Genomic DNA, 211,214 nt, shown 5'->3' with positions numbered 1-211,214 from the left:
GACAAGCTAAAGTGAAATGTTGACTTTCAGTTTCATCAACTGCTGATGTTGACCACACTCCAACGATGGAAAGAGTTTGAGGTCATCAGCAGTTACTGGGCCAGGGAGCCTATTTTCCTCAGGAATCCAAGAGAATCAAACCCTCAGTATGGACCAAGAAGCAATATGGACTTATCTGATCTACAAGATGAAAAGTATTCAAAATTGGCTTTAAAAAATAGTCAATTTGGTTCTGGAAATAAATTGTGAGAATTTCTGTATCTATTTCTATTATCTTAAAAAGTAGGCAAATATCTAAGTGTTACTAATATTGAACATGTAGACTGATTCTGGACTCCCCACTCAGGCTGCATGTCAGAGATTTGCATAGAAAGTGAAGTCACTGGTTTCCTGAGAAATGTGGGCCCTGCAGAGGGCAGAGGAGTTCCCACAGCCCCACTCACAGGATCTCTTGCAGCTATTGTTAAATGGCACAGTCATCTTAACCATGGCAAGTGAATTCAAGGATTAAATTGTCTACTTTTGACTAAACTAACTTCACAAAAGGTTAAGTGGGTTAAAAAATTTCCTACAAAGAAATACCAAATTTAGATAATATGATAATTCAAGAACAATAAAATATCAGAGCTACATTTCTTCAATTAGTTGTATATACTCTTGTCAACCACGTAGCAAAGTTGAAAACAATGGCAAGGAGTCAGCCAAAAATTCTACATTATCATCAGGAAAGCATTTTGAAACATAGGTTATATCCATTGTCATCAATGTCAACTCACTCTAAGTGCATATTCTAACTCAAGATTTGAAGTTGATGATAGTATTCAGGAAACACGTACGATTTGATTACTCATGCTCAAAGCCATGTGTTATTGAACCAGCCACTTTACAAAATTTAATTAAACTTAATGATGAAAATTAAAAGTCTCTCTGAAAGATCTTATCAAAGAGCAAAAGACAAAAGCCACTTACTATTTGGGGAAATGTGTTCCTTATAATATGCAAGCTTATTTTCCCATCATTTTGATCAAAACAGAAGACAAAATATATGAAAACGTATAATAACAAGCTTAATAAATAAAACATGCAAAAATATGGTGTGTTACTTATTTTAACATGAATTTCTATGTATTTACAGTTATCTGAAACAAATATAAAATAGTTTGGATCCTTGTGATCGGTCACAAACTTAGAAAGCCTGCCCTTTACATGCAGCAAACTTTTAAAATTTTTGCATATAACAAACTTTTAACTGATTAAAGTAATGCCACTCTAGTTATTTATGAAATACATCAAAAAGGCCGGGCATAGTGGCTCACACCTGTAATCCCAGCACTTTGGAAGGCCGAGGCGGGCAGATCATGAGGTCAGGAGATGGAGACCTTCCTGGCCAACATGGTGAAACCCAGTCTCTACTAAAAAATACAAAAAATTAGCTAGGCATGGTGGTGGGCACCTGTAGCCCCAGCTACTCTGGAGGCTGAGGCAGGAGAATGGCGTGAACCCAGGAGGCGGAGCTTGCAGTGAATTGAGATCATGCCTCTGCACTCCAGCCTGGGCAACAGAGCAAGACTCCATCTCAGAAAAAAAAAAGAAAAAGAAAAAGAAATACATCACAAAGTAGATGGTATTTTATTTGGATTGATAGATTTATCATTTATAAATGCTTTTCTGTAGTATTCATTTTGTCCATAAAGCACAAAGATGCTAAATCATATACAAGTTCTTCCAGGTACTTGTCAAGTGAGTTGATTTTTGTTTTCTAACTATGTAGAAAGTTAAATTCATCAGTTGCTTTTCCAGACGGACCCATTTCAGGTCTCTTGACTACCATCACTTATGTGAGCAGAAGGATTCAGGGGATCCTTGGTGGACTGCTGAAGAATGAAGCATGTGCACCCACTTTACTTCTACACTTTGGCAGCTGTAGAACAGAGACAGTGGTGGTGCAGGATACATCCTTGTATCTGGGAATTAATTCCTTTCCGAGGTGTATACTACTTAGCTTTGTGACTAAAATCTACGGGCTTCAGTTTTCCTAGTCTTGCTAAATTGGAAACATGTTAATATCTATGATTGTAGCACATCACAAGTAAAGATAAATGAGAAAATGTATGCTTTGGCTGGGCATGGTGGCTCACGCCTCTAATCCCAGCACTTTGGGAGGCCGAGGCAGGTAGATCGTGAGGCCAAGAGATTGTGACCATTCTGGCCAACATGGTGAAACCCTGTCTCTACTGAAAGTACAAAAATTAGCTGGGTGTGGTGGCGGGTGCCTATAGTCCCAGCTACTTGGGAGGCTGAGGCAGGAGACTCACTTGAACCTGGGAGGCGGAGGTTGCAGTGAGCCAAGATCACGCCACTGCACTCCAGCCTGGCGACAGAGCGTCACTTCATCTCAAAAAAAGAAACCAAAAAAACAAAAAAACAAAAAAAAGGGACAATGTACGCTTTGTAAACTTTAAGTCTGGGAGATGGCTAACATTATGGGGGAAGACTTGGCCAAGACAGCCCAGAAACCACAAGGTGAATAATAGCACCCAGAACAGAAGGTCCACCATGAAGATAAGGACTTAATCTATCAGGAAGGATTAAATGTAACCGTCAAGAGTAGGCTTGATGGAGGAGGGTGAATGTGAATGGAGCCTTGAGCTACAGTGGGGTTTACAGCACAGGCAAATCCTGGTGACTGCATGCTAGATGAAAGGAATTGGACAAATGAACTAACTGAGGCAAGAGAGGTTGGGCATGTTCAAATTCGTATCTGTATTGCATAGATAGCTTAAGAATGAAGTAGAGCCAGAAAAAACATACTAGGCTCAGATTACGGAACATGTTTAATGCTAGGCTAAGAACTGTGTTCTATTATATATGCAAAGAGGATCCATGATCGCTTTTTGAGCAGAAAAATCACCCAAATTAATGTGATGTTTTAGGAAGATACTTGGGTAGCAATGTGGAAGAGGCACTGAAGCAAGCAGATTGAAGGCAGATGCTATGTATAAGACCGTAAAGCTTTTGCACTGGATTTGATCAGTTGCAATGAAGGCTTGAGTTTGGATGGCGGTCTTGGGAAAGTTCAAAAAAAAAAAAAAGGAGAGGAGGGGTCATAACTGAAAGCCATTTTATCATGACTAAGAAGTCAAACATGTTAATAACCTCAAGAGATATTGGAACAAGCAGAAAATATTCCTCTTTTGTGCATCCATACTTTTATTAAGAAAAGCTTAATGGAGCTTGAGATATTTATAGAAAAGGCCAGTACCATGAGGAAGGAGATGTGTTCCTAGAACACGTTTAAGATGATAGTGTTCTTTAATTTTAAAATATGATGGAGGATAGTTTTCGAATTTTGTGTCGCAGTTTTTGCAAAGTTACTGAAGTTTCCAAATTCTAAAACCACACGGTAGTCTGCCAGCTACACATGGAGCAAATAACCTGCCCTGATGCTCCTCACTTGTAATCCAGCCAGCAAGCCCTGTCTCTCCATTCCCAAGGCTGTGTTCACAGACAGCATTGACCAAAACCAGCCAGTTCCCCCCAAACCCCTGCTGCACAGTATCTGACAGATATCAGTGATGGCTTATCTTCACTTGTCTTTCAACCCCTCTTTATTCTCTACCCCTCTTTATGCACCCCAAAACTGCCAATATCTCTATGAATAGCATGACTCTGGCTTTCCTGGGCTTGAACTTCCATGTGGATTTGGCTGACGGAGATCAATGTAAGGTGATGGGATGCTCAGAAGACAGAGAGTTGGGGGTAATTTTCTCCCACTCCTTTTCTGCAGTGGGAACTGCAGTGATGGCAACAGTATTCTCTCCATGAAAACACTCCCTGCCTCCTGCTATGGTTTCAATATTTGTGTCCCTCCAAAATTCATGTTGAAACTTCATCCTCAGTGTGACAGGATTAAGATGTGAGGCCTTGAGGAGGTGATTATATACCCTTATAACAGCACTCTAGGGGACTAGCTAGATCCTGTTTGCTTTTATATTCCTTCTGCAATGTGAGGACACAGCAAGAGTTGCCATCTTGGAAGCAGAAAGCAACCCTCTCCAGCCCCCAGATCTGCTGGCACCTTGATCTTGGACCCACAACTGTGAGAAATATGTTTTTCTCAATAGACTACATAGCCTCCATGTCCATGTTCTGTTAATGCAGAACAAACAGATTAAGACATCCCACAGTTCGGGCATTGACCAGTGCCCTCTTTGCCCACCTTTGCTGCTGGTAGCCTGTCTTGCAGACACCCAGTGGCTTGACAGAAGGGGAGGTGGCTTCCTGGAGGTTCTCACACAGTGCGAGCTGAGAGATGGCATGCTGCAGGCCTGGAGCACTCCTCTCCAGCATGCAGAATGACTGTGGAGCAATGACCAATGTATGACTCTGTCTCTTGTGTGACCATGTGCTCCAGTTTTCCCAGGACATAATAATAATAATTTCTAACAAAATTATTAACAACAACCCCTTTCACCGTCAAAAGTGACCTGACTTAGATAACTGAATTGTAAGTTCACTCCACCTTTTCCACAAAGCCAGAATACTAGAACACACGGTCAGAAAACACAAGGGTGAAATTGGGTATGACCTCCCTCAGTCTTACACTGATGGGATCTGTATTTTTCATTCTTAATTCCTTATACTCAGTGTGTTGTGAAGTCCTAGGGCCAAGGGAAGAATTTTGCATCAAGAAACATAGTCCTGGTTTCGTTCAATGAGAACCTGAGATTGTTCTATAATCATGTTGGGCTTTTCATGTTACGAGATAGAGAATTCCTATTTTGAACTGGCATTTTACAGTGCCGAAAGGATGTTGGAGTGTTTGTATACAATGGGAGCAAAGAAGATTACATCTAGAACATGGGCAATTTACTGCGGCTCCTTAATTCACTAGTGTCCAAAGATAATGGTTAGTGGGAAACTGTAGCTGTAAAGGATTTGCAGTCTATTGGAATGAAAATTTTGGTCATACTACTAGTTTAAAATTTCTGATAGGGAAAGGTGTTGGTAGAAGGTAAAGGGAGCATTGATAGGTGATTTGAAAAAATGAAAAAGAGGAGCTGACTATCAACATAGAACATAGACCAACAGCAGAGGCAGAACCTATATCAACTATTGTTTACTTGTGCTGATTAATGCCTTCCTTCCCTTTATCATGCTGCCTGATCTGAAGAGTACTGGTGGAACTAACATTACAACCTAGGTTCCAGGTAGGGGTATGACTGAGTTGATACCAGCCCACCACCATACAGTGGCAGGTGCCCTTTGTAAGTAAGGAGGATAGTAAATGTTATCCTCCTTACTCTACCATTGCACTGCTAAGTAGGCTTTTATTTTGCTGTATTTGCCACCTTTAAAATTTATCCTTCGCATCGTAGTCATAACAAGTGAGGTAATTAATGAGGCTTCCTTACCTTCACTATCTTTCTTCACCTTTGACATGGTAAAGTTTATTATTTCTATGTTATTGGGGCATATGACATTTCCAGCCTATTCTGTAACCCTAATCCACATTTGGTTTCAGTCTACAGTAAAATACATTCAATACTTACAACTTTTTTTTTTTTTTGCTGTATTTTACCAAAGCATCTTCCTTTAATTGGTTGTTATTGTTTTCCTTCCTTCTGTAACCAAATGTATTGCCCTTTTTCTCCACATACCCATGTTTTTGTTCTCTCAAAAACATTAACGAAAATATTTTTTCCTGAATTCTTGCTTGATAAAAACCGCAACAAATTGTAATATATCATGTCTACATAGTAAGACTAGCTTGGCTGCACATAAAAATCCTTGGTTGGCATTGAGAATCTTGTTGGTCTTCCCTCATGACCATCCAGCTTCAGTACAGCTAGGGGAGCCAGGACAGCCTTCTTCATTTCTCCTGTGAGTGACTTATTCTTTTTTTCTGGCTGCCCAATAGATACCTTATTTTTTTTAAGTCCAATACCTTCATTAAGATGTGGTTCACTTTTTGCCTGTCATGAATGGATATACCTTGCTTCTGATGTGCCCTTTTGAAAGGTAGATTCAAGTCTTCATGCATTGCACAGAAGTGTTCTTGAATTAGAATTCTGAAGTATTCGTTCTGTCTCTTTTGGTTTCTTCTTTGGATGTTCCAGTAATGTATGTGTTCAATCCATTTGTCGGTCTTCCATAGTTCTCATTTTCTCTGTAATACTTGAGTTTTGCTTTTCAGATGTTTGCTTAGATAATTTTTGTATAAATGGGTATCTATTTCCTTTTATTTTTGTAATATACTACTAAATGGTTTGGGTTTTCCTAGATAACTACAGAGGTTCAGAGAGAGAATTAAGACAACCTTCTGGGCCTCACACCAGAATGGCTCTTTCCTACTGGGCTGTCACAGAGACAGACTGCTTCCTGCAAGTATGGCTCCTCTGGTGATTCTCTGTGTGGTTGAATCTCCCTTGTTCCTCCCTTGAACAAAACTGGGTCCAGGAGGGGACTTTTTCTGGTAGACTGTGTACCCTGGTTCCCACTCCTGTGGTTAAAAAAAAGGGGTATAAGTTTTGAACATGGAAGTGAACTCCCAAATTTTCAGGGAGTACATTTTGTTGGTGTTTTCTGAGATTATCAGCCATTGGCCTCACTACCTCCATACTTCATTTACTCCCATGTGGCTTGTGCCTGATTCCAACTAGATTTAGTCATCTCTACATATGTTTTGAAATCTTTGGATTCTAACTTTTTCTAGTTTCACTAAGGATATATTTGGTTCTTTTTTTCTCCATTTTCCTTGTTGCTTTTTTATGTGTTCTGGAATAATATGAGGAAAAATGCTGACTTTTACAGCCTGTGTATACAACTACCTCTACAGAAAATTTTAAGATATATATTAGTTCTTTATATTCACACAATAACTTTGCAAATAGTCCTAGTGTACAAAGCTTATTCTGATATCTTGCTGTGTTTTTAAACAAACATATATACATATATGCTGTGATAGTTGATGTTGAGTGTCAACCTGATTGGATTGAAGGATGCAAAGTATTGTTCCTGGGCATGTCTGTGAGGGTGTTGCCAAAGGAGATTAACATTTAAGTCAGTGGATTGGGAGAGGCAGACCCTCCTTCTATCTGGGTGGGCACCATCTAATCAGCTGTCAGCACAGCTAGAATAAAGCAGGCAGAAGAAGATGGAAGAACAGACTTGCTGAGTCTTCTGGCTTTCATCTTTCTCCTGTGCTGGAAGCATCCTGGTCTCGAACATCAGACTCCAAGTTCTTCAGCTTTTAGGCTCTTGGACTTACACCAGTGATTTTTCAGGGGCTCTCGGGCCTTTGGCCACAGACTGAAGACTGCATTGTTTACTTCCCAACTTTCGAGGTTTTGGGACTCAGACTGATGCACCACCGGCTTCCTTGCTCCTCAACGTGCAGATGGCCTATCATGGGAATTTATCTTGTAATCATGTGAGTTGATTCTCTTTAATAAACCCCCTTTTATATGTACATCTATTCTATCAGTTCTATCCCTCTAGAGAACCCTGACTAATACACATGCATACACATATGTGGTCATGCAGACATGTATACATGCATGCACACATATGTGACCACATGAACATGCATACACATATGTGATCTTTGCCATTGTGGATGGCTAGGATGATTTTTCTCAGGAAAGGTATCTGTGTTATTAGAAAAATAGCCCTGGTTCTCATCCTAAAGTCATAAAAATCAGGAGGTAACTCAGTAAAAGAAGACACACACACACACACACACATGATGTTATATGTATAAGTGATTTAATATTTTATATATATAATCAAATCCTTGAAATTGCCCTTTGTATTAATCAGGGTTCTTTATAGAAACAGAATCAAGAGTATGTGTGTGCGTGTGCGCGCATGTGTGTGTGTGTGTATATATATACACATATATATTTAATACGTGTGTGTGTGTGTATATATATATATAGACAGAGAGAGAGGGAAAGAAGGAGAGACACGGAGTTTATTATAAGAAATTGGCTCATGTGATTATGGGGGCTGAAAGTCTCACGATCTGCCATCTGCAGCTGGAGACCCAGGAAAGGCAGTGATGTAGTTGAGAGAACCAAAGTGTCGATGGTATAAGACCCAGTCAAGAACAGCACAGGGGGCTGATGTGTCAGCTCAAGCAGTTAGGCAGAGGGTGAAGTCACCCTTCCTGTGCTTTCTGTTCTATTCGGGTCTCAGTGAATCGGATAATGCCCACTCACACGGTGGAGGGCCACCTGCTTTACTCAGTCTGCTGATTCAAACGCTAATCTCATACAGAAACAGCCTCACAGGCATAACCAGGACCCATGTTTAGTCTGGGCACCTCATGTCTAAGTGAATTTGACACAAAAATTATCCATCATACCCAGAGTTCTTAATCAAAGTTTCAATGACTGAGGCCAGTCCTGGGCCGCTAATGTTCGTCCAATATTGCGTCTAGTTTTACCATCCCTTCCGTTTGCCAGAAATAGAAACAGAAAATGTTCTACATGTTTGCACCACCAAATAATGAATAAGCAATCAAATGCCATTTTGATTATTAACCCTCTAGCTTTTACAAAACACAAAACTTGCACAAATAAAGATACTACTGGAAGCCAAGGAACCTAGAGACACATGTAAATTCTCTTTATATCTGCTCGATGCGTAAAGTATTCCTATTTAAGAGTAAATTTCCTCTTGTTTCAGTGAAAGATATTTTTAACTGATATTTTTACCTTCAGCAAACACATAAACGGTGAAAGTTATCCCAAACATTGCCATTTTCAATTTCCAAAGGAGCTTATGCTAATTTCAGAGGCATCTCTATGGTTTATATGTATATTTAATATATAAGGCAGGTCCTACTATCTCTATTTTACAGAAGAAGAAACTGAAGTTGGAAAGATCAACAAGCTTACCTGAAGTCACAGGGCGGGAGAGTAAAGGAGCAGAATTTTCAACCTAAGTTTATATGATTCTAAAATTTTCCACTACCATGCTACTAAAAGAAATTACTCAACTAGTTCTTCCTGTTCAGGTAAGTCAGTTCAGACTTTGCTAATTCTGAATAAAGGGGACAGAAGTTATGATGCTGTAACTATTTGACATAGACTGTGTTAGATTAGAGATGAGAGGCAAAAATCTGACCCTAGTATATTTGCTTTCATTGATTCCAATGTCATCTTTAGGTTTTTGTATATTTCTTTCTGATTTTAACATATGATCCTTTATTTTCTTCTTACTTTCCTCCCTTCCTCCTCTCTCTGTCAAATTGTTTTCCTCTTCCTCCTCTTTTAAAAATTCTCAAAATTTGACTATAAATTGCTTTTTCTTCTTTGCTCCTTTTCACAACTCTTTCATTGCCACAAGGCATTCAGGTAGAAAAAAAGGCCAAGGTAGTCTGCAGTGTGCTAGCTATTTACCCAATTGACCCACCATATCTTTTACATAAGCAAATAAATTAACAAGTTATGTAAATAATTTATATTCAAATATTCAGAAGTGTCTTAGACATGTTTAATATGCTACCAGTAAAATCCTTTTAGGAGGAGACCACATGCAGCTTTAGAATAGAAAATAGAAGAAAGGAAAAAAATAAACAAATGAAGGTTTTTCTCTGCAGTCTTTATGCAAGCAACGACTTATTTCTTCAACTCTCCCCTTTGTGGCTATCACTCAAAGAAAATAAAGAAGAAAAGCTACTGGCTTTCTAGTTTAAATCACAGTCTCATTATTCTGTAGGTGAATGGGGAGGGGGATTGGAATCGTAGGTCCGAGTGGGCAGTAACTTGAAGTCAATGGAGATATATACATAACAGAAGCACAATCACGATCCAGCAGTTCTGGAGCTGGTAACTTTTTCTGCCTTTTTCTAAATGTCCAATAATAAGGTTCTAATGGAGACTGAAGATCCATCACCTGCTCCACATCTCCAGGGGGCCCATGTGTGCATCGCAGTGCAGATCATACATGCTTCTTTCCCCTCCCATGGCAAGGGGAATACTGGATGATGACAACTCACATGTGTAACCCAAGGGCTTTGCTTGGGTTTGCAAGGACTAGTGCACAATACATTCCTTGAGTGTTATAATAACATTAAGTCAATGCACGAATTATAATCCCTATTTCACAAGTACAAAAACACATTCAAAGAAATTAAATTCCTTGCTCACCAAACAGTTATTGACAAAAATTACAATATTTATGTTTCTTTTGAAAAATATTATAAAGATTCTCAAATTGTTTAACCAATCATATTATCCGTATTTGTCTCTTCTCAAGCTGCTAATAAAGACATACCCAAGACTGGGACATTTAAAAAGGAAAAAGGTTTAATTGACTCACATTTCGGCATGGCTGTGGAGGCCTCAGGAAACTTACAATCATGGCAGAAGGGGAAGCAAATATGTCCTTCTTCACATGGCGGCAGCAAAGAGAGGTGGCAAAAAGGAGGGAAAAGCCCCTTATAAAACCATCAGATCTCATGAAAACTCACTGACTATCAGGAGAACAGCATGGAGGTAACTGCTCCCATGATAAAATCACCTTCCACCAGGTCCCTCCCATGTCAGGTGGGGATTATGGGAACTACAGCTCAAGATGAGATTTGGGTGGAGACGTAGCCAAACATATCGTTATCTTGATAAGATATTGCTTTGGATTGAATTGTGTCCCTGCAAAAATCTTATGCATAAAAGTTCTGATCCCTGATGTGACTGTTTTTGAAGGCAGGCAGGGCCTTTAGTAGGCACTTAAGGTCAAATTAGGTCATATGGGTGGGACCTCAGTCTACTAGGACTGGTGGCTTTATACTGAAAGAAAGAGACAGATGTCTCTCCCCTCGACCTCACATGTATAAAGGCCACATAAGGAAAAAGCAGCCCAAGCCGGTAAGAGGCCCCAACAGACGCCAAACCCTTCCAGCTTCATGATCTTGGACTTCACTGCCCCCAAAACTGTAACAGAATGAAATTCTGCTGCTTATGCCATCCAGTCTGTGGCATTTAGTTATGCCAGCCTGCACTGGCTAATGCAGATATTCAGAATCAAATGAGTCATCCCAAGCAATTTCTCAGTATATACAGCACAGATTTCACCTTCTAAACTCACCCTTGTCTTCGACTTTTTTTTTTTTTTTTTTTTTTTTTTGAGATGGAGTCTCACTCTATCGCCCAGGCTGGAGTGCAGTGGCGCGATCTCGGCTCACTGCAAGCTCCGCCTCCCGGCTTCACACCATTCTCCTGCCTGAGCGTCCCGAGTAGCTGGGACTACAGGCGCCCGCCACCACGCCTGACTAGTTTTTTTTTTTTTTTAATATTTATATTTTTAGTAGAGATGGGGTTTCACCGTGTTAGCCAGGATGGTCTCAATCTGCTGACCTCGTGATCCGCCCGCCTCGGCCTCCCAAAGTGCTGGGACTACAGGCATGAGCCACCAGGCCTGGCCAGTTTTTCTTAATTATTAAATAATCTTTCATTGATTTAAGAAATATTTTCATATGGTTCCTATTCAGGCCCAGGCATTGTTTTTTTGTGCTGCAGACAATGTGTTAATAAAAGCTGTCCAGTCTTGTTAGTACATCATGATATTTATATTTGACAAATCCTCTACTTAGATATGTATCACCTCCATAATTTTTTGGAACACATAAATTTTTTGAACCAAATGGAATAAAAAGCTAGATATATAGGTATAATGAATATATTTGAAACTTTGTACTTTGCTTTACAATTTGCAAAAGAACATCATATACAGTGTTGTATTTGAGTCTCCCTTAAGCCCTATTAAGAAGAAATTTTTCTATTTCTGCTGTTCAGTGAAGAAAATGAGCAAAAAAAGGTGCAGCAACTTCCCAATATCCCATACTTACAAACATAAAGGAGTGGGACTTTAATGTAGACTCTTGGTGTCCAAGTTTGTGCTCTTTATGCTTCATGACACCAGGTAAAGTGCAATGAGCACAGCAAATGTGCCCCCTCAGGAGCCAGCTAAGACCTTCCGGGGGCTTCTCCTGGAAGTACAGAGTCTGCGACCCCCATCCTAAATACACAAGCATTGGCATCACTGTCTCACAGTAAAACAAAACAAAACAAACAAACAAACAAAAAAACAAAGAAAAAAACAAATACAATCTGTTCAGCAGAGTAATTGTACATAACACAAAAGAACTTCTGGGAAAAACACGGAACGCATATTGAAGTCAGAGGCTCAGTCATGTGAAAATAAAAGGTCTTGTTGGGTGCCTAAGTCTTGTCTTTGCTAACAGCTGTTTTCGTGCAATACCAGTAAACCCAGCCAAAGGCATTCTAGTGAGCAACACAGGAAGACTCCTATACACTTCAATTTTCCAGCAATCCATAAAATTGAAACATAAAAATAGGATTCTATTTCCCTTGCTCATTCTATATCTTACCAGTACTTATATTTGCATATGTGTAGAAACTCAAGGTTTACAAAGCATATCCACGGTCTTTATTGTATTTGATGCTCCACAAAATGTTGCAAGGGACTCAGACAAAGTCCTGTTTGTACTATGTTACAGGTGAGAATGCTGACATGTAGAGGGGCAAGTACTTACCTGATCACGTTGTCTTAGTATGATGAAGCCTCACTTAAACCCATGATCTCATGTCTTCCCTTAAACTGATGCACTAAAATACAGTCAGGTAAAATAAAGAGTTAGGGGCACATTTTAAAATACATTTAAGGTGCATCAAAGATTTAAACCAATCACTTGTAACATCTCTATTTGTCAAACTCATTGGTGATCATTAGCATTTAGAGAGACCCAGGACAATCCCAAGATTCTAAATAATTTTCAAACCATAGTAGAGGATACTTTGTTTACTGTTATTTATGTATTAAATATCTTTTAATATACTATAACTTTATAAGAACAGATAATCCTTTTTTAGAATAAATTTGTGTTTTAATTGGCCAAAGAGTTAAATCCATTTTTTCTAGATCCTCTGGATAATTAGGAATCGGTAGTAAAAAGCAATTGCACTTTTCCAATAAAATAATATGCTCAGTTGTTCAAACCCACATTCTTGATAAAAACAACTAGAAATTCTGCATAAGATAGAAGAAAAAGATTTTGGAGCAACAAAGAGCATACAAGATGGTAAGGAATTACAAGACCAAAATCTAAGTGATGTCTTGATCTCAGAAAAGAAAGCTAAATGTTGAATTCCCTTTGGCCCTTGGAGAATTCATGAAAGCAGTGAATTTGAGCTTCAGTTTTTCAGTCTCTGTGGAGTGATACGGAAGAAGGAAAAAATCTCAAGTCCCCAGCAACACGCATGTGATAATAGAAGACTTTCCCCCTATGAAACAAGACCTCCAAAGAGCTATAATTTCACAATAAGCATAAACCAAAAGTGAACCCACACTACCTCACTCCTGCTTCCATGTGTCGGCAAGTAAGTGTTCGTTGGTGCTGAACAAAGCATGGGGAAAATGCTGCTGTTGCATAAATTACAATCTCAAAAACTCAAGCTATAAATTTAGTTTAAAACAGTTCACAATACCTAATAGAAACAAATGTGCAGTTCCTCCTCATCCTGAAAGAATCTCCACAATAATATTCCAAGGAAAATAATGCACTCACAGCGTATGTATGTATCACCTATATGATGTATATAGCTGATAGATAAGTACATATGTATCATATATATATATACATATAACCATTACAGAGAACTAGAAGAAATAGTGGAGAAAGAAACAGTTCTACAAAGACCCTAGATTTAAAAATAATCAGAGAAAAAGGTTGTAAAACAACTCTTCTCATAACGCCCAAAGCTAGAACACACTTGAAACAATCTCAGCAAAAGAAAGCTGTCAAATATGCAGCCATAAAAAAGGATGAGTTCATGTCCTTTGTAGGGACATAGATGAAGCTGGAAACCATCATTCTCAGCAAACTATCGCAAGGACAGAAAACCAAACACGGCATGTTCTCACTCATAGGTGGGTACTGAACAATGAGAACACTTGGACACAGAAAGGGGAACATCACACACCAGGAGCTGTCGTTGGGTAGGGGGAGGGGGGAGGGATACCATTAGGAGATATACCTAATGTAAATGACAAGTTAATGGGTGCAGCACGACAACATGGCACATGTATACATATGTAACAAATCTGCACGTTGTGCACATGTACCCTAGAACTTAAAGTATAATAATAATAATAATAATAACAATAATAATAAAAGAAAGCTGTTAAAAATGACCAGCATGGAATCTCTCTTCCCCACTGTCAGACAACATTTCAGTGGTCCCTGTAACTATTGCTCTGGTCCTGAATAAAATCTTTCTCGCCATGCTTGAAAAAAAAAAAAAAAACAGAATTGCAAAATATGTCTCTGACAAAGGACTAATATCAAGAATCTACAAGGACCTCAAAGAATTCAAGAAGAGAAAAAGAAACAACCCCATTAAAAACTAGGCAAAGGACATGAACAGACATTTTTCAAAAAAAAAAAAAAATGCAAGCAGCCAACAAACACATGAAAAAATGCTCAGAATCACTAATCATTAAAGAAATGCTCATTAAAACCACAATGAGATATCATCTTATATCAGTCAGAATGGCTGTTATTAAAAAGTTGAAAAAAGAAAAAAACAGAGGTTGACTTGGATGCAGAGCAAAGAGAGAACGCTTATACACTATTGGTGGGAATATAAATTAGTTCAAGCTCTATGGAAAACAGTATGAAGATATCTCAAAGAACTGAAAACAGAACTACCATTTGACCCAGAAATATTCATAACTGGACACCTACCCAAAGGAAAACAAATCATTATAGGACAATACCATGACAATATAGCAAAGTCACGGAACCAACCTAAGTCTAACCTATGGGTCCATCAATAATTGATTGGATAAAGAAAATGTGATATATATACACATCATGTAATACTACACCACCATAAAAAAGAATGAAATCATGTCCTTTGAAGCAACATGGATGGAGGTGTAGACCATTATTCTAAGTGAATTAACTCAGAAACAGAAAATAAAATACTGCATATTCTCACCTACAAGGGGAAGCTAAACAATTGGTACACATGGGCATAAAGATGGAAATAATAGACACTGAGGTTTCCCAAAGGGGAGAGGATGTGAGTGTTGAAAAACTACCTATTAGGTACAATATTCATTATTTGGGTAATGGGTGAACTAGAAGCCCAATCCCCACCAGTATGCATTATACCCATTTAACAAACATTCACATGGACCCCTTGAATCTAAAATAAAATAAATATTTTTTAAATGACTGGAATGTGTGAAAAAGGAAACAAAGAACATTTCTAAAATAGAAAGATGCAAAAAATAAATTTTTAAATGCAATGGCTGTTCACTATTTTGTAGTAGCTAAAGTAGGTACTAGTGAATCCAAAGATCAGTCAGAAGAAATTATGCAGAATGCATCACAGCAAAACAGAGGCAGTGAGACATTTTACCATATTTTTACTTGGATTCCTAAACAAAGAGGAGAAAGAACATAGAACAGAGAAAACATTTGTAAGTAATATTTTAAGATAATGACTTATACCCTACATCAAAAGAAAGCCAATGGGAAGTTCCTAAATCTATAGAGGGTACACAAACATAAAACTACTCTTGAACATGTCATGGTGAGTTGGACGAACCAAAAACAATAGTAAAACCAAAGAACAACCACACACATGCATAAATCCACAAGGTAGTGAATAAAACAGCTTACTTTCAAGGCGGCAGAATGGCATTGACCACTAACTACTCAACAGAAATGATGAAAGACGGATGCCAGAAGAATGAGATCACCAAAGTGCTAATAAAAAATAATTGCCAACCTAGAATTTCTAAGACCCACTTTTTAAGAGTAGGATGAAATGCAGACATTCTTGGGCAAACAAAAAGAGTTTATCTGCAGCATATCCTCAGAAAAGGATGTAATTAAATCAGAGAAAAAGATGAGGATCAAGAAGGTAGGAAACATGCAAAAATCATGACAAGTAGTTTTTGCCATTAAGAAAAAGATGAAACTAATTAATTCCACAAAACAAGTCAAGAATAACTCGTGAATTAGAGGGAGCAGAAATGGAGTTGCCATCTTCAAAGGCACTCGTTTTCAGGAGATGTATACAATTTTTGGAAAAACTTGTATTTGAAAAGTTAAGTATGCATTTTGCAATTTTCAGAGAGTGAAACAATAGCAACAAAATACTTATAAACTAGGAAAGGAAAAATCTTGAATAAGAAAATAATCTATACCAAAAAAGCCACATTTAAGTACCATGTTTATTTTGTTAAATTAATTTAAATTTTAAAAATTTATCTTCACTCTATGCAATAATATTTGTGAAATTTTGACCCTGGTGTGTAAATTAACTTGTTTACTGCATTGAATCCTTTGTCATTTTTGTAATACTTTGATTATCTCCATCTAAATATTCAAACATCACCTCTTAACATAACCAGTGGTACACTTTCCATGATTTAGATATGGTAGTCTGACTAGCGTTGAAACTTGAGAGAAGCTAGCCTCAATAACAGGACCCAGGGATAACCATCTAGTTCTCCAGCGAAGGGCCTTAAGCCCTCTGGGGTCCACATTGTTGGTTACTCACTAATCAAAGATGTGCCCGGCCCCTAGTTTTCTCCTCCCTGACTCAAGTTCATGTCATTCAACTCTCTGCCTGGTTCACAGACTCATGGTATTCTGCCCTACTCCTGCTGCTTGGCTATCCACCAGTTACCAAAAGCTGAAGTTGATGCAACCACATGAAATTTCTATAAGACCCTCCCCTCTTTGGGCTCCCATCACATTGTCACTACTGCCAGATGTCATCAGCGTGAGAGAATCAGTGGTGGTCCACAGGAGCATCTTGTTGTCTCTCCCTAAATGATACCAGCACCACTTTCCTCCCAAAATCAATGCTCCCAACCACAATACCCCCCTTGGCTTCACTTGTGTTCCCAGCAAGCCATCAAAACTAGCACCAAGGCTCTCTCTAGGAGGCTATAAATATGTATGTTTTCCTTTTTCTGTCTTTAAATGGTGAGTTAACACAAACAGACCTACGTACACCAGACCCCAAGGTATCAATCTGGATCCCTTCACAGGATCCTTTGACATTTTCCATTCACAGAACCAAGAAAAAAAAGCAAACTCTGAAGCCCAGCCCTTCCCTCCTCTATTCCGGAGCAGGCAGCTGATGGGACGCAAATGGGGCTGCTGAGCTTCAGGTAGGAAATGGAAGCCAGGGCCTTGTGCTCCTTGTGATGTGAAACGTGTTGCAGGGGCGCAGAGAAACAAGAGTTTTCACTGGACACAGTGCAAGGAGCAAGCAGGATGCCTTTCATGGACAGAAGCTGCATCTGTCTATACTTCAGCCATTCAATCAACAAACATTTCATGATCATCAGTTACTGCTATGAAAGGTAGATGCTGAGGGTAAAACGAGGAACAAGATGAGAATGCCCCACTCCCATATGGCACATGTAAAAGCATAAAAGTCTATCTGAATCATTTTTGAAACAGAAGGCCCATGACATTGCCTGCTGAGTCCACATTGGCTCTTGTTTGTGGATACCAGCACATATTAAAATTATCTGAAATATTCAGTTGTGAGACCCCTCCCCTGATATGGTTAGGCTTCGTGTCCCCACCCAGATCTCATCTTGAATTGTAATCCCCATAATCCCCATAATCCCTATTTGTCAAAGGAGAGACCAGGTGGAGGTAATTGAATCATGGGGATGGTTTCACCCATGCTGTTCTCATGATAGTGAGTGAGTTCTCCCAAGATCGGATGGTTTTATAAGGGGCTTCTTCCCCTTTGCTTAGCACTTCTCCTTTCTGCCACCTTGTGTAGAAGGTGCCTTGCTTCCCCCTCACCTTCCACCATGATTGTAAGTTTCCTCAGGCCTCCCCAGCCATGCTGAACTGTGAGTCAATTAAACCTCTTTCTTTGATAAATTACCCAGTCTCAGGCAGTTCTTTATTACAGTATGAAAATGGACTAATACAGTGAGAAAAAAATAGCTGTGGAGGGCTGGGTTATATTCAGGACATGTACTAAATATTTTAATGCATTTTTTTAGCAAGCACGTAAAATGTCTCCCCCAAGGCTTTAAGCTCTCTTTCTACTTCCCTAAAGGTTTCCCCATCAAAATAGGAAATAAATATTGAAGCTAAAAAAGGCTTGTCCCCTTCAAAGTAAGTAAGGGCACGCTTCATGACAGGCATATCTTTCTTCAGACAGTGGGGGAGGACACCTAATTCCTTCACCTAAGAAAAAAAAAGTTACAAAACAGCAACCTATGGAAACAAGAACATGGAATCAATGCATCTCCTGAAATAACTTCTCTGTAGTCCTGAGGGTGGTGTTTTGTTTGGCTTGTTCTCCTTCCCACCTTTTTATACCCCCCAAGGATCCTTCTCATTCTGTTGTAGCCAGGGCTCCTAGAGAAGGCTGTCAACATTGAAGGGCCCAGATCCCTTCTACCAGTTTTTCTTGTGCTTCCTATGTGCTTGTAACTGTGAATCTCCTGCTTTTCAAACAACTCTTCTGCCTTTTGTATGGGTATACATTAAAGGGGAAAATCAGGGCCTCTTCACACTACTCTGGCAAAATCAACCTGAACTGCTGGATTATAGGTCTTGGCATCTGGAGCTGCCTGCTTGAGCCCTGGCAGGTCTGGAGGCTTGGGGCTCTTTCATTGACTCAGGAAATATTTCTGCTTCCCACCCAGGACTTCTGTTGTCTCTTCCTCCCTTCTCCTCCCCTGCTCTCAGGACTCTTAGATGTAGCCCAGGTTTGCTTCCACACAGTTGACATTGGCGGTGCACGGTCTTCTCCCCTCTACGCCCTCAGATCTCCACGCCTGTGCCTATGACACGTGCCACCTGCACCTGTGTTGCCAAGCCTGGCTCCTCATCCGTGGCCACTCCTGCCCCCACAACCTGCCAGTTCTGCCTCCTTTTTGCCTGCCTCCTGCCTATCTTTACTTCACTGATTTCTTTGGCTGGAAAATATTTCTACAACTTCCCCTCCCACACTTACCTGGGGCTATGACATTGTTGTGCGCACTGGTTGGGCCTCGCCCCTGCCACCTAACAAGTACATCCTACAGGCCCAGGAGGGCATTATCTGTGGTTTTGAATTTCTAGTGTCTCGAACTGTACTGGCCCAGAGAGGACCTCAAATATGGAAAACTGAAGTGATTGCTTTCTGCACGCGTTATCTATGCACCCATGCAAAACTCACACAAACTTACTGAATCTTCATTTACTCTTCTGTAAAAGGGGAGTAATCAAAGAAATGCACTTTGCTAACAACAAGAGGATGGCATAGTTTATCTTTTAAAGTGATAAAGATGTTCTGAAATAAGAATCTATGTTTTCAAGGGTACAGGACTTTGGTAGTTACACCATGACAGTAAAGATGCATATTTTAGGAACTTGGTGGGGGATAATTTGACAATACACATCTACATGTTTACATTGTACATACCCTTTGACTGACACTCCACTGTTAGAAATTTGTACTAAGGAAATAATCAGACCTACAACATAAGCACTTAGCTATAGGAATACTGGTCAAAGAGTTGTTGATCATACTCAAAAATTAGAAACAATCTAAATATGCAATAAGAAATATTTAAAATAAATTATATTGCATTCATCTGATGTAATATTATACAGACATTTAGAAAGCTCTTGTAATCAAAGGATAAGTAGGTTACCTTTGGCATATTAAATGAGTAAAACTGATACTAAGTTGATATACCCATTGTGATATAATTTTCTTTGGTTCTTAAATATTTTTATATACCTAAGGAAAAAGATTAAAAGCTTATGAAACCAAAATATTCACAGTTTAGTTATCACAGTCTAGTGTGATTATGGGTAATTTTTATTGTTTTAATTTCATATTTTTCTGTTCAAAGTTCCATTGCTTGTTTAATTAAAAAAAACTTTTAAATAATATTATAAAATGACCATCACAGAAAAAAATATCATTAGGCAATATTGCCATGACTATAGACCTTTCTCCCTACACTGTTATTCTTACAGTTGGATGCTTTGAATCGGGAAGTGATATATCGCCTTGCTTTTCGCTGGAGAAGGAAGCGCCAGCCTTTGTGAGCATGTGTATCACAAGCTAACTAGCACGAAGATTGCATAGCTCTTTCTACATAAGGCTACTGTTTGCAGAAATTTGGTCCATGGTCTCCAGTCTCTTGGGGTCTCACGCTCTGTGAAAATCTTCGTGTTTTTCCCTAGCCCCCAGAGTCACCTTTCACGCAGCGTCTGCTTGTAACCGCGGTCCCCACAGGAGTTTGTAGGATTTCTGTGCCAGCGGTGAAGGTGTTCTCACCTCATAGAGCAAGGTAGAAACTACGCAGACAGGCGCTGTTCTTTGGGATGAAAGCAGGGCCTTTGGGGCTCTTTCTTAGTGTCCCCGTTCGGTTGTAGACATAACACGCTTGCTTTGTGTAGGAGATCGGCTCTGCCGGCGCCCAGGGGCCCTAACGCAATTCATCGAGGCCCGCAGGTCAGAACTGCAGTCTCACCTGTCTTGGCGGAAATGCGCTGCGCTCCTCCCTGTACTACATAAGCACGAGAATTCCACTACAGAAGAAAACCCCAGGCCTAGTGATGGCGGTTCTGGGCATTTTGCCAGCTTCTCCCAGGGTGTGTTTCCTGACCTCACCCACTTCTGATCTGTAATGTCATGGTCAATAGAAACTACTTGGTCCAAACGGAAAAGGCAAGGAGGAACACAGCGGGAAAGCCTATGGCGTTCCCTGGTGGCTACCCCGGGGACTGCACTCATAGATCCGCATGTTCCGAGAAGCCTCTGCCATCCCGACCCCGGAGCCGTGCAGAAACCCGCGGCTCCAAAGAAAACCGGCTAGAACGCACAGGAAGCCCAGCCAGTGTTCAGGACACTGCGAGTGGAAGCCGTACGTCCCACGGACTGATCTAGTTTGCTGAAGACGAGCCATTTACTTCTAACCCCAGCAGCGGACATTGCCTTGCTCAAATATAAAATATATGAACCAAGACCGAAAGCAACTCTTATTGCGTTACTGATGAGCAAACGGGTTTTTAGAATGGTTAAGAAATGTCCCTTGTTTCGGGACCATTATCACTAACGTATGCTTGGGATTCCTGATCGAGGAGTTTCTGAGCAAAAGCAGCCCACCAATCCAGTGACTGAGAACGGCTTGGATATTGGCTTCCAGGCGCATCAGAAATACCGAGGTTCTGACAAAGACGTGAGCTTCTGTCTGCCTTTGGGAAGGCCTTCTTCCAGTACTGGCGCTGCCGCTTGCCTTCTGTTTGACCTGGGGCCAGGTCCTTCAATTTGCTAGGCTTCAAGTTGGAAAGTGTTACAGGAAAATAATAATTTGAAGTACTTCTTAGAGTTATTGCACAGATTACAGAAGATAGTCTAATACTACAGCTAGCATCGTGTGTGGCTTACATTAAGGATTTGCTGATAGGAAACAATATCCCAAATAAAGTTTTTTCCCCTTAATTATGAAATATAACAAAGGAAATTGTGTAGGCTTCTGCTTCAGGCCTCTGTAAAATTTGAATGAATTTTGCACTTATGAAGGTTACGTCCTTTTACAAAATAAGTTAATACTAAAGAATGACAAACGGAATTTACAAAACAAATATTAACAAAAAGAACTTGTTCTTAGCAGCTTTGTTTACAATAGTCCCCAAACTGGAAACAGTTCATATGTATCAAGAGGTGAATGGACCTTTTGTGATATATTCATCCAATGGAATACCACCCTCAGTAAGATGGGACAAATTATGGAAACATGAGATAACATGGGTGAATCTCAAAAGAGTGCATTCTGTGTGGTGCCATCAAGGTGAATTTCTAGAACAGGTGAAACTAACCTGTATAGTGACAGAAAATACATCATTAATTGCTGGGGTCAGGGAGTCGAGGGGACTGACTGCAAAGGGCACAAGAGGACCTTCTGGAGTAGTAGACATGTCATGAAACTTGAAATGGATGTATTGTACGATATTCAACCAATGCCTTAATCAATTTGATTGTAAAAAGTAGTAAGAAAACCACTGCAGGCCAGACGTGGTGGCTCACGCCTGTAATCCTTGCACTTTGGGAGGCTGAGGCAGGCGGATCACCTGAGGTCAGGAGTTTGAAACCAGCCTGGCCAACATGGAGAAACCCCATCTCTACTAAAAATACAAAAAAAAATTAGCTGGGTGTGATGTAGACGCCTGTAATCCCAGCTACTCAGGAGGCTGAGGCAGGAGAATCTCTTGAACCTGGGAGTGGAGGTTGTAGCATGTGGAGATCGTGCCACTACACTCCAGCCTGGGTGACAGAGCAAGTGATGCTGCTCTAAAAAAAAAGAAAAAGAAAAAGAAAAAGAAAACAAAAGAAAAAGAAAAAGGCCGGGCACAGTGCTTCATGCCTGTAATCCTAGCACTTTGGGAGGCTGAGGCAGGCAGATCACAAGGTCAAGAGATCGAGTCCATCCTGGCCAACATAGTGAAACCCCATCTCTACTAAAAATACAAAAATTAGCTGGGTATGGTGGCACACGCCTGTAGTCCCAGCTACTTGGGAGGCTGAGGCAGGAGAATTGCTTGAACCTGGGAGGTGGAGGTTGCAGTGAGCTGAGATCGAGCCACTGCACTCCAGCCTGGGCAACAGAGAAAAACAAAACAAAACAAAACAAGAACTCCATCTCAAAAACAAACAAACAAACACTGCAAATCATAATGCATTCTACTTAATTTAACTTATGTTTAGCTTTAGAGGATTCCTTTAGAAAAGCGTCTCTCTAAATGTGATTGAGAGTTCAGGAATTCCTTCGTTTCTGTTTCTGTCTCTTTGTCTTCAGTTAAATTCATGCACTATTAAATGGAATATTTGTTTTTTGTTTTTTCGTTTTTGCTTTTGTTTTTTTTTTTTTTTTTTTTGAGACGGAGTCTCGCTCTGTTGCCCAGGCTGGAGTGCAGTGGCGCCATCTCGGCTTACTGCAAGCTCAGCCTCCCGGGTTCACGCCATTCTCTCGCCTCAGCCTTCTGAGTAGCTGGGACAACAGGCGCACGCCACCGCGCCCGGCTAATTTTTTGTATTTTTAGTAGAGATGAGGTTTCACTGTGTTAGCCAGGATGGTCTCGATCTCCTGACCTCGTGATCCACCCGCCTTGGCTTCCCGAAGTGCTGGGATTACATGCGTGAGCCACCGCGCCGGGCCCAAATGGAATATTTGTAAAATAAAAATAGAGTCTAAGCTCAATATTAGAAAAGCATATATATATATATATATATATGTATATGTATATATATAATATTTAGCTCCTATATATGTATATATATAATAGCTCCTATATATGTATCTATATAATAGATAGCTCCTATATATATGTATATATATAATATATAGCCCATATATATATATATATATCTTTATTTATTGTTCTGTTTTTTCTTTTGCAGGGGCGTTGGGGGGACAGTCTAGCTAAAATATACATTCTTCTCTCTGTAGATATACCAGAAGAACATGATTCAATCAGTGTTGCCCTAATGTTAACAAAAGTTATTTTGAACTTATGGTGATCAGAAATTTTACATATCTGTACTTTTTCTGTATTAGTGTTATGGTTTATGCTAAGCATGTATGATTTAAAAAAAAATGAGAGTAATTTTAAAATGATTTGGAAGAAAAATATGTACATATGTGAACAGTACTTAATTCCAGGTAGTGGGAATATGGATGACTGGTTATCTTCTTCTTTCTGTATCTTTCATATTTTTAAATGGAAAAACTCAATGACCTGGAAGTGAAAGAACAGATTTGGAAGGGGTGTGGGGCAAGTGAGAGGAAAATGCAAGGGAAGGACAAACCTAGTTCTGGCAGGATTGTGTTTAAGTTGGAGGTTTCTAGGGAGCAGTTGTTGGGATAAGAAGGATATGGGGAGGCAGGAGAATCATGAAAATATTTAGGACAGTGTGTTGCCTGTCATATTATTCCTCCTCCTTTCCTGTTTCTTCAAAAGAAATATACAGACTTACACTTCTTTTCAAGCGTATGTACTATTTGTGTTTCTCTTTTATTAATGTAACTGGTGAGTTTATCTTGCTGGTTGCCCAGAAAAGCCAATGGAGCTGAGAAAAGCAGGCTTCCTGCAATAGAGAAAGAATCTAATAAATGCAGAGACAGCTAAGTGACCAGGACAGAGGTTTATTATTACTCAAATCTGTCTCCCCCCAAATTCAGAGGACACTTTTTTTTTTTTTTTTTTTTTTAGGATAGTTTGGCAGGCAAGGGGCTAGGGAATGGGGAAAGCTGATTGGTTGGGTTGGGGATAAAAATCACAGGGAGTCAGAGCTTGTCTTCCTGCACTGAGTCAGTCCCTGAGTGGGGGCCACAGGACCAGATGAGCCAGTTTACCGGTCTGGGTGTGCCAGCTAGTCCATCATAAGGCAGGGTCTGAAAAACACCTTGAACACCAATCTTAGGTTTGACACTAATGATGTTATCTATAGGCACAATTGGGGAGCTTAGGAATCTTGTGGCTTCTGGCTTCATAGCTCCTGAGCCATAATTTCCAATCTCGTGCCTAATTTGTTAACTTTGCTAAGGAGGTCTGATCCCCAAGAAAGGAAGAGGTTTGTCTCGGGAAAGGGCTATCATCTTTGTTTCACACTTAGACTTCGAACTAAACTCCTCTCATATTTAGCCTGGCTTATGTCCAGGAATGGACAAGGGAAGCTTGGAAGTTGGAAGCAAGATGCAGTGCTCAGGGTCACTTAGCCAGGGAAGGAGGATGTGAAAGCAGGAATTTGAAGTGAAGGCAGCCTGGCTCCAGAAGACATTCTCAGAACCACTGTGTTTATATTGCTCCTAATGAAAGTGCCCTGGCAAAAATTATGACAGTGAGAAAAACTTGACATAGAAAAAGTATGACAGTGAAAGAAATCTGACCAGAGTGACCCTGGGCAGGTAACTTAACATCTCTGCATCTCAGTTGTCTCATATGGAAGATAAAGATGATGGTGTGACCTTGGCCTGTGGTAAAGACTAAATAAGTAATTATGCACACTCATTGACTGTGCCTGACATGTGGCACTTGGCATGTCAGGCACAGTTGATGAGTGTTCATATGTTACTTATTTGCATGTTAGCTCTTGTATTATGCCTGCAACACTGCACAAAGAGCAGATGTGACCAGGTGCAAGGGCTCATGCCTATAATCCCAGCACTTTGGGAGGTCGAGTGGGCAGAGCACCTGAGGACAGCAGTTCGAGACTAGCCTGGCCATCATGGAGAAACTCCGTCTCTACTAAAAATACAAAAATTAGCCGGGCATGGCAGTGCACCTGTAATCCCAATTGCTTGGGAGGCTGAGGCAGAAGAATCACTTGAACCCAGGAGGCAGAGGTTGCAGTGAGCTGCGATTGTGTCACTGCAGTCTAGCCCGGGTGATAGAGTGAGACTCCATCTACAAAAAAATAAATAAACAAAAAGAGCAGATATGATGACAATTTGTTGTATTGAAGTTACAGCAGTGATACTTTCCAGCGGCTGTGCACCCTCCCAGGGAGACTGCAGCAATCTTCTCACCAGCAGTAATCTCCTGGGCTGGGAGGTCCCAGGAAGGCCCCTCAATCTCCAGCAGGTTTGACCCTCAAGGAGATTCAGGGAATGAGCTAGAGAAGTATTTCTATCTGGGAGGAACTGGGGGTTTGTTAGCTCATCTGTTCAGTTCATCCAAAGGGGAATAATGATTCAATTTCTTGCTTCAAACCTGCCTCAATAAAATTTTTACAGTTTTACAGTGGAAGACATTTTGTACATGTAAGGGGGGAAATATGACTCTTCCTCACCCAGCCTAGGTTCACTGCTGAGAACCTTATAGCAAAAGACAGACTAACAAGAGAAGAGCATATCTAGTTATTTAATGTAAGTTTTACATGATAGAAAAAGAGCCTTCCTAAAGAAATGAAGACCTGAAGAAACAGCTAAACTTCAAGTTGTTTTTTTTTAACGGTAGGTTTGATGACTAGTGGATAGTCATAGAGAAGTGAGATATGATGAAAGGAGTATGATCTAATGGTAATAAACTGGGGGAAATGTAGCCAGGCCTGTATGCTCAGACTCTGTGTCACTGTGTCTTCAGACACAGCAATGCATCTTTCCTCTGGGTACAGAGAGAGCACCTCTCACATGAGAGCCTTATGATCTGCTTTGGGGAAGAAGGGCAGGGGGAGGGTGACAGTGACCTTCCTGCTTTTGTTGTTTTCTCAAATTCCTTTAGCATAAAATATTCAATACCCCAAGGTGTTATATTTTGGAGTAGTGTGTCCTGAACCTCACCATATACATGCTACAAAACTCAGAATCTTTGAAGAGTGATACTTATGACTATAAAATATTTAAATTCAAAATACAAATGATGGCTGGGCATGGAGGCCAGCACGTAATCCCAGCAATTTGGGAGGCCCAGGCAGGAAGATCACTTGAGTCCAGGAGTTCAAGACCAGCCTGGCCAACATGGCAAAACCCCTGTCTCTACAAAATTAGCTAGGCACCGTGTTGTACACCTGTGGTCCCAGCTACTTGAGGAGGACGGGCTGAGGATCAATTTAAACAATATCATATGTAAAAACAATTTTTTTTTCCTTTAAGTTTAGTCAAGTGAAGCAGTGGGAGTGGAGCAGGAACAAAGAAATCTGTAGCTAGTTGTGATAATTGGTTGTAAACAGGAAGGATTTTTGATGCACTGTACAGTTACCAGTTACATATGCTCTAAAGCTGGTGGTGAACAGCAACAACAGCAGTGTTCTGGTCCCCCCTACACTTTTTTCTAGGGATAACAATTTTGTTTTCTTCCTTCCTTCCTTCCTTCTTCCTTCCTTCCTTTCTTTCCTTCTTTCTTTTCTTTTCTTTTTTTTTGCGACGGAGTCTTGTTCTGTCGCCAGGCTGGAGTGCAGTGGCGCGATCTCAGCTTCAGCTCACTGCAACCTCCGCCTCCCAGGTTCAAACGATTGCCCTGTCTCAGCCTCCTGAGTAGCTGGGATTACAGGCACGCGCCAAGACGCCCGGCTAATTTTTGTATTTTAGTAGAGACGGGGTTTCACCATGTTGGCCAAGATGATCATCTCCCGACCTCGTGATCCGACTGCCTCGGCCTCCCAAAATGCGGGATTACAGGTGTGAGGGATAACAATTTTCAATGCATGCAGTCAACCTCTACATATTGTTGCTCTTTGACTGCCCAGTTTTCCATCCTAGGCCCTGCAGTCCAGCCTGCAAGGGGAAATGGAATTTGTGTGTTTTCCTTCCTATCAGTCCACTCCAAGGAGCCAACAAGGCACCTCTCTCCCGTCTCCCACCCCCACACCTCCGCACGCCCTCCAAACTGAGCCCCTCAAAGACTGCGGTGTTTTTCAGTCCTTCGTAACCGCTGAAAATTTTCATATTTGCAAAATATGAAAATCAGAGCGATGGTCCTAAGCGTCTGGCGGGACATCTTAGCTTGCTCTCAAGACCCACCATAAGCCGCATCCAAAGTGTTCTGCCAAGCAGAAGAAAAGATTTTTCATCTGTCGCGTCCTAAGGCATCTTCTCCTTGGGGCAAGGTACTGGCAGGAAGAGGGGGAGCCCCCACCGTCCCGCACTCATCCCTCCGAGCTGCTCAGGCTCCTCTTACCCGTGGTGCTGCGGGAGCCCGGCCCGGTGACTGAAGGTCAGAACCCACGCTCCCGGCCCTGGCGCTTGAAGAGGCCGCCGCGCAGATTTCTCTTTCCGGTTGAAATTTTGGGACGAAAGAATGAGATTTCCTGGAGTCGGGTTCCAAAGCTTACTGAAACAGCGACTTTTAGGGCCCGCAATAGAGACGTAGGAGCTAGAAATTCGGCATGGAAATCTGAATATGAAGAACAGAGTAAATTAACATTCGGAAGAGGATGGGCCATCCGAATAAAACAGTGTTACTTCTAAGTTAGGTCTCAAACCATCTACCCTAAACTGAGACATAATCACCAATGACTGAGCTAACCCCATCAAAATTTCTCACGTCACCGTTTACTTAACAAAAAGACAATGGGTGCGATTACGAGATTTCCCGAGTGAAAGGAATCTCGGGGTCTAGCACTGAGGGGCCGCAGCCCTTTTAGCGTAGGAAACCTCTCACCCCGAGGCCCAGGGTCGCCCTGAGAGGGTATGGGGACTTGTTCGGTTGCTGGGACGCTGGCTGCGGGGTCCGGGCCTCCGATTGCAGGGGGCCGGGAGGCTCGCCCAGGACTGGGACCAGGATTGGTGACTCCGATGGGATGTTTGGGCAATTTCCCTGTGCACCAGGCCACTGCAAGAAGCCGGTTTCTGGGACCCGGACCACTGAGGAGGAAAAGGGAGAGGAGGAGGGACATCGTAAGGGACGCATTGCGAGGCCGGAGCAGGAGGGACACGGGAGAGGAGGAGGGACATTGCAGGGGACGCATTGCGAGGCCTGAGCAGGAGGGACTAGGGGATTTGCAGCAGCAGAGCTTCCTTCCCCGGGACCCAAACCTTCCTTTCTCTTCTCTAACCCAGGACTTGGTACGAAGGGCAAATGTAAACCACATCCCTTTCACTCTGTCTTTGAGGGTGGAGTTTGCTTCCCAAAGTGGCTTCTGGCTCCAGAGTAAAAGGCCAGCAGACAACAAGGTACCACCAAGATTTGAACTCGGATCGCTTGATTCAGAGTCCAGGGTGCTCACCATTAACCCATGGAACAAGCTGTTGAGAAAATTCTCAGTTATGGGCATTTGACAAGTGAATTCTCAGCCTCCATAGTCACCAGAATTTCCTTTTCAGGTATTTTTTTCTCTTTGTCACACAGGACTTGAGTACCTTTAATCTACAATAGGAGGAGTCGCCCCAGACTTACCTCTCTCTGCCCTTCTCTTTAGGTTTCTATCTCAGAGAAGGAGATTAAGCACCTTTCAGGATTAGGAACAGAGAAGAGCTATATTTAGGCCTCCACTAAAGCCAACAGTTCTGCCTGGGTTGCCAGAGTTTCCTGCTCTGAAATAAACATTCTGCCAAGACCCTCTACCCGCTGGGGTTTCTTTCTTTTTCTTTGCAAATTTCCTTTTCCCTTTATCCATGGGGCACTGATAACCATTTCCGGAACAAGATTTGGGATATGCTGGAATTTCTGCTCTTCTTATTCTGCCTTCTTCTCCTCCTCTTTCTCCTCCTCCTCTCCTTCTGTTTCCAGTCCCCTCTCTCTCCTGCTCCCTGTCTTCCTCACACTACCCCCACACCCATTTTCCCCAGCTCCCTCCAGCTTTCCATACTTCCTGCCTCCTCCTCCTTCTCTGCTCCTTTTTGGCTGCCATTCCTCTTCCTTCTCTAGGCTCCCACCCTACCCACCACCAGCCTCCCACATGCAGCCTACACTAACAGAAGAATGGCTACCACGAGCCGAGAGGAAGTTAAGGAATATGTTTCTAGTCAGGACACTTTGGGGGATCTTTGCTGGGGATTGTGAGTGCGGTGACACCAACCGAGATGATGAATATCAGCCAGTCCTTCAGGCCTGGGGAGGACCAGCAGATCCAAGGCCACCCCATACCTGGGGTGACCCAAAAGAGTCATGTTCACATTCCAAAAGGCTAAATCTGATTGCAAAAGTCCAAGGAAATTGAAAGCAGTAGGAGCCATCGTCTTTGCAAGTCCAGTTCCAAGTGGAAGGATCATGGTGCTTCCTTCCAGTCACCACAAGGTCAGCACACAGGCATTTGCATTGCCTAGGACTCAACCAGTACCCTGGATCCCTGGCTAGGGCCTGTCCAGAGAAAAGCTAGGTGTGGGGCCCATTTCCACCTAGGCAGAGGTTCCTGGGGAAGTAGGTGCTCACTAAGAGATTGCCCCTTACCATCCTCCTGAGGGTGTGTGGAGCCTCAGTGCTGCTACCTCTTGGACTCCACCCTCCGGATGCCACCAGCTCCCACTGTCCAAGGCTTCCAGTGAAGTCTCCAAGGCTCTGATTTTTGAATCATCCTGATTTGGTGCGTCAAGAGCTGCCTCCCACAAAGTGAGCAGATGTGGAGAGCTGCCAGATCTAAAAGGTAAAATCGCAAGGCATTGCCAGCTAGATAGGGACAGAGTTCCCTCTCTATTTGATGATTTGGATTCAAAGGGTAGATGTCATGGCCCCTAAACATCACAGCATGACCAGGGCATGCCACCCACGACCTGCAGTGCCCTTGCACCTGGTTAGGTGTAAATTATTTTACTGAAGCAGACAAGTGTTCTCTTCTGGACTTTTTCCTTCCTTAGTGGCTAGATCTCTCTCTCCTTCTCTCTCTCTCTCCCCCTGAGTCCCCCCATTCTCTACCCACCTTTATTTTCTCTATTTCCACCCTGTTGCCCCTCTTCCACCTGCTTTCTCCTGTTCAGCTTTCATGGTTCACCCCTTCCTTGCCCACTGGCATCCCCCAAATTAAAGCTGCTGCACTGTCCTGGGTGGGGAGGTGGGTATGGCTGTAGACAGTGCCCTCCAGACATGTCCAGGATGGGGAAACATAGTGCAGCTGCCAGCATAATGCTTTAAAAGAATGGCCACTTTCAAAAGCCTTTCACATCTCCTAATCTGGGATCTTTTGGGACTAAAACGTTATGGACCATAGTGGAATTCTTTGTCCTCCAGGACCTTGTGGTGGATGCCTTCTTTCACTGAGCTTTCATGTGTGGCTATTAAGTGCCAGTCCCTGCTCTTGGACAGGGACATCATTGTGAGCAAGTCTCAAGTCACTACTCATGGAGTGGGTCTGGAGCTCACCTCTGCAGGCATCAAGAGGTGTCAGAGAGAAAGAGGCATGGCCAGTTTGTGTCTTTCCCATGTGGCCACTCACTGAGTCCTGGGGAGTGGAAGTCAGTGCAAGGAAAGAAGCCCAGTGAGAAAGCAAATGGACAACATCAGACCTGGGGCTGAGGCCCCCACCTGCAGCGGGGCAGCCTCTGAAGCAGGCAAGGGGCAGCAGGGAAGGTCGTGGCCTGGTGTAATCTGGTGTTGGGTGCCCCAGCTCATTCATGTGGATGCCCAAACTTACCCAAAGGCAAGATTCAATATCTCTGTTCTTCAGAAGAAAATGTGTCTTCAGAGGAGAACGGAGAGGTTGGGGAACACTTTCTTACCCCCATGCTAACTGTACTTGATGTTACAGTATGGTATCTCTGTGCTATAATTAGTTAGCATGTGGTCATTAATGGAAACGATTGATGGTTTAAGCCCATTCCCAGATATTCTAGTCTTCATCTAAATTCCCTCCCTCCCTCTTTCCCTCCTTTCCTTCCTTCCTTCTCTTTCTTTTTAAATAGACCACTTTGCACTGAAATCTAAGTTCTTTTTCTGACATTTAATTCTCTCACAAAATTTGCCAAAATCTCTGAAGCTGCCTTTATCTTTCAGTCAGGGAGCTCATTCTGTAGCCTGCAGTTCCTCCCTGTCTCCTTCTCCTTTGATCTGTGGTTCCAAGTATTTAGCAAGTTCTGCCCTCCAAGGTGATTTCACCCTGTCCTTACTAGAACCTACACTGTCTGGAGTGCTGATGCCACTATGACCTAACTGATCTGCCATCTGGATTCCAGGGGCGTCCCCAGGCACAGAGGGTGAAGGCACAGACATTGAAATCTTCAACTGCTCTGACTCCAGTTTGGTGCATCTCAATGCCAAGTATTAACCACATGATATCAGGATGCCACCAAAAATTGAATTTGGAGCTTTCACATTCTAACTTAGAAAAATTAATAGATATTACTTTATAGAACAGTTCTAGGCTTACAGATAAATTGAGCAGCTACTATAGAGAGTTCCCATGTGCCTCCCTGTCCTTCAATACACAATTTCCCCCATTAGTATCTTGCAGTATTGTGGTACATTTGTTACACTGGATGAACCAATATTGATAATTATCATCAACTGAAGTCTATAGTTCACATTAAGTGTTTTGTCTTTTATCTTATTTTTTTAAAACAATTCTTTGGGTTTTGAAAATTACAGTGTCATGACTCCCAAATACAGTATCATGTAATAGTTTCACTGCTGAAAACTCCCTGTGCCTCACTAGTTCATCCCTCCTTTCCCTCCTTCACCCTTGGCAACCACTGATCATTTTACTATCTCTATCTTTTTGACTTTCTCAGAATGTCCTACAGTTGGAATGATACAGTATGTAGGTTTTCAGACTGGCTTCTTTCAGGCGTTATGAATTGAATGTTCCTTTATGTCTTTTCATAGCTTGATAGCTCATTTCTTTTCATCACTGACTAATATTCCATTGTATGGATACACCACAATTTGTTTATCCATTCACTTGTTGAGAAGGGCGTTTTGGTTGCTTCCAGTTTTTGACAATAATAAATAAAACTGCTGTAAATACCTGTGTGCAGGTTTTTGGGTGAACATAAGCTTTCCTCTCATTTGGCTAAATAAGTCAAACTGCCATTGCAAGATTATAGGGTAAGATTATGTTTAGCTTTGTAAAAGAAAAAAAAAACCTCCCAATTTTCCAAAGTGATTGTACCATTTTGCATTTCCACCAACAATGAATGAGAGTTCCTGTAGCTCTGTTTGACAGCTTTTGGAATTGTCACTTTTTACAGATTTTAGCCACTCTAATAGGTGTGTTCTGTTATCTCATTGTTTTCATGTGCAATTTTCTAATGACAAATGACTTTGAGTATCTCTTTCATATACTTATTTGCTATCTGTATATCTTTTCAGTGAGGTGTTCAGATCTTTTGCCTACTTTTAAATTGGGTTGTTCACTTTCTTATTATTGAGTTTGAAGAGTTCTTCATTTATTTTGGACACCAGCCCTTCATCAGATCTGTATTTTGCAAATATTTTCTCTCAGTCTGTGACTTGTTTTTTCATTCTCTTAACAGTGTCTTTCACAGAGCAGAAGGTTTTAATTGTAATGAAGTTCAACTTTTCAATTTTGTTTCTTCCATAGATGGCGCTTTTAATGCTGTTTCTAAGAAATCATCACCAAACCCAAGGTCACCTAGCTTTTCTCCTGTGTTATCTCCTAGAAGTCCTGTGGTTTTGAACCTTACAGGTAGTTATAAGATCCACTTGTGAAAGTTATAAGATCTGTGTGTACATTTATTTATTTTTTCATGTGGTTGTCCAGGTGTTTTCGCACCATTTTTTGAAAAGGCCATCCTTGCTCTGTTAAATTGTCTTTGCACCTTTATCAAAGATCAGTTTATTATATTTATGTAGGTCTATTTCTGGGCTCTGTTTTCTTTTCCATTGATCTATGAGTCTGTTTTACATTTTTTCACCAACTCCATACTGTTTTGGTTACTGTAGCTGAAGTTGGCAGTGCCAATCCTCGGGGATTTTTTCTGATCTTCTCCATGAGAACTTTGTTGGGTTTCTAGTGGTCAGATTTAGGAAAGTGTGAGATTCCCCCCATGACTGGTTCTCAGAGTGTTTTTAATGCTCAAGCCAAGCCACCCTCAGCTTCTAGTAATCTGTCAATACTATTTAAGTTCTCCTCCCAGGTGCTGGCTCCAGCAGTTTCTGTTCCTGGTAAGCTGTGACTCCGTGCGTTTGCCTGGCTTTCTAGTTTTCAGGGTGGCAGCGACCTCAATTCTCTGGCCGTCTAGGAAGAGTTGTTGGTTTTCAGTTTGTTCAGCTTTATTCTTGTTGTGAGGACAAATGGTGACTTCCCACCTCTTTATATGTCAGAATTGAAACCGGAAATTTCATATAAAAAGTTACTTGTGGCCAGGCGCAGTGGCTCACGCCTGTAATCCCAGCACTTTGGGAGGCTGAGGTGGGTGGATCACAGGGTCAGGAGTTCGACACCAGCCTGACCAACATGGTGAAACCCCGTCTCTACTAAAAATACAAAAATTATCCAGGCATGGTAGCATGTCCCTGTAATCCCAGCTACTCAGGAGGCTGAGGCAGGAGAATCACTTGAACCCAGGAGGTGGAGGTTGCAGTGAGCCAAGATCACACCATTGCACTCCAGCCTGGGCAACAGAGTGACACTCTATCCCCCCCAAAAACAAACAAACAAACAAAAAAGCTTACTTGTAATAAAGCTCACCAATTGCGCAGCCATCAGCAGTGTCACATTTTAGAATATTTTTGTCTTTCCCCAAATTCCCTCAAGCCTCTGCACAGTCATTTCCTAATCTCTGGTGCCCATGACTGGGCCCCAACAAAATAAAAATTTGGAAAACCAACATCATTAAATTTCAACCTTTCTTAGATTAGGATTTTTAATAGTGAATCACTGTCTTACTTTTGTGACATTTAGAGGAAATATTGCATTTTAGGGACTTTTTTGAGGAACATAATAGTCCTGTTCATTGCTCTTCATTAGTTGTTTCATTTTTACTGATAACTGATAGTTGCTACCAAACCTCATCTGGCAAGCCTAAATGAATGAGCTAAAAAAGAAAAAGAAATCTGCTATAAGAAATAGAGATAGATGATGAATTTGCACATAAGATTATGTGAAGTTAGTATTGTACCATCTTTATTCTTTCAGAAATTTGGTTGGTAACATTATAGATACTCCTCATGTGCTTGGAATGCCTCTCATTATCTTCTTCAGGTTGCAAGGGCTCCAGAATAGTGACATAAAGGTGAGTGCAAGATTTTTGCTGTAGTTCTTTGCTTTTTTTTTTTTCTCTCTTAGAGGGATTAGCATCCATATATCTGAAATAATAAATCAAGAGTAGAGATAGACATCTCTACTCTTTCTATTGGCAGTTTTCTATTGCTGCCTATTAACACATGCAACAAACTAGTGGATTGAAACCACAGAAGTCTGGAACAGAGGCTGGGTTCTCTGATAAGGGTTTTAGGAAGCTGAATCCAGGTGTGTCTGGCTATGTAATTATGTGGAGCTCAGGCTACTTCTCCAAGTTCACTTCAGGTGTAGGAGGAATTCATTTTTGGGTGGTTGAAAGACTGGGTTTTCTTTTTGTGTGCTGGCTGTCAGGCAGGAGACGCTCTAACTCCAGAGGCCACCTGCATTCCTTCTCACCTGGCCTTTTCCATTTTCCAACCAATAACAGCTCATGGAGTCCTTCTCCAGCTCCCTTTCTTTCTGACATCACCCTCTCCTGACAACTAGAGAAACCACTGGCATGTGTGCAGTGATGTGATTAAATCCAGTTTACACAGGTAACCTCACCATCTTAAAGTCATATAACTGGCATATAACAACATAATCACAGGAATGATGTTTCATCACCTTAACAGGCTTTAGAGACAAGGGTGTGGCATGTTTGGGGGCCATTTCAGAAATTCCATCTACCACAGTCGGACACTCACATTCCCCCATTTGCAAAATACATTCACCCTCTCCTCTAAGGTTTCCAAATTTCATGTCATTAAAGCATTAGCTCAAAGTGAAAAATGTTATGTAGACCACACCAGATCAAAAGTTTAAAATCTTATCTTAGTCAAGTATACCAAGTGTGAATGAGGCTTCTGAGGGTGTCCATTAAGTCCAGATCCTTGACATAATTCCCTTCCCTCTATCAACCTGTGAAACTGAACAAACGGCTTATCTGCCCTCAGTGTGCAATGGTGGGACAGACAGAGAAAAACGATTCTAGCGATTCTTGTTCACAAAGGGGAAACATGGAAGTAACAAAGAAGTCACTGATCCAAAACTTTTTTGAAATTGGGCTGAGCAAAGTCCAGCAGGAATTTCTTGGTTAGGATCCAAAACCTGGAACTAACCCTCTGTGACATGGGGCTTGCCTCTGGGCTCTGCCTTTCTATCTTTATATAAATCATTTTATTTTCCTTCTTCTCCTACTCCTTTGGTTCTTCCTCTTTCTACTTATGGCAGCATCCTCCCCTTAATCCTTGGCACATTATCCCCAGCAGAATTGGTCAAATGTTGCCCATGTCACGGTCCTGACCATCTCCATGAGGGGCTGTCCTTGTGACCCCCTGCTCCCCTGGGACCCTCGTCACTGACCTGACCTCTCTGTCATGACTGCTTCCAGCTGACCTGGCTGGTTTAGGAGAAAACCTAGAATTGTGGATACCCAGAACCAATCTCTGCCCTGTCTTATCTCCAGGAGAGGAAGAAAGTAACAGGTATCATCATGGAGAAATGACCCACATGAGGGCTGAGACTCTCCAGCAGTTTCAGCAGAGGAAACTCCCTGAAGAATGGAGGAGCTGAGATCCCAGGCTGGGAGAGCAGGCTTGTGTTAAGCATTACTTAATCTTTATGTGCTCCCTGCCCCAATCTACCAGCCAGTGAATGACAACTGACTGAGCATAAATACTAGGACTGCAGAACGGTTATAAAGCGTTTGTCCAAGGAAAAGCCCTTTTACTTTATTTGTTTTCACAGTGGAAATTGCTGTTTTTGATCCAAAGTTTTCTGAAACGCAGCAGTGAGTTCCTGGAGGGTGAGTTAGCTGCTTTAGACCTGGAGGCTGAGGCCAAGGCTTGTGTGGTCGATCTGCTGCCACCATGTGGTGAGGGAGCCTGGGAGAGTGTTAGTCTTTCTTGGCTTCACTTTCCTCCTCAGTGAGGTAGGGGCTTATTGTTCCTCTCTGAGGTACCTTCCTACTTTGTTTTCTCTGAGTCTCTGAGGAACTGAGATGGTTTTTAATGCCACCCAGGACCTGCAGCTGAGACCTGACTCTGTGTGTCTCCTGCAGGAGCCTGAGCTGAGTCCCCACACTGGAAGCCCAGAACTGAGGGAACAGATGAAAGAAAGAAAGTCAGCAGGTTTAGGGGATGAGAACAACCCACAAAGGACAAGCCATTGGTAAATGAAAACCAAAGAAGGGGGAAATAAGGACAAATTGGGACAGAAGCCTCAGGGGAAATGGGCAATGCCTATCATCATCCAACCCCTCAAGGAGTAGCGTGAGCTGAGCAGTGGGGACTGAGAGAGAAATTTACTCCACAGGAGTCTCCTGCCCCTGGCCAGGGAGAGCCACAGGGTGGATCAGAGCTGGTTTATAGTGAGGGGGCAGCAGCAACTCCAAGGGGGGAAGATGCGACCATGAGCCCCGCCCCAGACCCAGGAGCCTTGACCTTGGGGCTGCCATAGCAGTGGATGCTCTTCAGGTCAGTGTGGGTTAGAGGGAATAACCATGCTGGGAGAAGGGTTGGAGACATCCATTCTTACATAAAAAGCTCTGCCCTAGGTCAGGTGCCAGAGTAAGCGTCCCTTGCTAGTATACAAAGCAGTGATACTTATAATATTCTTCTGTACTTACAGTTGAAGGAGGTTTCCAAATGATATCTCATAAATATTTATTGGGTGTTTAATTTTCTTTACATTGTGTTAAACACTTGGGATTCAGATATTAATGTCTCCCCAAAGGAACTCAAGCCCATGAGAGAAAGAACAGAAACATAGCATTTTAAGAAAATATGGAAGTTCCCCCACATTGGGGTGTTGTGGCAACCCAGAGAGTGGGAGTTTAGGTGAAGACATTGCTCCTAACGACAGGGGGAACCATAAGAGGACTTCTTCAGAACAGACTCATTTTCCTCTAATGTCCCACAGAGAGGGATCCTGGGGCATGAATGCTGTAAGGCAAGGGCCAGTCTAAGGAAAGGGATTTGCTGCATCCTGGGAGAAATCTCCGCACCCCCGAAAGGACATTTGGGACAGGAATACAGGTGAGAGGAGGTTTGCAATTGCTTTTATTCAATAATTGATGAACACTCTCCTGAGAACTCCCTCAGTGCTAGACCCTGAGCTGGGAACCATGAACACAGAGATTAGTAAGATATGATCTCAGCTTTCACAGAACTCTCAGTCTAGTGACCAGCGATTCCTGAGAAGTATGGTGATGGTGGGTTCATTGGAACCAGTGGTCTATGCTGCATGGAGATTACCTCAGTGGATGGCCTGGTCTCTCTTCTGTTTTTTTTCAAACAGCTGAATGACCTGTCCTGGGCCAGTGACCCTGGACTTCAACCAGATGTCAGAATCTCAAGGTACAACCAACATTTTCGCTCCATGTTGGGTCAAAACAGTTAACACAGCCAAGATATTCAAGGTTTCAGTAGATACTGACTAAGTCCTGGCCAGCTGTGAAAAGAAAGAGGTGAGTTTAACAAGAATTCTAAAATTGTCCTTGACATAGTAATCACAGATGATCTATCTTCTGTCTACTTTTATATATATATTTTATATATATATAATATATATATTATATATATAATATATATATATTTTATATATATATATTTTATATATATATATTATATATATATAATATATATAATATATATATATATATTTGTGATGGAGTTTCGCTCCTTTTGCCCAGGCTGGAGTGCAATGGCATGATCTCAGCTCACTGCAACCTCTGCCTCCGGGTTCAAGTGATTCTTCTGCCTCAACCTCCTGAGTGGCTGGGATTACAAGCGTATGCCACCATGCCCGGCTAATTTTCTATATTTTCAGTAGAGATGGACTTTCACCATGTTAGCCAGGCTGGTTTCAAACTCTTGACCTCAGGTGATCCACCCACCTCAGCCTCCCAAAGTGCTGGGATTACAGGTATGAGCCACCGTGCCTGGCCTCTGTTTGGTAATTGAAATGCTTTGCAGACTTCAAGATTCACCTGTGTCCAAAATAAATTCTATATCAGTCATAGTACTAGCATTTAGAAATTGTGTATTTTATCCTCTAATTATAGAGGAAATACCTAAGGTGGAAAGGAGTAAAGCAGCTTCCATGAATGTAGTGAGAATGTAGGAGAGTTAGGGACTAAAGTCCTGCCTTAGGATTCCCCAGCAGTTGCCAGTCACAATTTTTGTACTCTAACAACAACAACAACAATAACAACAAAATGACATACTGTTTTGTTCCTCTGCTTACCCTATCCAATTCTCTACACCATAACATCTCTGCTTATCAGGCAACTTGGATTCTCAATTTGTTGAGCTCAACAAGTGCATTTCCTGAGCCCCTGTGAGTAAAGCATTATGCTAGTTATGGCGAGTGATACAGAGGAAGCACAGAAGAGTCCTTAGTGACAAGAGCTTAAGATTTCTGCTCTCAGCTCAGCCTGAGTTGCCTGGAGGTGAGAAAATCAGTAGCCGACACACATTCTGGTGAAAGGGTCAATGATAATGAATAGTGGTTCTGACAGGGCTGGGCTCTTAACCTCCCAAAGATGCTGGTCAAACAGGATCTGGAGGATCTCTGCACATAGTGTCTGACTGCCGACTGTCATAAGTGAATGTCGCCAAGTCTTGGCCTGGATCCTCTCCTTTGTTTCATTTCACAGATTACATGTTGACAGCAGGAAAATCAACAGAAAGACCATGAGGCTAGACTCCAAAAGACTTAGTAATGCTGCTGGGTGGGCCATGAATTTCTAAAAACTCGTGAAGGGCCTTCTCAGAAGTGAAGTTTTAGGAAATATAAAATGCATAGCTGGGATACATTATAGTGTACTGATAGAACAAATATTGGATATAGCAGCATCTAATAACTTCTGGAGGAAAAAATATTTTTCACATTACTCCAATTATGGCCTTATATGACAAAAAAGAAAAAAAAATCCCTAAGAGAACCACTAACATCCACTGGTTTTGTAGAAACAGGATACCCTTAGTGCACTTAAAGTTGGAAAAATGGCTCTGCCTTTAGGGCCATGCAATGAAACAGACTGTGTGGTAGTTGACACAGGAAGAGCAGAACAGAGTTTATAACAATGGCCACAAGACAGTTAAGAAAATGCTTTGGGGCTTTTAAGCAGCAGATAAGGTGACTCAGAGGAATGTTAGACAATCGCAGAAAAGCAACTTCAGCAAAGTTTTTGATTCAGTGGGCACTGCATACTTATTCCATGCTCTGCGTCTGTTCTTTCACAATCTGTCCCTTCATCGACTTGGGCCTACAATGACTTTTCTGGGAGGGGAGAGGGATCAACACAACAGGATGCACACACCTGAAATAAATAATGAATTTCTGATTTTCAGATTTTAGTCTCTGACATAACCAAAGAAGTGACTACCATAGATGTTAACTTTTTTTTTTATTATTATACTTTAAGTTTTAGGGTACATGTGCACAACGTGCAGGTTTGTTACATATGTATACCTGTGCCATGTTGGTGTGCTGCACCCATTAACTCATCATTTAACATTAGGTATATTTCCTAATGCTATCCCTCCCCCACCCCCCCAGATGTTAACTATTAATAACATAAATGATGCTCACAAATATGCAGATCTTATAATAATGAGGTAAAACAGCTTAAAAAATAGATGGTAGAACTGTAGTCCAGGGACACTAATAGAAGTGACCCATAACATTACATCATCTCCACTTCCAACAAAAATCAGGCAAAAGAAGGAAGGAGACTGGCAACCCAATGCACAGAACTATATATAACAGGCATACTAGTTATTGGTTGGTTATAAACCAGTGGGAATAAATCTTTTTTATATACTGACTCTTGGTTTATGTCACTGAGGCACAGCATGGAACAACAGAAAACCGGACTGTAAGATAAATTCATTTGAGTAACTGGACTTTTGTAAACCATTAGACAGACATTTGAGAAACCAAATTTAAAGCTGTTTGTGAGCCATGTTAGCCTATCAAGGTTGAAATTCAGGAGAGATACAGAACGAAAAATAAATGCTTTTTTTTTTTTTTGTGTGACACTGTGATCTGATGCATTGGGAATGTGATCTTGTGAATCACTCAGGTGAGCAAGCCTGACATGAGTGGGCATAAAGGTCAGTAACTGAAGAGGTACCAAAATGTGCTACATGTGTCAATTGTGACCTAAAGAACTGAAGGCATTCACCCTCCCTTGAAGTAATGAAGTTGACACAGCAGGGGGCTGCAAATTCCACTGCAGATCAGGGTCTTGAAGCTGACATACTGAAGAGTGGACTCCCACTTGAGATACAGAGTAGGAACTACTGTTTCCTATGGCTACTGAATATCCCACAAACTAACCTCCTCAGCATGCCATTATTAATTATTTTAAAGCTCTTAAAGGTCTCATTTTATAATAGATCACATCAGAAATAAGACTAATAAGGATCAGGTACAAACTCATACTTGCTGGACATATCATTGCATATCATCCCAAAGTTTTTGGCACTACATAATGTTGGAATAGATTCTTGAACATTAAATTTTAAACTAAGGGAGAACATTGGCTTCTAAATTTTACAACTATAGTATTGCAGCTAAACACAAGTGCAAATGGGCAGCCTTATAACTGCATGAGTAATCTTAAGGAAAACTTATGGGTGAACATACAGAACATTTCACATGCATTTGTCTACAAAGGACAAACTCTTCCCAACCTCAGAACTTGATATGCGTTAGGACTTTCCTCTCCCTTGGGCTGGTGATAAAGCTCCAATTGAAATGAGAAAGATTCTTCATACCTGGTAAATACGCAAGTTTCCAAAGATATTGCCACTGGCCGATCAAACCTGAATCCAAAAAGCATTTGTTTCTAGCAGGATATAAGATCAATATGCAAAAATAAATTGTATTTATGCAATTGCACGGCAGAATTTAAATGTAAAAGGAATACCATTTACAATAATGTCAAGTGTATAAAATCCATAAATGTGAATATGACTGAAAATTAGAGCATATTTCACGGAGAACATAGTGCAGGCCTAATAACTGGAAAGATATTGTTTGCTCATGTGTAAGAATATTGTTGAGATGTTCATTTCCCCTAATTTGATCTATGAATTCAATGCAATCCGACTCAAAATTTCAGCATGCATCGTTGGTAGAAAATGGCAGCTGATTCTAAAATTAACATGAACTAGCATAACCAAAATGCCTGTATAACGAAGTGCAGAATTGGAGGGCTAGCTCCACCTGATTTAAAGAACAATCACAGAGTTGTAATGGCCACAACAGAGCTTTGGTATGTGATCAATTAAATGGATCAAAAGAAAATAGAGTCCAAATATAAATGAACACATATATTGAGAACAGATTTTTGACAATCTTGAAAAAGCAATGTATTTAAAAATGCATAATATTTCAACAAACGATTGAAGATTTTCTTTTTAAGCAATGGATGTGACATATTTGTAACCATATAAAAATAAACAAGTAGAAAAAACTGAATTCATGTGTCATATCATATATTAAAATTAGTGGTTACAAGAGGCTGGGAAGGAGATAGGGGAGAAGGAAGAAAAGATATTGGTTAATGCATATAAAATATAGTTAAATAGAAGGAATAAGTTCTAGTATTTGATAGTATATTAGGGAGACTATAACTCAAAATAACTTCTTGTATATTTTAAAATAACTAGAAGAGAGGAATTGGGATATTCCTAACATAAAGAAAAGATAAAGTTTTGAGGTGACAGATATACTACTTACACTGATTCGATCATTATAAATTGTATATGTTTATCAAAATATCATGTGTATCCCCAAAATGTGTGCAACAATTATACATCAATTAAAATAATGAAGAGTACATCTTAGACAAATTAACAATGATTCCAATCCCATCGAGTATCTTTTCTGACCACAATGGTATGAAACTAAAAATTAACTACATAACAAAAACTGGAAAATTAAAAAATACATGGAAATTAAACAACTTGCCTTTGAACAACTGATTGATCAAAGAACAAATCAAAAGGGAAATTTGAAAATATATTCAGGCCAACAAAAGTGAAAACAAACATAACAAAATCTTTGGAAACAGCAAAAACAGCTCTAAGAGTCAAGTTTATAACCATAAATGCATACATTAAAAAAGAAGAAAGACTTCAAATAAACATTACACCTCAAGAAACCAGGAAAAAAACAACAAAATAAATCCAAAGTTCACTGAAAAAAGGAAACAAAAATCAATGCAGAAGTAAATCAACTGAAGAACAGAAATACTACAGAAAAATAATAAACAAAAGTGAGTTGTTGGTTTTTTGTTTTGTTTTGTTTTTTTCCTTTTCCTTTCTCTTTCTTTTCCTCTTTTTAGGAGAGACAACGTCTTACTATTCTTTCCAGGCTGATTGGGAACTACTGGCCTCCAGTGGTGATGCAACGTAGGCCTCTCGCACCCGAGTTGTTTTTCTGGAAAAAGTAAAATTAACAAACACTTGGCTAAACTAACTAAGAAAAAAATAGAGAAGACTCAAATAAATAACATCCAAAATGAAAGTGGAGGCATTACAACAGAAACCTCACAAGTAAAAAGGATCATAAGAAACTATTATTAGGCTGGGCGCGGTGGCTCCTATGCCTGCAATCCCAGCACTTTGGGAGGCCGAGGCGGGCGGATCACGAGGTCACGAGATCGAGACCATCCTGGCTAACACGGTGAAACCCCGTCTCTACTAAAAATACAAAAAAATTAGCTGGGCGTGGTGGCGGGTGCCTGCTACCCAGCTAGCTACCCAGTAGCGTGTAGTCCCAGCTACTCGGGAGGCTGAGGCAGGAGAATGACATGAACCCGGGAGGCGGAGCTTGCAGTGAGCCGAGATCTTACCTAGAGTAAGTCTTCCATCCTCTGCCCACCTCGGGGAGACTGACTTCTGGGTCCTTACTGTGGCTCCCAGCGGAGTTGGGATGCCAGGGAAACACTATCGGCCACTCTCAAAATGAGGTGTATATTTAATGTAACTTTGCTCCAAATTCCAGGTTTCCTGGAACTGAAACAAAATGTATTTTCCATATAAATTTCAAATAAACTTATATGAAAAAATTAAAGTTTAAAAATTATCAAAACTTTTAGAAATAAAAAAACCTGAGAAAGTGACTGTCAGACATTAAAATGTAGCTCAGGAAGGTCCAGTAATTAAAACAGCACGGTTTAGGACACAGATCAACAAGGCAGAAATAAACATGTAGAAACAGATCTGAGTCTAGTGCTTATGGCAAGCACTAGAAAAGGGGGCCTTTGAATTAGATGGAAAGGTGTATTGTTTCATAAACGAGGTGGTAACCATTAGTTAAGTCTTCGAGATAAAGTAACCTTAGCTCTCTCCCTGTATGCAAAAATAAGTCCAAGATGGCTTGAAAATCAAAATATAAGGAAAATCAAAACAGAAAAATTATAAAAATATCAGCAAAGAGTTCTGGATGATTTTTGTCTAACCCTGGAGTAAGAAAGACTTTTTAAAGCAAGACGGGAACATTTGACAACTGACTTCACAAAAATTTATGAACTTCACATTGCAAAAGACATGATAAACACAAAATTTTAAAAGACAGACTGAAAGAAATACGTTGGAAACACATAGATCAGAGAATTACTATCCCTAATGTGCAAAGACCACTTAACATTGACAATACAAACAACTCCATTTAAAAGTGTGCAAACATTTGAAAAGCTAATTCATACAAGAGGAACTGTGAAACGGTAAAAAAGAGAATGACAATATGTTCAGTCTCATTAGTAATAAGGAAAATGCACATTGAAACAATTAAAAGTGTTATTTGGATAAAACTAAAAATACCTTGCTAATATCTGGTGCTGAAAAGAGTGAGGAAATTGAAGGAAATTTGCATTGTTCAAACCTTTTGGTAAAGTAAGTAAAAAGAAACTATGAGGATTTAAAATGCAAATGCCCTTTGACTTTTAAGTGTTCTACAGAAACAAAACAATATTGTCAGTATCTGACAACCTTGGCACAAAGGTGCTTCTTGCAATTCTGTTTGCAAAACCTAAACTTGGTCATAAACTTAATATCCTGTAGTGAACAATGGTTGACTAAGCCACGGTATATGCACATCATGAGAGGGTGAAGTTCCTGACAAGAATAAAACACATCTATATGAAACGTCAAGAGCGTAATCCATGCCACACTGTTGAAGAAATCAAAAAAGGAAGTTGCAGAATAATTCATATGGTATACGTTAACCTCTCAACGTGAGTGAATCTGCATAGAGAAAAAACATGTATTTACCCTCTATTATTAAAATGGCATTTTGACGTGGTATTCAGGGAGGGAGGTGCAGAATATTTTTAACTTATGTACTATCGTATTCAAACTGATACAATTAGAATGTAATACGGTTATAAGTTCTGAGTGTAAGTTAGGTAATAAATTCTCTCCCATCTAAATGTTGCTCCATGGCCAGACAGAGTGGCTCATGTCTGTAGTCCCAGCACTTTAGGAGGCTGAGGCAGGTAAATCGCTTGAGCTCAGGAGTTCGAGACCAGTGTGGGCAACATGGTGACACCCCATCTCTACAAAAGTTGGCTCAGCGTGGTGGCATGAGGCTGTGGTCCCTGCTACTTGGGAGGCTGAGGTGGGTGGATTGCGAGAACCCAAGTGGCAAAGGATGTAGTGAGCTGAGATTGTGCCACTGCACTGCAGCCTGGGTGACAGAGTAAGACCCTGTCTCAAAAAAATAAAAAATAAAAAAGTAAATGTTGCTCCATGATCCAGTGCAGCTGGGTTGGGAGGATAAGGCCAGCTGGGTGCACTCATCTGTGAGGGGGAGACCGGGAGACATGTGGTGACCTCAGCAGTCTGGGGTCCCAGGTGCCTCTAGAGGAACCCCGAGCAGCTCCAAGCCATAAGGTGTGGGTGCCCCTTCTTCCCAGCATGAACAGCCTCCCTCACACACACTCCCTGAATAATGTCGGCAGTGTCTCTGGGCATGTGTCCACTGGGCCCTTCCTGGTTTGGACATCTGGCCCCCCTGAGCAGCATGACCTACTGCAATGGTGGCAGAGACCCCAGAGGTCCTGGGCCAGGACAGCTGCAGCTGCTGGGTGCCCAGAGAGGAGGATGGGGCTGTTCTGTGCAGGCTGGGGTGGGCGCTTCCCCTGTGGGGTCAGCTGGGACTCCCTGCAGTGACAGGAGGAATATGGCGGGAAGGCTGGGGACTGGGATGTGAGGTGAAGGCAGGAAGGAGGCTGTGTCAGTGTGACAGAGTGTGACTGTGTGCGAGAGTGTGTGTGCACGCACGTGCCTGTGTCTGTGCACCTGGGGTGGTTTGAGCCAATGACTCCTACCTTTCCATTTCATTTTCTTTTAGGTTGTATTAAATGGTTCTAGATGAAACTTTAGTAGAGTGTCGGAGTGCAATATCTAAACCCTGAAACTCTGGGAAATGTTGTATAAAGCTGCTTTTTAAAATATAAAGTTAATATGTGTTCATTTTATGGAAAAGAAAATGAAATAGCAAACAAGGAGTAAATAATTTACTCAGCATCATGTGTGAGTAGATTTCCTATTACTCTACGTTCTGTGAGAATTGTATCCTGTACTTGAGATTCTCTGGGAAGAATATGCATTTGTCATGGCTGCACAATTTTATTTCATCATGGGAACAGGGTACCCTTTAGAATGTGCGCTTAAAACTGGATCATGGTCCTCTTTATAAGGGTCTTCTTTCAGCTTTGTAGTTTGAAGGGTGAAAAAGTGGTGTGCAGTTGGGCTGGAATTGTGCAGTGTTGGGGCAGAGCTGTCATCAGTGGATGTATTTAGAGTTGAAATGACAAGATCTGACTCTCAATGAAACACTATTAGAAACATTAAAAAACATTCAGGCTCACAACATTACATGTGTTTAAAGAAAGAAAATAACTACGCTTGGCCTTATTTTTGTGCGTAAGTTCAAATGTTAGTTATAAAGAATTCTATAATTTTTTCAAGTAAGATCAGTGCAATAAGCCACATGAATGGCTATAAATGTTCAGTGAAGCATTTCTACTTTCCCTTATGTCATCAGAATATTTGAACATGTTAAATAGAGAACATATTTTCCTAGGTAATTTGAGTTCAGGCGAGTGTACAGACAGATAAAACGTTCCCATTAAACTTACGAACTTACCCAAGTGTAGATGTACTCGGGGCATCATCTGCTTCCTGTGGGGGGAAGGGAAGCAAAATTCATAGGATGAACAAAGACCTGGTTGACATTAAACTTATTCTTAAACAAAATTCAAGTTCATTACTAGTCAGTTCTGAGTAATGGTACTTCAAGAATGCCTGGATCATGGAATAGGATCTCAGTGGTGGCACAGCACCCTTCCTCCCAATCCTTGTATTATGGGCTGAACTATATCCTCCTCCAAATTCATAGGTTGACATCCTGACACCCAGTACCTCAGAATGTGACTATATGTGGAGACAGGGTCTTGAAAGAGGTAATGGATGTTAGATGAGGCTATTAGAGTGAGCCCTAATCCAGAGTGACTGGTGTCCTTTTATGAAGGGGAGATTATAACAAAGACGCAGACAGAGGGAAGACTGTGAGAGGACACAGAGAACAGGTGGCCGTCTACGAGGCAAGGAGAGAGGACCTTGGGAGAAACCAACCCTGCAGACACCGTGCTCTGGGACTTCCAGCCTGCAGATATGTGAGAAAATACATTTCTTGTTGCAACACCCCATCCGTGGTTCCTGCTTGTGGAAGCTCTAGCAAAGAAAAACACCTGCTATGTGTGCACACACATGTTGTTCTCAGTGCTCTTGGTGAAGAACCTGGGAGTGGGAGTGCTGGCTCATATGATAAGTATATGCTCAGCATCTGAAGCTTTGCCAAACTGCTCACCAATGTGGCATCATCTTTCATCCCCATGAGCAATGGATGAGACTCCCAGTTCTCCGATGTCTTCACCAACACTTGATATTGATCACCTTTTTTTATTTATATTTTTTAGAGGCAGGGTCTTGCTATGTTGCCCATAGTGGTCTCAAACTCCTGGCCTCAAGGGATCCTCCTGCCTTGTGGGCCACCCAAAGCTCTGGGATTTCAGGTGTGAAGCTTTGTGCCTGGATGGTATCCTTAATCTGCTTTCTTGCAGCTACTCTAATGGGGTGCAGCAGTATCTTATTGTGATTTTAGCTGGTGGTTCCCTGGTGGCAAATGATGTTGAGCACCATTTTGTGGGCCTTATTTCTCATGGATATTGTTGCCTTGGTGAAGAACGTGTTCAATCTTTCACCCATTTAAAAACTGAGCTGTTGTGTATTTTTGAGTTTTCATGGTTCTTTAAATATTCTGGATGAAAGCATATGACTTGTAAATATTTTATTTCAGCCTGTGGCTGATATTTTCATTCTTTTACTAGTGACAATGGAAGAAATAATTTTAAATGCTTAAAGTCAAATGTATCCGTTTTGTGAAATAGTGTTTTTGGTATCTATCAAAGAAGAGTTTGCCTAACACAAGACCCCGGAGATATTCTAGGATTTTTGTAGGAATGTTAAAGTTTCCCCCTCTTACTATGAGGTCTATGATGGATTCTGCACTGCTTTCTAGGTGGGACTGAGCTGCGTGTGTGTGTTTGGCATGTGGTTATCCAGCTGCTGCACCACACTCATTACAAACCCTTGCATGTCTCCCCATTGCCTCATCTTGGCACCTTCCATTTAAGCCAAACATTAGAAATGTAAAGAAGGGCTTGTTTCTGGAGTTTCCAGTTTGTTCCATTCATCTACTCAGAGCATCTTCTTTGGACAACACTGTCTGCAGCTGTGGGCCCACTCCACGGGGAGGCGATGGACTGTAGGTCTGTGGAGCTCAGCACAGGGCTGTGCCACGGACGCGGGTGTCAGTGAAGTCACGCGCATTTTCAGATGGAATTCTCCTCCCCGATGTGAACAATGAACCGACGGTGTCACTTTCATAGGATTGTCCTGGAGCCCACGGGACACGGGCTTGGGATTCAACGTGATGCTGAGCGGATCTTCTCTGCTTCAGAACAGGCCTCATGTGGCTTCACTATTCATCCACACATAGAAGCTGCAGAGACACTGAGGGGACTCACAAATGCACCTGCGCAGAAGGTGTCAACGTGGACAATCACAGGCAGAGAAACTCCCATGAGCCCGTGTGCCACATGCAGTGAGGGAACTTTGGTGGCTGAGTCTGGGCCAGGGTGGGCTGGGGGCTCAATCGATTTCCACTGAGTGTGTCTCCAAATCTTTGCTGGAAGTGCAGGCAAGGGGCAAGGCTTGGATACCAGCGTCACTGTTCCTCCAGCCTAGGCTGATCCCTTTTTATTTCCAAGTCACAGGAGCCTGTTCCCTGAAATCCTGGGGAAGTGTGGTGAGGTGGCCCTGCCCCCACAGGGAAGGAGAACACACCTGTAACCTCCAGAAGCTGGCCCAATGACAAAACCTGCTCAAAAGGACCAGCCTGCGGCCTGGCGTGGTGGCTCACGCCTCTAATCCCTGTGCTATTAGAGGCTGAGGTCAAGGAATCACTTGAGATGAGAAGTTCCAAACAAGCCTGGACAATAGAGTGAGATCCCATCTCTTAAGAAATAAAAAATAAAAAATAAATTGGCTGGGCGTGGTGGCATACGCTTGTACTTTCAGCTACTCAGGAGGCTAAGGTGGGAAGATTGCTTGAGCCCAGGAGTTGGAGGCTGCAGTGAGCCATTATCCCACCACTGCAATCCATGCTGGGTGATGGAGTGAGATCTCATCTCTAAAAAATAAATAATGACCCAGCAGAAACCACTGGAAGCTGACCCCAGAGCAGGAACAGAAATATGTGGCCCTAAAGTCGGCAGCCGCGCTGGTCTTTTCCTGTGAAGGATGGACACGGAGTCCATGTAACAAACACACACCATTCACACACATATACACGTGACCACACACCACACACAAAACCACACATATAACCACACCCCCCCACATATGTGCAACCACACACCATACACTTGTATGTGTGACCACACATACATCGTCTATTACCATCTGTCTCCTACACACAGTCTTTCCTAAGCATTTTATTTAAAAAAAAAAACAGCACATGGATTCTGCCATGGCTACCAATTTCCCTCCATCCTTTATCACAACACTGTCCCTCGCTGCATGTTCTGGGCACTTCAGAGCCTGCCTTGGGCATCTGCCCATCACCACAGCCTGATGGTGGTGCTCCAGTGCTGGGGGCTCCCACTTTGGTACCCATCTGTCTCTGTCACCCACAGCTGGGAAGCATTCCTGACTCTCACTCCATCTCTCTTCCGTGCTCCACCCACCATCATTCCCATGTGAGCAGCACCCTTGGACACAGAGTGCTTCCATTCTGAATACTGCCTTAACCTCAGCTTGGGGGACCCGAGACCACATATTCTGCACACGGCCCTGACCTTGGGGTGCATCGCTGGTGACTGCAACTTACCTGTGCCGTCGAATCCCCATCCTGGTTTACTGAAGTGCAGAAGTGACATAAGTGCTTGTGAATCAGCAGGGAGCTCTTGGCCTTGACTCTGGTGGGACAGGAAGGAGGAGAGAAACTCATCTCAGCTTTGTAGGGGGACTCAGGGTGGCACTGGAGGCTGCACAGCATCGTGTCAGCACCACTGCTGTGGGGCACACATGTCTCAGAAACTTGTAGACCAGCAGCTCCTGGGAGGTTGTCTAAGTACTCCTGCGTTATGTGCAGTGGCAAACGTAAGAAGCTCCTCATGTAAAGGACCATGACTCTTTGCCACTGGGACAATGCAAAGCAGTGCCTCCACCCACTGTGTGAGACCTGCCCTACACCAATGCCTAAGACGGGTTCTGAAGAGTGATGGCAGATGGGAGACAGTTCTGATGTGCAGCTCCCACATGGAGAGACAGAACAGCATGTGGAGACTCATACTGTGGCCTTTCACTCCAGGAACCACCACAGCAGCATACCAGAAAAAACAAAAAAAGTCACAGAGCCTTTGGAAGATGCCATAGGCCACTGCAAATTCCACAGAACAGGTGACAACTCTGCTGCTGTCTCAAAAGTGCCACCTCCTGGCTGGAGGCCAGTCAGCTCAGGACATGACAGCAACTCATGACAGAACAACCCTGCTCCTAGGAAGGAGAAAACAAGAGCTTATTCCACCTCCTGCAACATCCTGAATAACCAGAGGTCCCGAGTCTGCCCATGTGACAACTTCACTGCTAGAATAACCAGCCTCTGAGAAAGTCAGCACAGTAAACCTATCGACCGCCGAGGACCCCCACAGAGTCCACTTCGGTCCCCTGTCACCTCCACCGGAGCAGGTGCTAGCATCCACAGCTGGGAGACCCGAGGACGGATCACATCACAGGACTCTGTGCAGACATTCCCCAGCACCAGCCTGGTAGCCCTGCTGGGTGGAGAGACCCAGAAGAACAATAGCAATCACTGCTGTCTGGTTTGCAGGAAGCTCCATCTCTAGGGAAAGGGGGAGTGCACAAATCAGGGACCACCCCATGGGACTAAAGAATCTGACCAGCAGCCTTGAGTTCCAGATTTTCCCACTGAAATAATCTACACACATGAGAAGGAATCAGACAAGTAATCCTGGTAATATCATGAAACAGGGCTCTATTCCACCCTCAAAAGACCACACTAGCTCCCCAGTGAGAGATCCAAACCAAGAAGAAAATCAGAATTGCTGGAAAGAATTCAGAAGGTTGATTATTAAACTACTCAAGGAGATACCAAAGACAGGTGATAACCAACTTAAAGAAATTTAAAAGTCAATACAGGATATAGATGAAAAATGCTCCAGGGAAATAGAGATCCTAAAGAAAACACAGTCACAACTTCTGGAACAAAAGACACACTAAGAGAAATGGAAAATGCACCAGAAACTTTCAACAGCAGGATCTAACAAGTAGAACAAAGAACTTCAGAACTCAAAAACAAGGCTTTTTAAATGACCCAGCCAGACACAGAGGAAAAAAATAATTTTAAAAAAGAACAAAGCCTCCAGGAACTTAGGGATTATGTTAAACAGCCAAACCTAAAAATAGTGTTCCTGACAAAGCAGACAAATCCACAAGTTTGGAAAACTTATTTGAGGAAATGATCAAGGAAACCTTCCCTGGCCTTGCTAGAGTTCTAGAGATCCAAAGACAAGAAGCTCAAAGAATGCCTGGGAAATTCATTGCAAAAAGATCATCACCGAGGCACATGGTCATCAGGTTATCTAAAGTCAACACAAATCAAAGAATCTTAAGAGCTGGGAGGCAAAACATCAGGTAACCTCTAAAGGAAAACCTCTCATATTAGCAGCAGATTTCTCAGCAGAAACTCTACACACTAGAAGGGATTGGGGTCCTATCTCTAGCCTCTCCAAACAAAATAATTAACAGCCAATAATTTTGTATTCAGCAAAACTATGTTTCCTAAATGAAGTAGAGAAAATGTCTGTTTCATAACAACAAATGCTGAGAGAACTAGCCACTAACAAGTCAGTCCTACAAGAAATACTAAAAGGAGTTCCAAATCTTAAAACCTCAAAATACACCAAAACAGAACCTCCTTAAAGCACAAATCTTACAGGACTGAGAAAACAGTAACACAAATTAAAAAACCAAGGTATTCAGGCAACAACTAGCATGATCAATAAAACAGTACCTCACATCCAAATGCTAACACTGAATGTAAATGGCCTATAAGCACCTTCTAAAAAATACAGAGTGGAAGAATGGAGAAAAATCCACCAACCAAGTATCTGCTGTCTTCAAGAGACACACCTAATGTATAAGGACTGAAATAAACTTAAGGTAAAGTGGCGGAAAAGATATTCCATACAAATGGAAACCAACAGCAGGCAGGAGGAACTATTCTGATACCAGACTCAACAGACTTTAAAGCCACAACAGTTAAGAAAGACAAAGAGCAACATTATACGATGATAAAAGAATCACTCCAAAAGGAAAAATATCACTATCCTAACTATATATGCAAGTAATGAGGGACCTGCCAAATTTATTTTTTTTATTCTTTATTATTTTTTTTTTATTGATCATTCTTGGGTGTTTCTCACAGAGGGGGATTTGGCAGGGTCATAGGACAATAGTGGAGGGAAGGTCAGCAGAAAAACAAGTGAACAAAGGTCTCTGGCTTTCCTAGGCAGAGGACCCAGCGGCCTTCCGCAGTGTTTGTGTCCCTGGGTACTTGAGATTAGGGAGTGGTGATGACTCTTAAGGAGCATGCTGCCTTCAAGCATCTGTTTAACAAAGCATATCTTGCACCGCCCTTAATCCATTCAACCCTGAGTGGACACAGCACATGTTTCAGAGAGCACAGGGTTGGGGGTAAGGTCACAGATCAACAGGATCCCAAGACAGAAGAATTTTTCTTAGTACAGAACAAAATGAAAAGTCTCCCATGTCTACTTCTTTCTACACAGACACAGCAACCATCCGATTTCTCAATCTTTTCCCCACCTTTCCCCCTTTTCTATTCCACAAAACCGCCATTGTCATCATGGCCCGTTCTCAGTGAGCTGTTGAGTACACCTCCCAGATGGGGTGGTGGCCGGGCAGAGGGGCTCCTCACTTCCCAGAAGGGGCGGCCGGGCGGAGGCGCCCCCCACCTCCCGGACGCGGCAGCTGGCCAGGTGGAGGCGCCCCCCCCACCTCCCTCCTGGACAGGGCGGCTGGCCGGGCGGGGGCTGACCCCCCACCTCCCTCCCGGACAGGGGACCTGCCAAATTTATAAAACAATTCTTACTGGACATAAGAAATGAGACTGATGAAAACACAATTATAGTGACGGACACAATACTGCACTGATAGCACTAGACAGGTCAAGACAGAAAGGCAACAAAGAAACAATGACCTTAAACTATATCCTAGAACAAAAGGACTTGACAGATATTTACAGAACACTCTACCCAACAACTGCAGAATGTACATTCTTTTCATCAGTACATGGAAAATTCTCCAAGATACATCATATAATAGGCCACAAAACAAGTTTCAATGAATTTAAGAAAATCAGAATTACATCAAGTATCTTTTCAGACCACAGGGGAATAAATTGATAATTAACTCAAAAAGGAACCCATGAAATTACACAAATATGTAGAAATTAAATAACTGCTTCTGAATGATCTTTGGGTCGACAATGAAATCCAGAGGGAAATTTAAAAGTTCTTCAAACTGAATAACTGTGGCACAACTTATCAAAACCTCTAGGACACAGCAAAAGTGATGCTAAAAGGAATGTTCACAGCATTAAATGGCCACATCAAAAAGACTGAAAGAGCACAGACAATTTAAAGTCACACCTGAAGTAACCGGAGAAACAAGAACGAATCAAACCCAAACCCAGCAGAAGAAAAGTAATAACGAACATCAGAGCAGAACTAAATGAAATTCAAACAAAAAAACAAAAAAACCACAAAAGATAAATCAAAAAGCCAGTTTTCTGAAAACACAAACAAAATTGATTGACCATTAGCAACATTAAGCAAGAAAAGAAGAGAAAAGATCCAAATAAGCTCAATTAGAAATGAAATGAGAGACAGCACAATTGATACCACAGGAATACAAAAGATCATTTAAGGCCAATATGAACACCGTTATTATGCACACAAACTAGAAAATCCAGAGGAGATGGATAACTTCCTGGAAAAATACAACCCACCTAGATTAAATCAGGAAGAAATAGAAACTCTTAACAGACTAATAACAAGTAGCGAGATTGAAACAGTAATAAAAAAATTGCCAACTAAAATATCCAGGATGTATTCACAGCTGAATTCTATCAGGTATCCAAAGAAGGACTGGTACCAATCTTATGGAAACTATTACAAAAGATAAAGAGGAAATCCTCCATAAATCATTCTATGAAGCCAGTATCACCTTAATACCCAAACCATGAAAGGACATAGCAAAAAGAGAAAACTACAGACCAATATCCCTCATGAATATAGATGCAAAAAACCTCAACAAAATACTAGCAAACCGAATCAAACAGCATAGCAAAAAGATAATAACACCATGGTCAGGTGGATTTCATACCACGTATGCAGGAATGGTTTAATATATGCAAGTCAATAAATGTGATACCTCACATAAACAGAATTAAAAACAAAAAATCAGAGATCTCAATAGATGCAGAAAAAGCATCTGACAAACTCTGCCATCCCTTTATAAATAGAACACTCATCAAAATCAGCACGGAAGGGACATACCTCAAGGTAATAAAAGCCCTCTATGACAAACCCACAGCCAACATTATACTGAATGGGGAAAAGTTGAAAACATTGCCCTTCAGAACTGGAATAAGACAAGGATGCCCACTTTCACCACTTCCTTTCGACACAGTACTGGAAGACCTAGCCAGAGCAATCAGAGAAGAGAAAGAAAAAGCATCCAAATTGGTAAACAGGAAGTCAAATTGTCCCTGTTCACTGATGATATGGTTGTATACCTAGAAAACTCTAAATACTCATCCAGAAAGCTCCTAAATCTGATACATGAATTCAGTAAAGTTTCAGGATACAAAATCAATGGACACAAATCAGTAACATTGCTATGTGCCAACAATGACCAAGCTGAGAATCAAATGAAGAAGTCAACCCCTTCTGCAACAGCTGAAAGAAAAAAAAAACAACTTAGGAATATACCTAACCCAAAAGGTGAAATATCTCTACATGGAAACTACAAAAACCTGCTGAAAGTGAACATAGAAAATGCAAATAAATGGAAACACATCCCAGGCCTGTGAATGGGTAGAATTACTATTGTGAAAATGACCACACTGCCAAAGCAATACACAAATTCAATGCAATTCCCCTCAAAGCAGAATCATCTTTCTTCACAGAACTAGAAAAAAACAATCCTAAAATTCATATGGAACCAAAAAAGACCCCAGATAGCCAAGGAAGACTAATCAAAAAGAACAAATCTGGAGGCATCACATTACCTGAATTCAAACTATACTACAAATCTAGAGTTACCAAAACAGCAGGGTACTAATATGGAAATAGGTGTGTAGATCAATGGAACAGAATAGAGAACCCATAAATAAAGCCAAATACTTACTGCCAATCGATCTTCAACAAACAAACAAAAAACATCAAGTGGGGAAAGGAATCCTATTCAATACAAGGTGCTGGGATGATTCACAAGCCACATGTGAAGAATGAAGCTGGATCCTCTCCTCGCACCTTTTACAAACATCAACTGAGGATGGATAAAAGACTTAAGACCTGAAAGCATACAAAAATCTACAAGATATCATCAGAAAAACTTTTCTAGGCATTGACTTCGGCAAAGAGCTCATGACGAAGAATCCAAAAGCAAATGCAACAAGAACAAAGATAAATAGATGCAATTTATCTTAATTTATCTTTATTTTAAATAAGTACCTTCTGCACAGGAAAAGAAGTAATAAGCAGACTAAATAGAACCCACGGAAAGGAAGAAAATATTAACAACCTGTACATCTGACAAAGGACTAATATCCAGAATCTAAACGGAACTCAAACAAATCCACAAGAAAAAAACAAATCATCCAATTGGGTGTGGTGGCTCATGTCTGTAATCCCAGTCCTTTCAGAGGCTGGGGCAGGCAGATCACTTGAAGTCAAGAGTTCAAGACCAGCCTGGCTAACATGGTGAAACTTGTCTCTACTAACGACACAAAAATTAGCTGGGCGTGCTGGTGGGTGACTGTAATCCCAGGTACTTGGGAGCCTGATGCAGGAGAATCGCTTCAACCCAGAAGGCAGAGGCTTCAGTGAGCCAAGATCATGCCCCTGCACTCCAGCCTGGGTGACAGAGTGAGACTCTGTCTCAAACAAACAACAAAACCAATCCCATCAAAAAGTGGGCAACATTCATGAAGAGACAGTTCTCAACAGAAGATATACAAATGGCCAACAAGCATAGGAAAAAATGCTGAACATCACTAATTAACAGGGAAATGCAAATAAAATCCACAATGCAATACCACCTTACTCCTGGAAGAATGGCCATAATTTAAAAAATAAAGAAATAACAGATGTTGGCATGGATGTGGTGAAAAGGAACACTTTTACACTGCTAGTGGGAATGTAAACTAGTACAACTACTATAAAAAACAGTACGGAGATTCTGTAAAGAACTTAAAGGTAGAACTATCATCTGATCTAGCAATCCCACTACTGGCTATCTACCCAGAAGAAAAGAAGTTATCTTATGAAAAAGATACTTGCACCCACATGTTTATAGCAGCATAGTTTGCAATTGCAAAAATATGAAACCAGCCTAAAACAAATCAGTGGATAAAGAAAATGTGATATATATTTGTGATCTGTATATATGTAAATACCATGGAATACTACTCAGCCATAAAAAGGAATGAAATATCAGCACTCACACAACCTGGATGGAGTTGCAGACCATTATTCTAAGTGAAGTAACTCAAGAATGAAAAACCAAACATCGTAGTATCTCATTTATAAGTGGGAGCTAAGCTACGAGGATGCAAAGACGTAAGAATGATGTAATGGGCTTTTGGGATTCAGGGGGAGTGGTGGGAGGAGGGTGATGGATAAAAGACTACACATTGGGTACCGTATACATTGCTCAGGTGGTGGGTGCACCAAAATCTCAGAAATCAACACTAAAAATCTTTTCCATGCAACCAAACACCTTGTTCCCCAAAACTATTGAAATAAAATAAAAATAAAAATTATAACTAGGACTGGTGTGGTGGCTCACGTCTGTAATCCCAGCACTTTGGGAGGCCAAGGCAGGCAGATCATGAGGTCAGGAGATAAGAGATCGTCCTGGCTAACAGGGTGAAACCCATCTCTACTAAAAAAACAAACAAACAAAAAAATTAGCCGTGTGTGGTGGCCGGTGCCTGTAGTCCCAGCTACTAGGGAGGCTGAGGCAGAAGAATGGCATGAACCCGGGAAGTGGAGTTGCAGTGAGCCGAGATCACACCACTGCACTCCAGCCTGGGTAACAGAGTGAAATTCCATCTCAAAAAATAAAAATAAAAATAAAAAAGTTATAACTATATAAGCAAAGAGTATTGGAGGATATTTGTATAACCTTAGAGTAATGGCACCTTTTTAAAGCAAGACAAAAGGAAATGTTAACAAATTTGGCTTCAGAAAAGTTCACAACCTCTACACTGTGAAAGATCCCATAGGGTTCCTAATAAGCAAAGAGCTGTTACGTTTGATAATCCAAATAGCCCAACTGTTGAACATTAATTCACACAACAAAAATTGTAAAATGGTCAAAACATGAAAAAATGTTCAGTCGTAATTGTAGTAAGGAAATGCATATTAAAACATTATATATTTTCTTTGAATAAAACTAAGCATACTGTTAGTATCTCATAGTGAGAAGAGCGACAGCGTTGAATGAAGTGTGAACTGCTCCACCCTTGTGAGAAAGTCATCAGAAAGAGTCTGTGAAGATCGAAAATGCGCGTGCCCTTTGACTCTCAGCTTCCAAAATAAAACAAACCGCACTGCACAGCACTAGCTCAAAGACGCTTCTTGAAACCCTGTTTATGAAGCCAGCCCTGGCCCTGTTGGGTGGGGCTCCGGGTCAAGGCACCCCCAGTGCTCCCATTTACTTAGCACCTTGACTCAGGAATGGGTTGGACTCTCAGAGCTTACAATTTCTATGAAACACTATTAGAGATCATAAGAAATACATTCAGACTCACAACTACCCACATGTTCATGGAGAGATGTAGAAATAAATAAGCGGGTCTTACTCTTGTGTGTTAGTTTAGATGTTAGTTATGAAGAAGGGAGTGAAGAATGTAGTTTCTGCAAGTAAGACAAGCACATCGAGATAGATAATTTGGTATAATTTAACAACATTAAACAAAGCTATTTTATCTTCTACTGCATCATCCCATGATTTCAAAATGTCTCATCATAGGTGAATTATTTTCCAAAGTCATTTGAGTTAAGAAAAGAATGCAACTATTCTTCAGAGCGACCAAGCTACTGCAGGAAGCTTGCAACTTACCCCTGTGCAGATGAGCCCAGGGCGCCGTCTCCTTGCTGTGGGGCAGAAGAAAATTCGTCACATGAAAAAAGAAGTTGCTGACATGCAGCTGATTCTTACATAAAAGTCACGTCTATTATTCCTGGGTTTTGAGGAATGGTACCTGGAGTTCTCTTGGGTCCTGAGTTCAGATCTCAGAACCACTTACGTGTGCACGTGTTTTCATTTCTCTCTGGTGAGAAACTGGGAGTGGGATTCTGGTCATATATTAGACATTTATCTTTTAAAGAAATGCCAAACTGCTTTCCAATGTGGTGGCACTTTATACCCTCATTTAACTTCCACTAGCAAAAAACGCAGGAGACTTGCAATTTCTCTACAACTTCATCAACCCTCGGTGGTGACTGTCTTTTTGATGACAGGCATTCTCCTGGGTGTGTGGTAGTATCTGATTGTGGTTTTAATTTGCAGCTGCCTGATGTAGAATGATGTTGAGCATTTTTTTCCATGTGCTTATGTGGCATCCATGTATCTATACATCTACATCTACCTTGGTAAGGAGTTTGTTCAAATCTTTTGCCCATTTTTTATATGTATGTATGTATTTTTATTTATTTTTGTAGAGATGCTCAGGCTGGTCTTGAACTCCTGGCCTCAAGCAATCCTCTTGCTTGGCCTCCCAAAGCAATGAAATTATAGGTGCTTCCCATTGTGTCCAGCCCTCTTGCCCATTTGAAAAACTGGGTTTTCTGTATGTTTTTGTTTGTTGTTTTTTTACAATTGCACTTTGAAAGCTCTTTGTGTCTTTGTGTATTCCGGACATCAGTCTAAGACTTGAAAATATTTTGTTTGCCTGTGGCTTGCACAGGAATGAACACCTGGCTTTATTGTGCTTTGCTTTACCGCACTTCACAGATACTGTTTTTTCACAAATTGAGGGTTTGTGGTGACCCTGGTCAAGCAAGTATGTCGGCGCCATTTTCCCCGCAGTGTGTGCTCACTTCAAGCGTCTGTGTAAGCAGCTTTTAGCAATAAAGCACTTTTAATTCAGATACATAGTTTTTAGACATAACGCTGTTGCACACGTGTCATATAAACATAACTTTTATAAGCACTGGGAAACCAGAAATTCATGTGACTTGTTTTACTGACATGTTCACTTTATTGTGGCTTTCTAAAACCAAACCTGCAATATCTCTCATGTGTGCCTGTATTTTTATTTTTTTAATGGTGACTTTTGAAGAGCAAATATTTTCAATTTTGGTAAACTCCAAACTATGATTTTTTTCTTTAATAGGCAGTGATTTTGGTGTCAGATCAAAGACAAGCTTTGTCTCACTAAAGATCACAGAGATTTCATTCTATGCTTGTTTCTAGAAGTGTTCTATGTTCAGCTTTTAAGTTTAGGTGTCAGATGGATTTGGGGCTAATTCTTCTGTGGGGAATGAAGTGATCCTGGGTAATCTTTGTACAGGTATGAAGAACTCAATCATTCTTTTTTCTTTTCCATGTGGATATCCAATTGTTCTAGTACCACTTGTTGAACTATAATTTCTCCCTATTTAATGATTTTAGTACCGTTATTTAAAGTCAATTGACCGTAAATGAAAGCTTTAACTTTGGACCTTTCTTCTGGTCCATTTCTCTATATCTGTCTCTGTCGGCGCCACACTGTTTTTATTACTGTAGCTTTATGTCTCTATGTCAGCGCCACCTGTCTTTAGTGCTACAGCTTGATAGTAAAATTTAAAGTCTGGTTGTGTAAGTTCTCCAATTTTATTTTTTCTCAAAATCATTTGGCTAGTACAGTAGCCTAGGTCTTTTGAATTTGCATATACATTTTAGGACCACCTTGTCATTTCTGCTAAAACAGAAGCCTGCTGGGGTTCAGCAGGGATTGTGGTAAATCTGTAGATAAGTTTTGGGGAAAACTGCCCTTTTAATAGTATTTTTTTCCAATCTATGAATGCTGTACACCTTTTCACTTAATAGAGCATCTCTGACTTCTCTCAGTCATGGTGTGTAGCTTTCAGTGTACATATTTGCACAAGGTTTGTTAAATTTATTCTTTTTTTATTAGATTATGAAAGGAAGTTTTAAAAATATAACCCGGATTTTTCATTGCTGGTGGATAGAGATGTGCGAGTGTGTATTTTAATATGTGCCCCACATCCTTGTTAAGTGATTTTATTATCTTAACTAGGTCTTAAAACATACTTTTTAGGTTTCGTTGCCTGCAAATAAACACAGTTTTATTTTGTATTCTGTGTGACTTCATTTTCCCTGCTGCGCTGTGTTGGCTGGAATGTGACTGTGATGTCAAAAGTAGGAGGAAAGGGCGTCATCACCTGTGCCCAGCCTCCAAGAGAGGGTCACCAGCCTTTCACCAGTAAATGTCATGTCAGGTGCACAGGGTGCTTTCCTATCATTCCTAGGTCACTGAGATTTGTTAAAAATCATGAACGGGAACTTGCTGTTAACAAACCCTTTTCTGCATTGATTCGCATGATTGCATGGTTACCGTTCTCTATTGGACTAACGTGCTGAGCTGTAGTAATTGATTCCTAGGCCTTAAGCCACTGCTTACCCCTGGAGTGATATCACTTGGCCACAGTGCACAGTCCTGCCCCGTGCTGCTCCATTTGGTTTCCCAAGGTCTTATCAGTGATCTCTGCCTGTGTTTCCTGAATGTACTGGCTTACGAATATCTGGCTTTGGTGTCAGGTTGATAGTGGCATTGCTGAATGAGTTGGGAAGTGTTGCTTCCTTCTCTGTTTTCTGAAAGAGTCTGTGTGTAGGTGGTATTGTATTTTTTCTTTAAATCTTTGCTGGAATTCATGCATGAAGACTACAGGGCCTGGGATTTTTCTTCACTGGGAGATTTTAAATTAGTACTTCAGTCTCTTGGCTGTTCTATGTCTATTTAGACTTTCTATGTCTTCTTGAGTTAGTTATAATAATTCATGTCACTTAACTGGAAAGGGAACTAACTTCCTTAAGTTAAAAATCAAGTTTCAGGCCAGGTACAGTGGCTCATGCCTGTAATCCCAGCACTTTCGGAGGCCAAGGCGGGCGGATCACCTGAGGCCAGAAGTTTGAGACCAGCCTGGCGTGTCAAAACCACGTCTCTACTAAAAATACAAAAATTAGTCGGGCGTAGTGGCATACATCTGTGATCCCAGCTACTTGGGAGGCTGAGGCAGGCAAACTGTTTGAACCCAGGAGGTGGAGGCTACAGTGAGCTGAGATTTCACCACTTCACTCCACCCTGGGCAACAGAGCGAGACTCTGTCTCAAAAAAAGAAAAAAAAGATGCAAAAAGCACATTTCAACTTTGGAAGATGTATAATGCAGTAGAGAAATGTCCAGGAGACTCAGTTCCTTTCCTATCTTTGCACTAGGAAGTCAGTGGTGCATGACTGGTGTTTATGTTCACAAAGACACACAGACACACCCATGCACAGAGCCTCACACAGAGACACACACACAGCAGAGTCCACGGGCTGCATCAGCCCTGAAATAAAGGAGCATGGCTGAGAGTACCAACCACCGAGTGACCTTAGACATTGTCCCAGGCCTGGAGAAATGGAGCAGAGAGACAGGTGGTACCTGGAGAAATCCTTTGTCCATTTGCACGTATGGATCTTTCCTCACTGCTTGATGTTTTGAACTCTCTTCTTTGCAGGTATTAATGAGATACTCAAAGGTGGTCATCTTCTTGGCCTCTGGAAAGGGAAAAGGAGGAACAGGACAAGTTACCAGCCCTGCGGCTTTGCACGGCGCCCACAGGACAGCTCAGCAGAGTGGCCAGTGCCACTGATCCGGCCCCTGCACAGGTAGAACTGCTCCGCCCAACATGCAGGCCCTGTGAGGTCAGGATGAGTGCAGGTACCTTGTGGGCCCAGGTCTGCAGCTAGCTGATGGTCAGCAGGAGGGGTTTGCAGCTGCAACCTGGGGAACGGTGCTGACCCACAGCCCCCCGCCTGCCAAGGCCTCATTGAGCTGCATTGTTAGTGTTGTCAGAGATGAGCTGTCTCTCACAGACCTGGGTCCCCCAATACCATGCAGCCTGAGAGGTTGCTCCAGATCCCCTGGGATTGCTGGCAGGGGTAAGAGGCCAGCTCAGGAGGGGCCGCTCTGTCTGAGGGTCCAAGTGGCCTGTGGGGTTCCCCACATCTGGACACTGGGTGGGGCGCACCTTGGGGGATGCACAGAGACCCTACAGTCGGAGGACCACGCAGTGGGGCGGCCACCCTGAGGTGCTGGCTAGCAGGTCCTGGGACCACACACTCCTGAGGGTGCTCAGAGCCCCAGGCCCAGGAGGTGAACACGAGTGCTCTTATGGGGCTGAGACAGGTCACCATCCCTGCAGCCCTGCACAGTGCCCACAGGACAGCTCAGCAGGCCGGCCAGAGCCCCATCCACCCGGCCTGTCCTGCGGGCAGCAAAGCAGCCCAGGGAAGCAAAGCAAAACCTGATACACCCGTTTATCTAAAAGAGCCGTCTTAACAAACGTTAATAAAATGGGCTCTGCACCTATTTCAGCCACGAGCTTCCATGGAGGGGCCAAACTCTCCATGCTTCTTTCCCTAAACACCAACACCGTGAGAGCCGATGTCTTGTGACTATTTCTGGAGACTGGGGCGGCCGCCCACAGAGGCCTATTTGCAGTGAGGAGCAGATGGCGGTGGGCGCCCTGGGGAGCTGCCTGCGGCCAGCCCAGCCCTCACAGGATGCGTCTCACCACAGCCTCTCCAGTCCTGTGAGGTAGAGAAGAAGCTCCTGGCCATCCCGGAGTCACTGCCCAGGGAGGCTCTGGGTCACGGGGGTGGGGACAGGCCTGGGCGTCCTGCTTCCAGGCATCCTGCCTCCCGCCCACAGCAGCCGCCTGCCTGTCCTTTCATGTTTCTGCCACACTTGGTCTGGGCTTTGCATTCAAGAAGCCCGTTCCAAGTGCAGTGCCTGGCTCAGAGGACAGACCAGGTCGTCCCTCCCAGCCCTGCATGGCTTCAGGCCCACTGCACTTCCCTGCTCTGCCGCCTGAGGCAAGGGCCAGCTTCTCCGCAGCACAAGGGCCAGCCACACTTGTTTGTGTCTCATTCTTCATCCTCTCCCCGCAGCGTGCAGGTGACCATGCCTCACCCAAAGAAGCCTGCAGCCCCCTACGTGCTGAGCACACAGTGGGCATTGACTATTTTAACCCAGGGAAACATTTTGTACACAAAGTTGGAAAAAAATGACAAGTGCAGACTTTGTATTACTGGGCAGTTTGAGCATCCCTTAATCTGCGGCACATGTGGATAAGACCATGTGGCCTCGGCCCAACCTCTGCCGATTCTCCTGTTGTGGGGGGACTCACCCTGACTCTAAGCATCTGAGGGTGAGAGATTTCCTGATAAGGACAGATGATGAATTCTGGGTGGAGTGAAACTCCAGAAAAGCCTTCATAGGTGGTAAACCCAAAAATATTTAAATGTAAGAGAGACTGCTAGATAATTCTAGAAAGTACTTTTAAAAATATTCCTGATTCTAAGAGGGGTGGAGAGTTTTGAAGGAGGCCCAAATGACTTCTCACTCTTAAGGGTTTCAGCTTCAGGAACAGGCAGCCTGTAACATTCTACAAGGCAGACTCGCGTCTCCATGAAGTTACACCTGAGGCTTTAGTTCCATTCCATTCAGTAAACATATCCTAAGCACCTATTCTATACAGGCACTGGCCTTGACATCCAAAATTAAAACTCTGAAAACAGCACATTCAGCACTGTGTCCGTAGGATTTAATCCAGTGATTTTCATTGCACTTCCATTAAAAAAATTCAACCCTCAGGCAAGACAACAGTGACTGTAAGATGTGCGTTAGAGGTGTGTGTTTTAAAACATCCCCAGGGTTGTGTGGGGACAGTGGTTTGTAGCGTAACCTGTGGTTATGAACAAGGAGGCTCTTGGTGGGGTGTGTTCATTCTGAGCTGGGTGTTCTTGCCACAACTGCAGGCAGGGGATGCTCTGGAGATGGAGGTGAGCCCAGAGCCTGACCCAACCAACTCCCTCTGCCCTGACCAGGGGTTGGCCAAGCTGTCAGGAGCAGGGCATTCTTGGGCACTGGCCTGGACACACTCTGCTGCCCGCATCCACAGAAACCCCCTGAGGCCACAGCCTCGGGGCCACCACTGCCCAGAGAATGGAAGACACTTTGCAGCTGGCCCACCATGACCAAAATGGCTGGTGCCAGGAGCAGAGAGGTTGTTGTTACTTCCAACAAGTTTCCTTGGGGCTGGGGAGTTTACCCTCCCTCGTTCAGCAACATGACTGACCGCCTACCGCTGTGCCCACTGTGAGACTCAGCAAGACCACCAGCTCTCGCTTCAGTTGTTTGGTTAGTGGGTGACCTGCCTGTAATATTTTTCATTGTTAGAATTTCTACTTGTGCTTTTGTAAGTCCACCTGTCCTTATTTCATAATGTCCTGTTCTTGCCTAATAGATTCCATTCCATTGTCTCTGAACATTTTAAACTTGTTACTTCAAGCACCTGGCACTGCTCCTGCAGGTCTCGGCATGAGTTCAGCTTCTTGCTGGGCCTGCTGGGCCCTCATGGATTTAATTTCTTCCTGTGATTTGCCCTTTTTGTCTATGATCTCACTTCTGGGAGAGGCTGACCCTGAACACATGCGCACATGGGGGACAAAGACCCTGGCCCCAGGTGTGGGGGGCTCAGGGTTAGGGACATACTCAAGTAGAGGTGTAAGATGAGCAGCTCTGACCAACCAGGCTTGGGGGGATCGGGGACTTCGGGTGGGGGACATACTCAGGTAGATGTGGAAGATGAGCAGCTGGCCCAGGTGCACCAAGCCAAGGAAGTCCAGCAGGAGCACGAGCATCCCGATGATCACGACTATCAGGGTCTGCACCTGCACCGGGAACAGGGGGAGGAACAGCAGCCACGTGTTCATATTCTTGACATCTGGGGAGACAAGGGAGAGACAGTGTGTCTAGCACCTGCTGACGGGTGCCACATCAGGCGGACGTCACAGACCAGAGCTTGCTGGGGATGGGGCGGCATGGGGACAGCCAGTGCGAGGGATGTCTCCCTGCCCAGGTGGACGCCTCCCTTACCTGAGTGCCCCGTAGGCCCTGCTGCCTGCAGTTGGTTTTCATGATCCCTGCTTTATGGATCTGGGAGGTGAGGCTCCAACAGGGTCACTAAGTGCCGGGGTCACAGTGCCCACCCCTTCCTGAGTGCTGGGGTCACAGCACCCACCCCTTCCTCACTAAGTGCCGGGGTCACAGCGCCCACCCCTTCTTAAGTGCGGGGGTCACAGCGCCCAACCCCCCTTCCTCACTAAGTGCCGGAGTCACAGTGCCCACCCCTTCCTCACTAAGTGCCGGGGTCACAGCGCCCACCCCTTCCTCACTAAGTGCTGGGGTCACAGTGCCTGCTGGCTCTGCCGGGCCCCAGCACCCATCCCTTCCTAAGTGCCAGGGCCCCAGCACCCACCCCTTCCTTACTAAGTGCCAGGGTCACACTGCCCACCCCTTCCTAAGTGCCGGGGTCACAGTGCCCACCCCTTCCTCACTAAGTGCCAGGGTCACAGCACCCATCCCTTCCTTATTTAGTGCCAGGGTCACGGTGCCCACCCCTTCCTAAGTGCCGGGGTCACAGCGCCTGCCATCTCTGCCAGGCCCCAGCACCCATCCCTTCCTCATGGCCCACTCTGTGTCCCTGGACCCTCTGCACCCTAAAACAGCTGTCTTCAAATAGAACAGGAAAGCCACAGCTCCCGCCTGGGGTCATTTCTAAGATATGGTCCTCTGTGACACTGGGCTGCCAACACTCAAAACCACAACACTTCCAAAAATCAGGCGTAATGCAGAATGGCAGAGGGCTGGGCAAGGCAGAATGGCAGAGGGTCGGGCAAGGCAGAATGGCAGAGGGTTGGATTCAGCATGGATGTCTTTGGGTGACTCAGCATGGATGTCTTTGGGTGACAGACCCTCTCTGGAACTGGCGGCCTCGGGGGCCATCCTAGAAGGCAAACACCACACTCAGCCTGACAGGACTGCAGCTCCATGTGCCTGGGCCGGGCTGGACCCCATGCTGCCCCCCTTAGCCAGGGAGATCATGATGAGTTCAGCCCATGAGAACAAGGAGCTGCTTTGCTCAGGGCTCTGCTGGTTTTGAAGCCCTGCAGAATCATCTGGAACAGCAAACCCAGGAATTCGCTCAAGCCACAATCAATGAATTCACACGGAGACACTGGCACTGCCATGTGGAAGCAGCATGTTCCAGGAGAGAAGGCAGCACATGCCATCTTGGCCACCTCTGCTCTCTCACTCTCCCCTGGCATCCCCCACAGGGAGAGCCCAGACAACATGGTGGCTGCTGGGGAAGGTGACTTGCTACAGTGGGGAGAAGAACGCAACAGGCATCGTCCTGGGCTTGGGTCCGCCGAGGTCGGGGCCTCGCCAGGGTGGAGCTGGCTTTCAGGAAGTGCTTCAGAAGTGGCTGTGAGGCCCTGGAGGCATCAGTCATGCTTCGAAGTGGAAGGAGGAGCTTTAGGGCCTTCCACATGGAGCTGACAAACTCATCCTTGAAAAAAATGTCACACCATGTTGGCTCTGGAATGTTCTGGAACAAGGGGCATGCAAGTCCTCCCTGTCTCACCACCCGGGCTGTGTGCAGTGCGGGTGCAGCCATGCCTGGGGCTGAGACTGGCAGTCTTGTCCTGCACCGTGAGGGGCTTCTCTGGCCCAGGTCCTCCTGGTCAGGGTCCCGGCGCTGCTGCAATAAATACATCAAGTGGTGGCGGGTGGGGGCAGCTTCTACAGCAGACTCTTGCAGTCTGAGGCAGGGCTCTGACGTCCAGCTGCAGGACAGGTGGGCACGCTGCCTCCGCAGGGTCCAGCGAGGTCCTCCCACCTCTGCGAGCTCCTGTGGCTCCGGGCGACCCCGGGCTGTGGCTGTGTGACTCCACCCCTGCCTCCATCCTCACGAGGCCGCCTCCCCTCTGCATCTCTCCTTTCTCTTACAAGCACACTCGTGGCTGGATTTGGACCCACTGGGACATCCCAGCATGACCCTCCCACCTCAGATCTTAAGTCACAGCCGCAGGCCCATTTCCCAAGGATGCTGGCATCATGGGATCTGGGTTAGGCGTGGACTCGCCTCTGGAGCCCACAGTCCTCACCGCCACGTCTCTCCAGTGGCTCAGTGTGAGCATCGGTTCCCGAGGCCCAGGCTCCAGGCCCACTTGGCCAAGGGCCTCAGCGCACCGCAGCCTACAGCCCAGCACCCTCAGCGCTGCCTCCACTCTCCCTCCCCATGGGCTGCTCCTGCAGGATGGGCACCCCCACCCTCCCACAACTACATGGCCCCACAGGATGGTGTGACAGGTGCTACAGGGCTGACTGCGGAGCGCAGGGGCAGAGGTGGACCCCACTGTCTCTCGCCTGACACGACCTGGCAGCATCCACAGAGCAGCTTGGCCAGTGCCCTCCCTGAGCCTGCCTCCTGTGCGCTGGGGGCTGCTGAGTTGTGTGGACACTGGGCTGCTGCCGTCGGGCCAGGTCAGAGCCTGCCTGGGGCTGCCTGCCCTGGCCTCTCCCTGGGACAAGAGGGGCCGACCACCCCAGACCCGATACTACCGCCCGGAAAGATGGCTGGAGGCGAGGATGAGGCCCCTTTAGAGCGGCGGCCACGTACCTTCATACTTGGGGTCCGTGCGGAGCACCCTGGGGTTCACGAGGTACTGGACGAGGACGTACAGCAGGATGGCAATCAGGCAGAGCATGCCAGCTGTGGCCGAGGCCACAGTGCTGAAGAAGAACCTGCCGGGAGACACACAGGCAGGCATGGGGGTGGGGACGTGGGAGCAGTGGGGGCGCAGGGGCAGGTGTGGGGGGCACAGGGGCAGGGGGTGTGCACAGGGTGGGCAGGGGTGGGCGTGGGGGACACAGGGGCAGGGGACACACAAAGGCAGGCATGGGACGTGCAGGGGCATGCGGGGCATGTGGGACAGGTGTGGGGGCGGGGAGGCAGGGGCAGGGACACGCAGGGCATCCGGGGCAGGGGCGGGGGCACGTAGGGCAGGTGTAGGGGGCGCAGGGGCAGGGGTGGGGACGCGCAGGGCATCTGGAGCCCATAGGGCGGAGGTGACAGGTCAGTGTGGGCGTCCACTTGAGGGCGCCTGGCCACCGCCCAACACTGGCCTCAAACCCCACTCCCGACCATGCCTGGAAGCTCAGGCTCCTGTCTCTGTGCCGTCCTGTGACACCCCCCCAGGTCTCCAGGCCTCTCGCTGGAGAGGGGTGGCCGTGGGACATTCCCACCAGCACACCGCCCAGCAATGCAGGCAGCGCTTCTTGCAAATGTGATTGCCTTTAATCCCCACAAGGAACAAGGAGGTTGTGAGGAGGGGGAACCAGCCCTTTTCATGAGTGGGGAAAGTGAGGTCAGAGATGCGGTGTGACTCGCCCAAGCCTACCAGCGGAGCATGAGGGTCACACAGCGTCTCCAGTGTCACAGCTCTGGGGCCTCTGCCCGCACCTCCCGACTCCACCTGATGCAGACAGGGCTCCCTACCAGCCAAGGAGCACGCCGGCTGGGTCCACTCAGGGGGCCCTGAGCATGGTCTGTGCTGGGGTCTCCATGGCACCATGCTAGGCAAAGGCACTGAAGCCAGGGAAGGGGAGAGCCATGAGAGTGCCGTGGCACCCAGGAGGGCCTGCAGGCTCAGGGACCTGGATCTCTGCACCCAAAGGGAACTCGGGCTGAGGAGGCCCTGGAGGAGCCCGGTCACTCCTCGGCTACAGTCCCCCCTTCTCCAAGGGTCTCGTGCAAATCTGAGCCAAAAGCGATGTCCATGCTGTAGACGTGAGACCAAATCCACTCCCAGTCTCTCGTCTTTGCTCAAAAGATGCAGAGAATAATCCATCCAGAAAAACCAATTCTGGGCAGCAGTTCCTGGAACACACTTTGACTAAACCATCTTCCCTTGGTCTTTCTGCCACGATGATATTTTTTTAAAAGTATCCTTTAACCTCCTTTAATCTTTTCCATTGTATTATGTTCACCTAAGCTTGTTTAAATCCCTTTTTCTATTTTCAACTGGAGGACAGAGCATGAATGCCGCAGTCGTCCGAAGACGCAGTTAGGGCACAGCTGCCTTCCCCGCGCTCCTCCTCCCTCTAAGAGTCTTCTGGATAATCCAGGGGTGAGGGGTGGCTCCGGGCGTGAGCGGCTCCCTGACTGCTGCTCCCTCATACTGCCTTCCCTCTCACAGCTTAGGTTTCCAAAGCAGCAGCCCCTCCAGGCAGCGGACACGCCCTACCCTGCCCCCAGTCCTCCTGGGCTTGAGCCCACTTGTGGGGAGTAAAGACCCCTCATCCTTATCCTACTCTCTGGACAAGACTTCCCTCTTCATCCAGGAAAGAAGGCGGGTCTCTAAGACCACAGAGACCAAAGACCACAGAGACCAAAGCCCACAGGATGGGGCAGAGCCATTCATGCGGGGCCTCCTCTCCCCGCAGCCACCCAGGGCCGCTCTCCTCTTGGTTAGCACAGCCTCCTGCCCCTGCTGCCCGTGTTTAACCTGAAGAGTCCGAGGCCAGCGCTCGCAGTCTTCCCAGGACACCAGTGCCGCCTGCCTTCTTTCCGTCCCCCTTCCTCTCTTATCACTACAAAGTATGCAGCCTCCCTCACAGGGGCTCTGCCATCAGCTGGGCCTCCCCGCAGGGGCTCTGCCATCAGCTCGGCCTCCCTCAGAGGGGCTCCGCCATCAGCTCGGCGTCCCTTGCGGGGGCTCTGCCATCAGCTCCTCAACTTTCCTCATCTTGCTCTCAATTCCGTTGCTCTCTCCGCCTCTGGCGGATGAAGGGACAGAAGCGAGGTTGGCACAGATGCCGGCGCTGGCTGCTGCCCGAAGCCGAGGGCGCCCATGACCCTAGCCCTGCTCTCCTGATGCCCCTTTCCCACACACAGATGGTGTCTATACTTGGCGCCCACGTGGTCCCTCTCCAGCACCCCTCCTGAGGAAGGCAGACTCTCTCCTTGCCACCTGCCTGTGGGCCCTCACCCCCTCACCTTCCCCACCAGGACCCGCCGGATTGAGCCAGCTCGAGGCACGAGAGCAGAATGAGTCCAGAAGGAAGTGGCACCTGGGGCTAGCGTGAGCCAGAGGAGCTGGCCCCACCTTGGCCATCGTGGAGCTGCTCTTCTCCAGGGGAGGAGGCGGGTGGGTCTCCCCGGCCCCTACCATCTCACGCAGCCTCTGGACTCGCTGTGCGGTCATGCAACCTCTCTGTCCCTGCCGGGCTGCTCAGCCTCTCTGGACACATGCTGTGCTCCAGACGGGATGGCAGGGAGGCAGGGCAGGGACCCCCCGGTGCGTCCTGTGACAGGCAACGTTGGTCCCCACTCCCACGCACACCAAGGCCTCTTTCAGGTCAGCACGGAGTAGCTGGGGAGCAATCGTGGTTCTTTTCCCTGGTAATCTTCACAACACAGTGCTGCAGACAGCCAGGGCTCAGCACACGGGGCCTTGAGAGTCCCTGGATCCTCCACTGTGCTCAGGGGAAACACGTCTCGTCTATGAGCCTCCACCGTGCTCAGGGAAAACACCTCTCGTCTATGAGCCTCCACCGTGCTCAGGGGAAACACCTCTTGTCTATGAGCCTCCACCGTGCTCAGGGGAAACACCTCTCATCTATGAGCCTCCACCGTGCTCAGTGGAAACACCTCTCATCCTTGCACCTCCACCGTGCTCAGGGGAAACACCTCTCGTCTATGAGCCTCCACCGTCCTCAGGGGAAACACCTCTAGTCTATGAGCCTCCACCGTGCTCAGGGGAAGCACCTCTCATCCTTGCGTCTCCACCGCGCTCAGGAGAAACACCTCTCGTCTGTGAGTCTCCATCATGCTCAGGGGAAACACCTCTCGTCCATCTGCGCTGGGTGCCCACTGCCCTTCCGTGGCCCCACCCTTGTGCTGGATGGGCCTCTGCCTGGGTGGAGAGAAGGCAGCCCAGCCCAGGACAGCGTGGTCAGGAGGCCTCAGCCAGTGTGGCCCCGCAAGTGCCCATGGGGGACCTCCAGGGACTTACTCTGTGCCGATGAGCTTGTCCAGGGACGGCTGCACCACAGCCCCAGAGCCAGACAGGAGGCCAGGGCATGCAGGCACCAAGCGCCACCACATCAGGACAGGGACGCGGCCCCAAGAGGACCCTCCACCCTTTCAACACGAGGACCCCTGCCCACAGACCCCTCCCTTCCAAATTCCCCCAAGCCTGGCCCGTGCCGGCCATCCCCGCTGTGCCCCTCACCAGTAATTCCGGCTTCCCACGCAGTTGTTGATCCATTTGCAGTGGTGGTCGAAGCCGGACACACACTTATTGCAGGAAATGCAGTGTTTGGTTTTCTTGTTCCTGGAGGGATGAATCGGGGAATGCCTGTCAGGCCCCAAGTGCGCAGGTTGGGGCAGGGCCAGAGGTCCATCACTGGAAGCCAGGTGCCTTGGAGGAACCAGCCCTGTGTGGCCTGGGGAGTGGGCATCCAGCAGGGAATGGGAGGCTGGGGGAGGGTGTTGAGGCCTGTGGGGAGGAGGAGAAGCAGGGCAGCTGTGGGCAGAGATAGCCACAGAGCAGGAGGAGCTGTGTCTGTGGTTGCCCTGAGCATAGACTCCCCCCACCAGCCGTCCTACACCAGCCTCACTCTGGGTCATGGCCCTGGAGGAGGCCGCGCCTGCCCCATGGTTCCAGGAGTTGAGGCCGGGGGCTTGGATCCCACCTGTGCCTACAGGGCCTCCCTTGCAGCCGATAGCAGCCCTGTAGCCATCCCCTAGGCCATCACAGAGGCCTCCAGGGCCCCTGGAAACACTGGAACCCTTACCTCCCTCTTTCCTAAGGGCTTGTCTTGAAAATCCCCAAGAAAGGCAGTGCTCTCTTGCCCCGGGACCTCAGGGGAGGGAACTCATGCACAAAATCCACTGAGGACCAAACATGCCTGAGTGCTGCTGCGTTTCATTCCAGGGGAGCAGCGGGTCACCTGCAGGTGACAGACCCAGCCCTCCAGTCTCAGCCCTGCCTGCGGAGGAGTTGGGGCGGCCCAGCACTGCACCCGGTTCACAGCGTGATGAGGGGCTATCCACCTGCAGCCACAGGGCCGGGCCCTGGAAGCTCCATTAGCATCAGCTGTGGCCATTGCACGGGCCCTGAGGGGCCAGCAGTGACCTGAGCCCCGGGCCCCTGGAGATGACCCTGACAGCTTGGGGCCTCGGCGAGGGCAGACACTCACACAGTGACCTTGCACAGGTGGCAGAACTGATTCTGGATCACGTGTGCATGTTTTGATCTGTCGAAGAGGGGCATGGGCTGAGAATAGTTCTTCATGAGTCTGACTTTGGAGTCAGCCGGGTCGATGCAGGAGGCAATCAGGTGGACGACGAGGTGGAAGGAGAAGATCCCCCCGGTCACCTGGTATGTCAAGGAAGAACCTGGCCCAGGGCCTGGTCAGCCTGGCACGAGGCATCCCCGTGAGGCCCAAGGGCCCAGACGAGGCGCGGCCACTGGTCAGCCCTGCTCACCCAGCCCTGCACAACTGAGCCCAGCTCACCCAGGCCTGGCCCTGCTCACATGGCCCTGCTCACGCAGCCCTGCACACCCAGCCCTGCACACCTGAGCCCTGTTCGCCTGGCCCTGCTCACCCAGGCGTGCTCACCTAGGCCTGCTCACCTGGGTGTGCTCACCCAGCCCTGCACACCCAAGCCCTGCTCACCTGGGCCTGCTCATCTGGCCCTGCACACCCAGCCCTGCACAGCCAGCCCTGCTCACCTGAGCCCAGCTCACCCATGCCCGGTCCTGCTCACATGGCCCTGCTCATCCAGTCTTGCACACACGGCCCCATACACCCGGCCCTTCACACATGGCCCTGCACACACAGCCCTGCTCACCCAGGCCTAGAGATGAGGCCACACATCGGCCCTGCACACACAGCATTGCTCACCCAGGCCTAGAGATGAGGCCACACATCGGCCCTGCACACACATCCCTGCTCACCCAGGCCTAGAGGAGATGAGGCCACCCATCGGCCCTGTACACACAGCCTTGCTCACCCAGGCCTAGAGGAGATGAGGCTACCCATTGGCCTTGCACACACAGCCCTGTGCCAGTCGGGGACCGGGAAGGCTGCCCCCATGCCCCTTTTGGTTCATCCCTGTTGGACACAGGGCAAATCCCCCACAGAATGCAATGCACCCCCAGAGGCTCAGTCAGCCCAGCCAAGCACAGTGACCCCAAGACCCTTTACAGCTTGAGGGACAGAGCAGGGCCACAGGAGGGACGCCCCAGGTATAAACACAGCCAGATGCAGCCCCAAAGGCCCTGGAGGAGCCTGGGTTCTTTCATACCAGAGACCCCTGAGCACTGGGAGAGAAGACAGCCGCAGACAGGAGGAGCAGGGGGAGGAGGGAGGGAGCTGCACAACCTACCCGCTCCCTCTAGACCCCAGACAGCTCACTCAGGGACCCTCTCCCCAAGAATAGCTCAGGGAAACCCCACCCCAGACTCCCTCAGGACCCCTCCGGACTCTCTCAGGGACTCTAGACTCTCTCGAGGACCCCAGACTCACTCAGGAACCCTGGGCCTCTTTCTTGGGCCCTCTGGGCTCAGAGCCTGGCTGCGGGGGCACTGGGGAGAGGGTCCTTGTCCCCTGGAGCCAGGAGAAGCTAGACTCCCCATGACTGGGACGTCAGCTCCCGCCCTCAGATCCTGGCTCCCTCCTCCTCTCACCCTGGGACCAACACAGACTCTCCATGGCAACCAAATAGAAGGGGTAGAGTGCGGGGCCCTCCAGTCACCCTGCCTGGCCCCTGGACCGCCTTTTAGCCAGGAGTTCAGGGTTGACAGCCATCTCCGCAGGGCAGCCCAGAGGCCCTCGCAGTGTGGCCTAAGCTTGGCATGGAAACGCAGGCTGCTGACCTGCGGGGCACGGCGCTGTTCCTCCTTGGCACCAGGGGCAAGAAGAAAGGTGCTGGCCATGTGCAAAATGCTGCGCAGGGATTTTAGTGGAAGGCTGCCCGCAGGGAGGGTCCTGTGCCACGCCAGGGGGCTGCTGTCCCTCCTGACAGATTCCCTCTCCGGAGCCCCCTCAGCCAACACTGTCCTGTCCTGACCCTAAGCAGGGGCTGCACAGAGCACGAGTGGCCACTGGGCCCACCTGCAGGCTCGGGGGACATAGTCTGGCCCAGGGCAGGTGACTCGTGCCACCAGGAAGCCATGGCCCAGATCCCACAGCCAGGTCCATCGCAGGGTCCTCCAGGAACCCCTCCCGCTTAGACCATGCCACGATGAAAAGGATACCACGTAGGCAATGTATTTCCACGCGTGAGGCAGGAGGGGAATGAAGATCCCGAAGGTGGCCGAGGAAAGGCCCACGAAGACAGCCCAGGTCACCACCTGGAAGTAGTGCAGGGGTAACGACCAGCCGTTCACTCTGGAGATGCGGGGTGGCAAGACCAGCTTTTCATTGTTGAGTATGGCTTCTGGGGTGACGGAACACTGGCTCCCGGAGCGGGTGTCCATCTGCAGGACACAGAAGGGGAAGACCTGCGCCGTCAGATCCTGGGAGGGCCGGCCCCACCCACTGTCACAGAGACCAAGGGGACTGGGAACGCAGCCGTCAGGACCAGCACTGACAGCCAAAGGCCCAGCACTGCCTGGGGCCATGTTCCCCGCAGAGGGAGCAGGGGCTGGGCTGGAGTTAGTGCAGGGCACTGCCCAGGGGAATGAACAGACATGCTGCAGAATCTCACCCCGGCCAGAGCCGAGTGGCAACGGAAAACGGCTCTCCAGGGTGTGGAAGACCCTGGGCAGAGGACCTGGCCAGGCCCCCGGTGCCCGCGCGACCGCCCGTCAGTTCCCCTGACGATTTGTTACGTTCTGGGGAGTGCTCAACAGCCCCCACACAGCGACAGGTCCCAGAACCCGTTCACGAATACACAGGCTCACCCAGGACTCCCCAGGTGCAAGAAGAAAACCCACATCAGAAAGAGGCCACACTGAGCAGAGGGCTGCACCTGTGAGAAACTGAGGCAATGCCTGAAGAGCTCGCGAGCTGTTACTCACTGCTGCAACACTGAAACCTGCCAGATCCTCCCCGAGCTTCCCAGAGGAGCAGGACCCGAGAGCTCACTTCACAGGGTCCTGTGTGTCTCCCCTTCCACAGGAGAGGGAAGCCCATCCAGCCACGCGGGGCTGGGGTCTCTGCCCCCTGGACAGTGGCTGGGAGGTTCTGAAAACCCTGTGGCCGCTCCTGGCCAGTCAGGTGGGGAGGGCGGCAGGGGAGGGAGGGATGTGGTGTCACAGAGGGGCAGTGAAAGACACTCAACGGCCGCTACAGGGTGGGGCGTTGATCTTCAGGGGCTGGGCGGTCTCTACAGAGGAGGGTTAGGAAGCTTCACCACGTTATGCCTCGCTCAAAGTCCTTGTTGTCTCTTTGGGAAAAAATCTTCAGAAAATGAAGTTGATATTAAATGTATTTCTTTGAGAAGAGAGACATTGAGAAATAGTTAGCAATTCTTCGTTCTTGCAGTCGTGAACGTCCATGATACAGTGGCTCTGCGCTGCCTTTGGTGGCTCCTCCCTGGTCCTCTAAATGTGACACCAGGCGGATGCGGGGCCACAGGACCCTGGGGCTTGAGTCACACAAGAATGTCTCTGGGAGACCCGAGAGACTCACAGTTATGAAACAGGACCATGGTTCTTTGGCTGGGCGGGGGGCTCACGCCTGTAATCCTAGCACTGTGGGAAGCCGAGGCGTGCCTATCACCTGAGGTCAGGAGTTCGAGACCAGCCTGGGCAACACGGCGAAACCCTGTCTCTACTAAAAATACAAAGATTAGCAGGGCGTGGTGGCACATGCCTCTAATCCCAGCTACTCGGGAGGCTGAGGCATGAGAATCGTTTGAACCTGGGAGGTCGAGGCTTCAGTGAACCAAGATTGCACCACTGCATTCCAGCCTGGGCAACAGAGGGAGACTCCATCTCAAAAAAAAAAAAAAAAAAAAAGAAACAAAAGTCAAAGTGGCCAAGGAAGGAAATAGAAACACAGAAAGACAAACTTGTAAAAACACAATTCCCAGTTAAAAACAAAACCCAAATGAAAGTGCCAACAAACAGAAATGATGTCGCCAAAAGTCACATTGGTAAAACCTGGAAGATCAAATCGAGGAAGGACCACAGATCTTAGAGAGGAGAAGAGGGGAATCGCTCAGCGGCCTGGAGCCTTGAGCCTGGAGACAACATATTCATCTGTTAGGATTTCGGAAGAGAAAGGTGGAGAGTCTGTGAGAGAAAAAAGAAAACACTGAAGAACTTTGAGAAGACTGAAGACTTCAGGTCGAAACTCTGCACCAAGGGCCGGAAAGGACGATTGGAAAAAGAAATACATCCAAATTGGAGAAAATGTGAGCAAGCCAGGGAGACAGACCCCACGGTGGACAACGAGCAGCGGGGACAGACGCCACGGAGAACAGTAAGCCGGGGGTACAGACTCCACAGAGGACAGTGAGCCAGGGGGACAGAGGACAGCAAGCCGGGGAGACAGACCCCACGGAGGACAGCGAGCAGCGGGGACAGACCCCACGGAGGACAGCAAACCGGGGGACAGACCCCACGAAGGACAGCGAGCCGGGGGGACAGAACACACGGAGGACAGCAACCAGCGGGGACAGACCCCACGGAGGACAGCAAGCCGGGGGTACAGACCCCACGGAGGACAGCGAGCAGCGGGGACAGACCCCACGGAGGACAGCGAGCCGGGGGACAGACCCTACGGAGGACAGCGAGCAGCAGGCACAGATCCCATGGAGAACAGCGAGCCAGGGGGACAGACCCCAAGGAGGACAGCGAGCCAGGGGGCACAGGCCCCATAGAGGACAATGAGCAGCGGGGACAGACCCCACAGAGGACAGCAAGCCAGGGACACAGACCCCACAGAGGACAGCGAGTCAGGGGGCACAGACTCCACAGAGGACAGCGAGCCGGGGGGCACGGACCCCACGGAGGACAGTGAGCAGCGGGGACAGACACCACAGAGGACAGCAAGCCGGGGGGCACAGACCCCACAGAGGACAGTGAGCCAGGGGGCACACACCCCATAGAGGACAGACAGCAAGTGAGGGGCACAGACCCCACAGAGGACAGCAAGCTGGAGAGACAGACCCCATAGAGGACAGCAAGCCAGGGGGAAAGACCCCACAGAGGACAGTGAGCCACGGGGACAGACCCCATGGAGGACAGCAAGCCAGGGAGACAGACCCCACAGAGGACAGTGAGCCGGGGGGCACAGACCCCACAGAGGACAGCGAGCCAGGGAGACAGACCCCATGGAGGACAGCGAGCCAGGGGGACAGAACCCACAGACGACAGTGAGCAGCGGGGACAGACCCCACAGAGGACAGCGAGCCAGGGATCACAGATCCCACAGAGGACAGCGAGCCAGGGATCACAGATCCCACAGAGGACAGTGAGTGAGGGGCACAGACCCCACAGAGGACAGTGAGTAGCGGGGACAGACCCCGGAGAGGACAGCGAGCCAGGGTCACAGACCCCACAGAGGACAGCGAGCCGGGAGACAGACCCCATGGAGGACAGCAAGCCGGGGGAACAGACTGCACAGAGGACAGTGAGCAGCGGGGACAGACCCCACAGAGGACAGCGAGCCAGGGGATACAGACCCCACAGAGGACATGATCAGCGGGGACAGACCCCACCGAGGACAGCGAGCTGGGGGGCACAGACCCCACAGAGGACATGATCAGCGGGGACAGACCCCACAGAGGACAGCGAGTCAGGGGGTACAGACCCCACAGAGGACAGCGAGCCAGGAGGACAGACCCCATGGAGGACAGAGAGCCAGGGGGCACAGACCCCACAGAGGACAATGAGCAGCGGGGACAGACCCCACCGAGGACAGTGAGCCGGGGGGCACAGATCCCACGGAGGACAGTGAGCCGGGGGGACAGACCCCACGGAGGACAGCGAGCCAGGGGAACACACCCCACATAGGACAGCGAGCTGGGGGGACAGACCCCATGGAGGACAGCGAGCCAGGGGGACACACCCCACATAGGACAGTGAGCAGCGGGGACAGACCCCACAGAGGACAGCGAGCCGGGGGGCACAGACCCCACAGAGGACAGCGAGCCAGGGAGACAGACCCCACAGAGGACAGTGAGCCGGGGGGCACAGACCCCACAGAGGACAGCGAGCCGGGGAGACAGACCCCACAGAGGACAGCAAGCCGGGGGCACAGACCCCACAGAGGACAGTGAGCCAGAGGGCACAGACCCCACAGATGACAGCAAGCCAGGGGCACAGACCGCACAGAGGACAGTGAGCAGCGGGGACAGACCCCATGGAGGACAGGGAGCAAAGGAGACAGACCCCACAGAGGACAGTGAGCCAGGGGCACAGACCCCACAGAGGACAGGGAGCTGGGGAGACAGACCCCATGGAGGACAGCGAGCCGGGGGGACAGACCCCAAGGAAGACAGCGAGCCGGGGAGACAGACCCACAGAGGAGAGCGAGCCAGGGGCACAGACCCCACAGAGGACAGTGAGCAGTGTGGACAGACCCCACAGTGGACAGAGAGCTGGGGGGACAGACTCCACAGAGGACAGCGAGCCGGGGAGACAGACCCCACGGAGGACAGCAAGCCGGGCAGACAGACCCCACGGAGGACAGCGAGCCGGGGGACAAACCCCACGGAGGACAGCGAGCTGGAGGGACAGACCCCATGGAGGACAGCGAGCCTGGGGGCACAGACCCCACAGAAGACAGACAGCGAGCCAGGGGGCACAAAACCCACAGAGGACACACAGCGAGCGAGGGGCACAGACCCCACAGAGGACAGTGAGCAGCGGGGACACACCCCACAGAGGACAGCGAGTCAGGGTCACAGACCCCACAGAGGACAGCGAGCTGGGGAGACAGACCCCATGGAGGACAGGAAGCCAGGGGGACAGACCGCACAGAGGACAGTGAGCAGCGGGGACAGACCCCACCGAGGACAGCGAACCGGGGGGCACAGACCCCACAGAGGACAGTGAGCAGCAGGAACAAACCCCACAGAGGACAGCGAGCTGGGGGGACAGACCCCATGGAGGACAGCGAGCCAGGGGGCACAGACCCCACAGAGGACAGTGAGCAGTGGGGACAGACCCCACCGAGGACAGTGAGCCGGGGGGCACAGACCCCACGGAGGACAGCAAGCCGGGGGGGACAGACCCCACGGAGGACAGCGAGCCAGGGGGACACACCCCACAGAGGACAGTGAGCAGCGGGGACAGATCCCACAGAGGACAGTGAGCCGGGGGGCGCAGACCCCACAGAGGACAGTGAGCCGGGGAGACAGATCCCACAGAGGACAGCAAGCCGGGAGGACAGACCCCATGGAAGACAGCGAGCCGGGGAGACAGACCCCACGGAGGACAGCGAGCCGGGCAGACAGACCCCACGGAGGACAGCGAGCCGGGGGACAGACCCCACGGAGGACAGCGAGCTGGAGGGGCAGACCCCATGGAGGACAGCGAGCCTGGGGGCACAGACCCCACAGAAGACAGACAGCGAACCAGGGGGCACAAAACCCACAGAGGACACAACAGCGAGCGAGGGGCACAGACCCCACAGAGGACAGTGAGCAGCAGGGACAGACCCCACAGAGGACAGCGAGTCAGGGTCACAGACCCCACAGAGGACAGCGAGTCAGGGTCACAGACCCCACAGAGGACAGCGAGCTGGGGAGACAGACCCCATGGAGGACAGGAAGCCAGGGGGACAGACCGCACAGAGGACAGTGAGCAGCGGGGACAGACCCCACCGAGGACAGCGAGCCAGGGGGCACAGACCCCACAGAGGACAGTGAGCAGTGGGGACAGACCCCACCGAGGACAGTGAGCCGGGGGGCACAGACCCCACAGAGGACAGCAAGCCGGGGGGACAGACCCCATGGAGGACAGCGAGCCAGGGGAACACACCCCACAGAGGACAGTGAGCAGCGGGGACAGATCCCACAGAGGACAGTGAGCCGGGGGGCGCAGACCCCACAGAGGACAGTGAGCCGGGGAGACAGATCCCACAGAGGACAGCAAGCCGGGAGGACAGACCCCATGGAAGACAGCGAGCCGGGGAGACAGACCCCACAGAGGACAGCGAGCCAGGGGGCACAGACCCCACAGAGGACAGTGAGCAGCGTGGACAGACCCCCAGTGGACAGCGAGCCGGGGGGACAGACCCCACAGAGGACAGCGAGCCAGGGGGACAGACCCCACGGAGGACAGCGAGCCGGGGAGACAGACCCCACGGAGGACAGCGAGCCGGGGGACAGACCCCACAGAGGACAGCGAGCCAGAGGGACAGACGCCACGGAGGACAGCGAGCCTGGGGGCACAGACCCCACAGAGGACAGACAGCGAGCGAGGGGCACAGACCCCTCAGGGGACAGTGAGCAGCGGGGACAGACCCCACAGAGGACAGTGAGCCGGGGGACACAGACACCACAGAGAACAGCAAGCCACGGAGACAGACCCCACAGAGGACAGTGAGCCAGGGAGACAGACCCCATGGAGGACAGCGAGCCGGGGGGACAGACCGCACAGAGGACAGTGAGCAGCGGGGACAGACCCCACAGAGGAAAGTGAGCCAGGGTCACAGACCCCACAGAGGACAGCGAGCCGGGAGACAGACCCCATGGAGGACAGCAAGCCGGGGGGACAGACCGCACAGAGGACAGTGAGCAGCGGGGACAGACCCCCACCGAAGACAGCGAGCCGGGGGGCACAGACCCCACAGAGGACAGTGAGCAGCGGGGACAGACCCCACAGAGGACAGTGAGCAGCGGGGACAGACCCCACAGAGGACAGTGAGCAGCGGGGACAGACCCCACGGAGGACAGTGAGCCAGGGGGCACAGACCCCACAGAGGACAGCAAGCCGGGGGGACAGACCCCATGGAGGACAGCGAGCCAGGGGGCACAGACCCCACAGAGGACAGTGAGCCGGGGGGCACAGATCCCACGGAGGACAGCGAGCCGGGGGGACAGACCCCATGGAGGACAGTGAGCCAGGGGGACACACCACACATAGGACAGTGAGCAGCGGGGACACACCCCACGGAGGACAGCGAGCCAAGGGGCACAGACCCCACAGAGGACAGCGAGCCAGGGAGACAGACCCCACAGAGGACAGCGAGCCGGGGGGCACAGACCCCACAGAGGACAGCGAGCCGGGGAGACAGACCCCACAGAGGACAGCAAGCCATGGGGCACAGACCCCACAGAGGACAGCGAGCCAGGGGGCACAGACCCCACAGAGGACAGTGAGCCAGGGGCACAGACCCCACAGAGGACAGCGAGCCAGGGGCACAGACCACACAGAGAACAGTGAGCAGCGTGGAAAGACCCCACGGAGGACAGCGAGCCGGGCGGACAGACCCCACACAGGAGAGTGAGCAGCGGGGACAGACCCCACAGAGGACAGCGAGCCAGGGGCACAGACCCCACAGAGGACAGCGAGCGAGGAGCACAGACCCCACAGAGGACAGCGAGCCGGGAAGACAGACCCCATAGAGGACAGTGAGCAGCGGGGACAGACCCCACAGAGGACAGCAAGCCACGGAGACAGACCCCACAGAGGACAGCGAGCCGCGGGGACAGACCCCACAGAGGACAGCGATCTGCGGGGACAGACCCCAGGGAGGATAGCGAGCCAGGGAGACAGACCCCACAGAGGACAGTGAGCCGGGGGGCACAGACCCTACAGAGGACAGCGAGCCGGGGAGACAGACCCCACAGAGGACAGCGAGCCGGGGGTACAGACCCCACAGAAGACAGTAAGCAGTGGGGACAGATCCCACAGAGGACAGCGAGCCAGGGGGACAGACCCCATGGAGGACAGCGAGCCGGGGAGACAAACCCCACAGAGGACAGCGAGCCAGGGGGCACAGACCCCACAGAGGACAGCGAGCCAGGGGGCACAGACCCCACAGAGGACAGCGAGCCAGGGGGCACAGACCCCACAGAGGACAGCGAGCCAGGGGGCACAGACTCCACAGAGGACAGCGAGCCGGGGAGACAGACTCCACAGAGGACAGCAAGCCAGGGGGCACAGACCCCACAGAGGACAGTGAGCAGCGGGGACAGACCACACAGAGGACAGCGAGCCTGGGGGCACAGACCCCACAGAGGACAGACAGTGAGCGAGGGGCACAGAACCCACAGAGGACAGTGAGCAGCGGGGATAGACCCCACAGAGGACAGGGAGCTGGGGGGACAGACCCCACAGAGGACAGACAGTGAGCGAGGGGCACAGACCCCGCGGAGGACAGCAAGCAAGGGGCATGGAACCCATGGAGGACAGCGAGCAGGGGACACGGACCTCACATCAGCCAGAGAAGACTCCAGGACAGCTCCTTCCCCTCAGGCCCACGCTCACCACACCACACAATCCACATCACACACCATATACCACACACACCACACACCACACACACCACACCACACAACAGACCACACCGACCACACACCACATACCAGACCACACACCACACACCACATAGACCACACAACACACACCAAACAGAAACCACAACACACAAAACACAACACATACACAAGACACCACACACACCATACACCACACGCCACACACCACACAATACATACCACATATATCATACAACACAGACCACACACAACACATACCACATACACACAACACAAACCACAAAACAGAAACCACACAACACACATCATACAGATTACACACCATACCACACGAAACACACCAGAGACCACACAATCCGCCACACCACCCACACACAACACAGATCACACACACAATTCCACGCACACCACACATGCACCACACACCACACAAACCACACGCACACACCTCACGCCACACATATGCAACAGAAGCAAAACACACCAAACACACCACACACTGCACGTGCACCACGTGACAAGTACCAGACACCAACCACAAACGCATCACTCTCCACATACCACACAGGGACCACACAATACAATACACATCACGCACACAGAATACACACCACACACAGCACACCACACCACACAAACCACACACCACACACAGAGCACACACTTGCACTACACACTGTACACCACACACACCAAACATCACACCACATACTGCACATATACCACACCCCCAAAATACCACACACCAAACCACACACCACACACACACCACACAAACCACACACCACCGAGCACACCCATTTGCACTACACACCGCATACCACACACAGCACACAAACCACACACACCACATACTGAACACATACCACAACTCCCACAAAATACCACACACAACACACAATGCTCACACTCCCACACACACCAAATGCACACACACTCCCACACACAATTCAAGTGAAAGGAGCATTTGTGAGTCATGACACTGAAGACTTGTAATGTTGGGTTCAGGTCCCCTTAGCACGACTAAGGCTGGATGGATGGGCCCCCCGTGTTATGACAACCAGACTGATGCCCGGGGAACTGGCTGCCCAGCACCGGGGCCTGCAGCACAATCCTGTGTGGTGGACCCCAGGCGCCTCCTGTCTGCCCCCATCTGTGGATGTGGAGATAGCCCCCTTCTCAGACTGGGACTCCATCCTTCTCTGCACCACCACACGAGAACCAGCCCCTGCCACAGACCCCAGGTGCCCATCCCACCCTATCAGGTCTTTAAGATGCCATGACCTCCTCAGTCTTTCCTGTTTCCATCTGTGTATATGACACCAGGCCCCTAGAGTCTGTCCCGGTCCCCGTCCTATCTTTATGACTCCGTGGTCCCCTGAGTCTGTCCTGGTCCCTGTCCTGTCTTTACGACACCAGGCCCCCAGAGTCTGTCCCGATCCCATCCCTGTCTTTATGACACCAGGCCCCTAGAGTCTGTCCTGGTCCCCGTCCTATCTTTATGACTCCATGGTGCCCCCGAGTCTGTCCTGGTCCCCGTCCTGTCTTTACAACACCAGGCCCCCAGAGTCTGTCCCGGTCCCATCCCTGTCTTTATGACACCAGGCCCCCAGAGTCTGTCCCGGTCCCCGTCCTGTCTTTATGACACCGTGGTCCCCCAAGTCTGTCCAGGTCCCCATCCTGTCTTTATGACACCGTGGTCCCCTGAGTCTGTCCAGGTCCCCATCCTGTCTTTATGACACCGTGGTCCCCTGAGTCTGTCCAGGTCCCCGTCCTGTCTTTATGACACCAGGCCCCTAGAGTCTGTCCTGGTCCCTGTCCTATCTTTATGACACCGTGGTCCCCCGGGTCTGTCCCGGTCCTGTCCCAGGCCTGTCTTTATGACACCAGGCCCCTAGAGTCTGTCCTGGTCCCCACCCTGTCTTTATGACACCGTGGTCCCCCGAGTCTGTCCAGGTCCCCGTCCTGTCTTTATGACACCAGGCCCCTAGAGTCTGTCCCGGTCCCCGTCCCCGTCCTGTCTTTATGACACCAGGCCCCTAGAGTCTGTCCCGGTCCCCGTCCTGTCTTTATGACACCAGGCCCCTAGAGTCTGTCCCGGTCCCCGTCCTGTCTTTATGACACCAGGCCTCTAGAGTCTGTCCAGGTCACATCCCTGTCTTTATGATACCATGGTCCCCCGAGTCTGTCCAGGTCGCCATCCTGTCTTTATGACACCGTGGTCCCCCGAGTCTGTCCAGGTCCCCGTCCTGTCTTTATGACACCATGGTCCCCTGAGTCTGTCCCGGTCCCCATCCTGTCTTTATGACACCGTGGTCCCCCGAGTCTGTCCAGGTCCCCGTCCTGTCTTTATGACACCATGGTCCCCTGAGTCTGTCCCGGTCCCCATCCTGTCTTTATGACACCGTGGTCCCCTGAGTCTGTCCAGGTCCCCATCCTGTCTTTATGACACCAGGCCCCTAGAGTCTGTCCTGGTCCCCGTCCTATCTTTATGACACCGTGGTCCCCCGGGTCTGTCCCGGTCCTGTCCCAGGCCTGTCTTTATGACACCAGGCCCCTAGAGTCTGTCCTGGTCCCATCCCTGTCTTTATGACACCAGATCCCCAGAGTCTGTCCTGGTCCCCATCCTGTCTTTATGACACCAGGCCCCTAGAGTCTGTCCCGGTCCCCATCCCTGTCTTTATGACACCGTGGTCCCCCGAGTCTGTCCCGGTCCCCGTCCTGTCTTTATGACACCAGGCCCCTAGAGTCTGTCCTGGTCCCCACCCTGTCTTTATGACACCGTGGTCCCCCGAGTCTGTCCAGGTCCCCGTCCTGTCTTTATGACACCAGGCCCCTAGAGTCTGTCCCGGTCCCCGTCCTGTCTTTATGACACCAGGCCCCTAGAGTCTGTTCCGGTCCCCGTCCTGTCTTTATGACACCAGGCCCCTAGAGTCTGTCCCGGTCCCCGTCCTGTCTTTATGACACCAGGCCTCTAGAGTCTGTCCAGGTCACATCCCTGTCTTTATGATACCATGGTCCCCCGAGTCTGTCCAGGTCCCCATCCTGTCTTTATGACACCGTGGTCCCCCGAGTCTGTCCAGGTCCCCGTCCTGTCTTTATGACACCATGGTCCCCTGAGTCTGTCCCGGTCCCCATCCTGTCTTTATGACACCGTGGTCCCCTGAGTCTGTCCAGGTCCCCATCCTGTCTTTATGACACCAGGCCCCTAGAGTCTGTCCTGGTCCCCGTCCTATCTTTATGACACCGTGGTCCCCCGGGTCTGTCCCGGTCCTGTCCCAGGCCTGTCTTTATGACACCAGGCCCCTAGAGTCTGTCCTGGTCCCATCCCTGTCTTTATGACACCAGATCCCCAGAGTCTGTCCTGGTCCCCATCCTGTCTTTATGACACCAGGCCCCTAGAGTCTGTCCTGGTCCCCATCCCTGTCTTTATGACACCGTGGTCCCCCGAGTCTGTCCCGGTCCCCGTCCTGTCTTTATGACACCAGGCCCCTAGAGTCTGTCCTGGTCCCCACCCTGTCTTTATGACACCGTGGTCCCCCGAGTCTGTCCAGGTCCCCGTCCTGTCTTTATGACACCAGGCCCCTAGAGTCTGTCCCGGTCCCCGTCCTGTCTTTATGACACCAGGCCCCTAGAGTCTGTCCTGGTCCCCATCCTGTCTTTATGACACCAGGCCCCTAGAGTCTGTCCCGGTCCCCATCCCTGTCTTTATGACACCGTGGTCCCCCGAGTCTGTCCCGGTCCCCGTCCTGTCTTTATGACACCAGGCCCCTAGAGTCTGTCCTGGTCCCCACCCTGTCTTTATGACACCGTGGTCCCCCGAGTCTGTCCAGGTCCCCGTCCTGTCTTCATGACACCGTGGTCCCTGAATCTATCCTGGTCCGAGTCCCCATCCTGTCTTTATGACACCACGGTCCCACAGGTCTGTCCTCTTCATCCCTGTCCTGCCTTTATGACACTGTGGTCCCTGAGTCTGTCCTCACCGTCCCTGCCCTTATGACACTCTGGCACCCCTGAGCATGTCCTCACTCTCCTCCAGCCCCCCAAACGTGTCCTCGTCCCCCTCTGGGCCTGCTCAGCCACGCTTTTTCCATGGGGACCCTCTGGAAGCCACCCCACCCTGGTGAAACCTTCCATTCCTCTACTCCCCACAGTGGAAACGGCCTTTTCTGAGGCCCCTCATGAGACAAATCCTCACAGCCTGAGTCCCGGACAGTCTTGCTGTGTTGTCTTTACTGCTTGACTCCTTCAGGAGTGCAGGGATTGCATCTGCCTTTTGGGAACATGGGAAAGTAAGGCCCCACTTTCCTTACTGCCAGAACCCACAGTTCCTTCTCACGCCTATCACATCACAGGTCCAGGCTGAAGAGCAAGAGAAAGGCAGCGTCACTCTCGCTAACTCCAGACCAAAGTGAGAAGTGGGTGGGCTGCCCTGGTCGACACGGTAGCCACGGAACCCAGGGCGCCTCACAAAGCCATGGCAGTTGGGAGGATGAGGGGACAAGGGGGCATGAAGAGGGAGGAAAGTGTGAGATGGACTCGGGTGGAGGTGAAATAATGCACGCAGTGGTCCATTTCCAAGACAAGGTGGCTTGATCCGGTTTAGGTCAGCAAACTACAAAAAAATAGGATGTACTAGGCCCCTGCTTGGATGGGCCCCAATGCCTGCTTGTCGGCCTCCCCCTCCCTGCCTTCCCACCTGCTTTGCCGCCCTCACCTGAACCAAAGTAGTCTAAGGTGAAAGTTTACTAGCCTGCAAAAGAGCTCGCTTTGTCTGTTCTTATCAGCCTGCCCAGCTACTCAGCTCTTAAGTCAAATACTTGAAAAGCCCCAGAGCTGACTAGGATTGCAATGCGTTGTGGTCCGCAACAAAATGCAGCAAGACAACCCTAAAAAAAAAAAAACACCTAAAACCCCTACAACAACCAACAGGCGACGTCCAGGAAGACTGCGACCCCAGAGTACTCAGCCTAGGAGGAACCGGGGGAGGGACCTGCGCAGCTGGTTCTGAGCAAAGACTTTGGCCACCGTGGCTCTGACTTCAGCACGTTTTTTCGTAGTCTCATGAGTGGAGGGAGTCTCAGCATTTTAGCAAGCTGTTTCATTGGCTGTCCTCTGAGCTCAGGAATTCGGTCACTGGCTTAACTCGGGGCACAGCTTCACCATGACCCATGCCAAGGAAGGGTTTCTCCTGAGAAGGGCCAGCAAGTGTGTTTAAGGGCATCCTCCCTCCTGTCCCTGCAGCCCTCCTCCCTCAGTACTCAAGGCATTTCCAGTTCCTGTCGGTTGGGGGGGGTCCCCAAGGACTCCTAACTGAATGCCTCCGATGCAGGCCAGCTGCTGATGCTGACTTTGGGGGTGAGGATGGGAAGGTGGACAGGGATGCACCCTTTCTGTTAGCAGGGGTCCCTCCAAGACCACCACCGTGAGGGAGTCGTCCACAGTCAGGGGCCCTCTTGCCGGCTGAAGCCTGCTGGGTCTCACTCTGGTGCCTGGAGCCTGCAGTGGCCAGAGGTCTGCTGCCCATGGACATCTTGTCTATCAGGGGCACACACGAGGTACACAAGTAAGAGGAACAGCTGGGCTGGGGTGGGTGCCCAGGACAACATGGGGGGAAGGGGCAGGGAAGCCTACCTGACATAGCTCTCCAGGACTTGAAGGCCCCTGCAGGGCAGCTGCTCTGGCCAGTGAGGCTGAGACGGTGCTGCTGGACCACTAAGGGTGACGGCAGGTCCCCCAGGACAAACGCCCCGTCTTGTCGCCTGGAGTGGCTTGTGAGGCCTCTTCCAAAGGTTTTCTTGCCAAACTCAGGACAACTGGCTTTTATTCACCAAGGTCTGCAGTTAACGTCCCGACACCTGCAGGTATTGTGGCCCTGATGCCGTCTAAAGATTGACGCAAACACCCTCAAACACACCTGCACACCCTCCCCCACCACCTGCACACCCAGTATCAGTCCCCATGTGCTGCTGTAACAAAATACCTGAGACGGAGTAATTTTAAAGAACAGAAACTTCTTATTTCTCCCCATTCTGGAGGCTGGAAGTCCAAGATTCAGGAGCCAGCAGGTCTGGTGTCTGGTGAGGCGGGCGCTCAGCTTCCAAGGTGGTACCTTTCTGCTGCATCCTACGGAGGGGACAGACACTGTGTCCTCACGTGGAGGCGCTGGGAGGGTGAGAGGTCTCTGCTGACTGAGGCCTGGTCTGCAAGGACCTTCATCCCCTTCACGGCCTAACCACTCCTAACACCATCACACTGGCCATTCGGTTATGACGCTTACATTTTGGTGGAGACAAAAACCACAGCACACCCACAACCCCACCCCGACCCCTCACACCAAACACATCATGCACTCGCACACCCACACACCCACCTGCACCCCATACACACACACACACCCAATACCTGTACCTCATACACATCTGCACACCCCCATACATGCACCTTCATATGCACCTGCATATACCCCATAGCTTCACCCCCATACACACCTGCACACCCCCACACCCGCACCCCATACACACCTGCACACTCCCACACCTGCACCCCATACACACCTGCACACACACCTGCACCCCATCCAAACCTGCACACCCCCACACCTGCACCCCATCCACAGTGGCATACCCCCACACCTGCAGCCCATGCACACGCACACTCCCTACCCAGACTGAGGTCTTGGAGGAGACCCCTTTGCCCCTCCTCTGCCTCCTGATTCAGAACAGGAGGCTGTGAGCTCGGGGAGGGGTCAGGCACCTAAAAGTTGACAAGTGCCCAAGGTTAACAGATGGTGGGGGAGGCTCAGCCACACTCAGAGGACCTAGGGTAGTTCTGGGTGAATGGGCATCTGCCTCAGTTTCCCCACCTGCAACAAAGCCCTGAGGGCACCACGGGGTGGGCGGATCTTGGATTCTGCAGGCCCCAGAACAACCAAAGGGTGGGAGGGGCTGGACAGAGGTTGGAAGTGTGGCCCAAGCCAAGCCCAGAGGATGCCACCTCCCACACAGCACGTCCCACCACCCTCCTGCTTCCTGGCTCAGACAATCACGGGCTTGCAGGGCCCTGGCTGGGGATGCACAGCTGCTGGCCCTCACGCCCCACAATCTGCAAGTGGTCCCTGTCACTGCCGCCCTCTGCTCCCAGCTACCTCCCCCTCCCCTACCCAGGTTCTGCCCACATCAACCGGGGAGCAGGGTAGGGGGGACCAGTAGCTGTTCCCCGCCTGCACAGGGAGAGCTGGAGCTGCACCCCCAGCCGCTCCCCAGGCTGAGACATGGCCATGTCTGTGGGGCCTCCCTGGAAAGCTCTTGTGTCCTGTCAGACACAGGCGTGGCAGCCTGTTCCCCTCTGCCCCTCCTCTGGCCTCAACGTGAGATGGCTGCCACAGCAGCAGTCACTGTGTGACCACAAAGGAAGCATCCAGGGACCAGAGAGAAGCTGAGCTCAGGGAAGGCCCCAGCCCCTGCTCCCTCCACCGTGGCTGCTGTGTGCCCTGGCATGCGGGCTTGGGGACACCCAAAGGTGGTGTACCCACAAATGAGGGTGGAGGGACCCACGGGCTGCCAACAAGAGCAGAGGCTGCCGGAATCCCGGGAGGCCACGCATGACCTACCTGGACAGCTCCAGCCACCACCAGGGCCCTCTAAGTCCTGCAGGATCAGCTGACCAGGGTGGCCCCGTATCTGCGCAGCCCAAGGGGCAGCGGGAGGAGCCCTGGACTCTCCAGCCCACTCCCATCTCCTGACCCGAGGGGAGCCTCTCGGCCTGTAGGTCACCCATAGGCCTCTTCAAGATGTCCCCTCATTGCACACTCACTAAGACTGAAGCCACATGGTGGCTGCTGCCCAGTGCCCCTCTCTGCTGGGACCCTGTTGACCAACAATGCCACCCAGAGGGACAGCCAGTCTCAGGGGCCTCGGGGAGTGAGGGGTGCAGGAACAAGGGCCAGGCCACCAGGAAGCCGGGCAGGGTGGCTGCCTCCCGCAGCTCAGCACTGCCTGTGGGCTGCACCTGACCTCCACCCAGAAACTGCTTCAGAGCGCTACGAGCCTGGAGGGACGGCCGCCCATGCCTGCTGCACCATGAGGGCACAGCTGTGTCATCTCGATGCAGGTGCTTTGTGCTGCTGTAACAGAACGCCTGAGACTGGGTAACCTGAAAGACACGAGGCTTATTTGGCTCATGGTCCTGAGGCTGCAAAGTTTAAGACAGGGCCCCAGCATGTGGCGAGGGCTCCTCCACTCACAGTGGATGTGCAGTGAGGTGTTCAGAGATCAGATGGTGGGAGGACACCTGACTCCACAGCAACCTGCTGTCAGGAGCCACGTTGTTCCTGAGCCCAAGCTCTCTAAGGCTGTACCCTGGGGACCCGGCTGTGGGAAGTGTCTGTCCTGTTAAGGGAATCCTGGCCTCTGGAGCCCCAGTGGAAGCTGGGTGCGGTACACAGCCCCACTGAGCTTGGGACTGCAGATGCTGCCTTTCCCACCCTCCCTGCAGCAAGGGCATCCTCCCAGAGTTGGGGGTGGGGAGCAGAGCCTGCAGGCAGCCACTGGAACGGTGCACTTGGTGGCATCCAGGGACAGGACGGCAGGTGCAGCTGTGCAGACAAGCGTGGAGTCTGCTTCCTAGCCAGCACAGAGGGTGCAGCCCAGGCTCTGCCCCTCGTCTGAGCCCTGTTCACAAACTCTTCCTGTGAGTCAGCTACTGTGGCTTCTTCATGCTCTGTCCAGAGGCAATGGCTTTGCTCCCACTTCCACCAGGGCCCAGGAAGGACCTGAGAATGCTCACCCACACCACACAGAGCACCGGCCACCCTGCTCACCCAGCGTCAATGGCCTGCGAGGGTCAGCCCTGTGGTCCCGTGGTGTGAGGGCCCAGGCACTGCATACTGCCCCCGGGGCCTCTTCAGAGTCACAAATGCTGCTGCCCCCAGGACGACTGAGCTCCCATCCATGCCTGGCCTCTGGAAGGTGTGGCTTCTTCACTTTCAAGTTTCCATGGTCACAGAGCAGGGCACCCTGCAGGAGGTGCTGCTGGGCGCACAGGTGTACCTGACGTCACTGTGGGCACGACAGCTGGGCCAGAGGACCACCACCAGCTGGTAGGACACAGCACCCTCGCGTGCTGGGAGCAGTCGGGTGCACTTTGGCGCTCTGTGTCTTGTGATTGGAAGCTGTGTTTATGGTATTTTGCAAATACTAACATAAATGGGCACTCAGTAAACACCCAGTTAGAAAATGTTTTATGGACACGGAACGCTCCACTGTAACGGGCAGGCAGAACACACTCCTTTCCCAGGCTCAATTAAACAGAAAACAGGGGAGCTCTCCTCACCCCAGCCTGGCCCTGTGCTCCCCAGTGGCCCCTGCGAGGCCCCTACCATGGCCTGCCTGGGAAACACAAACTATGACAGGAACACGCAGGACTGATACAGAATGAGGCCAGACACACCCATGCCTGTGCCTCCCAAGAGCGACCCCAGGACAGTGGGGCAGACAGAGGTGTCTACACTGGCAGAAATAAGGGCTGGAGCTACACGTGATGCTCGGACACAGACGGCACGCAGCTCTGCGGCCTGGCCACACACCCTTCGCATATGACTCCACTCCTCAGGGTTCACGGGGCTGTGTACAGAGACTCTCTCTGCTGACACGATGGCCACACGCCCTTCGTGTATGACTCCACTCCTCAGGGTTCACAGGGCTGTGTACAGAGACTCTCTCTGCTGACACGATGGCCATATGGCCTTAGCGTATGACTCCACTCCCCAGGGTTCGTGGGGCTTGGAGACTCTGCTGACATGATACCACAGACAATTCATTACCTCCCCAGGGCTGCTTCCCGCATGCCAAAGGGGACAGGATCAAAGTCCTTGTCTGATGACAAAAACTCTACACGTGCAAAATAAAACTAAAAAAATAAAAGAGCTGAAGGTGGTCTAGAGTTAGGTCTTGGCAGAGGCCGCAGCCTCTGGAGACTGAAGAAACTCATAGGGGTCGTGGGTGACGTCTGGCTGCTCCCCGACACTCAGGCGAGAAGGGCTTCCTGCAATTTTCAGAACACAGGACTTCAACACACAGGACAGACCCGCAGCACACGTGGGGCTCCTGGAGCCCAAGGTCTGCTTCGTGACCTACCGCCAGGGCTCAGGGACTCCCAGGACACAGGGGCACCTCTCACTCCCTGCCAAGGAGAGCTGTGTGTAGAGACCCTGGAGCCAGGGGTCGCCCTGACCCAGCACACAGCACGGATGCTGCTTCTGAAGGAGAGAAAGCTCCTTGGCCAGGAGTCCCTCAGACACAGCCCAGACCTCAGGGCAGTTCCCAAAGTCATACTGGGATATCGGGGGCCTCAGACTTTGACCCACGGCCCTCCAAAGCCTGCTCCATGCACTGTTAACACCCTGATCACAAGGTCAATGGAATCGAAAATACTGGTCTTTCTGCAGATGGTTGCAGCTAAACCTCTGCAGCTGAAGAAGTGTCAAGATTCACTCTGCCGATAGAGTGATCCAGTGTTTACAAGTGGGAACAAACCCCCACCCACCAAAACCACTCCAGGACACATGGCCAAGGAAGCCATGCTCTCTCCCCAGCAGAAACACTGGAACCAGGGTCCACAGAGGGCACAGGGGTGGACAGAACTGGGGACGGTATCTGGCAGAAAGCCTGTAACCCAGCGTGCGGCCAGGCCAGCATCCCAGCTCCGCTCCGGCTCTGCACCCTGAGGCCGCGACCCAAGGACGTCTGTGGAAACCGACCCCCACAACAGCACAGCTGCCCATGCAGCCTCCAGCCTTCCCACAACTACAATGCTGCCCACTACCTCGTCTAGACGTCACACTGACTGTGCTGGGGTCTCTGGGGATGCGGCGTGGGTGGGGGCGTCTCACCCAGGTGGTGCTGGTCCCTCTCGGAGGCGTTGGACAGGGAGCTGAGGTTGGACGACGGCCGAGATCCACCGCGCTCCGCCTGTGCTTCGTGCAGGTCCTGCAGGAGCTTCGTCGTCTCATCCAAGTTCAAATGGCTGTCGTCAGGGTCCAGCTCCTTCTTCACCTTCCCTGTGTAAACAGGACATGACCCCACGTCGGCTGAGCTCAGCCGGCCCGTCTACCCTAAGGGCAGGAGCGCACTGCCCATCCAGACAGGCCTCTCCGCTCAGGACAATAATTGCTCTGGAAACTGAGTGGACGAGCTCACAGCAGACAGGTGGACAGGCCTGGAGGACAGACATTACCCTTAGCAGTGAGTGAAGGAAAGGCAGACACCCAGGGTCCTTTGCTCAAGCAAAGCATCAGACAAGACCTAGCACCGCACAGACCACGTCATGTCACGCACAGACACCGTGGAGGGATGTGGCCACAACCCAGGATGGGCCTGGTGTGGGCTCCTGTCCTCAACACACAAAGGCCAGACAGCTGGATGGAGGGTGCAAGAGGCTGGCAGACCCCGGTACCTGCCCAGCTCACTGTGGAGCAGGTTCCAGGCCACAGCCATCGGGGACGCAGCACATCCAGCGGAGAGGTGGAAAGGATGAGCTCCCAGCCCACTCCTGAACTGTGCACCAGACATGCCAAGAGCCTGCACACAGGTCTGTGGTCACCTGAGCCCCACCAGCCAGGGGACCAGCTTCACCCTCCCCGGGGTGACTCTGGGCTTACCCTGACAATGCCTGGGGAAGGTCCCACAGAGTCTAAGCCACTTCTCAAACTCAGAACAAAGGCCGCCAGGCCTCAAAGGTGTGTAAGCAGACCTATCACCCAACGGCATCAACTACAAACTCCACCTGGTATCCAGTAAATGATTCCAACACACACGAAGGGGCAGGAAAACACAGCCCCAAACTAGGGGAGACTCAAAGCTGACATCAGGGAATCAGTAGACAAAGTGTAAGAACAGTGACTACAGACATGCTCTGTAGAACTGGGTAATGAGCAGAGGCTAGAACAGCTGGGAGAACTTAAAGACAGAAGATGAGGGAAAGTTTGGAACTACCTAGAGACTTCCTGCATGGCTATGATTCAAATGCTGATAGTGATATGGACAGTGAATTCCAGGCTGAGGTGGTCTCAGATGGAGATGAGGACCTCATTGGGAATGGGGGCAAAGGTCACTCTTGCTATTCTTTAGGAGAGACTGACAGCATTGTGACCCTGCTCTAGAAATCTGTGCAACTTTGAACATGAGAGAGATGATTGAGGGCACCTGGTGGAAGAAATTTCTAAGCACTAAAGCGTTCAAGAGGTGACTTGGCTGCTTCTAAAAGCCTATGCTCACTTGCATAAACAGAAAAATGACCTGAAACTGGAACTTATATTTAAAATGGAAGCAGAGTGTAAAAGTTTGGAAAATTTGTACCCCAGCCATGTGGTAGAAAAGAAAAACCCATTTTCTGGGGAGGAAGTCAAGAAGGCTGCAGACATTTGCATAAGTAAAGAGGAGCCAAATGTTAATACCTCAGGGACATTTCAAAGACCTTTGCCCAGACACTGCCATCACAGGCCTGGAGGTCTAGCAGGGAAAAATGGTTTTGTGGGCCAGGCCCAGGGCCCCACTACTCTGTGAAGCACTGGGACATGTGCCATGGTGCTCTGTGTCCCAGCCATGGCTAAAAGGGGCCAAGGTACAGGGCTAAAAGGGTCGATGCTTCAGAGGGTGCAAGCCCCAAGCCCTGGAAGCTTCCACGTGGTGTTGGGTATGTGGGTAGGCAGAAGGCAAGAGCTGAGGTTTGGCAGCCCCCACCTAGATTTCAGAGGATGTATGGAAAAGCCAGGGTGTCCAGGCAGAAGTCTGCTGCAGGGGCAGGCCCTTCATGGAGAACCTCTGCTAGGGCAATGCAGAGGGGAAATGTGAGGTTGGAGCCCTCACCCCACAGAGTACCCACTGGGGCACTGCCTAGTGGAGCTGTGAGAAAAGGGCCACCGTCCTCCAGACCTCAGAATGGTAGATCTGACAGCTTGCACCATGCCATCTGGAAAAGCTGCAGGCACTCAACACCAGCCAGGGAAAGCAGCCACAGAGGCTGTACCCTGCAGAGCCACAAGGGCGGGGCTGCCCAAGGCCGTGGGAGCCCATCCCTTGCATCAGTGTAGCCTGGATGTGAGACAAGGAATCAAAGAAGATTCTTTTGGGAGCTCAAGATGTAATGACTGCCCTGCTGGGTTTCAGATTTGTAGCCTGCTGCCCCTTTGTTTTGGCTGATTTCTTCCTCTTGGGATGGGTCTATTTACCCAATGCCTGTACCCGATTTGTATCTTGGAATTAACTAATTTGTTTTGGATTTTACGGGCTCACAGGCAGAAGTAACTTGCCTTGTCTCAGATAAGACTTTGGACTGTGGACTTCTGAGTTAATGTTGGAATGAGTTAAGACTTTAGGGGACTGTTAGGAAGGCGTGATTGTGTTTTGAAATGTGAAAAGGACAAAAGATTCGAGAGGAGTCAGGGGCAGAATGATACAGTTTGGTTCTGTATTCCTGCCCAAATCTCATGTTGAATTGTAATTCCCAATGTTAGGGGAGGGTCCTGGTGGAAGGTGATTGGATCATGGGGATGGATTTCCCCCTTGCTGTTCTCTGTTCTCATGATAGTGAGTGACTTCTCATGAGATCTGGTTGTTTCAAAGCACTTCCCCCTTTGCGCTCTCTCCTGCTCCGCCATGTTTCTCCTTCATCTTCCGCCATGATTGGAAGTTTCCTGATGCCTCCCAGCCATGCCTCCCAAACAGCCTGAGGAACTGTGAGTCAATTAAACCTCTTTCCTTCACCAATGACCAGTCTCAGGTGGTTTTTTATAACAGTGTGAGGACAGACTAACACACCACAGCACATCAGCACCAAAGCACATCAGCACCAAGCTGCTGAGAAGTAGTAATAAGGACAAAATCTTAGAAGTGCTGAGAAAAACAGCTGCTGTGCAGAAAAGTGCTGTCACAGCAGCCTGGGGCCAGGGTCCCCTGGAAGGCAAGGCCAGCCACGGCTGGCATCTGGGGTCCCCCCCAGTGCTAGGGATTGTTCACAGCTCCAACAACAGGAACAGAGTGGTTTATGCTAAAGCTCACCTCCCCTCCGGGGTCTGGATTTTGGTACCTGCCTGGCAAGGGGGTACCCTGTGACCAGACCCCAGTGACCCTGGGCACCAAGCCTCTGATGAGCTTCCCTGGTGGGCATTTCACATGTGTTGTCACAGCTCACTCCTGGGAATTAAGCGCGTCCCATGTGCCTCTGCTGGGAGTGGATCTGGGCCTCACGCTGGATTTCCTTGGATGTCACTCCTGTCCCTCTGCTGCTGTTGGCACCCTTCCCCTATAATAAATCACGGCCATAAGTGCCTGAACAGAGCCAGCAGAGACAGGTGGAATGTCACCACGCGAAGCAGTGGGACCCATGGATCCAGGCACCACAAATGCTGCTGGAGGTCAGAACAGCTGGGGGGCGCTGCACCGGCAGCCTCCCAGGTGAGGGCACAGTCTCCAGGATGGCCCCACCGGCTGATGCCAACTGAAAGCCCCAGGCTGTGGTCTGTGCTTCCGACTAACCAGCTATCAAATGGGGTTCCCAGAAGACCAGACTTGAGCTCTATGAATTTCCTAGAGTGACTCACAGAAGTCAGGGAAACATCTGTAAATGAAAAATAAAATTCTAAGCCCCATGGACTGAACGGATTCCCACTCTTGGCCAAGGGCACTCCAAAGTCAACCTGGAAAATGAGGTCAGGCCATGATGTGAAGCGGGATTGGACTTGCCTCATTATCCCCTCTTTTGGAATTCAGGCATAGCTGACCAGCATTAACTTTAAAACAGAAATCTGAAGGTTGACAAAGCAGACTCCGTGGTAATAAGACACCAAATTCCGATCCAACTTTAGTACAGCATCATGTGATAGACGGCAGGCCCTGAAAGAAACTGAGTATTTTATCTCAAAATATATTTTTGACATATTTTGAAATAGCCCTGCAAAGCTGTCTCTTGTGGGAAAAATCTACATTCTGTAGAGAATCTCCTGCCCCTTCCAAGTCTCTTCCTGACCCAACAGAGATTTAACTAACAATCTGGTACCTTTGAGGGCCTCATGAGTGATGTTTGCCATCTACTCTACTCTTTTTGAAGCCTGCTACCTGAAGGCTGAATTCATCTATGTGACAAGAACCTTGGCTTCTACAACTGCTTTTGTTAACCACGCACATTTCTTTCTGACTTCAGCTCTTCAGAGCTTAACCCTTTCAACCAAATGCCAATCAGGAAATCTCTGAATCCACCAACGACCCGACGTTCCTCGCTTCAAGTTGTCCCACCTTTCCAACACGAACCACTGTAACAACTGACATCTACTGACTGATGTCCTCTGTCTCCCTAAAACATATCAAAACAAGCTGCAGACCAGTCCTCCTCGGCAAATGTTCTTGGGACCTCCTGGGACTGTGTCACAGCCACGGTCTTCATATCTCACTCAGAAGAAACCTCTCTAAATACCCTGCAGAGTTTGACTCTTCTGTCCACACACTAGGCTGACATTTACCCATTTATTCTGCGGGGTGTCACCCAGGGTACAGATGGGCCCCAGGTGGGAGCGATGCAGAGGGGACCCATGGGAAGGGGCTGCCTTCTTCCCAGAGCCTCCAGGCGTCCGGCAATGAGGCTCCCTAGGGAACCCCACCTTTGGGGATTTCATGGAGGCGGTAGGCAACACTGATGAAATCCACAGCCACTGGGGATCGGCCAGACCCCATCCTGAGGTTACCCAGGGGCTGCAACCACTTCTCATTAGCTTAAAAAAGACACAACACTCAGGAGATTCCAGGGGTTTTAGGAGCTATGGTCCAAAAACCTGGGACAAAGACCAAATACTGTAACAAAAGATTTTCCTGGCATCCCTGTCTAGTCAGGAAGGGAGAGGAGGTGGAGGCCGCGTGTTTTCTTCCTCTATCACACCTTCACCGGGTGCTGTGGGAAAGCACCTGTTACAACTCACCCAGAGAGCTGAGCATGGAGATATCCACAGAGACGTCGGGATAGGACTTCATCGACATGAACTCCAGAACAGAGCTGCTGCTGTCTCCTAGGGTGTCCCCAACCTGTGGAGACAGACACGCATCAAGCTCAAATGAAACATCAAACGAAAAACGAAATGTTACTTCACACTCGCTATTGAAATCACTCTAATTATTTGCTAAACGTGAACCCACCCCTCAGTAAGTGACAAGACCAAGCCCTGTTCACTGAGGCTGCTGTTCAAGGGACTGTCAGGTTGGAGCTCATGAACGGATATGCAAAGCCATGTCAAAGAAAAACCTACTGAGACCAACAATGCAAAGTAACAATCCTTTGTTAACTTTTTGGGGCTAAAGAAATTGGGGAGGGACATTATGCAACAGGAAGATACATGGAATTTTAGGGTCCAGGACTATTTCTCAGGCACTTCACAGAGCACACAACGTTCCCTTTCCTTTCCCAGCAAGGCGTGTCCTCAGGGCTAGACTACAGCCACCCTAACACATACTCTCTCATCAGCTCCCTGCAGCTCGGCCTCTGCCCTCAGACAGATGTTAAGGGGTCTCTCCAGGTTCCCAGGGACCCTGGACCAAAGCCCAAGCCCATGCCTGTTGACTGTCAGAGACACACACCTGCCAATCGGCAGGTGCAGCAGTCTGGGCTCACAGCACTGCCCTGCCAGCACTGGCCCCAGAGCCCACTGTGCTTGGGACAACACCTGCTACTCACCAAGCAGGTCCCGAGAAGGCCCATCCTGCCCAACCCTTACAAGGGTGTTCCACAAGGACAGCACCCAGCGGGGCCAACTGCTCTGAAACTACCCATTTCTGGATTTGGAAGAACGTACTGCGGCTTCACACCACTCACCTCAAGTCATGAAAAGAGGAGGAGAAACACTATTGATCTTACTGATCAGAAACGGACTCCATTTCTAAACGCCGTCATACACACAGACCTCCCCACCTCAAAGGCTGGACACAACTTTCCCTGTGAGAATAATATTTGGCTTGCCCTTCCATGTTCAAAAACTTACCTTGGCTTCATCTGGAGGCTTCATGGGAACATTTCTTCTCTGAAAAGTAAATGAGGACAGAAACTAGTTTTTCCAGAGTGATTTCATAGAAACGGACAATTCGCTGACATTACACACACGTAAAAATGGCTTGCGCGCTTCTGCAAATTCTGCTCCCCAGTCACGCCATCTTAATGGATTAAGGCTGGGGGTCCTCCAAACCTTCTTCATCACCGGTCACTGACCCAACCATGCCCAGCCCCCTCCTCAGCGCCAGGATTGTGTGCCGGGGACAGCGCTCCACAGGGCGAGATGGAGAGGACAGAGAGAGAGGACGCCGTTGCTGTTTTGGCAGCCTTGGGTGGCTTAAAACAGAAAAAAAAAGATGTGCCTAGATCCTATGGGAAGCTTAGGATAAGAAGGGTCTCGTGGGTTCCACCTGGAATATGACCAGGTGCCTGAGACCAGCTCGAGTCCTGCAGGGGCAGGTGTGTGCAGGAGTGAAGGAGGCAGACACCTCCTGGCAGTGCCTGCAGCAGGTGGGCCGGGCCGTGCATTGTCTCCTTCCACAACTGTTGGCCTCCGTGGCACACCCGTCCTGTGCTCCGGTGGAGCGATGCTGTAGTATGCACTCTATCATGTGTGATCTTTGTTCGAAATAAAGTTTCTCAGATTCAATGACATTGATTTTCACAAGCTTTTAATTAGAAAATGAATACTGCTGTTTTGTTCGCATCTGTTTCCCCACAAGCCTTCAGTCACTTTAGTCCTGAGCATCATTTACTGCGGGGGTGCACTCGGGGTCACTCAACTCCATATCCAAGTTCACTTTCCCAAAAGGAATCTAACTGGAACCCAGAGAGGAAACCACAGAGCCATCCCATTTCCGGGCTGTGAGGGGGTCACTTTCCCTACCCCACAGCAATGCCTGATTCTAACGCGGTGTTGGGGGGGCCAGCTTCCTGCCTGGAGGGAGCCTGCAGGCCACAACACGGGAGGGTGACCAGAGCTCAGAGTCAGAACCACGAGGGGCAGGCTCTGCAGAGGGAGCTGCTCCTCAGAGCTGCAGAAATCTGCGTGGGGACTCCCGCCTGGCTGCAACCCTCTCTTCAGGGGCCTGCGAGCCCTCCACGCATGGAAATCAAGGAAAATCTTGAGTTCCTTCAAGGGAAATTCCAGTTACTTAGATAACTCCGAGAAGTAAATCAGCGACTTGATAAGCAAGAAGGTAACAGTATCCTAAAACAACAGTCAAGGAAGCTGGAGACAGATGTTTGTTCCCTGTAGAAAGTAAAGACAACCTCCCAGCACTGTTCCCTGTAGAAAGAAAAGACAACATCCTACCACTCTGGGAGGCTGAGATGGATGCATCATTTGAGGTCAGGAGTTCAAGACCAGCCTGGCCAACATGGCGAAACTCCGCCTCTACTAAAAATACAAAAATTAGCCAGGTGTGGTGGCGCGTGCCTGTAATCCCAGCTACTCGGGAGGCTGAGGCAGGAGAATCGCTAGAATCAGGGAGGCAGAGGTTGCAGTGAGCCACAATCATGCCACTGCACTCCAGCCTGGGTGACAGAGTGAGACTCTATGTCTCAAAAAGAAAAAAAAAGAAAGTAAAGATAACATCTTAATGTATATCCCTGAGTTGTCTTTCAGAAACCTGGACCCTCCACCTAGGACCTCCCCAACAAACTAATCTACTGGCATGAAGGGCTCAGATAAGGAGAAACTGAAGACTGAGCTCTGACCCCGTTCTTTGTTCTGAATTTCTTCCTGACGGGCCTGGAGGAAGCCACACCCACAAGCCTAAGCTAACATTCTTTTCTCTTCACCCCAAATTTTTAAACAAAGCTTCTCCTCCTTAACCAGCTGCAAATCAGAAAACCTTTGAATCCACCTATTACCTATAAGGCCCTGCTTGCAGATACCGCCCTTCTAGGCCAAGCCGACATGTAACCTCTGTGTCCTTATGCATGACTCTGTCTTTCAGTTCTGCTTTCCTGAGATCTACCCCTGCTTTACAAGCCTTGCCTGTAGCCAGTGGGGGAGGCCAGGATTTATACATGAGCCTCCTGGTCCACCTTACTTGGCGCCCTGCAAATACACGTGTCCTTTCTACGACAAAACCTCGGCATGGGTGTCTGGGTTTACTGCACCAGGCATGTGGACCCCAGTTCATCTGTAACAAGCACAGATGAAACCGTCAGGTCAAGGGACTGACCCCTCCTCGGGAGCCATGAGCCAAACGTTCTCAGAGCCTGGGCAGGACAGAGACTCATCCGAACTCCACCCACAGCAGAGACCACGCTGAAAAGACAGGGCTCCCTGAAGGGCCACTCCTTAGCATTAAGGCTACACGAACCCTAGAATAAGGCTGCCCTGGACCGACCCCAGACAAGCCTGGTAGGATCCGGCCATCATCCACAAGTAACAACTGCCAAAATGATCATCAGTATTCTCCGAAAGAGAGCAAGAACCCAGATCAGCCTTGCCCAGCAGACATAACGTGAGCACACGCCTCGTTCTAAATGTTTTTTTATCTTTTTTTTGAGACAGGGTCTTGCTCTATTGCCTAGACTAGAGGGCGGTGGTGCAATCGCACTGCAGCCTCGACCTCCCGGCCTCAAGTGATCCTCCCACCTTAGCCTCCTGTGGAGCTGATGACAGGTGCATGCCACCGTACCCAGCTCTTAAAATTCTAGCTGCCACATTAAAATTACTCTTAACATTCAATTAACTAATGCATTTTACTTAGACAAATTTATTGAAGATGTTTTTATTCCAACATGCGGGCCATAAGAAATCGTTACTCATATTTTTACGTTTTTTGTATTAGTTTTTTAAGATCTAGTTTGTAGCTCACACATCACATCTAAATTCAGACTGGCCACATTCAAATTTCCCAGCGGCCATGTGGCCAGTGCTATTTTATCAGACAGCGAGGGTCAGGACTGTCCACCAGGCATGTGCACAATGGCCCACAGCTCCAAGTGCAGCAAAGTGTCAAACAGAAACAGAACCGGAAACGGCAGAGGCGACAGACTCAGTGACTGAGGACTTCAAAAGCAGCAGCAATAAATACGAACATGGCTCAAGGATGTAAGGAAAAACACACACACAACATGAGAGAAGATACACAAAAGCCGCAAATGGAGCCCAAGTGATGAGCAGCGCGGGACGGCATCATCAGTGAAAACTGATCCGGGATAACAGGTTCAGGTGTGGCCAGAGAACAGGTGAATGAACTTAGCCAACAGCATCAGAAACTAATCTGCAGCAGCCTGGTGCGGCAGCACAGTGTTGGTGCCATGTGAGATAACGCGAGCTGTCCTCAGAGTGCCACAGTCCAGCAGGAGGAGGAAGAGGCAGTGGTGGAAAATGACATTTGAGTAATGGCTAAAAATCTTCCAAATATGATGAAAACTACAGACATATCCAAGAAACAACAAATGCTAAGTAGAACACAAAGAAAAGCCCACCAAGGCACCTGGAAAATACAATGCTGAAAATCACTGATAAAGAAAGATAAAAGTTCAAAAGCTCCTAGAGCACCGGCCAGATCCCGTCCTGCCGAGCGCCCGGGAGTGAGCAGCCGAGGCTCTGTGAGCCACACGTTGCCTGAAGCATCTTCTTCTTCCTTTTCTTTTCTGTAAACACCCTTTTAAAGATGTAAAAGACATTCCTGGCTTGTGGTCTGTACAAAAGCAGACTTCAGGTCAGATCTGGCCGAAAAGACACGTCACATGTGGGAAACAAAGATGACAATGACTTCAGATGCTTTTTTTTTTTTTGGAGATGGAGTCTGGCTCTGTGGCCCAAGCTGGAGTGCAGTGGCATGATCTCGGCTCACTGCAAGCTCTGCCTCCTGGGTTCACACCATTCTCCTGCCTCAGCCTCCCGAGTAGCTGGGACTACAAACACCTGCCACCACGCCCGGCTAATTTTTTCTATTTTTTAGTAGAGACGGGGTTTCACCGTGTTAGCCAGGATGGTCTCGACCTCCTGACCTTGTGATCTGCCCGCCCCAGCCTCCCAAAGTGCTGGGATTACAAGTGTGAGCCACCATGCTTGGCCCAGATGCTTTTTTATAGCAACAATGCAAGTCAAACCTATTTTACAGTAGATGGGAAAAAAGGTCATCTAAAATTCCATACACAGGGAAAATGAATTTCAAAAATGAAGATGAAATAAAGACTTTCAGAGAAGCCAATGCTGAGAGATCACTGTCAGTAAATCTGAACTACAGGAAATATTTTTTTAAACTCTTCAGGATGAAGGAAAGTGACAGAGATGAAAGATGAAGATGGAAATAGAGAGTTACGAGTGCGCTGGAGTGGTGAGCACACAGTCACGGTCTCCAGGGGACACCTGCCCATGCAGAGAAGCACGCAGATCCTGACGAGGAGCCGGCAGCAGAGTCCCTGCGACAGCTCCTCGTCCCCGAAAGCCTGGTCAGGCTGCAGGCTCTTCCCACCAGCAGCACCCCAAGGGCACCTGCCCCTCCACCCCGGTGCGAGTGCAGCCCACCTGCTTCAGCTGGAAGAGCGTCCTAGAGTGGTCTCCGCCTGTGATCTGGTCCAGGAGGTCGTCCACCACTTTCTTGCTGTAGCTCCCAGCATCCTTCACAAACTCCTGCAGGCTAGAGGGGCCGCGGGAGAAGGTACGCTGAAAGGCATGCTGTGTGCTCCACGCCAAGCCCTTGTCGCCTGGCCCTCGCAGCGGCCCTGATCACAGAAGCCTGCCGTGCCAGTGCAGCTCCTCGGTCCCCGTGACCCTCCCAGAGCGGGTATTTTGGGGAGTGGCTGATAGTTTTCATTAGATTTTCAAAGTGGTCCATGACCCAAAAAGCTTAAAAAGATCTCAGTGGGGAGAGGGAGAAAAGCATGAATACACACGCACACAGCCTAGAAACACACGTGTGCTATGTTATCATCTGTAAAAGGATACTCCTATCTTTCCACTCGTTATGCGTTTAAAAACACAAGTGGGTGTGGACAGAAGCACATCGGTGGGCAGCGCCTGCCGGTGAGGAATGGGCGCGTAGGGCAGGGGTGGGCCGACACTTCCAAGGCACTCCTTTTAGTACCATCCTGATTCTTGGCCATATAAATGAAACAACTTAAAAAATAAAACATAATACAATCTAAAAAGTAGGCCAGGAACAAAAATGCATAGTCTTAGAATCAAAGCACCAAGCAAGGGCCTCAGAAGGGCTCCCCAGACTCCAAAGACCTTCGCAGAGAGGAACAAGGATGGCTGCTGGTCAGAAGCTGAACCACGGTCAGAGGAGGCAACAAGGAGACTCCGTGTCTTTGTTAAAACACCCACAGCCCAGGACAGGCCAAGCTCGGCACTCGCAGTGTGCACGGAAGCAGCACTCAGGGGCAGAGGATCTGGGTGTCTCTGCGCTGAGGCTGGCATGGGACCACGTAGCCTCATGCCAGGCCCTAGGAGATGTGCTTCTGAGTGTTGCCCCTGCAGCCATAAGGCAGGCGGGGTCAGAATGATCTTTCTTCACAGCAACATGGAACCTGACCCGTTCTAGGACAGACAGCTGGGGAAGGCAGGGGGTGTGCACAGTCCGCTGATGATACCACATGGACAACAGGTGACTGACGTCCTGAAGGAGCCACAAGCCGTGGACAGGGAGCCGACTGCGGACAGGATGGAACCAGGGGAGCCGCGGCCTTGGCCCAGGCTGGGCAGAGGCCCCACAGCAGGGGTGAGGTGAGGGCTGGCGGGAGGGTGGGGAGCAAACAACTCTTTAATTTCTGACTTATGACCCCATCGTCTCCTACTAGAATTTCCTCTTCATTTTCCACATTTACTTCCTTTTTTGCTATAAAACTCAGGGTCAGGTTTTCACTTATTTTATGAAGCACTAAGGGGATTCTTATTTATTTTTAAAACATATTCTGCATTCTTGTTGGAATAAAATGAAGACCTGATATGTCAAGATGCCATTTCTTAAAGGCTAGCAAAATTAAGTTGCTTTCTCCATTAAAAACTGCCAAATTTTACAAGAGTGACCCACTTTTATTTTGCCACAGAAAACAAAAAATACACACAGCAACATTCTACGGAAAAGCAGGCTGCTACATTTGTGATTTTGGTATTATACTTTAGCCTGCCATGGCCTGAACTGTGTCTCCCGCTCAGAGTTCGTAAGTTGAAATCCCGACCCCAGTGCCTTGGAATGTGACTATACTTGGAGCTGGGGCCTTTACGGCCTTTAGAGGTAACTGCAGTGACATGAGGCCATTAGGGTGGCCCTGATCCAATATGACCAGGGTCCTTGAGAACGGTAGGGTCTCCAGGAGAGCCGAGGACACAGAAACGCACAGGATGGCTCTGGGAAGGCACAGGGAGAAGACGGAGAAGACAGCACCTGCAGGTCCAGGAGAGAGGGCTCGGGAGGAACCAGCCCTGCCCACACCTTCATGGCAAATGCCAGCCCCCAGGAGTAAGACCCCAGTCTGTGGTGCTTTGTCACTGCAGCCTGAGCTAGCACGGCCACTTAGGAAACACAATTCAATACGATCCAGTGCGCTCAACACACCCCCAACCCCGTCACAAGCTACGCCCTGATCACCACCTTCTGACTGAGTTACCCAGATTTCAGGACTGGCCTGTGGCAGACCTGTGTGGATGACTGAAAGCAACGGGAAGACCCAGGCTGCCATCTGGACGGCTGCGGGATGGCCCTCTCCCTACCCGCACACATGTGGGGCTCCAGGTCCCACACCAGGGCGCAGCTCAAGCTGCACAGCAGCCAAGGGCTCCCCGGGGCCGACACTTGCCTCAGCGCACACTGCACGCCTGTCTCATCTCTGTAGGCTGAGTAGAGCAGCTCCATCTCGTCCGACTTCAAGTCGCCAAATACTGAATTATTCTGCATCGAAAGCGCAGTAGTGGCACTGGAGAGAAAGGTGACTGGGAGGAAGAGGAGAAAGAGAACATCACTGGACTCACTGGAAGGACTCGGTGTGCAGGCCCCACCCCGCTTCTCCAGGGGCTGAGGGACCGCCTGGCTGGCAGCCAGCACCCCAGTCTCACCTCTCTTGCTCTCCACAAAATTCTCGCTCCTGAGTTTTCCATGTGTAACCAGCAGGGGTGTAATTCACCACCCCTCATTTTACTTCTGCAGGCCAAAGACCGCAGGGAAATGCGCTCTCTGCAAAGGGGTGAGCTCCACAAGCTAAAGAGCTGTGTGGAAACGTGGGCAGAGCGCACTGTCTGTCACTGTGGAGGATCCCAACCAACACACACCGCAGGGACCACGCCTGCCCAGGGCCAGCTCTCGCTATGGGGGACACAGGCCAGGTGTACTGTGCAGTGTCCCATAGGGTGTGGAGCAGCACCCCTGGCATCTCCCTACCATCTGGTGCCAGCAGCACCCCCAACCCCAGTGGGACCATCAACACACTTCTGGACACTGCCAAACATCTCCAGGGACAAAAGTCCTGTGGTTGAGAACTGTGTTAGAGGGTGAGAACAAGGAGTGTGTCAAACACAACAAAAAAAAAGTATCAACAACCACAACAGCCCCAAGAGGAAGAGGGGAGCAGGGGATGGTGAAGACAAGTGGTGAAAGCAAGAGTATCCTTCCCAGTGGAGGGCGTCCGTCAATAGGAGACCCAGACCAGGCAGAATTTCAACACCTGGAGCTGGAGGAAAGAACATTCCAGAAACAAGGAAGCTCTTGAGCCAAGGCCATGGTTTGGAGGGAAGAGTGAGCTGTCCCATTAGCAGATGGTGTCAGTGGCTGAGGGAGAAAGGGCCGGCAGGAGCAGTGTCCATGCAGCTGTCTGCACGGGAGGGACCCAGCAGAGGTGGAGAAGTGGAGGATGGGGCCGTGCAGGAGGTCCCAGCAGCAGTGCAGCCAGGAGGCAGCAGTGCAGATGGAGAGGAGAACACACAGGCCAGACCCAAGGCCCAGGGGCCACACATTCTGACCCCTGAAGGGATGTTCTGTAATGTGACAGGGACAGAAACACAAGGACCCCAAAACACTGACCAAGGTGAAGTCCAGTGATGCAACCAAGGTGCCCGCTGTGTGTGTCCCCATCCAACACAAGTTTCATTCCTGTCACTGTAACTGATCTCAATCTTACCCATGCGAAAATATGAATCCAGGTACAGTGAGGAAACCGTGAAGTAGGAATCAGCAGCATTTGCCATCACTCCACTAAACCCCTGCCACCTTCCCTGCTCCGGCCGGCTCCTGGGACGGGACTACGGATTTACCTTTGTTTCTTTTCTCGTCTTTGAAGCCCAGCGTGGTGAAGCCTGGGAGTAGCTTACTGGAGAGCGAGCTCAAGTCCACCGGGTGGGTCTCCTCCTCTGCAACACGAACATGGCGGGCCGTGAGTGGCAGGTGTGACCCCAACGCGGTGCCCCAGTGCAGTGCCATGAGCCCTTTCTCCACATCACAGTGGATGTGATTGGTGCGGGTGGAGGGATTTTATAATGATCACCTGAAAACAAATTTGCGAAAGCCAACTACCATTCTCAAAACTAACTGCATTTCAATTTCATTTCTTTATCACCCCAAAGTCAATACAATAAAAAATACCACATTTGGCCACCACACCAGCAATACTTTGAGAACATTTTCAAATGGATCACTCAACAACTCCAAGAAGAAATCTTGTCCTGCGTGCTCTAACAGCGAAACGGTGGCGTGTGCACCCGGAGCGCGTGCATCTGACAGCATGTCTGCCATGCTCAAGTCACCACCCACACACCACTCATGGGATCAGAGCAGGAGTTCCTCAGTTCCCAACCGGTGCCTCGGTCTCAACACTCTCATAAGCTAAATATGGATCAACGGTCTATCCTCTTTAGGAAAATAAGCTGAAGATTATATAGATCAGCCCGTTTCTATCCTTCACACACTGGAGAAAACCACGCTGGCATGGTGGAGCTGGGTGAAAGACCACCAGCAGGCATGCGGGTGAGAGCGAGGGAAGCGGGAATCGAGAGGCAACCCGTGCCGGGCTGCGCGTTCCTCATGTGAGCCCGCGAGTGCGTTTCAAACCCAAGTGATCACACTTTCGTTCAAAGGACAAGCCTCTTAATTACTTCCAGGCCAACAAAGCGCCCCTGACGGGCTGGACAGGCCTAGTGCGCGCCGTCCTTCAACACTGTCCTGACGTCATCATCTAACAGCTCTTCTAAGACTGCTTTTCAGATTCAAGGAGCAGGGTGGGCCAGCACTCCGGTCTTTGCTGAAGACTGAGCTCGGGATGTGAACCCTTCCTGATGCTAGTGAGGTTTGGCCTTAAAGGCCTCTCGGCAGCTTTTCAGGAACGTGGCTCGAGTCCCGCTGCTCCCAAGGAGCCCTGACCGAGGTCTGACCAGCACACCCGCCCCGCGAGATGGCCGTCCACGCCTCCACTCGGCGCACGTGTCACGTTGGGGTGCGAGCAAGGTTGGGAAGCCAGGCAGCTTCTCATGCTGCCCCATGGCCATGGCTCAGCTTTTCATTACACAATATCAACGGAGGCCCAAAAAACAGTGTACGGAGAGCATAAAGCCAGCCCTGAGCGGGCACCCACCATCAGCGTCTGGCTCGGCCGTGTTGACCACACTGTAGAGCAGGCTCCCGTCCCCGTTCCTCTTCAGGTAGCCCATCTGGAAGGAAGCACTGCCTGAGCGTCTGTCCCTCAGGAGGGGCAGCGTAGCACAAATGAAATGAAGGTCAACAAGCAGGGCTTAATGGGGGTGAAAGCACATTTGTCCAAGAACAAACGCCAGAGGGCCCCTCACGGCATTCCCTGGAATTTCAGACTCACCGGCAACAGCAGAGCGCGCACAGGTGCCAAGGAGAACCTCTTAGGCTCCCCATGGCCCTGCTATAGGGGGTACAGCTGAAACAAAAACCTTCACCCACAAGTAAACATTTAAAATTGCTCATGAGCCTTGACAAAATGGAATGGTCAGCAGGTCAGCATGGCACTGCCTTGACGGCAGGCGGCTCCAGCTCTCAAGCATGTGTGGACCGGTTTTCATTTAAAAACCCACCACCCACACCCCAGCTCTGTGTACAGGCCATCAGGAGGATCCAGGAAGAGGAGGCACTGGTGTGTGCAGACTTGGGGTTCAAGGGGGAAGAGGGCTGTCATGCAGGGGTTGGCTGGGCTCCAGTGCAAGGGTGATGTCCATGCGCTGGACATCATGCCATGTCAGGGCAGCCACCTGGCCTGAGAAGAGCCGGACGTTTGTGTGGGGACAGCTCCCCACCGCCGATCCATGCAAAGTCTCAGAGCCCACAGGAGGGCCAGGGCCCTGGGGGAGAGGCGGAAGATCAGCTGCCATGGGACACGGAGTTGATACGTAGATTAGGAGCAGGGCCCTGGGGGAGAGGCGGAAGGTCAGCTGCCATGGGACACGGAGTTGATACGTAGATTAGGAGTCAAGTCCTCACGGCGCAGACACAAAACTGAAAGGGAAGAAGTGGGGGAAACCCACGGGGCACGAGGGAACCGGAAGTTTCCATGTAAAAACAGTTTTCAACCCATGTAAACACAGGTGCCAACAGAATCCTTCTGCACAGTGTCCATGTATGTGGTGCAGACACACACCACAGGCATCTCCCAGCTCTATCTGCAGAGGGCTTCACCCAGAACCCAGGTCCTGGCTTCTAAACAAGGCTCTCTAGTCAAGAAACCAGGGCTTCTTGGAGAATGTGGCAATTCCAGGGCTGAAGCACAGACTGCAGAACAAGGCTGTCCAAAAGAACTACAGTGCAAGCCACGCAGACCACAACCTCCAGCACACAAGCCACATAAACCACTTCCCAACACATAAGCCACGCAGACCACAACTTCCCAACACGTGAGCCAAGCAGACAACTGCCCAACACATGAGCCACGCAGACCACAACCTCCCAACACGTGAGCCACACAGACCACAACCCCCCAACATGCAAGCCACAAAAACCACAACCTCCCAACAGATAAGCCACACAGACCACAGCAACCTTCCAACACACAAGCCATGCAAACCACAAACTCCCAACAGGCGAGCCAAGCAACTGCCCCACACGTGAGCCACGCAAACCACAACCTCCCAACACGTGAGCCACACAAACCCACAACCTCCCAACAAATAAGCCACACAGACCACAGCAACTTCCCAACACGCAAGCCACGCAAACTGCAACCTCCCAACACACGAGCCACGCAAACCACAGCAACTTCCCAACACATAAGCCACAGAGACCACAGCAACATCCCAACACACAAGCCACGCAGACTGCAACCTCCCAACACACAACCCACACAAACCACAACCTCCCAACACATAAGCCACGCAGACCACAGCAACTTCCCAACATGCAAGCCACGTGAACCACAACCTCCCAATACACAAGCCACGCAGACCACAACCTCCCAACACACGGGCCACACAGACTGCAACCTCCCAACACTCAAGCCACACAGACCACTGCAACTTCCCAACACGTGAGCCACGCAGACCACGACCTCCCAACACGTGAGCCACGCAGACCGCAACCTCCCAACACACAAGCCACACAGACCACTGCAACTTCCCAACACGTAAGCCACGCAGACCACGACCTCCCAACACGTGAGCCACGCAGACCGCAACCTCCCAACATGCAAGCCACTCAGACCACAACTTCCCAACACGTGAGCCACGCAGACCGCAACCTCCCAACACACAAGCCACAAAGACCACTGCAACTTCCCAACACGTGAGCCACGCAGACCACGACCTCCCAACATGTGAGCCACGCAGACCGCAACCTCGCAACACACAAGCCACACAGACCACTGCAACTTCCCAGCAGGCACAGGCAAACAGAAGCAGACACCTCTGAAATGCCCCCACTTCAGCATTCTTTACATCCCATCCCATGTGCATTTTGAAGACTTAATATGAAAAAAACCCATAAAGCTCAAATTAACGTTTTCTACAGACTACATGTTGAGATAAAATGTTGGATAGAGAGGTGAAATGAAACCTGCAGGATTAACGTCACCTGCATTGCTCTACTTCTCTTATCAGGGCTGCTAGGAAGCCTGAGACTGCAGACAGCCTGTGCTCTGTTTCCACTGAAGACACTGGGTCTAGAACGTCTCCTGCCAGAAAGGAGAGCGTGGTCAGCTGAGTGGGCCCCACCACCACAAAGACCATCTGTGGCAGGAGCCACGTGAACACAGTCGGTGGCCTATTATGGACCATCTGTCGGATCCAACGCCAGCACCCCCACTGGAATAAAAAGGGCGGTGCCTCACGTCAACACCCAGTGACAGAGACACAGAAGTCAGCATTCACTCCAAGAGAAAGGATTAGCCTGCAGCAGGGCCTCCATCAAGGAAATGAGGTCAGTGACCATGTGGCCTCCACGATGCGTGAAACACCAGCGGCAGCCCTGCCAGAGGCACCTGGACCCCGACTGAAGAGACCAGCCTTATGTGTGTCTGATCCGGACCTCCCGTCAGGGCCCCACGCTGACCTCTGGATCCCGGTGGCTGTGCTAGATCACACAGCACCAACCCAGAAGGAGAGGCACACAGAGAGTCTGGGGCCACGTGGCACCCTCTCTCGGTGGCCACAGAGCACACTACCTTGCCGCCTGGGAGGAACCGGTTGATCCTGTCCCGAGCTTCATCAGCTGCGTGCTCCACCAGCGCCAGCACGTGCTCCTCTGTGGTACTGTCCGTCAAGCTGCAGGCGTTCCCTTCAGGCTCAAACATGCAGCTGTGAGGTGGGGACAACCAAATCACCTGGAGGCAGCATCCCCACCGCACACCTGCTCCCCATGCGTCGGCACCTAACCCAGCTTCTACCGACCCTGCCCTCAGACACAGAGCTGGCAGAGCATACTTAACTCCTTTTAGGTCTCAAAGCATCCCTTTTCACCCTAACCAAATGACAAATTAAGACACTTTTATTAAAATAAAGAGTAAGTGTAAGCCAAGTAGACAGACTCCCTGTTTTTCAAGGCAGTGCAAACTCAGTTAAAGTGCTTTAGCAACAAAGTAACAGATGCCCACACTGGTTAGTTATTAAAGGCCCCATCAGAAAAGTGACTGGAAAAGCCACCCGTGACTACGCAGCGTTCACAGCAAGGCAGGATAGGCGGGGCTGCTCGGGTGAGGTCTGGTGCTGCTGGGCTGGGTGGACAGCAGCCCCCTCTGCTGTGGCCACTGGGTGGCACAAAGAACACACAAGGACGTCAGCAAGTGGCCCCAGGTTCCACTTGAAGCAGTTCTCCAACAGCTGATGGGCACAGGCTGTAGCACCCAAGGAGTGTGGAAGGTTCTAGAAGCAAGCGAGTGGGCTCCTTCCCACCCTGGGCACTTGCCTGGGCATGGGTCTGAACGGCCTAGGGCCAGGTGCAGGCCCAGGACAAGCCCTGCCCATGAGAGCGGCCCTGCCCTTGCCTGACCTACAGTGACAACCTGGCAACCCTACACAGGAGTCAGAGCCCCATGAGCTCCGCAGGGAGGGGCTCCACTCAGGCACCTGCGTGAGCCCATTACCGATGTGCACTGCTGTGACACTAGGTGAAGGTGACTGCCTGAGCTCGGCACGCTCTCCTGCCTGCAGACTGACAGCTGGGGATCCATCTAAAGGGCCTGGATCCCACAGGCAAGGGTGAAGCTGCAGCACCAGAGACACCCAAAACCAACCTGGGGTGGGTCTGCCAGGACACAACCCCACCGCAGCTGAGCATGCTGACCAGCACCAACTTCAATTCCCCCTCAATGCTCAGTCACCATGAGGCGGCAAAGGGCGGCCATGAAACCCCGACCCCTGAAGGCCAGCAGCACACTCGAGTCGGGGGCTGAGGCCGGACACAGCCACCAGCCAACCACGCAGTGAGTGTTCACACGGCAGCGGGGTGGGAAACGCAATGCACGTGGGGAGACCGCCTTAGGAGACTGTCGTCCGTTGCCAAGCAACACACTCTGGCCACGCAGAGCACCCTGTCTCCTAAGCCAAGGCTGCAGGAACTGAGGCGCTGGTCTCAAGACCACTCTCCCTTTTGACGGTTGGAGGGAGCTGCTCAGAGCAGAAGCACCGAGCCCAGCACCGCTGCCGCCCCACCTGTTAAATCCACGTGAGTCCCATACACACTGTGAGAAGGAAACAAACAATGGAGGGCCGTGACCATCACAATTGCCTCAAGGACATTCAGTACCAACTCCAGACGGTCCCTGACTTCCCACAAGATGGCACAAAAGCAATACACTTCAGCAGAAACCATCCTTCAAATCTGATCTGTCCCCAGGATGGCAACAGGCCAGTCCTCTCAGGATACTGGGAAGACCGCGAGCCACAGTGCTGTCAGACACACGGCCATGAGGGTGGATGTCCTGAGACTGTGCTCTCTGGGGCCTGCACTCAGCAAGTGACACGTGATGAAGCAGGCTCTGTGCCAGGCGCTTCTGCCCGCTGCAGGCTATGGTAAGTGCTCTTGGTGCCTCTAAGGCCCCTGGCAATACTCTCGCTTTGTTTGGTCCTATCAGGCGGCCACCTCACATAGGTGGAGGAGCGTCTACAGGAATGACGTGTGATACGGACTTTGATACAATCTCAATGCTCAGCCACCATGAGACAAAGAGCCCCCATGAAAACCACTCTGGGGTTTAGAAAAAAAGGAAGAAGGTTCCCTGAAGGACCAGCTAAGTTGGCTGCTCCCTGTGGGAGGGAGCAGAGCTACAGGGAGCTGTGGCCTGCAGTCCTCACCTGGTCCCCCGCAGCATCCACACCTTCCTGACCACAGGCCTGCACCTGCTCCACTCCAGCGTCTACACAGACACAGAAGCGAACAGTTCAGGAGTGTGCGTCTACCCCACGGCAAGAAAGAACCCCCGCCAATGCTGGCTGCCCAAAGTCAGCCCGCTTGTGCGGCACAGTCTGGGACAAGGGCACAGCTTTGGCTGCCGGCAGGTGCTGTGCAGGGGAGGGAGGGGCCAATGATCTTAACGGCGTGTAGAGACAGAGACCACCAGTCAGTAGCAGTTGGGGGCAGGGGTGATCGGACGGGCTTGGGTACCACACCTGGGTCAGAGAGTGCACGTGGCCGGTGGGCAGGAGGGGCTGTCTGGCCACACTCCTCCTACCAGAATAAGCTACACCAAGGACGTCTACGTGACATGACATCCATTCTCTCACTCACTCACTCTCCCCTACAAGGCAGCTGCTTTCCTGGCTGTGGTGCTCAACTCCAAAAGCAAATGTGGTTTCCACAGAGCCTTTACCTGATAACTTCTCTACTCGGCTTTTTGGATTTCTTGGCAGTTTCTACTTGTACTGGTACAACTTCAGGGACAGGTTCCTCAACAGCTGTCTCTTCATTGCCCAAAAGAGCTGCCTGCTGAGAAAAATCCATGTCCTGCATAAACGACATGCTGCGCTTCAAAGCTAACAGCCGCTCCTAGAATCAGAAAGGACAGAGCAGCAGGGATTTACCTTTCCCTCACAGCCAGGGTGCCGTGATGATGGGATGGGATGGGGATGGTCACAGCCTCACCTGGCCTAAGAGCTAACTTTCCACGGCGGAGCAGCGGGAGATGGTTGTGGGGGCTTGACCCACCGCCAGAGCACGGCAGGTGCCGCACCTCCCCTTTACCTTCACCTACGTGGGATGCATGCAGCCTGGCTCACGGCACTGATCTGGGAAGCCACTCAGGATGGCCAAGGAAGACAAGGATGTCCCGTCTGGATTCAGTGAGGCAGTCACGCAAAACAAGCCCGCAATGCTGGCTGCCATCCAGCAAGACTGACACCTGACACCCAGGCTTAAGATCAAGAGATGCGGAACTTTCCACCAACCCTCAATGAGATGTTACAGCTAGGTCATGAGCAGAGAGGGTGGCCGGGGACGTCTACCCTAGAGCAAAGGGGGCAACACCATGAGGGTGGCAGGTGGATGGAGCACGTGTTCACTGTGAGGCTCCCTTCGGGCACAAGCGACGGGGGGCAGAGCCCCTGCTTTCCGTAGCTCGCTGCTGCCAGTGAGTTTCTTACTTTGCTCATCATCTTAAAGCCTGCGTGAAGGACCTTCCTCGCCAACTTGTAGTACACGGTATCTGGCCTATTGTATGTCATTGCATTATCACACATCAGCTTGAAATCTGCCTGAAAAGAAAACAGGAAAGACTTACCAGGTTTGAAATGCCACAGACAACAGCAAAGCTCTAGATGACTACCAAGAGACCAAAAGGAAAAAGCTACAATCGAGTAGAAAACAATTCAACTGGGCTCTCTGATCTAAAAATAACGTTTAAGAACTTAGAGAAGTTTTCTTAGTTGCACGTTGGTCTTGCATGAAAAATATTACAGCAAACAGTTGGCCAAGCCTGTAACTTCTTTCTAAGCATCACATACAAATGCTGTGCAAGGAAAAAGCATTTCCTGCGCTTCTTGCATTTCTCCAGAACATAAATAGGAATGAGAAGCAACGACCTGATTCTTTCAAGTGAAAGTCAAGGGATAAAGGCAGGCGTGCGGCACAGTGATATCCTCTATCTCTAGAATTTCTCCACAGAATCGAATTTAAAATTCTGTCACCAAATGGTTCCCTCAAACTACTAGAAAAAGACTTTGCCCCACAAAAGGACAACCTTATTTCGTAATTTATGGTGAAAATATGGAAACATCAGTATTTTATTATGAGAGGCCAGTTTCCTCAGCACAGGCCTCTCAAAGGTGAGTACCAACGTCAGGCTGGAGCATGACCCCGGAGGCCGGCCACCCTAACTGAGAATGTGCCATCTGGACCCTCCCCAAGTCCCGGTTCCAGAACCAGCAGCCCTAGGGCCCGGCCCGAGGCTGTGGAGCCCCTCCCCTGAAGACTCCACTGCGGACACTCCACGGAGTGAATGCTGTTCCCCTTCTCACTTTGTTGCTAGGAATGGCCAGACTGGGGCCCGAAGCAGGGAATACAGAGGGCTTTCGGGCATGGAGTGCTCTTAACATCTACCCTCAGGCGCTGCCTGATCCTCTCATCAAGTTTCCTTTTCTCCCACTCTCCTTTAAGTCTGTTCTGTTGTGTTTCTGTGAGTCAGCAAACCCTTCAGTAAGCATAAAATAGAAAAGTCAAGCTTTCCCCAGGGGAATGGAACCTAAGAGAGAAATCTAATGCCTTTCTAAACTACACTAATGCCAATTTTATCAAGCATTTGTTTTGCTTTCTTCCCCTGGGCTGCAAAACCAATGAGCAGTTGCTAATTCTCACAGCCAGCAGCAAGAAACAGAGTTAAGAGCAAAGTGCTCAGGAGACAGAAAAACTTACTATGCTAAAAAAACTAAATGCTCAATTAGTGTAAGACTAAACTAAGAATTAAAAAGAAGTATGTTTTTAAAAATGTCTAGTCTCAAGCCGTGCCACACCGGACACCTCACTGCTTGAAACAACATGTCCTATTTACGCCAGCGCAGTAACTTAGAAAGAAAAGAAACAGACTTCTAACAGCGTGCAACCTGACCTAGTTTCTAGACCAAAGCACAGAGAAAACGTTCACGACCAATCATTTCCTTAATGCTGTGTCTGTAAAACATCACCCGAACACAGAAACACCTGTGAAAGCTCAAAAACTAGAAATGATCTAAGGTGAATGAAGTCTTCCCAAGACATGAATACACAGAATTATGCCACGATTACTTCGGGCAATGAAAGTAACTTACCTTAAATTCCGTAACTGACTTGTATTCATTAGCTACAATTTTGTCTTTCATGGTGCCAAAATCCATGGGATGTTTTATTATCATTGAATATCCAGGAGCAATTGCATCCGTGACAGGAAAAGCAAAAAATCCATGGAGATCTTTTCTGAAAGCAAAGACATCTTAAAGTGGAAAAATCTAGATTTCTAAATGATACAAAATCTCTTACAATCCAAAAATTGGATACAACTGACCGAATTTTGTTTCTTAAAAATAAAAAAGTTACGAGCGTCTTTTCATTTATTGTGATAGGTATTTCAGATATAATAAAAATCCCCCCAACGCATCCTGGCGGCCGTCAATGTCCCAGCTCTAGCCTTGACTTCCCTCACTCTACTCTGACTTCAGAGTGAGCCACTAATGAGTTCATGAACTCTTCCTACGCACCCCGAAGTGGACTGGGAGTCACCAAGACAAGGTGCAGGGTCTGTTTCACAGCTGACGAGGCTGGGGTGGGGAATAAGGCCTCAGAAAAGATGACACCACACACCCCCAGACACTAGCTCTTCAGAAACGCCCAGGTTTACCTCTGAAGCTGGCGGAGGAAGTGTTCCAGGAGTTGCTGAATAGGTGTGCTCTCATTTTCGGCTGACAATTTAAGGAAAAAAAAATTGAATACAAGACTTTGGTATCCTTTCATTAGAGAGCTCCAAGTTCACAGTATCTGTCTGTCTAGTGTCTCACAGCATTTTAAGTTCCACCGAGAACTGGGGATATAAAGATACATCCGACTCAGCCTTGGCTCCCACGAAGCTCAGCCGGGTAGAAAGGGCACCCCCACAGCAGGAGTCATAAAAATCTCTTGTAATAACCGGTAGCCCTTACATCAACAATATGTGGTGATCACTTAGCAATGTTTTCAGCTCATACCACTACTCTAGACAAGAAATGGAGGACGGAACAAACGCTCTGGACATAAAGGTTGATCCTGAATTCACCGATTATTATTTCACTTGAGGTCCCTTAAAATTCAACAAAAAGTAAATAAATGGCCAGCGTGGTGGTGCGTGCCTGTAGTCCCAGCAACTTGGGAGGCTGAGGTGGGAGGATCGCTTGAGCCCAGGGTTATCTGAGCCCAGGAGTGAATCACGACACTGCACTCCAGCCTAGGCGACACAGCAAGACCATGTTTCAAAAATAAATTAAAAAAAGAAAGTGCCTGAAGAGCCAAATGACCACAGAAGCTCAGAAGGCCACCAGCTTTCCAGAACTTTCCTTCAGTGGAGCCAGCAGGCCTCAGACAGTTTCTGACGGCCTGAATGATTGCAGCACTAGTCTCCCCACTCCCTGATGTCCCATGTCCCAAAGCCCAGCCATCTGTTTCCCTATAACCCAGGAACCACTGGATGCTGAGAGTTGCTGGGAAGAGACACCCCTTGTCTTAGGTACAAATGCCTCATCACTGTGAGTTGTGCACAGGAAGGCTGGGGACAAAGAGAACTCAGAGGGCAAGTCCTTGTCAACTGGAAATTCCAGCCAAATGCCATCCTTCGCAGATGGTGCCCACGACAGAAATTCTACTAAAGGCCTCCAGCTTCCTTTGTCTCAGCCTATGGTCACTTTCAGCAACTTCAGACCCACCATTTGGGCCTCGAGGTCCCTTCTTCCCAAGGGGAATTACCTGCGTTTTCACTGACATGCATCTCTCTTACCAGTCTGACCCAGATGGGGCTACTGTTCCAATACTGTCTTAAGTGCAAACAAAACCAAACTTCAAGACCCAGGGCTGGCAAACTTTTTACATAAAGGCCAGACAAAAAACAGTCTAGGCTTTGCGGGTCACATACGATTGGTCTCTGTGGAGATGCCTTTTTGTTTCTTTTTATGAACGCTTAAAAAACATACAAGCCATCCTTAGCTAATAAGTTAAAAAACAAAACTGAAGGGCACCAGTGGTAACTGGCCACGCCTTGCTCTAGACATTCAGAGACACCGGAGGAAACCTCAGGCCAGAGGACACCTGGGATGAGGCCCTGGAAATACCAGCTCTCCTCCCTCCCATGCTTCTCCCCAAAGCAACAGGACACGGTGCCGACCCCTCATTTACAACGATGAGCTGTGAACACCAGGAGAGTCTCTAAAAGTGCACCCTTGCCTGGCTGTGTCCGGCACGCTCGGACTGGCCGATCTGGGGGCGGCTCCACCTCCACCTTCTTCCCAGGATCAAAGTCGTCAGCCTCTCCCTCCGTGTCACAGTGCTCCCTCTCTCGCTTCCGCTTCTTCTCTTCCTGGGCGGCAGAGTCAAGGTAGTGAGAAAGGCAGGAGTAGGTAGGATCCGGACAGGTCTGCCCAATCCCCTCGCAGTTCTCAGGGGAGGGACAGAACTAAGGGAAACCCCCTCCGAGATCCTCCTCATGCCAGGCTCCCTCCTCACAGAGACCCTGGCAGGGTCCGCTGAGGAACAGCACACCCAGGATCCTGGAAGTGAGTCTGCGGGCCTCAGCGGTTCGCGTTTTGCTACCAACGGAACACCCCCTCCCCTCCTCCAGCCACGCAGGCGCACTCTGCCTGGGTCCTAGGACCAGGCTCCCCACGGGCTCCTCGTGGGCAGCGTCCGGGCCACCGCCGCTGCTCCTTTACCTTTCGCTTCCTTCTTTCCTCATCGTCCAGATGCTTCTCCTTCTCGGACTTCTTCTTCTTCTTTTTCTTTTCTTTGTGCCTCTCTCGCTCATGGTCTGACCTGTCATCATAGTAACTGAAGTCGTGGCCGGATCCTGAGAGTTCAGTCACTTCACTTCCTCCGACCTTCAGGACTAGCTTTAGAGGCTTCTCCAGGGGCTTGTCGGCATAATCTGCACAGACACAGACCGAGTTCTACCCGCGTGCTCGGGTGCAAACGCCACGCAGCCAGGTGAGACGTGAAGGTGCTAAGAAGGAAAGGCCTCCCTAAGGAGTACAGCGGGGCTGCCAACCAGCAAGGAAAGACGGAAGGGAAGACCACAGTGGCGGCATGTCACTGCCTCCTTGTTCTCCCTTCCCCTCCACAGGGAGCTTCAGGTCCCTTTCGAGCCACGGTGTCCTCATCAGAGGCCCTGTGGGATGTTGTTCACATTACTCGTTCAAGAAGATGGATTAAGAGGGACCTGGAACCCCGGAGCCCGATCTCCCTCCTAGAAACCCCCAGCACTTCGGTTCACCCTCGCCTGACTTCCTGCAGGCGCCCGTGCTGCCCGCTGACACCCATGGAGCTGCTGCGGGAGCAAGGGAGAGGAAGGGAAAGGCGGGAGAAAGGGCAGCCCAGCTTCTCCCTGAGCTCCACACAAAAGCCAGCACAGATGCTTCCCTAGTCTCCAGGACCGGGGTGAGTGGGCTTGCAGCCTCGAACCCAGAACCCTCTACCAGGAACGTAAGCGCCTACCCAGGACCCCTCACGTGTGCCCGGTTCCCTGCCCGAAATCCCGGGACCCCCTCCCGCGTGCCCAGAACCCCTCCCTCGTGGCCAGGACCTCGCCCGGTGCCCAGGACCCCCGTCCGCGTGCCCGGAACTCCTCCCCCGTGCCCGGGACCCCGCCCGCCGCGCGTCACAAAGCGCCGCCGCCTCACCCTCGTAGGACGAGCGCCACTCGGCCTTGTGCTTCTTGCCCATGGCGGCGCCGGCGGCGGGCCCGAGGCGGGGGCTGGGAACAGCTGGCACCCGGTCGGACCTTGGCCGCCACCGCCCCCTGGCCCTGGCTGGCCGCCCGCGCTCGCTGCGCCGAGGTTGCCGAGCTCGCGGGGCCGCGGCAGGAAATGGCCCTGCCGGGCCCGAGCGCTTCCGGGTCAGGAGGTGGTGCGCCTCGCGCGGCAGATTCGAAGCTAGGGCGGGGTCCGCGGGCTGAGGCAGCGGCTGTGGCGGCGACGCTGGGCGTGAGGTGGCGGCGGCCGCGCCCTGGTTGGGTCCCCACTGCTCTCGGGGGCGCCACGGACGAGGCCGTGGGCGACCTGAAGCAGGCGCTTCCCTGTGTGGCCGAGTCGCCAACGGTCCACGTGGAGGTGCATCAGCGCGGCAGCAGGTGAGCCGGACCTGTCCGACACATCCTCTGGGCACCCACCCGCCCCGACCCCAGCGCGTGCACCGAGCCCCGACCCCAGCGCACTGATTCTGATGCGACTGAACCCCAGGGTACTGATCCGGCCCGACTGGACCCCGGCGCACAGGCCGCCGGGCCCCGACCGGATCCTAGCGCAATGACCCGACCCCACCGCAGGGCACTGACCCGGCCGACCCGAGCCCTGCGCGCAGGACCCCAGCTCACAGATTGAGCCCCGACCCGACCTCAGCTCACGGACCTGGCCCTGCCCCTGCCCCGGCTGTCCTCCAGTGCATTGATCTGGCCCTGAGTCCCACGTTGGAGAATAGGATGGCTGCGCATTACAGAGAGCTCTAAAGTCTCAGCCGAAAGTTGGGTGGTTATTCTTTGAGCCACTGTTTCTCAGACCCTTTAATTGTTCCCGTTCCTCACGGACTCGATGTTAAATTTTTAGGGTTCAAAGCAAATCCCACTCATTTGTGACCAAGTCAGTTCATGGTATGGTGGGGCCTGTGGGCTGTGCTGCTCCCTGGAGTGGGGGGAGCTCAGCGGCGGGGCCAGACCTTCACAGACCCTCCTTATGTCCATGGAGGGTGGATTGAGGTCAGGTGAGACCACCAGCCTCAGAGGGGATGCAGAGGAAGAGACCTTTCCTTTAACAGAATAGCTGTTGACTGGGTATTTTCTAGGTGCTGGAGTTCAGACACGTCAGCATAATTGCACCAGGGCCCAGAGACACCTGCACAAAGCCCCATCACAGCCTGGCGACACCTGTGTAAACACCTTAGCGCTCAGAGACACCTGTACACAGTGCCACCGCAGCCTAGAGACACCCCATGTACAACCACACCTGGGCCCAGAGACGCTAGGCATAATCACACCAGAGCACAGCTGCACCTAGAGGACAGACACCTACGTACAACTGCACCAGAGTTCATAGACACCTGCACACAACCGCGCTATGCATGGTGGTCGCTGCTTGTAGGGTGCTGGGACGATTGCAAAGGGGCCACATATCACCTGCCTGGCTCTGAGGAGCCTGTCCAGGAGGGCTCAGAGGGAGGCAGACATTGAATAGGACTTAGAGGGTGACTGCAGTTGATCAGCCCAGTAAGCTGGGACAGTGCATAGCAGGGCACAGAGGTGTGATCCAGGACCAGGTCACTGTTGTAGAAAGGGGAGGTGTTAGGAGGACTGCAGCAAGGGGGGCCGAGGGAAGCCCTGGATACCAAGCTTAAAGCATTAGATTTTCTCAGCATGAATCACAGCTATTGGAGACTTGTTACAATGCAGACCCCAGGCCTGACCCCACAGCTGTGGAACTTCATTAATAATAGTGAAAGCCAACATTATTGGGTGCTTACTATGTGCCAGGTATCGTCCTAAACACTTTGAATGTATTAATGACTTCACAGTAGCCCAGCATAGCGAGAACTCTTACTGTTGTCCCCTTTTTCTAACTGGGAGCTGAGGCACAGCTTCTTCAGGGCACAGCTGGTAGAGGACCCACAGGCAAGGGGTGGCTCTAGATTTGGTCCCAGGCAGGCCAACTCCAACCTATCCTGTTAACTACTGGGCTTTCTTATGTATTGTCTGAGTTTTTCAAAACACTTCATTTTAACATTTTGTTTTTGAACTAAGATCATTTATGTGTGTTTTGGCTTCTTTTTTTAGCACTGCAAAGAAAGAAGACATAAACCTGAGTGTTAGAAAGCTACTCAACAGACATAATATTGTGTTTGGTGATTACACATGGACTGAGTTTGATGAACCTTTTTTGACCAGAAATGTGCAGTCTGTGTCTATTATTGACACAGAATTAAAGGTTAAAGACTCACAGGTAAGTTACTAATTTGCTGGACCAAGGAACAGTTAGCTGAATACAAAGGTTGTATCATGAATGTCTTGCCGTTTTCATAGCCTGTTGTCAGAAACAGGTTCACTTCTCTGTTGGTTTGGGTGGCTAGACAAGTTCTTTTCACTAGCTGTCAGGAGCCAGGTGCTGGGAGTAGGAAGTAGCCCTGATGTCGGGGTGCTCTCAGTATAGCAGTAACAGATTGGAAACCAGGAATGAGAATGCAGTGCTGTACAATAGTGGGCTGCGCTGGTAAGGCCTGTGTGCCATGTCTCATTCTTTCAATCAGCAAATGTTTATAAAGTGCTCAGTGTGTGCTAGGGCCATAGGAGGTGTGGGGCCACAGAGATGAGAAGATGGGCTTGCCTTATAGAATTCCTTTATCTCATCCCATGCATGGCCACCTCACCCACCATCTGAGTTGATGCGTATGGGTTAGAGGAACTTTGTGTGAGGGCGTGGAGGCATTGGGGCGATTCTGGCACCAGTATAAAAACAACCTGAAACATTCCTAAGGAAGACTTATCACTTACAGTAGTACAATTCCTGTCCTGTAAGAACCAGCTGTGAAGGACAGGCTTGGTACTAGGTTCTGCTCGTGAGGTGGACCTCCCCATTCATACGTTAGGACTCATGTTTGCGCATGCTCAGAGCTTTGTGCACACCGAGATCTGATAATGCCGTGGTTTTGGCCAGTCTGAGGGAAGGAAGAGCTTCCCACACTGTTGTGGAGGGATGGACACCCTAACTGGAGGGCACGGGCTGCCCAGGGAAAGTTCTAATGTTCTCTGACTGCAGATTCACTTGTAGGAATTTATCGTAGCTGATAATCATGCAATTTTGTAGATCTTTCTGAACAGATGTTTGTTAGATGCTGTTAATAATAGCCAACAATTTGAAATATTTTAACTGTCCACCAGAGGTCAGTTAATAAATGTAGGAATTCCATATGTCTACACTATGTACAATATAGCCATTAAGAAGAATGAAATAGATTTCTTTCTACCAATGTAAACATTTCTCTGAGTTAATAACAAATGTAAAAAGACACAGTTAGGAAACCGACTGGGCAAGGTGGCTCATGCCTGTAGTCCCAGCACTGTGGGAAAAGGATGGAAGGATCACTTGAGGCCAGGAATTGGAGAATGGCCCGGGGATCATAGCAAGACCCCGTCTCTAAAAAGAGTTTTAAGAAATTAGCCAGTGCGGTGGCGCACACTTGTAGTGTCAGCTACTCAGAAGGCTGGAGGTGGGAGGATCACTTGAGTCCAGGAATTTAATGTTGCTGTGAGCTGCGATCGTGCTGCTGCACTCTAGCCTGGGCGACAGAGCAAGATCCCGTCGCAAAAAATAAGTTAATAAAAAAAAAAAACAAAAAACCTTATGTGATAAAACTCAGTTTTTGGTCCCATCTGTGTGAGTGTATTTATATAATAACGTCCCGGAGGCTGGATTTAGGGCACTTTTTCATTCTGTAAGTAAATGTAGGGCCCAAAGAGCAAGGGATGGGTATTAGCTTTCAAAAGAGCCAATCCTCAATCTGAAATAAAATAATAGCCTTCTCATCTAATCTGAGAACTAGCTTTGATTATACTATACATTCAGTTTTTATTTGTAGACCTTAACATCTAATTTGTATGGTTGGAGTTAAGTGAGAGTTGGAAATGTGTGTCGATATTGGCTTTTCCCTCATTTTAGCCCATCGATTTGAGTGCATGCACTGTTGCACTTCACATTTTCCAGCTCAATGAAGATGGCCCCAGCAGTGAAAATCTGGAGGAAGAGACAGAAAACCTAATTGCATCAAATCACTGGGTTCTACCTGCAGGTATGTGGGGTGTGATGGGAGTTGAGGGGGAGGCTGAGGTCAGAGGATTGTATACTCAATGCCATGTCAGTTCACGGGGGGTGGGGGGGGGTTCTGTTTGTCCATTTGTTTTGTAGGATTTTAGGATGTTTTCTCTCTTATGAAATGGAAAGTATATCACAAAAGAGGAAAGTAGAGATTTCCAGTGTGGGACCATACTGTTCCTTTGGGTGGGTACCTTAGAGTTCATGGCTAACGGAGAGTGCCCATGTGCTCTTCTCACATGCCTGCTTGGTCTGTCCTGCTGAGTGGCTCCTTGTCTGCTTGATGCTTCTCCATGGGCATTGCTGATGGGCTCTAGCAGGCCAAGCCCAGGGCTTCATTCAGTCAGTGTGTGGAGAAACAGGTGGATTTGGCATCTGAACTTGTGTTGAAGCATGGGTAAAAGACAATTGTAAATGGTTATGATCATAAATTTTATAATGTGTTGTTTACCACCAAAAAAATGATAGTTTAATGAAAACATATTGTGGGGATTATGTTATACATCAATGTAAAATAAATGACAATATCGTAAAGAAGGATGGGAAGTTAAAGTTTTTTTAAAAGACTATTGCGCGTGATAATGAGACATAAAGTGTAATTCTTTGACTCCATCCAATTGTCTGCCAGAAGTTACATGTGACTGGCATTTATTTTGCATCTTTGATTTTAATAAAAATCAAAATTTGAAGAAAAATTTGCAGAATTTATACTTTCCTGTAATCAGAATCATAGTCTTGCCTGGAGCAGCACAATGGGAAGCTCAGGCTTAGGCTCAGGGGAGACTGACTGGGGGTGGCTGTAATTGCTTGCCTTCCTGAAGTCAGGTCTTTGTTTAATTCTGTCACAGCTGAATTCCATGGGCTTTGGGACAGCTTGGTATACGATGTGGAAGTCAAATCCCATGTAAGTTGCTGTGCCTTTTCCCAGAATGCCCTGTTATTTGAAGAGGAACCATTACTGTTTTGCTCTCCAACACCCCTGAGCAACTTGATGCAGATGGGTTTTTGGGAGCCCCTGTCTGCTGGCAGCCCTTGTCCTGGACATCTATCCTCTAGGATTGCTCCAGAGTAGAGCTGGTCTCTGAGGAGCTCCCTGAGGGAGAAGAGGGAAAGGGAGAATGTGAAGGCAACTTAGAGAATTCAACCCTCTGGAGATGGGAGGAGGGAAGGTGAGCAAGCCTGGTCCGCACAAAGGAAAGGCCGGTGTGTCTTAACCCTTGCACCCTCTTCAACGGGAAGGGTCTTTCCCATGCCAGCAGCTGGCTAGAAGACTATCACTCAGCTGTCCTCTGCATTGATAGTCTGAGACTATCACTCAGACTGCTCCTCTGCATTGTGGCTGTTGTTATTTTGCGAATAATAACTGCTGTATCATTCTAGGGAAGGAGCTTACTCATTACTTGATAAACAAACCCCTTAGTGGTTTTGTTTAATGTTGGCACTTTAAATAAAAGTGATCATTTTGTTGCTCTTCTTATATTTATAATAGTAATAGCCAGTGTTTTTCCTTTTCCCTTTTGGAAGCACCTTCTCTTCTGAAATGAAAGCATTTGGAGGTGATGATCTCTTAGGAGGCGGCCTCGCTCCCTGTGCTCCCTCTTCTCATGTAGGATTAAGCCCTGGGGGAGGGCACATTTCTTGGGGACCTTTGCCTTGTTGGTACCTTTATCAAGCTCTTTTTCTTTTTCTCTATCAGCTCCTTGATTATATGATGGCAACTTTACTGTTTTCAGACAAGAACGTCAACAGCAACCTCATCACCTGGAACCGGGTGGTGCTGCTCCACGGTAAATTATGCAGGCTTTTATTTGACCAGATAAGTGGCATGAAATTTAGCCTTTACTTGTACCTTCGTCCTTCTGCAAGGAGTTACCGCTCTTTGTTTTCTGAAGGAGCCACAGCTGTCCGAGAATGTCCCCTCTCTGTGAAGCAGATCCAGCTCATGACACTTGGGACATTTTTTGTTTGTTTGTTTGTTTTTGTTTTTGAGACAGTCTCGCTGTTGACCAGGCTGGAGTGCAGTGGCCCGATCTCGGCTCACTGCAACCTCCACTTCCTGGGTTCCTCCCAGGTTCCAGCAACTCTCCTACCTCAGCCTCCCGAGTAGCTGGGATTACAGGCATGCGCCACCACACCCAGCTAAGTTTTGTATTTTTAGTAGAGACGGGGTTTCACCACATTGACCAGGCTGGTCTCAAACTCCTGACCTCAGGTGATCCACCCGCCTCAGCCTCCCAAAGTGCTGGGATTACAGGCTTGAGCCACCGCGCCCGGCCCTTGGGGCATTGATTACTCAGCACTTAATCAAGTCTTCCTGTGGGGGGCCACATTCCAAGACATCCTCAGATGCCCCAAACGTGGATAGTACTAAACCTTATGTAGACTATTTTTTCCTACAGACATTCCTATGATAAAGCTTAACTTATAAATTAGGCTTGTAGTACTCAGAGCTTTACTTTGTGAGGAGTAAACTGAAAAAGCCATATTTTAAAGAAATTCTGTCTGGTTCTTCTCAGGAGAAAATACTGATGGTTTGTTGTTTTGTTTTGTTTTGTTGTCAATATCACCGGGTAGAATGGGGACACGGGAATTGAGTGGACTCGAGAGTATGAAACTGTAGCAAAGTGTTAAATAGAAGCTTGAAGGGTACTTGGCTTCTTTAAGTCAGTTAAGATTGCGTGACAAAGTGACCTTAAAACACAATGTTCTTTTAAAGAGCAGACAGGCCCTGCATACTGCCCTCATAGCACAGTCAGAGTAAGCAGCAGGTGTTTTAATTAGTGAAATAAGTTGTTTCTGTTTGGAACCAGTTACGTATTTCCTCTTTAATTCTTGAAAATACCTGCAGAAAATTAGAGTTGTATGTCTCCATTTTCTGTTAGATGCTTTCCTTTTTCCATATTGGTCACCTCGCAGCTTCTGTGAGGCATCGTTTGTAGGGTCCAGCCCCACAGGGTTGGTGGGTTTTCTCCCCATGTGCAGAGACGAGAGAGTGTAGAAATAAAGACACAAGACAAAGAGATGAAAGAAAAGACAGCTGGGCCTGGGGGACCACTACCACCAAGACGCGGAGACCGGTAGTGGCCCCGAATGCCAGGCTGCGCTGATATTTATTGGATACAAGACAAAGGGGCAGGGTAAGGAGTGTGAGCCATCTCCACTGATAGGTAAGGTCACGTGGGTCATGTGTCCACTGGACAGGGGACCCTTCCCTGCCTGGCAGCTGAGGCAGAGAGAGAGAAGAGAAACAGAGAGACGGCTTACACCATTATTTCTGCATATCAGAGACTTTTAGTACTTTCACTAATTTGCTACTGCTAGCTAAAAGGCAGAGCCAGGTGTACAGGATGGAACATGAAGGCGGACTAGGAGCATGGCCACTGAAGCACAGCATCACAGGGAGACAGGCCTCTGGATGACTGCGGGCGGGTCTGACTAATGTCAGGCCCTCCACAAGAGGTGGAGGGGTAGAGTCTTCTCTAAACTCCCCGGGGGAAAGGGAGACTCCCTTTCCCGGTCTGCTAAGTAGCAGGTGTTTTTCCTTGACACTGACGCTACCGTTAGACCACGGTCAGCTTGGCAGCGGGCTTCTTCCCAGACGCTGGCATTACTGCTAGACCAAGGAGCCCTCTGGTGGCCCTGTCCAGGCATAACAGAAGGCTCGCACTCTTGTCTTCTAGTCACTTCTCACTATGTCCCCTCAGCTCCTATCTCTGTATGGCCTGGTTTTTCCTAGGTTATGATTGTAGAGCGAGGATTATTATAATATTGGAATAAAGAGTAATTGCTACAAATTAATGATTAATATTCATATATAATCATATCTAAGATCTGTATGAAGTATAATTATTCTTATTTTATTTATTTTATTATACTGGAACAGCTCGTGCCCTCGGTCTCTTGCCTCGGCACCTGGGTGGCTTGCCGCCCACATCATGCTAGGGGACGCTTGGCAGGCAGGCGTGCAAGAAGAGTGCTGGCCTCTGCCTCTTCTAGTATGGGGTATGAGCCCACTGAGAATTGTCTTAGGAAAGAGAGTGGTTCTGGGGGCAACAGGAATAACACATGACCCCTCCACCTCCATTTATCAAGAAAGGTGTGTTTGATCTCTGAAAGGTGCCTTGATGAGTGGATTTCATAAAGGAAGAGTGGGGACAAGGACAGGTGTCAGCAAAGATGTAGGCTAGAAAATGCAATGTTCATTCCCGATGCTAAGTGAGACTGTAGGCCGAGAAGCTGGGAGCAGTGCTGGGGGTGGGGAGGCGATGGAGGCTGAGACCAGAAATACGAAGTTGAGTACAAATAAGAAAGAGGGGGAGACGTAAGTGTATTGGTAATATTTCATAGCATTTAAGTTTCCAAGCAGACGTCATTGTAGTAATAACATTAATAGCTTTTAACTGTATTCCTTATATTTTATGGATAATGGAAGTTACTATTGTTTTAAGAAATTTGTTGTAGCACTGACTTAAAAATATATTTGCTTGGATCTTTGTCACAGGTCCTCCTGGCACTGGAAAAACATCCCTGTGTAAAGCGTTAGCCCAGAAATTGACAATTAGACTTTCAAGCAGGTAACTTTCGGTAATCTGTGAGAGGAGAGCCATGGGAATGGGATTTATAACGGGAGGTTGTTCTTTTTTTTTTCTAAATCATTTTACGCAAATAATAGATTCCTCTCCACTGTAAGTCACTTGATTCCTCTGTATTCAGCAAAGTTTTGAGTTATGATTTCAGTCTTTTAAGATTTGAGACTTACTTGATTGCCAGCACATGATCTCTGCTGGTGAATTGCACTTCAGAAGACTATACTTTCTCCCCTTGCTGGATGCAGTGTTCGTCTCTAATTACGGATTTGTCTTTTCCTCTTGAGTTCTGTCTGTTTGGGGCTTATGGTTTTCATCATATTTGGAAAATACCTGGTCATTGTTTCCTCACTGAATTTCCTTGACCCTCCCCTTTATCTGGGACTCTGTCTGTTTTCATGTTAGACTGTTTGATGTTGTTCCACAGGCCACTCCTGTGCTTTTTCGTTTTTTTTTTTTCAGTTCTTTAGAAATATGTTTTATTCGAAAGTTTCTATTGCCGTATTTTAAGTTGACTGATTTTCTACATCATCTAATCTGCTTTTAATTCCATTCAGTGAAGTTGTTATGTCTGATAGTGTATTTTTCTGCTCTGAATGTTCTATTTGATTCTTTTTATACTGTTTTTTCATTATGTTCTCGTTCACGTCTTGAACAACCCCATAATAGCTGTTTTAATGTTCTGTCTGCTAATTCCATCATGATTGTCATTTCTGATTGTGTTTGTATTGACTGGTTTTTCTTCTGGTTAGGGGTCACATGGTTTTGCTTTGTTGGCATGTTAGGTAGTGTTTGATTAGCTGCTGAACATTGTGATCTGAAGTGTGTGGATTGTGTGTTCCTTTAGTGAGTGTTAGATTTTGTTCCGTTAGGCATTTCCATTACTTGTGATTTGGTGTGATCCTTTGAGGTTTGGTTTTTTTAAGCTTTGACTGGGAGGGGTTTAGGTTTGGTCTTAACACTCAATTATGGTCCTCTGGGGTCTCCACTGAGTGTGCTGAAGGATCCGTGGGCACTGTCCACTCTGGCGGTCGGAGTATGCACTCCTCTCAGCCTGTGTGAGGTCCAGGAGCCCTTCAGCTCACAGACCACGGGCGCCCTTTACATAGCTGCAGGGAATGTCCCCTGCTCACACACACCTGAGTATTCATCCAGGACATCGGGGGCGCCATGAGGATCCTGGGCACTCCTTCTGAGGTATTTCTTCATATTTCCTTCCCCTCTGGAATTCTGTTCTGCAGCCTTCAGTCACTTCAGACTCCCTGAACTCCAATCTCTGTCTCCTCGACTCAGCGAGTGGCTGTGCTCCACTTGGGCTCCCTCCCGTGCCTGTGGTTGGAAGATGCCTCCCGGCAGAAAGTTAGAGCATTTGTAGAGAGGGTCCCTGGTCTTCCGACTCAGGAGTCCCAGCCCTCACTGCCCTGTGTACAGCAACCTTACCAGATGTCATTTCATCCATTTTGCCTTAAATGAGGTTTTCTCATTTAAGATTAGATGGTAAATCTGCTTCCTGTTACTCCAGTATGACTAGCGGAAATCCTGTGAGGTTTAATTTCATATACATAATTTTTGTTCTTCAAAAATGTCTTGTAAATGTTTTTACATAGGGAAATTGCTTTATTTTGACCCCTTAGCTTATGTTCAGCAACTTGCCCTTTGCTTTGACATATTGAAATACATGTGTGTTTTCAAGATCTCTAGGGGCATGCCAGCATGGCGGCTCAATGCCTGTAATCCCAGCGCTTTGGGAGGCTGAGGCAGGTGGATCGTTTGAAACCAGGAGTTTGAGACCAGCCTGGCCAACATGGAGAAACCCTGTCTCTACAAAAAAATACAAAAAATTAGCTGGGAGCACATGCCTGTGGTCCCAGCTGCTTTTGAGGCTGAGGTGGGAGGATCACCTTAGCCCAGGGGGTCCAGGCTGTGGTGAGCCTGGGTGACGGGAGTGAGACCCTGCCTCCAAAGAATAACCAAAAAAGATCTCTAGGGGCAGAGAGGGAAACACAAGAGAAGGAAAATGTTATTATAAGGAATATAGCTTTTTCCAGTACAAAGATCTGGAAATATGCATTGGTTTTATGGCTTAGAAATGGCAAAAAGAAGTCTTAGCAAGCCTTTATTCCTCACTCTATCAAAGAATCAAAATGTTTTATAATTAATTTTGTTTAATATTCAACCCAGTCTATATTTTGTTAGATTGTCTGTATCCCTCCACTGTTTTAATAAACAGTATCAGTAAACGGTCTCTCTCTTTTTTACGTGGAATGCCAGTGATGCTTCTTGAACGTAATTCTTTTTCTTTTGTGGACTTTTGACATGGAAGCAAGTGAAAAGAGGACCTGGAAGTCAGTTTCTCTCTGGCCTCAGTCTTGTTCTCTGGTGATTTAGTCAGCAGCTAAGCACGCCCAGATCTGTCTGCGGGCTTCTGAATGGATAGAGGAGTGTTTCTGGGTTCCGGTCAGTCTGTGTGTGTTAAGGTTAACTTTGGGCCACCTGAGCATTCCTGGGCTCTGGGGTCTGTGCTGTTTAGGGTTCTGTGGAAGGAGGGGAAAATGCTCAGCTCCTGCCAAAAGCTCTTGATGCTTCTATTTTGTTTTGTTTTCTATCTTATGTTAGTACTGCTAATATTTTTAAACATAGAAATATAATTTGTAAATAGATATAAAATGGGAGTTTTTACTCTTTAACTCAATTGATACAGTCTAGAACTACTGATTGAATCTTGTTAGACTTTTTCATAATTATTTAGTACACGGAGGGCTGGATTCCTGAATTCTTTGTCAGTAATTGTAATCCCCCCGATGCTGGGCACTTGAGATGTTGCATTCAAGACGCATGAATGGCTGCCGCTGAGGATCCACAGGACCAATTAGTAATTCTCTCAACTCCTTTTTTCTATCTCAGGTACCGATATGGCCAATTAATTGAAATAAACAGCCACAGCCTCTTTTCTACGTGGTTTTCGGAAGTAAGTATTAAATATTAATTCTAATTGTCTGGATTGTATAGCTGAAAAAATGTCTTGTATGTTAGGCAAATCCTCCTCCAGAAGCTTCAGGAGAGAACTGGGTGGGAAGGGTGTGTGAGGATTGGGGCTGACTGTGATCAGAGAAGGTTCCGGAGCTGGGGCCCATGGGGACCCTCCCTTGGTTCTCCCCAGACCTATGACTGGGTGGGACAGGACAATCGATGGACTCTCAGCAGGGCAGGGCTGGCACTCAGGGGACTGCAGCCCTGCCATGCATGTCCTTGGTGCTCATGCGCCGTAGCACTGTCTGTGAGCTGAGGGGGTCAGACAAGGTGATGTCACATGTGATTCTTACCTCTGAGGAGCTGTGCCCAAGTCACCTGGCATCCGCACATCCCTCTAGTGAGGTGAGGTGGGACCAGGCACGCTGGGCACAGGAGAGCCTGTGAGGAGTGCATCCCAGCCTGTTTGCATCTGTGGTCTGCCTCTTTTCCTCATTAGAGAGGACACACAGGTAAAGCAGAGGTACAGGTCACCCTCACTGTGCCACCCCGGGCAGGTCAGGTGTGGTCTCAGGTCTCAGCACCCTGGCATTCAAAGCAGAGGGGAAGAGTGTTAGGCTGACCTCCTCCCATGCTGCCCTAGCTTCTCTGATTTAGGGAGCTTTCTGAGGGGCCGTCAGGAGACAGTGGGCTTGTGGGGGCAACTGGGGCAGCAGGCCACGTCAGGGTCCCCCTGTGCACCTGGCAGTGTGGTCCCTGCACGTTGACACTAAAAGGGTGTTTGGGTTCCAGAGTGGCAAGCTGGTAACCAAGATGTTTCAGAAGATTCAGGATTTGATTGATGATAAAGACGCTCTGGTGTTCATGCTGATTGATGAGGTAGGCATTTCCAGATAAGGAAATTCATGACAGAATCGCCTTTTGCCATTGTGGGGACACAGCCTACTCCTGATGCTCCTAGCTTTCCCCTCCTACAGCCGGGCTGCCCTCTATCCCTCCCTGCACTGTGCGCCTTTCCACCTTGCCGCAGCATCCGCAGGCTAGGCATGGGAACACCCATTCATTCATCTTTTTCACATGCTCAGGGGGGCGTATCCCCATAGCTGCCTGTGAAGTGCCAGGCCCTGTCCTTTTTGACCCCATTGCTCCCTCCCAACAGGTGGAGAGTCTCACAGCCACCCGAAATGCCTGCAGGGCGGGCACCGAGCCATCAGATGCCATCCGCGTGGTCAATGCTGTCTTGACCCAAACTGATCAGATTAAAAGGTAACCAGGACATGCAGCAATTTTCCCTGAGAAGTGATGAGAAGTTTGTCCCAAAGAAATGCGTGATACTTGTACAACCCTAGATCTTAGTGCCCAGCTCTTTCACCGGAAAGTGCATTTGGCATTGAGTATCGACTCCTTTTCCACATTGGAAGCAGCATATCACAAATGCTTTTTAAAGAAATTGTTTTTAGTGTATTAAAAATGTAAAAGAAGGCCAGGCATGGTGGCTCACACCTGTAATCCCAGCACTTTGGGAGGCCGAGGCAGGCGGATCACAAGGTCAGTAGATTGAGACCATCCTGGCTAAACACGGTGAAACCCTGTCTCTACTAAAAATACAAAAAATTAGCCGGGTGTGATGGCAGGCGCCTGTAGTCCCAGCTACTGGGGAGGCTGAGGCAGGAGAATAGTGTGAACCCAGGAGGCAGAACTTGCAGTGAGCCGAGATCATGCCACTGCACTCCAGCCTGGGTGACAGAGCAAGACTCTGTCTCAGAAAAAAAAAATGTGAAAGAAAACTCAGGCATGGTAAGCATTTTACGTAGCACAGAAAAGCATAAAATGAAGAACTGCTACATTCAGGCCTTATCCCACCCACTTCTCTCCTATCCCACCCACTGTCAGCACCAACTAGTGCTGCTCGTAGGTGAATGGCTGTCCCCTGCTCGCCCTGCTGGCCCAGGACAGACAGCTTCGTGTGCAGATGGTCCACGTCTCCACAGCCCAGCCTCACAGGGCCAGGGCCTGTTGTCATTGTAGCCCAAGTTTATCAAGCTTAAGGAGCGACAGCTGCTGGCCCAACTCCCAAGGAAGTGATGGGCGAGCCAGAACCTGCCTGTCCCTGTGTGGTGCTCAGCCAGGACTCAGGTTCCTTCTGTGAAATGCTTTCTGTCCTCAGGGTGCCTGGGGAGTCCCTGGCATTCTCAGAAGCTGGATTGTTGAGTGTGGGGTGACAGCAGACTGAACTGTGCAGAGGAACGTTTTGTCCAGGCCATCACCACTGTCTCACCACAGAGAGCGTATCTGGCTTCCTGAGAATCGCTCGTTTTGGGGTCAGCTGCAGGAATGTGTGCCAAGACCAGCTCGGTTGGGGAGACCCTAACCCAGTGGCGCTAGAGGAATTAAAGACACACACACACAAATATAGAGGTGTGAAGTGGGAAGTAGGGGTCGCACAGCCTTCAGAGCTGAGAGCCCCGAACAGAGGTTTACCCACGTATTTATTAACAGCAAGCCAGTCATTAGCATTGTTTCTATAGATATTAAATTAACTAAAAGTATCCCTTACGGGAAACGAAGGGATAGGCCGAATTAAAGGAATAGGTGGGGCTAGTTAACTGCAGCAGGAGCATGTCCTTAAGGCACAGATCGCTCATGCTATTGTTTGTGGCTTAAGAACGCCTTTAAGCGGTTTTCCACCCTGGGCGGGCCAGGTGTCCCTTGCCCTCATTCTGGTAAACCGACAACCTTCTAGTGTGGGCGTTATGGCCATCATGAACATGTCACAGTGCTGCAGAGATTTTGTTTATGGCCAGTTTTGGGGCCAGTTTATGGCCAGATTTTGGGGGGCTTGTCCCCAACAAGTGTGCAGGTCCTGGAGGGGGGCCTCCTCTGCCTCTGACTTCCTTCTCCTCTTGTCCACTTCCTCCCCCACCTGGCTTGTCTCTCAGTCTACTGCAATCTGGCTCCTGCCCCCGCCGCAGCCCAGCAGCCCCGCATTCACATGAGTGTTCCCTTTTCTCTTTCTGGAACTTTGCACAGCGCTGACACCCTGATGGCCCCTTCCCTGAATCTCTTTGTGCCTCCCTCCCTGGCCTCCATTCTCCTGTCTCCCCGGTTTATGCTGCTGGCGTCTCTCCGCAGGGAGGGGTCTACACAGCCTGTCTGTGGCCTTCTCTCCTGGCGTGTGCCCCTTCAGCATGGCTCAGGGTTCTGTGGGGGGAATCCCAGACCTGCACATCCACCTGTGACCAGACATCAGGCTTAGATGCCCGGGATGCCAGGCACACTCCCACACTGCTCACTGGGCCCCAAATCCCTAACTTCCTGGGATTCCACACGACGCTGATGGCCTCACTGTGCACCTGCCACTCAAACCAGAGGATGGAGGCCACCGTGACTTCTCCCTGTCAGTCACAAGGGGGTGTGGCTCAGGAAGAAACAAGGAGACACGCTTGCCTCTCTTGCCTTCATTCCCTCGTGCTCCTGGTTCCAGCCCCTCTCTAGAGGACTCTTTCTGTCCCCCACCAGTCCTGTCCACTCCCGCATCTCTGGATTGTCAGCCCCTGGGTCGTGATCTGCAGGCCTAGGCCTCCCTCTGGCCCTTCCTGCAGCCCCACCCTCCTGGTGCTGGACTGAGCAGCTGTGAGTTCACCCAACCTCTGTGCCTTGTTCCTCTGCTGGGGACCCACAGGCTCCCTGTCCTGCCTCTGCTTAGCTCACCCCGGCGTGCAGGCACAGGGCCTGCCCTCCCTTGGCCAGGGTCTAGGTGAAGTTGACCTTCCCCAGGCAGCAGTGGTAGCACTGCCACATGTGCAGCCACGCCCCCAAGGCCTGTGCAGCATGCTCCCTGGGGGCACCTTGTGCCCGCTCTGCTGGCTCATGCTGGGTCCTTGGGGGACATTGGTCAACAGACCAGGCAACAGGGCCTCTCTCTATGGAGTTTAGACGCTAGAGGGGAGAGCAGATCATGAACATGGGAAGTAACCCAGCTCTAGAGTATGTCTAGGGATGATGAGTGGCCATGCCCAGGTGGTGGTGGGCACCAGAGCCCACGGTAGGTGGCACAGTCAGGAACGCCATGCGAAAGTGAGATCCTTGCTAGGCCAGGCGCGGTGGCTCACGCCTGTAATCCCAGCACTTTGGGAGGCCGAGGCGGGCGGATCACGAGGTCAGGAGATCGAGACCATCCTGGCTAACACGGTGAAACCCTGTCTCCACTAAAAATACAAAAAATTAGCTGGGCACGGTGGCGGGCGCCTGTAGTCCCGGCTACTTGGGAGGCTGAGGCAGGAGAATGGTGTGAACCGGCGAAGCGGAGCTTGCAGTGAGCCAAGATAGCACCACTGCACTCTAGCCTGGGCGAAAGAGCGAGACTCCGTCTCAAAAAAAAAAAAAAAAAAGGAAAGTGAGATCCTTGCCAAGGTTGAAGGCAGTGAGGGAATGAGCCAAGTGGGGCTGTAGGAGAATTCCCGGAAGGCCCGGAAGGCCAAGGAGCAGCGAGAGCAAAGGCTGGGGGGTCTGCGTGGGCTGTGTTGGCACAAGGCCGCTTTCCTTCCTGTTGGCAGCCTGCTGGCCATCGTCCTGCCAACCTCCTTGCCAGATAGGGCAGGATAGAATTGGGTCACCGACAGCCGTGATGACTGTGGTGCTTGCTTCTTGGCCACAACAGGCATTCCAATGTTGTGATTCTGACCACTTCTAACATCACCGAGAAGATCGACGTGGCCTTCGTGGACAGGGCTGACGTCAAGCAGTACATTGGGCCGCCCTCTGCAGCAGCCATCTTCAAAATCTACCTCTCTTGTTTGGAAGAACTGATGAAGGTACCTTTATTTTTTTTTTCCTCTTGATACAAATGTATTTCTTATATGTTCTTAATTAATTAAGATAGCTTAAAATAAGCTCGTTCCAGTACGGAAGATTTCAACATATGCATTAACTCCCTTCTTAAATTGAAAACTAGTTTTGTATGTGACAGGTTGAGCTGATAGTTGAAACTAGGGCCACTGACTCAATATTTTTGTTCTTTTGGCACAATACAGTCATCATTGTTCATTATTTGAGGTACCAGTCAGTGTAGGGGACGTCAGTGACGGGCTGTGCTCACCTGGCTGGCTGCACAAATCTTAGTTCTCAGCTTACCCCGGGCATTTCCAATGCCCTGCCTCTCGGGGGCCTGTATCCTTACCTGAAAGAGGAAACATCACGGGCGTAGTATGGGCCTGGTTTTGGTCACGGGGTCCACATGACGTCACGTTCTTGAGTCGCCTGTTGTGATGATAGGCAGGAACACTGTTGCCGTGGGCAGAGTGACACGTTCGGGGAGTGTGTGTGAGTCCGGAAGGCCGTCGCCATGGGCCCAGCGACGCGTGCGGGTTGTGTGTGTGAGTCAGGAAGGCCGTCGCCGTGGGCAGAGTGACGCATGCGGGGAGTGTGTGTGAGTCAGGAAAGCCGTCGCCACGGGCAGAGTGACACGTGCGGGGAGTGTGTGTGAGTCAGGAAGGCCGTCGCCACGGGCAGAGTGACGCGTGCGGGGAGTGTGTGTGAGTCAGGAAGGCCGTCGCCACGGGCAGAGTGACGCGTGCGGGGAGTGTGTGTGAGTCAGGAAGGCCGTCGCCACGGGCAGAGTGACGCGTGCGGGGAGTGTGTGTGAGTCAGGAAGGCCGTCGCCATGGGCAGTGACACTGCGGTGTATGTGAGTCAGGCTAGCAGGGACCTGCCCCATGCTTGTGTTTCTGCTGCTCTAGCCCCTGTGGGAACAGACCTGTCCCAGACAAATCATCTTGCAGGGGCCTTTGTTTAGGGTAGTTGGGCCGTAACCAAGCAAACCAGTGAATGGGGATTTAAACAGTCATGAGTTTAATGCAGTTGTTGCCACCTGCTGGTACCACAGAGTAGGGGTGTTAACAAGGATGGCACACCCTGCTGTGGTTGCGGACGGGAGAACTGGTCTCAGCCATGGACCCACTGGGCCTGCCCGGGTCAGCTCTGTTCAGGCATGGTTTTCTTGGGGGTTGGGGAAAGGAGACGGAGCTCTGTGGAGCTTTGCCTGGAGAATGCCAGTGATCTGAAGACTGAATCTACAGCAGTTTTGCTGCCAAGGAGCCCCACGTGATAGCAGATCCTGCGAGGAAGTCGTGTGTGTTGGAGGTCCTCACGCACCTTCAGTGTGGGTTCCAGCCCTCACAGTGTGACGTTTATACACTTGTACACTCATGCTGTGAATCCAGGGGATGTTTAAAGTGTTAGCTAAGAGGGATGGACTTTTTCTGGGACAGTGTAGGACAGGGGTAGTTTTTTGTTTGTTTGTTTGTTTATTTTGAGACACAGTCTCACTCTTACCTAGAGCTGGAGTGCAGTGGTGCGATCGCAGCTCACTGCAACCTCCGCCTCCTGGGTTCAAGCGATTCTCGTGCCTCAGCTTCGTGAGTAGCTGGGATTACAGGTGCATGCCACCACACCTGGCTAATTTTTGTATTTTTAGTAGAGAAAGGGTTTCATCATGTTGGCCTGGCTGGTCTCAAACTCCTGACCTCAAGTGATCCGCCCACCTCAGCCTTCCAAAGTGCTGAGGTTACAGGCGTGAGCCACCGTGCCCAGTGATAGGGGTAGTTTCTTATTTTAGGCAGTTTATATGAAATTAAGACATGCAGATGTCACAGTGGATATTGAACTGGTCTCGAAAGCTCAATATCCCCCAAAGCACAAGCACAAACTGTCTTAATTTTGCTCACACCCCTCAACAAACCTCCAAAATGTTCAGACAATGCTATTTTCTTCCTTCTCCTGGTTCCTGAGTCAGAACGGTTCGTATTAGAATTCAGTCATAGTAAGTCAGTGTGCGCACCTGACTGTTGGCAAGGCTGCTTGGAAAAGCATGACTTCCAGACAAATGATCTCTGAGGGGAACTTCTGGTGCCCAGCTCCTCGGTCAGTCAGACACTGTCATGCTGCCAAACAAGCCTCACCTTTAAAACAGACAAACTAGGATCCTGCTTTGGAAGTCAGTGGAAGTCCTGGCTCTAAGTCCCAGCTCTGCCCACTGTGGGTTTTGACGTCTCCGAAGGTGGCATAACAGACTGGACTGGGTGCCTCCAGGTCCCTTCCCTTCCTGACACACAGGGAGGAGAAGTTTTGGCTCGAAACACAGAAGAGGCTATGTTGCTACTGGTTTCTGAGGCATGTTCCGTTCTTTGTATTTGTTTGAAAAAGCAGAATGTGTATGCTGAGAGGCATGAGAGAGCGAGCTTGTTCCCTAGTGCAGCTGTGCATCTTGAGTCGTCACCGTCTGGATTTCTGTGAGACATGGCGTGGTTGACATTTGACCTGCAGGTGCTGTCCCTCTTGCTGACCGTGCCTACGCTCAGGCCTCTGTGGACTCAGCTAACCGCCTGTACTTCTGTCTCCCCAGTGTCAGATCATACACCGTCGCCAGCAGCTGCTGACCCTCCGAGAGCTAGAGTTGATTGGCTTCATTGAAAACAACGTGTCAAAATTGAGCCTTCTTTTGAATGACATTTCAAGGTGCAAATTGACCTCATTTTTGTAATCAAGAAGAATCCATTTGTGATATTAACTAGGGAGTCATTGTTTCCTTTGAGGAGACCAGGGAGGGCCGTGGGTGTGAACTCTCAACACAGTATAGGTGTGAACATGCATGTACACACGTGTGTGTGTGTGTGCATGTGAGTAGAAACACGCAGCACAGCCACCTCCTTCCAAAGGAGATGTAACCCTTGCTCAGGGAGGGCGCTGGCTCACGTGCTGGAAGCCTGCAACCCTACGGCTGACGACACTTACAAGGATTCGCAGAGTCCACAGAAAGGAAATGGCTTTGGGGGTCCAGGGAGGGTGGAAGGGAAGGTAGGAAAATCAAACGGTGCCTTGAAGGATAGAATTTGGTTCCAGCTGGAGAGAAATCAGGAAGGCTGCTGGAGCAGTGTGTTCAGGTGACTGTCTAGTGGGTTGCAGTGTGGAGGCTGGGGAGGTGCCGGAGAGGCGGGGGTGGAATGGACAGAGCCTCGGGTTTCTGGCCAGAGTTTGAATTTTATTTTGAAGTTGGCAAGAATGTGGAAGGCTTTAAACAAGGGATAACATGAAGAATGTAGTATTTTTTAAGGATTTGGATTATCTGTTGAAGAGATTTAAATCAGTTAAGATGGGAACGAAGAACAGTTCAGAGACTTCTACAAAAATTGAAGATGTGAACCCACCCATTATTTGGGGACTCTGTGCCTACTGACCATGTGCCCGCTGCATCGTGCCCTACACCTGGTGCTCCCAGGCAGGTGATGCCTTCCCTGAGCGCAAGGATGCTGGCCCTGGGGCAGAGGCTCCCGGGCAGGTGATGCATTCCCTGAGCGCAAGGATGCTGGCCCTGGGGCAGAGCACACAGGTGTGCCTTGGGTGTGCTTCAGAGCCGCGAGGACACTGCCTCCCAGAGCAGGAGCTGAGGATGGGGAGAGACCGGCCCCATACGAGAGGCCAGGGGCAAAGGGACATTCAGAGGGCAAGGCTCAGGAGACCAGTGAGGGGCAGGAAGTGCCCTATGAACCCAGGGTGTGCCTGGGACGCCTCGGCTTGTGTTCCCAGGGATGCCTCGGCCAATGAGGAAAATTAGTCCTGAAACGTGTGATTGTATAAATTGCTGTCTCTGAACTGGGTTTTCTTTACACAGGAAGAGCGAGGGCCTCAGCGGCCGGGTCCTGAGAAAACTCCCCTTTCTGGCTCATGCGCCGTATGTCCAGGTGAGTCTTCACTGCTGTCCTCCAGCACCCGCCCTGTCCGCAGGTCTCAGCCTCGCTGGAGATTCCGCTTAGTAGCCCTGGGGTATCAGCCTCATTTTATCTCAGTTTCTAAACCACAGGGTCCTGGGGCCGGAGGAGGAGCTGACCTTGGCACCGAAACACAGGGGCTGTCTTGAGTCCTTTGGGAGGAGGCGGCTGTGCCACATGCCTCTGCTCACACGCATGCATGCACACACATGCACGTCTGCCTCTGTGGTGTGCTGAGCTCGTGGCCAGGGCCCTCGCTGGCCTCACCAGAGGTTTGTGCTCTTTCAGTCTGGGTTCAGCTCACATAGAACAGTGACTTGGATCCACAGCCTCACCCACTGGGTGCTGGGCCTGTTGCAGACGCTTCGGCCCGGGGCACTCACCCCTCCCCTGCACTGTCCCCAGCAGCCGGTTGGGGTAAGGACTCAGTGTCTGGCAGAGCAGATACACTTACATCTGAGAAGAGAAAACCCCCATCTTGGAATGTTTCCTTTCAAATCAGAAGTGACTCAGGCTCTGTCTGATCAGTAGCAGCCTCTGTGCTGGACACAGTGCTCAGCACAGAGGTGACAGTGGCCATGGATCATGAGTGGGAGCCTTTTGATGCAGGGGAGGTGACAGCTCTGGGCACTGGGCCATGGGAATTCTCTGGTTATAAGCCTGGGACATAGGGTGGGCCCTCCAGGGTCTGCTCCCTACAGCTTCTCATCCTTCTCAGTGTGTGGGTGGCTGCCTTGGTGCTCCCCTGCCCACCCCCGCAGCTGTTTCTGACATGCAGGACATGGCGGGGGGGGGGGGTCACGTAGCCACCTTGTTCGCCTTTTCTGAAGTAAAGAGCTTGGCTGATGTGCGTCCTGGACGTGTGTGGTGCGCACTCACTGCTCACCTCATCAGCTACCACCCCCTTCTGTGCTATCTGCACTGTGGGTGGCGGCAGGGGCTGTGGATGCCAGATGGCCCCACCAAACGTGAGTTGAGCCCCTCCAGCAATGACCGTGTACCTTCTAGGCCCCCACCGTCACCATAGAGGGGTTCCTCCAGGCCCTATCTCTGGCAGTGGACAAGCAGTTTGAAGAGAGAAAGAAGCTTGCGGCTTACATCTGATCCTGGGCTTCCCCATCTGGTGCTTTTCCCATGGAGAACACACAACCAGTAAGTGAGGTGGCCCCACACAGCCGTCTCCCAGGGAATCCCTTCTGCAAACCAAACGTTACTTAGACTGCAAGCTAGAAAGCCACCAAGGCCGGGCTTTGTTAAAAGAAGTGTATTCTATTTATGTTGTCTTCCTTATGTCACTCTTACCTAGAGCTGGAGTGCAGTGGTGCGATCGCAGCTCACTGCAACCTCCGCCTCCTGGGTTCAAGCGATTCTCGTGCCTCAGCTTCGTGAGTAGCTGGGATTACAGGTGCCTGCCACCACACTTGGCTAATTTTTGTATTTTTTAGTAGAGGCATGGTTTCACCATGTTGGCAAGGCTGGTCTCGAACTTCTGGCCTCAAGTGATCCATCCACCTCTGCCTCCCAAAGAGCTGGGACTTAGGCATGAGCCATCATGCCCAGCCTTCTTTTCAATTTTAAAATAAATCCTGCAGTTTACATTTCCACACACTGATTCCACAGCCCATTAATGGGTTCAGCACTGCAATGTAAAAATTCTGCTTTGCTCAATTCTTGTCATTCAGCCAAATCCTCAAAGAGAACTCGTAGGTCTCACTCCACTAGACAGAATATAATAATAAGTAAAAACTGAAACTTGGCCGGGCATGGTGGCTCATGCTTCTAATTCCAACACTTTGGGAGGCTGAGGAGGGTGGATCACCTGAGGTCAGGAGTTCGAGACCAGCCTGACCAACATGGCAAAACCCTGTCTCTACTAAAAATACAAAAATTAGCCACGCATGATGGCACGTGCCTATAATCCCAGCTACTCAGGAGGCTGAGGCAGGAGAATCACTTGAACCCGGAAGGCGGAGGTTGCAGTGAGCTGAGATCACACCACTACACTCCAGCCTGGGTGACAGAGTGAGACTCCATCTCGAAAAAAAAAAAAAAGAAAAAGAAATAATAATAATAAAAAAACTGAAACTCAGGAAGAGATGATATATGAATACTTTTTTATGCTACCCTTGATGCTGGCATGAAATTCTAAAAAGAAATCTTTCCCAACAAACCACTCTGGGAAAAATGTAACAGGGAGAGGAGAATGTAATAAAACACAAACTAATCCTTTTCACTTTCTACTTCAGAGTTTTGTTGATCAGATATTGAGCATGTTTCTAGAAATGCCTTAAGGTGTAACCAGGTGTGGAATCAACTTCAGGGAATTAGGGATAATAAGTTGGGCCATGGTTATAATCACCACCCTTCCTTTGTAATTCCATTTGACTCTTTCCTTTTCTTCTGATCCTTTTTGGAAGAACACATAATATTTCTTTTGTCTTTTTCTCATTTTTTATTTTAACCAACAAAACAAGCAGCAGTGACATCATATTTCTTTGTAAAAGCTCATTCCTATCCTAGCCAAGGTGACCCAGCAACCTCTAGTGACTGTCGAGAACTCCAGATTGGAGAATTGACTCTCCCTTCTCTCTAACTTATTGAAAGAGACTTCGTGCGTGGGTTCTAGTTTCAGGGTTGTCAATTGCAAGTCATGTGGCTTTAGTTAAGTCAGCCCTGTGGCATCACTGCTCCTCTGTTGTAAAAGGCAGAACTGGATGTGGATGCGGTCTGAGGTCCTTCCTGTATCTCACCTCCAGGGTTCTTCCCATGGCCCTGCGCACCCTTCCCTAAGAGACGGGGACATGGAGTTGTAAGGGAGTGGGTTTCTCTGCAAAAGGTCCTTTCCTTCTGCAGCCTTCTGTTTCTGAGCTTTCATGGTTGATGCTGAGAACATCCTCACTGAGGGGTGTGAAAAGCCATTACTCTGCTCCAGACACTGGGGATCAGGAGGAAAGGGGCTGCTGGTTGGGCAGAGCTAGGGTCCCTATATCCTTCACCTCAAGCTGACTGGAAGTTCAGGGGTATTTATTTTTCACTTGCGGATGGCACTTGCCTCTTCACTCAGCCTGAGGCTCACCCTTCAGCTCATCCTCCTAACAGGAGCTCAGTTTGCCCCTGGGCTATCACCACTTAACAGTCCCTCTAGACTCAGCCATCAGCAGGACCTGACAAAGATGCCCATTTGATCTTTCCTTCTCTCTCTCCTACAGATACTAAATGCTGCTGGAACAATGAAAAGAAAGAACGGATGTCACAAAAAGCATTTTCATTTGATGAATAGAACTAAAAGAGCAAAGCAATTGAAAGCTCAACACAACACAGGAGGGATCCATGGCTGAGGACTGTATTTCAGAACCACTGACTGCTCTTGACAATTGTTAACCCACTAGGCTCCTTTGGTTAGAGAAGCCACAGTCCTTCAGCCTCCGCTTGATACCAATACTTAGGAAGACCAAAGCCAGATGGACAAACAGCATTGAGAGGCTTTAGCCCTACTCCTCTCAGCTTCCATCCTGTAGAGAACAGGAGTCAGGAGCTGCTGGCAGGAGACAGCATGTCACATGGGACTCTGCCAGTGCAGAATATGAACAATGCCATGTTCTTGCTAAAAATGCTTAGCTTGAGTTTCATAGGAGGTAATCACCAGATAGACAACTGCAGAATGTAGAATACTGAGCAGGACAATAACCTGTCTCCTTCAGACAGTCCATGTCACCACGAATCACACAATAAAAAGGAGAAAAGACATTTTGGGTTCAAAAAAACTAAAAAGATAATGTAGCTATATTTCTTTAGTTATTTTGAACCCAAAGTATCTCCTCATCTTTTTGTTGTTGTCATTGATGGTAGGGACATGGACTTGTTTGTAGAGGACAGGTCAGCTGTCTGGCTCAATGTCCTACAAGAGACGGGGGACATGGAAGCGTACAGCTATATTTGTGGATTAGTCTAGCTATCTGTTCAGCATTTAAGGTTGTTGTTGCATAGGTATTTATGACTTTTGTCAGGGGAGGGGTTGGTGGATTGGTCCTTTCATCATTTTATAATGTCCCTTTCTCTCTCTGATTAGTTTCTTTGTTCTGAAATATACTATATCTGGCATTAATATAGCCAGTCTTCCTTTCCTTTAGCTAATGTTTGCATGATATATCTTTTTCCATCCTTTTGATTTCAACTTGCCTGTATCATCATATTTGAAGGTAGTCTCTTTGTAGCCAGGATGTAGTTGGGTCATGTCCATTAACCTACTCTGCCAATCTCTGTCTTGTAATTGGTGTACTTAGCCCATTGATATTTAATGTGATGATTGATATGGTAGGGCTTAAGTCTGCCATTTTATTTTTCCTTTTCTGTTTGTTCTCTCTGGTTTCATTTTCTGGATATGCTTTATTTTTCTTACCTGCTGTGGTGACTTGAACATCTTTGAGAATGGTGTTTTGCCTTATCCATAGTATTTTTTAGTATATGTGTTTGTATAGCCCTCTTGGTTTTTCCAGGTATATATATATATTTATATGTCTGTGCATCTATATCTGACCACACGGTATACTGGTGTCATTGTTTCACCAGTTGAGTGAACGATAGACGAGCAACCTTCTATATAGGTCTCTTTACCCTTCCAGTTTATAATTGTTTCCAACATTTTCTGTATGTAGAGTTAGAACCACATCGAATGGTTCTATGATTTTTTTCTGAAACCGTCAAGCATAGTTTAGAAAACACAAGAGGAGAAAGAAGGCCTATTTTGCTCACTGTTTTTTAAAATTTTCTTTCTGACGTCCCAAGTTTCCTTCTTTAATCATTTCCTTTCTGTCTAGAGAACTCCCTTTAGCCTTTCTTTTAAGGCAGAACTGCTGGTCAGAGATTCCCTTAGCTTTTCTTAATCTGAAACTGTTTTGATCTTCCCCTTAATTCCTGAAAGATGTTTCTGTTGGACAGAGGAGTCTGGGCTGACAATTATTTTCTTTCATGGCTTGAAAAGCACTGCACAACTTCTTTCTGCCTCCATGGTTTCTGATGAGAAATCCATCATTACCGGAATTGTTTTTCCTTTCTAGGTAAGGTGTCACCTTTCTCTGTTGTTTTCCGGATATTTTCCTTGTCTTTCTTTTCCAACATTTTGTTTTTTCATGTGTCTTGCCATAGACCTCTTTGGGTTTTATCCTATTTAGGGTTCTCACAGCTTATTGAGCCTGTAGGTTTATGTCTTTTGCCAAATCTGGGAAGCTTTTGGCCATTTACTTCTTTGAGTATGTTTTCAGCCTTGTCTTCTTCCTCTTCCCCTTACAGACACTGATAACAACATGAAAGTGAGAACTTTTGAGGTAGTTTCACAGGTCCCTGAGGTTCTGTTCACTTTCCCCCCCCAGTCTATTTTTACCCTGTTAGGATTCTGTAATTTCTGTTTTTCTCATCTGCAGTATATGGATTTGTTTGCTCCACACCATCCATTCTGCTGCTGAGCCTATCTGCTGGACTTTTTATTTTAGTTGCATTTTTCACTTCTAATACTTCCATTTGGTTCTTATTTATGTCTTGTATTTATTTGTTGAGTCTTTCTACTTGTCCATTTGTTTCAAGTGTTCTTATAAGTACTCATTAAATCATTTTCATCAGGCTTGCCTGCTTTAAACTCTTTGTCAGACAATCCCAACACTTCTCTCATCTCATTGCCAGCGTGTATTTGCTGTCTATTTTCATTCAGTATGAGATTTTCCTAGTTCTTGGTATGATGAATGATTTTCAATTGAAACTTGGACTTTTGGGTGTTATGTTATCAGAGTTTCGATTTTATTGAAACCTTCTGTTTTAACTACCTTTTTTTGAATCTGTTTCTGCAGGGGAAGAAGAGTGGTGCCATCTCATTGTAGCCGGGTGTGTGTAAAAATCCAGGTTTCTCATCTGACTGACCTCTGTTGACACCCTGAGTGGAGGAGCTGCTAAGGTAGGAGAGGGAGTTCCAGCAGCCCACTCCTCCTCCACTGCTACCTCCCTGGCTGGGTGGGTAGGAGTGCTTCATTACTGCTTTCCACATGGCCTCCAGTGACACCACAGGACAAGGGCAGCCTTATTACTGCTGGGTGGATGAAAGTCCTGACTCTCCACCAGGACTCTTCTGATACCAGCCTAGCAGACAGAGGGAGAGGTGCCTCATGACCATCTAATGAAGTCTAGGCTCCAAATGTAGTTTCTATTGACAGGGAGGTAAACATATTATCACCTGGCAGGGATGATGATGACAGCCCCAGCTTCCTCCTCTAACATCTGTCATTGAAATTGTTTTTCCCCTCTAGGTAAGATGTCATCTTTCTCTGTTGCTTTTGAGGTATTTTCTCTGTCTTTAGTTTCCAGCATTTTAGTCATTGTGTGTCTCATGATAAATAAAATGCTGGAACCTAAAGAACCCCCGGGGCAAGGTGGGGGTTTAGCATATGTCATTATACCTGCGCAAGTGTGAAACCCGAAGCCCCTCACTGGGATTTTGCTAGCTTTTATGTTGATGCAGCCACAGCTTTTCTTCCATGGTGCTTGACCTGAGGAAACTGATGATCGTATATGTGTCTTGTCTTGCTAGACTGCCCCTTTGCTGATCCTTTGCCTAGAGAGCAAGATTGTATTGGGGTTTGCTGGATCTGTAGCCATTGGTATTTCTGGGTTGCCATCTCCTTTGGCTCTACATCTAGGATGTATGCCGGGGCATGGAGGAATCCTGGGAACTCATCTCCTGGCTTTCTGTGGGTCTTGAGGAAGCCAGATGGCCTCCTATCTTCTCTTTGCCCTTCAGTCTTCCTATGTTTGTTGTATGTACAATGCCCAAGGTTTTTAGATGTAATGAGCAGGAAGAATAGGGCAAAGTTCATCTATTCCACCTTCCCAGTGTATGCCTGTGATTTCCTTGTCTTGCCTTATTGATTTGGGTAGGATTGTCATGTGAAATATCAGTGGTGAGCGTGGTCTTCCTTGCTTAGTTCCCAGTCCTAGAGGGAAAGCATGTGGTCTTTCACCATGAGGTAAGATGTTAACTGTGAATTTTTTTGTAAGTTGTCTTTATCGAGCTGACAAAGTCCTGTATTCCTATGTTTCTGATAGTTGTAAAACATTCTCTTTCTTCCCTTCTTTCTATTTTTTCTTATTTCTGTTTTTGTTTGTTTTGTTTTTTTGAGATGGAGCCTCGCTTTGTCACCCAGGTTGGAGTGCAGTGGCGTGATTTCGGTTCACTGCAAATTCCACCTCCCAGGTCCAAGCAATTCTCTGCTTCAGCCTCCTAGTAGCTGGGATAACAGGCACCTGCCACCATGCCCAGCTAATTTTTGTATTTTTAGTAGAGATGGGGTTTTGCCATGTTGACTAGGCTGGTCTCAAACTGTTGACCTCAGGTGATCCACCCACCTTGGCCTCCCAAAGTTCTGGGATTACAGGCATGAGCCAAAGAGCCTGGCCTCCCTTCTTTATTTCTATCATGAATAGATGTTGAATTTGTCAAATGATTTTTCTTCATTGACTGATAAACATTTTTGTGGTCTGGTTTTGGAATTGGGGTAATCATAGCTTTACAGAAATAGTCGAGAGGTGTTCCTTCATCTTCTATTTTCTGGAACAGATTGTACAGAATTGATGTTAATTCGGCTGGGCGCGGTGGCTCACGCCTGTAATCCCAGCACTTTGGGAGGCCAAGGCGGGCGGATCACGAAGTCAGGGGATCGAGACCATCCTAACACGGTGAAAACCCGTCTCTACCAAAAATACAAAAAATCAGCCGGGCGTGGTGGTGGGCACCTGTAGTCCCAGTTACTCGGGAGGCTGAGGCAGGGGAATGGCGTGAACCTGGAGGGCGGAGCTTGCAGTGAGCCAAGGTTGCACCACTGCACTCCAGCCTGGGAGACAGAGCAAGACTCCGCCTCAAAAAAAAAAAAAAAAAAAAAAGAATTGATGTTAATTTTTCTTCAACCGTTTGGTAGAATTCTCCAGTGAAACCATCTGGACCTGGAGCTTTTCTTTCTGGAAATTTTAAAATTAGGAATCCAATTATTTTCACAGTTACAGAGCTACTCAGATGACCTGTTTTGCTTTAGGTAAGTTGTGGTAGTTGATACTTACGACAAATTTGTCCAATTCATCTGGGTTGTCAAATATATGTGTGTACAGAATTTTAAATAGTTTTTCCCTTATTATTATCCCTTTGATATCTGCAGTCTGTAATGAGTGTAGTCCCTGTTTCATCCTGATGTTCATAAGCTGACTTCTTTTTTTCTTTGTCAAGTTTATTGATCTTTTCAAAGAGACAGCTTTATTTTCACTAGTTTCCCCTTTTGTTTTTTTCTGTTTTCAATGCCATTGATTTCTGCTATTATCTGTATTATTTCCTTCCATTTGCTTTAGGTTTTTTTTTTTTTTTTGTAGATTCAGTCTCATTCCCATGGCGCAGGCCAGAGTGCAGTGGTGCGATCTCAGCTCACTGCAACCTCCACCTCCCGGGTTCAAGCGATTCTCCTTCCTCAGCCTCCAGAATAGCTGGGATTACAGGTGGGTGCTACCATGCCCAGCTAATTTTTTTGTATTTTTAGTAGAGACGGGGTTTTGCCTTGTTGGCCAGGCTCGTTTCAAACTCCTCACCTCAGGTGATCCACCCACCTTGGCCTCCCAAAGTGCTTGTATTACCGGCGTGAGCCACCGTGCCTGGCCTGCTTTAGGTTTCTTTTTTTTTTTTTTTTTGAGACGGAGTCTCGCTGTGTCTCCCAGGTTGGAGTGCAGTGGCGCGATCTCGGCTCACTGCAAGCTCCGCCTCCCAGGTTCATGCCATTCTCCTGCCTCAGCCTCCCAAGTAGCTGGGACTACAGGCACCCGCCAACACGCCCGGCTAATTTTTTGTATTTTTAGTAGAAACGGGGTTTCACCGTGTTAGCCAGGATGGTCTCGATATCCTGACCTCGTGATCCGCCCGTCTCGGCCTCCCAAAGTGCTAGGATTACAGGCGTGAGCCACCGCGCCCGGCCTAGGTTTCTTTTACTTGCTTTTTTCTTGTTTCTTGAGGGGGGAGCTTAAGTGTATTCATTTGAGAGGTCCCCTCTTTTCTTTTATCCCTTTTAAAAACTTTTGTATATAATTATTATTGTAGGAAGTTAGGCTTGGGCCCGCAAACTATGGAAGAACAGAATATACTAGGCCGCTGCTTTAATAGCTGGTGCCTGCTTGTCGCCCACCCCCACTCCCCCACCTTAGCTGCCTTGTCCAAACCAAAGAGTTTAGTCTAGAATGGACATTTACTAGCCTGCAAAATAGTTCACTACATCTATTCTTATCAGCTTGCCTGACTGCCCAGGTCATAAGTCAAATACTTGAAAAGCCCCTGAGCTGACCATGATTGCAATGCATTATGGGCTGCAACAAAATACAGGGAGACAACCCTAAAAACAACAACAACAACCTAAAAGTCCCAACCCAAGATCCAATAGGCGACATCCGGGAATACTGTGACCCCATAGTACTCAGCCTATGAGGAACTGGGGGAGGCACTTCCACACTAGGGGATAAATTGCTTGTTGTAAGCCTACTGGGTGTGCCTGCCTACCAGACACCCGATCTTGCAAGACTGTCATTAATAATAAGTCGCACTTCTGCTGTTTTCCGGGTCTTGGAGTCCATTCTTTGGGTTTGGACGGGTGAGTTTATTTCTCACGATTATTTCCAGGCAGGCCTTGCCCAGTGGGTGGCTCATGCTTGTAATCCCAGCACTTTGAGAGGGTAAGCCTGGTGGATCACCTGAGGTCACGAGTTCGAGACCAGCCTGGCTAACATGGTGAAGCCCCGTCTCTACTAAAAATACAAAAATTAGCCGAGCGTGGTGGCGAGGGCCTGTGGTCCCAGCTACTTGGGAGGCTGAGAGAGGAGAATCACTTGAACCCAAGAGGCGGAGGTTGCAGTGAGCCGAGATTGCATCACTGCATGCGACAGTGCAAGACTCCGTTTCAAATAATAATAATAATAATAATAATAATAACAATAATAATAATGGCACGACCTAAAGTTATGCAAGCATTTGCCTTAGATAAAATTTCAAGTTTTCAAAGTTGTTAGCTGGGTGGACGGCATGGCTTTACTTCCTATTTCTTGGTATTTCCTAATCTTGTTGAAAAAGTTTTTCTTTTTCTCAAAGGCTTATTTCAGTGGAAGCCCATCTGCAAAATCTGTTATTAATTTAAATTAGAAAATCACTACAAGTCCCACTGACATGTGGGTTATTGTTTTTGCGAGTGACCTAAGGCCACCTCTCAGGGGAGCTGGGGGTTGCCTTCCCACGTCTGCGCGTCTGCACCGCATGCCCGGGCCTGGAAGTCAGACTCGGGGGCGGTGCTGCAGCACCAGGCCTGCAGTCCTAAACGCGGGGTCGCTCCGGGCCCCCGAGGGGGTGTGCCTTCTGCCCCTTTAACCTGGCAGGGGCGGTTCAAGTGGCCCGGGAAATCAGCGATTTGCAGGGTCAAGGGCTGGTGCTTTGAAAGAGAGGCGGAGGGGAGAGAGGGATTTCCCGGTCTCTGCTGCACTCTGTCTATCCGCTCGGTTACTCCTTTTCCTGGCCCGCGCGAACCCGCTGTGCGGCAGAGGCGGTCATGTACCTTTAAGGCCCCGCTGCACCTGCGCCTTGGGCTCTCCTGACGCGCCGAGCGGGACCCTGAGGAGCCAGCTGGCGCAGGCTATGGGCTGGGCGGCGGTTGAGACAGCGGCGGTATTGGGAGGGGTAGGTGAGGGTCGCGAGGCTGCGTGAGCTTCTGAGTGAACGCGGTGCTTTTGGGAACGCGGGACGGGCGACCTGTGGCGCCAGGAGCGGGCCGAGGCGCGGCGCACGGATGCCGTCTGGATGGGAAGTTACGGTTTACAGCGAAGTCCACCCAGCGTTTCCGAGGTGAAGGCGCCGCGCCAGGCCGGGCGGGCGGTGAGTCCGGGACCCGCGGGTACACAGCTGGGTCGAGCTGCGGCTGTCGCAAGTTTTGTTGCGAGCGACGGAGGGCGAGGCGGGGTGGGGGGTTGGGAGGGCGTGTGTTCCGGCCCCGCCGGGGCTTAAGTTCCATGCGTTCGATTCCTCGCTTGCCGCTGCCGCCCGCAGCCCTCATCTCTTGGGCGCTGGGGAAGAAACTCGCTGGCGGGTGTTCTGTGGCATCCCAGGGGGTGGAGGGACGAGCAGCTTCGGGGGCACGTCCTCGTGTATCCTGTGGAGGAACCTGACCCCACACCCCACCCTCGAGGCCAGAAATCGGTTGCCTCTGGGGACCTGAGAGGCGAGACCACTCGCGCCCCTGACTTGCGAAGTTGGGGTCTTTATTGGCCTCCGGGATTCTGCTCCTGGCGGTTTCTCCAGGCTGGTGATGGGCAAGCCGGGTGTACCAAGTCCATGATGCACATGAGGAGCGTTTGTAGCCATCACTGAATCACCTCATGACTAGCGGGGCAGGCCTCTAATTCACCGCAGGATTTCCGGTAGGTTGGATTGTGGGGTTGGTGTTTGCACTCCAGAGAGTTGGTGTGATTTCCCTGTGTCTGTCTGTCTTTCTGGCTTGTTAGATCTTCTCATTTGGCGTCCTTTCTCCGAAGAGTTAACCAAGACGTTTGGCGTGGTTTCCTTGCTTTCCTCCTCTCTTTTGCTGCTAGAGCTACTTTCGAAAAGAAGTCTTTTCTTGCAGTGGTATCTTTTCTTTGGGTTACAGCGTTGTTCATCCTTTCTTTGCCGAAAGAATGAATCCCAGTGCTTCACGAAGTTAAAGAAAAGATCTACTGGTAGTGTTTAGTCTTTGTTCTGAGCTGATATGTGTTAGTAGCTTTTTGTTTTTAAATTTTATTAGTAAAATTTCACCAGTGAACCAGAAGCTCTTTTTTTCTGTTGTGAAATGCTAGCTTTAAGATTTCTGAGAACTTTGTGTCAAAGAAATCTTTGAAAAGTTACTGAAGTATACAGAGAGGTTCACAATTTTAAATGTGCAGGTGGTCCGGGCGCGGTAGATCACACCTGTAATCCCAGCACTTTGGGACGCCAAGGTGGGCGGATCACTTGAGCCCAGGATTTCCAGACCAGCCTGGGCAACGTGCCAAAACCCTATCTCTACTAAAATTACAAAAGTTAGCTGTGTGTGGTGGTGTGTGCCTGTAGTCCCAGCTACCTGGTAGGCTGAGGTGGGAGGATCACCAGAGCCCAGGAGGTTGAGATTGCAGTGAGCCATGATCATGGCAGTGCACTCCCACCTGGGTGGCAGAGTGAGACCCTGTCTCCAAAAAAAAAAAAAAAAAAAAAAGTACAGGTAATGAATTTTTACCAAGTGAACCACCACAGATCAAGAAATAGAACATTACTAGACTGGGGTGTATTTGTAGGAGTGGCATTGTTGGTTTTAGAGGTATATGAATGATAAAACTTAGTATTACGTATTGTTGAACGTTTTCCCAAAGTGGTTGTACCATTTAGCAGGGATATTCTGGTTACCCCACATCCTTGCTGATGCCTGTCAGTTAAAAATTATTTTGCCATTCTAGTAGGGGTGCAGTAATGTATCAGTGTGATTTCATTTTGCATTTTCCTGGTATTGAGATTGAGTATCTTTTATTGTCATTTGTGTGTCCTCTTTTGTGAAGTGCCTGTTAAATCTTTTCATCCAGTTTTCATTGATATGCTTGTTTTCCTGTTGATTTGTAATACTTTTTTCTGGATATGTGTCCTTTCTACGATATATATGTATTGCATTTCCCTTTTTTCAATCTGTAGCTTGCCTTTTCACTCTTTTAATGGTGCTTATTCATGAATGGAGATTCTCTAACTTTTTTTTTTCTTTTTGAGACAAGATCTCACTCTGTTGCCCAGGCTGGAGTGCAGTGGCACAATCACAGCTGACCGCAACCTTGACCTCCCAAGGCACAGGTGATCCTCCTGCCTCAGCCCCCAAGTAGCTGGGACCTACAGGGGAGCACCACCACACTCAGCTCTTTTCTGTATTTTTAGTAGAGATGGGGTTTTGCCACATTGCGTAGGCTGGTCTGGAATTCCTAGGCTCAGGTGAGACATCTGCCTCGGCCTCCCAAAGTGTTGGGATTACAGGCATGAGCCCCTGCACCCAGCCTGAGATTCTTAATTTTAATGAAATTATACTTTATCAATCTTTTCCTTTATGGTTACTGCTTTTTGTGTCCTGTTTAAGAAATCAATGCCTAACCTAGGAGTATGAACACATTTTTCTGTGTTAACCTTATAGCAATTTTATTTTAGTTTTTGCATTTCTTTTTTTTTTTTTTTTCAGACAGGGCCTCACTCTGTTGCCCAGGCTAGAGTGCCGTGGCAGGATCTCAGCTCACTGCAACCTCCACCTCCTGGCTCAAGCGATCCTCCCACCTCAGCCTCCTGAGTAGCTGCGACTATAGGAGTGTGCCACCATGCCTGGCTTAATTTTCATATTTTTTGTAGAGATGGGGATTCAACATGTTTCCCAGGTTGGTCTCAAACTCCTGGGCTCAAGTAATCTTCCCACTTAAGCCTCCCAGAGTGTGGGGATTACAGGCATGAGCCACCCCACCCGGCTATGATTCACTTTTTACTACATGGATGTGTCTGCTTGATCCAGCACCATTTATTGAAAAGACTATCCTTTTTCCTTCTGCACTGTTTGGCACTTTTTTTCATAAATCGGATGACTGCATGGTCATCCAATTTATGAAATTAGTGTGGGTCTGTTTCTGTTTGTGGACCAACCTGGGCAATATAGTGAGATCCCATCTCTACAAAAAATAAAAATAATAAATAAATGAGTAAAATTTAAAAAATAAGTGCATAGAGCAGATGGAGTCATAGGTGATAATTTATAAATGATTGTCAGTTTCTTGGCTACATACGGGTGTTGGTAATTCAGATGTGTTGGGCATTCAGGGAAAATGTATTAAGGGAATTATGTGGTGTTCACAGTGATTGCTAGATGTTCATTGTGACTTGAATTAGATGTTATTTGAGCCTCACAGAGCTACAATTTTGACTCTTTATTTATCTTTTTACAATTTTTACAATCTTCCTGTCAAGGCAGTAACTCTTTTATACTTCATTGTTCTTAGGTATACTTAATTACCAGGAAAACTTTATGGATCGTACCTAAATAAGCGTTAAGCCATTTAAAGGGCCGAGGTGATGTGATGTAAACAATAGTATTCTACATAATAGTTTTAGGACTACATCGAACAATTTTTTTTTTTTTCTTGAGACAGTGTCTCGCTCTGTTGCCCAGGCTGGAGTGGAGTGGTATGATCATGGGTCTCTGCAGCCTTGACCTCTCAGGCTCAAGCAGTCTGCCCACCTCAGCTTCCTTAGTAGCTGGGTCTACAGGCATGCACCACTATGCCCGGCTAATTTTCTATTTTTTGTAGACAGGGTTTTCCTGTAGTGCCCAGACTGGTTTCAAACTCCTGGGCTCAAATGATCCTCCCACCTTGGCATCTCAAAGTGTTGGGATTACAGGCATAAGCCATCACCGCTGGCTATTTTAGTTTTAATAATTTTTATATTTTTCTAATTTAAAAGATTTACTAAAATCTCTTACAGCTATTATTTATGAATATAGTATTCATTGTTGTTGTTATGATTATTTTGTATGTGTTCAATCTCATTTTCAACATAAGCTCCTGGAAATTTGAGATTTTGTCTCTTATTCACCACTGTATTCTCAGTACTTGACCTTGCCTGGCATGAAACAGATATTGAATAAATATTTGTTAAATGAATGAATGAATGAACATACTAATACCATATTCAACAATCTCCCAAGTGTCACAGTTTTCACCATCTAACAAATAAAATAGCTTGTATACAGCAGAGTCACAGTCAACCTGACATAAAAGGAAATGTCAATGAAAAACCTTTGTATGTGTTGCTGCTAAGATTTTGGGGCTTTTGTTACTGTAGCATAACCTAGCGAAAGCTCAGCGAGACAGCCTGTAGAATATACGTGTACAGATAGACTAGATAGACCAGTAGATGAGATTCCAAAGAAGCATTAACTACACCCACACACTCTTAATTCCCTAACAGAAAGAATCGAATTCTTGTTCACTAAGATCTGCCTCAAGTATTACTTTGTGAAAACTTCCCTGGCTACTCAAGTATTTAGTCAGGACTCTTTATTTTTCCCCCCCCCAGGCTGGAGTTCAGTGGTGCCATCATAGCTCACTAACCTCTAATTCAAGGCTCAAGGAATCCTCCTGCCTCAGCCTTCCAAGTAGCTGAGACTACAAGGGTGTGCCACCGTGCTGGGCCAATTTTTCATTTTTTATTTTCAGAGATGGGGTGTTACTATGTTGCCGAGGCTGGTGAGGACTGTTGATTACATATGACAGGAACCCAAAGAATTCTAGTTCCCCACCACCTTTCAACCTGCTCCTCCCTGGGTCTTCCCAGTCTCCGTAAACGGCAGCTCCATCCTTCAAGTTGCCGAAGCCCCAAATCTCAATATTAACCATGATTTCTCTCTTTTATCTCATAGGCAATCTGAAAGCAAATCCTGTTTAGATGCAGGCGAAGGTTCCTGGTGACCCAGGCTCTCACCTTACCGTCCCTTACCGTCCTCCTGAGGGTGTCTGGAGCTTCAGTGCTGTGTGTTCTTGGCCTCCACGCTGGGGGTGCCACCAACTCTCACTGTCCAGGGCTTCCAGTGGACTCTCCGAGGTACTGATGTAGAAACTTCCCCATTCGGTGCACCAAGAGCAACCTCACACGGTGTGGGCCGAATGAAGAGCTGCCAGATCCCACAGGTAAAAACCCTGAGGCATTGCCAGCTCAATGGAGTCAGAGAGTCCTTTTTCTATTGTGACTCAGATGTGAAGGGAAGATGCCAAGGGCCCTAAACATCGCAGGGCCTTGCCTGGCATGAAACAGATACTGAATTAATATTTGTTAAGTGAATGAACAAACATTCACAGTGTGTGCCACCCTCGACCTGCAGTGCATTGTCAGGTGGAAGTGATTTTACTTCAGGAGAGGACAGTGTTCTCTCCAGGACTTTTCCTTAGTAGCTAGATCTGCATCCCACTCCTTGCTCTTCCCCTCTTACCCCCCATTCTCTGCCCCCATTTCCGTCTCTTGTTTCCACCCTGCCGTCCCCTTTCACCTGCTTTCTCCTCTTCAGCTTTCATGGCTCACCCCCTCCCTGTCCACCCGCATCCCCCAGGCTAAGGCCCTGCACTGTCCTGGGTGGGGAGATGTGTGTGGTTTTAGGCAGTGCCCTCTAGATGTGTCCAGGATGGGGAAACATGGCTCAGTTGCCAGTATAATGGGTTAAAAGAGAGGCCACTTTTGAAGGCCGTTCCCATCTCCCATTCCAGAATCCTGTAGGACTTAGAATTTATGGGCCACAGTGGAATTCTTGGTTCCCCAGGACCTTGTGGTGGACGCCTTCTTTCACTGAGCATTCATGGGGTGACTATTAGGTACCATGCCCTGCTCTGGGCTAGAGACCCCATAATGAGTAAATCTCAGGTCACTACCCCATGGAACCCACCACTGCAGGCATTGGGAGGGGGAGAAAGAAAGGGGCATGGCCTGTTTGTATCCTTCTCACGTGGCCGTCCACCAGGTCCTGGGGGAGTGGGAGCCAGTGCAAGGAGGGAAGTCCAGTGAGAATGACAAATGGACGATGTCAGACCCAGGGGCTGAGGCCCCCACCTGCAGCCGGGCAGCTTCTGGAGTGGACAAGGAGCAGCAGGGAAGGTTGCGGCCTGGTGTTCTGGGATCCACTGTCTCATCTCATTCTTTTGGGCACCAGAACTTATCCAAAGACAAGACTCAGTGTCTCTGGCAACAGTGGGCCAGAGGAATAATGTGTTTCAGAGGAGGAAGAAGGGGTTGTACCCCATGGAAACAGTATATAGTTTTACAGTAGTGCGTCTGTCTCCAATAACTAGTTAGCGTGTTCCTGTTAATGGAAAATACTGGTGGTGTAAGTTCCCCTGGATGTTCTCATCTTCATGTAAATTTGTTCATTTCCTTCCTTCCTTCCTTCCTTCCCTACTTCTCTCCCTTCCCTACTTCTCTCCCACTCTTTTTCTCTCTCTCTTTATTCTTTCCCTCCCTCCTTCCCTTCTGCCTTCCCTCCCTTCCTTTCTTCCTCCCTTCCTCCCTGCCTTCCTCCCTCCCTTCCTTCTTTTCTTCCTCCCTCCCTTCCTCCCTCCCTGCCTTCCTTCCTCCCTCCCTTCCTTCCTTCCTTCCTCCCTTCCTCCCTTCCTCCCTTCCTCCCTCCCTCCTTCCTTCCCTCCCTCCATTCTTTCCTTTCTTCCTTTCTTCTTTTCTTTTTCTTTGTCTCTCATGCTCTCTCTTTTTCTTTCCTTTTTGTTCTACTTTTTTAAATAGACCACACTGCACTGAAATCTACATTACTTACCAAAACCTCTGGAGCTGCTTCTGTCTTGTAGGCAGGGAGCTCGTCCTGTAGCCCTTAGGTCCTCCCAGCCTTCTCCTCCTCTGATTTGTGGGTGCCACTGGGGCAGCTGCTGAGTCTCAGTGGTTCCTAGTCGTCACCAAGTTCTGCCCACCTAGATGGTTTGCACCTGTCCTTACCAGAACCCTGCACTGTCTAGATGACTGAGGCTGCTTCTGCCTAACTGATCTGCTATCTGTGTTCCGGGGGCACCCCAGGGTTAGAGGTAAATGGCACAGGCATTGAAATCTCCAACTGCTCTGACTCCAGGTTGGTGCACTTCAATGCCAAGTACTAACCACACAATAACAGGATGCCACCAAAACCTTGGTATGGGGCTGCTGCATCCTAATTAAAAAAAAGTAATAGATGTTATTTTTTAGAACAGTTCTAGGTTTACAGAAAAATGGAGTGGATAGTACAGAGAGTTCTCCTAGGTTCCCCTGTCCTCCAGCACGCAGTTTCCCCTATTAGTATGTTGTATTAGTGTGGTCCATTTGTTACAATTGATGAACCACTATTGATACATCATTATCAACTAAAGTCCATAGTTTACACTAGAGTTCATTCTTTGAGTTTCACAGATTATGGGTTTTGGCAATTATGTAATGTCCTAAATCCCCAATACAGCATCATGCAAAATAGTTTCACTGCTGAAAATTCCCTGTACTTCACCATTTCATGCCTCCTCCTCTCCTCCACCCCTGACAACCACTCATCATTTTACTACTTCTATCTTTTTGACTTTCCAAGAATGTCCTAGAGTTGGAATTACAGTATGTAGGTTTCCAGACTGGCTTCTTTCTAGCATTATGTACTTTAAGTTCCTCCACGTCTTTTCATGACTTGACAGCTTGTTTTGTAAAATCACTGAATTCATTGTATGGCTACAACACAGTTTGTTTATTCATTCACTTGGTGAAAGACGTCTTGGGTACTTCCAAGTTTTGACAATTAGGATAAAATTGCTGCAAGTACTTATGTGCAGGATTTTGAATGAACTTAAGTTTTCCAAAGTGACTGTACACTTTTGATTTCCACTAGCTATGGAGAGTTCTGGTTGTTCCTCATCTTTGACAGCATTTGGTGTGTTCACCATTTTGTGTTTTAGCCATTCTGATAGGTTTACAGTGATATCTTGTTGTTTTAATGTGCAATTCCCTCACAACAAATGATTTTGAGCATCTTTCTCATATGCTTATTTGCCATCTGTATATCTTATTAATGAGGTATTCAGATCTTTCACCTTTTTTTTTTTTTTTTTTTTGCTTTGTGTTGTTTAGTTCTCAGAATTCTTCATATATTTTGGACAGCAGTTTTTCCATCAGATTATTTTGTAAATATTTTCTCCCAGTCTGTGACTTGCTTTTTCCATTCTCTTAACAGTGTCTTTCACAGAACAGAAGTTTTTAATTTTAATGAGGCTCAACTTAATTTTTTTTTCATTAGTAGATTGTGCTTTTGGTTTTGTATCTAAGAAGCCATCATTGAACCCAGGATCCCTCAGATTTTCTCCTATTTTATCTCCTAGGATTCTTATGGTTTTGCACCTTACATTTACATGTAAGATTTATTTTATAAAGGGTATAACATGCATACCTGGATTTATTTATTTTTTTGCATGTGGTTGTCCAGCTGTTCTAGCACCACTAGTTGGAAAGGCTATCTTTGCTGTTTTAAATTGTCTCCAAACCTCCATGGAAGATCAGTGGACTGTATGTAGGCCTGCTTCTGGGCTCCGTATTCTTTTCCATGCATCTATATGTGTGTGTTTTCTCTTTTCACCAACTTCACACTATTTGGGTTACTGTAGCTTAATGTAAGTCCTGAAGTTGGTAGTGCCAAACCTCAGGGAGTTTTTCTGAACTTCATCATGAGAACCTGGTTGAGATCATTGTAGTAACACTTGGAAATGTGTGAGATTCCCCCTTAGTCTGGTCTTCAAGGAGTTTTTAATGTTCTAGCCAGGCTACCCTCAGCTTCTAGTAATCTGTCAATACCATTTAAGTGCTCCTCCCACTTGCTGTCCCCAGTAGCTTCTCTTCCCTGTGAGCTGTGACTCCTTGTGTGTTAGCCTGTGTTTCTCATTTTTAAGGTGGCAGTTTTCCCTGTGACCTCAATTCTCTGATCCACCCTAGAAGGGTTGACTTTCAGTTTGTTCAGCTTTTTTCTAGCTGTGAGGACAAGTGATGACTGCCTAGCTCTTTCCATGTTGAAATAGAAACCCAGAAGTTTGTTTAAAGAATTACTTGTTATAAAAGTCCCCCATTGTTAATGTACAACTCAATGATGTAAGTTGATTTATCGAATTGTGCAGCCATCAGCAGAGTTCTACTTCAGCATATTTTGTCACTTCCCAAATTCCCTTGAACCTGTTTGTAGTCATTTCCTAATCCCTGGTCCCCATGACTGGGTCTGAATAGAATAAACATTTGGAAAGCAGATTTCATTATATTTACATTTTCCTGTGTTTGGGACTTTATATAGTGGACTATTGTGTTCGTTTTGTGACAAGTAGAGAAGAGATTGCATTCTAGGGATGGTTTTTGGGGAAACATAATAGTAGTCCTGTTTATGGCTCTCCTTGAATTGGTTCATCTGTGCCGGTGACTGGTATTTGTTACCAAACCTTGTCTGGTGAGCACAAGAAAAGGAATTTTTTAAAATCTGCTATTAAAATTGAGACGATACATTTTCACATAATAATATTTGGAGTTAAGTAGTGAACCATCTTTATTTTATTTTATCTTTTTTTTTTGGAGATGGAGTTATTTCTCTTTTCCTTGGGCTCGAATGCAACGGCGCCATCTCAGCTCACTGCAACCTCCACCTCCTGAGTTCAAGTGATTCTCCTGCCTCAGCCTCCTGAATAGCTGGGATTACAGGCGCCTGCCACCACACCTGGCTAATGTTTGTATTTTTGGTAGAGACAGGGTTTCTTCATGTTGTCCAGGTTGGTCTCTAACTCTTGACCTCAAGTGATCCACCTGCCTTGGCCTCTCAAAGTGCTAGGATTACAGACATGAGCCACGGCCTGACCTGAACTGTGGGGAAAAGAAAGAGAGATCAGATTGTTACTGTGTCTGTGTAGGAAGAAGTAGACATAAGAGACTCCATTTTGTTCTGTACTAAGAAAAATTCTTTTGCCTTGAGACGCTGTTAATCTGTAACCCTACCCCCAACCCTGTGCTCCCTAAGACATGGGCTGTGTCAACTCAGGGTTAAATGGATTAAGGGCTGTTCAGGGTGTGCTTTGTTAAACAAATGCTTGAAGGCAGCATGCTTGTTAAGAGTCATCACCACTCCCTAATCTCAAGTACCCAGAGGCACACTACACTGCGGAAGACTGCAGGGACCTCTGCCTAGGAAAGCCAGGTATTGTCCAAGGTTTCTCCCCATGTGATAGTCTGAAATACAGCCTTGTGGGAAGGGAAAGACCTGACTGTCCCCCAGCCCGACACCTGTAAAGGGTCTGTGCTGAGGAGGATTAGTAAAAGAGGAAGGAAGGCCTCTTTGCAGTTGAGATAAGAGGAAGGCATCTGTCTCCTGCTCGTCCCTGGGCAATGGAATGTCCAATTGTATATTCCATCTACTGAGATAGGAGAAAACCACCTTAGGACTGGAGGTGGGACATGCTGGCAGCAATACTGCTCTTTAAGGCATTGAGATGTTTATGTATATGCACATCAAAAGCACAGCACTTTTTTCTTTACCTTGTTTATGATGCAGAGACATTTGTTCACGTGTTTACCTGCTGATCTTCTCTCCACTATTATCCTATTGTCCTGCCACATCCCCCTCTCCAGAAATGCACGATAATGATCAATAAATACTAAGGGGACTCAGAGGCCAGTGCCGGCATGGGTCCTCCGTATGCTGAACGCCGGTCCCCTGGGCCCATTTTTCTTTCTCTGTACTTTGTCTCTGTGTCTCTTTCTTTTCCAAGTCTCTCCTTCCACCTAACGAGAAATGCCCACAGGCGTGGAGGGGCAACCCATCCCTTCACTGAACCATTTTTATTCTTTCAGAAATGTGATTGATAACAGTAAAGCCACACTCCTCAAGTGCCTGAAATACCCCTCATTGTCTTCTTCAGGTGGCAAGGGCTCTGGAACAGCCACATAAAGGTGAGGGCAATATTTTTACTGTAGTTCTTTCATTGATTGGTTGATTGATTTTTTTCTCTTAGAGGGTTAGCATACATTTATCTGAAATTGAAATTCAAGAGGAGAGACAGGCACCTGTACTAGTTTTCTCTTGCTGCCTTTTATCACATTACCACAAACCAGTGGTTTGAAACCACAGAAGTCTGGAATGAAGTGGCCGGGTTCTCTGATCAGCTAAGGAAATATTTCTTAGACTAAATACTGTAGCACTCACCACAATAAGAAATCAAGCGAATTGCACTTCATTTTTAAAAAGTTCTCATTCAAAAAACTATGTCTTGAAGAAAACATAGGTACAAATCTTTGTGACTTTGGATTAGAAATTTTTTAAGTAGGCACAAACAACCCCAAAATAGATAGATAAATGGACTTCACTAAAATAAAAAACGTATATGCTTCAAAGGATAATGTCAAGGAAGTGAAAAGATAATCCACATAATGGGAGAACTATTTCCAAATTATATATTTGACATGGGTCTAGTACCTAGAATATATAAGGAATTCATATAACTGAGCAATAAACGACAAACAACCAAATTTAACAATGGGAAAAAATCTGTGAGTAGAGGTTTCTCTAAAGCAAACACACAAATGGCCAAGAAGCACATGCAAAGATGTTCGATGTTTTTCATCATTAGGAAAATGTAAATTTAAATCAAAATGAGATACCACTTCACACCCACTAGTATGACTTAAGAAAAAATAAAGACAACACATGTTTGGAAAGTTATGGAGAATATGGAATTCTCATATATTACTAGCGGGAATGTAAAATGGCATAGCCATTGAAGTTGGTAAACAGTGTGTAAGTTCCTCAAAAAGTTAAACATAAAAGAAAGTTAAACATAAAGTGACATGATGCAGCAATTGCACTTCTAGGTTTATAACCAAGAAAATGAAAAACAGAAGTTCACTCAAAAACATGTACAAAGCTGTTCATAGCAGCATTATTCATAATGGTTAAAAAGTGCAAACATCTTAAACCACCGTCAGTTGATGAATAAACAAAATGTGGTATAATCATATGGTGGAATATTATTTGGCCATAAAAATGTTGAAGTATTGATGCAGGCTAAAAAGGATGAAACTTGAGAACAAAATGCTGAGAAGCAGATGCAAAATGCCACACTTTGTTATCCCATATAGAGGAAGTGCCCAGAACAAGTACATCTATATATAGAGAAAGTAGATTAGTGGTTGTCAGAGACTGCAAGAAGGGGGGAATTGGAGAGTGACTGCCCATAGGTACAGGCATGCTTTTTGGCATTATGAAAATATTCTGGAATTAGGTAGTGGTGATGGTCGCAGAACTTTTGGAATATGGTAAAAGACACTGAAATATATGCTTAAAAATAGTGATTTTTGTGATATATGAATTATACTATAGAAATAATAATAACAGTAATAAAGCAAGGTGTCTTTCCACATCTCCATGCCTTGTATTTTCATTAAAAAAAAAAAAAAAGCATTTCAGGGCCAGGCTCAGTGGTTTACTCCTGTAATCCCAGCACTTTTGGAGGCCTAGGTGGGAGGATCGCTTGAGGCCAGAAGTTCAAAACCAGCCTGAGCAACATAGCAAGACCTTGTCTCCATGAAAAATAAAAAATTAGCCAGAAATGGTGATGTGTGCCTAGAGTTCCAACTACTTGGAAAGCTGAGGCAGGAGGATCGCTTGAGCCTAGGAGTTCAAGGTTGCAGTGATCTATAATCACCACTGCACTCCAGCCTGGGTGACAGAACAAGACCCTGTCTCAAAAAAAAAAAAAAAAAAAAAGGCATCTCACTTTAATAGTAAGAGGCCAGAATATGATGCTGGCAGCATGTCGTGAGGAAATGTATTAGATGAAAGAAGTTAAATTCCAGTTCTCCTTTTTTCAGAAATGAGGTATAGGGGAGAGAAACACGTACTTGGAAAGAATTGACCCAGCTGAATTGGAAAATGTGGGAAGGGGATGGGGAAGAGGCTGCTCCACCTGAGATCTGGCTCCAGGACTTACAGCAAGGGGAACTTGGGCAAGTTACAGACTCTCTATGCCTCAGTTTCTTTATCAGCAAAACAGAATCATCCCATAAACTATAAGGTCGATGGTATCAGCGGGTCCCCAAACTGACTGCACATCTGAGTCATGTTAACAAACACATTCCAGGCCCCACCTGAGCCCTCTGAATCAGAATCCCTGTAAGGAGGACGATGAACTTGAATTTGCACTGACTTTCCCAGCTGTTTCTTACTCTGATCAACTTGGGGGTAGGACCCATTGAGCTGCAGCACATCATTCCAAAGCCAAAACACAACAGCAGGACAAGAATATTTTCAAGGCAGTCTCTAAAGCAGAGGAGAAACTGTTGAGGGAACCTAGAAGTAAAGGAGATCTGGCTTGCTGAGCTCCATTTGAACTTTGAGTACAACAGAGACATGAGCCCTTCGGGACACATGCCTGAGGTAGTGACAGTCCAACTTTGAAAGAGTGGAAGCCCTAGTTTCAAATTCAAGCATGCTTTGAGTAGAAATTAAGTTTACCTCTTTTTGCACAGCAACATGGCCAATCTTTCCTAAGCTGCTCAGCTTACAAGAAAAGGAATCATACTGCTAAGAATTCAAACTTCAGCAGTCATAGGTAAGTAAGGAAGTCTTATAAACCTATTCTAGCCACCTAACCAGAAACTCGAAATTTAGCAGGTTCTTTCAGTTTCAGGACAGTTGTGTTCACTAGATCAGAGGCATTGAGACATGAAGAACAGACCCTTAAAAAGGGAAAGTGTTCCCTTCAGTTTGAGGACATCACTGGAACATTAGGGAAGTGGGAACACAGCTGCTCACTCTACAGTGTGGGTTGCCTTTGTGTCTGGAATGTGTCTGACGTCCTGATCCCTGTGCACATTTCAGGGAGCCTTGGGAGGACCCCGAATCACTGATGGAATTGGGCAGTGCATGGAGATGGCTCAGCAGGACGAGGGTAAATGCAGGGGCAAGTCCAGGTCATACTGAGAGACAATGAGTGGCGCTGATGGGGACAAAGATAAAATCAAAAGTTTGTGCTTCATCTTCAAAAACTCAAGCTGATAACAAACTTGGCCTGATGAGAAATAATAAGTATTTTTCTATTTACATGAGAATTTAATCTCAAAACAGAAATCAGAAAAATATGAAGTCCAGGGCATAAAACCTAAACTATTGCTCATATTTATTGTTTCTAAATAGAGCAAAGTGTAAAATCTTCTCCATAAGACATACATTGTGGTTATAAAAAGGCAAAAGTCTTAGAATCATTGGTATTCCATAGAAGAGTGAATTAAACACAGCCAAGGGAAGACCCACGTCTCATACTTCTCTTGTATATTCCAAAGTTCCAGGGAAATTCCAGGTGATAGAGGTTATTTCCCATACTGTTAAAGCAAGGTTTCAGACACTTCTGAATTTTGGTCCCAGTACTCTAGAAGGGCACACCTCTGTCCTGGAAAATAATACAGGAATGAATACTCTTCCCGTGACCCATTCTGGTCATTCTTCCAGCATCACAAAAACCAAAAACTGGAAATATGGCCAAATACGTGATTAGCTGTCCCTCATCTTCAGGTTTCTTATCTGTTACTTATAGATAATAGCATTACCTTAAGGATTATGATGAAGATACAATGTCCAAATATAAACACAGTTTTGAGCAAAATGCCTTGTACGAATTGGTCAATGAATAATTACTAAATATGTGAATATTTACTGGATTGTGCGGATCCTATGGATAATTACTGAATAATTATTGTGATTGCTTTTATTGGCAGTGCTGAAAACTCATCCCTTTGTGACCTCAAGTAACCCATGACACTTTGTGAACCTGCAGTTTTTTCATTTAGAAACTCGACAGATTTTCATTCTGACACAGAATGTCACGTCTCCCAGACCCTAGAAAATACCTTGACTTAAAGCCTTTGATACATCTCAAAGCAGTATCCTTACAGTGTCACTGGAAGATGGTGCGGGCTGCAGAGAGGGATGCTTTCAAATGGGATTAACCAGTCCTCCTTCCTTCACTTCCACATGAATGCTGGGCAGCCCAGGGTCAACCCACTGCACCCTCAACTCAGGCAAGTCCAGCAGCCAATCTTAGGAGACCTGGGCTACAGAACAGTCTCTCAAGTTCCAGGCTAACAAAACCTAGGTGGGGATGAAAGCTGAGAAAGCAAAGAGGTGGTTCAGGGGATCACTCTTTCCTACTTGTTCCTCTCACCTCAAACTCACCTTCTACTGTGCAGCAACACTGAGGATCGCCAACCAACCGTGACCATAACCTTGATCTTGCCATGTTCTGTTAGTGGAATGCAACCCAAAATCAATGGTGTTAGGTCATCTCAACAAAATATATATCAAACCATATTCCATAAGAACTGCTCGTGGCCCTGTTCTTTTCAGTACATGGGAAAACAAAATGGAAACAACAAAATAGCATCAGGTTTACAAAACTTCGCAAGATAGATGGTCACACATGTTTTCAGGAGACCTCTATATAAATGACTTTGATCACTTGATACCTTGAAAAGAGGTCTTGTGGCACTAGAATGACATCTATAAGTGACAAGTATAAAATGTAGTGCTCAGTGACATTGAAAAACAAATCAACCCACATAGAGGAAGAGCTTTGGACGTAGGGATGTCAAACTGGTCTAGAATGTAATGAAAACCCAAGAAGGTGCCCCAGTAAGAAAGAAGAAATCAGTCTAACAATGGGATGCAGCAGCAAGGATACTGAGACAGGAAAGAAAACATTTTTAAAAAATGAATTATTCATTCACTTTCTAGTGGATACAGAAAAAACCGCAGAAGACCCGGAGGATATCAGGGCAGGCTAAAAGTTTGATATCTTACACCTGTGGAAAAGCCTTCAGCTCTGTTTTAACTGAGAGCAGGTGGGGTGACTTCATGACTACCATTAAGAAAATATAACCTGTTGGGAAACTGTTTCTGCCTTGATGATGTTGTACAGACAAGAGATAAACAGTGAGGAATATGCTTAGATGTATTGGGAAAGACACGGGTCTGTGGCATTGTCACAAGGGTACACGAATACTGAGAGTGAATGCTGAAGGAATGATCCCCATTGGTGGTGACCCTCAGGTGAGACTAGGGTGCCTGTGTTTCAGCAAAGCCTGGGCAATTGGAATGCAGAGCTCCTAAGATTCCATGACACCCCCACCTTCTAATTCTGTTATGGCAACTGCAGACGGTTACCTGGCATGCTGGCCACATTCTACCTCACTCTTATCAGAGTCTGAGCTACTGGCAGTGCTTTCAGCTCTGAGTTCAGGCACCTCGAACCTTGTTTTTGTGGTGAAGGATCCTAAAGTGCTGTGGGGAGCGATCACACTTTTCACAACAGTAAGTTAAGAATTTCAGTTACTGACATCCCTCAGTCCTGATTAAACCTATTTGATTTCACCAGTTTTTAACCCATCATGTGTTTGCCTTTCTTCTCCCCAGTCCCTGGCCCCACCTCTTCTGCCACAAACGTCAGCATGGTGGTATCAGCCGGCCCTTTGTCCAGCGAGAAGGCAGAGATGAACATTCTAGAAATCAATGAGAAATTGCGCCCCCAGCTGGCAGAGAAGAAACAGCAGTTCAGAAGCCTCCAAGAGAAATGTTTTGTAACTCAACTGGCCGGCTTCCTGGCCAATGGACAGAAGAAATACAGTAAGATCTATAGGCTCACCATCACGAAAGTGATGAATGATGTCCTGTCTTCTCTCTGAGACACTAAATGCTCTCTCCATCAAAAATAATTTCATCCTTCCTGTACTTCTAGGAAAACAGAAATGGGTATTTTAACATTTTGTTAAAGTTGGAAGACAGAGGTACCAAAGTATTTAGCAACTTTCCATGTTTGCAATCAGGTGGGGGTGGGACTAGAGTTAAACTGCCATTTATTGATTTCTGACACAGGCACAGAATGACCTGTTTTCTCCAAGAGGCTCAATCGTGTTTTCAAGAATCCTCTCTGTACCATATAAGATCCTGCAGACAAATAACATCTAGTCTGTTGTTCTAAATGTCTGAGACTAGTGAACTTTTATTCAGTTCAAGTTTCTGTTGAGGCCCAACAGGCAAAGCTCTGTTCTCGTGACTCTGAGGGAAACTTGGTGATAGTAGCCAGTACCTGCTCTGAGGGGCTTCAAGAGGAGTCTACTCCTAATAGAACCTGTGCTGTCTATAAGTGACAGCATCAAGAGCAGGGAGTAGGGGCCGTGCATGGTGGCTCACTCCTGTAATCCCAGCACTTTGGGAGGCTGAGGCGGGCAGATCATGAGGTCAGGAGTTTGAGACCAGCCTGGGCAACATGGAGAACCCCCATCTCCACTAAAAATACAAAAAGTAGATGGGCGTGGTGGCAGGTGACTGTAATCACCCCTGCTCAGGAGGCTGAGGCAGGAGAATCCTTTGAACCCAGGAGGCTGAGGTTGCAGTGAGCCAAGATTTTGCCATTGCACTCCAGCCTTGGTGACAGGGCAAGACTGGTAAAAATAATAATAATAATAATAATAATAATGATAAACAAAAATAAGAATAAAAAGCAGAGAGTAGCTTGGTGAGAGTGAAGTCCTGCTTCCTGGGGCACAGAGTCTTGTTGCTAAAGAGGAAGAAAGATCGCACTCGAGAATGTGTGGAGATAGCAGTGCAGCGTACAGAGCAGGGACCGTGGGCCTGTCTCCTGGGCTCCATCCAAGTTGCTTGTCTTATCTGTCCCTTAGTTACCTCACCTGTTCAGAGGGTACTACAATAATACCTACCTCTGTAAATTGCTGCAGTGAATTACATGAGCAATTTCTTGTCAATCTCCTGGAACATTTATTGGCACAGAGTAAACACTATCTATTAGTTCTTCATTCTGCTGTTTCTAAATTAACACAAACTTTATTAGCATTTGGGCATATTTCCTTCATGGCCTTATGGTGTTATGTGTCACTCTTTAAGCTTCAGATATGATTCTTAAAATCATAACTAAAGATATGATTTAAAAATCAAAGATTTTAAAAATCTTTTGCATACTTGTCCTTGAAATTCCCAGTAAAAGGGAAACCATCAGTCCCATAGTCCTAGGGGCCTTCCCGACTGTACAAGAAATCACTACTTCATGCCCCAGTGCAGTGTTTTAGAGGAGAGGCTGCAAGGCTTGGGAAAGTGGCCCCGCATTCAGAGTCAGACCTCAGGGACTGTGAATTCTGACTCCACTTCGTTGTGGTTGAATCATCTTGTCAACTTCCTTGATGTGCCCTTGAGGTTCTCTTTCTTCATCTCTAAATTTTGGAGGATCAGATGCCAGAAAGTCAGGAGACTGAAGAGTAAAGATGTGGAAATCCCTGTCTAGACCCTGGTACTGGGGAGAGTTTTGTCCTTGGGATGGACCTGGCTCCTGCCCTGTAGGCAATGACCACAGCAGCATGTCCAGCCTTCCACTGAGGCAGGCGTGTCTGTCTTTTCTCAGAATATGAAGAGTGCGAAGACCTCATAAAATCTATGCTGAGGAATGAGCGACGACAGTTCAAGGAGGAGAAGCTTGCGGAGCAGCTCAAGCAAGCTGAGGAGATCAGGTGAGGGGACCCCATGGGGGCAGGCAGGGGGATAGGTGTGTAAATCTCTGAAGTACAACAGCTCGGTGGGGAGAAGTAAGAACGAAGCTGGGCCAGGGGAAGGGCAGGAATTGCCATGGCAGGCTCGCAACACACAAGTATTTATCAAGCAGAGAAGAAGTATAATAAAAATGTATGGGTTGCAGTTGTTTCTCAGAGCCTTGTTTTCTCTTTTTCAAACAAGTAATTGTTGATGTGAAATTTACATAACACAAAATTAACCAAAGGAGTGTGAACCACACAGCAGCATTCAGTATACTCAAAATAGTGTGCCATCACCACCCCACTTACCCTTAGTGAGAATCACCTCCTGACTGACTGCGGCTTCTCATTCTTTCACTCAATCAATGTTGCCTTCTCGACCCCATCATTCTTTTCTTCTTTCGTCTTTTCGATTCGCCCCATCTGCATCTGGCCTCATTTCTGTACATGGCTTTGTATCTAGTGGCCGCAAGATGCACTATGTGTATTTTCACATGGAAATGTCCATGGCCAGAGTGAGGAACTGAAAGGATGTCTTTTTGAAACGGAATGAGGAAGACACCTACTTTTGTTTACAGAAGGGAAAGATGAATGGAACATCATCGAGGATCTTGCAGGAGCCCTCTCTGATACAGAGGAAGCCTGTAAACCATTTTCTATTCTTTCTCTTGGCCACAGACATTCCTTTCAACATGTGCTGACCTTCTGCTTGAAGGTCTCCTTGAGGACATTGTCTCAGAAGTCTCTGTTGCAACATTTGAATGGATCACTCAACCCTTTCTACTCTTAAATTTTCTCTACCGTCTGACCTTAGGCAATATAAAGTCCTGGTTCACTCTCAGGAACGAGAGCTGACCCAGTTAAAGGAGAAGTTACGGGAAGGGAGAGATGCCTCCCGCTCATTGCATGAGCATCTCCAGGCCCTCCTCACTCCGGATGAGCCGGATAAGTCCCAGGGGCAGGACCTCCAAGAACAGCTGGCTGAGGGGTGTAGACTGGCACAGCAACTTGTCCAAAAGCTCAGCCCAGGTAAGGTGGCCATAGGCCCTGATGACCCAAAACCCCAGGCTTATGAGAGGCTCCAGACCTCCATACTTTCACAATGACAGTTGTATCAATGGTGTTTTTTTCCACTAAGCTTATGTGGCCATGACATGACCAGGACTTCTTGGGTAAGAACGGAGATGGGAAACCTATGGGTTTGGAGGTCACAGTATTGCGAGTGTCCCTCCTCCCTTGATGGAAGGTGGTCTTTGGAGCAAGAGGCAGCATCTGTCTAGTTTTAAAGGACAGGAAGGAGGCTGCGATGGGAGCAGGCTTATTAGAGTGAAAAGAGCTCTGGGCTAAGAAAGAAGGTTCCCAGGCTGTCTTTTTGGCAATGTTCTTAGTAACTGTCAGAGAGTGAATGACTTGTCCTTCCTGAGTTTCTCTCTCTCCGTGGCAAATTGTCTCTTGCAAGGGTCTGAAACATTCAAATGTGGGAACACTTACTACTGCTTTCCAAAATGAGATGAAGCCCCTCGCCGTGTGATGTTGGAGAAGGCACTTTATGTGGGGGCGTTTTGTGGTAGGAAGTGCTTCAGACTGGATCACTCCCCATGGATAGAATGTCCCTGAATAACACAGCAGAAGCCACTTGGAGGCTTGAAATCTTCTGTGCATAGAGGACTGTGGGACAAGTTTGTCTGCTTCTAAGAGAAAGAATTAGGTTTGAAATGCAAACTGTGACAGGACACCAAGCCTGTGCCTGGGAATCAGATCTGGCAGGATTGGGGAGACAGCTGCCAACATCCAGAGAGAGGCTGCACAAGCCTCCAGTGATATGGGAAGCAAAAGGTCTTTTCAATATTTGGCCACATCTTGATGGTGGCCCTCCACATCAGAAATGCATTGCCTGATGGATCAGGAAACCATGCCAGGGCATTCTGTTAAAGATGAAACATGAGAGTTTTCAGTTGAACGGTGACCCATGCCTAGATATTCATGTCTCTGTTGAACATTGGGCTGAGTGTGCTTGCAGACTGTGAAGTGGGAAATATGTGAATGAACACTTCTGTATTTACAGAAAATGACAACGATGACGATGAAGATGTTCAAGTTGAGGTGGCTGAGAAAGTGCAGAAATCGTCTGCCCCCAGGTAACACTGAATACTCAGGAACAATTAATGGATGGTAACATATGAGGAATATCTAGGAGGTACACCCTCTCTGGCATCTATGATGGGCCAAAAACCCGCATTCGCTTGGCCACAGTATGTGAAATATAACCCAGCTTAGATACAGGGTGTGGCAGCTGTCGTGTTTCTCTATGTGTGCCGAGTGTCATGTCTGCACCGTACAGGGATAGCTGAGTCTTCATCCTCCTCAGCTCCTATCTGTCCAGTGCAATGAACAGCAGCTGCTCTCTTCCTCTCTGGTTCCCATGGCAGCCATGCTCTGTTGCAGAGAGAACAGGATTGCATGTTCCCTCTTAATGGGAACCTCCATTTTGCTTTCTGGGACCACTCTCTTAATGCCGCCTGTCAAAACCAGCTAGGACTCCCTGGGGTCCAATCCGTCTGTGTTTAATCTTCTGTCATCTCTGTCCCACCTGGCTCATCAGGGAGATGCAGAAGGCTGAAGAAAAGGAAGTCCCTGAGGACTCACTGGAGGAATGTGCCATCACTTGTTCAAATAGCCATGGCCCTTATGACTCCAACTAGCCACATAGGAAAACCAAAATCACATTTGAGGAAGACAAAGTCGACTCAACTCTCATTGGCTCATCCTCTCATGTTGAATGGGAGGATGCTGTACACATTATTCCAGGTAGCCTCTGTTTTCCTTGTGTCTCATACCTCTCTCTAGGCTGAGGAAGATAAACTCTGAAGACAGGCTCTATAAACACAAATTCATTTGAATAAAAACTATGATGGGTTTCTAAACAGATATCAGGGAGTTTTTTTGTCCTTCTCAGCTAATGTCATGCCTTTGTCTGCCAGTCCCCAGTATCAAGTTACTCAACCCCAGGCAAGTGTGACAATCTCATAGTCACCTGAGTGCAGGAGGTGCACAGGCAGTATCTGTCAGGCCTCCTAGCTTCGATTCAGTATCTCTTGTCATCTGTGATTAAGTCATCTGTCCCTGAACAATGTCCATGGAGTTTCTATGCCTGTTTAAGGAAGCTGGCAGCCTTGCCTTTGTATTTGGAAATATTGTTCCCCAGGCTTCACTGCTCTCAGCTTTCATCTGGATCTCCTTTAAGTCAGCTTGCTTAGCTGCACAGTCACCCTGAAATCAGGACGGAAACTTTTCTTCTTTACTTTGCTGATATATTTCCATAAAGCAAGGCTGGACCCTGGTTTTCCACCCTGTCAATGCAATGGCTGATCCAATGTTTCTTTGTAGCATCGTGGATTTTTTTTTTTTTTTTTTTGCGATGGAGTCTTGCTCTGTCACCCAGGCTGGAGTGCAGTGGCACCATCTTGGCTTGGTGCAACCGCTGCCTCCCAGATTCAAGTGATTCTCCTGCCTCAGCCTCCTGAGTTGCTGGGACCACAGGTGCACAGCATCACATCTGGCTAATTTTTGTATTTTTTAGTAGAGACAGGGTTTCCCCATATTGGCCAGGGTAGTCCTGAACTCATGACCTCAAATGATTCACCTGTCTTGGCCTCCCAAATCACAGATTCTGTTTAAAGCAAGAGTTGTTCAAATTTATCTATCAGTCGTGTTTCATGTATAGATGCCTCTAAACATTTAATGTCCATGTTACCTGGTGATATAAGTCCGTATTGCAGCAACACTCTTAGAAAATTGTTTGACCAATTTTTGGAGATTTTTTTGGGGAAAAAATTTTGTTTAACTTTGACTCAGGCAGGGAATATGGCATTATGGTCTACACGTAGAGGGAGATTTTGGCCTGTGGGTCTGGAAAGCAGGGTCATCTAATTCTCACCAAAGTTAATCTAGGACACCCTAGAATATTCCTGTCAGAATCCTTATTCTTGCACTGAGAATAGTTATGTCCTTGTGCTATGACTGGACAGTGATTTGGTCATATGTGAAGTATGAATTGCTTAATGTGACCTGCTTCTCTGAATTTATTTACAGAAAATGAAAGTGATGATGAGGAAGAGGAAGAAAAAGGGCCAGTGTCTCCCAGGTAATGTTGTGGAATTGTTGGCTGTTAATTCAGTAGTGACATCTGGAGATTGTAGATTTAGGGAAAATGAGGAAGTGATGAATAGAACTGTTTCTTCCATTCACCCAGCTAAAAATTGTGCTGATTTACAATGTTGTATTTTATTTGTGGCACTTGTATTGGTTTTAATTTCATAGTCCTCTCAAGATAGGAACTTGCCATCAGATGAGCCAGGTGAACTAGCCAAACCGGGTTTTCTTGCTGATCTTTTCAAAAAACCAGCCCTGGATTCATTGATTTTTTGAAGGGTTTTTTGTGTCTCTATCTCCTTTAGTTCTGCTCTGATCTTAGTTACTTCTTGTCTTCTGCTAGCTTTTGAATTTGTTTGCTTTGCTTCTCTAGTTATTTTAATTGTGATGTTAGGGTGTCAATTTTAGATCTTTTCTGCTTTCTCTTGTGGGCATTTAGTGCTATAATTTTCCCTCTACACATTGCTTTAAATGTGTCCCAGAGATTCTGGTATGTTGTGTCTTTGTTCTCATTGGTTTCAAAGAACATCTTTATCTCTGCCTTCATTTTGTTATTTTCCCAGTAGTCATTCAGGAGCAGGTTGTTCAGTTTCCATGTAGTTGTGCAGTTTTGAGTGAGTTTCTTAATCCTGAGTTCTAATTTGATTGCACTGTGGTCTGACAGTTTGTTGTGATTTCCATTCTTCTACATTTGCTGACGAGTGCTTTACCTCCAACTATGTGGTCAATTTTGGAATAAGTGTGATGTGCTGAGAAGAATGTATATTCTGTTGATTTGGGGTGGAGAGTTCTGTAGATGTCTTTTAGGTCTGCTTGGTGGAGAGCTGAGTTCAAGTCCTGGATATCCTTGTTAAGCTTCTGTCTCATTGATCTGTCTAATATTGACAGTGGGGTGTTAAAGTCTCCCATGATGATTGTGTGGAGTCTAAATCTCTTTGTAGGTCTCTCAGGACTTGCTTTATGAATCTGGGTGCTCCTGTATAGGGTGCATATATATTTAGGATAGTTAACTCTTCTTGTTGAATTGATCCCTTTACCATTATGTAGTGGCCTTCTTTGTCTCTTTTGATCTTTGTTGTTTTAAAGTCTGTTTTATCAGAGACTAGGATTGCAACCCCTGCCTTTTTTTGTTTTCCATTTGCTTGGTAGATCTTCCTCCATCCCTTTATTTTGAGCCTATGTGGGTCTCTGCATGTGAGATGGGTTTCCTGAGTACAGCACACTGATGGGTCTTGACTCTTTATCCAATTTGCCATTCTGTGTTTTTTTAACTGGGGCATTTAGCCCATTTACATTTAAGGTTAATATTGTTATGTGTGAATTTGATCCTGTCGTTATGATGTTAGCTGGTTATTTCGCCCGTTAGTTGATGCAGTTTCTTCCTAGCGTCAATGGTCTTTACAGTTTGGCATGTTTTTGCAGTGGCTGGTACCGGTTGTTCCTTTCCATGTTTAGTGCTTCCTTTAGGAGCTCTTGTAAGGCAGGCCTGGTGGTGACAAAATCTCTCAGCATTTGCTTCTCTGTAAAAGATTTATTTCTCCTTCACTTACGAAGCTTTGTTTGGCTGGATATGAAATTCTGGGTTGAAAATTCTTTTCTTTAAGAATGTTGAAGATGCTGGAGAGGATGTGGAGAAATGGGAACACTTTTACACTGTTGGTGGGACTGTAAACTAGTTCAACGATTGTGGAAGGCAGTGTGGCAATTCCTCAGGGATCTAGAAGTAGAAATACCATTTGACCCAGCCATCCCATTACTGGGTGTATACCCAAAGGATTATAAATCATGCTGCTGTAAAGACACATGCACACATATGTTTATTGAGGCACTATTCACAATAGCAAAGACTTGGAACCAAGCCAAATATCCAGCAATGATAGACTGGATTAAGAAAATGTGGCACATATACACCATGGAATACTATGCAGCTATAAAAAATGATGAGTTCATGTCCTTTGTAGGGGCATGGATGAAGCTGGAAACCATCATTCTCAGCAAACTATTGCAAGGACAAAAAACCAAATACCACATGTTCTTACTCACAGGTGGGAATTGAACAATGAGAACACATGGACACAGGAAGGGGAACATCACACACTGGGGCCTGTTGTAGGGTGCGGGGAGGAAGGAGGGGTAGCATTAGGAGATATACCTAATGTTAAATGATGAGTTAATGGGTGAAGCACACCAATGTGGACATGTATACATATGTAACTAACCTGCACATTGTGCACATGTACCCTAAGACTTAAAGTATTAAAATATATATATATGTATATACATACACACAAAAAATAATAAAAGAAAACTATACATATGGAAAAAAAAAAGAATGTTGAATATTGCTCCCACTCTCTTCTGGCTTGTAGGGTTTGTGCCAAGAGATCTGCTGCTAGTCTGATGGGCTTCCCTTTGTGGGTAATCCGACCTTTCTCTCTGGCTGCCCTTAGCATTTTTTCCTTCATTTCAACCTTGGTGAATCTGACAATTACGTGTTTTGGGGTTGCTCTTCTCGAGGAGTATCTTTATGGTGTTCTCTGTGTTTCCTGAATTTGAATGTTGGCCTTCCTTGCTAGGTTGGGGAAGTCCTCCTGGATAATATCCTGAAGAATGTTTCCCAGCTTGGTTCCATTCTCCCCGTCACTTTCAGTACACCAATCAAACGTAGATTTGGTCTTTCCACATAGTCCCATATTTATTGGAGGCTTGTTCATTTCTTTTTACTCTTTTTTCTCTAAACTTCTCTTCTCGCTTCATTTCACTAATTTGATCTTGAATCACTGATACCGTTTCTTGCACTTGATCGAATTGGCTACTGAAGCTTGTGCATGCATCACGTAGTTCTCGTGCCATGGTTTTCAGCTCCATCAGGTCATTTAAGGTCTTCTCTACACTGTTCATTCTGGTTAGCCATTCATCTAATCTTTTTTCAAGGTTTTTAGCTTCCTTGAGATGAGTTCGCACATCCTCCTTTAGCTCAGAGAAGTTTGTTATTACCGACTTTCTGAAGCCTACTTCTGTCAGCTCATCAAAGTCATTCTCCATCCTGCTTTGTTCCATTGCTGGCGAGGAGCTGCGATCCTTTGGAGGAGAAGGGATGTCAGGTTTTTGGAATTTTCAGCTTTTGTGCTCTGGTTTCTCCCCACCTTTGTGGTTTTATCTACCCTTGGTCTTTGATGATGGTGACCTACAGATGGGGTTTTGGGGTGGATGTCTTTTTTGTTGATGTTGATGCTATTCCTTTCTGTGTGTTAGTTTTCCTTCTAACAGTCAGGTCCCTCAGCTTCAGGTCTGTTGGAGTTTGCTGGAAGTCCACTCCAGACCCTCAAACAGGGATTTCTTGGTGTTGCCTATTCTCTCCCATGTGTTTAAATCCAGGGAGAGATGTATATATGCTTTCTTCCTATTTGTTGGTAGTTTGTTGGCTAGTATTTTTGCAAGAAAAGAAATTGAAAAAGTAAATATATTATATCAAAATATTGGGAAAATGGGGCCCTTAATACACAAGATCTGTGTCTGCACTGCGTCAAGAACTCTCTTCACTTGAATGCTGCATGTAAAATTCAACCCAATTTATGCAAAGTAGTTGAAGCCCTGTGTCAATTCTCTGTGCTGCAAGTCATGATGGTAGTTTACAGGGAGAGTCTGGGTGCCCTGAGTTGGCTCATCTGTGGCAAATGTACGGAGCACATGCTGCCCATTTTTGCTCTGTCCCCAGAGCAGTCACCCTCCACCCTGTATTTAGAAGGATAGTTTTATTTCTCTTGAAGGAAAAATGCCTTTGGTTTCTGTGACCACTCCATTCTGTCTCCCATCAGATCATCTGGGAGGTTTTGTTGTCTAATGTCTGTTGGTTAAATCTTCTATCATCCCTGTCCTGCCTGGCTCATCAGGAATCTGCAGGAGTCTGAAGAGGAGGAAGTCCCCCAGGAGTCCTGGGATGAAGGTTATTCGACTCTCTCAATTCCTCCCGAAATGCTGGCCTCGTACCAGTCTTACAGCAGCACATTTCACTCATTAGAGGAACAGCAAGTCTGCATGGCTGTTGACATAGGCAGTGAGTACTCCATTGTGAAGGTGATAAAGCTCCAGTTCATGGCCCAGGTAGACCCCATAATCTTTGGGCCTTGTGCCCCTTGTTGGGCTGAGATTTGCCATCACCATGGGCTGAACCTATATATCAATGTAGATTTCAATCACTCTGGAGTCGAGTCTGAAGCACAGGCATGGGGTGAGTCAGTGAGCTTTGCTCTCTTCCTAGTCTCAGGCCATGCCCGTGCCAACCTGGACTGACTGTCACGACATTGAACTCAAGGCAGGTGTGGCAAACTCACACCAAACTATGCAGCACATGCCCAGGAGTTGTCCGTCAGATCAGCTCATCTGAATTAAATGTCTCTTGCCAGCTACAAAATTCCTCATGAGTTTTGTTCCCAAAGCATGTCTGTGTGGTTCTTTACCTGCCCAAGGCCAGTGTCACCCTTGTCTACCTCTCAGTGAAAGATGTGACCTAGGTTTCACTGAATTTATCCCCATTTTCTGTGTCTTCTAAGTTCGCTTGTTTTAGCTCATCTGTCCGTTATGTTCCTGGTATGTTTTCTAGATAAATGGCTGACTTTTCACCCACAAAAGCCATAATAGCTGATGCTTCTGTGTAGAACCAAGTTTCATTTTGACTCAAGAGCTGGTACATTGCACCCCTTCATCAAATCTCTGTGTCCACAATCTCATAAACTATCAAATTCTGGGTATTTGATGAGAGAAAGCTTAATATTGAAGTATCTCTCCTATGAGGTGTTAGAACTATTTGCCTACAATTTATTGGGGAAAAAATTGCTCATTTGTGTACACAAACCTAGGACAGAGGACATAGGGAAGATAACATTCCAAAACAGGGGAATTTTGCCCAAGGCTCATGAAAGAACCCAAGCCAGTTTTCTCAAGACTTGACCTCAGGCCTACTGGAATATTTCTCTCAAAGTCTCCTGTTCTCACACTGACAAGACTGATGTCCCTGTGTTAGGATTGGACAGAGGAATGTTTCTGTGTGCAAGGAAGAACTGCTTAATGTAAGAGGGCCCATCTGAATTTATTTGCAGGACATCGGTGGGATCAAGTGAAAAAGGAGGACCAAGAGGCAACAGGTCCCAGGTGAGTCTGAGAAATTGTGGACAGTTAATTTGATGTTGACACCTGGAGATGCCAAGTCCAGGGAAAACAGTACATGCTGAAAATAATGATTTTGTCTTGTCAGACAAGTCTGAATTATGCCTACTACATTGCTTTTTGGTTCTCATTAGAGTAAATGTTTAGGTTTCCATTTCTTCCTACCCTTATCATTTACTAACCTAGTGAAGGTTGACCATACCTCAGAAGCTGTATTCTCATGGTGACTGCAGGGAAACTTGAGCACATTTTATGCAAAATTATTGAGGGCATGCTTTTCATGATCACTGTTCACTGTGTGTCCTGAGAGCACAGATACAGAGTGTCCTTTCACTCATCAGTGTGTCACCTGGCCAATTCACTGAGCTCACTCTGTGTGTGTGTGTGTGTGTGTGTGTGTGTGTCTTTCTCTTTCATCCTTTTCTACCTGGCCCTAGTCTATCCCAACATAAAGGCAATAATTTGTTACCTCATTAATGGATCTGTCCTTTTTCTTTACAAACTCTTCCTTACGTTAGCCATGAAATCCAGCTGGGGCTGTGTGGTTTCTGATTCCCCCTGGCTTATTCTTTACTTTTTCCCACTTTTCCAGGCTCAGCAGGGAGCTGCTGGATGAGAAAGGGCCTGAAGTCTTGCAGGACTCACTGGATAGATGTTATTCAACTCCTTCAGGTTGTCTTGAACTGACTGACTCATGCCAGCCCTACAGAAGTGCCTTTTACGTATTGGAGCAACAGCGTGTTGGCTTGGCTGTTGACATGGATGGTGAGTACCTTTCTATGAAGGTGATAAGGATCCACTGAGTCTTCTGATTAGGGTCATATTCCTACTGCAAGTGGCCCTTACTGAGCTGAGAGATGTCATTGCCACAGGGAGGACCTATAGGCACATGTAGGTTGAATGAAACTAGTTCCACTTGGAAGCCCAGACAAGGGATGGGTCAGTGAGCAAGGCTCTCTTCCTAGTCTCAGGCCATGCCTGTGGCGCCCTAATCCTACTCTCAAGATGTTGGATCTGGGCAGATGTGACAAATTCACACAACTCTGATTTTGTCTCAATTTTGTAGATCTTGTAGATTTCATCCTTCACTCTAATTTCAGCGTCTAAAATCCTCGCTACCGTGAACAATCTGAGTATTTGATGAGACAGGGCTGAATAGTGCAGTTTTTCTCCTAGCAACCATTTGGGGGCATTTGCTTTAAATCGATTGGAAAAATATGGCATAACCATTTGCACAAACTTGGGACAAATGATATTGGGATAACGATCTACCAGAATAGGGAATTTTACCCACAGTTTCTGGGACAAAAACCAAGGAATCTCTATCGTGATCAGCCTTCAGGCCTCCTGAAGAATATCTCTCACAGTGTCCTATTCTCATGCTGAGGAGCCTGAAGTCCCTGTGTGAGGATTAGACAGTGGATTGTTATGTGTGTAGGAGAACCAGCTTAATATGTCTGTCCATGTCTGAACTTATTGCAGAAATTGAAAAGTACCAAGAAGTGGAAGAAGACCAAGACCCATCATGCCCCAGGTAACTTTGAGCAATTATGGATGCTTAATTCTGTGTTGACACCTGGAGATGCCACGTCCAGGGAAAACAGGAGTGTGTTCAAGTTCATGTTTTCAACGAAGGTTGAATTACTCCTACTGACATTGCTGTTGGTTTTCATTGCAGTAGATGTTTAGGTTTCCATTTCTTCCTCCCCTTATCATTTACTAACTTACTATAGGTTGACCATACCTCAAAGGCTGTATGGCAACTGCATGGAATCTTGAGCAAGTTTATGGAAAATTATTGAGCCCACTCTTTTCATGATCACTGTTCACTGTGTGTCCCGAGGGCACTAACTCAGAGTGTCCTTTGACCCCTTCATCAGTGTGTCACCCGGCCAATTCGCTGAGCTCACTTTCTCCTCTCTCTCTCTCTCCCTCTCCCTGTCTTTCTCTTTCATTCTTTTCTACCTGGCCCTGGTCTATCCCAACATAAAGGCAATAATCCATTACCTCATTAATGGATCTGTCCCTTTTCTTTTTAAACAGTTCCTTATGTTAGCCATGAAATCTAGCTGGGGCTGTGTGGTTTCTGATTCCCCCTGGCTTATTTTTTACTTTTTCCTACTTTTCCAGGCTCAGCAGGGAGCTGCTGGATGAGAAAGAGGCTGAAGTCTTGCAGGACTCACTGGATAGATGTTATTCGACTCCTTCAGGTTATCTTGAATTGCCTGACTTAGGCCAGCCCTACAGCAGTGCTGTTTACTCATTGGAGGAACAGTACCTTGGCTTGGCTCTTGACGTGGACAGTGAGTACCTTACTATGAAGGTGATAAGGCTCCACCTGGTCTTCCAGATAGGGGTGATATTCCTGTTCCAAGTGGCCCTTACTGACCCGAGAGATGTCATTGCCGCAGGCAGGACCTATGGGTGCATATAGGTTGTAATGAAACTGTAGTCTCAGTTGGAAGCCTAGACATGAAATGGGTCAGTGAGCAAGGCTCTATTCCTAGTCTCCAGCCATGCCTGTGGCAACCTGAGCCCACTCTCAGCACATTGGACCCAGGCAGATGTAAAAAATTCACAGAACTATGATTTGGACTCAAGGGTTTGTAGATTTCCTCCTTCATTCTAATTTCAGTGTCTAAAATTCTTGCATCCATGAACGAGCTGGGCATTTGATGAGACAGGGCTGAATACTGCAGTTTTCCTCCTAGAAATCATCTGGGGCATTTTCTTTGAACTGATGGGAACAACAAGGCATAACTGTTTGCACAAACTTGGGATAAATGATTTTGGGATAACGATCTACCAGAATGGGGATATTTCACCCTTGGTTCTGAGATGCAAACCAAAGAATATCATGACCAGCTTTCAGGCCTCCTGAAGTATATCTCTCACATTGTCCTGTTCTCATGCTGAGGAGCCTGAGATCCCTGTGTGGGGATTAGACAGTGGACTGTTATGGGTGTAGGTGAATTGGCTTATTTAGTCTGTCCCTGTCTGAATGTATTGCAGGAATTAAAAAGGACCAAGAAGAGGAAGAAGACCAAGGCCCACCATGCCCCAGGTAACTGAGCAATTGTGAACAGCTACTTCTGTGTTGACATCTGGAGACTCCTGGTTCAGGGAAGACAGAGCGGGCTGACATTATCGATTACATCTTTTCAACCAAGCCTGAATCATTCCTACTAACATTGCTGTTGGTTTTCATTGCAGTAGATATTTAGGTTTCCATTTCTTCCTCCCCTTATCATTTACTAACCTACTGTAGGTGGACCAGACTTCAAAAACTGTATTCTCATGGTGACTGCATGGAAACTTGAGCACATTTTATGGAAAATTATTGAGCACAGTCTTTTCATGATCACTGTATGCTGTGTGTCCTGAGGGCACTAACTCAGAGTGTCCTGTTACTCCCTCATCAGTGTGTCACCTGGACAATTCACTGAGCTCGTTCTTTCTCTCTCTGTGTGGTGTGTGTGTGCGTGTGTGTATCTCTGTGTGTGTGTCTGTGTGTGTGTGTGTGTCTATCTGTCTTTCTCTTTCATTCTTTTCCATTTGGCCCTGTTCTGTCCCAACATGAAGGCAATAATTTGTTACCTCATTAATGGATCTATCCTTTTAGTTTTTTAACCACTTCCTTATGCTACCCATGAAACCTAGTTGGGGCTCTGTTGTGTCTGATTTCCCCTGGCTTATTCTTTACTTTTTCCTCCTTTTCCAGGGTCAGCAGGGAGCTGCTGGAGGTAGTAGAGCCTGAAGTCTTGCAGGACTCACTGGATAGATGTTATTCAACTCCTTCCAGTTGTCTTGAACAGCCTGACTCCTGCCAGCCCTATGGAAGTTCCTTTTATGCATTGGAGGAAAAACATGTTGGCTTTTCTCTTGACGTGGGAGGTGAGTACCTTTCTATGAAGGTGATAAGGATCCACTGAGTCTTCCTTATAAAGATCATATTCCTGCTCCAAGTGGCCATTACTGAGCTGAGAGATGTCATTGCTGCAGTGAGGACCTATAGGCACTTGTAGGTTGGATGAAACTCTAGTTCTACCTGGAAGCCCAGACATGGGATGGGTCAGTGAGCATGGCTCTCTTCCTAGTCTCAGGCCATGCCTGTGGCACTCTGTTTCTACTCTCATGACATTGGACCTGGGCAGATGTGACAAATTCAGAGAACTATGATTTTGACTCAAGGGTTGTAGATTTCCTTTTTCACTCTAATTTCAGTGTCTAAAGTCCTCACAACCATGAACAGTCTGAGTATTTGATGAGACAGGGCTAAATATTGCAGTTTTTCTCCTAGAAATCATTTGAGGGTATTTGCTTTAAATTGATTGGAAAAATATGGCATAACTGTTTGCACAAACTTGGGACCAATGATATTTGGATAACGATCTACTAGAATAGGGACATTTTACCCACAGTTTCTGGGAGAAAATCCGAGGAATTTCTATCATGACCAGCCTTCAGGCCTCCTGAAATATATCTCTCACAGTGTCCTATTCTTATGCTGAGGAGCCTGAGGTCCCTGTGTGAGGATTAGACAGTGGATTGTTATGTGTGTAGGGGAATCAGCTTAATGTGCCTGTCCATGTCTGAATTTATTGCAGAAATTGAAAAGAAGGGGAAGGGGAAGAAAAGAAGAGGAAGAAGATCAAACAAGAAAAGAAGAAGGGGAAGAAAAGAAGGGGAAGAAGATCAAAACCCACCATGCCCCAGGTAACTTTCAGCAATTGTGGATGCTTAGTTCTGTGTTAACACCTGGAGGCAACAGATTCAGGGAAACCGGAGTGTGTTTGATGTCATGTTTTCAACGAAGGCTGAATTACTCCTACTGTCATTGCTGTTGGTTTTCATTGCAGTAGATGTTTAGGTTTCCATGTCTTCCTCCCCTTATCATTTACTAACGTACCATAGGTTGACCATACTTCAAAAGCTGTACTCTCATGGCCACTGCATCGAATTTTGAGCATATTTTATGGAAAACTATTGAGCTCACTCTTTTCATGATCACAGTTTGCTGTGTGTCATGAGGGCACTAACTCAGAGTGTCCTTTTACTCCCTTACCAGTATGTCACCTGGCCAATTCACTAGCTCACTTTCTCTCTGTCTCTGTCTCTGTCTCTCTCTCTCTGTCTTTCTCTTTCATCCTTTTCTACCTGGCCCTGTTCTATCCCAACATAAAGGCAATAAATTTTTTTTTTTTTTACCTCATTAATGGATCTATCCTTTTTCTTTTCTAACCACTTCCTTATGTTACTTCTGAAATCTAGTGGGGCTCTGTGGTGTCTGATTTTCCCTGGCTGCTTCTTTAGTTTTGTCTCCTTTTCCAGGCTCAACGGCGTGCTGATGGAAGTGGAAGAGCCTGAAGTCTTACAGGACTTACTGGATAGATGTTATTCGACTCCGTCAATGTACTTTGAACTACCTGACTCATTCCAGCACTACAGAAGTGTGTTTTACTCATTTGAGGAACAGCACATCAGCTTCTCCCTTTACGTGGACAATAGGTTTTTTACTTTGACGGTGACAAGTCTCCACCTGGTGTTCCAGATGGAAGTCATATTCCCACAATAATCAGCCCTTACTAAGCCGAGAGATGTCATTCCTGCAGGCAGGACCTATAGGCACGTGAAGATTTGAATGAAAGTATAGTTCCATTTGGAAGCCCCGACATAGGATGGGTCAGTGGGCATGGCTCTATTCCTATTCTCAAACCATGCCAGTGGCAACCTGTGCTCAGTCTGAAGACGACCCACGTTAGGTGTGACACATTCACATAACTGTGCAGCACATGCCGGGAGTGATCAGTCGGACATTTTGATTTGAACCACGTATCTCTGGGTAGCTACAAAATTCCTCAGGGATTTCATTTTGCAGGCATGTCTCTGAGCTTCTATACCTGCTCAATGTCAGTGTCATCTTTGTGTTTAGCTCATCCAAAGGTGTTACCCTGGTTTCAATGAACCTAACCTCATTCTTTGTGTCTTCAGTGTTGGCTTGTTTTAGCTGATCCGTCTGTAACACAGGAGGGATCCTTGGCTGAGGATTGTATTTCAGAACCACCAACTGCTCTTGACAATTGTTAACCCGCTAGGCTCCTTTGGTTAGAGAAGCCACAGTCCTTCAGCCTCCAATTGGTGTCAGTACTTAGGAAGACCACAGCTAGATGGACAAACAGCATTGGGAGGCCTTAGCCCTGCTCCTCTCAATTCCATCCTGTAGAGAACAGGAGTCAGGAGCCGCTGGCAGGAGACAGCATGTCACCCAGGACTCTGCTGGTGCAGATCATGAACAATGCCATGTTCTTGCAGAAAACGCTTAGCCTGAGTTTCATAGGAGGTAATCACCAGACCACTGCAGAATGTAGAACACTGAGCAGGACAACTGACCTGTCTCCTTCACATAGTCCATATCACCACAAATCACACAACAAAAAGGAGAAGAGAGATTTTGGGTTCAAAAAAAGTAAAAAGATAATGTAGCTGCATTTCTTTAGTTATTTTGAACCCCAAATATTTCCTCATCTTTTTGTTGTTGTCATGGATGGTGGTGACATGGACTTGTTTATAGAGGACAGGTCAGCTGTCTGGCTCAATGATCTACATTCTGAAGTTGTCTGAAAATGTCTTCATGATTAAATTCAGCCTAAACGTTTTGCCGGGAACAGTGCAGAGACAATGCTGTGAGTTTCCAACCTCAGCCCATCTGCGGGCAGAGAAGGTCTAGTTTGTCCATCACCATTATGTTATCAGGACTGGTTACTTGGTTAAGGAGGGGTCTAGGAGATCTGTCCCTGTTAGAGACACCTTACTTATAATGAAGTACTTGGGAAAGCGGTTTTCAAGAGTATAAATATCCTGTATTCTAATGATCATCCTCTAAACATTTTATCATTTATTAATCCTCCCTGTGTCTATTATTATATTCATATCTCTACACTGCAAATTTTGGGTCTCAATTTTTACTGTGCCTTTGTTTTTACTAGTGTCTGCTGTTGCAAAAAGAAGAAAACATTCTCTGCCTGAGTTTTAATTTTTGTCCAAAGTTAATTTTAATCTATACAATTAAAACCTTTTGCCTATCACTCTGGACTTTTGGATTGTTTTTTACATTCAGTGTTATAATATTTGATTATGCTGATTGGTTTTGGTGGGTACTGATGCGAATTAATAAAAACATTTCATTTCCATGTTTATTTTCTAATCTCTTCCACATTGTAGGCTATGTTTACCATACGTAGCAGAATGTATTTACATTTCTTGGTTCTAGTCATTTGTATTCTTCGTGAGTGTGAGTGTGTGTGTGTGTGTGTGTGTGTCTGTGTCTGTGTGTGCCTTTGGCATTTAGGAAGGGTAGTATAGCTCATGTTAAATATTGCACTAAAAATGTTTTTGATGGTTTTCCTCCCTTTGAACTAGACACACTTCTAATATTTGGTTTATAGTTTTAAATTATAACTTTCAGCATCAAATATTTCCATACAACAGTCAATTACATGATGTGTTTTCTTTTTCCTACCTCCTTTACCTGCCACTTCTCATAATAGTATTTGAACCTAAACATATACCGGTGACATTCTGTGATTATCATCTTGCCCCTACCTTGGTTTTTGGTTTAGATCCACAATGAAATATATTAACGCTCATGAGCTATTCAAAAGTGAATGTCACAGTCATCACTTGCTGAGTGGTACTCATCCTTAACAGAGTCCTCATGAGGGAATCAGGTCTCGCTGAGTTTAGCATGTTTAATAATCTTTTCTCACGGTCTCGATACATGGATCGCATTACTAGATATAAGGTGCTTGCCCAAAATGATTTTTCTGGAGTTTTTAGGAGATATTGTCTTCCTTAGGGGACATACATGGTGTATGTTCTCATTGTGGGATTCTATTTTGTTCTACCAGGACCTCTAATTTCTGCCAGTTACTTCATTCATTTGTTCTCTTCACCATGAGTCTCCAGAGGATACTTCCATGGTCCGTGCCTCCCCATCTCCCAGCAATTCTGCATTTCCAAGATTGGCACCTCTGGTCCTCTGCACGGTGAAGCCCCTTCCTTTCAATTCCCCAGTAGCCAGTGCTCTAATCCACCAGGTCTCAGGCATGATCTATGTTTCTCCACACTCGCTTTCTGAGGATAGTTTTACCTGGGTTCTATCATGAACAGGCCCTCCCTGCTGTCCTGGCCTCTATTTGCATAGTGTTTCCTGCTCCCTCTGCCGTCGTGTGGCTCCGAGACCTGGCTAAAGAAAATCACCTGAGGGCCACAGTGTTCTCTAGCCCTGGTGTTTAGGGGCAGGATTATGGGTGAGATTTTTGAGTCTCTAAGTTGACCCCTACGGCTCTGAAGTGTATGTTGAGAAATTCAGCTGTTATCATCCTAGGTGGACTTGCTCTGATTTACAGTCTGATTTACAGTCTGAAATGGAAGAAGGCAGTTGATTAAACATTGCAGAAGAGAAGATTATTGAACTAGAATGAATAGAATTTGAAACTAACATAAATGAAACACACAGTAACAAATGACTTGAAAACATAAAAAGACCATCGGCATCAAAACTTTAAACCCCCCAGTACAGGGCTAAATGGAATCCCTGAAGGGCAGGTAGTGGAGAAGAGAGACAAATATATTTAAAACATACTGGATGAAAGATTTAGAAGCTCCATGGAAACCATAAACTTCAAATATTACAGAAATATGATTATTCTAAGAACAAGAAACATGAAGAAAACTTCATCAAGGAACGCCTTAATCAAATCCATCAAAACCAGTGATAAAAAGGAAATCCTAAAAGGAATAAAAAGGGAAAGAACATGTTACATACAGAGCACTAAATATAAGGATGGCATAAGATTTCTCATACAAACAAGAAGTTTGCAATAAAGTACTTAAAAAAAGAAAAACTGTCACCTACAATTCTACACCTGGCCAAATTATCTTTTAAAAATAAACATGAGAAAAAGTATTTTTGAACAGAAAACAAAATGATCTCAATTTGCAGATGGTGTGATCCTATGCATAGAAAATCCCAAATAATACCTACAGATGCAAACACACATACATGCACACAGAGGCCACACACACACACACACACACACTCACATGCACACACTACTAGAGTTAATAAGCAAATTCAGCAAACTTTCAGCAAACAATCAGTTGTGTTAGCAATGAACAATCTGAGAAGAAAATTGACACAATGATTTCATTTATAATAGCACTTGTAAGAATAATATGCCTGGGAATAAATTTGTTCAAGAAGGTGCAGTACTTGTACACAGACAACTACAGAACATTGCTTGAGGAGATTCAGGAAGACCTAAATCAATGGACAGACATCTTGGGTCCATGGGTTGGAAGTTGTAACATGGTTAAGATAAAAATACAACTCAAAGCAACCCACAGATTCAATACAATCCTATCAAAAAGTGGCCTTTTTTACAGGAATGCCTAAGAAGAACTTCATATTCCTAAAAAATAGTGTGTCCCCCCAAAACAAAAGCAATCTTGAAATGCAAGAAGGAACATTTTCTATTCCAAAAGTCTTTAACTGCTCTAAGCAGTACTTGGTAGTCTTCAATATATAGGCTTTCACATCTCTTTTTTTCTTCTTTTGTTTCTGCACAGGATCTCACTCTTTCACCCAGGCTGGAGTACAGTGGCACAATCACAGCCCACTGAAGCATGGAATTCTCAGGCCTATGACATCCTAGGGCCTCATCCACTGATTCCTGGGACTACAGGCTCACACCACCACACCCGGATAATTTTTCTGATTTTCAGTAGAGATGAGGGCTTACTATGTTGCCTAGGCTAGTTTCAAGCTTCTGAGATCAAGCAACCCTCCTGCCACAGCCTTCCAAATTGGTGGGATTTGAAGCCAAGCCTGGCTGGCTTTCACATCTTTTCTATGTAGTTTATATTTCTTGATGCCATTGAGAGCCTGGCTGGCTTTCACATGTTTGCTATGTCGTTTATATTTCTTGATGTTATTGTAAATGTTTATTAAAGGAATCTTTTAAAAACTTTGTTTTGGCCAGGCGCGGTGGTCCACGCCTGTAATCCTAGCAGTTTGGGAGGCCGAGGTGGGTGGATCATGAGGTCAGTAGATCGAGACCATCCTGGCTAACATGGTGAAACCCCATTTCTACTAAAAATACAAAAAATAATTAGCCGGGCGTGGTGGTGGGCGCCTGTAGTCCCAGGTACTTGGGAGGCTGAGGCAGGAGAATGGTGTGAACCTGGGAGGTGGAGCCTGCAGTGAGCCAAGATAGTGCCACTGCACTCCAGTCTGGGAGACAGAGTGAGACTCTGTCTCAAAAAAAAATTGTATTAAAATTATATATTTAAGGAATTACATATATATTTATATATATACATAATACATATCCTTAAACTATATATATTTAAGGAATACAACCTGAGGACTACATATACATATACATAATGAACTAATGCCTACTAGGTGAGGGGCTGCCTTGTGAGCAAACCCAAGGTCCCTGGCTTATGATGCCTTTGTCTAGAACGATGGAGGGATCAGCAAGTGGGCACATGGCAGGTTCTGTCTTTGGTGCGGGCATCTGCCCACTCGGGTCTCTGGCAATAGTAACCAGGCTTCACAATGGGTGAGGTGAGCTAGGAATGGGAAAGTGGATGACTTCAGATCCAGAGACTGCAGTTGTCACCTGGGGACCTGCTGTAGGCGTGGAGGAGTCTCCCACTGACTTGGCCCTGGGTCAATGCCCAAACATGCACAAGGACAGGACTCTCAGCCTCAATGTTTTAGGAGCCCCCAGTCTTCTAAAGAGGGTTTGTGGTGGGGAAGAATGTTCAACAAAACAGAAGAGTTATGGGTACTCTAGCTTGGCAACGGAGAATACTTCCTTGTGCTACTAAATGGCAATATTTGACAATTATGGATGACACAATTGAGCAACAGCTTTCACTGTTTAACAAGCAGTGTCTCTGGAACATTGGGTTAGTGCTGTCGGATGTTGACTGAAAAGTCAGTGGTTTGAGCCCATCCAGTCATATTAATGTTTCTAGCTGACATGACCTTCCATCTGAAGAGTCTCTTCCTTGGACCAAATATCTCTTAAAGCTTCTCTTCTTCTTGTCTCTTGTCTATTTTCTAAGGTGCCTCTTTGTTGCTTGGGGCAAAAAAAAAGGCCATTTTAAATCCACACCCAACAAACATCTACCCTTACGTATCCTGGTTTTTAGGGTTTTGAGTTTGTTGTTTGTTTTCTCAGCTTCTCATATTTGGAATACTGGAAATTCCTAAAGTGGAGAATGACAGAACGTGAATCACACCTATGGTGAAGCCACAGGCTCTGGATGAAAAACCTAATCTGCCAGGGTTTGAAGTTAAACACATTAATCTTCTGTGCCTCCATTTCTATCTGTCCAATGGGCTAAATCAGAACACTTAGGTTGTCCAGTGTTTAAATGAGCAGTGCAGGAAAAGCGTGGAGCCAATGCCTGTCACGTAGTAATTGGTCAACACGCATGAGCTCCTATCAGCACCATGGTCTCCAGCATTTCCATCAGGTTTTGATCTTTGAAATGTCCTTCTTGATATGAAAGGATCATTCCTCAAATATTCTCTAACCGATGGCCATGAAATTGCTCCAATGTGTATTATTACAAATACAACTGCAGGGACCAGACTGACACATGTATCTGTCGTGCATCTCTTGTCTATTTCTCCGTAGACACCTGGAGATGGAATTGTCAGACCAAAGTATTTATACATGTTTGATTTTGCTAATTTCTGTCTAAATTACTGTGAAAAGAAAATATAACATTTCATACTTTTAACATTTTTTGAGAATTCTTTTTTTCTCCATCTTCTGGCCAAAACTGGGAAGTACTTGCCTACCATTTCCTCTGAACTCACTTTTGCCAACATTTGTGTAGTCATACAGTGGGATCACATTGTATGCAAGACATCAAACTCAAATCCTTAAATGAAAAGAGTGATTAAAATGACTGTATAAAAATTTATCTTCAAAATACAATGAATGCAAATATATATGTGTATATAATTATATATATACACACATACATATATGGGAAAGGAATTTTTTTATTTGGATACTTTATCGAAGTTATATATACTTGAAAATTTGTTTAGTAAAATAGCAGTCCCCTTGTGTACTCCCAGACTTTCATCACATAGAAGCAATTATTTCGTTATTTATCTCCTTATGTCTAAATAGATATTGTTACTTTTTGATTTTCAAGTTTAGACACTACCTCTCCTTCACATACTTGCTCATCACCACCACCCCCAAACATGCCTCTCACCACCTTACCCTCCAACACGTTTTGTGTCCTCGTTTGCTGGGTCAATTGCTACATTGTTATAACTTGTATATTTTATTCAGAGTTCAGTCACATTGGATATACATAGCAGGAATGAGAGGCCAGTATCTTCAGGGACTCTCTCTCAAGTAGATAAGCTTCAGAGATTTTTGTAATCTTTGGTCACTCTCCCCATCTTTTTCCTATTCCAGGTAAGTACTGGATCTGATGGGCCCAGCTCAGGTCAGGCACTCTCTCCTTGAGCAGTGGAGAGCGGGACATCTTCATGTGTAGTACCAGGAAGACACTGTCCAAAGAGGGACAGGTAGTTCTGAGACAGAAAAGTCTGTCTGGGGTACAGGTAGGAAAAACAAGGACACACACACAAAAATTAGTCTGTTCTGTGAGGGGAGCATGCAGTAGACGGTGGATTCAGAGTGGGAGGGGAGAGTTTTGAGAGATATGGGCCATGGATATCACTCTGTGGGCCGGAGCCACACAAGACGGTTGTGGTCTCTCAGGGGCAGGGAGCTGAGGAGGATCTGCCCTCCCCAACCTGGGACACTGGTGAGGGGACTGTCCTGGTCACCAGACAGAAATGGGGTCTGGGCCAGGGTAGTTCTGGTGGGAAAGAAAGAACAGGACATCTCCTTAAGGAAAGGTCCTGAGTCAGGTCTTGGTAGGGAGGGAGGTTACCTTGGGCATTGGCAGCTGAAGATGGTTGGCCAGATGAGGGCACTGAAATCTATGTCCTATAAACTTGTAGTTCTAGTAAAAGAATGACAGCAGTAAAGGGTCTTTAGGAAGAGGAGGTGGAAGACCTGATTTGGGTTGGGGGCTCCAAGAAGAATGTCTGCCTTGCTGTGCAGAAGCCTTCTGCATAACCTCCCTGGTCCCCTTGCTCAGTCTCCTGGACAGACCCCTGTGAGCCCTGGAAGTGCACAGTCAGCTCAGCCAAGGCATCTCCAGCCGGGACTCATCCCTGGGCATTTCTGTGGCCTTGGGTGCCCTGGCCTCCTCCAGGCCCTGTCTTGCAGGCAATCATCCTGCAAGGGAAGGGGGAAAGGAGGTTACCTGACAGTTAACTCTGAGTGGCTTCACAAGGTCCTGACTTAGCTCCTAGTCACTTGCAAACCTATATACCCCCATCTTATCCCCCAAACGATGACAAGAAACTTTGCAGGACTCATGCCAGACAAATAGAGTGGGACCGTTCTGTAGAGCCAAGTTCTCAGGACATCAATAAGAGATGGAAACCACCTGCTGGAAGGTGCCACAGTGGGAACCTTGGGGTCAGGGAGCAGTCACTGAACTGTCAGGGTGAATCCTGGCTCCTGGCCCTCACACACCCTTTCTCCCCCTCCCTCCTTCTCTCCTCCTGTCTGCTCTTTCCCCTCTCTCCCCTGCATCCCTCAGGTACCTTCCATGGGCCCTGACCCCTCCTTTTCAGAGGCTCCAAAGTGAGCCCTCAAAACACTTGGTAACCTTGGACATTTCCAAAACTGGAGAGACTTGACCACAGCATTTTTATGAACTAGGAAGGTCCTCCAGAGCTCTTGCCTAAATTTTTCTGCTGATGAGAAGAGAACAAGAGTTTCCATCTGATCTGGTCCTAAGGCAACTTCTCCTTGGAGCAGAGTCTGGGCAGGAAGAAGGGGGTTGCCCAGGGCCCTGGACTTGCCCCTCCCAGCTGCTCTGCTCCTCTCCCCTTCACTGCGGGAGGCTGGCCAGGGATCAGGAACCTCTGCTCTCCACAGATGCTGGGATTCCAGGCTCAAATCTAAATATTGGTTGATTTAAGAGGCTAAGGGAGGCAATTCCCTGGAGGGAGGTGTCAGGATTTGGGACAAGAGCAGCATCTAGTTACCATCCACAGAGACCCCAAGGACAGGAATCCACTGGTAGCTGGTTGGAGGGGATCCCATGAAAACAAGACGAAACGCACGCATTAGTACTGGACCCAAGATCAGGAGATGAAAAACTGCACTGTCCTAGGGGATGAATGAATTAGGGAATCCTGGAAGTAAAGTTTTTCATATAGGTCATTTCTTCCAAAGAGACACAGGGCAATGGCCCAATGACGTGAACAAAAGAAAACTCGGGGTCTAGGATTGAGGGGAGGCAGCCTTTTTAGTGGAGACCTGTGACCTGGAGGCCCAGGGTCACTCTGAGAGGGGAGGGGTCTTGCTGGTCGCTGGGTCTGGGACTCCAATTGCACACAGCCAGTGGCATGAAGGGTCTGTGACCACGATTGGGGCAATTTCCCCCATTCTGCTTATGGAGCAATAGAGAGGAACCTCACTGGAATTATACAGAAAGGTCCCAGTGAGACTTGAACTCTGATCACTGTATTCAGAGTCCAAAGTGCTCACCATTACACCATGGAACCTCACACTAGCTTATAACTGGAGGTAACTGAGTTCATACTTAGCAGCCATAGTTCCCACACACCTATGTTAAGGCATTTCTTCTGATCCCTCAAGCAACACCAAGGAAGGTGGACCTGCAAGAGAGGAGTCATCCTCTTTCTCTCTGCCCTCTCCTTTAATCAACTTTTATCATTTCATTTGCACCTCAGAAAATGAGGCAAAATCCAGTTTGGGCTTAGGGCCAGAGAAGAGCCCTTGAGGCCTCCCTCATGGAAAACATACTCTCTCAGTTTGCCAGAGTTTCCTGTACCAAGGGGAAATTTCTGCAAACAGTAGTGCTATATTCTTTTTGCCTTCCCTCTTTTCCCTTTGCCAAGGGAGGCCAGATGATTGTGAGAACAGGACTTGGGACTTCCTGGGTGCCTTGCCCCCTTCCTCCATGTAATAAATAATGGCTGACACCAAGCAAGTGGGATTGGGAGGCAGTGAATCTTTCATTTTCTTCTTCATATACTTCTATGCATTTGTTTGGTTGGTTTTGGCAAGATTTTCTCACCAGAAATGGAGATTTGTTGGATTTAAAATAAAAAGTAATCAGCCATGTTTTACATTTCTATAAAACACTCAAACCAGGCCATACTCCCCTGCTGTGCCTCAAAATCAACCATAAACTGTCGAGGTCAGGAGGCAGGGCCCTGACACTTAAGCACAGTGTGTTTTCTCAGAATTGGCCAAGTTGATGCCATTCCAATTTCTCAATATACCACAACCCATTAATTGCAGTTTTTAAAAGTGTACATGTATTTTTACCAAAACCCCAGGGCTTCAGTGTTCTCAGCACACAGAAAGCCAATCATTGAGACATTGAGTATTGTGAGGAAGAAGGCTTTAATCGGGTGCTGCAGCTGAGTAGATGGGAGATGAGTCTCAAATCTGTCTCCCTGATTGACTAAAGTTAGGGGTTTATATAGCGCAGAAGAAACGTAACTGTGTGTGGGAAAAGAGGAATTAGGGAGGGGTGAGGAAGCACTCATGATGAGTGAGGGGACTGGCATCTCATTGTCTGGATGCTGTGATTGGCTGAGTTTCAGGTCTCTGATGCTTTTTGAGAGGCCTGAGAGTCCTTTCCTGAGGAAGGAACTCAGATAAAATAAATATAAGTTTGTTTCATATAATGGCTTGACCTCAGGAGTTTGAAACCAGCCTGGGCAATATGGTGAAACCCTGTCTCTACCAAAATACAAAAAACAAAAGAGGGTTGCTTCCAAGATGGCTGAATAGGAACAGCTCCGGTCTACAGCTTCCAGTGAGATAGACACAGAAGACAGGTGATTTCTGCATTTCCAACTGAGGTACCTGGTTCATCTCACTGGGACTCATTGGACAGTAGGTGCAGCCCATGGAGGATGAGCCAAAGCAGGGTGGGGTGTTGCCTCACCCGGGAAGTGCAAGGGGTTGGGGGATTTCTTTTTCCTAGCCAAGGGAAGCTGTGAGTGACTGTACCTGGAGGAGCAGTACACTCCTGCCCAAATACTGTGCTTTTTTCCACTGTCTTTGCAACCGACAGACCAGGAGATTCCCTCTTGTGCCTGGCTTAGCAGGTTCCATGCCCATGGAGACTTGCCTGCTGCTAGCACAGCAGTCTGAGATCAACCTGGGACACTGGAGCATGGCAGGGGGAGGAGGTTCTGCCACTGCCGAAGCTTGAGTAGGTGGTTCTGTGGTCACAGTGTAAACAAAGTGGTAGGGAAGCTCAAACTGGGCGCGGTCCACTGCAGCTCAGCAAGGCCTACTGCCTCTAGATTCCACTTCTGGGGGCAGGGTATATGTGAATAAAAGGCAGCAGACAGCTTCTGCAGACTTAAACTCCCTGCCTGACAGCCCTAAAGACAGCAGTAGTTCTCCCAGCATGGCATTTGAGCTCTGATAATGGACAGACAGCCTCCTCAAGTGAGTCTCTGACCACCATGTAGCCTAACTGGGAGACACCTCCCAGTAGGGGCTGACGGACACCTCATACAGGTGGGTGCCCCTCTGGGACAAAGCTTCCAGAGGAAGGATCAGGCAGAAATATTTGGTATTCTGCAGCCTCTGCTGGTGATACCCAGGCAAACAGGGTCTGGAGTGGACCTCCAGCAAACTCCAACAGACCTGCAGCTGAGAAGCCTTCCTAGTTAGAAGGATTAACAAACAGAAAGGAATAGCATCAACATCAACAAAAAAGACATCCACACTAAAACCCCATCTGTAGGTCACCAACATCAAAGACCAAAGTAGTACATAAAACCACAAAGATGGGGAGAAACCAGAGCAGAAAGACTGAAAATTCCAAAAACCAGAACGCCTCTTCTCCAAAGGAACACAACTCCTCACCAGCAAGGGAACAAAACTGGATGGAGAATTAGTTTGATGAGGTTACAGAAGCAGGCTTCAGAAGGTCAGTAATAACAAACTTCTCCGGGCTGAAGGAGCATGTTCTAACCCATCACAAGGAAGCTGAAAACCTTGAAAAAAGGTTAGATGAATGGCTAACTAGAATAAACAGTGTAGAGAAGAGCTTAAGTGACCTGAAGGAGCTGAAAACCACAGTATGAGAACCTCGTGAAGCATAAACAAGATTCAATAGCCAATTCAATCAAGCAGAATAAAGGATATCAGTGATCAAAGATCAAATTAATGAAATAGTGAGAAGACAAGATTAGAGAAAAAAGCTTAAAAAGAAATGAACAAAGCCTCCAAGAGATGTGGGACTATGTGAAAAGACCAAATATATATTTCACTGGTGTACCTGAAAGTGACGGGGAGAATAGAACCAAGTTAGAAAACACTCTACAGGATATTATCCAGGAGAACTTCCCCAATCTAGCAGGGCAGGCCAACACTCAAATTCAGGAAAGACAGAGAACGCCACAAAGATACTCCTCGAGAAGAGCAACTCCAAGACACATAATTGTCAGATTCACCAAGGTTGAAATGAAGGGAAAAATGTTAAGGGCAGCCAGACAGAAAGGTCGGGTTACCCACAAAGGGAAGCCCATCAGACTAACAGTGGATCTCTCGGCAGAAACCCTACAAGCCAGAAGAGAGTGGGGACCAATATTCAACATTCTTAAAGAAAAGAATTTTCAACCCAGAATTTCATATCCAGCCAAACTAAGCTTCATAAGTGAAGGAGAAATAAAATCCTTTACAGACAAGCAAATGCTGAGATTTTGTCACCACCAGGCCTGCCTTACAAAAGGTCCTGAAGGAAGCACTAAACATGGAAAGGAACAACCGGTACCAGCCACTGCAAAAACATGCCAAATTGTAAAGACCTTCTACGCTGTGAAGAAACTGCATCAATTAACGCGTGAAATAACCAGCTAGTATCATAATGACAGGATCAAATTCACACATAACAATATTAACCTTAAATGTAAATGGGCTAAATGCCCCAGTTAAAAGACACAGACTGGAAAATCGGATAAAGAGTCAAGACCCAACAGTATGCTGTACTCAGGAGACCCATTTCACGTGCAGAGACACACATAGGCTCAAAATAAAGGGATGGAGGAAGATCTGCCAAGCAAATGGAAAGCAAAAAAAAAGCAGGGATTGCAATCCTGGTCTCTGATAAAATAGACTTTAAACCAACAAAGATCAAAAGAGACAGAGAAGGCCATTACATAATGGTAAACGAATCAATTCAACAAGAAGAGCTAACTATCCTAAATAAATATGCACCCAATACAGGAGCACCCTGATTCATAAAGCAAGTCCTGAGAGACCTAAAAAGAGACTTAGACTCCCACACAATCATAACGGGAGACTTTAACATCCCACTGTCAATATTAGACAGATCAACAAGACAGAAACTTAACAAGGATATTCGGACTTGAACTCAGCTCTGGACCAAGCGGACCTAAAAGACATCTACAGAACTCTCCACCCCAAATCAACAGAATATACATTCTTCTCAGCACCACATCACACTTATTCTAAATTTGACCACATATTTGGAAGTAAAACACTCCTCAGCAAATGTAAAAGAATAGAAATCACAACAAACTGTCTCTCAGACCACAGTGCAATCAAATTAGAACTCAGGATTAAGAAACTCACTCAAAACTGCACAGCTATATGGAAACTGAACAACCTGCTCCTAAATGACTACTGGGTAAATAATGAAATGAAAGCAGAAATAAAGATGTTCTTTTGAACCAATGAGAAGAAAGACACAACATACCAGAATCTCTGGGACACATTTAAAGCAGTGTGTAGAGGCAAATTTATAGCACTAAATGCCCAGAAGAGAAAGCAGGAAAGATCTAAAATTGATACTCTAACATCACAATTAAAGGAACTAAAGAAGCAAGAGCAAACAGATTCAAAAGCTAGCAGAAGACAAGAAATAACTCAGATCAGAGCAAAACTGAAGGAGATAGAGACACAAAAACCCCTTCAAAAAAATCAGTGAATCCAGGAGCTGGTTTTTTGAAAAAAATCAACAAAATAGATAGACTGCTAGCAAGACTTATAAAGAAGAAAAGAGAGAAGAATCAAACAGATGCAATAAAAAATGAAAATGGGGATATCACTACCAATTCCACAGAAATAGAAACTACCATCAGAGAATACTATAAACACCTCTACACAAATAAAACTAGAAAATCTAGAAGAAATGGATAAATTCCTGGATACATACAGCCTCCCGAGACTAAACCAGGAAGAACTCAAATCCCGGAATAGACCAATAACAGGTTCTGAAATTGAGGCAATAATAGCCTACCAAGCAAAAAACTTCCAGGACTGGACAGATTCACAGCCAAATTCTACCAGAGGTATGAAGAGGAGCTGGTACCATTCCTTCTGAAATTATTCCAATCAATAGAAAAAGAGGGAATCCTCCCTAGCTCATTTTATGAGGCCAGCATCATCCTGATACCAAAGCCTGGCAGAGACAAAACAAAAAAAGATAATTTTAGGCCAATATCCCTAATGAATATTGATGCGAAAATCCTCAGTAAAATACTGGCAAACCGAATCCAGCAGCACATCCAAAAGTTTATCCACCATGATCAAGTCAGCTTCATCCCTAGGATCCAAGGCTGGTTCAACATACACAAATCAATAAATGTAATCCATCACATAAACAGAACCAACAACAAAAACCACAATTATCTCAACAGATGCAGAAAAGGCCTTTGGCAAAATTCAACAGCCTTTCATGCTAAAAACTCTCAATAAATTAGGTATTGATTGAATGTATCTCAAAATAATAAGAGCTATTTATGACAAACCCAAGCCAATATCATACTGAATGGGCATTCCCTTTGAAAACTGGCACAAGACAATGATGCCCTCTCTCACCACTCCTATTCAACATAGTATTGGAAGTTCTAGCCAGGCCAATCAGGCAAGAGAAAGAAATAAAGGGTATTCAATTAGGAAAAGAGGAAGTCAAATTGTCCCTGTTTGCAGATGACATGATTGTATATTTAGAAAACCCCATTGTCTCAGCCCAAAATCTCCTTCAGCTGATAAGCAACTTCAGCAAAATCTCAGGATACAAAATCAATGTGCAAAAATTACGAGCATTCCTATACACCAAGAACAGACAAACAGAGAGCCAAATCATGAGTGAACTCCCATTCACAATTACTACAAAGAGAATAAAATATCTAGGAATCCAACTTACAGAGGATGTGAAGGACCTCTTCAAGGAGAACTACAAACCACTGCTCAATGAAATAAAAGAGGACACAAACAAATGGAAGAACATTCCATGCTCATGGATAGGAAGTATCTCGTGAAAATGGCCATACTACCCAAGGTAATTTATAGATTCAATGGTATCCCCATCAAGCTACCACTGACTTTCTTCACAAAATTGGAATAAACTACTTTAAACTTCATATAGAATCAAAAAAGAGCCCGCATAGCCAAGACAATCCTAAGCAAAAAGAACAAAGCTGGAGGCATCACGCTACCTGACTTCAAACTATACTACAAGGCTACAGTAACCAAAACAGCATGGTACCAGTACCAAAACAGAGATACAGACCAACAGAACAGAACAGAGCCCTCAGAAATAACACCACGCATATAAAACCATCGGATCTTTGACAAACCTGACAAAAACAAGAAATGGGGAAAGGATTCCCTATTTAATAAATGGTGCTGGGAAAACTGGCTAGCCATATGTAGAAAGCTGAAACTGGATCCATTCCTTACACCTTACACAAAAATTAACTCAAGATGGATTAAAGACTTAAATGTAAGATGTAACACCATAAAAACCCTAGAAGAAAACCTAGGCAATACCATTCAGGACACAGGCATGGGCAAAGACTTCATGATTAAAACACCAAAAGCAATGGCAGCAAAAGCCAAAATAGACAAATGGGATCTAATTAAACTAAAGAACTTCTGCACAGCAAAAGAAACTCTCATCAGAGTGAACAGGGAACCTAAGGAATGGGAGAAAATTTTTGCAATGTATCCACCTGACAAAGGGCAAATATCCAGAATCTACAAATAACTTAAACAAATTTACAAGAAAAAAACAACCCCATCAAAAAGTGGGCAAAGATATGAACAGACACTTCTCAAAAGAAGACATTTATGCAGCCAACAGACATGAAAAAAATGCTCATTATCATTGGTCATCAGAGAAATGCAAATCAAAACCACAATGAGATACCACTCACACCAGTTAGAATGGCGATCATTAAAAAGTCAGGAAACAACAGATGCTGGAGAGGATGTGGAGAAATAGGAATGGTTTTACACTGTTGGTGGGAGTATAAATTAGTTCAACCATTGTGGAAGACAGTGTGGTGATTTCTCAAGGATCTAGAACTAGAAATACCATTTGACCCAGCAATCTCATTACTGGGTATATACCCAAAGGATTATAAATCATTCTACTATAAAGACACATGCACAGCTATGTTTATTGTGGCACTATTCACAATAGCAAAGACTTGGAACCAATCCAAATGTCCATCAATAATAGACTAGATAAAGAAAATGTGGCACATATACACCAAGGAATACTATGCAGCCATAAAGAGGGATGAGTTCATGTCCTTTGCAGGGACATGGATGAAGGTGGAAACCATCATTATCAGCAAAATATCACAAGGTCAGAAAACCAAACTCCGCATGTTCTCACTCTTAAGTGGGAGTTGACCAGTGAGAACACATGGACACAGGGAGGGGAACAACCCCCTCTTGTGGGGTTGGGGGCCGGGGGAGGGATAGCGTTAGGAGAAATACCTAATGTAAATGATGAGTTGATGGGTGCAGCAAACCAACATGGCACATGCATACCTATGTAACAAACCTGCACGTTGTGCACATATACCCTAGAACTTAAAGTATTAAAAAAAAAGATAATTTCTTTGAATAAGCGTTCTGTTCTTTGCTCCTTCTCAATCCCCTCTTTAAGGCCAATAAATCTTTGATTTTCTCTTTTGAGGCCCTCTTCTAGATCTCTTAAGCATTCTGTGTTCCTTCTCATTCTTCTTTTTCTCCTCTGACTGTATTTTCTTTCTTTCTTTTTTTTTTTATTATACTTTAAGTTTTAGGGTACATGTGCACATTGTGCAGGTTAGTTACATATGTATACATGTGCCATGCTGGTGCGCTGCACCCACCAACTCGTCATCCAGCATTAGGTATATCTCCCAATGCTATCCCTCCCCCCTCCCCCCTCCCCACCACAGTCCCCAGAGTATGATATTCCCCTTCCTGTGTCCATGTGATCTCATTGTTCAATTCCCACCTATGAGTGAGAATATGCGGTGTTTGGTTTTTTGTTCTTGCGATAGTTTACTGAGAATGATGGTTTCCAATTTCATCCATGTCCCTACAAAGGATATGAACTCATCATTTTTTATGGCTGCATAGTATTCCATTGTGTATATGTGCCACATTTTCTTAATCCAGTCTATCATTGTTGGACATTTGGGTTGGTTCCAAGTCTTTGCTATTGTGAATAATGCCGCAATAAACATACGTGTGCATGTGTCTTTATAGCAGCATGATTTATAGTCATTTGGGTATATACCCAGTAATGGGATGGCTGGGTCAAATGGTATTTCTAGTTCTAGATCCCTGAGGAATCGCCACACTGACTTCCACAATGGTTGAACTAGTTTACAGTCCCACCAACAGTGTAAAAGTGTTCCTATTTCTCCGCATCCTCTCCAGCACCTATTGTTTCCTGACTTTTTAATGATTGCCATTGTAACTGGTGTGAGATGATATCTCATAGTGGTTTTGATTTGCATTTCTCTGATGGCCAGTGATGATGAGCATTTTTTCATGTGTTTTTTGGCTGCATAAATGTCTTCTTTTGAGAAGTGCCTGTTCATGTCCTTCGCCCACTTTTTGATGGGGTTGTTTGTTTTTTTCTTGTAAATTTGTTTGAGTTCACTGTAGATTCTGGATATTAGCCCTTTGTCAGATGAGTAGGTTGCGAAAATTTTCTCCCATGTTGTAGGTTGCCTGTTCACTCTGATGGTAGTTTCTTTTGCTGTGCAGAAGCTCTTTAGTTTAATTAGATCCCATTTGTCAATTTTGGCTTTTGTTGCCATTGCTTTTGGTGTTTTGGACATGAAGTCCTTGCCCACGCCTATGTCCTGAATGGTAATGCCTAGGTTTTCTTCTAGGGTTTTTATGGTTTTAGGTCTAACGTTTAAATCTTTAATCCATCTTGAATTGATTTTTGTATAAGGTGTAAGGAAGGGATCCAGTTTCAGCTTTCTACATATGGCTAGCCAGTTTTCCCAGCACCATTTATTAAATAGGGAATCCTTTCCCCATTGCTTGTTTTTCTCAGGTTTGTCAAAGATCAGATAGTTGTAGGTAAGCGGCGTTATTTCTGAGGGCTCTGTTCTGTTCCATTGATCTATATTTCTGTTTTGGTACCAGTACCATGCTGTTTTGGTTACTGTAGCCTTGTAGTATAGTTTGAAGTCAGGTAGTGTGATGCCTCCAGCTTTGTTCTTTTGGCTTAGGATTGACTTGGCGATGCGGGCTCTCTTTTGGTTCCATATGAACTTTAAAGTAGTTTTTTCCAATTCTGTGAAGAAAGGCATTGGTAGCTTGATGGGGATGGCATTGAATCTGTAAATTACCTTGGGCAGTATGGCCATTTTCACGATATTGATTCTTCCCACCCATGAGCAAGGAATGTTCTTCCATTTGTTTGTATCCTCTTTTATTTCCTTGAGCAGTGGTTTGTAGTTCTCCTTGAAGAGGTGCTTCACATCCCTTGTAAGTTGGATTCCTAGGTATTTTATTCTCTTTGAAGCAATTGTGAATGGGAGTTCACTCATGATTTGGCTCTCTGTTTGTCTGTTGTTGGTGTATAAGAATGCTTGTGATTTTTGTACATTGATTTTGTATCCTGAGACTTTGCTGAAGTTGCTTATCAGCTTAAGGAGATTTTGGGCTGAGACAATGGGGTTTTCTAGATAAACAATCATGTCGTCTGCAAACAGGGACAATTTGACTTCCTCTTTTCCTAATTGAATACCCTTTATTTCCTTCTCCTGCCTGATTGCCCTGGCCAGAACTTCCAACACTATGTTGAATAGGAGCGGTGAGAGAGGGCATCCCTGTCTTGTGCCAGTTTTCAAAGGGAATGCTTCCAGTTTTTGCCCATTCAGTATGATATTGGCTGTGGGTTTGTCATAGATAGCTCTTATTATTTTGAAATATGTCCCATCAATACCTAATTTATTGAGAGTTTTTAGCATGAAGGGTTGTTGAATTTTGTCAAAGGCTTTTTCTGCATCTATTGAGATAATCATGTGGTTTTTGTCTTTGGCTCTGTTTATATGCTGGATTACATTTATTGATTTGCGTATGTTGAACCAGCCTTGCATCCCAGGGATGAAGCCCACTTGATCATGGTGGATAAGCTTTTTGATGTGCTGCTGGATTTGGTTTGCCAGTATTTTATTGAGGATTTTTGCATCAATGTTCATCAAGGATATTGGTCTAAAATTCTCTTTTTTGGTTGTGTCTCTGCCAGGCTTTGGTATCAGAATGATGCTGGCCTCATAAAATGAGTTAGGGAGGATTCCCTCTTTTTCTATTGATTGGAATATTTTCAGAAGGAATGGTACCAGTTCCTCCTTGTACCTCTGGTAGAATTCGGCTGTGAATCCATCTGGTCCTGGACTCTTTTTGGTTGGTAAACTATTGATTATTGCCACAATTTCAGCTCCTGTTATTGGTCTATTCAGAGATTCAACTTCTTCCTGGTTTAGTCTTGGGAGAGTGTATGTGTCAAGGAATGTATCCATTTCTTCTAGATTTTCTAGTTTATTTGCGTAGAGGTGTTTGTAGTATTCTCTGATGGTAGTTTGTATTTCTGTGGGATCGGTGGTGATATCCCCTTTATCATTTTTTATTGCATCTATTTGATTCTTCTCTCTTTTTTTCTTTATTAGTCTTGCTAGCGGTCTATCAATTTTGTTGATCCTTTCAAAAAACCAGCTCCTGGATTCATTAATTTTTTGAAGGGTTTTTTGTGTCTCTATTTCCTTCAGTTCTGCTCTGATTTTAGTTATTTCTTGCCTTCTGCTCGCTTTTGAATGTGTTTGCTCTTGCTTTTCTAGTTCTTTTAATTGTGATGTTAGGGTGTCAATTTTGGATCTTTCCTGCTTTCTCTTGTGGGCATTTAGTGCTATAAATTTCCCTCTGCACACTGCTTTGAATGAGTCCCAGAGATTCTGGTATGTTGTGTCTTTGTTCTCGTTGGTTTCAAAGAACATCTTTATTTCTGCCTTCATTTCGTTATGTACCCAGCAGTCATTCAGGAGCAGGTTGTTCAGTTTCCATGTAGTTGAGCAGCTTTGAGTGAGATTCTTAATCCTGAGTTCTAGTTTGATTGCACTGTGGTCTGAGAGATAGTTTGTTATAATTTCTGTTCTTTTACATTTGCTGAGGAGAGCTTTACTTCCAACTATGTGGTCAATTTTGGAATAGGTGTGGTGTGGTGCTGAAAAAAATGTATATTCTGTTGATTTGGGGTGGAGAGTTCTGTAGATGTCTATTAGGTCCGCTTGGTGCAGAGCTGAGTTCAATCCCTGGGTATCCTTGTTGACTTTCTGTCTCGTTGATCTGTCTAATGTTGACAGTGGGGTGTTAAAGTCTCCCATTATTAATGTGTGGGAGTCTAAGTCTCTTTGTAGGTCACTCAGGACTTGCTTTATGAATCTGGGTGCTCCTGTATTGGGTGCATAAATATTTAGGATAGTTAGCTCCTCTTGTTGAATTGATCCCTTTACCATTATGTAATGGCCTTCTTTGTCTCTTTTGATCTTTGTTGGTTTAAAGTCTGTTTTATCAGAGACTAGGATTGCAACCCCTGCCTTTTTTTGTTTTCCATTTGCTTGGTAGATCTTCCTCCATCCTTTTATTTTGAGCCTATGTGTGTCTCTGCACGTGAGATGGGTTTCCTGAATACAGCACACTGATGGGTCTTGACTCTTTATCCAACTTGCCAGTCTGTGTCTTTTAATTGGAGAATTTAGTCCATTTACATTTAAAGTTAATATTGTTATGTGTGAATTTGATCCTGTCATTATGTTGTTAGCTGGTGATTTTGCTCGTTAGTTGATGCAGTTTCTTCCTAGTCTTGATGGTCTTTACATTTTGGCATGATTTTGCAGTGGCTGGTACCGGTTGTTCCTTTCCATGTTTAGCGCTTCCTTCAGGAGCTCTTTTAGGGCAGGCCTGGTGGTGACAAAATCGGTCAGCATTTGCTTGTCTGTAAAGTATTTTATTTCTCCTTCACTTATGAAGCTTAGTTTGGCTGGATATGAAATTCTGGGTTGAAAATTCTTTTCTTTAAGAATGTTGAATATTGGCCCCCACTCTCTTCTGGCTTGTAGGGTTTCTGCCGAGAGATCCGCTGTTAGTCTGATGGGCTTCCCTTTGAGGGTAACCCGACCTTTCTGTCTGGCTGCCCTTAACATTTTTTCCTTCATTTCAACTTTGGTGAATCTGACAATTATGTGTCTTGGAGTTGCTCTTCTCGAGGAGTATCTTTGTGGCGTTCTCTGTATTTCCTGAATCTGAACGTTGGCCTGCCTTGCTAGATTGGGGAAGTTCTCCTGGATAATATCCTGCAGAGTGTTTTCCAACTTGGTTTCATTCTCCCCATCACTTTCAGGTACACCAATCAGACGTAGATTTGGTCTTTTCACATAGTCCCATATTTCTTGGAGGCTTTGCTCATTTCTTTTTATTCTTTTTTCTCTAGACTTCCCTTCTCGCTTCGTTTCATTCATTTCATCTTCCATTGCTGATACCCTTTCTTCCAGTTGATCGCATCGGCTCCTGAGGCTTCTGCATTCTTCACGTAGTTCTCGAGCCTTGGTTTTCAGCTCCATCAGCTCCTTTAAGCACTTCTCTGTATTGGTTATTCTAGTTATACATTCTTCTAAATTTTTTTCAAAGTTTTCAACTTCTTTGACTTTGGTTTGAATGTCCTCCCATAGCTCAGAGTAATTTGATCGTCTGAAGACTTCTTCTCTCAGCTCGTCAAAATCATTCTCCATCCAGCTTTGTTCCGTTGCTGGTGAGGAACTGCGTTCCTTTGGAGGAGGAGAGGCGCTCTGCATTTTAGAGTTTCCTGTTTTTCTGTTCTGTTTTTTCCCCATCTTTGTGGTTTTATCTACTTTTGGTCTTTGATGATGGTGATGTACAGATGGGTTTTCGGTGTGGATGTCCTTTCTGTTTGTTAGTTTTCCTTCTAACAGACAGGACCCTCAGCTGCAGGTCTGTTGGAATACCCTGCCGTGTGAGGTGTCAGTGTGCCCCTGCTGGGGGGTGCCTCCCAGTTAGGCTGCTCGGGGGTCAGGGGTCAGGGACCCACTTGAGGAGGCAGTCTGCCCGTTCTCAGATCTCCAGCTGCGTGCTGGGAGAACCACTGCTCTCTTCAAAGCTGTCAGACAGGGACATTTAAGTCTGCAGAGGTTACTGCTGTCTTTTTGTTTGTCTGTGCCCTGCCCCCAGAGGTGGAGCCTACAGAGGCAGGCAGGCCTCCTTGAGCTGTGGTGGGCTCCACCCAGTTCGAGCTTCCCGGCTGCTTTGTTTACCTAAGCAAGCCTGGGCAATGGCGGGCGCCCCTCCCCCAGCCTCGCTGCCGCCTTGCAGTTTGATCTCAGACTGCTGTGCTAGCAATCAGCGAGATTCCGAGGGCGTAGGACCCTCCGAGCCAGGTGTGGGATATAGTCTCGTGGTGCGCCGTTTTTTAAGCCGGTCTGAAACACGCAATATTCGGGTGGGAGTGACCCGAGTTTTCCAGGTGCGTCCGTCACCCCTTTCTTTGACTCGGAAAGGGAACTCCCTGACCCCTTGCGCTTCCCAGGTGAGGCAATGCCTCGCCCTGCTTCGGCTCGCGCACGGTGCGCGCACCCACTGGCCTGCGCCCACTGTCTGGCACTCCCTAGTGAGATGAACCTGGTACCTCAGATGGAAATGCAGAAATCACCGTCTTCTGCGTCGTTCACGCTGGGAGCTGTAGACCGGAGCTGTTCCTATTCGGCCATCTTGGCTCCTCCCTCTCTGACTGTATTTTCAAATAGCTTGTTTGCACGCTCACTAATTCTTTCTTCTGCTTGATCAAGTCTACTGAGACCCACTAATGCATTTTCCAGCTCCAGGATTTGATTTTTTTCTCTTACTTCAGTAATCTTGTTAAATTTCTGATATATTTCTGAATTGTTTTTGTGTTTTCTTGAAGTTCATTGAGCTTTCTCAAAATAGCTATTCTGAATTCGCTGAGAGGTTACACATCTCCATCTCTCCAGGGTTGATCACTGGGTGCCTTACTTGGTCCATTTGTTGAGGTCATATTGACTTCAATGTTATTGATACTGTCGATGTTTGTCAGTATCTGGGCATTGAAGGATAAGGTATTTATTCCAGCGTTTGCAGTCAGGTCTTGTTTGTACCCGTCCTTCAGAGGACCTTCCTGGAATTCAAAGTGGGCTGATGAGTTCCCTAAGCCAGTGAATCACTGCAGCCAGTTTTGTACTACAGGGCACCCTAGGCCCAGGTACACTGCAATTCTTACAGATTCCTAGGTCCCCAGCCCTGTGGACTTGGGGAAGATCAGGGATTGTTCTCTGCATTCCCAGGTAAAGCCCCTAGCTTACTTCCCTTTCTTTCCCCCAAGCAAAAGGAATCTTTCTTCAGGCTGCACTGCCTGAAGTGTGGGGAGGGGTGATACAGGCATTCCCCATAGCTGCTGCAGCTGCTGCCGTCATACTGGCTCACACCTCAAGTCCAGGGTCTTCCAGACCTATGCAGCATCAGGGCTTGCCCAAGGACTGCGGTCACTACAGCCTGCCGGCCACTGAAATTCACTTGAAGCCCAAGAAATCTCCAGTGATAAAGCCAGCCAGAACTTTGCTGGGTTCTTCCTGCTGGGGCAGCTGATTCCCTTGTGGCCCAGGGTGGGTCTAAATGCTTCTTTTGTGGACACCAGCCTGGAATCAAGTGCTGTGGGGTTCTGTCCAGTGCCGTGTGTCACTATGGCAAGACAGGTACTAAGTTTCATAAAGTCCCACACTTTCCCCCTTGTCCCCAAGCCATTAGATTCTCTCTCGGAGATGCATTTCCTGTGGTTGGGGGAGAGGTGTCATAGGCAATGCAAGACTGTCCTTCCTCCCTTCTTCAATGCATCTTTTCTTGTTAGCATGTTAAAACCAGGTGCTATGATCTCTCACCTGGTTAGCCCTTGTGAAAGTGTTTTCTTACATAGATAGTTGTTCAATTTGATGTTCCTTCAGAGAGACCATTGCTGGAGAATTCTATTCTACCATCTTACTCCACCTTCTACCTGTTTTTATTTTTTAAATGTTTCTAGTACATAATTGTGAAGTGATAGCTTTATTTTAATCTTGGGGATCGAAAGCATGTAGCTAAGAACTTTTCCCAAGGAATATTTTAAAATTTTTACATCAATGTTTATGGAATGACATACTTTTTGATTCAAGGTTCTTAAATGTAGTTTTAGTTTTGATTCAATGTTATAGAACACTGTTTTTTTAAACTGTGATCTGCAGCCCACATGTAATGGAATCACCTGGGGTGCTTATATTTAAAAAATGCAGATTCTAGGGCTCACACCAACTAAATCTCCTGGGATTGGAGACCAGGAGGTAGCTCCTATAATCTCCACAGTTGCTTCTAAGGTACACTAAGTTTAAGAACCATTCTTTCATATTTTCAGACTGGGGATTCTTACAAAATGACAAAGAAGGAAAACCTTAATCTTTTAAAGTTAGAGTTCAAGCATTAGACTATGTGCTTCTTAAACAGTTTGTCTTTCCCATTTTCTCTTTCCAGTTCTTTATACTGTCAAGTGATTGGTGCAGAAATGGGAAACAAAGCAGTGAAAGAAAAACTATTTATTTCTTTATACACATTTTCCTTTAATAATCACCAAAGACTTTCATTTTCTGTCACCCACCCTGTCCACCAGTTATGTTGGCCTTCAATATATGGCGATAGCAACATATATAAATCTATATCATACATTTATACACACAAACACATTCTACCAGCACTGTGAAGACACAGACTAGGCTTTACCATGGCTGGAGGCCTCTCCCATGCCACTTAAAAATGAGCACAGGTTTGCTCTATGCAAGAATTTCAACACAGTTGGTCTGGCCATCAGTCTCCAATTTCCCCAAGGTAAGATAGGATGACAAAATAGGACAGCATCTTTGAAGTGAGGTCAGTCAAATTTGGATATCATAGAAGAAAAGAAATAGGATGTGCTAGGTTAAGCCTGAGATGGTATCTGGGAAGTCACCACATTCATGATGTGAACTCAAAGAACGCAGGTGCTACAGTGCAGACCAAAGGCCAGCCTGACTCGACCCAACAGGGTCAGGTGTGGATCTGTGAGTAGTGTTCACTGAGCCCCCGCCAGCAGTGTCCGGCAGGGCACCGCTGCTCTGTAGTGTGCTTTTAGAACCTGACAGAGGAGCTCCAGCATTGGGACCACGTGCCCCATTCATCGGAATCAGGGTCCTATATCCACTGAGTTTTCCATCTCAGGACAGCCGATGAGGCAAGAAATGTGCTCTTGCTAGTTCCCAAGCTGCTGGGG

The 211,214-nt window shown here is 47.1% G+C and overlaps 5 protein-coding genes and 1 long non-coding RNA gene across 36 annotated transcripts in view; 4 read left to right on the top strand and 2 right to left on the bottom strand.

Annotated features, from left to right (window-relative positions):
* LOC134810451 (alpha/beta hydrolase domain-containing protein 17A-like) overlaps window positions 1-10,313 on the top strand; it is a 15,448-nt gene extending 5,135 nt beyond the window's left edge. The window contains exons 2-4 of one of the 2 annotated variants that reach the window (XM_063814546.1): window positions 7,287-7,432; window positions 8,867-9,022; window positions 9,876-10,313. In XM_063814546.1, the coding sequence (XP_063670616.1) occupies window positions 7,287-7,365 (79 nt within the window). In that variant the 3' untranslated portion in view covers window positions 7,366-7,432; window positions 8,867-9,022; window positions 9,876-10,313. The remainder of the gene's footprint in view (window positions 1-7,286; window positions 7,433-8,866; window positions 9,023-9,875) is intronic. The other variant, XM_063814540.1, reaches the window with a different exon arrangement.
* A 22,680-nt stretch (window positions 10,314-32,993) lies between these two features.
* On the top strand, window positions 32,994-36,324 carry LOC134810453 (uncharacterized). Its single transcript, XR_010158550.1, has 4 exons — window positions 32,994-33,098; window positions 34,551-34,647; window positions 35,083-35,191; window positions 36,103-36,324. It is a non-coding gene; the product is annotated as an uncharacterized LOC134810453 (long non-coding RNA).
* Window positions 36,325-37,678: 1,354 nt separating this feature from the next.
* Window positions 37,679-88,920, bottom strand: LOC742917 (palmitoyltransferase ZDHHC11). 15 transcript variants are annotated; one of them, XM_054686224.2, is made up of 14 exons: window positions 88,782-88,920; window positions 75,004-75,225; window positions 72,941-73,119; window positions 71,971-72,237; window positions 68,355-68,479; window positions 65,460-65,615; window positions 62,267-62,382; window positions 58,679-58,713; window positions 50,112-50,199; window positions 46,806-46,840; window positions 41,339-41,470; window positions 39,852-39,960; window positions 38,533-38,625; window positions 37,971-38,087 (listed from the first exon to the last, which is right to left on the bottom strand). In XM_054686224.2, the coding sequence occupies exons 2-12, from the start codon at window positions 75,223-75,225 to the stop codon at window positions 39,852-39,854; spliced, it is 1,464 nt and encodes a 487-aa protein (XP_054542199.1). In that variant the 5' UTR covers window positions 88,782-88,920; the 3' UTR covers window positions 37,971-38,087; window positions 38,533-38,625. The 15 variants fall into 15 exon arrangements, with proteins under 15 accessions (XP_063670576.1, XP_024210858.1, XP_054542245.1 ...); XM_063814505.1 differs by having other exon boundaries at window positions 41,423-41,470; XM_063814518.1 differs by having other exon boundaries at window positions 71,971-72,072.
* Window positions 88,899-121,540, bottom strand: LOC738370 (bromodomain-containing protein 9). Of its 12 annotated transcripts, none has more exons than XM_063814426.1 (17): window positions 121,399-121,534; window positions 120,436-120,647; window positions 119,951-120,083; window positions 118,383-118,443; window positions 117,817-117,961; window positions 116,158-116,268; window positions 115,389-115,564; window positions 112,746-112,878; window positions 109,707-109,782; window positions 108,394-108,489; window positions 106,947-107,079; window positions 104,674-104,785; window positions 100,168-100,206; window positions 99,115-99,217; window positions 94,039-94,206; window positions 89,131-89,273; window positions 88,899-89,032 (listed from the first exon to the last, which is right to left on the bottom strand). In XM_063814426.1, exons 1-17 carry the CDS (start codon window positions 121,439-121,441, stop codon window positions 88,991-88,993), a joined length of 1,926 nt encoding a protein of 641 aa, XP_063670496.1. In that variant the 5' UTR covers window positions 121,442-121,534; the 3' UTR covers window positions 88,899-88,990. The 12 variants fall into 12 exon arrangements, with proteins under 12 accessions (XP_063670496.1, XP_054542189.1, XP_054542193.1 ...); XM_054686214.2 differs by lacking the exons at window positions 88,899-89,032; window positions 89,131-89,273 and adding exons at window positions 92,372-93,191; window positions 114,861-114,935; XM_054686218.2 differs by lacking the exons at window positions 88,899-89,032; window positions 89,131-89,273 and adding exons at window positions 92,372-93,191; window positions 110,347-110,436.
* A 2-nt stretch (window positions 121,541-121,542) lies between these two features.
* Window positions 121,543-157,657, top strand: LOC742208 (pachytene checkpoint protein 2 homolog). 5 transcript variants are annotated; one of them, XR_008548639.2, is made up of 16 exons: window positions 121,585-121,847; window positions 123,540-123,705; window positions 125,419-125,548; window positions 126,420-126,475; window positions 127,268-127,358; window positions 130,073-130,145; window positions 133,062-133,125; window positions 133,920-134,006; window positions 134,287-134,393; window positions 137,788-137,941; window positions 140,530-140,642; window positions 141,796-141,865; window positions 142,901-143,044; window positions 145,102-145,527; window positions 147,733-147,836; window positions 157,390-157,657. XR_008548639.2 is itself a non-coding variant. In XM_063814479.1 (14 exons), the coding sequence occupies exons 1-13, from the start codon at window positions 121,585-121,587 to the stop codon at window positions 142,994-142,996; spliced, it is 1,470 nt and encodes a 489-aa protein (XP_063670549.1). In that variant the 3' UTR covers window positions 142,997-143,044; window positions 147,733-149,815. The 5 variants fall into 5 exon arrangements, 3 of the variants coding, with proteins under 3 accessions (XP_063670551.1, XP_063670549.1, XP_054542196.1); XR_010158509.1 differs by lacking the exon at window positions 145,102-145,527 and having other exon boundaries at window positions 157,390-157,524; XM_063814479.1 differs by lacking the exons at window positions 145,102-145,527; window positions 157,390-157,657 and having other exon boundaries at window positions 147,733-149,815.
* An 8,625-nt stretch (window positions 157,658-166,282) lies between these two features.
* Window positions 166,283-187,486, top strand: LOC743531 (neuroblastoma breakpoint family member 15). Its single transcript, XM_063814421.1, is given in 16 exon segments — window positions 166,283-166,441; window positions 168,958-169,167; window positions 170,957-171,062; window positions 171,898-172,112; window positions 173,149-173,221; window positions 173,686-173,891; window positions 175,176-175,227; window positions 179,129-179,292; window positions 180,335-180,386; window positions 180,994-181,166; window positions 181,884-181,935; window positions 182,532-182,704; window positions 183,414-183,465; window positions 184,123-184,295; window positions 185,009-185,117; window positions 185,733-187,486. Coding segments are annotated over 16 exon segments (2,079 nt in total). The 5' UTR covers window positions 166,283-166,416; the 3' UTR covers window positions 185,977-187,486.
* Window positions 187,487-211,214: the final 23,728 nt, after the last annotated feature.

This window comes from Pan troglodytes, chromosome 1 (assembly GCF_028858775.2).
Source record: "Pan troglodytes isolate AG18354 chromosome 1, NHGRI_mPanTro3-v2.0_pri, whole genome shotgun sequence".
Classification (NCBI taxonomy): domain Eukaryota; kingdom Metazoa; phylum Chordata; class Mammalia; order Primates; family Hominidae; genus Pan; species Pan troglodytes.
Note: the sequence above shows the minus strand (reverse complement) of the source record. Positions and strands in the feature narration are given on the sequence as shown.

Bases quoted from the DNA above. Each gene is read 5' to 3' on its own strand.
- LOC742917 (XM_054686224.2), bottom strand. From the start codon at position 75,225: ATGGACACCCGCTCCGGGAGCCAGTGTTCCGTCACCCCAGAAGCCATA. The intron at 58,714-62,266 runs GTACCACCTGTC...TCTGCCCCACAG, and splicing joins TGGACAAAGGATTTCTCCAG to CAAGGAGACGGCGCCCTGGG. The intron at 41,471-46,805 runs GTAAGTTCGTAA...TTTTGGATTCAG, and splicing joins CCGAGTACATCTACACTTGG to GTTTGATCGGCCAGTGGCAA.
- LOC738370 (XM_054686218.2), bottom strand. From the start codon at position 121,441: ATGGGCAAGAAGCACAAGGCCGAGTGGCGCTCGTCCTACGAGG. The intron at 120,648-121,398 runs GTGAGGCGGCGG...GTGTCTGTGCAG, and splicing joins GTGGCGCTCGTCCTACGAGG to ATTATGCCGACAAGCCCCTG. The intron at 118,444-119,950 runs GCAAGGGTGCAC...TTAAATTGTCAG, and splicing joins AGCGTGCCGGACACAGCCAG to CCGAAAATGAGAGCACACCT.
- LOC742208 (XM_063814479.1), top strand. From the start codon at position 121,585: ATGGCCCTGCCGGGCCCGAGCGCTTCCGGGTCAGGAGGTGGTGCGCCT. The intron at 121,848-123,539 runs GTGAGCCGGACC...TTCTTTTTTTAG, and splicing joins GTGCATCAGCGCGGCAGCAG to CACTGCAAAGAAAGAAGACA. The intron at 134,394-137,787 runs GTAACCAGGACA...TGGCCACAACAG, and splicing joins CAAACTGATCAGATTAAAAG to GCATTCCAATGTTGTGATTC.